Genomic DNA, 276,807 nt, shown 5'->3' on the forward strand with positions numbered 1-276,807 from the left:
TTTTCCGCAGGGAAACAATGCTTATTGGATACACGTTTGAGGAGGCAGTGAAATGACATTAGGAACAGACATAAAGGAAAAGGTAGGTTTATCTGTGCTGACATGTGTATAAACTCTGTCACCCCTGAAATATGTTGAAATGTTCTCGTTTGAGAATCGGAATTAGTCCACCATATTTCAGAGATAAAGATTAAAGAAATTAATAGATTTAAACCCTCGCATATTCATTTAGCTATCACAGAAATATAAAATTTCCCCCCCCCCCCCCCCAAAAAAAAAAAAAAAAAAAAAAAAGATTTTCTTCTGTTAAATGTTGTGAGACAGATCAGTATTTAAATAGGAAGCAAATAAGCATCTTTAATAATAGTATGAGGCTTGAAAAAACTGTATATCATACATACATAGCATCCATCAAATGGGGTCTTAGTGCTGTCCAATTCCTTGATATTCCAATTGTCGGGAATCTTTATGCACCACTACATACTGTTAAAGGAAAAATGCTTATTTTGTTCACACAAACAAATTTCCTAGACATTTTTTATAGCAGAAAATAAAAGTCTTTCATGTATATTATAGAAACATATTTCGCTTTTTTGCAGAGCACCTTATCGACCCCAATGGATTTTATAGGAATCAAATGTTCCTCCCATCAGTCCAGCCATCACGTTCTGAGGAACTTTTTGCTAAAGAGATGTATTCCTTCGACTTCCAGTGGGCTGACAGAAAGGAGTTATCCCCCTTATGTGTGGCTATAGACAAACTTCATTCTAACTATCATGGTCACATACCTGCAATATGTCTGGTCAAGTCATATTTTTGCAGCAAAAACAAACAATTTTCGAAAAAGAAGTCGATTTAAATAGCAATTATTTATAGACATTTGGAGGAAAACGGTACACGTATGTATATATCATATATACATATCTTTGAATGTGATTTCGCTTGCATCAAAGATTTCAGTCAATTTTGTCATTTAAATATTTTCACCATGTTTACTTAGAAAGATTGAATTATGAATGAATGAGTACTGTAGAAAAAGAGGTGTTAGAGAGAGAGATGTGTGAAATCATGCCACTTGTACATAACAGTGAGTACAGGTATATAGTGCATTACTAGAAATGTGGTGAGCAAAAAACAATCTTGCACTATGAGTAGGGAAGCAAATTTTATTTATTTTGAAGAAAAGTTACTTTCATTTTTAATAACTATCTATTGATTACACGAGAACAAGAATGTGTTTGTGATATTTTTTAATTAGGATTCAAACTGTTTCTGTAACGATGATATGCAATGGATTATGATTTGAAAGCTGTGTAGACCTGTTCTAATATTTTACTTTCCTCTGTCTAGTGCTTTGAATATATCAACTGATTAAATATAGGATAAAACCCCTAAATTTCCTTGTTGTGAAAGATTCGAACAGGAAAGATTGTTTGTCACAGAAAAATGTCATCTGGAAATTATTTTGTACCAGGGTATATATCTAATTTATAAAGGCACTTCCTGGGTAAAAATATAAACAATTTATCGGGGTTCTTTCAAAAAAAAAAACGCATTCAGATGACTAGTATCCGAAAGAACACATTTTAATTGACATTCATAATTTTAAAATTGCAGGAAATATTGAGCACATAAAAAAGGCATGTACATTTGATATTATAAGAACATTTTTTCTTCCTCGTCTTCATAGAATGTCTACAGCTTAAAAGGTGTTTGTTTTATTTCTTTATCAAGAAAGAAATTAAACTGAAAGTTTATTTATTTGATACATACTTTTTCATTTTATCATGATCCAGATTGCTGCCTTTTGTTCATAACAAAAATATAAATAAAATAAAAAAGAAGAATCCATGCACATATCAAAACTAAGATCATTTGATTGATGTAAACCTTCTACAGCCCTGGTCATAAATATTACATATGCAATTCACTTCTTGATCTACTGATTAGAGAAGTAGCTAAGATGTTATTGAAATGTTTGTCATTTCTTAATTCCTGAAATAGATGAAGCAAGGACCTTTTGCTATTTCACATTACTTTTTAATGATGATAAAGATGGAGGTCTGGTGAATAGATACTTGTCAAAAATTTGGTTTAAATTTTTGCTTAATCTAGGTTTGAAATCTACAAGTGTATATATACCATTAGATCTGATTTAAATCTTAAAGATAAAACAATCACTTGGCAAGTTTATATTGTTTTGTTCTTCATCAAAGGGAAGCCTTGAAGAAAGATCTTCCAGCTTCTAGATGGAAGAGGTAAAATAACCTTCATGAAGCAGAAAAACTACAAATCAAGTGACTGGCAAATATATTCTAGAAGTAGAAGGGTGAAAAAGAGTTGATCTCTTAATTAATTTCTAAACTACTATTTGATTGTAGATTTTTGCTGGATTTGTTGATTAGTCATGCCACATTCCAATGACTGAGTGAAGTTTTGATATAGTGATAGACAAATCGATTAACAATGCTGATATATTTACCAGGTTTTTTATCTTTAAAGTATCAAATAATGAAATAATTATACCAACTGCACATACATCTTGATGAAATAACGGTATAGAGGTCGTGAGAGGTCCTTGTTTTATCTATTAGGTTTGGACCCCATTCAGCTTTTGTCTGACACTTACAAAAAATCATCGTCTTCACAATTCATAGTATTATATTGTAAGTATGTAAATAAACACTTACAAACAATCAAATACATATTTTTATGTGTACAAATGTATTTATGATCTGTTATCACATTTTGTCATTCGTTTTTTTGTTTGAAACAAATTGAAATCTAGTACAAAAAAGATATGTGATATTGGATCTTTGGGATACTGCATTGAGTGACTCAAGCTTGTTCAAATCCATGATCTTGACCTATATAAGTATAACTGGTCTTAATATGCAAATATCTTACTACTTTGAGTCCATATTTGTAATGGGAACATTATTGTCACAAGACCATATTTGCTAGTGGCGTAATGGAGTGAAGGATGATTTAAATGAAGGTTATTGGGCTTAATTTCAATGTGAATGACCACGACAATATTCCATGGGTCTTTTAGAACAATACGGTGAAGTTCTGGGGGACTAAAAAATAGGTTTTTGGTGTGAATGAAATTAGTTCACCGTTGTGGTTTGAAGGTGGATGTTTAAAATGTTAGTGGATATCGAGAAGGAAGTGATGGATGACTCCACGAAGTAATATAATTAGGAATGCCATGAATCTTAGAAATAATAGACCGAGAATCCATTGAAAATCGTGAATATCTACAAGAATAGGGAGGTCTGAATGAATAAACCGGTGGCCGGAAGGCGATGATTGTCGGTGACAGGTGAATAAGAAAGTCGAAGGAATAAGGTGAATGTATACATAGGATTGAATTGATGGTCAAACGAGGTGATAAGCGAATGTAGGAATAAGATGTTTTCTGAACGAATAAGGCGAAATGTTTTCAAATAAAAGGTGACAGTCTAAAGGGATAAAAATGTTATGAAGTCAGAAAAGCACAAGGAATCATCCTACCTTTGAAAACAATACTCAAATTGCTTCTATACAAAAGATAGGCGGAGTCCTCGATCCCGAGCTCTAGGTTGCAGTCTGACGGAAAAAAGTTAAGCGTTTTTCATACCTTATCTCGTGTATCTTGTTTCAAAATTAATGTCCATCGAATATATACAAACAGGTGATATGCTAAAACGATCAGCAAACTATCGTTATCTTAATGTTTAAGTAGGAGTTGCCTTGAAATCCCGAAAGAAAGAAAAAAATTATTGCGGAGGATATGATGTTATTTTGTCACCAACCATTCAAAATGTGCATATGATTTTAAAAATGGCAGGAAATTAGGTATATACTTTGAGTCGTGGGACGATTTATATATAGAAAGAATAATTATACCCTTCCTCCACTCTGATGACGACCATCCGTCAGAAGTCCGTCCGTCGTTCAGAGCTACCTCATCGCAGTTATGGTTATATATATATTCGAGTCTAGGATACAAAGTCGTGAAATGAGTGATACTCAGGAGTCTGCATTCGTAAGACGAATGACACTTGGGAGTGTACAAAGTCGTAAGACGGATGACACTCGAGAGTCTACAAGTTTTAAGACGGATGAAACTCGAGAGTCTACAAAGTTGTGTGAGACAGGTAATACTCGGGAGTCGAGTCTACGAAGTAGTGACACTCGGGAGTCTACAAAGTCGTGAGATGAGTGATACTCAGGAGTCAACAAAGTGTTAAGACGGATGACAATCGGGAGTGTAAGAAGTCGTGAGACGGGTAATACTCGGGGGTCGAGTCTACGAAGTCGTGTGACGGGTGACACTCGATAGTCTACAAAGTGGTGAGACGGATGACACTCGGGGGGGGTCTACAAAGTGTGAAGACGGATGACAATCGGGAGTCTACGAAGTCGTGAGACGGGTGACACTCGGGAGTCTACGTTATGGAATGGGTAATCGTCGGGAGAGTCTAAAATTTTAATATCTTTACTTTTCAGTTCAAATATCTTATTTTATAGCATTTACTTTCAGCTACATGTAAATTGCCCAATTCTACATCATAGAGGAGTTCCACATCTTTATATGTATGGCCTAGTCGGTCTATTACTTACCATCGTGATAATCTTTGCTTTACGACGGAGACAGATGATACACTGTAATTGCAATTTCTTAGTGATTAGAATCCACTAATAACATGGTGAATACAAAATCATGATGTGATTTTTTTAATACAGTAGAACCCCTTTAACTCGAACTGCAATGGACCAGATCAATAGTTCGAGGAATACATGGTATTCAACTCATCCGAAGTTGGCGGCCATCGATTGTCGAAAAGAAGCATATATATGTAATGGCCTCAGTCTTTGACAAACCTTTCCAACATCTAAAATATTTATAAGGGTGGTTTTCAATTGAAATGTTAATTAAATGTGTATAATTTGAAAGCGATCTACATGGAGGTTAAGAGGTACAGTGACATTTAAAGAAATAAAGGGAGTCTCAGCAAATAAATGTGTCAAAATTTTATTTGCAAACTAAATATACAATTGACCATATCGCCCCTCAACTTTGTATCTCACTATTCTATCCCCATCTCGCTCCTCAACTTTCTATCTCACCATTCCATCCCCATTTCACCCCTCAACTTTCCATCTCACCATGATATCCCAATCTTACCATTCCATCCCGATCTCGCCCCTCAACTTTATATCTCACCATTCCATCCCGATCTCGCCCCTCAACTTTATATCTCACCATTCCATCCCGATCTCGCCCCTCAACTTTATATCTCACCATTCTATCCCGATCTCGCCCCTATCCCGATCTAGCACTTCAACTTCCCACCCCACCATTCTATCTCCATTTCGCCCGTCAACTTCCCACCTCACCATTCTATCCCCATATTACACCCTCACACCCGTGTACAGCACAGGGGATTATTTCAATGAAAATGGATTTTATCATACTTTTTTCGTATTTTGTGGAGGGACTAGTCATCGTATTTAACAGTCATGTGATCGAACATTACGAGATTTGAAGAAAAAAAAAAACCTTAAATATCAGGGTTTACTCGGGGGAGTCGCGGAATATACTCGGGGTGTAATTTTGGGTAAAAAATCCTATCAAGAAAAACAAATTTGGTTACCATGATTTTTACAAGACCACAAAATCTCAAAAATCAGACCTGTTCAAAAATGAACATTGCATAACAATTGCAAATGTTGTGTAGATTGAATATATATATACTTTTGTATAGGTGTTATTTAAGGTTTAAAAGCTACTTTACTCTGCTACCAGAGTCTTGGGACGGGTGATATTGATATTCGGGAGATACTAGGTAGAGTCTAGAGAGCCGTGGACGGGTGATATTGATATTCGGGAGATACTAGGTAGAGTCTAGAGAGCCGTGGACGGGTGATATTGATATTCGGGAGATACTAGGTAGAGTCTAGAGAGCCGTGGACGGGTGATATTCAGGAGTCTAGAAAGTCGGGGGATGGGTGATACTCGGGAGAGTCTAGAGTCGTAGGTCGGTTTACTAATTCAGTATGACTTCTTGGTATCATATTGAAGTTTTACATCTTTAACTTTAAAGTCCCATTATATTGTATTTTTATGAATGCTCTACATGCTAAACATCGATGATCCGATTGAATGTATCTTTACCTAATTTTGTTAAAAATATATACAGTTTCGACAAAAATGCATATTAAAGACATATATAAATAGAACACGTAAATGTGTATGTCTGAAAATAGCCTATGTGCCTGTACGTACCCGGATGTTTACCAGGTAAATCTCAGCGACACCACGGAGAAATTTATAACATGTTTCAATTTATGCAATGTTTTACAATTACAATGTTCATCCTTATAAAACTGACTCTTCTTTCCAAAATAAAAACACAATACTTCAGTAGAACTGTTCATTCTACGACTTTAAACATGCACTTGCACGCCAAAACTACAAAAGAGCGAAGTTTTACTAAGTATGGTCTCGTGCAAAACTGTTTATTCGCTTTATACTTACTTATTCCCAAGTAATTGACTTTCTATGGTTATTTTCATATGAACAGTATCTGACAAAAGTCTTTAAAGGATTTAAAGGTTTAAGTAGGATTTTAATTAATATTTAAAGAGACTCATTTATGGAAACGACGATAATAAGATGACTCTATCAAACATGACAAACTTACCTTGGGTCAAAGGTTATATTAACGGTTCTTATATGTGAATCCCCCATCATTGCTACAATCCTGACTAACTACGACATTTTTAATTAAGAAATCTCGCCATAAGGATATCAACGCTATCATTTGGCGAAATTTAGTACTTTTTTCGAGAATTTATTACAAGCACATGATTGGACTTTAAATCAAGGCTATGGCTGATGTGATGAGATATCTTCTGGTTATTTTTGTAGTGTTGACTTTGAACTAAATTAAGTTGCATCACGTAGGAGTTCCAAACATTTCTCTAGCTATTAGTCTATATAGGGTCTTTGACTTACCAGTGTGGACCAGAGAAAAAATGCGATTGAGAAAAATGCTACAGTGTAATTGCATTTGGGATACAATGTGATGAAGAAATAAAAGAGTCCCAAAAAGTGAAGTAAATCAAAATGTTTTGAATTGTATTTATAAACTTGGCTTTTAACTTCAAATCATAAATTAACCGTTTAACTTTAGATATTTGTTGTAGTAAAGCAGGTCGTGGTTTAGCGACCGGCGAAGATTGCGGTATACACGGCAGAATGGAGGCAGATGGATTTTGGCACTCCGTTTTGGTTTGTTGTCTCCAATTTCGATCCGCCTTTATGCCTTTTTGTATGATGCCTTCCGCCCACAGCTGCTCCATGAATAGCTGCAATATTGTAGCTCAAAAGACAGGCCGGTTACGTATATTCGTTCTACTCCATGACCAGTTGCTCAGTTTTTGTAGTCAGATTTAACATTGGCCTTCCGTTGTTGAGGGCAATGCCAGTGGTACTGTCAGTAAATGGTACTAGTCTACCTGCAATAACAATGGGATTCTTAACACACGCCAACTGTCTAAAGGAAAATGGATGTCATTTAGTGGAGCGGCTAAGCATGAAAATCGTTCAATTTTGAAAAAAAGCACGAAACTTTGCAAATGACCTCTTTAGGACATAAGGTTTCAGGAAAAAAATGGACCCCAAAAATTCACGGCCCCTGACGGCCGCCATATTGGTTTTCAAAATGGCCGCCAAAAACCACCTTCTGCGACCCATATCTTACGTTCTATACCAGCTAGACCCAAACTTTAAACGTGTACACCCATATTATTGATGTTGAGGAACATTCTGGTAGCGTTAAACTTCATGGAGAAGGACCGCCATTTTTGGCGAGGGTCACCTCGCCATTGTGATCGTGGTTGCAAAATTCTCTTACAGTCAATTTCCTCAATATGATTGGCTTAGAAATTGCTCGCAGATACTAGCGCTCCTAGCGGCAGTGTATTCAACAACTTTGATTTTACCGGGAATTTTAAATAGCAAATTTTGAATATGAAAGTTACTGAAATAAGCGTATCTTTAACGTTGAAATAGGAATAGTATATTACGGCTTTCATATCCTTACTATATACACTATCCAAAAGATCTTCTGTTTGAAAATTTTCACCTGAATTGTTTACAAAGTATCTAGACATTTCGTCGTTTACAATGAATGAAGACGTTTCGTCCCAAAAATGCTTCGCTCCACACCTGGTTCCCCCCAGACGTTTACTCCCTCTTAGTGACATTTATCCCGCAACGGAAAAAAATTAAATCAATATTTCACCTCGAACTTCAAAATTGATACCATAATGAATTTTGTAATTTGAATCAAATTTGTCTCGGAGCAAATACATTTCATGGCGAAATGGAGATGCATTTATCACGGCTGTGTTATGGCACATGGACGTAAAACTACAATGGAAGAAAGACAACTCTAACAAAATTTTGGACAAACTTGGTCTACTGATCAATCTTAAAACTAACGGCAGTTAATAAGGTATGAATATTTACCACATCCATAATTATCGATAATTTCATAAGCACATGTATAAATATCAGATTATATCTATATACTAAAGCACGTTCAGAGATTACCACTAAACCATACTTTTAAATACTTTTAAAACATTTTAGTTATTTTCACCACAGGAGCTTGACGTTCTGATCATATACATACAGCATTTTCATTAAACTAGGTAATACGAAGTAAATTTTTGGCCGAATGACATAAATCATATATGGAATGTTCATATAACTCGAAGTGATATTTTTTGGACTACTAGATCGACGAAAATGCCGATTTCTTTTTCATAATTCTTCCGTAAAACGGCACTTAAAAAGCTGTTTCAATCTGTAACAAATGTAGAGAAAACTGTTAATTGTTTAGCAATTATCCTGAGTTATATTTTACCAACAAGCATCAGAGATTAGCACTTAAAACTTACATAAACATATCCCGACTCTCACTTGCATTGTGTGATCACTCGAGCGGAACTAATCTCTACCATCTGGCACAGTCTTACAAATACAATCGCACAAAAGCCCACATGATCACTGCTTTTAGTGCGGTTACATCTTAGGGTGTGAACAATGTTAGTTTTTTTTAACTTTTTACTCAACAAAATAGACTACGCTTTTCATGATCAGCACCATCATTTTCTGTATAACTTATTAATTTACCACTGTACCCATGCATACGTGTGTATATTTATACTTCTTTGTGCACATTATATAACAACTGATATATTACAATCAATTTATGAAGGACAAAACTCTTACATGTAAGAACAGGAGGACTGAAGAACAGCGGGAATTAATCTTCAATAATATATTTCTTCTATGCTGGTATTGCTATTTATGATTAAAATGTTTAATTATATGATATAAGCCTTTTCAGTAATTACTCTGTTAATACATTTATTGTTTCCTTATGTTTTACAGAATGTCAGCATGCATGTATCATTTCAACTGGAAACAGTCTAGGAGAAGAATTGTGTGAACAAAAAGAAGTAATTTTCAACTGTGGAAGCTTAATATCGTAATCATTTTCAATCCGAAAATAATTACTATCATCATCTTTAAATTCCTTATTGTGAATTTAACTGTAATATGATTTAAGTATATACCTGATATTTGTTTATATTATTGACATGTACATGCTTGAAATGAAATGAATAAATAGAAGATTATTTAAATTTAAAACACAATATGACATTAGCTGTTTATATTTTTTGTCAAAAACATATTAAGCTTATCGTTCATAACACACTAATCATCACCTTCGAGACAATTTAATGAAAAATCAATTAAACATTAATTTGTATAACACAGGTCGTCTTATTTTTTCCCCCGCCTTGACTATCGAGGTTCCCTGATCACTATGAAAGTATTGATTTTACCTTTTTTTCGGTCACCACATGAACTGCCTTTAAATCAGTCACACCAATGAGACATACATTTACTGCATTCATTATAACTCTGTAAGGCAATTCTGCAAGATCAGCAAACATTGTTGATTTACCTTGAATATCTAAATGCATAGTATGGTACCATATGTAACAGGAGAGCAGAAAATGTAGCGGCAAGACCGGGATTCGATCCCGGGACTCTCCGAACACTAGCTGAGTGCTCTACCGACTGAACTACCTGGTCATCGATAATCGACCCAGTCCAGTCCCGCTACACTCCTCCCTCCTTTTTTGAATACATACGAAACCCTTTCAAACACCACAACCGTTGGTTATTTAGTTGGGTGCCAATTCTGTAACAGGAGAGAAGAAAATGTAGCTCTTCCGACTGAGCTACCTGTAATCACCGAGTAATCAACCCAGTCCTGATCCCGCTACAAATATTTATCTGGTAATTTTATATCTCCCTTCCTATTTTCAATCCTACCTTTATGACTTAGAATCTTACCTGGTGGAAAAGAATAATTTGTCTTAAACAAAATCTTCATCAAATATATGCACACTGTGATTGTGTTGCAACAGCTAAACAACGTATCCGCTGAGCTGATTGCTGTTGATTGTTAATGATCTCAAACACACTAATTACTTATATTGTGCCAAAGTTTAAGTATATATAATTACTACCCTTTTCAAAATATTCCCTGATTAGAAATTCATGTGTTAATATCTCAAAACATTGACATGTGCACGGAGTAACGGCGGACCAGACCGCCGAATGTTTTGGACATCTGCATAGATATTTCAGTTTCAGGTTACAGTGGCCAATAAAAGAAAACAAACACAATGCGGTTTTCATATGTTTATTTCTTCTAAATACAATACCTTTTGTGCAAGTTGTCAAGCATTTATGGGGAATATTTTGCATTGAAATTGTCACCTTCATACATCGGTTTTTGGGACTCCTTGGACATTGTTTTTCCCCATTTTTTTGATGCGCAAAATATACTGATAGTAAATTTTTTAAGCATTTTCAGCCCTGAAACGTACCTGCGCAAATTTTACCAGTTTTTACGGTATATGATATTGGAATGTATACTGTTATGATATCAGAAATATCTGATGGTCTACAACAAATGTTACATGAATTTTAACAATACTATGGATAACACGGGAAAATATTAACTTAAATCAGAATTATCCAGAAAGATAAAAAAGTGAGGATAATTCTCAAGACGTAAATATCGTACAAAAACACCAATTGACAGTAATGTAATACAAAATATAGATGTAAAAATATTGGTATATCCGATATACCTAGGAACATGTAAATAATGGTAAATGTAGCGGTTTTAAAGAAAAGGGAAAAAACCAGCTGAACCATTACAATTAAAGTCGGTGTTTAGCAATATAATCAGACATTAAAGACGAATGTATCTCTTCCAGTGCATGTTTAAACTGAAAAAATTGTATATAACATGTAATGACGGAACAGATTTATTAAACTCATCAGAGGTATGAGGGGATAAGAAAAATACAAACTGTAGAAAATTCCATCTTGTAAATTTTGTTAAAACAATCTGAAGTTAAGAAAGTGTACAAACAATTTCATGGTCTATGGTGAGCTAACAAGTTATCCGGTTTGAATTGAAGTTCGGATACAATGTATATCAATCAACTTGCTGTTTTACAAAAGAATAATTACAAAACTTGTTAAAAGTAGACCAATTGACCCAATGTATTCAAAAATCACATGGTGATATGATAAGTCCTTCTAGAGGACAGACATATTCTATATTTAAGACATTTTGGCATAGAAAAGTATGCCTCTTGTCTTTCTCTGCTGCAAAACAATACTTGTTAACTGATACTGTGGTCCCAGGAATTTGATGACAATAGTCATTAAGAATGGATATTTTCATTAACATCAAATTAACAAAGAAAATGCTAAAGGTGTTATAAAATCATTTAACATATAACATCATAGGAAATATTAGAATGGGCTTCCAAGATTTTAGTATGTGTCTCTTATTTTACACCTTGGTGTCCAAGGAATCCTCAAAAGTCCAAACTGGAAGGAACACCAGCCAAATTTATTTCTTATTGTACAAAACTACAGTAGTATTGACCTTAGAAATATATTCCTCCTATCATCGAGACCGAGCCATTTAGTACTTTCAGTACTTTGATTTATTTCAAGATGGCCGCCAACTTTGCGAGCTATATCTGTATAAAATAATCTAATTGGCAAAGCTTACTTTAAGCAAATAAATACTTGCAAATAAAGTAATTTGATTATAAGTTTAATTTCAAAAATGACCGCCATTTTGAAATCCAACATTGCCGTATAAATTCAAGTTGTTTTCCTATTCATCTGTTAAAATCAAGTTAACACTCTTAAACGTCTACACCCATATTATTGATACGTAATATTATTATGACTTAGGAACATTTTAGTAGTGTTTTCAACTTCATGAAAAAAGCCGGCCATTTTTAGTATTTTTCAAAGTGGCCGCCAATATTCAAACATTAGTAACCAATATCTCTGATATATAAAAATAATAATGCAACACAGTGGAGCTATCTTACTTTAGGTAAATCAAAAAGACAATTCAAACAACTCAGAGATGTGTTTTATATTTTGTAAGCGTTTTGATACAAAATAATTGTCGATACTTATTTTGAATTTGCCGAAAATGGCCTTCCAATCTGTAATACACGATGTGACGGCAGTTATAAAATAAAAGTGACTTAAATTACACCAAATATGCCGGCGATAAATGTCGGAAAACCTAATGTAAAAAACTTTGAGTAAGAACATACTATAAAATAAGTTAGACCAACATACCATTTAAATCTCTGATCCAATCAGAATTAGATAAATAAATGCAATTCAATTTCCATAAAGCGGGTCGCTTTTAATCCCCGACGTCGTCCTTATAAGCACACCGTGATTAACTTTCACCACGGTCATTAGAAATTGTTAAATCATTTCATCATTTAGAACAGGTAGCGGACCTTTAACTCTTTCAGAGTACAGCAGCTTGGAAAACATGCCTCACACCCATTTTCATGCCAAAAAAATAAATATAGTTCTAGAATCAAATTTTACACGATAGCAATATTTGTCATTCTGGAAAGAACACTCATACAAGAGCTATATCATGTCATTGGAAAAAGCCTATCCTGATGGAGATCTTCACTACATCAGCACAATGTCCTATTGGTATACCTTACACTATCTACAAATGCAAGATGTACCAAAACCTTATAAAAGATACTATAGAAACTCATTAATGTCATTTGGAAGAGAGATAGGATATCGGAATGGAAGTTCGTATTTGCCAGATGAATAAGAATAATGACGGCTAACGAATATATTTTGGATAAAGCATGAATGCAGTCAAGGCTTGAAATGGTTTATTATGACTGCAACTATTTAATGCATATGGATGATATCACATCACTGTCTCTCACCACAGCAAGGGAGTATCAAAAAATATCTAAACGAAAGAACTTCGGCAGGCATCCGAAATACTTTGCGTGATGGAAATTTACCTTAGTACCAGACATGCAAAAAGATGTGCTACATTTGGGTTTCGTCTTCCAAAGGAGGCTTCATGGATGAGATGGCCGCACTTATATTGCATAACCATGTTCATGCTCGGCCGCCAACCGCGTCAACTGGAAAGTGTGGATTTAGGGGGGAGACATTCCCTCTATTGTTAATATCAGATAATATGTCAGAAAAATTGTTTTGATGCAATTCTGAACGACTCCAACAACATCAGGAGACTCCACTTAAGAAAGGTCTTCATAGCAAGGTTTTGCCGCCCAATCACATTGCTGACTGCTGACTTAGGAGATAATCTGGTATAGAGAACAATAAGCCTTCAAAGAGAAAGAATATCTGGTCATTAAAACTAAGTGCAAATTGTGTAGATGATTGACAAGATTTGAATCCACATAGACAGAAAACTAACTCAGTCAGATATTGGTCATATGGAACCTTGGTTTTTAGTTCTGGTGACGTCGATATATGACAAAAGGTGGGAGCGATACCTGCAGGCTAATGATTGTGCAACCAGGAACTCTTGCGCGTTCTACAACCACAGCTCCTTAAAGAAAGTATAGCTATCGCCCTGAGAAGATGCTAAGTAAATTGGCAGACATCTTGAAAAAAAGGGAAAAAAAACAACAAAGAAATCTTAGCCACTTACAGAAAATACTTTCATCACATTTGTTAAAGGTAAAGAGCGATGACAGATGTCTGTATGATCTGAAATTTTTTTTATACATACACCTGAGAAGAAATAAAGCGGATTGCGTTCTCGGACATCATAAGGTGAAATGTGTTTTTCATAGGAGTTACACTGTTAGGAAGGATTTGAAAGACATCAATATCATAGAATGTAGAATTGGATGTTCCTGTTTCCTGCATGTTCAACGTAAAAGCTATATCCAACATTGGAAGTAATGGAGAATGACAAGAAATCAGCTGTGGATCTACTGTCAAAAACAGGAGAGAAGACACCTCCGTGAAGTTGATTCCTAGTTCCCAGTTCCTTATTCCATTACTTATTCGATTCCCTGATTACTTATTCGATTCCCTGATTACTTATTCGATTTCTAGCTACTAATTACCATCAGAAATGGTTCAAAATGCATTATTATGCATCACAATGATCTAGTTGACCTTTTAATTGCTCATTAAGGGCCCATTACTTATTCGATTCCCTGATTACTTATTCGATTCCCTGATTATTTATTCAATTCCCTGATTACTTATTCAATTTCTAGCTACTAATTACCATCAGAAATGGTTCAAAATGCATTATTATGCATCACAATGATCTAGTTGAGATTTTAATTACTCATTAAGGGCCAATTACTTATTCGATTCCCTGATTACTTATTCGATTCCCTGATTACTTATTCAATTTCTAGCTACTAATTACCATCAGAAATGGTTCAAAATGCAATATTATGCATCACAATGATCTCGTTGACCTTTTAATTACTCCTTAAGGGCCCATTACTTATTCGATTCCCTGATTACTTATTCGATTCCCTGATTACTTATTCACTTTCTAGCTACTAATTACCATCAGAAATGGTTCAAAATGCATTATTATGCATCACAATGATCTCGTTGACCTTTTAATTACTCCTTAAGGGCCCATTACTTATTCGATTCCCTGATTACTTATTCGATTCCCTGATTACTTATTCAATTTCTAGCTACTAATTACCATCAGAAATGGTTCAAAATGCATTATTATGCATCACAATGATCTAGTTGACCTTTTAATTACTCCTTAAGGGCCCATTACTTATTCGATTCCCTGATTACTTATTCGATTCCCTGATTACTTATTCGATTTCTAGCTACAATTACCATCAGAAATGGTTCAAAATGCATTATTATGCATCACAATGATCTAGCTGACCTTTTAATTGCTCATTACGGGCCCATTACTTATTCGATTCCCTGATTACTTATTCGATTCCCTGATTACTTATTCAATTTCTAGCTACTAATAACCATCAGAAATGGTTCAAAATGCATTATTATGCATCACAATAATCTAGTTGAGATTTTAATTACTCTATAAGGGCCAATTACTTATTCGATTCCCTGATTACTTATTCGATTCCCTGATTACTTATTCGATTCCCTGATTATTTATTCAATTCCCTGATTACTTATTCAATTTCTAGCTACTAATTACCATCAGAAATGGTTCAAAATGCATTATTATGCATCACAATGATCTAGTTGAGATTTTAATTACTCATTAAGGGCCAATTACTTATTCGATTCCCTGATTACTTATTCGATTCCCTGATTACTTATTCAATTTCTAGCTACTAATTACCATCAGAAATGGTTCAAAATGCAATATTATGCATCACAATGATCTCGTTGACCTTTTAATTACTCCTAAAGGGCCCATTACTTATTCGATTCCCTGATTACTTATTCGATTCCCTGATTACTTATTCACTTTCTAGCTACTAATTACCATCAGAAATGGTTCAAAATGCATTATTATGCATCACAATGATCTCGTTGACCTTTTAATTACTCCTTAAGGGCCCATTGCTTATTCGATTCCCTGATTACTTATTCGATTCCCTGATTACTTATTCAATTTCTAGCTACTAATTACCATCAGAAATGGTTCAAAATGCATTATTATGCATCACAATGATCTAGTTGACCTTTTAATTACTCCTTAAGGGCCCATTACTTATTCGATTCCCTGATTACTTATTCGATTCCCTGATTACTTATTCGATTTCTAGCTACAATTACCATCAGAAATGGTTCAAAATGCATTATTATGCATCACAATGATCTAGCTGACCTTTTAATTGCTCATTACGGGCCCATTACTTATTCGATTCCCTGATTACTTATTCGATTCCCTGATTACTTATTCAATTTCTAGCTACTAATTACCATCAGAAATGGTTCAAAATGCATTATTATGCATCACAATAATCTAGTTGAGATTTTAATTACTCTATAAGGGCCAATTACTTATTCGATTCCCTGATTACTTATTCGATTCCCTGATTACTTATTCAATTTCTAGCTACTAATTACCATCAGAAATGGTTCAAAATGCAATATTATGCATCACAATGATCTCGTTGACCTTTTAATTACTCCTAAAGGGCCCATTACTTATTCGATTCCCTGATTACTTATTCGATTCCCTGATTACTTATTCACTTTCTAGCTACTAATTACCATCAGAAATGGTTCAAAATGCATTATTATGCATCACAATGATCTCGTTGACCTTTTAATTACTCCTAAAGGGCCCATTACTTATTCGATTCCCTGATTACTTATTCGATTCCCTGATTACTTATTCAATTTCTAGCTACTAATTACCATCAGAAATGGTTCAAAATGCAATATTATGCATCACAATGATCTCGTTGACCTTTTAATTACTCCTTAAGGGCCCATTACTTATTCGATTCCCTGATTACTTATTCGATTCCCTGATTACTTATTCGATTTCTAGCTACAATTACCATCAGAAATGGTTCAAAATGCATTATTATGCATCACAATGATCTAGCTGACCTTTTAATTGCTCATTACGGGCCCATTACTTATTCGATTCCCTGATTACTTATTCGATTCCCTGATTACTTATTCAATTTCTAGCTACTAATAACCATCAGAAATGGTTCAAAATGCATTATTATGCATCACAATAATCTAGTTGAGATTTTAATTACTCTATAAGGGCCAATTACTTATTCGATTCCCTGATTACTTATTCGATTCCCTGATTACTTATTCGATTCCCTGATTATTTATTCGATTCCCTGATTACTTATTCAATTTCTAGCTACTAATTACCATCAGAAATGGTTCAAAATGCATTATTATGCATCACAATGATCTAGTTGACCTTTTAATTACTCCTTAAGGGCCCATTACTTATTCGATTCCCTGATTACTTATTCGATTCCCTGATTACTTATTCAATTTCTAGCTACTAATTACCATCAGAAATGGTTCAAAATGCATTATTATGCATCACAATGATCTCGTTGACCTTTTAATTACTCCTTAAGGGCCCATTACTTATTTGATTCCCTGATTACTTATTCGATTCCCTGATTACTTATTCAATTTCTAGCTACTAATTGCCATCATAAATGGTTCAAAATGCATTATTATGCATCACAATGATCTCGTTGACCTTTTAATTACTCCGTAAGGGCCCATTGCTTATTCGATTCCCTGATTACTTATTCGATTCCCTGATTACTTATTCAATTTCTAGCTACTAATTACCATCAGAAATGGTTCAAAATGCATTATTATGCATCACAATGATCTAGTTGACCTTTTAATTACTCCTTAAGGGCCCATTACTTATTCGATTCCCTGATTACTTATTCGATTCCCTGATTACTTATTCGATTTCTAGCTACAATTACCATCAGAAATGGTTCAAAATGCATTATTATGCATCACAATGATCTAGCTGACCTTTTAATTGCTCATTACGGGCCCATTACTTATTCGATTCCCTGATTACTTATTCGATTCCCTGATTACTTATTCAATTTCTAGCTACTAATTACCATCAGAAATGGTTCAAAATGCATTATTATGCATCACAATAATCTAGTTGAGATTTTAATTACTCTATAAGGGCCAATTACTTATTCGATTCCCTGATTACTTATTCGATTCCCTGATTACTTATTCAATTTCTAGCTACTAATTACCATCAGAAATGGTTCAAAATGCAATATTATGCATCACAATGATCTCGTTGACCTTTTAATTACTCCTTAAGGGCCCATTACTTATTCGATTCCCTGATTATTATCGATTCCCTGATTACTTATTCGATTCCCTGATTACTTATTCACTTTCTAGCTACTAATTACCATCAGAAATGGTTCAAAATGCATTATTATGCATCACAATGATCTCGTTGACCTTTTAATTACTCCTTAAGGGCCCATTACTTATTCGATTCCCTGATTACTTATTCGATTCCCTGATTACTTATTCAATTTCTAGCTACTAATTACCATCAGAAATGGTTCAAAATGCATTATTATGCATCACAATGATCTAGTTGACCTTTTAATTACTCCTTAAGGGCCCAATACTTATTCGATTCCCTGATTACTTATTCGATTCCCTGATTACTTATTCGATTTCTAGCTACAATTACCATCAGAAATGGTTCAAAATGCATTATTATGCATCACAATGATCTAGCTGACCTTTTAATTGCTCATTACGGGCCCATTACTTATTCGATTCCCTGATTACTTATTCGATTCCCTGATTACTTATTCAATTTCTAGCTACTAATTACCATCAGAAATGGTTCAAAATGCAATATTATGCATCACAATGATCTCGTTGACCTTTTAATTACTCCTTAAGGGCCCATTACTTATTCGATTCCCTGATTACTTATTCAATTTCTAGCTACTAATTACCATAAGAAATGGTTCAAAATGCATTATTATGCATCACAATGATCTAGTTGACCTTTTAATTACTCATTAAGGGCCCATTACTTATTCGATTCCCTGATTACTTATTCGATTTCCTGATTACTTATTCGATTTCTAGCAGCTAATTAACGTTAGAAATAGTTAAAAATTCATTATTATGCATCACAATGATCTAATCTACCCTTTTTAATAACTCATTAAGGATCAGAAATGGTCCCTAAATGCATTTTAAAGACATTATTTTATGTAAATAAGCAACCGACACCCATCTTTGTAGCCAAAACAAACATAAAATTAGAGAATCTCGTCTCCCAAACGTACCTTATCTCGTTCGCGGCGAGAGTAACATAGAGTGGCCCCCTCTTCCTCATTATAGAGCCACAATGGCAAAATGGCTTAGGAGGAAAGGGAGGAAACTTAAGGGTGAGACTCCATAAAGTTATGGTAAATGCTGGGTGTCGCATATGTCATGTTACATCATTGGAAATGACATACATGGTCAAAAAACATGTATATGAATCCATTTACTCCAAAGTGTTTGTATGAATAAATACATGTATAAAGGAATGATTTGTATTCTGCCAAAAGCATTGACGTCATAATGACGTCACACATTTGGGACAGTGGCATGTCAAGAGGACAACATACAGGTAATGAGACATGTTCCATCCTTTGTAATACGTAGTGATTTTGGTTCTTCAATGTCTCCAATGTCCACTCTCACTCCCGACATTCATTGTAACCAGGCAGCACTAAATGTCTATGGTGTTTTACTATTAAGTGCCTACCCGACCACAAATATATTTTGGTTCTTCAATGTCCCATTTCTCAACAAATCAAATCATTTCTAAGTGAGTATTACCAGAAATTACAGAACGTAATCACCAACACCAGAAAACGTCCATATAGGGATTGGATTTCGTTTTTTATGTTAACCAATTGCTTGTATGGAGCAATTCCTCTAAGAATATATATTCTATGGGGCGCTAACTAGAGGAATTGCTCCATACAAGCATGGTTAACACAAAAAACGAAATCCAATCCCTATATTTTACTCACTCACCACGACTTTTTATTTATATTTTATGCAATAAAATCGTCATTTGAAAGTGACGTAATTATTCAATAAAAGTCGGTCAAAAGTGGGAGGAGCTTACTCAATTGAACAGCGAATTATGACGCTTCACGTAAGGTAGAATTATTCATCCGCGACGACAAAAAAGTTCAATATTTTAGTGTAAAATAAACATGACAAACAAAGTAAATTTCAGAATTGATTTTATTTAATCAGATCAGAACTTTAAATATATATTCAATTTTGCTAAAAGTTAATATATATAGCGTAATAAGATAAAGAATTTGTACACGGCCACATGTGCGAACTCGGTGACCGTTATTGTGCAGCGAGACGAAGCTGACGCACGCTTACACACTTTAGTTTGACGAAGTTGTTAAAACACCGATTTTCAAGTAGCTCAATGTGTTTGAGATGTCGTCTGACTTAACGATATTACATCCTTGGGACGGAGCCATGTGATTATATTATCTACGCTTAGATCCATATCGCCATCGATAGATGAAACAAATTCACTTGTGTTCGATGGATAACAATGTATTTGTGGTGACACGGAACTGTCAACAGGTGGATTATTAGCGGTGCATGTGTTTTATAATACACATGATTTAAATACTCAAAGAACAAAGACAAGAGGATATATTTATAACTGACCTCTATCAGAGGGTCTCACACCCGTCCAACCCAAAGGCTCGATCGTAGGACTTAACATGGGCACAGAGGTAATGTTTACATTTGACACCCATCATTTTTAACAAAAATGAAAGCACGTCGTCCCGGTCGGGATATTTTTCCGTTTCTTTATACAATTGTTAATTTAAAAATTGTTTGAATCATATATAAATATAAAACATGTATATATTGTTTACATTTTTCCAAAATTCTATGAAAAACAACAATATTCACGTAATGTTGCGTCAAAATGTAAACAAAGCCATGTGTTTTTTTTTTTTTTTAAAGTAGTCCTTTTACGTTGCACAAAACATTTCCTTACGCAAGTTCAAAGTTCAATGTTACCATGCAGTTATGGTAAACAAAATCGGCTAGTATTAGCGTACAGTGACCAAGCCTAGCAAGTGTAAATATATATATATATTAGGTATTAGAACAACTCTTCGATACCAGTGTTCTTAAGATGCTCAAATGTCAGTGGTAATGTCGTTTTGACTGCATTTTCTGCTTTTTATTTAAGATTCCATGTATAATTTTGTTTTTATGAAGAAAAAGAAAATTTTAATTTCAGGCAGTTTTACAAATGGAATCTTTTCGTGCTTTACGTTCTGTATCAAAAAAACTAGAACACTTTGAAAGTGTATCATAGTTTTTGGGACACCCTGTATCACATAATGAAAATTGGTTTTACCGTGGGCCTTGACGGTCATCTGACATTACCGGAGAAACAAAAGTTGGCAACTGAGTGTTCAGGGAAGTAGCGAAAAGGTCTGTTTGAGGCTCCTGCCACCCTTGACAAATGCCTTCGAAGATCGAGGGATTTAGCAGCTATTGTCTGGCGGCGCCTAGAGAGAGTATTCGGCAGACCATTAAACTGCAGAGATGCCCGTAGCATCACAAACCACTTTGGAATGCAGAATCTTTTGAAAAGCCTGCAGAGCAAACAGAACAGCCCTCATCTCCACCCGCCGTAGAGGCCGGAAAGCTGTTTCCCAGATTGGCAATGGAAACCGAGATAAGCCCTCCACCCTATCAATCACGCATTCGTGAACAAGGTCATGGTGGGAGCTGGTTTGAACAACTGAAACCTCCCCACGGAGAACATTGTCTTTCATATTCCACCAACGAGCAATCTCTTTCACAAAAGGATTTATAGGAAGCCAAGACTCCCATTTCCTGATGGTAGGAACCCAGTTCGCGAGGAGGAACATCTGGAAAATTCTGATGTAATGTCTCCCAGAGCGACCACATCTGCCAGAGCGTTGAGGTAACCCAGAAACTGAGAAACCAACGAGTGTGGACGTAGGACCAGTCATGAGCAAAAAGACCAGAAAGATCTTTGGCCTTATCGAACTTCTCCTACGATGGAAAAGCCATGCTCTGAATCGTGTTTGAAATGTTTTCCCCAGGAAGACAAAGCCCTGAGAAGGGCAAAATGGGTGTTCTGCTCACACTAGGTGGAGCATGAGAGAATCGTCGAAATATACTTTCCCTGGAGCGCGGAAACCTCATGACAACCTGCAGCAGCTTGGTGAAAACCAAAGAAGGCGGCATGGCCCGGAAGTGGAAAACATTCCTGTTGCAAGTAAAACGGAATTTATGTGACGACTTCTTCCATGTTTCAAAATATTTTATTAAATCAAAATATTTAAGTTTGATCGGGCAGCAGGCAAAGGCCTATATACGTCCCTCTCCACACGATTGCATGCATGTATGTAGAAGCATATTTTCAAAAGCGTATTTTAAAAACACTTTGTACTGGATTGATTATATAAAATAACATTTAATCATTTTAAAATTGACACAAATCGTGCATGTTACTGAAAAAACACACTAATAGATGATGATGTAAATATATTATAGAAGAAATTACCTATAGCGACAAATAACATGCATAACTTTCTGTTGTATTAAACACTAAATGATAACGGTATTAATTGATCAGTATTCAATATTCGCTTAATTTGATTTAAGTTAAACTGGATTTTGACTCTGAACTTAATCCCTCGATGTCACTCTCACTCCCGACATTCATTGTAACCAGGCAGCACTAAATGTCCATGGTGTTTTACTATTAAGTGCCTACCCGACCACAAAAATACAGGTCATGAGCAACACTGTGAGAGTAAATTATTATATATATAAATACATGTATATTCATAAAAGAAAAGAAATCAATATTTGTTTGTTCTTTACCTTCATAATATCGCCATTCTCTTGGTCAAGCCCCATCATAATATATGAAACAGCAAAGGGGAGAGTAGGAATAGATAAAGTAAATATGCAGTTGCATTAAAAATATATTAATTTTACTTAAAAGTTTCTAAAAGCTTAAAGGTCTACCTGTTGATTCAATGTATTTCTGGATGCATGAACACATTGCAGAATTTAGATCATAACTAAGGTGATTACTTCCCCTTTGTTAGTAAGTTAATATACATAAACATTTAGCTTAAGATTCAACTTAAGATTGAGTTGGATATCTACTTGTGTGAGAGACATAGAGTCAATTAAAAGTCATCTTTCAGTTATGAATCAAGGGTAAAATAGAAAGAAGACACAAACATCCTCAACAGAGCTGCCACAAATACAAGATGCATTATCAATGAGATGATCTTGATATAAATCTGAGTTTAATTGATTTGCTTGGTTTCTAAGTTGGCATAAAATAATGCTAAATGATCTAGCTTCACTATACAAGTATCTAAAAGCATACGTACATACTTTCTCAGCATAGCTGCGTATGACATGACGGCTTGTTGTGCCGACCCTTTGATGATAATCTGGAAGTATGCTTCTACTGAAGTGGCCCACATTGAAGCTATGTTGACCGGTGGAGTCTCCATTTCGAAGTTAGGAGAATCAACGTGCCTGTTGAAATCATATAGATATATGACTGAACGCCATGCTCTGGACTTCTTCTGGACCAGAAATATTCTTGAATAGAATCAGTTGTTTGTGCAGTCCTCAATAAGTACCTCCTCGACCGCGTTCTTTAGTCTCTAAAAGTGCATTATCCGGATCCCCGGAGGAGGAAAGAAGATACGCTTTGTCAACAAGAAGGATTCCGCAAGACGGGAATGCCCAACCCCTCAACAACTACAGACTAGGCCCAAGAGTCCTTTGTGATTTCCCTCCACTCTGGAAGGAAGGCAGACAGACGACCTCCTACAGGCAGATCGTGAGGAGGAAGATCGAAACCTTCCCAGTATGGAGAATCCTTTCCTATCATGAAGCCTAGTCTTGCGGCAGAAGGACCAGAATTTGAGACTGAAGGAGCGTAGTCCTCCAGAACAGACCCTTTGTCTGGAATGACCAAGGAAGGGGAGTCAGAAACTCTTCTTTTTATCTCCAAGAGGGCTTGGATCATTCCCATTGTTGTCCTTGAAGTAAGGCTTCCACTTCTGCTGCACAGGGGACTGGGGAGCTGAAATTTTAGCCTTCTTCTTGGGTCGCGCTGATATCTGCGAGGTACTTGCCTTCACGATCTGCATTCATTTCAAATAAGGACAGAAGCGACCAAGTCCTCCTTCAAACCTTTATGAACAGAAGAAATAGTCCTCCCAAAAAGAGTGGACCCAGAAAAGATGAAGTCAACAAACAGGAACGGCAAGGTTCATCGATTGCGCGGGATTTTAAAACAGAAAAACGCCTAGCCAACAAGATATTGGCGAGCGATACGGGATGGCGACTGCTCCCTTAAGCGTATGTACGACAAGAAATATGTCATCCTGAGGGGCAGCAAGTGCTTGGACGCGCATCCGATATGGTATCTCCCGTCACTTGTTCTGGCACTAATATTAGAATAAATATGTAATTAAAAATTCCATAAACAGGAAGTGTTTGAAGTGGAAGTAGGGGTTGAATGAAAGCTCACGTTTTTAATAAGTGCAACATGTCTCTCTTTATCTTTTAATTTTTGATATCTAATTGGATTTACGTGCGAACAGCTAGTTGGATAGGTTCGCGCGTGTATGTCCGTTCAGAAGCGAGCCTCCGCTAATGTTCGTGAACGCTCGTCATTCTGAAGACGCCACTGTAATGAAGCCAGCGCTCGTAATGCCCTGTTCAGGGAAGAGATAACTCTGTCCAGAATGTCGGCTTATTCTGGCTCGGATATCCAACCCTCACCCACCCTATAGACAAACTGTCAGAAATTCTATATAAGACACAATCTGAATGAGGAGACGGAGCAACATCGTCCTCTTGTGATGTTCCATGCAGTTGAAAACCATCTTATCCACTTAGTATTAAATCAAAATATCAAATAGTTCATTACAATACCAACTAATACATTTTGTACCACTTTCGATATGATAAAGTAATTGTGAATCAAATAAGTAATCGTGATATCGAATAAGTAATCAGGAAATCGAATAAGTAAGAGGCCTTTAATGGGCAATTAAAAGGTCAAATACATCATTATAATGCATACCAATTTATTTTAAACAATTTCTGATGTCAATTAGTAGCTAGAAATCAGGGAATCGAATAAGTAATCAGGAAATCGAATAAATAATCAGGGAATCGAATAAGTAATCAGGGAATCGAATAAGTAATCAGGGAATCGAATAAGTAATGGGCCCTTCAGGAGTAATTAAAAGGTCAACGAGATCATTGTGATGCATAATAATGCATTTTGAACCATTTCTGATGGTAATTAGTAGCTAGAAATTGAATAAGTAATCAGGGAATCGAATAAGTAATCAGGGAATCGAATAAGTAATGGGCCCTTAAGGAGTAATTAAAAGGTCAACGAGATCATTGTGATGCATAATAATGCATTTTGAACCATTTCTGATGGTAATTAGTAGCTAGAAATTGAATAAGTAATCAGGGAATCGAATAAGTAATCAGGGAATCGAATAAGTAATGGGCCCTTAAGGAGTAATTAAAAGGTCAACGAGATCATTGTGATGCATAATAATGCATTTTGAACCATTTCTGATGGTAATTAGTAGCTAGAAATTGAATAAGGTCGTAATCAGGGAATCGAATAAGTAATCAGGGAATCGAATAAGTAATCAGGGAATCGAATAAGTAATCAGGGAATCGAATAAGTAATGGGCCCTTAAGGAGTAATTAAAAGGTCAACGAGATCATTGTGATGCATAATAATGCATTTTGAACCATTTCTGATGGTAATTAGTAGCTAGAAATTGAATAAGTAATCAGGGAATCGAATAAGTAATCAGGGAATCGAATAAGTAATCAGGGAATCGAATAAGTAATGGGCCCTTAAGGAGTAATTAAAAGGTCAACGAGATCATTGTGATGCATAATAATGCATTTTGAACCATTTCTGATGGTAATTAGTAGCTAGAAATTGAATAAGTAATCAGGGAATCGAATAAGTAATCAGGGAATCGAATAAGTAATCAGGGAATCGAATAAGTAATTGGCCCTTACTGAGTAATTAAAAGGTCAACTAGATCAATGTGATTGTGATGCAATAAGTAATCAGGGAATCATCAGGGAATCGAATAAGTTGGCCCCTTAAGGAGTAATTTAAGGTCATCGAGATTCATTTTTGATGGTAATTAGAAGCTAGAAATTGAATAAGTAATCAGAGAATCGAATAAGTAATCAGGGAATCGAATAAGTAATGGGCCCTTAAGGAGTAATTAAAAGGTCAACGAGATCATTGTGATGCATAATAATGCATTTTTGAACCATTTCTGATGGTAATTAGTAGCTAGAAATTGAATAAGTAATCAGGGAATCGAATAAGTAATCAGGGAATCGAATAAGTAATCAGGGAATCGAATAAGTAATGGGCCCTTAAGGAGTAATTAAAAGGTCAACGAGATCATTGTGATGCATAATAATGCATTTTGAACCATTTCTGATGGTAATTAGTAGCTAGAAATTGAATAAGTAATCAGGGAATCGAATAAGTAATCAGGGAATCGAATAAGTAATCAGGGAATCGAATAAGTAATGGGCCCTTAAGGAGTAATTAAAAGGTCAACGAGATCATTGTGATGCATAATAATGCATTTTGAACCATTTCTGATGGTATTAGCTAGAAATTGAATAAGTAATCAGGGAATCGAATAAGTAATCAGGGAATCGAATAAGTAATTGGCCCTTAAGGAGTAATTAAAAGGTCAACGAGATCATTGTGATGCATAATAATGCATTTTGAACCATTTCTGATGGTAATTAGTAGCTAGAAATTGAATAAGTAATCAGGGAATCGAATAAGTATTCAGGGAATCGAATAAGTAATCAGGGAATCGAATAAGTAATGGGCCCTTAAGGAGTAATTAAAAGGTCAACGAGATCATTGTGATGCATAATAATGCATTTTGAACCATTTCTGATGGTAATTAGTAGCTAGAAATTGAATAAGTAATCAGGGAATCGAATAAGTAATCAGGGAATCGAATAAGTAATCAGGGAATCGAATAAGTAATGGGCCCTTAAGGAGTAATTAAAAGGTCAACGAGATCATTGTGATGCATAATAATGCATTTTGAACCATTTCTGATGGTAATTAGTAGCTAGAAATTGAATAAGTAATCAGGGAATCGAATAAGTAATGGGCCCTTAAGGAGTAATTAAAAGGTCAACGAGATCATTGTGATGCATAATAATGCATTTTGAACCATTTCTGATGGTAATTAGTAGCTAGAAATTGAATAAGTAATCAGGGAATCGAATAAGTAATCAGGGAATCGAATAAGTAATCAGGGAATCGAATAAGTAATGGGCCCTTAAGGAGTAATAAAAAGGTCAACGAGATCATTGTGATGCATAATAATGCATTTTGAACCATTTCTGATGGTAATTAGTAGCTAGAAATTGAATAAGTAATCAGGGAATCGAATAAGTAATCAGGGAATCGAATAAGTAATGGGCCCTTAAGGAGTAATTAAAAGGTCAACGAGATCATTGTGATGCATAATAATGCATTTTGAACCATTTCTGATGGTAATTAGTAGCTAGAAATTGAATAAGTAATCAGGGAATCGAATAAGTAATCAGGGAATCGAATAAGTAATCAGGGAATCCGAATAAGTAATTGGCCCTTAAGGAGTAATTAAAAAGGTCAACGAGATCATTGTGATGCATAATAATGCATTTTGAACCATTTCTGATGTGTAAATTACTAGCTAGAAATTGAATAATAGTAAGCTAGGGAATCGAATAAGTAAATTTAAAAAGGTAATCGAATAAGTAATGGCCCTCTTAATTGAGTAATTAAAAGGTCAACGAGAATCAATTCGTGGATGCTTAATCATGATTGCATTTTGAATAATCTAGAAAAATTGAATTTTGAACCAAAAAGTAACATTTTAAAAGGTCAACGAGATCATTGTGATGCGTTAATAATGCATTTTTGAAATTCCTGATGGTAATTTAGGTAGCTAGAAATCGAATAAGTAATCAGGGAATCGAATAAGTAATCAGGGAATCGAATATAAGTAATGGGCCATAAGGAATAATTTAATTGGCCCTTATCATGAGTAATTAAAAGGTCAACATTGATCATTTCTGATGGCAATTAGTAGCTAGAATGCATTTGTGTACCATTCTACTTATCGAATAAGTAATGAATCGAATAAGTAATCAGGGAATCGAATAAGTAATGGCCCTTAATGAGTAATTAAAAGGTCAACTAGATCATTGTGATGCATAATAATGCATTTTGAACCATTTCTTATGGTAATTAGTAGCTAGAAATTGAGAATAAGTAATCAGGGAATCGAATAAGTAATCAGGGAATCGAATAAGTAATGGGCCCTTAATGAGTAATTAAAAGGTCAACTAGATCATTGTGATGCATAATAATGCATTTTGAACCATTTTTGATGGTAATTATTAGCTAGAAATTGAATAAGTAATCAGGGAATCGAATAAGTAATCAGGGAATCGAATAAGTAATGGGCCCTTATAGGAGTAATTAAAAGGTCAACTAGATCATTGTGATGCATAATAATGCATTTTGAACCATTTCTGATGTAATTAGTAGCTAGAAATTGAATAAGTAATCAGGAATCGAATAAGTAATCAGGGAATCGAATAAGTAATGGGCCCTTAATGAGTAATTAAAAGGTCAACTAGATCATTGTGATGCATAATAATGCATTTTGAACCATTTCTGATGGTAATTAGTAGCTAGAAATCGAATAAGTAATCAGGGAATCGAATAAGTAATCAGGGAATCGAATAAGTAATGGCCCTTAAGGAGTAATTAAAAGGTCAACGAGATCATTGTGATGCATAATAATGCATTTTGAACCATTTTCTGATGGTAATTAGTAGCTAGAAATTGAATAAGTAATCAGGGAATCGAATAAGTAATCAGGGAATCGAATAAGTAATGGGCCCTTAATGAGTAATTAAAAGGTCAACGAGATCATTGTGATGCATAATAATGCATTTTGAACCATTTCTGATGGTAATTAGTAGCTAGAAATTGAATAAGTAATCAGGGAATCGAATAAGTAATCAGGGAATCGAATAAGTAATGGCCCTTAAGGAGTAATTAAAAGGTCAACGAGATCATTGTGATGCATAATAATGCATTTTGAACCATTTCTGATGGTAATTAGTAGCTAGAAATTGAATAAGTAATCAGGGAATCGAATAAGTAATCAGGGAATCGAATAAGTAATGGGCCCTTAAGGAGTAATTAAAAGGTCAACGAGATCATTGTGATGCATAATAATGCATTTTGAACCATTTCTGATGGTAATTAGTAGCTAGAAATCGAATAAGTAATCAGGGAATCGAATAAGTAATCAGGGAATCGAATAAGTAATGGGCCCTTAAGGAGTAATTAAAAGGTCAACGAGATCATTGTGATGCATAATAATGCATTTTGAACCATTTCTGATGGTAATTAGTAGCTAGAAATTGAATAAGTAATCAGGGAATCGAATAAGTAATCAGGGAATCGAATAAGTAATGGGCCCTTAAGGAGTAATTAAAAGGTCAACGAGATCATTGTGATGCATAATAATGCATTTTGAACCATTTCTGATGGTAATTAGTAGCTAGAAATTGAATAAGTAATCAGGGAATCGAATAAGTAATCAGGGAATCGAATAAGTAATCAGGGAATCGAATAAGTAATGGGCCCTTAAGGAGTAATTAAAAGGTCAACGAGATCATTGTGATGCATAATAATGCATTTTGAACCATTTCTGATGGTAATTAGTAGCTAGAAATTGAATAAGTAATCAGGGAATCGAATAAGTAATCAGGGAATCGAATAAGTAATCAGGGAATCGAATAAGTAATGGGCCCTTAAGGAGTAATTAAAAGGTCAACGAGATCATTGTGATGCATAATAATGCATTTTGAACCATTTCTGATGGTAATTAGTAGCTAGAAATTGAATAAGTAATCAGGGAATCGAATAAGTAATCAGGGAATCGAATAAGTAATTGGCCCTTAAGGAGTAACTAAAAGGTCAACGAGATCATTGTGATGCATAATAATGCATTTTGAACCATTTCTGATGGTAATTAGTAGCTAGAAATTGAATAAGTAATCAGGGAATCGAATAAGTAATCAGGGAATCGAATAAGTAATGGGCCCTTAAGGAGTAATTAAAAGGTCAACGAGATCATTGTGATGCATAATAATGCATTTTGAACCATTTCTGATGGTAATTAGTAGCTAGAAATTGAATAAGTAATCAGGGAATCGAATAAGTAATCAGGGAATCGAATAAGTAATGGGCCCTTAAGGAGTAATTAAAAGGTCAACGAGATCATTGTGATGCATAATAATGCATTTTGAACCATTTCTGATGGTAATTAGTAGCTAGAAATTGAATAAGTAATCAGGGAATCGAATAAGTAATCAGGGAATCGAATAAGTAATCAGGGAATCGAATAAGTAATTGGCCCTTACTGAGTAATTAAAAGGTCAACTAGATCATTGTGATGCATAATAATGCATTTTGAACCATTTCTGATGGTAATTATTAGCTAGAAATTGAATAAGTAATCAGGGAATCGAATAAGTAATCAGGGAATCGAATAAGTAAGTGGCCCTTAAGGAGTAATTAAAAGGTCAACGAGATCATTGTGATGCATAATAATGCATTTTGAACCATTTCTGATGGTAATTAGTAGCTAGAAATTGAATAAGTAATCAGGGAATCGAATAAGTAATCAGGGAATCGAATAAGTAATGGGCCCTTAAGGAGTAATTAAAAGGTCAACGAGATCATTGTGATGCATAATAATGCATTTTGAACCATTTCTGATGGTAATTAGTAGCTAGAAATTGTAATCAGGGAATAGAATAAGTAATCAGGGAATCGAATAAGTAATCAGGGAATCGAATAAGTAATGGGCCCTTTAGGAGTAATTAAAAGGTCAACGAGATCATTGTGATGCATAATAATGCATTTTGAACCATTTCTGATGGTAATTAGTAGCTAGAAATTGAATAAGTAATCAGGGAATCGAATAAGTAATCAGGGAATCGAATAAGTAATGGGCCCTTAAGGAGTAATTAAAAGGTCAACGAGATCATTGTGATGCATAATAATGCATTTTGAACCATTTCTGATGGTAATTAGTAGCTAGAAATTGAATAAGTAATCAGGGAATCGAATAAGTAATCAGGGAATCGAATAAGTAATCAGGGAATCGAATAAGTAATGGGCCCTTAAGGAGTAATTAAAAGGTCAACGAGATCATTGTGATGCATAATAATGCATTTTGAACCATTTCTGATGGTAATTAGTAGCTAGAAATTGAATAAGTAATCAGGGAATCGAATAAGTAATCAGGGAATCGAATAAGTAATGGGCCCTTAAGGAGTAATTAAAAGGTCAACGAGATCATTGTGATGCATAATAATGCATTTTGAACCATTTCTGATGGTAATTAGTAGCTAGAAATTGAATAAGTAATCAGGGAATCGAATAAGTAATGGGCCCTTAAGGAGTAATTAAAAGGTCAACTAGATCATTGTGATGCATAATAATGCATTTTGAACCATTTCTGATGGTAATTAGTAGCTAGAAATTGAATAAGTAATCAGGGAATCGAATAAGTAATGGGCCCTTAAGGAGTAATTAAAAGGTCAACGAGATCATTGTGATGCATAATAATGCATTTTGAACCATTTCTGATGGTAATTAGTAAGAAATTGAATAAGTAATCAGGGAATCGAATAAGTAATCAGGGAATCGAATAAGTAATGGGCCCTTAAGGAGTAATTAAAAGGTCAACGAGATCATTGTGATGCATAATATTGCATTTTGAACCATTTCTGATGGTAATTAGTAGCTAGAAATTGAATAAGTAATCAGGGAATCGAATAAGTAATCAGGGAATCGAATAAGTAATGGGCCCTTAAGGAGTAATTAAAAGGTCAACGAGATCATTGTGATGCATAATAATGCATTTTGAACCATTTCTGATGGTAATTAGTAGCTAGAAATTGAATAAGTAATCAGGGAATCGAATAAGTAATCAGGGAATCGAATAAGTAATGGGCCCTTAAGGAGTAATTAAAAGGTCAACGAGATCATTGTGATGCATAATAATGCATTTTGAACCATTTCTGATGGTAATTAGTAGCTAGAAATTGAATAAGTAATCAGGGAATCGAATAAGTAATCAGGGAATCGAATAAGTAATGGGCCCTTAAGGAGTAATTAAAAGGTCAACGAGATCATTGTGATGCATAATAATGCATTTTGAACCATTTCTGATGGTAATTAGTAGCTAGAAATTGAATAAGTAATCAGGGAATCGAATAAGTAATCAGGGAATCGAATAAGTAATCAGGGAATCGAATAAGTAATGGGCCCTTAAGGAGTAATTAAAAGGTCAACGAGATCATTGTGATGCATAATAATGCATTTTGAACCATTTCTGATGGTAATTAGGAGCTAGTAATCAGGGAATCGATAATAATCAGGGAATCGAATAAGTAATAGGCTAGACCTAGATCATTGTGATGCATTAAAAAAATCATTTTTATTTCTAAGTAATTAGTAGCTAGAAATTGAATAAGTAATCAGGGAATCGAAGTAAGTAATGGGCCCTTAAGGAGTAATTAAAAGGTCAACGAGATCATTGTGATGCATAATCATGCATTTTGAACCATTTCTGATGGTAATTAGTTGCTAGAAATTGAATAAGTAATCAGGGAATCGAATAAGTAATCAGGGAATCGAATAAGTAATGGGCCCTTAAGGAGTAATTAAAAGGTCAACGAGATCATTGTGATGCATAATAATGCATTTTGAACCATTTCTGATGGTAATTAGTAGCTAGGAAATTGAATAAGTAACAGGGAATCGAATAAGTAATCAGGGAATCGGAATAAGTAATTGGGATCCCTAAATAATTTAGATTTCTGATGGTAATTAGTATAAAAGGATCCTTCAACTGTAGAGCAATCATTTGTGATCTTCAAGGCATAATTCAATGTATCATTTTGTGGTAACTTGAACCATGGCTATCTTAAAACGACCATCTTGGAATTTACAAAATGCAGTCATTTTGAAATCATAATAAGAATAAAATCATTTAATGTATCAAACTCAACAACGTTTATTGTTTCTCACTATATTTGCTGTCAGGTGTTTAATTTGCTTCAAGTCACTTACCCAATTAGATGTATTTTATTCAGATATAGCTCGCAAAGTGGTGCGGTCATCTTGAAATTCAAAATACGGTCCTTCTAGTTTCTAATTATATATAAGTATCAAATGTAATCATGGAATAATGGACGTTAATAATGTATGGGTCTAGCTGGTATAGAACGTGAGACATGGGTCGCAGAAGGAGTTTTTTTTTTGGTGGCCATTTTGAAAACCAGTATGGACCGCGAATTTTTGGGGTACATTTTTTTCCTGAAACCTGATGTCCTAAAGAAAAGCCTGATTCCCATGTGCAAAGTTTCCATGCTTTCACTTCAAAATTTGAAATCCGATTTTGTCGAAAAAATCATTCACCTTAGCATTGCTCCACTAATGGTCAAATGATATATGTATTTCTTATAATGTGCTGATCCATCAGGATATTGTGCGTAGCTGCTCTGTACACGGACTCCGGTACATGCTTACACATCGTTTTGCCTTTTCAGTTTGGAATGAATATAAACTATATAAATATAAAACAATATTGCAATGATCCTTAAGAGTTATAGGCCACCGCATTTTCACAATGTAGTCCATCGACCTTTATACAAGTACTTTGACTCATTGCATTACTTCAAAAAAAAAATCGCTGATAATTCTATTTGTTATCATGACATTCTATTGTTGGAAATACAACTACTGAAGTATATTGGATTTACTTATAATCAATCTATTTTCATATGTGCTCTGTTTTTCAAATCCCTATTGGACCACGTCATTTTGATATTGCATTTCTGAACCGCATGACCACTATCCAGAAATAGAGTTAATCAAGGTAGTGTTTATAGTCATCGCTTTTCTTTCAAATATGCACATAAAACAAATCCTATTGTCATGAAACGTTTTATTTATTGCGACAAATACAAAATGCTGTTATCAAAACTTTTGATTTATCAATATTATTTTGCCCTGGGTAGAATATTTAGTTACCGCATATTGACCCAGGTATTATTTGATTCTACCAGGGCGGAATAACACCATATTGAAAAAAGTTCCATAAACTGATAAGTGCTGCATCATTTCTCATTGCAAATTAATGTGTTTACATGGTATGTATCATGTCCATGACCATTCCATCCCTATTTACCACACACAACTTCCCTTCTCACCATGCTTACTGATAACCTATAATAATATAAATTTCCATTTAAATTTTTCAAATCTGTGAAAGTTAACCTTGGCAATCTTGAAACAAAATGGAAATTGCTATGAAACATTCAGTAGCCATTAAAAGAATTAGTTCTCCCCAGTACATATCTCCTGTCTATCTCAACTTCTGGTGTTAGATACTAAAATACAGTTTCATTAGTTGAGTTAATGGCAATATAACAAATGTTTTTTTATTTTTGCTTTATTTTATTCACATATCATAAATACTGACAGGTGTTTGTTATACATAATAAAAGCATGAAGTTGTCAACATAAAGGAAATAAATTCTGTCGTTGACAATTAACCATAAACATGCCTAAACAATCTATTTCTGGAATAAAAATGTTCATAAATAATTAATCTGTTGCAATTAAAATACTTACAAGCACCTCCAAATCTATTAAATTGACTCACGCATATACATGTATTGATTTTTTAATTTATTTCAGCTTCAATTTATGGCTTATAACATGGAAAAGACGTATATCGAGAATTAATGATCAAATGATGCCTCACACAATGAGAAGCCTCTAAATGTAAAACACTGTATGTTTTTACTTGCACCATAAGAAATAAAATAAAAACATATTTGTTGTTTTAATCTCAATTTCTTTATATCCAACAATGTTATGATATTCACCCAAATAAACTTTTAGGTATACTGTCAACTGACAGTTTCACCAGCGTTAGTGTGATCACAACGGCAAATAACTGATAGATTAGTATTATATATCTACTTTATATTGGTCACAATCCATGCAGAACTCTAGGACAAGTAGCGATTTATAGGATTTACCTCTATTTCCCCTATTGGGCCCCGCCCCTCCTGCCCCCAGGGGGTCAGAGCCAAACTTTATACAAGTTCTGTTCCCCTTCCCCCAAGGATGTTTGTGGCCAAATTTGGTTACAATCCATGCAGAACTCTAGGACAAGTAGCGATTTATAGGATTTACCTCTATTTCCCCTATTGGGCCCCCGCCCCTCCTGCCCCCGGGGGGTCAGAGCCAAACTTTATACAAGTTCTGTTCCCCTTCCCCCATGGATGTTTGTGGCCAAATTTGGTCACAATCCATGCAGAACTCTAGGACAAGTAGCGATTTATAGGATTTACCTCTATTTCCCCTATTGGGCCCCGCCCCTCCTGCCCCCGGGGGGGTCAGAGCCAAACTTTATACAAGTTCTGTTCCCCCTTTCCCCATGGATGTTTGTGGCCAAATTTGGTCACAATCCATGCAGAACTCTAGGACAAGTAGCGATTTATAGGATTTACCTCTATTTCCCTATTGGGCTCCACCCCTCCTGCCCCCGGGGGTCAGAGCCAACATTTATAGAAGTCCTGTTCCCCTTCCCCAAAGAATGTTTGTGGCCAGATTTGGTCACAATCCATGCAGAACTCTAGGACAAGTAGCGATTTATAGGATTTACCTCTATTTCCCCTATTGGGCCCCCGCCCCTCCTGCCCCCAGGGGGTCAGAGCCAAACTTTATACAAGTTCTGTTCCCCTTCCCCCAAGGATGTTTGTGGCCAAATTTGATTACAATCCATGCAGAACTCTAGGACAAGTAGCGATTTATAGGATTTACCTCTATTTCCCCTATTGGGCCCGCCCCTCCTGCCCCCGGGAGTCAGAGCCTAACTTTATATAAGTTCTGTTCCCCTTCCCCAAAGGATGTTTGTGGCCAAATTTGGTTACAATCCATGCAGAACTCTAGGACAAGTAGCGATTTATAGGATTTACCTCTATTTCCCCTATTGGGCCCGCCCCTACCTGACCCCGGGGGGGTCAGAGCCAAACTTTATACAAGTTCTGTTCCCCTTCCCCCAAGGATGTTTGTGGCCAAATTTGGTTACACTCCATGCAGAACTCTAGGACAAGTAGCGATTTATAGGATTTACCTCTATTTCCCCTATTGGGCCCCGCCCCTCCTGCCCCCAGGGGGTCAGAGCCAAACTTTATACAAGTTCTGTTCCCCTTCCCCCAAGGATGTTTGTGGCAAAATTTGGTTACAAATCCATGCAGAACTCTAGGACATGTAGCGATTTATAGGATTTACCTCTATTTCCCCTATTGGGCCCCCGCCCCTCCTGCCCCCGGGGGGTCAGAGCCAAACTTTATACAAGTTCTGTTCCCCTTCCCCCAAGGATGTTTGTGGCCAAATTTGGTTACAATCCATGCAGAACTCTAGGATAAGTAGCGATTTATAGGATTTACCTCTATTTCCCCTATTGGGCCCCGCCCCTCCTGCCCCCAGGGGGTCAGAGCCAAACTTTATACAAGTTCTGTTCCCCTTCCCCCAAGGATGTTTGTGGCCAAATTTGGTTACAATCCATGCAGAACTCTAGGACAAGTAGCGATTTATAGGATTTACCTCTATTTCCCCTATTGGGTCCGCCCCTCACGCCCCCGGGGGGTCAGAGCCTAACTTTATACAAGTTCTGTTCCCCTACTACCCCAAGGATGTTTGTGGCCAAATTTAGTTACAATCCATGCAGAACTCTAGGACAAGTAGTGATTTATAGGATTTACCTCTATTTCCCCTATTGGGCCCCGCCCCTCCTGCCCCCGGGGGGTCAGAACCAAACTTTATATAAGTTCTGTTCCCCTTCCCCCAAGGATGTTTGTGGCCAAATTTAGTTACAATCCATGCAGAACTCTAGGACAAGTAGCGATTTATAGGATTTACCTCTATTTCCCCTATTGGGCCCCCCCCTCCTGCCCCCGGGGGGGTCAGAACCAAACTTTATACAAGTTCTGTTCCCCTTCCCCCGAGGATGTTTGTGGCCAAATTTGGTTACAATCCATGCAGAACTCTATGACTAGTAATTATTTCTTCTAGAGTTGGAATCTGGATGATAAAATAACGTTTACCATTGACCGATACAAAAGTATATAAATAGTGAAAATATTATTTTGTTTTAAAATTACTAATACATGAATAATTGGGTGCATGCCATTTCGGAAATTGTTCTTCAGATGTTCTATTCTGTATCTATTGGAATGAAGGCATATTGATCAGCCTGACTTTCATCTCAGATTTCTATAATCCTGTGCAATTTGTACATATACATGTATATAGTGCACTACAATCCATTAGATTTTAACCACGTACTTTCTTAATGTAACATGACTTCTTACTTGTTTCTCTGAATACAGTATTTGACCTAATAAGCACCAAGGGTACTTAAATAAGTAAAACTTAAAAAAAAGAGACTCTTAATGGAACCGAATGTAAACAAACCTTTTAGAAGTTATTGCACAAAGAAAGCAACCGGTATACAGTATTCATAATGGTTTTCTGACTACATTTGATGAAGATTAGTCAAGGTAAGTGAATATAGAGTCTGTAAAAGGAGGAGTGCATATAGGGAAGGGTGTTTATTGGTTGAATATAATATCTCCATCACTGTATATCACAGTTTATAGAATTAATAAAAGTTTTAGTACTTGGTAATCAGCAATAACTGAGTTATAACTGAATCTTTCAATTAAAGTTTACTTGATCGAGAAGAAAGACATTTTCTAAAATTCTATACAAAAACATGAATTATGAAAACCCAAAGAATGTGTTGAGTCTACTATTAAGCCTTTCCCACATACTACCATGGAGAGTGGGAACTTGGGTATCTTGTGTTTCCTCCTCTGTAACCATACTTTCGCTATCACTGCCATGTCGAACACGGAAATAGGACTCAATGTAGCCCCTACACATGGGGCATCTGTCTAACTGTCTAAAACATGACTGGCATACACAGGTGTGGCGACAAGGCAGCAACGCAAACGCTACCAGTTCAGTTTGACATACAATACATTCTTCTTCTTGCTCACTATTTCTGAAGTCTTGACTTTGGTGATCACTTTGTGTTAAAAGATTATCTTGATATTCCGATCTGCATGCACCTCTTCCATGAATGTGTCCATCATTCACAGATTCCTTGGGAAATGACAGATCTGTACCAACATTTGCCTCCCTATAGTTTTTACATATATCTGGCAAATTTCCATCCTTAGTAGAATGAACACGGTCTTCAGTTTCACTTGACTCAGGATTCTGTGTTTCACCTAATTGATCACCTTGACTAGAAGAATGTGGACTTGGTATTGTTTCGCTCGATTGATTTACTGGTTGAGATGATGTCCGAGAGTCTGGTGATGTTGATATAAAAAGAGGCTACAAAAAAAAGAGCAACAGTAAATGAATTTATCAATTTATCTTCTGGTGCAGAGTTAATTAGATTATACTATTTACAGATAGGATCATTAACTTTTAACTATTGTCTACTTTAAAATATAGACAATAATAGTATCAATGGTATTAAAACTTATTTTTACCTGTAAGGTAAACACCCTCTGGTTAGACGTTTTCATATATTGGTTCAGGATGTGGGAATCTTGCGAACAAACATCGTCCTTTAGATGAATCACACTGAACACAGCAACCTAAAAGTGTTTAAAGGTCAATATTAAATGCATCTTTGTCTATCTAATGTGATGCAAAAGTCCATCTTTTGAAATCAATTTTGATTCTTTCTTGGCTAAGTCAATGCAAATCACTCAAAGTCATACATATTCCACTATTGGTATTGTTAATGGCGACACAAGATATCAGGTGAGTTATGTAGTAAAATATATTAAGCATTAAGAAACCAATATTCTGTACAAGACAACAACCCAATATTCTGTACAAGATTTCCCACCGAATACTTGAAACATATTTACCACAGGCATGGGGTAATAGTAATAGTGTAGATAATCGTAATCAATTGTAATTACTTACATTTTCTCAAGTAATTGACAGTAATCAGTAATCGAAGGCTCTTTTGATTACTTGTAATCGTTATCAATTACAGTGAAAATTTACTGTGTAATCAAAATTGCATTTCGATTACGTTTCCATTACATTTTACAATATTGAAGTTGAATTTGGCAGCCAGTATACAAAGTTTCTAAAGTGAAAAGTTCAACTTGTCTGCTCTAGTTAAACTAAAACTGAAAATACAATATGTAGATGTAACAATGCCTATTGGTCTATAAATAATCTTTGATATTTAGTTTTCTGATGAGCTGTAAGACTCAAAGAAACAAGAGATCCCAGAGGGATCTTTGCACCCTCCAAAGAATGATCCTCATCTGATAATGGAAAGAGGAATCTTTTCTCTGCTTTTCAAACTTTTACTTCATATTAATACATATGAAATTTGAGAAAGATCCTTTCAGCACTGTCTGGGATATATAACAAGCTTCAATAATTACAATCTAATATGGCTACCTGTCGGCCATCTTGTTGAACTATCGATCTGCAATATGCACAACAAAGTTCCTAGGGGAACCTACATATAAAATTTGAGACAGATCGCTTCAGTACTATCTGAGAAATAGCAATAACAAACTTTAACTATCAAAATCTAAGATGGTGGCTTGGTGGTCATCTTGATGACTGATCGGTTCCAAAATTCAATACACATAACTAGGGTCCTCAGGGAACCTACATGTCAAATTTGAGAGAGATTCCTTCAGTACTTTCTGAGAAATAGCGGTAACAAACTTTTAACAATCAAAATCCAAGATGGCTGCAGGAGGCCATCTTGTTTACTGATCAATAAGACAGTCCCAATATGCAAAATGCACAACTAGGGCCCTAGGGAAACCTACATATATATTTGAGATAAATTCCTTTAGTACTTTCTGAAAAAAGCGGTAACAAAATTTAATTATCAAAATCCAAGATGGCTGCCTGGCGGCCATCTTGTTGACCATCTTGGTGGGCTAAAAAATTCTTCAAATTATATATTTAATTCTTTTCCATATATCTAACATGCATTTCATTGAAAAATTATAAGAGAAATATACTGCTACAAATTTCCACTTTCTCACTAGAAATTAAAGAAATAGATTTCGGGTTTTAAGATATCTACATGTTGTGTTATCAATTAACCATATACGAAGAATGCACATGGTATTTTCTAAAACACACCAGTTTAACAAGAGGCCCATGGGCCTTAACGGTCACCTGAGATTGGATATAGAATGAAACAAAGACAGTCTATATATATATATATATATATATATACAATGTATACTCGCCCTTGGAGTAGATCAGTGATTTATTAATTTGACTTTTTAATCTATGAAGAGTATTTGCTTCCATCAACCCTATTTGGCCACGCCCCTCTGGTTCCCCAAGGACTCAGCGAGGACCGATATGGATGTTAAAATGCTATATCTCAGACTAATAAATCTAATCAAGTTTGACTCATTTTTGCTAGTTTTGCTAAGAAAATTGAACAAATAATGTTCATAAATGTGTTTTTTCTAAATAAACTAAAGTAAACTTGCCCCCCTCCCCATGGGAAACGTGAGACTCCAGGGTCATATAATTCACAGCTTTTATAAAACCCCTTAAGAACTTTCCATCAATAAAATAATATTTGATTCTACCATTTCCAGAATTTTATACTGTTTTAGCCTATTTGACCCCTTTTGGCCTCACCCCTCTACCCAAGGGGGTCGGCTGGGACCAATATGGATACAATGTTAAAATGCCATCTCAGACTTATAATTCTAACCAAGTTTGACTCATTTCCTATGAAAATTGAGCAAAAGATGTTCATAAATGTGTTTTACCTATATAAACTGTAGTAAACTTGACCCCCTCCCCAGGGGAAAATGTGATACCCCAGGGTCATATAATTCACAATTTTTGTAAAAGACCTTAAGACTTTTCTATCTACGAAGAATATTTGATTCTACAATTTCCAGAATTTCAGAAGAAAATTTTTGAAATTTTAGCCTATTTGACCCCGCCCCTAAGGCCCCTTGGGGTCAATCATGGAAAATTTGATTAATGGGATTCAATTGCCATCTCATACTGATAATTCTGACAACATTTGACTTATTTATTATTACAAATGACCAAATGATGCTCCAAAATGTATTTTTCCTATATAAACTAAAGTAAACTTAACTCCCTTCCCAGCGGCAAACGAGAGACCCCTGGGTCATATAATGGAGAGTATTTGATTCTACCACATCTGTGAGTGGAGAAGAAGATTTTTGGGGACCATATATTTCACACTTTTGATTGGCCTTATGCCTTAGAAAGTTTGTGTAAAATTTCATTGAAATTGCTTCAGCAGTTTTGGAAAAGAAGTAGAAAATGTAAATTGTTTAGGGACTTATGGCGGACGATGCACAACCCACAAGGGATGACGACAGACAAAAGTCAATTAGAATAGGTCACTTGAGACTTCATTACAGGTGACCTAAAAAGCGTGTTGTGGAACAGATGTAAACTTGTAACAGGAAAGTTTGAAAAATTCCACTTAAACTACAACATTTTGAAGTAATTGTGCCCATGCCTGATTTACCATATTCACTGTATTTTGTGCCACTCCCCCTATATTAATCATCCCTCTCTTTTTCTGGAGAAGGAGATAAGTTGTACAAATGCCCCCATCCCATGATGTTTTACAACATGTGATGCTTGTAATATCAGCATCGTATCTCATATTACATGAACTTGCATGTCTTTTACATGTTAATAACAATGTGTCTCAAAGGATAAAAGGCATACCAGGTATGCATGAATACTGTAACAGCTTAATGTGCGATGAGTACAGAAAGAGTTCAAATATGGCGGACCTTTTTCGTCCACAACTTACATTTTGGTAATAAGCGCCATCATTGTTACAATTTTTAAGCATTCTGGCATATGTGGTATTCATATATTCAAATATGATGGTATACAGTGTTTTTTGCTTACAATCTTTGGATTCAAGGAATAATCTTCATCTTCCAATCCTGGTAGAAATGTGACGACCATGGCTGGGTATTTCTTTCTTGGAGGCTCTCCCAGGGCATCAGAGGACATCTCCTCTGGGCACTGAATATGCTCATGTCTTGAGTCGCATGGATTCAATCTAAATTAAAGAATTCACATGTAATTTACAGCTTGATAAAAGTAACTATTTATTGATTACCCTATAAATACTGCCCATATCAAAATATGAATTATATGGATTTGCATTGATAATTATAGGACTGGCTAGAATTCAGAATTAAAGGAAAGTCAAAAGAAAACAGTGACAGATCGATAGCAAGTACATGACTATAGCATCTGTCATTAACTCATGACCCAACGGTGGAGGACTAGTGGATGAATGCCAGACTCCAATTGTCTTTAACAGCTTAGCCTTTGACTCTTAGATAATGAGTATTGATAATGCAAGAAAAATGTCTTACTCTTTGTTTTCATTACAGAATAATGTATATCCATCCAGCCAAGACTTTGCTTGTAAATGATTAAGAATTTGTTGCCATGGTGTCTGTATAGCTTTGTGGAACTCTTCTAGGTCTATCCCCCAATATACTTGCAGTATGCACTTCTTCAGTAAAGAAAGCTGAATGTGTAAGCCATCTAATTTGTAGAAGAAGAAATAAATATTGTCAAACAAATTCAAAGCATTGTATAGTGGTCTGTCTTGAAATGTCATTAAAAATAAGTTACTTTCATTGTGTTCATTTTCATGTGACCCTAAAAAAAATCACGAATCATTTATATACCTTAAATTGGACTAGATGTACCACGTAATACCCCGATAGTGTTTGTGCGGGACTAGTATCTCCAGTGGTAATGGAACATAGTTATTTGAAATGACGTTAATATCTTTTGACATCATTTCATCACCAATAGAAACAATAGTCATGCATAAATGTTATCAGGTATCACATATGGTACATGAATCATTCCCTTTGGGACATTTTGGCGTTGGAAAATTTTTAGCGTTTTTTTTTTTTTTTTTTTTTTTATCAAAATAGGGTAGTGAGTATGTGATATCAAAACTAGTTTTGTATTGTACAATATTTTTTTTACATTAAATAGAAACTGGATCGAAGTTGTGAGTATTGACCTGTATATATATATAGTTCATGATAAGGAATGGACCAAAATTAAATTCCAAATCTAAAAGGAAATTTTTAACTAAAATATAGGGCTCTCCAATAACAAACTCACCTTTGAGGCTACTTGATACACCTGGCCTCAATTTTACAGAGAATGGGTTGACCATGTCTGTAACACATTGTTCTACTGCAAGATTGACTTGCTGTACCGATGTTGAATTGAGATTCATGAATATGTTTTCATTGTTCAATCTGAAAAAAGTAATTGGTTAACTGTTAAAAAGGAAAAAAGAACTTAATTATACATATCACCCATGTTGGCTTATAGTCCAAACCACATAGCATCCTTATTGGGTTGGGACTGGAAATTGTACAAACTAGATCTGTTATCATGAAGCATAAATGTATATCCCTCCACCCTATAAGGATTATTGCCACAAAGTTTTATTGAAATCCCTCCAGTAGTTTAGGAGTAGCTGTTCAAACCTTTTGTAACAAAGGGGCATAGCTCTGGAAAAGGTGGAGGTATTTTGTTCCAATATAGATTCCATCTTCACTGAAATGACGTTAATATCTTTTGACGTCATTTCATCACCAATAGAAACAATAGTCATGCATAAATGTTATCAGGTATCACATATGGTACATGAATCATTCCCTTTGTGATATTTTGGCGTTGGAAAATTTTTAGCATTTTTTTTTTTTTTTTTTTTTTTTATCAAAATAGGGTAGTGAGTATGTGATATCAAAACTAGTTTTGTATTGTACAATATTTTTTTTACATTAAATAGAAACTGGATCGAAGTTGTGAGTATTGACCTGTATATAGTTCATGATAAGGAATGGACCAAAATTAAATTCCAAATCTAAAAGGAAATTTTTAACTAAAATATAGGGCTCTCCAATAACAAACTCACCTTTGAGGCTACTTGATACACCTGGCCTCAATTTTACAGAGAATGGGTTGACCATGTCTGTAACACATTGTTCTACTGCAAGATTGACTTGCTGTACCGATGTTGAATTGAGATTCATGAATATGTTTTCATTGTTCAATCTGAAAAAAGTAATTGGTTAAACTGTTAAAAAGGAAAAAGAACTTAATTATACATATCACCCATGTTGGCTTATAGTCCAAACCACATAGCATCCTTATTGGGTTGGGACTGAAAATTGTACAAACTAGATCTGTTATCATGAAGCATAAATGTATATCCCTCCACCCTATAAGGATTATTGCCACAAAGTTTTATTGAAATCCCTCCAGTAGTTTAGGAGTAGCCGTTCAATCCTTTTGTAACAAAGGGGCATAGCTCTGGAAAAGGTGGAGGTATTTGTTCCAATATAGATTCCACACATCTTCACTGTATAAGAGATTTTGCTTGGGGGGGGGGGGGCTATTGGTAACTGGTCCAAAAGAGATCAATTTAACTACCATGATATATTCACAGGAGTTTGACATTCTGTCAATAAGATATAGTATAAATATATATTAAAATATCTCTATATACTATATAGTGTTTTTATATAGAACGTATATAGGGATATTTTTATATATATTTATACTATATATTATTGACAGAACAACTCCTGTAGTATATCCATATATCCATATACATTTATTCATATGACTTCTTTTGTTTGTGAAACTTAGTCGTGGAATTCCAGCTTTTGATATAGTAGATGTCTGTTGTAGGGCCAGAGCACACTAACAGTAATGAAAGCATGAGAAAATGTAACTCAGATGGTTTTATACAAATGACGGAGGAGTGACAATATGAGATTAATTCGAGGTTCAATTTAATCCAGAACCCTATAGCTAGCAGTATAACTCATAGTACTTTTGACCACAGGATTTTGACGTTCTGTCAATACTATAAAGTATATAACGTTAGGGGTATTTTTTTATATAATATTAGTGACAGAACGTCAAACTCCTGTGTTTTGACCTACTGGGCCCATTGGGTTGCATATTGATCACTGCATAGTAAAATTGATTCAATATATATATAAACGAAATACAATTAGTGCAGAATATACTGAAGTTACCGTTACGGCTTGAATATTAAGCCTATCGTACGAAGTTAGTGTCAGCGGCGACCTCGTCATCACGAGGTGTCAAATTTTCCAATAAGAAATCAAAGATTAAACAATTTCATTTTCGAATACAATCGATATATTGAAAAGCATAACCTTGCTTACCTTAAAATAAACACGACCATAACAATGAAACACACAACAATAGTCAGAACGGAGTAGAAACTTGAATAATCTGCAAACCAAAAGAGCATTATCGATAGTTCGTCTGCCATATTGATATTTTCTCGCCTCTTTTTACTGAAGAACTCCACTCGCGTACACCGCTGAATGTGGTCGATTTTAAACTCGGAAAGGGTTCATTTTGATATTATTTATGGATGAATTTACTTGGTTACCAATGCATGAAAGATAAAATACAGGGTAGAAATGATTTTCGCTAAACAAAACACTTTAAATATCATATTTCGATAGAATTTCACCAACACACACGATTATGGAAAAAATCGTCCTCTGATTGGTCAATAATATCGACCTTTTACCTATCGTGTACGTGTTGTTTTTTTTGATTGGTTGAATACATAATCAAGAGAAATTTGATTGGTTGTTTATGAGGAGCCTAAGCGTGCCATGTTTTGAGTAACAAAGGAACGGTAGAAACCGTAATAAGGTCGGAGATGTGAACGTAAACAAACGTATAAGTCTTAAATCGTGAGAAATGGCTCCCAACATTGACTCATACATCGTTCACAAGCTGAACGACATGAGAGTTAATGGATCAATGTGTGACCTGGAACTAGTGACTGAAGATGGAACGTGTGTACTTTTACACAGTGTTGTTTGGGTAGCAGCATTTGAAGACCCTTCCTGTTTGAGAGAAATGGGGAAAGAGTACATTGTATCATCAAATCAGTTGGATATTTTTGGTGTTAGTGGAAATATGCTTATAAAGGTTGTGGACTTTATATATGGGAAGAAAGTGAAACATACTGATGAACTGAAAAAAGCTCTAGAGAAATTTGGGATGAAGGACTGTTCCTCATACCTCACTGGTTTGAAGTATCACAAGGACTCCAACTGTGTCAGAGAGAAATATGCAGCTGTTGAAAACAAACTTGCAGATACAAACGATTGCAAAAGTAATGGGGACAAGATCAGTATTACACCAATTGTAACAGTGAAGACTGAACAAGACATTGCAAATATGGAATGTGACTACATTCAGGAAAAACATGCAGAGAGAAAAAGGAACTCCATTAGTGAACCCAGAGAAGAAACATTTTCTGAATATGAGGACAAAGACTTTGATATTGACCTTAGTGTAGTAAAAAGTGAGCCATTATCACCCGGTGTCTCACAGTGCTCGTCCGAATCCTTTTCCTTTACTAAGGATATGTCTGCTTCCTCTACTGGTGATTTTGATTATGAGACAGTTGTAAAGAGTGAACATGATATGGAATCATCTGTGGGTACAAGTCAAATACAATGTGGAACTATTGAAACTGAAACTGCAGAGTCAAAAAAAGATGGCCAAAAAACAGCATTAAGCACTGGTCCAATGCTTTTGAATGTTATGAGCCTGCCAGTCCAAAGACTTAAAAGACGTGTAAGAAAAAAGAAACTAGCAACATCAACCCCAAGAAGACTGCAAATGCTGCTTCCGAAACAAATTGAAAACCCACCCAGTGAGAAAGCCCAGTCTTCTAAACCGCCATCTTCTCATTCTTCTGGTCCCGAAGCATCAAACACCATATCATGCAATTCAAAAAATACGCCAATAGTGCCCAAAAAAGAAAATGGTGACCAAAACACTCCTACGAAGAATTCTGTGAATTTGGAAAAAGGTAACATTTCTGCCAATTCTGGAAAATCTGGAGAAAGTAAATCAACACTGTTGAATGGTTCAAAGGACAATCTTCTTAGCCCAGAGCCTGTAAAACTGTTTGTGAATAATTCTAACTTAAATGCATTACAAATTGGAGTTCCATGGAACATTGTAGTTAATGGTAGTGGAGCAAATGCATCGAATATCACTTATTCACAGAACTTGCCATTTTCTACCGTAAAATCTAATAGTATAACAACCACCACCACAGCAATGGCACCATCTATATGTACATCGGTTAGAGCCCCTGTTGCCATAAGAGCTATGCAGCCAGATCAGAATGTTGCTTTAAAGAATTCACAACCAGTTCAGAACCATCTAAATCCAATCGCAGTGCGCTTTGGAGCAGTTCCAAATATGCAGCAAAGTTTTGGTACAAATCAAAGTCCACAAATAATTGGGAGTGCTGGAACATTTCTAAATCCTATGGCAATTGGTTCTCCAGTTGTTGGTTCAATACCACTCGGAAATCCATTGGCCACTGGACCTATAATAGGTAATTTTGGGTGCCAGGTCTTACAAAATCCTGTCACAGGAACAGTTTCACTGGCCAATCCAGTAAGTAGTACATCACAGAACAAGGCAACTTTACAGAACAACTCTGGAACAGTCAACGTTATGAATAAACAGTTGGGATCTCTTGTTTTTGTGAATTCTGGTGTGACCGGCAACCCACAGATGGCTCCGCAATTCAACTTTGTTGCATCTCCTCAAACTAGTTCAGTGCCTTCCAACAATGTCTTGCCAAGTGCCCTTCCATTTCAATCAGCACTAACTGGATTGGGTAATTTGCATAATGCGATAGGATCTCCGCAGGCAAATGCTAGTATCATTGCTGGCACTCCAGTCCATTTCAAGGCAGCTGCTGGTGCTAATGTGTCTCCACAGCTTGTATATACTACACATCCAATACCTTCATCATCAGCCATAACATCTCCAAAAGTTCTAGAGACACAGAAATCTTTACCGGTGACGGTCTCAGAGTTGCAAGGTTGCAAGGACAAAACTGATTCAAGTGCAAATGACAAAGAAGGAATGAAGAATTTTGATGGATCAATAGACAGTGACAAATCTTTGGAGTTGGATTTAAGCAAGGAAGATGCTGATGTTAACAAACAAACAAGAAATATCAAGAAGACAGACAAAGTGTCTTCCGTCTTAAATAAGACAGCGTTGCAGTTTCAAGATTTTGATCCTGTAACCAAAGTGGCAACGTATGCACCAGTGTCATGGTCAAGAAAATCTTCTCGCACTTATGCTGGAAGAAAGAAAATTACAATGATTGGACGTCAATCCTTTCGAAGGAAAGAAAAAGTATTAGATCCCTCGCAATCATCCTTGCCTAAGAGGAGAGGACGCCCTCCCAAAAACCAAAAACCTTTCGTGGATTTAACAGAACCAGCAGCCAATGATAAAATTTCAACAAGGTCAAGTTCCAAAAGAAAACCAGAATCACCAAATACGTCCAATGATCAAAACCAAAGAACTTCCAATGAGCAGATCTCAAAACCTTCTAATGATAAAAAATTGGATAATACAGTACCTTCAAAATTTCGACCAATTGCCCCCAAATCGATCCATGCTGTAGACAAAACTTCTTAATAGAAATCTCCAGAAAAATAATATTCAGGATTCTTGGATGATGGTTGTAAGAGGATAATTCAAATGTTAGCTACCAGTATTAACTTTTTTGGATCATAAATGTTAGAAGTGTATAGATAATTTTATTCATTTTAATTTGAGGAAAATTGAAATTGTGAAAATAGTTCATTTCACTTATGATAATTTACTAATATTTTTTATAACCTTAGAAAAAGCTGAAGATATCATCAACACAACAAATACAATAATTACATTTGAGATTTTTGACAATTACTATCTGCATGGTATCATAATGTTTTTATATGAATAATGTATAAAATTTTCCACTGGTCTCTATGTTTTGTGTAAATGATGCTGTCTTTTCTTAAAATGCACTATAACAGGGTTTGTGCATTGGTTACCTTTCTACTTTTTTATGTGTTATTTTATTTTTAGGGCACTTTTCTTATATGTTATAGCTACAAAATGTAAAGTTAGATTTGACCCCAATATTGTTACTATCTGCAGGTGTAGTTACAATTAAGATATATCAAGAATATACGATTTCTGAGTATAATTTTGGTACAGCTGTTGATGAAACTTGATGCTTGTAAACATGCCTTCATTTTAAACTGGTCACTATAGAAGTTACAATCATTTCCAAACAGAAGTCAGAAAGTTCATGACCTGTTCTTGGAAGAGTTCGTAAATATGTCACATAGTTACGGTATAGTCACATATTGTTCTCATTACAATGTCAACTAACTTCGAATTTAAATAGAGGGACCCACTTAAGCTATGATCAATTTTTATTTGAATTTTTTTAACATATGTTTCCGAATCATATATAGTGTCATCTTGACTTCTATTTAATCTTATTTCTGTATGGTTTACAACAGAATTGCAGAATTCTTCTGAATCATGAAAAATTTCTGGCAGATATGTATGTTGGACCTTAAGGTCATTTACAAGTAGGATTTTCCCTTGGGGAGGGAGTCAAGTTTACTTTATAGTATGTATATGTGTATTGGGACTCTTTTTAGATTAGTCCTCACTAAAATTTAAGGGTCATAAAGATATCTTAACTCATAAAGAGTCAATATTTGGGTGACTGTCAAATCTGTTGGCTGTTTTGTAGTTATATAACATCATATGCTTATGATATGCTTAATTGTATTCTCTTGAAATCCATATCTAACAAAAAATGAATACAGACTATGGATTTACGGGTAGTCTTGAATAACTTTTGTCTACTTGTTTTGTGTCTTGACAAATATCTTTTCTTGTCAAAATTTCTTAGTTTGGGGTTATATAAAGATTTTTATGGACCCACTGTGGCAACAGAATTTAGAAATAAAAGTCATTCAAAAGCATAATTTTTTGCATGTCCTAGAATTTTGGAACTTTGTTCAGCCATGAATATTTCATAATATATCATTGATTTTAATACATATATATAAATTATGTAGATGTACTTTTTTTAGCGCAAATGCAGGAAACTAAATTATAATTTATCAGAGCGGATATATATTAGCGCAACTCGGTGGTTCGATACCAAAATTTAGCGCTGTACATGAATTTGCACTTCAAAGACATCACAAGAAATGCTAGAATAAAGCTACCTCTACAGTAAGTACATTTACAGTATATACAGTGTATATAAAACATATCTACATTTTTGTGAATAGTATAATAATGTTTACCAGACATTTTGAATATGAATTATTGACTCATTAGCAACCATGATGAAACAAGAAAAATATACTGTAAAATATTCATTGTGCATAAAATATTTAAAAATTGATATTGGTATTGCTGTGTAATCATCAGAACATATACTGTTTTATATTTTATTGTTTTTGTGCTTCTATAGCTACACAACCAAAATGTTTACCATGACCTAATTTTATAGCTTCATACATTTCGGAGAAGAATTATTTAGTCATACATGATCATGATGATGTGGTAATGATAAGTATCATTTCCTTTGCTTTTTTTTTGGTATGGATTTTGAAATACTGGTACATACTGATCATTGTTAAAATGTGTACATTGGATGTCAATTATATAGTTTATACAATATTTTTTATAAGTGTTGTTATTATAAATGTAAATAATGTATAACCCAAAACCTACTGTATAGCTGGTAATTTTCAAGGTAAAAATAAAATTGTGTTTTTCACTGAGTTTATAAAAAAGATTGCTTAAAAATGCTCCACCGCCGACAGAGCATAAATGATCTTCATCATTTGAACAATAATTGGTGTTTAATCGTATATGTATATATGTCTAATTAACAACAACAAAATATAAAATTATCTATTTTGCCTTTGGTGCATGCACAATCAGTACTTATTCCATATAGGATATAGTGCCACAGAATTTTTTCGGGATGCAAGTAATTATTTTTTTATATTTCTTACTTGAAGTAAAATTAGAAGCTCAAATTTTTCAATGCTGGTAATGGTATAAAGTACGGTAAGTAACTTTGTAACTGAAGAAAAATATCAAATTGTCCGCTCCTGTTTTTGATAGTGGAAAAAACACCATTTGTCAGTGTTGGAGCACCTTTAATATTCTGATTTTAATAACAATTCATAACATTGCTTAATTATTTGTAGATTAATTCTTAAAGGCCCACTACCTTTCCGGAGCAAAACTTTAAAGGTTTCTTAAAAACATTAATAACAAAAGAAAATATATATCGATGGCTTAAGATGAGGTTACAACACCAAACATATGCAAGATTTCCTGTCTAATGTACGATATCAGTGGAGATTCATTTCGCTGTTTTGCCGTCTGGCGCAGTGATAGTCAACTACCACGCGGCATTTAGGACGACGGCGGGAAACATAAAACGACCCGCGTTATGAAAATTAACATTTTATTTATCCTAATTAAACAGTTCCGAAGGTGATGATAAGTGTGCTAGTAAACGTATAGTTAATAACTTCTGCGACTCTACAAAATTATTGATCTCGTTTTACATTCCTATTTTAAAAATTAAAAGCTGTTTCGGAAAGGTAGTGGCCCTTTAAATTGTGACCTCGGCTCAATAATTCTCTTTGCAATCACAGAAATACCATCCCCATGAAGATTACTAGCTATACAATATACCAAATAGAGCGTTAGATGTCAGAGACTTGGCAATGGAGTCTACACTTTCCACAATTGTAAAATGACAATTTTAATCTTCACGTATGAATGTGAGAAGTACATTTATTTTTTAGTAAGAAGTCCAAATTTGAAAGAGTGCTTGATGGATTAAGACTACAAAAATCATCTAATGAAAATATCATTTATATCTTTATTGAAACGTACTTGTACACATATGGTACAAAATGCATTAGTAATTTAAATAAATGGTGATAGTTTTGATAAAAAAATGGTTTCTTTGTTATTTTAAAATTTATTATTTACATGTAATACCTGTTAAGTAGTATTGTTTTTAACCAAACAAGCTCTTCAGCCATTTAAAAAAGGAGATATGGGAGGGGAGCACATACAAGCAGCAGCTTTGTTTCCTTAAAACATGCATTTGAGACCATGGAAACCAAATTTGAGTTGCTATTTTGGATAATAGGATCACTGACTGCCATCCCTCAAAACCAACAACATCCATTTGCCAACTTTTAGTTATGTTTATTTTGACATTTCACTTGAAAATAATAGCAAACAAGTAAGTTATCGTTTAATCAATTATTAAAATTGATTTTCAAAATAGCAATTTTGGATTTCAAAATTTCAAACCAATCTAGAATTCCTCGACTTAAACATTTTGACAAAAATTGCTGGTAGACAAAAAAATTACCCACAATACACTGTTTGTATCTTAATTTTAACTTATCACCAGAATTAATTATAAATTCCATCGTAATGGTTTCTCTAATTCCTTTTAACTTAGATGCATGACCTTGGAGTCTAGGGTTAGTTTTGACATATGATCATATCAGCAGCAAGAGTAGAGTGAGATAACATATGACCTTGGGGTCAGGTGTCAGCTGTGACTATTGAGATGAATTGTGATATATGACCCTGGAATTGCAAGTGAGACATGTCCTTGCAGTAGATACAAAACTGAGACGTATTACCTTGGAGTTGAGAGTTAGCTGTGACATATGACCTTGGAGTTGACAGTGACATTACCTTGGAGTAGAGAGTTAGCTTTGACATGTGACCTTGGAGTAGAGACAAAACTGTGACATATGACCTAGGAGTAGAGAGTTAGCTGTGACATATGACCTTGGTGTAGAGAGTTAGCTGTGACATATGTCCTTGTAGTAGAGAGTTACCAGGTAGCTGTGACATATGATCTTGGAGTAGACAGATAGCGGTGACATATGACCTTGGAGTAGGGAGTTAGCTGACTGTGACATATGACCTTGGAGTAGACAGGTGATAGTGACATGACCTTGGAGTAGACAATTAACTGTGATATGTGACCTTGATGTAGAGAGTTATATATAGCCGAAACATATGACCTTGGAGTAGAGAGTTAGCTGTGAGATATGTCTTTGGAGTAGAGAGTTAGCTGTGACATATGACCTTGGTGTAGAGAGTTAGCTGTGACATATGACCTTGAAGTAGAGAGTTGACAGTGACATATGACCTTTGATTAGAGAGTTGATTGTGACCTGACCTTAGAGCAAGGGATAACTAGGACCTCCAGAGATTGTATTCTGTTGAGAGGAATATTCAAATACCTGGGTAACTTCATATACAAAATTATCTGATGTTACTAATGAAAACTTCTGTAACCACACACAAAGTCATTTACAATGGGAGTATTGCATTTACTAGTAAACTAAGATCACATCTTTATTATCTTTTTCAATATCAATGAATGTGAATGTTTAGATACATTAAGATTTTAGTGTGACAAATCGTAATCCCACAGTTGATTGCACTACCCTATGATACACGTATCATACTTGATCAGTATAGTGTAGCAATCAACTATGGGACTATGGCTAACCTTAATATATTTACAATATACAACAATAATTTGTTACCTGTGCTGAAAGGTCATATTTTTTTGGATAAAAACATACAAAAAATAACAACCAAAAGACAGTTATAAAATTTTGTTTATTACACAATCTACAGAGTAAATGGTGTATGTAAATGGTGTATATTCATTCCCACACTTCTTACAAGGGACCTATTGTCTAAAATGATCATATAACCAGATCAATCAGAGTATTAGAGAAGTATACAATATGACTCGGCAGTACAGTGGCGCTAAGAACAATATCCTAAACAATAGAAATGTCTTATTATGTCATCTTGGAATCATTCAAAGTAGTGTTTGTGGGATTCAAAATGTGAACCAGTTCATTAACATCATGTCAGAATTTCTAAAATTGATTTTCAAAAAAACAGTCATAGTTGCAAATATGCATGGATGGCAATTTACAGATTTTACTGTATACATATATCCAGGGGTCTATGCTAGTAATTTCAAAAACAATTTAAAATGTCAAATTGCAAACTTCCCTGAAAACATATCTATGATAAATAAAAGCACATGATATGAACTATGGCCATATTGTCAATTCTTTTAAAAGCTAACACAGTCTAGCCCTCAGTTGAGGTCAACTCTGAAGGGCTGACCCTGCCTCCCCCTGAGATCCACCGGACGCTGCTCCCTCACTCTGCTCCATCACATCTGTCCCTGATACAGGGCCACTTCCTGTGTCCTGTTCCACAGATGATTTGGATGCTGTGGAGTTTTTTGAAGCATTAGAGGATTGGTTTTTGGGATTATTCCACTTCTTTTGCTTTTTTCCTTCATCCTGTAACAAATGAAATTTAGACGATATACTGGTATTTCAAAAGAGCACTACAAAGGTGTGAATTGCTTATTACCAAAGGATCACTCAGAATTAAAGCTTAGGGTTTAATCCTTTTATGTGTTTTTTTATAGCTTCCTTTTAATAACCAAGGTCATTCAATGCATGCTGATTTTTAAGTGACGGAAAGTTTGAATACCTAAAGAAGAAACACTGATAGACAATCGATATAAACAAGTTATAAATAAGTTTTTAACCTGAGATCCTGTGGTAGTAAAATATATGTATCTAAACCAATAAGCCACCATGTTAGATTCTGCAACCTCTAAACTCTTTATAAACTTTGCTACCTCAAATTTCACAATTCCTATTATATAGATGATTCAAAAGATTGCATCAATGTTTTCAATACAAATAATTAATTACAGATGGTGCTTTACTCAAAATGTTGAAAAAGTCATAAAAAAGTTAAGTTACCTGAAGAGATTCGGGAGATTCTAGAGGTATTGTGACAGGTCCATCATTTTGTATATGAACTTGCATGTGAGCTCCAAACACTCCATCTGCAACGAAACAAATGTTGATTAATATTGATATACATTTACAAGATTTTAAAAGTGACACAGTGGTTTCATTTTTTCTTTCTCTTTGAACAAAGGCAATTTGAGGTGATTGGATGGTGCAAATGTTACACAGTTTGATTGCCACATCAAAGGTGTTTTGATGACTCAGTGGTTTCACTTTTTCAATCGTTTAATTGTCCAATCTGAGGTGACTGAATACATTTGTATTATCATTATATACTCTTCATTTTGGGGTAAATAAAAATAATAATAATAATAATAAATGACCATTGCAGACTGTTTGATTGACCATGGAAGAGTGTGTTTGATTGACCATGGAAGAGTGTGTTTGATTGACCATGGAAGAGTGTGTTTGATTGATCATGGTAGAGTGTGTTTGATTGACCATGGTAGAGTGTGTTTGATTGACCATGGTAGAGTGTGTTTGATTGACCATGGTAGAGTGTGTTTGATTGACCATGGTAGAGTGTGTTTGATTGACCATGGTAGAGTGTGTTTGATTGACCATGGTAGAGTGTGTTTGATTGACCATGGTAGAGTGTGTTTGATTGACCATGGAAGAGTGTGTTTGATTAACCATGGTAGAGTGTGTTTGATTGACCATGGTAGAGTGTGTTTGATTGACCATGGTAGAGTGTGTTTGATTGACCATGGTAGAGTGTGTTTGATTGACCATGGTAGAGTGTGTTTGATTGACCATGGTAGACTGTGTTTGATTGACCATGGTAGACTGTGTTTGATTAACATACAAAAGGTTGCTGTGTGGTAATATATGGTACCACAATTAGCTGTCTTCAACAATGAGGGATCATTGGAAGCATAGTTGTAAAACATTTCCTTTTTATCTTGGTTAAATGTTTAAGTGCCCAATGGGAAGTGGCTGGGAGGAATCTGCAAGACACATACTTGACTGACATCCCACATGTACTGGTATGAGAGATGTCAATGTCATGGTTTATAAATGAAGATGCATATCTTTTCCTCTACATTTTCGATTATTTAGTTTCTAAAGTGTATTGACCTTTAATTTTTGATGGATTATATGCTTCTCCCATCTTCCTGACGAATTCAGCATAAAACTCTTGTGACATTTCTGGAGGCATAGCAGAATGAAAATCTGGCTTGTTGCCCTTCAAAATCATACAGAGAGTAAACTGCAATTAAACAATAAAAAAAATTAATTGCCTCATATATCAAATAAATACAGAAAATGAATGATTCAAAAAGCAAACAATATCAACAATTTTATCATTACCAAGCACTTAATGATATGGACTAACACTGCACATACCTGGCTCACACATAAAACATCATAGTTTTTCTCCATTACATTTTTAGACCATCTTTTTCCCTGATCATCATCAAATAACCTTAGATTAAGCAATTTCCGTACCCTGAAAAACAAACAATGAGCAAAATATTTTTTTTCTTAGTTATTTGTTTCAAAGTTTCTTAAAAACTGTTTAACATGTTACTTTTTTCCTGATTAGATATGTCCATTATTCTCAATGAATTGAGATTTTAATTCATTTGCACAATGAAGCATAAATAAACCAAGTGGAATCAAATTTAATAAATTCCTTCATTTACTAACAATTTCCCCATACATTATTCACTGATGTCACAAATTAAAGACGTTCCACCGCCGACAGAGTATATATGATACCCATCATTTGAACAATAATTGGTATTCAATCGTGTATATTATGTCTAATTAACACAAAAAAAGTTATATAAAATAATTTCTTTTGTCTTTGGTGCATGAACAGTTAGTACTTCATTTCATATAGCATATAGTGTCACCAAATTTTTTCGAGATGCAATTAATTATTTTTCATATTTTTAACTTGAAGTAAAATTAGAAGCTCAAACTTTTCAATGGTGGTAAGGGTGTAAAGTAAGCAACTTTTGTAACTGAAGAAAAACACTAAATGGTCTTTTGTTGTTTTTGATAGTGAAAAAATACCATTTGTCAGCGGTGGAGCATCTTTAACCTTGGAGTTAATTTAGATTATTCTCCACAATGATATTAATTCCAACTGTGTGTTAATTTGCAAAGTATGATAGCTTTGTGTTAAAATCATACTTTTGCACAGGTTTTCCAGTAATCATTTAACATTATAGGACATAATTATGTACATCAATATATAGTTAATATTTACATATAGTCCATCTCTTTTGGTGTATCTTTATTGGTGATTCCAACTAGAGCACATAGTCCTTTTCCGATGGAACTTACAATCTCCCCATCAACTGAAATGAAAATGTTGATAAACACTCACTCATTACCCTTGTTTAGCGAAAATATCCAAGATGTAAAAAGCAAAAGATGAAAGTGAAAGTAGGATAAAGTCGATGTTAATTTAATATTGGCTTATATGTATTGGAAGTTAACGATTAATTTACCTGTAACTTTGGCCTGAGAAACTCTCTGAATTAGCAATTTCATTTTTGGAACGCCTCAATCAGTCAATCATCAGAATTTTTGTAGGCCTATGCGAAATATGTACATGTGTGCACTACTCTCATGTAACGCTACAAACCGGAAACGGAAGTCTCGCTGTTTACTGTCGTCAAGGGAACAGCGGGAAGCACAGGTACTGTCTTCAACTTGTTATCATTTTTGTTTTTTAACTGTAAATGTGTCTTAATGAAGTGAAAAATGACATTTCAAACACCGTTAGAATAATTTAGACTTGTGCATATTGTAGACATTTGGTTATTTGTAGTTTCGTAGAGTATTTTTCAACAATACTTGATACATTTTGACTGACGACCCCCCTCCCTTCCCATTTTCATTAATGGCTCTAGAGTCTAAACCTTCTACTGTATTTGATTTGTTAATAAGAATATTACATACGTCTTAATTGTTTGGACCCTAATACATTACAGTAAGGTATAGACGATATAGACTTAATATAGATGATAACGAATTACTCCATAATTAGTCAAACTCTCGTGTAAACATAGGACATATGACATGTGTTACAGGGTACATAGAGATGTGTATATTCCAAAATGTAGCCTTTTTGATACAAACTGATATTCAGCACTTCAACCTTATGTTCATACTGTATTATTTAATTATTTCATTTGTGTAAAAGAAAATGCAACATCATGAGAGCATGTTAAGCTTAAAGAGACAATTCAACATATCCAATCAGTTGTTACTGTTGGTAACCCAGTGTATAAAGTAGTCTTTCACCAGCTGTGAACTTTTACTGTACTTAAGGATTAACTTGAATAGATTTTTTATGTTATGGAGATATAACACAAAAATCTTAGTGTACTCTAAATAAACCGCGAAAGTAAATTTTTAAGCCAATGAAAATGCTCGTAACAAGCAAAATTGAATTATTTTCTTATAGCTTTAATTATTGAGATCACATTGGATAAATTATATGAAAATGTATCGAAGGAAGAAATTATCAGGTTGTCGCATTGCATATTTTTCAGGAATTTTAATTAGGAAGAAGAAAAACACCTAAAATGGACCAAGACAGTATACAAACCAGGCCTCCAGAGCCGATCACTATCACTGTTTTGAGGGCCAGGAACTTGGTAAGAATCCAGTTTAAGAAATGACTAATATTGAAAATACATGTATTCAATCACGCATTTCGTTTTATATTCTTTTATTTGTGCCTATGAGGTAACAAAACTGGTCAATTCTTGTAACAAATCGAAAATTCTTTGATTTTTTTTATACTTGCTACATTCATTACTATCAGTAATGTGTATAACTAAAGCAATTTTATTTAACAGAAAGGAACAAAAGCAGATAGTGTCCAAGTGATGGTCAAGGTTGAATTTGGAGAGAAAACCCTTGGAGATTCCCCAAAAGTCGAGTGTACTCCTGAAACACCAGCTGAACTTAACTTCAGTACCACTATCAACTGTACCTATGATGACCCACTAGCCCTTGATGAAATAGCGCACAAACCAGTTGTCTGTGAGTTTTTTTTACCCCATCCCCCCATTTTTAAACAATGTATAGTTATGCACATTATCAATTGAAGTGAGAAATTAATATTAAAGCAATCATTCTCTTCACAACGATAAATTGTTAGGAGAAATTAAGGTTTGAATTGAAAATGGAAATTTTCAGAATAAATATGTAGAAATCCTATTTTACTGAAATTGTTTTTCTTCAGTGACTGTGATAGAAGGTTTGCCTAAAGAAAAGAAACAAAAAGAAGAGAAGACAGCATTATTAGGACAATGTACTGTAGATTTACTGCCACTTGTCAAAGGTATGTAAAGAAATCCAAACTGGTTTTGTCTTTAATCCATCAAAACACTTGTAACCTGTACACTTTTTGTATTTAAACCAATTAATTATGTTTTAAAAAGAGATTATCCTGATGATGGTTTTTTAGCATCTACATTCATGCAAAATAATTGCAAAGGACTCATTACATTAAATATTTCTGGTACCAGGGACAAAGTGTCAAATTTAAATTAATTTAAGGATTTTTTTTCTAATTTGTAGCTCTAGAAAATAGTCATTATAGTTGAATCAAACAAACAATTTAATTACTTTATACATGTAAAAGTTTTGGAAATTTAACAAAATTTGGGGCCACAAAGTCCTTTATAAGTTACCATGGTGTTATTACCATAATGATTTCTTGTTTTCAAACAGGTGAGGTAAAACACAAGTACACCTTAGTTGTTAACCCTTTGCCTGGATCCCCTCTAGAAGGAATCCCACCAGAACATGCCAAGGTGAGTGCTGAATCAAAACCAACCACTAACTTAAATAGAATTATATTTTTTTGTATGTATTATCGAATATGCATGACCATCATTTAAAGTTATTACTGACCATTTTGTTTAAATAATATTTTTCTTTTGTTTTAGCCTGAACTGGATGTTGTGATTTCTGTCAATGAACCCCTAATGGACTCTCCCCAGGCCAGTTCTGGTAACCTTATGACTATCACTATGGAATCACTGTTGTCCCCTCCGGAGTCGTGGACACTGGCTGGATCTCAGTACTGTTACGCTGCGGCACTACCCATTCCAGTCACTGCTGATGTAAGTTTCCCAACATTTTGTTTTTTTAACATGCAGTGTACTATGATTCTAGTATACCTTTAAAACTTTGACTTCAAGAAAAAAAATGTATTAAGATCTTAAAAGGAAAATTCTAAAATTTCCAAAACTTGACATTTGTCAGATTTGTGGTTTCAACTTTCCATATTTTCTTTACAGAAAGAGGCCCCTATCATTTTTGCTGGTGGAGCACTGAAACCTGGTGCTGACAAGGAAATCCCCAATAAACAGAAGAAGTGGGCCATGCCTGGATCTGCCCAGGCCAATGCTGTTTATATTCCTGATAGGTAGGTAGAATTCCAGGAAATAAAAATTTAGGCAAGTTTTAAGAATGCACTATAATTGAACATTCTTGAAATATTATTGAAATATCAATTTCATATACAGTGTGACTTGTCTAAACTGGAACCTGCACAAACCAGAAACTTGTCCATACTGATTAAATTGTGTTGTCCCAGCATATTTAGTAAGAAATTATAGTAACTAAAACGTGAATAATCCGAAACCTGTTTACTCTGGAAACCAGACTTCTTTTGGTAATTTTACTCTACTTTTCTCTGCAAAATTAACTTTAGGCCAACTGGCATTGATGTTTTCACAATATGGAACAATTAAAACAAGTACTATCCATTGAAGCCTTTGATTCAAAGCTACTATCCAGTCATGAGACACCTACGGGAGTTTTACCTGTACTGAAGACAGTGACAGTTTTTCACTTGTACATGTTTTGTGATTACTTTTAATGTAATCATATACCCTGCCTCTAGTTCGTTCGCAAGGTCAATGGAATTATATTTCTGTCGCAGTAAACTGATGTAGATCATTCTTATAGCTAACCTTGCCATATTTAGAGCGTAAGATTTTCTGCCGTCTGTCGTTCAGAACTTCGTCATTGCAGCTGACCATGAAAAGGTTATATTCCCTACAAACCGGACACCCGTATAAACCATACAAATAAAACTGCAGTTCATGTTAACATCCGCTTTGGACACGTTATACTGTACTTCAGATATGCGCTAGACCAGGAAGCTAAACTTTCTTTTCATTACCAACAATAGCATTATATTTGAGATTATGATCCATTATGGATATTTCGATTGCCTAAGTCAAGAATACTCGGGCCAGTTGCTATCACCTAGAAATTGGGGAAAAAAATCATCATATCAACAGTCTATTGTTCAGAACTTCTGCTCACTGTACTATGAGTGATTTCGAGTCCTATACATATGGGATCATTGTTGTTATTTGATCATGATATCTATAGATTTCTTTCCTCTGTCCTTTTTTTACCAAACAAAATTTAATTACAGGAATAGAGACATGTCTCTAGATTTGGATTTTGTAACATATTTGTTTAAATACAAAGCATAACATTCATTTTATTTGTGTTTACAATTTCATAATTGTGTGTTACAGCTACATTTCAAGTGACAGTATTGAAGATGAGGACGGAGAACTTCGTGCCAAAGAGGATCGGGATCACAGGATGATTTCTGAGTCTGAGAAACTCCGCGTTCCATGGAACACAGAAAGGAGATGCTACATGGAAAACTCAGCTGTCAAGAGGTAGAACTTTAGAACTTAAATGGAAAGAATTTCACAGAAACTGTTTACATGTTAATTCATGTACAGAATATTTGTTATTTTCAATTCTTTTCTTTAACAGAAAGAGGATAAATAGATTTTTACAAATTAAAAATGGGTGCGCAAGGCAAGGCAATTAAATCCCAAGCATACAATAGTATAAAAATAAATTTTGATGTAGAACCTAATTTATGTCTTTTGGTATCTATCAAGATAGGTTTGTTCTAGATCTGATTTGAATATGATTTATTGCAGCGTAGAAAATATTAAAATGGAAGGCCCCTAATAGTAAAAGGCACAACTCAGGTGTGCACTAGCTTGATATATACACAGAAAGTTTCATGAATCTAATTTGATATGTTTTGAAGTCAATAGCTATGAAAAGTATCTTGGATCCACACATCACAATTTAATATCCCCCATTGTGTTTCAGGGGAGATAATAAAACAAATAAATGAATCAAATAAACAAATGAATCTTTTAATTGAATGAACAAAAAAGATTGTTTTTCCATGCTTTTTTGATAAGCAATAAATGTCTGTTACAGTTTCCAAGACAAGATAGCCAAGTGCCGTTACTGGCCAGTAGAGGTCATGAGACTTCCACCTCCAGCTGCTAACAAGGGCAAAAAGGTAGGCAAGAAACAGTATTATACTGTCTTAGCTAGTAATGGATGGATCAATGAAGATAAATTGTGTATTCTATTTATTTTTAGTGCAATTTTCATAGCTCAGGCTTCAATTGAGTTGACACCAGACAATTGTGCAAGCCAACAGTTTTACAATCTGAATATTCAAATTTAAAAAATTAATTATTTATCATAATAAGTATCTCATTGAAAGAAAGAAGTCACCCCAAAAAACCCTGGGGCACGGCATTAAGACAAGATGAACTCCTATAGACCAAACTTAATGAAATCATGTAACCAATGATTGATAACATAAGTAAGAGAGGGTTTTTTGACGGCTAATATTTTCATAACATTAGCATATATAGGAGATTTCAAATTTGACGTCAATTTCACAGCATGCTGCCAGTGTAAGTATATCTAGAAATGTAGGATTGGCTTTGTTAGATCTGGTCCAGCCTCCGTACCTAAAACAGAAAACATTAATCATACACAGATGCTAATGCTGATCAATATAGTAAAACAAATGATCTGCCCATTGCTGCACTGTAGTATTCCTGACTGCACAACCTTAATTTGCCTTTGCCGAGGATATCAGTCCTAAACTACATTTGCCGATGAAATTTAAGAATCATTAATGACTATTAACAGAGTTCATAGTAATTTTTAACCATAGAAGCACATAGATAATTCCCCGCACCGTCTGCAAAAATCTGATAGATGATGTGTCATAATTTTCAAATATTTCACTTAGTTAGATATTTTGAGAGCACAGTTCTATTGAAGATTAACCCAGTTAGACACAGGGACTATGCATATACAGTGTATTCTCACCCTTCAGTTTCCTTGATACTACATTCATAAATAATAGTAGTAATATTGTAACTTATTATATTAATGAAATCAAGTCCCTGTGAGTACTCTTGCTATTGCTCAGTCAGAGAGACAAGTTATATCGGGATATTATTTGATATTTTGAGAAAATTACACCATTTTCTTTAGGGCTGAAGTTACTTTCATGGTGTACCTTTGGACAGGAGCAGACAACTCTGCAGTTTATATATCAAAACAAGATTTGGCTTTGTTAGTTATCCTATCCTACTGAGTGTTTATTTTTATTTAAAAAATGAACTACAGGGAACTCAGTTATGTACCTTATTACTTTAGAACCTAGCATGTAAGTGTATACATTGTAAACATTTTAAAAAATTTACATTTCTTCACAATTTATTCATTGCATGTTTAGAAAGCAATATTGGTAATTTACATAAGATATTCATGTAGACATTAATTCATATAAACTGTATTGTATATTAATCTTAGAAGGCATGCATGATCATATAAGCTTGTACATAATGTCTATTTATTGGTAAATAACCAACAATCTGACAATGGTGTCTAACCCAAATTTATGGGGACTACTTCCGTACTGCGATTAGCAAATTTGTCTCCTGCTATGTTTCCACATATTACCGATCTTATTAAAGCATTTGGCAGTGGGACTTTGTACTAAGTGGATTCTCCTTGTAAAGTTGGTCACTGTGACCTATTTTATGATAATAATAAATTGACCTATATCAAAGAAAAAGCTTTTCATGCTCTAAATTTACATTCCATGGAAATCTGTATTTCATTAAATTGTCCTATTGCTATAAGAACCTTTTGCATATGTACATGTGTAACATTTATTTTTCAGAAAGTCTATTAACCAGTTTTATTTTCACTTCTGTACTGTGAAAACCTAATATATATCCAATTTGGTTTTTTTTCTCCTATGAAAAGTAATTATTTCTTGGCACCAGATTCTTATTTAGCTATAACTTGTATGTTTCAATTGTTTACCTGTGATCATGATTTGTACCTGTCTGTCCTTTGTTTTGTTTATTGGCTCAACCACAGCGCCAGGGAAATCCTGGTGCTACAGGGAAATCAAAGGTTGGTAGGCAAAATCACAGGGGGCTTGTGTACATGTGTAGCTGAGTGTGCACACTAGATATATATGTGCTCTTTGTTTGCATCAGTGACAAAATAAACACATAAATATATCAACAAATAAAATAATTTTTAAAATGAAATAAATAGAATGAAATGGAAAAGATTACCAGGTTAATGAATACATTGTAAATCAAATAAAATAACAAATTTGAAAATAAAATTCTACAGTTTTAAGAAATAAAATGAAAAATGGAAGTGATGTCTTGTGATACGGAAAATGATGTCTTTTGATACCTTTGTGGAATAGCAAACTGAATGTCACATATGTTACAATATACAGAATATTACATATATTTCATTACCATGCTAAAAGTAAGATTTTAATAGTTCCTCAGAAACAACACCATGACTTTTAAGTCTAAATGATATAACATTAGCAGAAATATTTCATATAAAAATGATGTAAAGAAGAAAATAAAGAGTTAAACTTGTTAAACCATATTACTTCATCACCTTCTGATTAATTGTTAAAAAAATACCTAGAAAGTAAATTGGGAGCTTAGATGTTTATTAATTGAACTGAATTTTTAGTGTTGAAATGATATTACAATCGAAATGTTAAAATGAAAATCAATTCAACCTACCAGTAATTTCAACAGCATGTTCTCAAGCCTATAGTGTTATGTGTGTGAAGTTGTGCATGATTTTCATTTTTTCTTTATTTTTTCATTTTATTTTTTACTAGTTTATTTTAAAAACTATGTGTGTCCTCTCATCTATAGTCTTTATCATTTTATTTTGTATTATAAGTTTGAGAATGATCACCAAACTTTCACCTCTTGTTAGATCACCTTAGCATGTTTGCTTAACTGCATCTGTCACAAGTTTTCAAACCACAGCACAATCTGAGATAAGTGAAGTTGTATTCTTTATTCTTTTGTCTCTGTTTTTGATTATTTTATTTTTTTCTTGATTTAGGTGTTTTTTTTCCATTCTCAAATTAAGTACTAGTATTTTTTTTTTTTTTTTTTTTTTTTGAACAAAATTTTAAACTCCCATCTCAGTATCCAAGTATCTAACCCTCCCCAAATGGTATTACCTAATTAATTAGTATTTTTTTCTGAAACTTATTCCTTTTAAATAGAAATTTATAATATTCCTGACCCAAGAATTCTAATATCTTCCGGTCCCTTTCCTACTAACAAAACATGTTTCTCTAATATGTTCAGTTTTTCATATCGCAGAGTTATCTGCCCTGGGAAGCAACAATATGTTGTCATATTGATTTTGTTTTGTTTTGTTAAAGCTTAATAAAGTAATTTCTTACAAATATATTTAAAAACAGGCAATATTTGTGTACTGAAGGGCAGATAACTCTGTGATGAGAAATTAAGTATGACATGTATAACTATGGTTAATGCCAAGTAAACTTAACCTTGATGTGTTTATAGGAGGAGGAAGGCTCCATAAGCTACCATGGCGTTGCCTACATTAACCTAGCACCTCTGCTGTACCCTGGAGGTAAATTTATCATAATGTCTTAAAGTATAGAATTCCTTCTGAGAGGGATTCGAGATCTGTTAAATACAGTACTTTTTTCTTTTAACCTTGTTTTAGTAGAGCTATAGAACTTTTTATTTCGGTTTCGTTTTCACAAAATCTGCTGTAACAGCTGGTTAGAGAACATTACTGAGGAGGAAATAAACATAAAGGTTGTGTCCTATTTCTAATATATGATAAACCTTTATTAGTTGTTGCCTTGTGACAATCTGTGCTGCATTGCTAGATGCTGTGGATTTCTTATAAGAGAAACAGACTAGTCTGTGTTGGTGTGGTTATGTACTCCTACTTCATGATGTTGAGTTAGGTACCCACTAGTAACTACAACTGTACACTCAAATTCAAACAGACAAATAAAACAAACAAAACGTTATCCTGTCTTTGTTTGTTTTCTAGTGAAAAGAATCCGTGGAGCTTATAAGGTGCACGCCTATACTGACCATGCTCTTCATGAGAAGGTAAGTGATTGGTCAATCAATTACAGATTTATGGTAGAAAGAAACTGATTGGTCATTAAGTTATAGTTACTTTATATAAATACATTGTGTAAGACAGAAATGGATTATACTATACTAATCTCACCAATTGAATATATGTAACTGGAAAACATTATTTAGTTACCAGGTATTTCATTCTCTTTTTGATGCAGATGAAAATTACATTAAATTCAGGTAATATTCTTATCCTCATTTCACAGACAAAAAGCAAGCTTTGATATGTTTTTGATAAATAGTTAAACATGAAGGATTAAATTTACATCTGCCATAAATACATGTATTACAAAGTCTTTTTTATAAATATTACATAAAATCATAAAAAAAATGATATGAAAATATGCAGACCAAGAGAAAAACTGGTTATGGTGAGGAAGCCGGAAGGATTGCCTTTAACATTCTCAACCGTAACAGTGCCTCACCATTTCCAAAGAAAGCGGGAAAGGAGAAGGATGAGAAAAAGGAGAAAGAAGTCAAGAAAGGGGTATGTATCTCTTCTTTCATACAACTTCATTTACATGTATTTTTCAGTAGATGTGGTAATTATTTTCATATGTTAGAATTTCTTAATTATCTCAAACAAGGAACATTTCAGACACATGTATTCCAAATTTATTTTAGGCTTTTATGAGGTTAAATTGACTGTACAATCATTATTTATTTGTTTGAAAATTTAGGATTTTCCAAAAAATACTATTTTTCTCGGAGGTGTAATGTAATATTAAGATTGAGTTAGGGTATGATTTAGACTTTTATTATTAGGTAGTTTTGTCAAGACTTGAAGAATTTCCAGAAAATCAAGTACATGGCAATACCATATTATGTTTTTACAGTGAATTATATTTTTTAACATCAGAAATTTTTATCCTGAACCCTAACTTTTAATATTTCTATAAAGATTTAGAATAACATTGTAAGAGAAATTGTATGTATTTTTTAAGAATAAATCAAATTTAGTTACAAAGTAATTTATGCACGCTTTTCCAAATCTAGGTAAAATGTTCTATACACATCCATGCTGGGACTTTAGCACTGCTTTACAGATGGCTTACAATTGGCTATTCATCATCAAAGCTTAATAGATAGATAAACAGATGACTATTTTGTAGAGAGATAATCAGTCATAGTTAAACATTACGCATAATACATGCCTGACACGCACATTTTTTTTTCTAGCCTTTAAATCCCGTTTTCAGCATCAGAAAGATGACATTTATAAAACCTATTGAAATAATCACATATATGTTACGCAAATTGTGTACTATGTCCCAAGCTTACAAAGACATTTTACCAGTTAATAATAACCATCTTGTTTGCTTTACTATAAGATGATACTTGGTGGTATGGTTACATAACTTTCATCAAGTAGCGGTGATTGTGCTCATTCTTCAGGGTATGTAATACCAATTCTATAAGTATTCAGAACTACTATTTCTAATTCATCGGTATGCATGTGCATTCATGGTTCGGTTTCTACATGTACAAGTATAAACATCCTATATTATATGGGGAATCATGTAAAGGTGTGTATGGTTCAGTTTCTATACATGTACAGTACTATATGATATTGAGAAATATGATAAAGGTATGTGTGGTGTTTCAGCGATCCAGTAGTGTAGCCCATCATGAGGTTGGTACCGGTAGGCGTGACTTAGAGATATATGTGACAGTCACCTGACTGTCATGTGACACTGGTGTGACAGCTTAGTTGTCATAGACTATGAAGCGTTTTCAAGTGTTCAACAACTGGCATGATAGATAACCAGTAGAAAAACTACTTCATTTCCTAAATTTATGTTTTGTGTTTATAAATTATGTTGTATTTTAAGTTTATCATTTTGTTTCGCTTTGAATAATTTTAAAACTGGAAAAACTGGTCATTTTTCCCTTCGCTACAATTCTTTATTGTACTGCTTGTTTCAGTAAATTGCTGCAATTTAATGAAACATTTTCTTTCCACACATCTTTGATATGTTTTGAAGGCAAGAATCAGTTTTGTTGTGTTCACTGTTGTGTCCTTTTGGTTTTTGATCTTTTCTTTGTTTTCTTTTATTAATTGATGTCTTATTCTGCCCTAGACAGCTATATAACTGGTTTTGATTTTGTTTCCTTCCTTCATAGATTGATATAATCCAGTTTAAATTGACTGGTAGGTGTTGATTGTCTTGATGTATAATAGATGTCAGTTTTGTATTGGAATTTGTTGATGATAAGTATATAATCAGCATGCATATTTCATGAGATTTGACATTTGAATTTTGTTTTCAGGGGTTGTTTTTTTACACTGAATGAATGAAATTTGACATGAAAATTTTAATAAATATTTTGTATGTTTTTATTTTGAATACTGCTTTTTGGATGTTTGGTATTTCTTTAAAATCATGTTTTTTCACATGACTCTTACTCCAACCCCTAATCATGACTGAACCCTTCCTTGGAATTTTTTTTTAACAAAAACGTGATGACTTTTAAATATGCCCTTGTTAACTTATAATTTGTATACTCAAAAGTTGAAAATAACTCTTGAACATTGTATCATTAATCAACCTGCACAGGACATGACTACACTAGCAGTACGACATCGTCACTTTTGAAAGGGCACCATTGTCCTATGCTAGCAGCATATTGCTACAACTTTGAACAATCTTCCTCTGATTTCTCACAGTTCCTTTCCATTGTTTCCACAAGTTAGCCTTATACTTCTAGTTAACGTTAGCAGTATATGTGTAATTTTCCAGCGTTCCATGAGCATTGCATCACAGCATCACGGAGGTCATACACTCAACCCCCCAGAGGTCGGTCTTTAACCTTTAACCCCACATTAGTTTGACCTGGTGTTCACCTTTCTCTTGTTTTAGACTGCTTCGTTAACGCTCGGTATATACAGTGTGCTACTTTGGAGTGGATATATAATTACTACCAATATCTGACAAACAATGGGGCTTACTGGTTCTCCTCTGCGGTTTTTTGATGTGTATGAAAAGAAAATGAGAAAATTCTGCTAGATATTTTGTGAGCAATTATTTTTTTTATAAAAGCTTTTTATCAATATACAAATTTTGTTTATGATGGTATTTTGTATCTTCATTGTTCTTTTCAGAAAGCAAAAAAAAAAAAAAAGAAAAAAATTCCAAAATAACAGGTTTACATTTTCAAAATAATTGTTATTCTTTATTACCACAAAAATATATTGCCCACAAAATGTAACTTGATTACAGTAACTGATTACTTTATTTGAATAATTTTTTCTAGAAATTCAGTTAAGTGTTCACAAATAGCTCACCCTTTTTCATCGTGCTTAGTAATTTCACAAATTATTTTGCTACAAAGGATTTAAATGAAAACTATCAAAAATATTTTGATGGTAATGCACAAAAAGTATATATAAGTAGCATCACACTATATTTATATTGCATATATAAATGTATATACCATAGACACACAAGTAATGTATATAGAGAGTTTTTTATAATTAATATTAATCACAATAATTTTGGTATTATTATTAACATTGTCTAGGGCAGTAACTTGTTTGAAGAGTAATTAACATTTTGGAATAAATAGCTGACACATCACAATGAAATGATGGAGTAATGTGTTAAAAAAACAATACCACAGATGTATAGTTCAGATCATTTATGATAAAATTGGTTCTTTTTTCATTCTCTCTTTAGATTAAAACATGGTCATCATTTCATTGTGAATTTTAAATGACAGACCATTATTGTAGGTATACATTAAGTTTGCTTACTCATCTCAGAATATAGTAAAGCTGTTTCCAATATCACAGAAAGTTGTCCTTTTCAGAGAAAGATTTAGTCAGGCCTAGTTAAACAAGCAGTAGTTCTTTTTAAAGTTAGTGTATTGCCAAATTTTGGTGGTTTTTGGTGATGGTATTTTTTGCAACCTGAAAAATAAGTGAGTCAAGTTATTTTTGACAGGAGTATACAGTATTTTTGACAGGAGCATACAGTATGCAGAGTTATAGGCCCTTGCTTGATTAGTATTGGTTATGGATGCATGAATGCGGAATTAGCAATAGAGTACAGAAAAGTAAAATAGCCTACCTGTAAAATAAAAGCTCAGGTATTCTGAGTTGGTGCATAAGATGTATGTTACAATCAATTAAAATGTGCTTTTATAATTTGTTAAATATTATGAAAGTACTTTATACACTGAAATAAATTTGAAGTTTGTGATTTTCAGAAATTGACAGTAATATATTATGTATTGATCATGGAAAAATTCAATCCTCATAATTCCACATCAATACAAATCCTTGTTAAATTGAACACTTACTTTGTGCCAAATTTTAGGTACGGGGATGACTTCTCTTTGAAAATGCAATTAATTAAATGTTGAAGTAGAGTTTTGACTGACTTATTATGGTTTGAGATTAAAGCTTGTAACACTGGTGTACATGTATTGGTAAGAGTTGATTTAGTTTTGACAAAACATTGTGACAATTTTCCAGCAGGACTCCCCTTACACTTTCACGGCTCCAGCGCCGAAGGTAAAATGAGTATCATAGATACATTATAGGCCCAACAACCAGTAACAGGTCACCAGAATGCTTCTACACGTTTGAATCCAGCTCCAAACATATTTTTTTTCTTTTTGGCTATGGAAGGCTACCTCCTCTAGCTATTATTTACTGTTGCTTAAAATGAGAACATTGTGCTTCATACATACAATATTTCCCTAGATAATAATGATGGAATTGCTTTTGCTTCCAAGAGCAGATAACTGCTATTCACAATGGAAAATTAAAGGGAGTTTTAAAAATAAATTAGTGCCTTTGATTTGAAAACTTTTTCAACTTTTCTCAATACAAAGGGGTCATTTTGGAAAGGCTGTGATAATATAAGTGTAATCAAGGATTTAATTTATACATGTTTTACAGAATAATAAAAATCCAAACAACCCATTAAAAGTCAGAGTATCCTGGTGACTTGTATCAAGTTGCATGGTTGATAGCCATTCTCCAGTTATACCCAAATTATCTCTGGAATATTAGTCTATATCATGCATGGAGAGCCTTTAAATTGAGATTGAAAATGACGTTTTAGAGAAGAGTTTTCTCCATTATCATGCAGGCTAGATATCTATAGAATCCTGATGAATGCACTCATTATAAAGACAATATACATGCACATCTATCTCCCCTGTACTTTCAATTCAGATATATTGCAGAAATTCACTTGATTTTCTGTGCTTTGAAAACAATGAATAGAAAAGGAAAAGACTGAAAAGAAGCCTGAGAAAAAAAAGGAAAAGATATGAAAAAAATGTCACAACCTTCTTTAAAAATAAAACTTGAATTTGAAGAATTATGATATCTTTAAATGTGACCCATTGAAATATTCATATAAATGTAGCACTTTATTGTACAGTTGTGATACTAGGGAAGCTTTTATTTCATGAGTCATGTTCTGTATATTTACTTGGTATTGTTGACCTACTGGTTTTATAGATATGGTCTATGATACAGACCCTAAAGCGTCTAACATATATACTGGGTTTGTCTTGTCTACAGGACCACAGTGTAAGTTCTAAGTCTGACATGGGATCTCATATGGTAACTAGACATCCGTTGGTACCAACTTCACAAACATTCCTGGACAAAATCCATGTTATTTAAATACTCTTCATATGAAATCATTGACTTCAGATAAAGAAAACGATCAAGTTTTATTAAAGGTTTCTCAATTGGAGGACTTTACCAATATGCTTTCCAATCCATATACCTTACAGCTATTTTCTAAAGTATAGGGAAGGCAATATATAAAACATTTTTCATATAATCAGATTAACCCTTTTACAAATATTCGTTGTCTGAAAGCTTTTCATATGAAAGAACTTGATGATTTGTTTTGGAAGTTTCCAATGTTTGAAGGAAGGTTTGTGAAACAACTGTGCCAATTTGAATTCCTGTAAATTTTAGTTGGTTTTCCACTTCTTGTAGAATCATAGTGTGGTCTGTCCCCACTTCGACCTGCCGTGACTATACACAGAGTTCTGTCTTTTCATATGGTAGAGTTATCTGCCCTTGTTAGAGGGTATTATTTATCATTTTGTTATTAGTTTGTTTAATGAACACAGTCAAATCAATCAGTGTAAAGTTTTTAATGAACACAGACAAATCAATCAGTGTAAAGTTTTAAATGAACACAGACAAATCAATCAGTGTAAAGTTTTTAATGAACACAGTCAAAACAATCAGTGTAAAGTTTTAAATGAACACAGACAAATCAATCAGTGTAAAGTTTTTAATGAACACAGTCAAATCAATCAGTGTAAAGTTTTTAATGAACACAGTCAAATCAATCAGTGTAAAGTTTTAAATGAACACAGACAAATCAATCAGTGTAAAGTTTTTAATGAACACAGTCAAAACAATCAGTGTAAAGTTTTAAATGAACACAGACAAATCAATCAGTGTAAAGTTTTTAATGAACACAGTCAAAACAATCAGTGTAAAGTTTTTAATGAACACAGTCAAATCAATCAGTGTAAAGTTTTTAATGAACACAGTCAAATCAATCAGTGTCAAGTTTTTAATGAACACAGTCAAATCAATCAGTGTAAAGTTTTTAATGAACACAGTCAAATCAATCAGTGTAAAGTTTTTAATGCAAACTAATGATGTAATAGTTACCGATAAATATGTTCTGACAAGGGCAGATAACTCTACAATGTGGAAAGACAAAATAGACTTCAAAAGTGTAGATCTGAATTTACCAGGCAACACAAACACTTGCTTTAGGTTTGCACTTGATAGTTATATATACATGTATTTAGATACATGTGTGTTTAGTTAAATAAATATGATTTAGAAATCACATTATAGAAAACTATAGATATGGAATGCATGTCAATTAATCATAATTGTCCATGTAGATATAATCCAGTTGTATCAGATTATATTTTGATAATTTCATTATTATATGCTATTGTTTGTAGGGAATTTTACGATGCATATTCTTACCATTATGATATGCAATTTTTTTCTCTCATTTTTTACTTCTATTTTTACAATTGTTTCTGAGGTACTAACTAATTAAAAAAAAAAAAAAGCCTTGGTATCTGAAATCAGCATAGAAGACCTGCTATTGATTTAGAAAGAATAAATCTCTGCGTGTTTTGTTGTGAGGTAGATATAGACAATGCATTTATTCATATGATTTTCTTCTAAGTTGGTTTACAGTGGAATTATAAAAAAAAAAAAAAAAAAAAAAAAAAAAGATGAAGAAGAAGAAGAACACAAAAGAATTTTTTTAAACTGTTTTAACATAATACCTTATAAATAAGATTAGTTGATTGTCCCTCTCTTTGCTAATAAATATTAGCCTGATATAGACATAGCTATGTGTACTTTGAAGTGTTGAAATAGTGTGGCATGGTTTTGGGCCATTGTGATTACAATGAATGGTAGTACACAGTAGTTTTGTTTGTAAATAAGTGACAACCATACATCATCATTCACTACTTTTGGCAAGTCAGGTTAAAGCATTTTAAAACAACTGAAAAGATGAACAGATTATCTCAGCATTTATGCCAAATATTATCATCTGGAAATGTATTAATTGGTTTATAAATGAACAGGTCTAGTATAGATGCAGTTTCTAGAAGGTGGATCAAAGCTTTGTTTTTAATCAAACAAATTTTGTCAAAATTTGAATTTTAAAAATTTGAATGTTTACCATTGTATCAGCTCATATCTCTGGAATAGTACTATACCATTTTTTTCACATTTTCACCTTTCATTTTGATGATATTAAATTACTTGTTACATATGATTTTAGTCTTGCCTTGAAAAGTTTTACCTCTCAATCTTATCAAAAATAAGAATCACTATGTACATGTATGTATAGACTGAGAATTACGATTTTACAAGTTTTAATCTATTTTTTATTTTAATTTGAATGTTTAAATTATTATAATGCTATTCATATACACATCAGCTTTGTTTTAAGAAATACATTTATTAAACACCGATCATATTGAGTGTACAAGTATATACTGCACACATATATACCAGTACAATATTTGCAGTTGAATATTTACATATACCAGTGCACTTGTATATACTTGGTACATGCCCTGTACTGATATTACTAAAATTAACATGTACATGTAATTGATTGTAAATGTTATAAAAGGTTATCACCAGATGTTCATGTGAATAACATTTCATACAATTATTGCATAATGCTAGCATTCGTATCAGGAAACCCTAAACCTCAAACCTAGTTCAGTACTTTATGGTTATGTTTCTTTCAGTGACCGAAAAAACAATTGTATTTGATAAAATTATAATTAAAGCTTTGTTAGCTTACAACTACTGAAATAGTTGATATTTTCTGTGGAAAAACAAAACACAGGTAACTGAAGAAACACTTCTAAAACTGATCAAACCTATCAAGGCAGTCTTCAAAAACAGCATTAGACTATGTATAATTTAGCCTTGTCAAGAATATGAAAATTTTAAAGATGTATTCAATCTATTTCAGCATTTACCTGTACGTAACAAAGCTTTAAGTAGTGAATCACTATTGTAATATAGTTTGACCATTACTGATATCTCTCTATTTTAGGCTTCTCAGACCATCAAGTCTGACACTGGATCAGAGGTGGATGGCCAGGCACCAGTCAATGTGGAAGGTCAGCAGTATGTGGACTCCAAGTCCTATATCATGTTGGAGATCTCGCTGACCAGTCCCCTCATCCCCAAACGTCCCCCAGAGGAGCTCGCCAGGCGGTCAGTTATGAATTCTGTCTTTTTCATACTGCAAAGTTATCTGCTCTTGTGAATTATTTTTTATGTAAATACAAAAGGAAGAAATTACAATGTTAAGAATTTTATCCCTTGTGACGACTTACGTAATAGTCATAGTTTTTTTCATTTTACAGGGTTGCAGAGTACATTCCTCCCAGACCCCTGTTTCCCAAGCGTACAGATGGTGCACAACGTGTAAGTCATCATTCTATTGTTTATAATGATAAATAATAATAAGTTGCATGATTTCAATTCATAATAGCATGAAGATTTTATATATATATATCTAATCTATATGACCTTCAAAATAACTAAATGATTACATGTACTTTGATTTGCTTATCATGCATTTTCAGTATGCAACCAGCTACTGCCATTTAAGCTTATTTACATAATGCCACGTTTGAGTGCCAAATTCAATAGCTAACAGCTGAAATATTTTATAAATTATACAACACAATCAATTTCTTCTGCCATAGGCCTAGTATCATATCTCTTGGTCACTGAACTTTATTTTGAAGTTTGTGTAACATTAATAATTTGAATTTTCAGTCTGTGGAAGATTTCCATAACCAAGTGGCTAGTGTAGCTAACCTGATATTGGATGAATTCAGGTAAGAGCATGACAAAATTGAATAAAAATTAATTCCCTAAAAATAATGTAATTTATTTTCTTGATTGATTATTTGAAAAGATTTTATATGGAAGTTCACTGGATTTTATGAAAACGTTTTTGAAATAATTTCAATTTAATCAAAGTCTGAATTACACTTTATAATTCATGATTTCTTTTTAAAATCACAAACCAGTGCACCACTGGTAATTTGTATTGTTTTAAACATTTATAGAATATTGACATAAATATTACTGTACACAGGGATCAGTTTGGTGATGAACTGAAGATGGATGAACCGCAGTCGAATGAGAGTATGGAAACCAGGTAATGGCTGCAAATTGAAAGTCTTTAAGAAAGAACCAACAATCAAAATCTGTTAAATAACAGTAATAATTAAGTAATCTATCATAAATAACTTGAAACTAATTATATCCACTACTTTCAAATAGAAAAAATACACCATATTATGTGTAATTTAAATTAGTTTCAGACCTCAACACGGAGCACACATTTAACATTTTATCATTTTTACCTCTTATCCAAAAGGAGACAGAAACTAATCTATGAGCTGAATTCATCAGGAAAGTACTTCGCTTTCAAGGAACAGCTGAAACATGCTGTGGTGAAAATCGTTCGAGAGAAATATCTGAAGACAACAACCTTTGACAACAGACAGGAACTTCAGGTATATTTTTCTCCTGGCTCAAAAACTCCATATTAATGTCATTCTGTATAGGTGTGCTGAACATAAAAATGGGCCTCATTTTTATCAAAACTGATGAAATTGTCAGAGAAAAAAAGAATACCGGTAAGCCAAGTTATTAATTCTAACTTATAAGTATTTTTGTAGTTGACAGAAAAATTCTGGAACAGTGATTGACATAACTGTACTTTTTTTGGATTAAGAAGAAATTTTCATTGCTAATAGCAAAAATAACAGTGTTGAACTTAAAAAAAAAGTTTTTACTTTTTTCTGTATCTTTTCGTAAAATAGTAAATGCTTTATAACATATACAATAATGCATACCTTGTTAAATCCTGATTTTAATGTATCAGTATTTTCTTCTTTTTAACAGACCTTCCTCAGTGAGCTGTATGTTTACCTGATAGACCAAATGCATGTTGCCCTGGGCAGAAGTTTGGCCCTTGAGGACCAGCCACCAGTGCCCACTCCACTGACAGATTCCGCCCAGTTGAAGCACTTCGCCCGCGAGGCAGAGGTCAATGAGAACTTTGAACTGGCTACCAAGTACTACCAAGAGGTGAGTTGTCATTGCAACAACTAAAAAGCATATCATAAGGGAATTTAATAGCAACAAGGTCAAGGTCATGACAAAAGCTCAGAAGGTCAACATGAAATGTTTACATGTGCATTAGATCGAGGCCAACATTTAAGTTTCAATAACAAGGTCAAAACTTCAGTATCGATAGAACCAGCATTAGAGCTAAAGGTCAGATTAGTGTCCACAGCTATATCAAAAGTCAGGAGGTTAAAGGTTAAGAAGCAATAACAACAGGGTTATATGGTAGATGGAAGTTAATTAAAATTACAGGGTTGAGGTTTAGCAGCTATATGATTGGAGGAACAGGATGATGATATGTAAATAGCACAACAGTAATATTGCATGTGAAACAATGTTTGCACTTATGCAGGTTTTAGCTGTCATTAGGAACCACATGTTTTCTTATACAATTTTTATTTGAAATCTTTGTTTTAAACAGGGACTTAAGAGAAGTTTAGCAGATTTTATTGTTATTTTGATCTCATAAATCTTCATTGTCCTTCAGAGAATTGCCCGGAACAAGAATGACCCTACCAATTGGTTTGAGTATGGTACCTTCTGCCTGTATATCAATGACATCACTAAGGCAGAGGAGTGCTTTAAGGAGTGTATCGCTATTGACCAGAAACACCTCCAGGGCCTACTTCTGTATGGTGTAGTCTGCACTCTGCTGGAGAAACACGAAGCTGCTGAGACGTTCTTTGAAGCTGCTACGTGTGTCGATCCTAAGAGCATCCTGGCCTGGACAATGTTAGGTAGAGTTGAGTTCTTTTAAATTATAAACTGCAGACCAATAGTAAAATTTTATATAGATGAAACCTAAGTATAACGAGGACATCCAAATGTCAGAGCAATAATGTCCTTTACAAAAAGGCTATTATAGATATGTTTTATTCATATGAAGATGTCCTTTATAAAGAGGTTTCCTTGACTGAATGTACATGTATATGTTTTTTGTTCACAGGCAAAGATTCAAAGAGATGATTTTAGTTTCAATTGATTGTTCACAAAAGTTTTGCCTGTGCTCAGATCAGTCTTACAGTGTACATTGAAATTGATTCTAAAAACAAACAACTGTTCTAAACATACTAATGATAAAGCATGAAATAGATAGCTGTAAATGAAAAATGTAGTCATAACAATGTCTTGGGATTGTGATATACTAACGATGTTTGAAAATATTTTTTTTTTATATGCCAGGTTTGTTCTATGATACGGTTAATAATGAAATCGGAGCTGAAATGGCCTACATTGAAGCCAATAAGCTGAATCAGGCCGCGGCTTGGTCAGCTGTTCGTCAACAGCGGGATGAGGAGATGGCCAAAGACAAGAAAGACATGGATGTCACTGGTGAAGGTAGCTATTACATGTTCATCATGCTTGTCAAATCATATGATAGCTAGACATAAAACCTGTCAAATCTGACACCTTTGTATTCTGCCGTATCTAATTGGACGTTGTTGGACCATGTGCCATCTGACATCATCACAATCCTCACTTTGAGACTCTGCTCAGATTGTGTTAATACAAACAATTGAGCAGATTGAGTATCATGGGTCTCCTTTGATTGTCATAGAATTGTTAACATTGTGATTTTGCCTACTCCTATAAGAGAAGTAGGCTGATTGTAACCCTTGACTTGTGAAGATGCTCACGTTAGACTTGTTTTGATACCCTTGTGGATATCTGCTACAGCTCTATCTATGGCCATACAAGTAAGGCTTAGAGAATTTGTTACAGCATTCAGTCAAATCAAACCATGCGAGGATTCTGTAATGCCTCTTGTTTACTAAGGGGAACTTGTGTATTCCGACATACTGTCTATTGTGACTGAGCATATGGTGGCCAAGTCTTTATACATATATGTACTTAAGTGTCAGATAAGAAAGGTTTAAACATTCACTATAACATTGATAAAGATAGCATTGAACAGACAGTTGATCAAGATTGCATTTGTATTAGAAAAAAAAATCACTTTCACATTTTGATGTATTATATTCAGTGTCTTATAATACTAAGGCAGATATGTGTTTAATTGAGTATTGTACATCCACTTGAAACCTAGTAGCATGTTAAATATTTTCATCATAAATGTTCACCAATTACAATTTGTTTAGGTATTCACTGGCTTACATTTTAGTTTTATGTAGTAATTCACTGATAATTTTTCATATCACTGTCAGAAAAAATAAATAGAATGGTAATAGAATGCCAATACATGTAAAGTATATTTTAGTCAGAAGTAGTATAATCTCACCCATAACTTACATTGTGTAGTAAAAGGGAAAAGTATTTTACTTTGAGAGGATCAGTGTATTCAACCAAACCGTAGTGACTTATTGTCTGTTTTGATGTTACTGCAGAGAGCCCTTGTCCCCAATAAAACTTTACTACAAAAGTTACCCCTTTACTACTTTATCTAAAAAACAATCTTTATCATTCTGACTTGCATTGGTTTCACCATGTATGAAGAAATAAAACAGATAAATATAGTTTGGCATATCCACCGCTGCCCATTTTTCAGAACTAGAGGCCCCTCACCCTGGGGACCAAGGAGGTCTTGCTCCTCCCCCTGCAGCAGCACCAGAAACCAAACAGCCGTCCCCACCCTCGAGTGAGAAACCTCCAACCTCGGCAAGGTCTGGAGGTGGACGGTCAATGTCTGACCGGAGACAGTCGGCCACAAGGAGATCAGGTAATGGTCAGGTCATCACAGCCTTCCTGTTTTTACTACCTCAGATCTACAAATTCCAAATAGAAATAGATCGTAGAAATGTAGATTCCAAAGTTTCCTTACCCTGTAGTATCAGATTTTGCATACAGCTTTTGGTTTATGCAGCTGGAATGTTACTGCCATTACCTTTTATAGACATTATCAAAGATAAAATTATATGGTGTTTCTTTTACATTTCTCCTCGTACACAACAGTCCATCTAAATCAAAATTTCTAAATTGTTATAACATCAAAGATACAAAGCGTTTTTGCAGTAAGTGAATTTTTAGATTTCTTTTCATTTTTTTGTTAAAAAAATAGTTTAAATATTTGTTAAATCATATAAGAACAAAATAAATGAAGAAATCTCAATTACAGTAATTGTGATCTAAAGATAAGATTTATTTTCTTATTTCACAAGATTTGAATATTTCTTTCTGTCCATATACCCCTATTGAAGAGTCGTGTTTATTTCTCTGCAAACACTCTTATCCAGGAGTTTCATAGCAGTCTTACCTAATTACTAAAAACGTTTATTCCAGAAATCAAGAGATAAATTATAAACTATTATACTGGTAAAATAAATTAACAATTCTTGGTAAATGATCTCTTCCCAGACAAAATGAACACTTTTGTCTGTCTCAAAATTAAATGAAACAATTGATATATTATGATATTGCTATGAGTTTATAAAACCTTCTTCTGTACATATTGCCCAAATAATAATTACTGTATTTTATGATTCTATATTAGCATAACTAACACTTTTTCTGGTAAAATCTTAGTTAAACACAAGAGTAAGTATATAGCGCCTCGATTGCACTTTTTGTATAAATTATCAAGCAACTTCCTCACAGCTGACAAGGGCAGCCTGTTGCTTTTTCTGGATGTTAAACTGCATGCTTCATCAGCACACATGACAAAGCGATATATCAAATTTTTTTTGATATTGTGTATCTCTTTCACCTTTTCTCTTTGTTTTTGCAGTTTTTGTATTACACAGAGAACGCTTTACAGTTTATTTTGATTAATGTTAACATAATTTATATACATATTTATAAGCTATCATGATAGTTTGTTGATATTTTAGCACATGTTATTTGGTATGTCAAATAAGAACAATAATTGTGAAATTTGCCAAAAGAAATACAGCTGTAATGAATTGGGCTGTTAATTTATACCACACATGAAAATGGGTTTTATCTTGATAAGTGGTAGATTTGCAGGCAGTAGTTTTTATCTAGTTACTGTCAACAATTGTGTAATGTTCGCATTTTTTTTTGCTAAAAATATAGGTTGATGTTAGGGGTGTGAAAATTACATTGATATAGATTTTTTTTCCCACCCCAAAATCGACAGTCATTGTTTTTTTATTTTCAAATTAAGAAATTAATTTTAATCACAACTAATAATTGACTTTTATTCAAATGTTACAGGTATAGTACACTGTAATTCTAAAGTGAAAAAAGTCAAATTTATCTACATAAATAATGAGGCTCTTATCAATGAATTGAATTTAAAAAAAAAAAGTTTTGTCAAAAGTGCTCAGTTTTCAGTTTCAACTGCATATTTATGGAGTCTGCGGAAAGATTTTTTTAGGTCACCTGAGATGAAGGCTCAAGGGACCTATTCTAATCGCCTTTTGTCCGTCGTCGTGCGTTGTGCGTCGTCCGTCGTATGTCCGTAAACAATTTACATTTTTGACTTCTTCTCAAAAACTGCTGAAGCAAATTCAATGAAATTTTGCACAAACCTTCTAAGGCATAAGGCCAATCAAAATTGTGAATTATAAGGTCCCCACCCTTCTGGGGGCTGTGGGAGGGGCCAAATGGGGTAAAATTGACTATAATTTCAAAAATCTTCTTCTCCACTCACAGATGTGATGGAATCAAATACTCTTCACAGATAGAAAGGTCTAAAGGTCCTTTACAAAAATTGTGAATTATATGCCCCTGGGGTCTCAGGTTTCCCCTAGGGGAGGGGGTTAAGTTTACTATAGTTTATATAGGGAAAACACATTTTTGAGCATTATTTGGTCATTTGTAAAAGGAAATGAGTCAAATGTTGTCAGAATTATCCCTATGAAATGGCCATTGAATCCTATTAACAAATTTTCCATGACTGACTCCCAGGGGCCTTAGGGGTGGGGCCAAAAGGGGTCAAATAAGCTAAAACTTCAAAACTCATCTTCTGAACTTCAGGAACTGGTAGAATCAAATACTCTTCATAGATGGAAAGGTCTTAAGGTCATTTACAAAAATGGTGAATTATATGACCCTGGGGTCGGGGTCAAGTTTACTATAGTTTATATAGGAAAAACACTTTTATGAATGTTATCTGCTTATTTTTCATAGGAAATGAGTCAAACTGGGTTAGCATTATTAGCCTGAGATAGCATTTTATCATCATATCCATATTGGTCCTGGCCGACCCCCAGGGACCAGAGGGGCGGGGCCAAAAAGGGTCAAATAGGCTAAAACTTCAAAAATCTTCTTCTGAATTCACAGATTTGATGGAACCAAATACTCTGCATAGATTGGAAGGTCTTAAGGCCCTTTACAAAAATTGTGAATTTTATGTCCCTGGGATCTCAGATTTTCCCCTGGGGAGGGGGTCAAATTTACTATAGTCTGTATAGGAAAAACACATTTATGAACATTATTTGCTTAGTTTTACATGTAATAGGAAATGAGTCAAACTGGGTTTGCATTATTAGCCTGAAATAGCATTTTAACACCATATCCATATTGGTCCTGGCTGACCCCCAGGGACCAGAGGGGTGGGCCCAAATTGGGTCAAAATGGCTATTATTTCAAAAATCTTCTTCTGAATTCACAGGTTTGATGGAACCAAATAATCTCCATAGATTAAAAAGTGAAATTTATAAAATCATTGACACTGACTGACTTCTAGTTTGGTTTTGTTGTTTATCGTTAGCAAAGCAAATTGGAATTTTGAGCATAAGGTTTGGTAACATAATACACTAACTATCAAAATGAAAAACAAAAAATAAAAATTCTAATACGAAAGTTCAACTTTAAAGTTTATTTTGATTCGTAAATATTTTTTGATAGATTTGAACCAACTTTGCAATGCTCTTTCTGTAGCAGCACTCAGGTGACCGTCAAGGCCTCTTGGGCCTCTTGTTTATAAATATTTCTAATAAGACATGTAAGGTTTGAATGCAAATTACAGTGTATACCAAATTAAGTCAGAATTTGCATGTGACAACATTTGACTTGTGTTGTCTTTAGAACCCCATCTGCACCCTGACAATTCCGGCACAGGTATAGTAGACATGTGTGAGGCAGGCGTGCATGTACTGCCATGGCAGTGTTTGGAGTTTTGTGTGAGAATGAGACTCACATTTCCCGATCCTGATCTCTGTAATCACACACATATGTACATCAAAAATGTTGCATGACTATCCGTCGCATTTGTTTGCCTATATCCAATATTTTTATATTCCAGAGTTACTTTCCCTTTTTGAGCGAGTATTGGCATTAGCTTGTTTGGGAGATAAACATCACAGATATGAGAAAAAAGAAAACAAATCTCATTCAATAGTATTACAATCAATGCAAGCTCACATGGGCAAACAACTCTGTTAATTGGTGCAATAAAAGAAATATACTGTAGCCATGGTCATGTAAACAAAAGAAATGTTTACCAAAAACAACATTTACCATATGCATTGATTATGTTAATGTATCCCTCTACGTTATTAAAGTTGTACATTATATAGATTTCATTTATTCTGAAGAAATAGGCCTGAATTATGCATTTTAAATCATCACAAACACGGATATCATTTATAAAGAAAAATACTGTGTTCAACCTCAGGGCAAAAATGAAAACAGGGATACAGGTAGTTATTTTTTAAAGCTGTGAAATGCCACATACTCTTTATTTACTGGTACATGAAAATACTAAAATATATTTGGCAAAGATATTTGCGTCATTATAATGCCATAATCACTTCTGTTCATCTAATGTTTCATAGATTCTTTGCAAACACAGTCTTCTATCAATGTAATCATTTCACTAGCTGAGGATTGGGAACTTCTAATAAATATGAGGTGATTTTGTTGGTACTCAATTTCTGATAAAAGAACACAAACTTGAGTGAGAATTTCTAACTAACAAAGACCAAGCTGGCTGAAAGTTGTTGTTGCTGTTGCAGAATAACCATGTTTTCCAATAGATTGATGAATATTGTGTGAAGTATTGCTTTGTTAAAATTTCATTGGCACACACAAGTATCAACTAGTGTGAAAATCGAAAGGTACTTAATAAATAGATATTTTTGCAATAATTAGCTTGCTTGATATAATAATAAATAAACTATTAATTTCCCCCTTATATAGAGTCATACTTTAACAAACATATCAATGCTTGTTTTGTTTTTACTAAAATATATTACATCACCATCTCTATGTAAATTTATACTATATAATGTACCAATTTAAAAACAAAACTAATATTAAGACCAATTAAAAAAAAAAAACTACTATCTTTATTTTACACTGGAGTTTCTTTGTATAAAATTTAATTACTTATTAAATAAAGACATGTACCTTTGGGGTGTTTTACCTCATTTTGTCACAGAAATACCAATTATTTAAACCTATGAAACAAAGATATTAATCAAGCAATTTCCACTTCAGATAAGTGTAAAAAAACTCCAACTAAAGTAAAGATTCCATATTTAAATTTTCCATTTGAAAAACAAAATAAAAACAGAAATTGATCCTAGAATATTTTACATGTTTAATAGGAAGCAAACTAAAGAGCGACAGCAGCATGTCGCGGCCGGGAAGTCAACTGAAGCTTGGAAGTCAGAGAGGTACTCCGCAACCTGCTGACGACACCCAGGAAGAACCACCTCCAAGGGAGCCAACTCCAATCCCTAAGTCCAGCGTGTATATGCAGGCTATTGATTGGCTACTTGAGGTCAAGGCTGTGCCTGTAAGTTATCGTCTCAGATTTACTATCAAGTACATTATGAATCTTAAGAAAATCATTAATTTATTATGCAGCAAGAAAATTATAATAACTTTTGAAAATACAATTCAAGAGTATGATAGCATATATATATATCATTCAACAAATGGGGACTGACAGGTAAAAGAAATTTAGGTGATATATGTAGTAGACTTCTCTCTGTACTTTTGTTTAAATATGGAAGATGAGGCATTTCACCATACAAATAGATTAAGAACATTAATTCACGTATCTTATTACAATGTATAACGCTTATTAATGTTTTAATCTCTGTTACAGTTCACAGAGAGGGCGTTGGCCCACGAGTTACTAACCCCTACAGGTGGTCCAACCTCCAACTATCACATCTGTTACGCCCGACTCAAACTGCAGAAGAAAGAGTTCAATGATGCTGAAGAGAGCCTCACAGAGGCCCTGCAGTTTGACCATCAGGTAAGATCAACAAAGAATAAGTCCTTGTAGAAATCTTAATTTTATTTCCTCTTGTCCTATCCTAGTTTTTTCTCATGACCCGAATGTGAATGGCTCGTGGTTAAATGTCAGAACATCTTAAGCACTCGGCCACTGTGGCTCCTCCTAAACTGACTATAGCTGTTATAGGATAAAAAGTGACAGGCAAGCACTAAAACTAAATCAATCATTGTATATGGTTCCAACCAGTAAAATAATATAGAATAGGTTATGTCAAACATGATTGATAAAATTGATAGAATCAATATACAGGTTTATGGTATCAGTACAAAGATATTGTTGTCAAAGACAAAATGTCCCCTTTCATAAGATCAGAAAGCTTGCTCTTATTATGAACACCTTTGTACTTGTTTATCATCACAGAATCCTGATGCTTGGGCATTGTTAGGCCATGTGAAATACATGACTGGGGACACTACCAATGCCAGAGACTGCTATGAACGCACTGTATCCTTTGTGTCGGACGCCTCTGAGATGCACTCCATCTACCTACGTCTGGCCTCCATATACCTACAGGACCGTAAGGTAAGGTTTCTCGCAACAGGTCTCATAACAACCAGTGCATATCTATTCTGGTCATTTAAACTGTGTAGAGACTGTTGCAAAAACATAACACTTAAATACTGCAAACAAATATTTTAGTGGTATTTAATCTTACATGAGCTTTCCTTACTTCATAATTTGTACTAACAGGTAAATATAGCGATCCATCTTTTGTGTATTTTCAAGTTAGATGTATCTTAAGGTTAGACATAAATGGAATTGCAGAAACCAATCATTATGCTAATAAATTTTAAAATAAAGTTTGGTCTAATATTTAATTGCATATGAGATTTCTACTAGCAATATATTTATTATGTATATTTTTTTATAATGGTTGAATAACTAGCAATTAAAGTAAAGTAGATTGGAGCTGATCTTCACAGCTGCTTCAAATAATGAAAGGAATAGGCCTAACAATACCTTGTATATATATATTTCAGTTTGAGGACGCCAAAAATACGTTCCTGCTGGCGTGTAAACGATCACCTTCGTGTGTATCATGGTTAGGTGTTGGTATCGCCTGTTACAGGGTAAGTTCCTTAATGTTACTACTGACTTGTTTGAAAATACAGGGAGGTTATTATTCAATTTCATCAAAACTCAAACATCAGAATTGCAAAGTGAGAATTGCTATACTATTTCAAATCATCATTTTGGTTCCTTATTATATATGTACCACTTACCTAGGTATACACTTGTCATTTCAGCTGGATGAATTGTCAGAGGCCGAGGACGCTCTGTCAGAGGCGAACATCCTAAACAACACTGATCCCGAGGTGTGGGCCTACCTATCCCTGGTCTGTCTCAAGACAGGCCGTCAACTTGAGGCAGAACAGGCATACAAATATGCTCTCAAGGTAAAGAGCTTTACAATCTTGTACTATCCTCTTGGATTTGTTTTAGTTATCTGTTTGTTTCAATATATCGCCAGACTTTGTTGTTGCTGAATTTTGAAGATCTTAATTTAGTACAAAATCTGCTAAAAGTAAGAATGCATCCAAACAAGTATGTTTTCAGTATTTTCAAGAAAATGAACAATGCTAAATACTTAATCTTGTAAAAAAATATATCTGTTTAAGCTTGGTTTTTGTTTTTCTTACCTCCTAGGTAAATCTACAAGATCAGGAGTTGTTGGCAGAGATACATGAAGTACAACAAGCTGTAGGATTTGGAAATCCAGAATTTTAAATTGAATAGACTTTTCAAAATCTATATTTAACAACACATACAGATGAACTGCAACTCTTTAGAATGAATTCCATGCTTAATATCAATGGAACCAAAACGGAAATAAAGAAGATTACCTGTGGTGATGGTGATTGTAAGAAATGAAATTATGTGGACATTTATCAAATTAACTTCCTGGTTTTCCGACAGCTGGTTTCCCTTCGAAATTCATACATTATAAATTGTGATATGAAAACAATCTTTCTGCCATTAAAAAAATATGTCATCGGAAGAAATTAGTGTATCATAAAAAAAAATATAAGAAAAGACAAACATTTTATCAATAATTTAATAAATGCTTCTATTGAAGAAATAATTATTAAAATAAATTAATATTTATTATGTATCTTATTCTCTACATAAAATTGAAGATGTTTTGTTAACACATTTTGTACTTGTGTTGGTATATTAAAAACAATCTTCTATCAGATCTTTCTTTGGTTGTCCCTATAAAAACTTACTACTTTATACAGATATACATGTATATGCAAATATCAAACTTTAGCACCTTTAATCTGAGACATTTGTCTTAATGGAAAATACTTTGTAACATTCTTTTAGCATAAGGAATACCTTATTGAAATCTTTCCAGATGAATTGAAGAGCATTATAGTTTTTCCATGTCAATTCAGACAATTTAAGTGAGTGATTCTATCAAGAATGGCTGATATACAACAATGTATTTCCACTAGTATCCAACAACTCTACAAATAAAAATAGCCAGAATCAAATATGTCCTAAGACAATGATTGCAAAATCCTAGACAGTATTATTTAAATGTATTCTTATTCAAAGGATGGTATTTCATGTCCAATATTTAAATCCATTCCCATGAACCTGGCGAACACAACATGTTTCCATCATATCAATTTCCATGAACCTAAAGAACACCACATATATGTCCATCGGATTCATTTCCATGAACCTGGACATTGCCACATGTGTCCGTCGGATTACGCGAGTACTTATCCAACATCCTGAATCCAGGAAGTCCTTAAACATGTATTATCAGGAACCAGGAGGGCACCACATATTTCCATTGGTATCGGGCAGTTCTTTGTGTGCAATATCCCAGATCCATGGCTTGTCTATAATCAAGAAAACATGAAAGTTACAGAAACAATACCCATCAGAAAATTCCATTCCATAAATTATTTCGAGAGTGAAACATAAAATTTCCCTGTAGAGAAACATTAGCTAGACTTAAAAGATGCTCCACCGCGAACAGAGCATAAATGATATTCGTTATTTGAACAATAATTGGTGTTTAATCGTGTACATATATGTCTAATTGAAACAAAAAATAATATAAAATAATTTTTTTTTGCCTTTGGTGCATGCGCAATCAGTACTTCATTCCATATAGGATATAGTGCCATGGAATTTTTTCGGGATGCAATTAATTATTTTTACTATTTTTAACATGAAGTTTAATTAGAAGCTCAAACATTCGAATGGTAGTAAAGGTGTAAAGTAAGTAATTTTTGTAACTGAAGAAAAATACTCAACTATCTGCTCATGTTTTTGATTGTGAAGAAAAATACCATTTGTCAGCGATGGAGCATCTTTAAGATAAAACATCAAAATTTGTTGTATATTTGTCCTGACATCCTTTAGTCCCTGTGTAAGAAATCTGCTTTCTTCATTTTATTAAACAAAATCATATGTAGCAGAAAGAGCATACGGACAAGTTTGGATACAAAAATCAAGAAATTAATGATGAGTCCCAGGTAAAAACATTTGTTTATTATGACTATTGTCTATATACAATGTCTACCTGCTTTAGTGTAAGGGGTCACTGGAAGGTCGTAAGGAATTGGAAACACATTACTACCACCAATACTCTCCACATCACTGCTTGTCCTCAATGTGTTTTTCTCTCCCTATTGAAAAGAAAGAATATTGTTATTGTTTGAAAAGTAAGCTTTAATTTGGTAGACTTAAACCCAAGAAATCAATTGGGCCAATAGGTTATAGACATAAAACTTGCCCTTCAGGAAGGTGAGCAAAAATGTTTTACACAAAAAGATTCTTTATGCACGATACAAAATACATTTAAAATTTAAAGTTACCTTGATTATCCATTATTAATTTTATTTTCATTTTTGTTTGTTTTTGATTATCTTAGAGAAACTTACAAAGAATTTTGGAATGAAAAGGACTCCCAGTTCATAGGACCTGATCATCAATTGAGCTCCTTTCTTCTCCATAGCTCCCCAGGCTGCCTTGGACATGTTGGCACTATAGGTAGACAATAAATAGTTTTGTAGTCAAAGGAAGTCTAAATTCACAGTAAAAAAGAGGTCAAACTCCACACTTGATTCAAAAATAAAAATTGTTTGAAAACTTACTCTCACATGTGAACTAGTGCCAAGCCAAAAATATGTCCCCGTTGTTATTTTGTCCCTATATATTCTATGTATACATAAAAGTTGGGTAATCTGTGAAAATGTTCACGCTATTTTTCTTTTAAATATATTCCTCAATTTAACATACCTAGTCACAAGGAACCAGGCTAACTCCTTCCCTGAAGGTGAAGGTCGTGTGTAAGTTTTGATGTGAGGCATAGCTCTACTCCTTCCTCGCCCCTTAGACTTCCATTGGCTGTGCAAGTACAAAACAGAACTTATGATAAAGGACATATATAATTAACAAAGCTTCCTGAATGGTTATATGGAAAATTATACCTAATTCACATTTAGACTGATAAGCTTACAAAATGAGAATGGCTAATCTAGTTAAATATTTCTCCTAACCTGAGACGTTAGGTAAGAGATATTCCACTAAAATACCTGCATGACCCAAGACTCCCAAATACATCACTTCTACCTTGTTATTACTAGGTTATTTTTCCATTCCATATCTATCTGTGTATAGACCTACTTGAGGAATGTATGGAGATATGGCTGTTTCTTAGCCACATGGATGCTGTAAGGAATGGAGCCTCCTGCTGGATAGCCTTCCAAACTGGTCCGCACGTCATCTTTTGTTGGAAATATCTAGATAATGAATTTGTCATGTTTGAAACATTTCCTATCAAATAAATCAGAATGAAGCATATCAACTTAAGAATTTAATTCTTCCCTAAACAATTACCTAAAACACTCATGATATTTCAAATGAATGATTATTTCTAAAAATAAAATTTTGAAAACATTTTCACCTTTTATTCAAATAAATACATGATATTTTACAACTAGGACAACATGTTTGTTTTGGGCATAGTTTGTTATACTCACATACATACAAATGAATCAAAATCATTACACTTATAGAAATCAATTTGTTGTAGGCATGCTTGTTATGGACATGTCTTACTTACTATATAAAACTTGTAATGACCAAAACATCCCCTTACCAGCTGTAGTGGAATGGTCATCAGTGGTACTGAGCTTGTCCCCTTGACCGTGGCCAAAGACTGTAGCCACTCAGTACAAAGCCATGTCTCCTTGGCTGGCCCTAATGTCCCTACGCTGGAGTATTGACCAACCACAGGCCATGTCTTTACAAGCTCCTTCTCCGGACCATGTTCATGGAGCAGACGACGCAGCCTCATGTGACCAAAACGACTTTTCTTGTCTCCAGCATGTCTGCCTGGACAGGAACCAACTATGAATACTCTGGAAAGGGAGTTTAGTTTTGAATATATATGTAATGTTCATTCATCTAATTTATGGATTAATGTCATCTACAAGACTATTACATATGAAAAGAAGAATCAGTAAATGAAGGGGAAGTAACTTATACAGCTGATATTTGCAGTACATTACTGAATACATGTACCTGAATACATGTACATGCCATGCAAATATCCTGTTGAAACCAATTTTAGAACAACTGAAACGAATTGCTCACCTTTTGATCTATATTAAATTGAGAATTGATAGGCTATTCTTATAATCTTATAATTCAACATTTCTCTGGATAAGACTTTGGTACACTTAATCTAGTTCTGGATGTTGGTTTAAATGATGAGTTACTCAATTAGCTCTTGTACTTTACATATGTGAACTAATTACAAAAATATTTCAAATACTATAGATGCTTAATAAATTACAGCTTCCTTTCGAAAAGTCCTTCCCATAATTCTGTCAATGGCCTTGGCCCATTCACAAATCAGTAAAAATATTCATGAAAATATTTCACTACATAGAAAACTACATTATTTTCCTGGATTGACTGACCTAGCAGATGACATGTCGTGACTGAAGATGTGATCTTTCCATTCCTTGAGCTGGTAAGCCTGGTAGGCTGACACATATTCCAGTAGGTCATGCTTGAATCCTGTAGGAGACTCTCCCTGTGTACTACTGGGTTTGGGAAGCTTAGGAAACAGTGGACTGATCCACATTCTGTATCGGACATAATACAAAGGATTACATTACAGCGATATACTGTAAACATTTTAATGATCTCAAAAGTTTTGTATATTTGCTAATGTTGATGGGTAGCTAGAGCAATGATTCAACAGTGCACTGATTCAACAGCGCACTAAACAAACATGAATATATTCATTGATGATTTAACAGTGCACTAAACCAAAATGAAAATATATATTGATGATTCAACAGCGCACTAAACCAAAACAAGAGGCCTAGAGGGCAAGTATCGCTCACCTGGTTTGTAATGCCAAGTAATGTTCTAAATACAGGTTCATTGTTTCTTTTCTGAAGGAATTCGAATATTTACCTCTAATTCCCCTATTGGGTCCCCCGGGGGTCAGAGCCATACTTTATACAAGTTCTGTTCCCCTTCCCCCATGGATGTTTGTGGCCAAATTTGGTTACAATCCATGCAGAACTCTAGGACAAGTAGCGATTTAAAGGAAATATTGACGGACAGACACCTTCGGGCCAGGTGAGCTAATGAATATATTCATTGAGTATTTTCTTCCAGGTAAAAAGCTGAGGAAGGCATTCTGAAACTTACCATTTATCAGTTTAATGCATGCATATTAGTTTCCACATTTTTCAATTACTTTGTGATAGGGATTCAACATCTACTGCCAACAAATAAGAAAAGAAAAAGAAAGAATATTGTGCCTCACATTAAATTGTTTTAAAGAAGCGCCATTGTAAATGGCTCTCAAATGTGGTTACTTTACACTTAGACAACGCTACTTATCTGAGAATGATGCAAGTATACAAATCTCTACCGCTCAGTGCATACACATAACATCAGTACCAATTTCCCTGTAAGGTTTTGGCAATAATGCCTATAATAGCACTACTCTCAAACCATACTTCAATACAAGTCAGCCGCTAAGCGGTATGGGCTTGTTAACTTACATCATTCTCTAGGGTAGCTGGCAGTAAACGAGAAGTAATTTGTATATCAAGGATTAAATACTTTATGATACTTAACCCTTGTGTTTTCTGGAACCAGTCCCGTTCTATCATATTGGAGGTGTGTATCACGACTCGCATTCCATTGTCATACAACAGGAACATCATCTTCCTATCAATAAAAACTAAACTTCAGACCATTCACCAAAATTTGATGACTTGCAACAAGAAAATGCATCATATCGTGTAATACTATCATATGGTAATTGTTAATTTTGAAATTGTACAACTTCAATTATCCCATTAATGTAATCTACCTTTTGTTATAGAGTCTTATCATTAAGAGAAAATGAAATTAATACATACGTGTGATGTGTCCCATAAGGCATATCCAAACGAGCCTGAAGAAATTCAAATTACAATTAAACTTTAATTCAGCTAAACAGGCTTCATGGAATTTTCTGTTTACAATCAATATATTGTGACTGGAAATAAGTTCCACCGCAATATCTGTGCTGGTGGCTATTCGAATTTCAGCTTTGAGGCTTATCTTTTTCTCTAGTGACATTGATTATGGATCAATTTAAAACAATTTGTTTCTTGCTTGTACGTTCTGAACATTTACAAAAATATACTGAATATTCAGTATGCATATGCACAATGAAATATTCGTGTATTTCATGCTACAATGTACATTGTGTATATTCAGAAAACTTCCATCCACAAAATAAACACTACTAAGATGTACCTGACAGAACCGTATGTTGGAGTATGCTGAACCCTCCGCCTCCAGACTTGACTTGTTGGGACCCTTGAAGCCGTGGACAAGCAGCAGAGGTTTAGATCTGTATAACATAGCAGTGTTACTCTCTAAACTAAAATTATAAAGCAGCAGAGGTTTAGATCTGTATAACATAGCAGTATTACTCTCTAAACTAAAATTATAAAGCAGCAGAGGTTAAGATCTGTACAACAAAGCAGTGTTACTCTCTAAACTAAAATTATAAAGCAGCAGAGGTTGAGTTGTTTAGAAAGTGAAAATCTTAGCTCGAAGGTCTTCTGGCACTGACAACCTTCAGACATAGATATTTATAGATCTTATAGATAAGATTGTGTTTCTTATATCATTTTCCTACATTTGACTGATATGTTTGATTATACTCACCTGAACTGTTGTGGGTATTGTTTCATTAACCATGGGATCTCAAACATATAGTTAAACTGGAGAAAAATAGAGGATAATTATCAGATCATCAGCTATTAGATAATTGAAGCATCCAATAAACAATTGATAATTTAAGTATTTAAAGGTATCCAACATTTGTGATTGTCACCAAATTTTCTTTAACAATATATTACATAAAGGAGATATCAAATCCTTTAAAGAGGCTCCACGGCCGACAGAGCATAAATGATATTCATCATTTGAACAATAATTGGTGTTTAATTGGGTGCATATATATATAGTTAACACAAAAATAATATAAAATAATTTACTACGCCTTTGGTGCATGCGCAATCAGCACTTCATTTCATATAGGATATAGTGGCACGAAATTTTTTCGGGATGCAATTAATTATTTTTCAATATTTTTAACGTGAAGTAAAATTAGAAGCTCAAACTTTTCAATGGTGGTAATGGTCTAAAGTAAGTAACTTTTGTTACTGAAGACAAATACTCAATCGTGACGTCTGCTCCTGTTTAATTGTGAAAAAAATACCATTTGTCAGCGGTGGAGTATCTTTAAATTAGATTCCTAACTGGCGCGCCTTGTGTTTGAAACTTTTCCTGGGACCTCATGTTAAGATGTGGATTATTCCAATGTCAGAAACCCACCCCATGAAGATGAAATAGACAAGCTACACAAGTCTTGTGCTACAATTCCCCCCTTTTGGGTTTAGCTCCCTAAGTATCACTCGAAGATGGTGAGTGAGTGACTGACTGATAACATGATATAAACCATGGAATGGTTGACCAACACTTGACAAGTTATTTGGTAACAAGTCATTCGCTTTTTATTAAGCTTTTTGACATACCTATGTAAATTGTATAAAAAAAGTTTGTGACACATGCACACATATTTTTTCCATTCCTATAGTGACAGAACTACATATTAATTTGATCCATTGAGGAAGACATTTTCAGAACATTTGATGCACCTGTTTAACTACATGTACATACAAATATCTGTTAACTACTAATATTAACTTACTTGACATGATGCTACCAAGTTTCCCATGTCTGGTGAGAGAATATCTGAAAAAAAATATTAACATTATTCAGATGGAGTTACCAGTCTAATATCAGAAGCTTGTTGGTAAACTTTACATGATGTCCATATAGTTTATTTATCATTATACAACAACTTCAATCAAATATTACTATGAACTTTACATTATTGTATGTTCATACCTGTAAGATTGAACATCAGTACATTTTACACATGTAGATATACCTTTCATGTTGATATTTGTGTACTTTCTAGCATCTCAATTTGAAAACAGTGTTTTACTTTTTTCATTGTAATGTTAAAGTATAGTAACTATTTGCATCTTCAAACTACACCAAGATAACCATTTCTCTAAACAATATCTCCTGAAATGCAATTTTAATGTGCTTGTCAGGTTTCACCTTTCACATCCATAGAACATGCCCTGTTGTACTTGTTGTCGATGCCATGTACTTTGGTTAAGAAGAAACTTAGTGGTTGTGCATCCTCATAGACACTGGATGGTGTTAAGGGACCCCTCGCTAATGATGATCCTCCTGTCTTAATCTTTTTAGGAGGAGGATGTGATGATGAACTGGACGAAGGTCTGTGCTCAGCATCGTCATCAACTGGAAGACAGATATTAAACAATGAATGCATTTACAAAAAGCATAATATGTAGAATGTATTTTAACAGTGGATAGGTATTCCAGAAATTATTGAAACTTTATAAATCACCTTTTAGCTATATGTTTTGATAAAAATTGACATGAAAATTGTATCCTTTTTTTAATTAAAGATACTGATTAATTTGCTAATACAACTGTAGTTAGAATGAGCTATTTCATCAATTTATCATTACCTACCGTGCAAATCATTAGACTTCTTTTCTAAAAGTAAAAATAGGCAAATGGAGTTGGACTTTGAGATAAGGTGATATACTGGTACGTTTAACAATATTTGTGTACTGAAATGAACCCAGTTTTTTTTAAGCTTTTAACTTTGATTGATGCAAATAAATATGGTAAAACAATACACATTTGATAACATATCATAGATTTTTTAATGCAACATACCTGCATGGTAGAAGTCCTCTTTGTGTGATGGATTTTTTCTGTAACACTTTGATCCATATTGACATGCTGGTTTCTCTTTTTTGTTTGAAGATGGTTCATCATCTAGAATTAATGTACGCTTTCTCTTTAGACTTATGGATTCTCTATCCTTTTCACCAGGACTTTGTTTCTTCTGACCAGAACTTCGCGCTTCATGGAAACTGCTGCTGTGTTCTGAAGACTTTTGCTGATTAGAAGGAGATTTCTTATTTCTTTCATGACTGTAACTAACTGGTGACACATGTGATTTTGACTTTTTATCATCTTTTCTAACATACTCTGCCTCTTCTTCAGAGTCTGATATTTCATGTGTTTTACTGCACCGTTTGTGTAGTCCTTTTTCTGTCCTTTGTCTTTCACTGCTTTTTTTAATAGATGATGAAGTATGTTTTGATAATTTGTTTACGTTATTGTTACTATTATGAGACATATCCTTCAATGGTGAATCCCCATCGAATAGGTCTGGGGAAAGTGTTCGATCAGAATCAGAGTCTGACACCGAAGGGCATGTTATTGATGTGTTTTTCTCATTTATGTTGAATGCCAAACGATCCTGCTCCAATTCTGGGTCTAATGTAATATCAGAATCACTGTCTGAAACTGAATGGCTGGAGGTTACTCTGTTCGCTGTGGTTTCAAGATCTGTTTGTAGTGATTCTGCATCAAACTGAAATGGAAATAAAAAAGGAAGATTTCATACTGTGTGTCAACCTCGATATTCCAGGGCTTACTATCACGGACATTATATATCCACCCCTGAACTATCTCATAGTAAAATTGAAGGCACCAGAAAACACAGGTAATTTGATCTTTTGAAGTACAAAGGAATTGTATAACAGTACACTGTGGTTGCAATTGACTGTGTTGCTTTGAAGTTGGGCATCGCTCTCTCTGTAATATTCAAAGGAAGTCTCTGCAAGCCGGTAATTGGTCAATTATTTTCTCTTGAACTGCCTTCAGTTTTACTATGAGATAGTCCAGGGGTGTATAAAATGTCAAGTGTAAGTAACCCCTGGAGCATCAAGGATGACTATGTATCAGTTACCAATAACTCCTATTACATTTACAGAATTATGAGGATTAATTATAAACAGATAAAAAACAAACAAACAAACAAAATTTTATATGTTTTACCATCTCATGATAAATTAAACACAAGCTGTCATTACATCCACACCTGAAGTATATATCATACCAGGTAACAAAACAGAAGGCTCTGTGTGAAACAGATCTAGATGAGATAGATAGTTTGGTCCTTTGATGTACATCAAAAGAATTGAATAATTAGAAGTTATATAAAATTCCCCATCTCATAGATTTAACAATTTTTGACAACTGTGTCATGCATAAAACATCAATACTGTATCTCATATTACATGAATTTCAAAAGTTTTTCACATGTGAATCACTACATAGTATTAGATCGTAAATATTATGTGTCCAAAGGAAAAAAGCTTAGATGATGATGATATACCATATAGATACATAGATTTTTTTTCTGACAAAGTAAGAATCTGTTCACAGTCGGAATTTTCCCTTAAAACAATAATACAATGTATATTTAATGTCGTCAATACCTCCCACTCAATTGAACAATGCACCAAATATGTCAACTAATTCAACACATTTAACATGATGAAGGAATAAAAATGTTTTAAATTATGATTTGTGATTGAAGTTCAATGGTGTGATCAATGTCTACCCAATCACTGTTGCTAGTAGTGCCATTGATTATTTGCCATTATACTCTTGACCAAGACGAATAAACTTTTTGTTCTTTAATATCATCTTTCTTAATAATTACTTTAATAAATAACGATGTGTATACATATATATAATAGGAAAGTATCATACAACTATGAAATTGTTACATTATAATTACCAATCAGGCAATCTGAATATCATTGGATAAATAATCAGCATCTTTTTGTGACGGAATGTGCCTTTCTCATGTGAAAAGAACTAGAATGTACGACGGTTGGTTGGTATGTCTTCAGTGATATCTGATCCCAAATCATATGGCCTAACGTTATACACGGAAATATGCACAGAAGCTGATCCAGAAATGCCAGCTCAGCAGATCATGAACCGAGTTTATGACTTATGGGCAATTTTCTTACTATCTAATCACATTTCAAAGGTAGTGTGAAGTTTAATAATTATGTTAATGTATTCATTTTCACGTATGTTCTATGGAATCATTTACTTGAGCCTGAAGCTGTCTTGCAAAATCTTCGTCACTGAAATTTGCCGCCATATTGCCGAATGCTGTTTCCGGTTTAGTTCCGTAATAATTAAAAAAGTATGATCAGCATCTTAAAAATATCAAAATAATCTTTGAGAAATTCGTAAATATTACTAAGATATATTTATCATATATGTTAGGCAAATACTGTTCATATAAAAAAATTAAATCTGAATTCGAAAATATTGTTAGCTCTAAATCTGAATGTCAATGTCAACAAAGATGGACGACATTCTTTACTAGCAGGAACTTGTCATAAGCATTTTCATCCATAAATCGCGTGTTTATCGTCAAATGATCATCATCTGTTGACATCAGAGAAAAGGAACGATTACACCGAGCTATCAACTGTAAGATATTGTGAATTCCATGTAACATCCCCCAAATATGCACAGCATATAAGCAAAAGTGGGCTGGCCATGTTGAGACTTGCGCCGTTTGGGCGGTCAGTTTTGAAATGGAGTTAAAATTTCATCAATAGAACAGTAGATTGATTTCTTATGAATCTCAGGAAATTGCTTTATCTTTAGCTATTTTCATAAATCTTGCTTAATTTAAAACTTTCCATTCATTCAATTTTAAACACTTTGTTTTCAGATGGCAGAAGTACATGTCATAGGGCAAATAGTAGGTGCTTCAGGATTCCCTGAACACAGCCTTTTCTGCAAATGGGGTATACACATGGGTAAGTTGGAAGACCATTCAAAACCATGCAGATCTTCCAATTATCAATACCAAATAAAAACCAATTTACTTAAGTGTCCTTCATGAGAGATATTTCCACAAATCAAAAATGACATTATGATTAATTTAAAATAGACCATGTATATTTTGGGATTTACTTATACTCACATGAAAATCAACATGCCTTCAAATTGATGATGAAAATATGAAATTAACTTGGACTCTTTCAACTGGATTTGAGATGTCGGACAAGTAACATGCTATAAAAATAAACAATCTGGCATATGCATTATACTGTTCAAATTGATACATTGCATTAATTTTGGCAAAACACTTAATTTCTCCTAAGAGAGAAGATTTTCAAAGAAAGCCTTTATTAGGATACTAACCCATTGACAGGCCAGTGGAGAATCATTCTCGATACTCCCAAGGGTTACTATCACTAGATTATCTCGGTGAAACTGAAGGCAACAGAAGGCAGAAGTAAGAAGTGAATAATGGTACACTGTGCTTGACAGTGTTGCTTTGAAGTTGGGCGTAGCTCTCTCTGTAGAAGAGAAGTATTTTCTTCACACTAGTGATTGGTCAGCTTTTTAGCCCACCATCTGATGATATTCAAATCGCTTTTCGTCTGTTGTCCGTCCTTCCGTCCGTTAACTATATTTGTTACCGCTATTTCTCAAAAAGTACTGAAGGGATCTTTTTCAAATTTCATATCTAGGTTCCCCTAGGGCCCTAGTTGTGCATATTGCATTTTGGGATCAATCGGTCAACAAAATGGCCGCCAGGCAGCTATCTTGGATTTTGATAGTTAAAGTTTGTTACCGCTATTTCTCAGAAAGTACAGGAGGGATTTTTCTCAAATTTCACATGTAGATTCCCCTAGGGGCCTAGATGTGCATATTGCATTTTGGGACCAATCGGGCCACAAGATGGCCGATAGGCCGCCATCTTGGATTTTGATAGTTAAAGTTTGTTTCTGCTATTTCTCAGAAAGTGCTGAAGGGATTCTTCCTAAATTTTACATGTAGGTTCCCCTCGGGCCCTAGTTGTGTATATTGCATTTTGGAACCGATCGATCAACAAGATGGCCGACAGGTCGCCATCTTGGATTTTGACAATTGAAGTTTGTTACCGCTATTTCTCAAAAAGCCCTGAAGGGAGCTGTCTCAAATTTCATGTACATGGTCCCCTAGGTCCCTGGTTATGCATATTGCATTTTGGTACTGATACATGAACAAGATGGCCGACAGGACGCCATCTTGGATTTTGATAGTTGAAGATTACCACTATTTCTCAGAAAGTACCGAAGGGATATGTCTCAAATTTCATGTGCAGGTTCCCATAGGTCCCTGGTTATGCATATTGCATTTTGGTACCGATCACTTAACAAGATGGCCGACAGGAAGCCATCTTGGATTTTGACAATTGAAGTTTGTTACCGCTATTTCTCAGAAAGTTCTGAAACTATCTGTCTCAAATTGCATGTTCATGTTCCCCTAGGGGTCTCGTTGTGCATATTGCATTTTGGGACTGATCGATGAACAAGATGGCCGACAGGCCTCCATCTTGGATTTTGATATTTGAAGGTTTTTCCCACTATTTACAAGTTTCCCTAGGACCTTAGTTGTGCATATTGCATTTTCGGACTGATCGGGCAAAATGATTGTGGACAAGTAGCCATCTTGGATTTTGATAATTGAAGTTTGTTACTGTTAGATATTTCAGAAAGTACTCAAAGGATCTTTCTCAAATTTCATATGTAGTAATATGTATTTAAAGTTTGAAAAGCAGAGAAAAGATCCCTCTTTCGTTTGTCAGACATAGATCATTCATTGGTGGGCACCAAGATCCCTCTGGGATCTCTTGTTTTCTCATGAAATGCCTTCAGTTTTACTATGAGATAATCAAAGGTTGTATGTAACGTCAGTGATAGTAATCCCTAGAGTATTGAAGATGGTGGGGAAAGACCAACATGTGACATAAAATTTAACAAATGGTTTGAATTCTCTTTTAGTCAAAGATATTATCTCCATCCTCAAGATTATTTTTGTTAGTAGAGAATAGAGATTTAAAGGAATTTCCTCTATTTCCTTGACAGGGTCGTCCATCCCCTGGCACACAAGAGAGGGAGTCAGACTTGATATTTAAATCAAAACTTTGTTCCCCATTCTAATTTAAAGGGGTTTATGTTTTACTACATTGATTTTATGACAAATCATGATAATCTTACCATATTTTGATATTACTATTGACTAGGTGGTGCTTGGAAGGTTTTGTCTGGTTTGCGCGAAGGACAGACACAAGTGGACAATCCACAGAACCAAGAGGCAGCTTACTGGTCACATCCTGTTGATCTTCACCTTGCCACAAAAGGACTCCAAGGTAAATTGAGTCACAATGCACAATATTTTTGTTAGTAAGCATGTCTTATTGAAAGGAACTGTTCATATCTAAATCTTAAATAGCCCAGCTCAAAATAAGCCACATTCCCAAAATTGTTGTTAATATCCTTTCGGTTTCACCAATTTCAAAATTAACTTAAGAAATGAGGTAAAATCTTTCAGTTGTTAGTGTTGCTTACTTTAATTCACACAATATGTTAGTTATCACATTTTTCAATAATTTGGGTTTATATATCTGAACAGGATGGCCAAAGGTTCACTTTCAAGTGTGGCATCAAGATTCTTTTGGAAGAAATGAACTGTATGGTTATGGATTTTGCCATATTCCAACTTCCCCAGGCATTCATGATATTGAATGTCCGACATGGCGACCAGCTGGAGAGTTCCGAGAACAAGTGTCCCAGCATTTCCTTGGAGGTGGTCCACAGCTTAAAAACCCAGACTTGATATACAGTGGTGCAGATAGATATAGACTTCATACAGTAGCCATGGGCAAAGTTCATTTACAGCTCGGTGTGGTTCTCAGGAATTTCGATAAATATGGAATTGAATGCTAAAAATCGTCCAGAATTTTTGTATAGGTTGTGTAAAAACTATAACAACAGTGTATGTAAATTGTTACATTACTTTTGAAATTAACATTTACTTTACGTTAATATATAGATCTGGTGTTAGAAAAGAAATGTATTCATTAATTTGTTTATGACATTGTTAAAAGAAATTTCATTAACTGGTATTTTTTTCTGATCAAACAAATTAAAGGATCATATATATTGATTTACTGTATTTTTACAAAATACAGTATTTTCATTTATTATTGGATAAATGAAATTTCCATGTATAAGTGATAATGTAACTTATATGTAAATAAATACTTTAATGAATAACAAGAAATGATCATGTAAGATAATTATTTGTGGGTAGAAACTTTTGTGGTTGGCCAGAGAAAAAATAAAGGTTACAACATTTATTCATTGTACCATACCAGTAACAACCCACTCACATAATATTTTATGCAACAAATGTTCCATGTTATGCATTAGATAACTGAGACTTTATTTTTTACCTGCTTTGATTAGAAACCTCGTCAAATAATTAATTTTGTAATATGTATCATACATTGACATTTTAAATATAAGTAATAAATACAAAATTGAGATATTACTTTTTATGTATTCTATACCTAACAAAATATGACCCCTTGACAAAGAGTCAATGCCTAGGTCATACATTAAACAAACTTGGTAGATCTTAATTCATCCCAGCATGCTACATGCCAAATTTCAGGGTTTTTTGGGCAATTTGTTATAAGGCCAACACAAAAGATCAGCAATGGACACTGCTCTTAGATGTGTGACATGACCTATTTTTTTTGTTTTTTGTTTTCATATTTCAAGACATAAAAAGAATCACAACTGTTCCAATGTAGTGTTTTTTTGTACTTTAATAACTGTAAAGTATAACAAGGGAATACTCTTCAAAACTCACAACATAGATATTAAATACTTATTTCTATTGTTCTTTTGGTGTTTCATCTTCAAATGGTTTATGTTCGGCCATATTTATGAATCCTGATGGTATGTAGTCCTTTTCTATTTCATTATTTAACAAGGCCATAAATTTAAATCTAGTTCCCATCTTTTGGGGGTCTGTTAACATTTGATATTGACTTATTAATGTTCTAGCATTCTCTTCGTCGACACAGTTTTTCATTAACATCTGAAAAGAAAAAACAGGAGATGTCAGAGTAAGATACAGTACATTTATTTTCATCTCCGCTTTCCCAAGACATTTATTTTTAATTTCAATGAAATCAACATATTGGAATTTATTAGGCAAGCTTAATAATTTGTCATGCCAAAAACCTTTTGCCGGTATCTTGATATATCATACAGTTGAACATTGCCATCTAAAGGTCAATAAAACAATAGTAAAACTTCTTTTAATAAGTACAGTGAGATGAATATGATAACAGAATTATAAGAATATAGAATTACAGTATTATGTTAAGTATTAGAATTATACAAATAGAAGATGAGAAGCATCCTCCATTTCCAGGAGTAATGATTATTTACAATCCCTATGTGGCTGTGACTCCTAGGAATTGAGGATGGACGAGACGTTGTAAAGAATTCTATTTCATTTCATAGAATTTCTGGGAAACACTGAATTAATAATATCCAAATAAGCTTGAATTTTAATTGTGTTAATCATTCCCGGAATCCCTGTAGTAAAGCCTTACCTGTAGTCTGGCGATAATGCCCATGTTATGGAGGAATTCAGTCTGTGTTACTGGACCAAAGGCTCTGGCTGCAGATCAACAAAATACTATATTGCAGACAAATGTCACATTATCAGACTAAATATCTGTTCGTAATTATGATAAACTACATAGTAGCTTGATTTCATGCACATAAAAAATTCTGAAAATGTCTTTTTGGAAGCTTTCATGTTTTATGTTAAATTTATAGAAAAGTATTTCAAGTTATTTTAAAACTAGGGGTATATTTCACAAAAAAATGTCTCCACTTTTCAATTACCAGGTACGATTTTGTCTAAGGAAACAATCATGTAAGTCAATATGACATCATACAGTACACATACTTGTAATGGCATATCAGAAAACATGATTATACATTGTATTACAAGACCTATAAGCAGTCAGTAAAATATACAAAACAGAAAGTATTTTTTCTTTAATAAGTTAAATTATGTTTTAATTTATAATTTCAACCAATGTGAAACAATCTTGCACAGAAGGAATCATTTTGTTTGTGACCCTTGGAGTTTTGAGAATCACACAACATAGCAAACGTTAAAAAATGACACTGATTATAAGTGCTAAATGTTTACTAAAGGTGCACATATATAGAGAAAACATAAAACCTATTATAGCATTAATAACATCATTCATTCCATTTGAAGGCAAAAATCGTTCAGAAAACTTTACTACCAATGGCTATGTTTTTTACTTTGCCAGGTATCAATCTTTATGACAAGATCAAAATAATGTTATTAGCATGATAAAAATGAATCAATGACATGCAGAAGACTCGAGAAATACCTGGTAAGATATCAAACTATGCATCATTATCACTTCTGAAATAGCCTTCATTCACACAATGTGTTCAGAAGTACTTCTCTTGTCAAGCAAGTAATGTTATTACATTGAAACAACCAAGCTTTTTATTGGGTTTTTTTCATATCAATAGCCAGGGATATCTAAGGACAGGAAGCATGTTTTAATAATGGAAATCTTACCATTAGGTTCAGCCATTTTACGGAGGTAGGCAAAGTCCACATCTGCCGTCAAATCAGCTGTTCCAGGATCTTTGAGGGCATCATGTTGTTTATGATCCTTGAATGCCTGAGAGACACAAAAATATATAATATCAATTCTGTATCCTCCGACACATCCTTGATGCTCCAGGGGTTACTATCACCGACATCATATCCACCCCTTGACTATCTGATAGTAAAAATTGGAGGCAGCTCCGGAAAAAAACAACCCAGACCAATCACAGGCCTGCAGAGACTTCCATTAAAGGATTTGTGCAGTCAAAAATGATAATTTCACTTTATGCTGGAAATGGCTTTATTAGAACATGTAGAAACCTCTCCGTGCCGCGCGCGACCGGAATAACCTGTAAACCGCCGATATCGAGGTCAAATTTTCTGACCACCTGATTATGCATATTTTCTAGCTCTAAGCTGTGTGACGTCATAATAGTCCGTGGCTTATAGCTGTACTACAACTGATGTGCTATCACTTATATCAACGGTCACAGGAAAAGCCGATCAACTATTTTTTATGGTTACTTTTGACTGAAGTTAATCGTACAATAACTTTGGCTCGAATATAAATATCTAAAAGAGTGAAATTTGATGTTTCAAATACTCTAATTTATGCTCTAATAGCAGGAATCTTCGTGTAATTATGAAAGAAAATCCACACAGAAATAAAAGTTTCAGATTTTTTGTCGAGAAGTTCAGCAACGAATAAGCTTTAATTAGGTAATATTTTCCTGTAGTCTGTATCTTTGATACATTGTGAATTGCAAAGTTTGTGACTGTAAAATGAAATTTTACGTAACAATTTAAGAAATCCTTGATTAAAGCATCAAGGGTATGATGCTTAACATGCGTACACACCGATGATTGATCATTACAAACATTGTGTTGTGTGTTGCTAACCGAATAAATCCAGATACATTTATTACAATTCCGTAAAACATTTCAACATGTGGTAGAAAGAATTTACTTTTGGTATTATAAAAGATCAAGTAATTGAGATATTAAGCAAAACAAACTATTTTTTCAGACCGTACAGTCGCTTTCAATTTTCAATCGATATACGAGTAGATACACCAATATTTTAGATATATAATTGGCAATGCCTTTGGTTTGATGGTTATGTAATACCTTGACCAGGATGTTGTTTACCTGTACACAACGCCATTCATCGAGCTCACCTGTAATTACCTGGCCGCGGGCAATTTGCTATTCGTTGGACTATATCGGGTATTTGCTATTGTCTTACTGTCAATCAGGTTAGGACATCCGTTAATTGGGTTGTGATTTGAATTATGGAAACCCCGTACATCTATGCTCTAGGTTTTTATTGTCACCTCCATTTTTAAAATGAAGATGTAAAAGCAAATGGAAATAAAATATACCTGATCATACCTAGGAATATATATTAATTACATACATATATATATATGTCGTACACAGGTAAAACAAAAATGGAAGGTGACTTAGTCAGAAAAAAAAAAATGGTTCTAAGAACTATTTCAACTAAAGGTTTAACCTTAAAAATTATTCCAGTCTAGTTCTGTAATTACGGAATCGTGGCATATAGCAATCTTCTGTAATTTCTAAGGTATCAGTAAAAATTCTAAGCATGTATTTTCACCGTTTCGAATCTAAATGTACATGTATAGTATACAAGAAGGGTTACAACATTATCACACTAAATATACTTATTTAAATAACACTTAGTATATTTTTTAAAAGGTACAATATAGATATACATATTATTTTCGGTATAACTTCGGTACTGTTACTCCAATATCACATAACTGATAACCTTCCACATTTTATTTTTACTCAAAAACTGTGCCTTGTTTGCATCTTTATAGCTGAAGTTCGAAAGAAAAACACGGATTCTAGATATATTCATGCTAAATTTTGGGATTTTACTCGTAAAAAGATAGTGTTACATTATACTGTTTTTTTATTACACTGAAATTTACATCATATGCTATCTAAATCTCAGTCCAGACTGATCCGAACATCATTTTGATATCGCTATCAAATTGGACTGATTATCTAAAGTTTGATATACCGTATGCTTGTTTGAATTTTTGAAGTGGTGTAAATGGAATGTTTTGAAACTGAAAACATCTACATCGTAAAGCTAGAATAACCATTTACTCGAAAACCTCAAATTGTAGAACTAACGTATACGTATATATGCTGTATACATGTATAGTAGTAAGCTTACCTTGTACATGTGTAGCCGCGGACTACTCTGACATCACAAGACCACGTGACCACCTAGCTCATTATCTCTGAACCGTAGTCGACACTACCCGTAAATCATGACCAAAACCAACCAATAGCGCTAAAAGCTAGGCAATTTGTTGGGTGGGACTTAATTTTTCATTCATCCAAAGCAATATCCTGACGTATTATCAAAAAAAAATTTTGGCTGCACAAATCCTTTAAAGGTTACAGAAAGCAATGCCCTACTTCAAAGCCACACAGTCAACCACTTTAGATATTTCATTCTTTTTATGTACATCAAAGGACCAAATTAAGCTGAAAATACCTGTATCTTATGTTTCCTTCAGTTTTATTATGACATTCTGTAAACTAACTATTTTTCATGTGCGATTTAATTTCGCGATCAAAGTATATTTGCAAAAGTTTCTCTACTAATCGATATATTCCACAATTCTTGCATAATTAAATTCAAAGATATTTCCATTCAATTTTAAATCTGCGAAACTTAATTTCCGCAAATATTTTTAAACAGAAATTGTGAAGTTAAGTAGCCATGGAAGAAAGTTGGTTTTCAGTAGTCCAGGAGTGGCTATAGTGACTGTGTCAGTGGTAGTAACCACTCGAGTATCAAGGATGCCTCTGAGAAAAAAAGCTATGTTGATGGCAATAATTACTTTCATCTAAAAATTTATATTACATTCCTTTGCTAACTTATTACAAATTTCACATTTACAATAAATCTACAAGATACCCAAACTTTTTCTGAAGCCTTACCAACTTTTAATAGAAAGGTTTATTTATTTTTATTCTAATATGCTTTTAGATAGAATATGTCATTTTGCTTATTTCACATCACCAGAAGATGTTTCAACATAAAATACTGCTGATATATCAATAGAATCAAATTCAAACAGATGAAGTGTTAACTTACTCTAAATGTGTCTGCTTTCTCCCCATTATGACCATAGTCTGTGATGAGAGAAAAGCCTCCCTCCTCAGCAATCCTCTTAGCCAACTCCATCACAACCACCCCAGATACAGGCGACACCTCGATGTGATTCCGGGGATCGTCTGGCTCAATGTGCTTGAGATGGAAAGAGTAATCAATGTAATAATTTAAGCATTGCATGATAAGTTTATCAAATATATAAGGTGTAGCTTTAGATATGGTAATCGCCTCATTTAAATCATACAGGGATATAGATGTTTGATATTGTGTCAATTCTAAATCAGCATTCCATTAAGTTTAGTCTTGACGTTACCATGTTAACTCTATCTTTTGCTCACAGAACAAAAACTTTTTAGGTATTCCTGAAAAAGGGTATGAAACAAGGCACAAAATGAACACAGAACTATACCTATATCTTCTTATAATCTCAGATATAAACAATTATCATAATCTAAAAAAATGTAGTTGTTTATAAGTGAATAGAATCCTCTACCTTTAGAAATGTTGTTGATGCGAAGGTTGGACCTCCTGAAAGGACGTATCTGAAGTCAGCATCAGCCCGACCAGCCGTTACTTCACCTTCATCAGGGTGTCGCTTATTTAGATCGATCATCACCTCACGCCATCCTTCGTCTGTTTTCTGAGCACAAAAATGGTTCATTAACTCAATACAAGGTTTGTATCTTTTTTTTCTTTATAATGGTTTATCAGACAAATGAAATTTTGTCATAAGGTATATGCCTGTTACTGGTAAAGTAAGTTGCAAATCAATGGCAAATGTTTAAAACAGCAATTAACAATCATCATAACTCTTTATGGAAAAAATATTAAATATGCCATGGTGAATTAACTTATCATACATACCATCAATACCTTCCTTAGATAAATCCATTTGACCCATGATGAGTAGAGTTCATGTAATAAGTGTAGGAGTTGTTTCTTTTTGAAGGTCAACAGTTAAAATGTAAGTCACTTTTGCTACCACATCTAAGTTACCCAAAGAATCGAATATTGTGCTTTGTTGGAAATAAATCTTGAAACAAGAGGCCCAGAGGGCCTGTATCGCTCACCTGGTTTGTAATGATGTTTTGAATATAAGTTCATTGTTTCTTTTCTGAAGGAATTTGAATATTTACCTCTAATTCCCCTATTGGGCCCCACTCTTTCTGCTCAAGGGGGGTCAAAACCAGAATTTATACGAATTCTGTTAACCTCAAGGATGTTTCTGGCCAAATTTGGTTACAATCCATGCAGAACTCTAGGACAAGTAGCGATTTACCTCTATTTCCCCTATTGGGCCCCAACACTCCTGCCCCTGAGGGGTCAGAGCCAAAATTTATACAAGTTCTGTTCCCCTTCCCCAAGGAAGTTTCTGGCTAAATTTGGTTACAATTCATGCAGAACTCTAGGACAAGTAGCGATGTATAGGATTTACCTCTATTACCCTATTGAGCCCCGCCCCTCCTGCCCCGGGGGGTCAGAGCCAAAATTTATACAAGTTCTGTTCCCCTTCCCCCAAGGATGTTTGTGGCTAAATTTGGTTACAATCCATGCAGAACTCTAGGACAAGTAGCGATTTATAGGATTTACCTCTATTTCCCCTATTGGACCCCGCCCCTCCTGCCCCCGGGGGGTCAGAGCCAAAATTTATACAAGTTCTGTTCCCCTTCCCCCAAGGATCTTTGTGGCTAAATTTGGTTACAATCCATGCAGAACTCTAGGACAAGTAGCGATTTATAGGATTTACCTCTATTTCCCCTATTGGACCCCGCCCCTCCTGCCCGGGGGGGGGCAGAGCCAAAATTTATACAAGTTCTGTTCCCCTTCCCCCAAGGATGCTTGTGGCCAAATTTGGTTACAATCCATGCAGAACCTAGGACAAGTAGCGATTTATAGGATTTACCTCTATTTCCCCTATTGGACCCCACCCCTCCTGCCCCCGGGGGGTCAGAGCCAAAATTTATACAAGTTCTGTTCCCCTTCCCCCAAGGATGTTTGTGGCTAAATTTGGTTACAATCCATGCAGAACTCTAGGACAAGTAGCGATTTATAGGATTTACCTCTATTTCCCCTATTGGACCCCGCCCCTCCTGCCCCCGGGGGGTCAGAGCCAAAATTTATACAAGTTCTGTTCCCCTTCCCCAAGGATGCTTGTGGCCAAATCTGGTTACAATCCATGCAGAACTCTAGGACAAGTAGCGATTTATAGGATTTACCTCTATTTCCCCTATTGGGCCCCGCCCCTCCTGGCCCCGGGGGGGACAGAGCCAAAATTTATACAAGTTCTGTTCCCCTTCCCCCAAGGATGCTTGTGGCCAAATTTGGCTACAATCCATGCAGAACTCTAGGATAAGTAGCGATTTATAGGATTTACCACTATTTCCCCTATTGGGCCCTACCCCTCCTGCCCCTGGGGGGTCAGAGCCAAAATTTATACAAGTTCTGTTCCCCTTCCCCCAAGGATGCTTGTGGCCAAATTTGGTTACAATCCATGCAGAACTCTAGGACAAGTAGCGATTTATAGGATTTACCAGTATTTCCCCTATTGGGCCCCCACCCCTCCTGCCCCCGGGTGGTCAGAGCCAAAATTTATACAAGTTCTGTTCCCCTTCCCCCAAGGATGCTTGTGGCCAAATTTGGTTACAATCTATGCAGAACTCTATGACTAGTAGCGAATTAAAGGAAATGTTGACGGACGGACGGACGGACGGATGACGGACGCCGCGCCATGACATAAGCTCACCGGCCCTTCGGGCCAGGTGAGCTAAAAATTAACATTTAAAGATGCTCCAATGCAGACAGAAAATAACAAAAATTATCATGTTAACAATAATTATATATGTCTAATTAACACAAAAAAACATATTCCTAGGTTTTGAATCACACATACTTACATGAAATTTGAAAATTGGCAGTGCATCGAAAAATTCATTTGCTATGTAACAGGAGAAACCCTTAGGGACCTCGCGTAGATCTTTGTACCAGCTGACCTCCTGCCCATGTCTTGACTTGACAGATTTGTAGGGAGCACTATCAGTGTCTGCATCTGTTGTTCCTGGGTTTCCAGTCAACTTTTCTTCTTGAAGTTGTGAAAGTTTTGGACTTACTTCCACCAAATGTAAACTTACTTTATCTCCAAAGGATGGAAACTGAGAAAACGTCTGAAAGGCAAGATTGTTTATTACAGTAAAACAATTTCAAAACATTTCTTAATTACAGGTAACATTTTTCAAACATTCTGAAATTATTTTAGGGTTTAACTCTGATTTTCTATTTCTTTCCATTTTTTTTTTTATTATTTCGGTTGCATATACAGGGTAATCCAGCTTTATACCAGAACAATCATAGGTTAGTTAGAATGGTTTCTAAATACATGTACAGTGTATTTGTGTTTATAGTACAGTAAATAAATATGCAGATCATAAATACATTTTTAACTTGGATTCAGTGTCATTCAAGGCCCCTCTTCTTCCATACCACACTCATTGTATAAAATGAGACAAGCCACTAGCTATTCTATCATCTGTTGTACATGGGAGATAACTCTTAGCTTCAATTTGCCAAGCTACTGGTACTCTTATAAACCATTGGCAAACTAGTTTTTATGAAAATAATGAAAATTATGAAAGAAAATTTTTTTAACTATTGTCATTTTCATATTGAATTACATGTATTAGATTATATGCAATGAACTTGGGAGCTCTGCTGAAGCTTCAATATACCAGTAAATACCAGTGCATTCACGAAAGGATCAAACTCTAAACCTCTAGTTTGCTATGTATATATGCTCAACCAGTCAAGAGAAGTTCTCTCTAGATGAGAGGTATATTGTGGCTAGCATTCACCAGGGCTACACTGACATCAAACTTATTAAATTTCTTGACATCTTAGCAATTGTAATAATTCCAATGTGGTAAGTTATCTCCCCTTTACCAAATAACAATGGACTGTCCCTTAATTAGAAGACAGTGTGACTTTTGCTGTCTATTAGTGTCTAATTGTTCAAAGTTGTATGTTACCCGAAGCATGTCATCAGCTAGTGTTCCTCTGCCTGGTCCCAGCTCTACCAGCTGGAAAGATGGAGGCATTCCCGACTTCATCCACTCATTTATACACCATATACCCATCAGCTGCAACCATCAAATGGATTTCAAATAAATGTATATATTATAGCTGCATGTAAAGAGTTAAAGATAATCTTCTTTCATTCATATATAGCTGGCTTTAAATATGAAATCTGGTTTCTAATAATCCTGTCCATTTTTGGCAAAAAATGCCAACAGGACTTATATTAAGCCTATATATAGTGCTATGTTAAGATTGAGGAGAAAAATCCTTTCAAAATTTTATTTATTGACACTTACCTCACCAAACATCTGGCTAACTTCTGGTGAAGTTATAAAATCTCCATCCTGTCCAAACACATCCCGATTCATGTAATACCCCTGTAAAATGAAGCATAAAATCAGTGGCTTTGTTTTTGATCAATGCTATCGCCTGAAGCATCATGATCATTAATTATCAGATACACATGTATATCATCTTCAATCAACTTTAGCACCCAAGTTTATGAATCGAAGGCCTTCATTAGCTCCCCCTCCATTCCCCATTTTAGATGCCTAACATGAGAACTATAATATTTTCAAAACATTATGTTAGCTGTGATTCCTTTCATACCTAAAACAACCTTTATTTTATTTAGTTACGCTGAGCCTCCTCTTAGACAATGGACAGTGATTAGGATTTCAAATGGATACCTACAGACACTGGATTTGTGAGGACCTCCTTCATGTATTCAGCGACAGACATTGGTCCGTTGGCTCGAAGTCGAGCTGTTAAATACTTCAGCATCTCTGATGGCTGAGCTTGTGTAGCTGTACAGTAGCATCTTCTGTGTGTGTATCTTTTGGCTACTGTAAAACAGCAAAAATAAATAAACTTCAATCAGACTGTAAAATACATGTAATTAGTTTTTGACTTTTCAAAACCTACTGAAACAGAAAAACTCCAGGATATTTCTAGAAGGAAAATCATAAGTGTCATATGCTTTCCCTTGCGACAGTATAGCTATCATGTTATTTGTTTGCCCAATTAAATGTACAATGTTTACCACTTAGAGAGGGTCAGTGTCACTTGTGTCTGAAGTATATTTATATAGTCAGTCTCACAGCGGATGGAGCATATATTTCCTTGATGGAGTTTGTGTTTGAGTTTGTGTTGTTCAGGAATGTAAATTTTCTGTGCAATTTTATTTCATTACACATTATAAAATCAGGTTTGTACAGCATACACATTATAAAATCAGGTTTGTACAGCAGCGCAAAATTAGGCCAAATAGAACTAGAAATTGTCATAGACAATTTGGCAGGCTTTTCACTATATATTTCGTTTACAATACCGTCATTGCCAGGTAAGTTAAGAGCTAGGTAATGCATGGGTTTTGAAGTCGTAACCAATAAATGACCTTGACTTTCAGCCCTAAATAAAAGTGTTTCAGTGAAGATCTGCATGAAGTTTGATCAGCCGAAGAGAACTCTCATCTTAATCCAATTCATATTTCCAAATTTTCGAGCAAATGATAACGAGATCGAATGCGCCTTAACGTCATCTTGGATTTTGTCATTTGAAGTTTCTTATCGCTATTTCTCAGAAAGTACTAAAGTGATCTTTCTGAAATTTCATGTGTAGGTTCCCCTTGGTTCCTAGTTATGCATATTGCATTTTGGGACCAATCGGAAAACAACATGGCCGACGGGTGGAGGAAGCAAGGAAAGAAGGAAAAGCAGAGAAAAGATCAGTCTTACAAAGATCCAATAAAGTTCACTCAATGGTGGGCGCCAAGATCCCTCTGGGATTTCTTGTTATAACAAGTTATTATTAGAAAAACATTGCCCTGTAGATTATTTTCAAATAACATAATTGCATGAAAGCTGTAAAACCAACGATAAGTTAGTTATGACCATTTAAACAATTTATTTATGATATGTGTATTTGACCCCTGTGAACTTGAATATGGGTCAAGGTCATTCCTAGTATCTGACTTTATAGCCCATCCCCTGGACATCTTATATATGAAATATGAAGATCCTAGACTTTACAGAACTTCAGGAGAAAAGTTTTCAAGTTTATTGTTAAAAACAGGACCTTTAACATTTGACCCTTACCGAAAACCGGAAGTTGCCATTTTTTGTAATAACAAGTAAAGAGAAAAAGTTTACGCTTAAGATTATCTGCAAAAAATATTATTGGATAAAATCTGTGAAATGAACTGTTAGTGAGTTATAAGCATTTTTAAATTTTAAGATATGATGTCATAGCGGCCATTTTGGTTTTTTAATGAAGATGAAAATCATATCAAACGTTAGAGAACATTTTAGGGGTCTTTTCTATAGCAATTGCAGACTATATTAGTCATTCAATTCGACAATATATAAATAATGTTAAACATTTTGGTGGGAATTAAGCAAAGATCAAAGGATTGTTCAAAATGGCATACAGCATTAACCGGAAGTGCTACTGAAAAATAAAAGACACCAAATTCAGCAGAATGACATTCTGCATCGATATGTAAAAAGAAATTTCGCAAAATCAAAAAAATAAAAATTCGTGAACTTTGACCCTATAGCGAATTTTTTTGTTTGACCTTTGACCTAATTGAAGTTAGTCTTTTATACAATCTACATAAAACATCAAAAATATTTGCTGTATCTTAAACAGTTTTGAGTTATGGCTGTTTTAAACTTTTTAGGTATGACGTCATGGCGGCCATCTTGGATTTTTGACCTACTTAAAAATGTTGCGGTCACCCCTTCAACTCATGCCATACACTAAAACAATAAGGCCATTGGCATATCTCTTACCATTTTGAAGATCTTTTGGACACAAAAAAAGTGTAGAAGAATAATAAACAAGAGGCTTATGGGCCTTAACGGTCATCTGACTACATCTTTTGTATTAGCACAACACTATGTAGTCGTTAAAGTGTACACGGAATGGTTTGGTATATAAGGCTTGATAAATGTGTCATTGTATAAAATTTAGAATGGAGAAAGTACGAGTTTCATAGCGAATACAGTATTAGAGATAATGCGACTTTTCTCTAGAACACACCTGAAGCCCCAAGCCATTGACCCCGATTCGGGACCCCTGACCAGTGACGTCACGAGGACAACGGGACCTACTCTACTCGCATAAGATAGAGTGGCGATTTTCTGTGTCTGCCATCTAATATAAACTATCTGTTTGTAAATATCGATTTTTACAGACACAAGTACCTGTGTACATGTCCAATACTTATTTAATATTATCCTCAATCACAGATATGAGTTTGGAATACGCTTGAAAATAGGGATTTATACCATGCATATATTGATGAACCTGTCGTAGATAAATGAACATTTCTGCGTGATTTCTGCACAATTATACACAATATTATGTGAATAATAATCCACATACGTTGTAAATCTGCGGTATTTGGAACCACATATACATGAATATTATGTCAAGGATTCTTGACTATGTTATCCAAAACCCGACTCGGGTCGTTGTACTGGTCAAACCCGCTTAACAAATTTCTGACTTTTTCATATAACCTACCCATACGAATTAAGTTATGATTCTAAACAGAATTTTTTGCATATATGTAAATGCATCTAATAATTGCGTTATATCTGAAATCGATTCATTTTTTTTTACGAAATACATTCAGCTTTCATATAATACAATACATCCGACGACTTGTTGATATTTCGCTCAAGTTCATTTATTAGTGTCTTTAATTGAAAAAATAAATCATGCACGAGTCAGACGAAAAAAAGACTGAAGATGTCTATGTCTAATCCAAGTTGCAGATATCAAGTACAGAACAAAATCAGAACTGTACTTCCGAATAGCCAATGTCGTGCTGCGTTTATCTCTTTACCTGAATACTGCAGTAACTAAAACGCGTGGTCAACCGAGACTAATGAGGGGGCTAATAACCAGATTACGTAAGAAAGGTGTTTAGTGACCTGTCACGCTTCGTTGATTAGCTCACGTCAGGTGTCAAAAGTAAGATCACAGGTAAGTTAGCGATGGACCATCATTTAATTGTTGTATAATGTCATATTTGTTTACACTTATAAATCCTTGGTTAACAGTAAAATATACCGTTCGAACATAACATACAACAAGTGTATAAATCACTAGATGTAAACATAATTGTATATTTCAAAATGACCAATGTATACATTTGTCTCGTATATATATTTCTAGTTATATGTATATATGTATTTTTATAACAGAAACTTCAAAATTATTTACAAATGGCATGTCGAGAAAGAACAATGCAAATATGATGCACAATGTCAGGATTTTGATATTTCTGGTTCGTAGCTGCTGGATTTTGGATTCTTTGTGAATTTTTGACAATATCGATCATTATATAATACTAATAATGATAATCTATATGACCAATAAATGTACTGTTGAATATAAAATAACACATGTTCTCATACATGTACATGTACATGTAGCTATAAAAGGAAGATAGACTCGTTACAGCTATAAATGAATTATGTATTTTAAATTCAATTTCTCAAGTGGTTTATTTTTTTTATTTACTCCCCTTCCCAATTTATGTCTATGATATTTACGTGTTTTGAACTATGAAATACATTTAAAACCTTTTCTTTTCGTTATGCTGATTCTTGAAATACATAGGTCAAGTGAATTTTTATTTATATAAAAACATATTCAAATGGATAATTATATGACCATCATTTTTCAAATTCGTTTCTTTTTATATGACAATATGAAAATTGAATAGTTTGATAATTTAGTAAGCTGTTAAAACAAAGATAAGATCTCTACTTAAAAGTTTTTACATAAGGTACACCTGGCTTATACCAGAAACATAAATAACTTATAATTTCTGCTAATCTACTTATGTATTTACCATGATTTCAGTTGCAATATTTCCTATTTTATATATAATCAAATCGTCACCATAACTGTATATATATCTGTAAAATTCTCGTAACCCCATTTTAGGAATACATATATGTCCACCTTTGTGCTATAACCCTACTACCAAACACCTCACTGCCGTTGTCCTCGTGACGTCACATCCGGTTATTCCCCAAATCAGCGTGAGCGGCCGATTCCCTGATTAGCAGTTGATATACAGGTAAAAATCGAGCACTTCGGAGGGCGGTATCTCGGTACTGAAGCGGCCGATTTTGATGCGGTTTTCAACATTCTTGTCAGGAGATCAAACAGAATAACATATTTAAATATCATTTTCCATTCCGTGTACACTTTAAAAGATTTTAGTATATTTGACCTCTGTGACCTTGAATGAAGATCAAGGTCATTCATTTGACCAAACTTGGTAGCCTTTCATCCCAGCATGTCAAAGGCCCAATATCAGGTCTCTAGACCTCCTACTTATTCTAAAGAAGTCGTTTAAAATATATTAGCCAATTTGACTCCTGTGACCTTGAATAAAGGTCAAGATCATTCATTTTATTAAACTTGGTAGCCATTCATCCAAACATGCTGCAAACCCAATATGAGTATCCTGGGCCTTTTGGTTCTTGAGAAGAAGTCGTTTAAAGATTTAAGCCTATTTGACCTGTGACCTCGAATGAAGGTAAAGGTCATTCATTTGAACAAACTTGGTAGCCCTTCATCCCAGCATGCTACATGCCCAATATGAGTATCCTGGGCCTTTTGGTTCTTGAGAAGAAGTCGTTTAAAGATTTCAGTCTATTTGACCCCTGTGACCTTAAATGAAGATCAAGGTAATTCATTTGAACAAACATGATAGCCTTTCATCCTAGCATGTCACAGGCCCAATATCAGGTCTCTAGGCCTCTTAGTTATACACAAGAAGTTGTTTAAAGGATTTTAGCCTATTTGACCCTGTGACCTTGAATGAAAGTAAAGGTCATTTATTTGAACAAACTTTGTAGCACTTCATCCCAGCATGCTGCAGGCCCAATATGAATATCCTGGGCCTTTCTGTTCTTGAGAAAAAGTTGTTTAAAGATTTTAGCCTATTTGACCCCTGTGACCTTGAATGAAGGTCAAGGTTATTCATTTGAACAAATTTGGTAGCCCTTCATCCCAGCATGCTTCAGGTCCAATATCAGTATCCTTGGCCTTCTGGTTCTTGAGAAGAAGTCGTTTGAAGATTTTAGCCTTTTTGACCCCTGTGACCTTGAATGAAGGTCAAGGTCATTCATTTGAACAAACTTGGTAGCCCTTCATCCCAGCATGCTACAAGCCAAATATCAGTACCCTGGGCCTTTCGGTTATTGAGAAGAAGTCGTTTGAATGAAAAGTTTACTCACGGCGCACGACGACGGACAGTGCATGATGACAATAGGTCATCCTGACCCTTCGAGTCAGATGACCTAAAAACCAATCCATTGAAAAAGCAATGGAATATAGTACGTTTACACATATTTTATGTTATCATGTAGTCGGAAAATTAATTATACAGGTTGGGCACAACCCTGTATATGGGTAGCAGTTACTTGTTTGAGTAATCAATAAGTTACCCAAATGAGGAATTCTGTGAAAGAAAAATGCATGAAGTTGTTTTAAAGATGCTCCACTGCTGACAAATGGTAAATTTTCACTATCAACAGGAGCAGACGATTACGTATTTTTCTACAGTTACAAAAGTTACTTACTTTACACCATTACCACCATTGAAAAGTTTGAGCTTCTAATTTTACTTCAAGTTCAAAATATGAAAAATAATTAATTGCATCCCGAAACAAGAGGCCCAGAGGGCCTGTATCGCTCACCTGGTTTGTAATGCCAAGTAATGTTCTGAATACAGGTTCATTGTTTCTTTTCTGAAGGAATTTTAATATTAACCTCTAAATCCCCTATTGGGCCCCACCCCTCCTGCCCCCAGGGGGTCAGAGCCAAAATTTATACAAGTTCTGTTCCCCTTCCCTCAAGGATGTTTATGGCCAAATTTGGTCACAATCCATGCAGAACTCTAGGACAAGTAGCTATTTATAGGATTTACCTATAATTCCCCTATTGGGCCCCGCCCCTCCTGCCCCCTAGGACCAGAGCCAAAATTTATACAAACTCAGTTCTTATTCTCCCAAGGATACTGGCCAAATTTGGTTACATTCCATGCAGAACTCTAGGACAAGTAGCGATTTATAGGATTTACCTCTATTTCCCCTATTGGGCCCCTCCCCTCCAGCCCCCGGGGGACCAGAGCCAAAATTTATACAAGTTCTGTTCCCCTTCCCCAAGGATGTTTGTGGCCAAATTTGGTTACATTCCATTCAGAACTCTATGACTAGTAGCGATTTAAAGGATTTACCTCTATTTCCCCTATTGGGCCCCGCCCCTCCTCCCCCCGTGGGACCAGAGCCAAAATTTATACAAGTTCTGTTCCCCTTCCCCCAAGGATGTTTGTGGCCAAATTTGGTTACATTCCATTCAGAACTGCCTATGACAAGTAGCGATTTATGATTTACCTCTATTTCCCCTATTGGGCCCCCGCCCCTCCTGCCCTTGGGAGATCAGAGCCAAAATTTGAATACAGTTCTGTTCCCAGCCCCCCTACCCAAAGGATCAGTTTGTGGCCTTCTTGATTACAATCCGTTTAAAGATTTTAGCCTTTTTGACCCCCGTGACCTTGAATGAAGGTTCTAGGGTCATTAGCATTTGAACAAACTTGGTAGCCCTTCATCCAAGCATGTCACAGTCCCAATATCAGTACCCTGGGCCTTCTGGTTCTTGAGAAGAAGTCGTTTAAAGATTTTAGCCTATTTGACCCTCGTGACCTTGAATGAAGGTCAAGGTCATTCATTTGAACAAACTTGGTAGCCCTTCATCCCAGCATCCTACAGGGCAAATATCAGTACCCTGGGCCTTCTGGTTCTTGAGAAGAAGTTGTTAAAAGATTTTAGCCTTTTTGACCCACGTGACCTTGAATGAAGGTCAAGGTCATTTATTTGAACAAACTTAATAGCCCTTCATCCCAGCATGCCACAGGCCTAATATCAGGTCTCTAGGCCTCTTAGTTATTCACAAGCAAATGTTTAAAGGATTTTAGCCTATTTGACCCCTGTGACCTTGAATGAAGGTCAAGGTCATTTATTCGAACAAACTTGGTAGCCCTTCATCCAAGCATGTCACAGTCCCAATATCAGTACCCTGGGCCTTCTGGTTCTTGAGAAGGAGTCGTTTAAAGATTTTAGCCTATTTGACCCTCGTGACCTTGAATGAAGGTCAAGGTCATTTATTTGAACAAACTTGGTAGCCCTTCATCCCAGCATCCTACGGGGCAAATATCAGTACCCTGGGCCTTCTGGTTCTTGAGAAGAAGTTGTTTAAAGATTTTAGCCTTTTTGACCCTCGTGACCTTGAATGAAGGTCAAGGTCATTTATTTGAACAAACTTGGTAGCCCTTCATCCCAGCATGCCACAGGCCTAATATCAGGTCTCTAGGCCTCTTAGTTATTCACAAGCAGTTGTTTAAAGGATTTTAGCCTATTTGACCCCTGTGACCTTGAATGAAGGTCAAGGTCATTTATTCGAACAAACTTGGTAGCCCTTCATCCAAGCATGTCACAGTCCCAATATCAGTACCCTGGGCCTTCTGGTTCTTGAGAAGAAGTCGTTTAAAGATTTTAGCCTATTTGACCCTCGTGACCTTGAATGAAGGTCAAGGTCATTTATTTGAACAAACTTGGTAGCCCTTCATCCCAGCATCCTACAGGGCAAATATCAGTACCCTGGGCCTTCTGGTTCTTGAGAAGAAGTTGTTTAAAGATTTTAGCCTTTTTGACCCTCGTGACCTTGAATGAAGGTCAAGGTCATTTATTTGAACAAACTTGGTAGCCCTTCATCCCAGCATGTCACAGTCCCAATATCAGTACCCTGGGCCTTCTGGTTCTTGGGAAGAAGTCGTTTAAAGATTTTAGCCTATTTGACCCTAGTGACCTTGAATGAAGGTCAAGGTCATTTATTTGAACAAACTTGGTAGCCCTTCATCCCAGCATCCTACAGGGCAAATATCAGTACCCTGGGGCTTCTGGTTCTTGAGAAGAAGTTGTTTAAAGATTTTAGCCTTTTTGACCCTCGTGACCTTGAATGAAGGTCAAGGTCATTTATTTGAACAAACTTGGTAGCCCTTCATCCCAGCATGCCACAGGCCTAATATCAGGTCTCAAGGCCCCTTAGTTATTCACAAGCAGTTGTTTAAAGGATTTTAGCCTATTTGACCCCAGTGACCTTGAATGAAGGTCAAGGTCATTTATTCGAACAAACTTGGTAGCCCTTCATCCAAGCATGTCACAGTCCCAATATCAGTACCCTGGGCCTTCTGGTTCTTGAGAAGAAGTCGTTTAAAGATTTTAGCCTATTTGACCCTCGTGACCTTGAATGAAGGTCAAGGTCATTTATTTGAACAAACTTGGTAGCCCTTCATCCCAGCATCCTACAGGGCAAATATCAGTACCCTGGCCTTCTGGTTCTTGAGAAGAAGTTGTTTAAAGATTTTAGCCTATTTGACCCTCGTGACCTTGAATGAAGGTCAAAGTCATTTATTTGAACAAACTTGGTAGCCCTTCATCCCAGCATCCTACATGGCAAATATCAGTACCCTGGGCCTTCTGGTTCTTGAGAAGAAGTTGTTTAAAGACTTTAGCCTATTTGACCCTCGTGACCTTGAATGAAGGTCAAGGTCAGTTATTTGACCAAACTTGGTAGCCCTTCATCCCAGCATGCCACAGGCCTTATATCAGGTCTCTAGGCCTCTTGGTTATTCACAAGAAGTTATTTAAAGGATTTTAGCCTATTTGACCAGTGTGACCTTGAATGAAGGTCAAGGTCATTTATTTGAACAAACTTGGTAGCCCTTCATCCCAGCATCCTACAGGGAAAATATCAGTACCCTGGGCCTTCTGGTTCTTGAGAAGAAGTTGTTTAAAGATTTTAGCCTTTTTGACCCCTGTGACCTTGATTGAAGGTCAAGGTCATTCATTTGAACAAACTTGGTAGCCCTTCATCCAAGCATGTCACAGGCCCAATATCAGTACCCTGGGCCTTCTGGTTCTTGAGAAGAAGTTGTTTAAAGATTTTAGCCTATTTGACCCTCGAGACCTTGAATGAAGGTTAAGGTCATTTATTTGAACAAACTTAGTAGCCCTTCATCCCAGCATGCCACAGGCCTAATATCAGGTCACTAGGCCTCTTAGTTATTCACAAGAAGTTATTTAAAGGATTTTAGCCTATTTGACCCCTGTGACCTTGAATGAAGGTCAAGGTCATTTATTTGAACAAACTTGGTAGCCCTTCATACCAGCATCCTACAGGGCAAATATCAGTACCCTGGGCCTTCTGGTTCTTGAGAAGTTGTTTAAAGATTTTAGCCTATTTGACCCTTGTGACCTTGAATGAAGGTCAAGGTCATTTATTTGAACAAACTTGGTAGCCCTTCATCCCAGCATGCCACAGGCCTAATATCAGGTCTCTAGGCCTCTTAGTTATTCACAAGAAGTTGTTTAAAGGATTTTAGCCTATTTGACCCTCGTGACCTTGAATGAAGGTCAAGGTCATTTATTTGAACAAACTTGGTAGCCCTTCATCCCAGCATCCTACAGGGCAAATATCAGTACCCTGGGCCTTCTGGTTCTTGAGAAGAAGTTGTTTAAAATTTTTAGCCTTTTTGACCCCTGTGACCTTGAATGAAGGTCAAGGTCATTCATTTGAACAAACTTGGTAGCTCTCCATCCCAGCAACCTACACGCCAAATATGAGTACCCTGGGCCTTCTGGTTCTTGAGAAGAAGTCGTTTGAATAAAAAGTTTACGCACGGCGCACGGCGCACGGCGGACGGCGCACGGCGGACGGCGCACGGCGCACGGCGCACGCACGGCGCACGACGACGGACGGTGCATGATGACAATAGGTCATCCTGACCCTTCGGGTCAGATGACCCAAAAAAGGCTTGTTGGGATATATAGTAATATTTACAATAATGGTAAAATATCTAAAGTGATTGCTTAAAATCCTAAATAGTAAGTCCTAGGTTTGTGTATAATATACTATTGTTCCTAGGTTGATGGTAAAACTTTCGTGGCATGGTTTTTCCAGTACTTGTTTATCTATTTTTGAAAATGTTCAGGTTCACAGCATTGACCACATCAACAGGGAGAATCCAGGACTCCACTATCCTGTCATTGAAAACATTTCTTGCTGTATTGAGACGAAAAGGCTTTTTGTAGAGTTTTTTGTTGTGACCTTATGTACCTGTGTGTCCCATTGCAGTACACATGTTCTCACTTGTAACAATGTCAATTTTGTTGATTATCTTAAAGGTCTCCACCATAACAGCCCTCAGTCTTCTATACTCATGTGTTGGGATAAACAATGTTTTTAATCGGTCAGGATAGGAGAGATCTTTAAGGTTAACAAGTCATTTTGTACCTCTTCGCTGGACGTTTTCTATGATTTTTATATCGTTTTTTTTTTTTTGTCCGGGGAGATCAAACAACAGAACAGTATTCCAAATGAGGTCTCGCCAGAGTCTTATGTAGTGTTCTAAAGGTTTGGTTGTCAAGATATGTGAATGTTTTAAAAATAATACCCATGATCTTAGATCAGCATTATAAAAAGTATGACACCATTTTTTGATAATAGTTTTTAAAACAACATTATGTGTTTTCTTTTCACAGAATTCCTCATTTGGGTAACTCAAACAGGTAACTGTTACTCATATGCAGGATTGTGTCCAACTTGTTATAAGCATTGATGTCACTATTTCTTAGCTTCATCGGGGTGTATGACAGAAATTTTGTTTTAAACTGCATGGGTGAATCCGCGTAAATTTATGCCAATATCGGACCGTTCTTATGTACACGTAGTATATACCTTTTGAACACGAATGATAGCACGAATTAATCATTGCATTGCATCATGATACTGATTGATATTTGTCAGTATTTACCGTTTTATTGCCTATCGGTAAATTACAGAACATGTGAAAGTCCTTTTATAAAATCAATATAACAAAATATAATCGTTGTCTTATAATTAATTGACAAGTAATGTTTTAAAGTAGTACAGACAATCATTTTACCTCTAAATAATCGATATAGTCGCATGTTTGTTTTGGTTCTGAACTGTGTGCTGGAGCCTCGCTGGAGGTCACGTTTCTCTCACGAGGGAATCCCTGCTAGGAGGGAATCCCCGCCTCGTTTCGAACATTGTTGCGCCACGTATACTTTAAGCACAATGTTCAATATTAATCCGCCTTTTTATTGTATTATTTCATTACACCAAAAGTAAAAAAATAGTTTTTAATTTAATATTTTGTTAATATTTAGATATCATATTGATGACTCTTTCTGTTATGATACAAAACAAAGGAGATTTTTTCAGTACTATTTTAGTGTAAGGATTTCCTTTAGGTGTTGCTCGGCTCTCTCAAAACATTGATAAACCGGTCTCCCTGCGTAAATATGTGACGAAAGCATGACTTGCCAACGTAGGAAAGAGGTTTGCAATTTTTTGCAATGTGTGGTATTTATATTAACAATTGTGTTATCGACGCAAACAAAACCAGAGAAACAAAATGATTCCAACGCCTGTTTCTGTAAGGTAAGCATACAAGTCGGACATCAATCTCAACAGCTCATGCATGATCAATGTTTCATCGGTTGTTTTGCTAACGGCTGATCTAGAGAATGTTATTGTCAGCATGTGGTTATTGGAAAAAAAAATTTTTTGTTAGTGTATTATTATTATTCCTGATAGTGGCAATACCAAATAACAATAAATCTTATAAAAATAATAGAAACCATCTGTCATCAACAAGGTTAGTAATGATGAGTCATTATAATAATCAGTGATTTATGAGCATTTCAAATGCAATTTAAGAATTTTTGACTTTATACCAGAAGAGTAAACTAAAAACCAATATTTTGATCATCTCAAATAAAACATGCGTTATCACCTAAATATGTGGTCAAGAAGCATTGCTTAATATAGACCGAAATCGGGTATATTTAGGCATTAAACTGTCTTCCTATGGCATCTATGGTCTATATAGATGACAGAACTTTGCAGACAATCTTCATAATGCACGCTAGCGCATTATGAGATGATTGTCTGCAAAGATCTGGCATATATAGACCATAGATGCCATAGGAAGATAGTTTAATGCTTATATTTGCATTATCAACTCATTTTGTGGTCTCTGCATTAACATTGTTTAGCAAGACCACGAAAAACCCTCTATCAACGATGATTTAATTTATGAGATTGAACAGCCATTTTTACGGTGATCAGTTGACGTCAACAATAGTGAAGTCATAATGGTCACATTTTTGGTGTCAGTTATACCATCATATGTTCTTCACTTTGCCTTGATTAGTTTATATAGTAGAAATGACAAGTGAATGTAAATATATTGGTATAAATATATATTAATGTTTATAATAAATAAATGTTGAATATACTTGTGATATAATTAAAATACGAACAAACAGAAATAAAGCAAAATCTTTAGCACATTCGCAGTTATCGCTGCTTTCCATCATCTCCTAAAGAGCAGCGATAGCTGTGAAAACGCTAGAGATTGCAGATTTGTTTTATTAATGTTTTTATATATTCTGTCAATTGAATGTAATAAGTTGATGTTTAAAGGGACATGAACCTAAATAAACTATGTAAATTTGAGTAAAGTACATATTTAAGACGTGTCAGATACCTTACTAAGTAATATATATCAGTTATTGTGCAAATGTGTCAAATAAAATAATTATTTAATGGAAATTCCATCTTTCTGTATTTTGAACCGGCCCGGTCGAATTTTGTAACGATAGTAGTAGTGTTGAACTTTAGTGACCTCTCACAATGCACTGCACAATGTAAACAAAATGGTGGGTCAAAAACGTGGGTGAAGCGAACACCAACAAATTCCGATAGAAAACAGTGCACGTCAAGAGTCAGTAACGTGCGCAATTTGGAAAGTAGGTAAATATAAAAGGATCGCTGAAATGCAAGAGACGGGAGCAACTCCCAACTTTATACTTGCGTGATGTACATATGTGCAATAGGTCAGGAACCTCCCTTAGCGGTGCCCTGTCGAATGAAAAGTCTCGTTTGACTTTTGACTTATCATTCTTACGCTAAATACAAATTGTTTTATAACAAATATGGCTTAATCTTCATTTGTCTACCATCGTAAATTAGAAAATAATCTTAAAATGTGGAAAACTAATATTCTGTGTCATTTCACCAAGTTTGTTGTTCATTATAACCTCGCTATCGGCCAGCTTTCGTTTTGTGTTCCAAAAATAGAATATGACTGTCTATTTTTATCATTTTTGAGGTAGGTATTTCCCATGTTTTCCTGTCGTTTTAGATAACCAATCATTGTAATAAAATATTCAATAAACATCTGAAAACCATATGTAAGCATGCAGAACAACTTATTTAAGGTTCGTGTCTCTTTAATTTGAAGAAAATCAATTCCATTTTAAGGTAATTTCATGTTAAGATAACAGATTTACGATAATGTCAGCCTGTTTTTAAAAAATGTTACCAATATAAGTATAATTTCACATCATATCTAAAACTTCTTCTTTATTAAATATTCAATGTGATCCTACATTTAATCATATAAATGCATGTAGGATATGACACAGGATGCACAAAAAAGTGTCTTCTTGTAAACCTCTAGTATTGTTTGAGCAAAGTACAAGGTCTACATATACAGTCAGGAATGGAAATGGATCAATGTTTGTCTCATTTTAGTCTTCCCAAATTTTAACTCACACAACAGGTTCAAATATCTCCTTTTCCCAATCAAGTTGAGCTTTCTGCCACCTGATCATGATGATTAAAGCATTGGCTCAGAACAGTAAGTCAAACAAACAAACAAATGGATAATTGATTTGTAATATAGTATCCTGTATGTCAACATCTAATGGAAATATAAATTAATTTGACTAAATCAACTAATGGAAATAAATGAATCAATTTGATGAAATCAATGATAAATATTTTTCAGCTGAATGGTGAAGTGGATGACTGCACTTGTAAGGTAGAAACTCTGGACACATTAAACAATGAGAAGATATTTCCTCTCCTCCAGAGTTTACTACAGAAAGACTACTTCAGATACTTCCAAGTAAGTTGTTTTGTATTTCTAGATGATCACTTTAACAAAGTATACATATATGGTACAGGGGCCTGTAGTAGCCAGGTGGTAAAGGTGTCCTGACACACTTTCACTAGCCATCCACCTTTTGAAACCAAGTTGAAGTCCAAGTGGAGTCTCAAGTTACATGTATTTGGTACAATGAACCGACAATACCAATATGTCAGTGGTTTATTTACTCTGGATTATCTTGTCTTTCCTCTATATACACTCAAAACCTGGCACAACCTTAAATAGGATGTCCAAAAAAAAAACACACAAAAAAACAACATAATATATGTATAGTAATAGTGCCTCTTCATGCATGTGTGTCAACATTAGATTTAAAAAAAAATACATGTATACATCATGAAGAAGGTTTTTCATACAATTTGGGTTTTTTTTCTTTTTACCAAAATTTTTATATCTTGTGAAGTTTACATTAATAAAAATTATCATTACAGTTAGAAGTTTCCATATTGGAAAAATAAATACATTTATTTTACAAAGTGTTCCATAGTGTTATATTGCATACATGTAGTACCATAGTGTTATATTGCATACATGTAAGTTTGTGTAAATACTGTTTAAGAGCAAGTGTCTGCAGTTTCCAAGATCTTAGACTAAATGTGGTTAATTGATTTAATTTATCTATAGGCTTAGTGATCAATTGAAGGAATATTCTAAAATTGATACAATGACACTCAGCTGTTTGAGAATCATGTTTTATGTACACATCAAAATTTGATAAATCTTGTACATACAAATTAACATTCTTGTTCTCATATAGGTGCATGTATTAAAGCATTTTTTCTTTAATTTCCTTCCTTATTAAATTGGTCACTGGACCACTTTTTTAACCCACCATCATCAGATGGTGGGCTTTGCAAATCACTTTTCCGTCCATTTGTCCGTTAACATTTCTTGTTACCGCTATTTCTCAAAAAGGGCTGAAGGGATCTTTCTCAAATATCATATGTAGGTTTCCTTAGTTGTTGATATTAATGCATTTTGAGACTGATCAGTCAACAAGATGGCCGACAGCCCTCCATCTTAGATTTAGATAACTAAAGTTTGTTAGGGCCCTAGTTGTTCATATTGCATTTTGGAAGTGATCGGTTGACAACATGGCTGACAGGCAGCAATCTTGGATTTTGATAGCTAAAGTTTGTTACTGCTATTTCTCAGAAAGTAATGAAGAGATCTGTCTCCAATTTCATACGGGGTATGTAGGTTCCCCTAGGGCCCCAGTTGTGCATATTGCATTTTGTGACTGAACAGTCTTACAATACAGTCACCAGGCAGCCATCTTGGATTTTGGTAGTTGAAGTTTGTTACCACTATTTCTCAGAAATTACTGAAGGGATCTCTCTCAAATTCCATACGTAGGTTCCCCTTACGCTTAGTTGTGCAAAATGCATTTTGGGACTGATCGGTCAATAAGCCATCTTAGATTTAGATAATTAATGTTTGTTACCAATATTTCTCAGAAAGTTCTGTTCTCTTGGGCCCTAAGTTGTGCACAATGCCTTTTAGGACTGATCGGTCAACAAGATGGTCAACCTGCCACCATCTTGGATTTCATCGTTAAAGTTTGTTACGGCTGTTTCTCAGAAAGTGCCGAAGCGATCTGTCTCAAATTTTACTTGTAGTATGCTTGAAAAAATTTGAAAAGCAGGGAAAATATCCATCTTTCCATTGTCAGACATAGATTATTCTTTTGTGGGAGGCAAGATCCCTCTGGGATCTCTTGTTAGAAAATGAATTGTTATGATTGTCTTTGAGAAAGCATAATAAAAAGCAGCATATCACAATTTGTTAACATTTTGAATTTGTTTTCATTAGGGTTGTCAACGTTTAACCAATTTACCAGTTACTTGGGTGGAGGTCTGCTAATCGGTTTCAAAAATCTGTTACCAAATAATTGGACTTGCATATACATTTGATTTTTGGCCAGCATGAAACCCCATGTTCACTTAATTTCAACACACACATGTACAGTATATCTATTGAAGGACTAGATATTTCAAAATAAAAAAATTGCGATGTCAATATACATTCTCTTGGCTTTAAACTGCTACAAGAAGAACAAGATGAAATATTTATGTAGTGTTCCACTATCTAAAACCATATCATACCCATAAAAGCATATAGGCGGAGTGTATACTAACAAGTAACACAGTTAAATCACACAGCTATCATCATAGGTTTAGTACCAGGTAGGTTATATATATAAAACAAAAGATAATAGATTTCTGGTGAACACATACTGTGTAATAAATTGTATGACAGAATATACTCAGGAGACCTAATTATTCTCCTTTGATTTTATCTATGTTATAATATTGTAGATGTCACCTGAATTATATATGATACTCCCGAGAGACATACTGTATATAGAATAGGAATCAATAATCATGTCTTCCTCTGAATGATGGGAAATTTATTGCATTATTACTGTGTTTTCTGTTTCTCGATTTTGGTTATTTAAATACCGTTGTCTGGACAAAATATTTTTTGGAAAAACTTGATATATGCATGATATTGTACGTTATTTATCCAAACAGATCAAGTTCAAACAATTTATGCATACATTTCTTTAATTCTTTGACTTTTTCTTCCTTGTATGTAAATTTATATATTTGTGACAGATTTTAAGCATAAAAGTTGAATTAATGAGATTTTAATGTAGATAAGCATGAGTTCATACCAGTTATCATACACTTTTCACATAGCTACATACAGTATGATTTAAAAGCTTGTGTATAGTGCTGGACAACTTGACAAATGTGTTGAATATACCAATAGGCCGTGAATTTGTAAACTGACAGTTATAATCAATATGTCAAGTCATCTTGTTGTCAGTGATAGTGTATACCTACAGTATTTGTCAAACAGGTGTTACACCTGGTCTGTATTATAACTTTAGGTGTTGCACATTAGTCCTTGGTGAATAATATGTTTATTGGTCTAGCTGTTTGATTATTACAATATAAACAACAGTATAATTATATATAAATGTCACTAATTGCATTGTTACATCATTAATCTTAGTATGTATTGGCTAAAATATAATGACTTCATGTTCATAGACAAGTTTGATATGAATTGAACATCTATTGAAAGCATGTTCTAACATGTCTCTGAAATAAACTTGTATATTAGAACATTTTGAGGTAAAAATGTGACTGAAAAAGGATTTTCTGTATATATGGTCATTGATCATTTTTTGAATTCACGTGTACAATTTATAGTGGGATTGAATGTATTTTTTTAATTTGATTATTTTCATAGCAGCTATAATATCAAAAGCTATTTACATATCCCGTGGAACGCTCGACGGAAGATATGTAGATAGTTAATCTGCTATTCATAGCCATTATGAAAAATGGAAAAATACATTCAATCAATATATTTACATTAGAATAATTTATGAAAATAAAATATATTGAAAGGTTATGATATTACATTTAAAAGTTTGATACCTATACACGACGAGAAAGGAGATGAATGGAAAAGCTGGATGACAAAGCTGTACCACAACGTCCATTTTCAAGCTTCTGCCTTTCGGTCGACCTTTTTTTTTTTGCAAATGACAAACAATAAACAAGAAATATAGTTAGATAATATTTGATTGACTTATTACAGTAAACCTTAGTTGATTCTATATCAAGAAACAACACATTAAAGTATATACATTAAAATATTGTGGGAGACTATTTTTTATTGATATGAAATTGGCATGATGTTTGAAATCAGCTGATCGATGCACGAGAAACATTGTATTCATAGTGTTTTCAAAGTGTATTCATAGGCAAATGTATTTTTTTCATCAGTTGGTTGATTCTTATAGTGATGAAACACTCAGAATGTAAATGTAACAAATTATAACTCAAATTCCATTTTATGATGTGACAATGGTTGTTTCAATTCACACTACAGTCCTTCTCAAAATATTACATTTCCTGATTTGATGCATGAAAATTCTTTCAACTGTTAATGTCACATTCCTCTTAAAATCACATTGTTGCCTGATAAATGGAACATAACATTAGGAAGGATTCGCTGTACCATTTATAGGTGTAAATGTATAATCAAAACTCACAAATATGACAAAAGCAGCTACCCAACTATAAACATTTAAAATTCATTAAACATCCAGAGGACCAGTAGCACACAAATTATTTGTCAAATGTTTCCTAAACAATTTTAAAGTTACATCAACATGTAAAATATACATGTACAATGCTTGGTGCTTAATTTTGTGACTGTAAATCCATTTACCAGTAACTGATACAGTTTTTATGGAACAAATCAGCATCATCATAGATTGGAACAGATAAACATGTAATTTTCATATACTTAAAAGAAATTTAAGCTGATTTTAGAAATATCCTTTACAGGTTAATCTGAAGAAACAATGCCCATTCTGGACGGATGATAGTCGTTGTGCCATGAAGGATTGCAGTGTGTCGACTTGTGAAGAGGTAACAATTCCACACTATTTACTCGTCCAGATAATTATTTTCAACATTAGAACACTGATATTTATTCTGGAAAGTGCCAATCCATATTGCACATAATTTATTATATGAAATCAACGATAATCTATAATGGGTATATACTACCATAAAATGGTTTTTCCTTAACAGCGATAAATGAAAATTATTCTTCTGTTATTTTTACAGAGTTAAGGCCCAATATTGTTTTGATAAATTACAACTTACTTTAGTAACTACATATAATGTATACCATACCAAAGGAATTGTAATTACTCTTTTTGTTTATGCTCTAGGACCAATTACCGGAAGGATTAAAGAACGGGGCTGATAAAGTAAGTTTGATTTCAGATAGCCACAGTGAGAACACCTGATAAACTTATGCAGGGATCATTCACTTTACATATGGTTAAACTTTTCTGTAAAGATCACCCAAGGGACCAAAAAAATAGTCTTTACATGTACAGCCAAGTGGTGTTTATACATATGGCAAATACTGTTGAAATTGACTATTAGGGACCACAAGAAATTTGTCTTATTAAGCAGGTGGTCTTTATACAGAGGTGGTCACTAAGGCAGGTTTGACTAACTTTAATTGACAGTATAATGTGGTGGAGAGTATTTAACAGGGCTGTTTTAAGGTAATTATAAAAATGACGCTAATTGAGCAAAATTGTTACTGTCTACATACATGTACTGTCAATATACATGTACATGATAGACATTTTCAATAGTAAGTGTGAACGTTCTATGTGCGCAGACTTGGGCGGATACTAGACAAATTCTGGGGGTCGCCTCAAAATCAAAACAGTAAAACCAAAAATACAATAAGAAATGTATATTGAGTTCATATGCATTAGATATAAACAATCGAATATTCACACAAAGGCACATTTCAGATTTTACGATGCCAGTATATGTACCTAATATCTGTGTTTTATATAGATGACGCATAAATTATGCTGTATATTTTAAGATTTTGGTAAACAAAATAAATTATTTATTAAAAGATATGAAAAGAATAGCATTTGAAATGCAAGGCTTTTTTCGTATATTTCATACGGTTGTCAAGGTATGATATAAAGTGATTATGACTTACAATTAAACCACAGTAGAATGTACCAGTAGGTCAAAGTTCATCTGCCTCAATTCATTATTACATGCAATATCGACATAGGCATGCTCCCTCTCAGTTTATAGTAATTAAAGCATAACATATTACTGTATCTCTGCTGATGTATTTATATATATATAATATTTGCAACTTGCCAGTTTATGAGAACAATGATTTTGTATGCTAGATGTCAGAAAACAATTAATTAATTCCCTTTGTACCATTGCATTAATATGTATGATTGATTGTTTGTATTTTGTCAGTAAATCTGATCGTCTACCCAAAAAAATCTCTGTATACAGATGCCCACACTATACACTGCTTATGTCACAATCACGTGCACTGAGCGAGCCATTCAAATCTATGACAGAACATTGGTGACGACAGATATTAATAAGTTTTACAAAAATAGTTTCTTCCGTCTGAAAGCCATAGCTGCGCAAATGTGTTTCAATACTATGTTGTAGACATGAAGTATTTACGAAATTCTCTTCCTACTACAATTCCCTTTCAGACCAAATGATCATTAGAGCTCTCAATTAACATTTTGTTTATACCACACATGGTACCATATAAACTCTGTAAGCATTTTGTTTGGCTATCACAGTGAACTACTATTTCGTCAGTGCCAATGCAATTTTCCAAGTTCACCAATAATGAAACAAATCTGAAATGGGCTTCAACTTGAATTCAATAGCTAGATGATTATTTGGCAGGAGTACTGCTGTTAGATCGCACAACATACCAAAAACAGCTTGCACACATCGCACAGACATTGTGCAACCCACTATATACATCTATGCGATATTCGATACACACTGCACAGACAAAAAAATGTCTACATGATATTTTGACATTTTAAGTTTCATCCGTCTTTGCTGTACAATTGGAAATGGGGATGAGATGGTGGTCATGATCACCATGGCAGCAAAGAAAATATGATATTTTATTTCCCCAAATGTTTTATTTCCCTTCCATGCGATATATTTCAATTAATCACATACACTGTTATAAACATGATCGAGGTATAATATTAAATGTTATGTATGTAATTTTGCAAATTGTGTATGAAGCATAACGCATTTCAAAAATTGTAAGTCGGTCTGAATTTTATACTGACACATTACAGCATTATGCATGTTTGTTTGTGTTGTCTTTTTAACAGCTAAGGTCATGTAAGGACGACCTTCCATGTAAGCGGTATGCAGCATGTGTATCATGCGAGTTGTGTGTCCTGGGAAAATGGGGTATATATTTTGTGGCGTGTCCTCTTGTATAGTGGAACTGTTGCCCTTTTTACAGTGCTATATAACTGAAGCATGCTGCCGAACGACACATTCTACCCGATCACATTATACAGACAACGGGCAAACCATAACAGAAATGTTCATAATGTTCAAGCTTACTATTGGAAATATCTACTTTTTACACTGAATATAATTAGTACTCATATACTTTTGAATATTTTTATTATAATAAACTTACACAATTTATGATATCAAAAGGTATTAAAGCAACAGAATATACCCAATACATGTAGTATAAGATATCATGAAAGACCTCAGCTGGTTTGAATCTAACAAAGATCACAAAAGAGTGTGATGCTGATATGTAGGTGTGATTTGGAGGGAAACAGATGATGTTTCGTATCAAGTACAAAAGACTTGATTTACTCGACAATAAGAAGGATTTCTTGTAACATCTGTTAGGTTATTAGTGGGAATAATAAGCATGCATTGGCTGATAGCCTAAGCTGGATTACAGGTTTTGCTTATGCACAGCAAATTGAACAATAAAGCAACAGTATATTCTAGAATTCCGGTGAATTTGTATGCATAATTACATATTGATCAGCTTTAAAATATATCTGAAAATAGAAATGCAGGCATGAACAAACATTTATATGAAGATTTTATTGTGATAATGATACATTATTTATATATAAAACCAATTACTTGGTGATTCCACATGACAACTGTGGTAAATTTTGGCATATTATCACCTACACTAAATACTAAATAGCTGTATTCAGCATTAGATATATATATATATATATATATATACTGTACTTTTAAAGATGTAAGAAGTGTTATCAAAGTTGCTGCTGACAGCCAGACAACAGCAGATTTTACATTGGCAATCACATATAGAGATTTTTATTCCATATAGGGATACCAGTGATATTCAATACTACATTCTGGGCTCAGGAGAGAGTCGCAGACATATGTCATTTAAAATAATTGACAGATGTTAGATATAGCCTCCTCTGAGTATGAGATGATCATTAACAAGGGATGGGTATGATAGTAATTAGATGTAGTTGTTGGAGAAATAATACTCGGGCATACTCTGGAAAGACTTTAATTTTCACATATCTGACAAATATATTTTGTAACAGGAGTCTGCACCTACCTCCTACGACACTAAAATAGGCATAGAAGCATCAAGATTGTCATTTTAGTTCTTTTTGTGGCACTTCACTTATATTTTGATTTATTAGCCTAACTATGAATAATAGCACTCTACATACATATGCATGTACTTTACTGTTTAAAAGCTTAATCATAACATTTGATTTAAGTACGCTATCTTGACATATCATGGTTAAGATTTCTGTGTACTATGTACCCTCTATCTCTGGTTCATGAGATCAAAGCTATGTATGCCTGTTTCTTGGTATAAAAGTCATGTGGTAGTTCTTGTATGACTTTTGTGGCTTCCACTACCTCCTTTCTAACATATCTATAACTATTTACAGTATACTGCAGAAGCCCAACAAGAACACACATGTGATGAGGAACGAGAATTAGGGGCCTTGGATTCTACCATTAGGTATAGAACTTTTTTATTTTCCCTCATTTATTCTTATCATTTTCCAATTTATTTGAATTTACCTTGTTTGCCCCTAATATTTCACAATGGACTGTTCAAGTATTTGAAATAGAATAGCTTAATTGTGTCTTTAGGGGTGAATAGGTAAGATTAGTCACCATAACATCATATTTTATTTTCTTTCATATTAATGTATAATTTTCTACACTTGTGAGCAGATATTGATTGTTTTGTCAGTTTGCAAGACTAGTAGCATCATTAATTTGTAAGACAAAATGATATAGCATCCTGGCAGAAAGTAAAAGATTACCACCTGCTCCCAAGAGCAGTAACTCTGAATCACAAAAAAATCCATGGACATCAATTTTCCATCGTATATCATTTGCTCTTTCATTTTTCCTTCATTTCATTACCAGGTGGTCAAATAATTTTGTGGGTAATTTTTGTTTTTGCGATTTTAACCTAAAATTAAAATTTAGCTTCTTAGAATTTTGCAATTCTATTTTAAAGGTATGTGATTAATCTATTACGTTATTCTCCCCATGAAAATAAATACGGTTTGTTATAATTTTCTTACAACTTAGATAATGAAATGACTAATCGATAACATATTTTTGGGTCCTGTTTTAAAAGAATATTAAGATATGAACTGAAAGTATTTTTTTCAGATTTTTGTTTGAAACTAATTTAACATGCTGCACTGTTTTGTTTCAGTGCAGAGAGTAAAGCTGCATTCCAGAACTGGACCAAACATGACGATAAACTACAGACATTCTGTGAACTAGACGGTTTGTACCAACAACGAAGAAGTTGAAAAATTATAAAAAAAATTAATTTGTTGTCATTATAATTGAAAATTGATTGGAACAAAAGGATATGGTTCATAGATTCTATGATATAACAAATAGAAAAATGTGAAATGAAAATAAAAGACAGCTAGCTACCTAATTTAACTTTCATAAGTCATTATCTGCAGTTAAGATAGTGAACTATTCATTTGAATGGTTGGATGTCGGACAAGAAGTTATTTGTCTGTATATAATGGAAGAGTGTGTTTATCAGATGATTAATGCAGGCCCATGCGTCTAAAAGTAGTGATTTATGATGGTTGGATTTACCTTATTTGTAGATGATAATACCACTGACATGGATTATGTAGACCTGCTGTTGAACCCTGAGCGATACACTGGCTATAAGGGAGTGAGTCCCCACAGAATATGGAGGAGTATTTACGAGGAAAACTGTTTCAAGTAAGTTCTATCAGCAGGAAGGGTAAAGACCAGGTATACTATATGTATTTACAAGTGACTGAAGAATTACACATGTCCTCATTCAAGGTCACAGTGATCAAATAGATCAGAAACTAATTCATTCAGGATATTGATGTCTAGTTTTAAGAATGTTCATTTATGTTGTCAAAAACATATATAATAGGACATAAATGGTATAAGAATCTAATCATGCAATTGGGTTTAATTTGTAAAGATTATTTGCCAAGTTTAGTTTGTCTCAATACAGAACTTTCTGTCTTGTCTGTGGTGTATCGCTCTTATGAACTGGTGCTAGTTCTTACTCCAATAGTTATAGATTTTACATCCAATTATATGGTTATCACTAAAAAGTGTTACCTCACACAGGAGCAGATAACTCTAAAACAAAACTATGCATGTCATTTTATTTGTCTCTCTGATGTGTTTCAGGCCTAATGGGAAATTCAGTTATGGTTCACAGCAGTCTCTTGCTGGTAAGTTACAGTCTTTGTAAAGAAAACATAGATTTTAGTGTGTTTGATATTTGTTAGTTAAAACTTCACTCTTAGTCGCCATGACAATATATCATAATTGCAGCGCAGATTCTGTATATATTTAATTTTCACATCTAACAATATTTCAGCACTATATAAGATAATTACAGAGCAATTTATGGATGGAGATAAACTTGTGGTTGATGCCCCATGTTGAGCTCCACCCACCATTCTGTTAAATCATAATCTGATGTTTGTTTTACTCTGTAATATACGTAATATCACATAATAATAGACACTTTATTTGTAATTTTGGAAAACCAGCATATTTTAAAGGTAAATAAAGCAGATGGTCCTATATCTGCTGGAAGGTCATGGGAACAATCTGTAGATTCTATAGTAAAGTTCTGTTTAGGTGTGGTTTGATGTTTTTATTTGCTTTATGTCATTTTTGGTTGCATAAAAAATATATATTGTGCACATCTTAGATAGCCTCCTCTCCATATATCAAAACTTTTCTAAAGAAACAACTAGGGGGATCGGCAGTGGCACAGATGTTTCCAAATGATGTTTGATTGATATATTTGTGTATATTTGTTGAAAATGAAAATATATTTGTTCTTGTAGAGATAAAAATGTATTCGTGTGAATTTCATACAGCTGACTGTACTGACCACTAACTTTACTGACCACTGACTTAGATGACCACATACTTCATCTAACTTAACAAATCAGAAAGATATCTAAAGAAAATATGATTTGAAAATGAAATTGAACTCTAGTTTTCTAAAGCAGCCTCTGTTTCATCAACATATTCTTTAAGAAATTTCTCAACTTAAACCTTACATAGCAAAGGATTAAAGTTAAATAAAGATTCAAGACTTAACCACTATCCCTCCACTTCTATGTACAAACTCAAAGTCTAAAATTGGACATGTGTGACAGTGAGATAATTTGTAGCTATTCTTTCTCTGGGAACTCCGGTTTTCCGCTATTACAAAACTCTGAAATGTCCATAAAGGGATATATTTGGGGCCGACATGTAATTTTCCCAAATAAAGAAAAACCTGTGCTAAATATATGGATTTCAAGAGAGAAAAAATGTAGTATTTTCCCAAATTAAAAGGTAAAGGCCCTGAAATGATCATATAATTAGTTAAGGAAATGTTGATGAAACCCACAGGGCCAGAGTTATATATATCATGTTGTCCTGATAATCTGACTGTCCTATCTGTTTTCATCTCTACATAGCAGTTATGATGAAAGGACAAACTGGTAAATGTTCTGTGGGTATAGCTCCTGGCTCCATAACCTTGTCCATTACCTCAATATATTGTTCTCTTAGAAACAATGAATACAAGACAAATTTGAACCATACAAGCATTATTAATCTTTTAGTTTGAATGCAGGCCCACTTTTGAAAATAAAACGACAAAGATATATTCTTTGACACCTTTATATTTGAGCAGATCAAAAAAGGTGAAATATAGTGAAGATTATAAAAGTGGATTTTTTTATCATTCATTTTCTCATTTTTTAAAAAAAATGATGTTCAAACTAACAACACTTGTTTCAATTATTTTCTTTTTATGAAATACTGATTGAAGAATGGTTCAAGTTTGTGAAACGTTTTCACTCACTCTATTTATAATTGCTTTATAATATTTTGCTTGTAACTTAATTTTAGTGTCGCTTTGGGGGGAATAAGTCCAGTAGAATTATATTACATATTTAGCAAAACTATATCAGCTTGTTATTGATTTATTTACTGGAAGTTATAACTGCTGTAAAGTTGTGGTGCTTCGTTGGTATCTTTATTTCAGTTTTTTTTGTGAGCTGCAACAATCTGATTAAGATACAAATCCTGATAATGATCTGACAACATCACACAAGGGATCATGTTCTGGTGACATTTCAAATTGTCCATCATATTGCTGTTTTCAGAATCTTGAAATTGAATTTCAGGTGACAAATAGTTTGAAATAGCTGTCAGAGTTGTTTTTGTGACAAGAGGACAACAAGCTAAGTGTACATATGTATATGTAGACTAGGATGAAATGTTATTTTAAATTGATATAGCTAGGTGTAAAAAATATATTTGTTCTGAAGTATATATATAAACCATAAAGGTCACCAGAACATGCCCCCTTATGTTGACAGATCCTCTGTTTAAATGAAATGATTAAGGATCTGGATTTTAATCAGATTGAATGAGCTGGTGCTCATATTATATTTAATTTTTGCAACTGATTTCTCTCCTAAAGGAGTGATAGGTGTCTCTGTTAGAATGAGTAACTATAAGTAAGGCTTTAAATCTGATTAGTGATTTTAAAATTCCATATCTGTATGGTTAAAACGTTTATCTTAATCGTTTATAACCATATAAAATTAAACATATTGATGGTTGGTTGGATATGTTTCACAGTTTGTAGTGTTCTATGATAATAATACAGTGATTACAAATGATACCTGTATTATTTCACATGTCCATTTTAGTAGTTTGTGGACATAACAAACTTAAAGGCTAATTTTTCTGACTTTGAAAAGTATTTCACTAATTTATGTAATATGTTTGTTTATTTCCCTAACTAAAAATGAAAGTAATAATTTTGTAATTTTTTTCTCTATGTCATATCAGCTAACGAGCTAGAAGGTAACAATAGAGGCATATATTGTGACCAAATCTGTCGTCTTTATCTTCACATCTCGGAGAAAGTCTTTGTTTCACTTTCAGCTTTTGTACCTCTAATTTGTCGCCATGGAGACATCTTTTTTTTATTCTATATTTAGGACACCTGAGACAGAGTCTCAAATGGCCTTTTCATATCGTTTTTGTCTGTCGTCATAATGTATTATCAATTTTTATATTTTTATCTTCTTCAATTTGAACAAATGCAATGCAAGAGTTAAAAAGATTGTGAATTTATAGCCCCAACATGCCAGGGACATGAAGAATGGACAAATAAGGGTAAAATTAGTCGCTATAAATCAAATCTCGGGTGACCGTCAAAGTCATCGGATGTCTTCTCTTTTGTTGAGGAACAAGTATTACATGTATCAAGTTATAGTAAATAGAAGTTTGTAATTTCTTTATATTCGTTGTAATTTGACACTTGTAGGCCATATGTTGAAATGTTTGACTACCATTGTGGTACACAACTTGATATATGACTTGTTCTTATGCTGGTCTGTATTTCGGTGAACTTCGTGGGAAAGCTACAGTATCTAAAAGTGTTGTACACTTGATGGGGCATGTGGTCCTTCATACTGTACAATATCACGATCACTGCTACTTGGTATATAGAACCTTCCTTTTGAGAAACCAACTGTAAGCATTTTATTCATTAAAACTATCAATCCTGTTACATTCAAGTGTTTCCTGCTACAAAATAAACATTAGGCATAAGCTATATTTGGTAAATCAACATCTTTTTTAACATTATATACATAACATACATTCAGTAAAATAAAATATTTCTGAACTAGTTGTATAAAAAACAGATTTGTGTGTTTTACAATGTCAAAGTCTTTGATATATCTGTCAGATTCTGAGTTCATCTGTCTCAACAAGGGGAGATAATCTTAAAATATTAAATTTAGATACATGTACATAGTTCTAACACAAAATCAGATGCGCAGTAGTCTAGGCAATACACAACATTTTTTGTATCTCATTAAATATCAATAATATATATTAGTATTCATGTAATCTAAAGGTATTAGTTTTGTACCATTTGTTATTCCATACATGCTACATAAGGCTGGTTTCTCAAGACTAAGGTGATGTTATGGGAACGCTTCAATCTATTTCTGCTGATATGTGATTAGAGTACTCTGGGTCTTCATCTTTGTGGTTATGTATATCAGGTTTCTCCTCACAAATACAATGTATAGGGTAATTTTTTTTATATATATATTTCATTTTCTTTATTTTGTTTCCAACATGGACAAACTGAAGTAAAATAATGTTTAAAACCTTACTTAAAATAAAATTGTAATATGTTCATACGTGTATTTGTGTCAAGACTTAATGAATTTGAATATCGTAGCTATGTTATTGTTTATGATATAAATTTCACCAGTGGTGTTGTTTTGTGACAGGAGTTGATGTTTTAACATGTATCTTTTTTGGATATAAATTATAATTTCAAATGTATACAAATTTTTGGGTGTGAAGTTACCTACAAAATTATATAAAAAACAGAGCTCAACTCGATATGCACTCTTCTACATATTCGAAGAGAAATCTTCTCAGAAGATATTCCACTTCATAGATAGAAGAGCTTCCAGACGCAGAAGAGCTACAAATCAAGTGTCTGGAAGTAGAAGAGGGCAAAATCGTGTTAGGCTCTGCTTTTCTAAGAATTCCTCTCATGAATAGATATTGGGCTAATTTTTATGTATTTGGCATTCATATTCTTACTGATATCAGAAAAATATCCAGTTATATTTTTGCAATTCAATTTAAATCAAATTAATCTGAATTGATGAAATTTTTATTTATTTCAATATTTTTGGGGTGTTAAAGTTACTATGATATACTTTGATTTTGTCTGAATACGTTTCTTAATACCAATTCTTTATCTGTATTTCACCAAAAGCTATTCTTTTCAAAACTGTTGCGCTAGAATTGCAATTGTCATAATGCAATGTAATATTTAGTTATTAGATAATGATGTCTATCTTACAGCAATGTGTCTTGAGAAGCGAGCTTTCTATCGTCTTGTTTCCGGCCTCCATACCAGTATCAACCTTCACCTCTCAGCCAAGTATCTCCACCCAGGTACAATTGTCTCCCTTTATACTGTTGTTTTCTTATTGTAACCATATATATTCCACTGTTTAAATATGTCATGCCTCAACTAAGATTCCAAAGTTCTCATCACATATTGTCTTTATTGAAAATAAATGACACATCTCAGGAACTAACATTTGGATTTTTGCAAAAAATGTCAGCATTATGTTTAGCTGTGCACCTCAGAGAAATGGGCATCAACCTTTTGATTGCCTGAGGTTGGCAGTTCATTTATGTCGTGCAGACATTTTCCAGATTTAATGCTAAGCTTTGTATTACAGCATGTGAAAGGGGCTGAGTTCTAAGAATGAAGAAGTTGTCTTCTGTTATATGTATAAGATGTTTTTATTTATTTCAGCTTCACTCTACAGTCCAGCCAAATGGGGCCCCAATCTGCAGGAATTTACAAAAAGATTTGACCCTGATGCCACCAAAGGTCGCGGGCCACAGTATCTGAAAAATCTCTACTTCACCTATCTAGTAGAACTGAGAGCATTAGCCAAGGCCGCCCCTTATTTAGAACAGGCAAGTTCATTATCACATAGTTAATAAACCAATTACGCACCCATGTTGCTATTAGCTAAAGTTGTTCTTTGGACAGGCACTTGTGTCTTCTGTATCTATGTATTTGAATTCTGATGTGTCTTAATATTAATTGGTAATTGAACCAGAGTTACTCCCCTTTGCTTCTCATACTGAAAATGGTTATATTAACTTACCTACAGATAGGTGTTTGAACGCTATCAAATGAAATTTAAACTATTATCAGGAAAAAACCTTACAAGATTCTTATTCTTAAAAATAGAAAAAATATTGAACTTTATTTTAGGTACATGGTATGTGGTCACTATCAGTATATAACACTGATTTATTTAGTTAGTTTTTGGATATTGTAACTTTATATGATAAATAAACATGAAACATTATGCTGCTTTATCACTGAAATGAGTTTTTCCCAAGAAAGTACTTTAATTAGAAAATAAAACATTTTTAACTGTTAACAGGAGGAATTTTTCACTGGTGATTCAGAAGGTGACAAGGAAGTAAAAGAAGAGGTCAAACAATTCATTTCCGTTGTAAAGTAAGTATTTCAGCTGGTTATACATGTCTTCCTTCTTGTTACTCCATTGTGAACAGGTTGTAATCCCTGGAGTATCAAGGATGATGTGTCTTTTTAATGCAAGCCAATTATGTAATAGAGAAATACAGGATATGTACTTTAGTTATGTTGGACATATCGGGTGACATATAAATCAATAATGTGTGTAATGTGTGACGTTTTGTTACATTTCAGGTCTTTTCCAGACCAATTTGATGAGAGTAAATTATTCCAGGGAATACCATTGGAAGCTGCTAAGCTTAAGGTTTGTACTACTGCATTTTGATAAACATGTCATTTTATTTATTATTCATTGCCTGTTTATTTACCATGCGTACACAAAATGGCGGATGGTGCTTTCGATCGCTACTTACAGATAGGAAATACTGACAGGAGCACACAATTAAACGCTTAGAAATGGTAACATTCCTGTTATTTAGGGACCTTTATCATAGATAAACTGTAACTATTCATAAAATCTGTATATTTTGTTGCCAGTTAGTCTTCATCCACGCACATGTGTGGGGCATTCAAGTGACTCATTTTGTTTTGAACATGGCATTCTTGCCATTTCATGTCTAAACACTAGGCAAAGATGTCCTAAGTTGTCCAATGCAATAAATTTAGTTCTTATAAAAGATGACCAGATATATGTTACAAGCACCGAACAGTATTTTATTAGCATCTGCAAAGGCAAATCTGGCACAAAAACTCTGTGAAATAAGTTGATTTTTTTTCAGCAAAATATGTTGAGGTGCCCTTATTAGAGGAGGCGGTCTTAATAGGGAAAATATGGTTCTCTTTATTGTGATACATGTCTTAGTATATTGTATACAATATATTACAGGAGGAGTTCAGGAACCATTTCCTCAACATTTCACGGATCATGGACTGTGTGGGCTGTGACAAGTGTAAACTGTGGGGCAAAGTCCAGGTAATTATACCTACAACTATTCATGTATGGTACTTAATGATGATCAATTCTAGATTTAGAAAGAACTTGTATAAATATCTGTATGCTCTTACCATAAAATGAAGGTGAACATATAGTGCTATCTATGTCTGTCTTGTTGTGACCCAGTTTATGGCATTTATGTCTTGCAGATGTTTCTTATTTTTACAACCATCTATCTGGTAATATTATATTTGAAATATTTTATGAATATCTGAATGATGAAACGTCATTTAAAGGTCATCACATTTCTCCTAACAATTATATGATTGCTGGTTAGCTTTTTGTTATGATTTATTATGCAGTGGTCATTGAAAATGTTAATGATTTGGTACATTGTAGATACAGGGAATGGGAACAGCGTTAAAGATCCTGTTTTCTGGAGATTCTATTGGGCCACTTTCAACAGTTGATGCTTTACAGAAACAAGATTTTCAACTTAGAAGAACAGAAATTGTCTCCCTTTTCAATGCATTTGGCAGGTAAAATTATTTCCATTTTCCTCACATGCATGGCACATCTATAATTATCACAAACTTTGATAACTGAAAGGCTTTGTTTGTCTTTTTTTTTCTGTCAAATAACAAAACGACTGCATAAAAAATCAATTTTATCAAAATCGTTTGGATACATCAAATGGCCCAATTCAAATCAAATTTTCAAGATCTTTGATACACGAAGGATATATTTATTATAAAAAGAAAAGTTTTTTTAATGTGTATGAAGATGGATGGCTAGATGTTGAAGTATTATCCTTTTACATCCATTTTGGAGGATTAACTTACTGATACAGTTTCTCTTTTTCAGACTATCGAGCAGTGTTAAAGAAATAGAAATGTTTAAAAGTATGCTGCAATGACACCCTGAAGGCACTTGTTCATCAATCAAAGCAATGCTTCAGTAATGATTTGACTCGATTGGGAACCTTCCAAAGTCCTATCATGATAAGTTTTCTTAGTTGTTGCTTTATTGATAATTCGACTTGAAAACTCGGTGGTGAAATCTTTAGTGGTAGTGGTTTGATTTTCTAAGTTGATACTTCGTTTGAGATTCTCAATTAATTCAGAAATGCTAGAAGCTATCAATTTGAAGCTTTGATTGGGAATTTCTCACTAAGTCTTACTGATAGTGATTGGATTTCCCCAGAGTAGTGCTTTAGTTACTACAGAAACTCTCATTTAAGTGAGGAGATTTGTTGGAGCATCTGTTGTGCTTACAACTTTAGGTAAAGGTGAGGTGCGTGGTACCTGTTCTGAAGAAGAATCTCAACTTGTCTCGGGGAAATCAGAGGAGGTTAAGAATCATACATGATGTGTTGTATTATGTTGCATATTGCAGTGTCTACAGTGCTATGTTCAAAACAAGCTTTAACATGCTTAACAAGTATTTTCCTAACCAGGTGAATATAGAGAAATCGCTTAACAATGATTTTATTTTGGATTTTCATGATTTGGTTAAATGTGGATGTATAAGGAAATATTTAGCAAGAAAGTTTCGTTATTTAAATTACTGTTGATTTCATGTTGTCACGGTAACAAAGGTTGTTTTATTGTTAAAACTTTATTGTTTTGTTTCTTATTTCTCTGGTTGTACCAGCTGTTTGAGGATGGTCGGTGTGTTTAGTTGATATTAGGTTTTATCACCATGGCAGTACTATGCAGTAACCGATGTGGCTCGATTGCTTTAATGTCCTAGTAACAGCTGGGTCATTTAAGGATAATGCCATGCTTAGAAGGTGGAGGAAAGACAGAGGTACCTGAACAATTCACATTGTTTTCTTGGGACATTAGTTTTTATTGAAAAGAAGTTTTAAAAAGTATTTCAAATGCTGAATTGTTTGGAAAAAAATCATAAATGTACCCAGGTACCTACACTATCACATAATGTATTTTAAGTATTTACGCAAATTTCAGTGCAGAATGGTTTTTGTAACATGTAATCTGTCATGATGGGATGGTGCAAGGTTTTAGTCTTTTTTTCTAACTATCGTTTAAGGTGCTGAATGTTTGTAAGAGAAGCATGTGTTAATAGCCAATATAATTTTGATTTTGTGTCTTTGAATACTGCAATGTTGCTCTCTAGTCATCAAAATGTATATTTAATATTCCATTCATAGGTTTTTAATCTTGATGAAAGCCAAGGTGTTAGTTTTTGAACATAATTAATTTGGCAACCTCAAATTTGTATGTAACAAATTTAGAATGATCATGCTTACAAATCAACAGAAATACATTATAGATTTCTAATCAATGGTTTCTTAATTTGGAACAGTCTTCTGGTATATTTCTTACCTATATTCAGAAAGTGTCAGAAATTTTTCCAAGAAAACCTAATAATGTTTAATCACTAATTAATTGAATTGTCTGTGAAGTTCATAATCTTTCCCACCGTAGGAGAATATTATTAAGATAGTTTCAATATATGACATATTACATAAAGACACTTGTCAAGACTTCTGATGTACTAGTAATACAGTTTGGTTCTATAGTGTTCAAATTAATTTATACATAATTTTTCATTTCTATTTTATGTACTTGTAGTACATTAGTCATAGAATACTTCCCTTTGTGTGAAGTTTTTGTTTAACTTGAGATATGATGGGCTCTTCTATTATTTACCAAGGTATGTTTTTCCTCTGAACGATTTTACCAATGTTCACATATGACTTCTTAATGAGAGGTAAGGACATGTGATAAGTTGCATTTTGAACATGTGTATGATATACATTTGATTCTTTGAAAGAATTATCTGCCTTTTTAAACTTTTGTTTTAAACAAGTTTCTAAGTGTGATCGTTTATATATTTTCTTTTTCAAAAACATGATGAAGACAAAGGAATCTACAAAATAAGTTAGGAACTAACTTTTAAATAGCCAATATCAAAGTTATTGATGGTCAATGTTTGTGAGATGTTCAGACCAAAATGCAATAAAGGGCACAGTCAATAAATCAAGTGATTATGATATAGTTCTTTACCTTTTTCATGAGAATGATATCCAAAAATAACAATAGATTATACAGTGACCTCTAAATATTAGTCACTTTAATGAATATAATTGATTACTTGATGTAGCTTGCCCGGTAAAATTTCATTTATGATTATAAATTTTCCCCATTTATTTTTACATTCCACTTTTGTATCCATGTTCAGGGTTTTGCTTTTATGAAGTTAAGTGAAGGTTTACGTATGTATATGCTGATAGAAATATCCTGAGATTATAACATAATACAAATTATTAAGAGTCACAAACTGCATAATTGTAATCTATACTGGGATATTTTGTTTGTGAAGCTATGGAAAGCTGCATGAATATTTTTGTGATAATCTGTTAATCTAGCTTGACTTTAACTGAAAGACATACATAATGTACAATTATATTAATTGATGTTTCTTATGGAATGGAATGATGTAAACAAGTACGTTAATATTTCTGATATACAGTACATTAAGTGATGTACTAATTGTTGCTTATGGTTTATATTCTTTTTATGATACAATCGATTTGTCATACATCCTGTGCGTGTCATATCTAAAAGTACTTTTCACGAGTGACTCCCAACCGTACCTCCACCACCCCACCCCCACCCCTTACTTCCCTCCCTCCCCAGTCACACATTATCTATCTCCATCTGTTCTTGTCTCTTGTTATCTTCCACTTGTAAACCTCATTAAATATTTTCTTGTGAAAGAAGATAGGGAGATGTAGAAAATTTGCCTTTTGGGTAGCTACCCTTTGTGAAAGGCATGATTTGGCGTTGCAGCCAGGGTTAAGTATATGTAAGGGTTGGATGATAGGAGGAAGCCAGAGTACCTGTACCCAGTTTCAAGAACATTTCTAAAAGTCAAAGAATTTCCTTATTATAATTTTGCATAGGAGAGGATTACATATTTTAAGGAAACTTGTTAACTGAGGGTTTTCTTTTTAACTTCTGTAATGCGTTCCTATGGGGAATTTTAAGGGAAGGAATTCCTGGAAATTAAGGAATGTCTGTGAAACTGGCCATTGAGGAAAATATTCATGACATGTTGTCAGTAACAGAGGGGGATGGGTGGACGAGAATATTCGATAACCACCTAGACACTGATGTCCCTTATGGCATGGCTGAATTTTATTGTTACATGTGTCATCGCAAATATTGTTAACTTCATTAGAATAATGTCTAACCACATTACTTATGTTTTAGTTGGTTATAGAGGTTCATCACTTCATCTTAGATAAGTTAAAAATTAATGTGCAATTTCTGTCCGAGTACATATGGCAAGCTACATCTGCAGCATTCACTTCTACTACAAGGTACAGTGTATTTTAGTAACAGTATTGTACTTCTGACCAAACTTGGTCAGTATTATTCTCTCTAGTATTAAATATGGCCTGTCTCATTTTTAAAATCAGGGAAAGAAAAAATGGCAATATGGCCACCATAGTTTGTTTCTCGATATCAAAGGCACAAAGTGCACAAAAGACATACAATAATCCCCATTTGCTAACACTTTAACTTTCCAGTAAAAATCAAGAATGTAACAAAGTTAAGGCTCACTACCCTTCTTAAACGGCTTTTGATGATTAAAATGGGAATCTAAAACGATATTGAAAATTTTGTATTGTTTCCCGCCGTTATCTTATTTAACGCGTGTTAGTTGACTATCACTGCGCTAGACGGGAAAACAGCGAAATTAATCTCAACAGTTAACATGGATTACGTAAGGAAGCTTGCATTTATTTCGCGTTGTTACCTCATCTAAGGCCACCGATATAAATTTTCTGATGTCATTGTTTTAAAGAAATCTATAGTTTTGTTTCTGAAAGGTAATGGGCCTGTAACAGATTGTCTGTTAGTAAATAAATAAAATATTATATCCAAAGATGAATATGCATTTACTGTGAAATGTGTTAGCCGATATATTTCATAATCCTTATAGTGTAAATTTCATTCTATGACATGTAGCTAAGTGGCCAGATCTCATTTGTGATGTTTTCAGACCAAGCCCGTCTGCTTTATTTTTTTTGTCTTGTTAATGTGAAAGATATTATAACTTTTGTTCATTGTTGAGACTGTATATCACTGCTTGTTCATATGGTGATTTATATACATACTTGTATGTATAAAAATGAAGTAGACAAATGGTTGTAAATGTATTAATTGATTTTCAATACATTTTGTCTCAAAGTTTGGTTTTTATTACTTTATGTTTTGATTAAAAGTAGAAACATTTGTAAATATTATAACTTACATTAATACAGAGATTTGTCATGATAGTTAAGAAAGTATTTTAACCTGTCATTTATTCCCATCTGTTACATTTCAATATGTCGATTTCGAGATACCAAAACAGCGTGGGTAAAGTAAGATTCACGGTTGATTGTCCTACTGTCCATTGATTGTGACGTCATATTTCGATGTGATGTTTGTGACAGCACAATCATCGGAAAGTAGGACTAATTGACAGAACTTTTTAGCCACGCGATTTTGGTACCTCGAAACCGCCGCATTGAAATTTATTTTTGTGAAAGATTTTTTTCTTTGTTCTCAAATTATAGTCCAATTCTTGACATAACCATCATATTGTACAAATATTCCTTTGAGTTTGAATTTCTTTTGATGTGTATCCGATATTTATATTTCGATAATATTTATGTTTAGAAGAAAATGTCCTAGAATTTGTGCAGTAAAGGAAATTAACACAGTAGCTTTAGATATTATGGGTTAAGAATTTGGAGTCATTCAGAAATAGTATTACTGAATATATCTATTGGTGTACATGTATCAGGAACCTCACTTAGTATTAAACTTATTTTACATCATTGGTATATCGTATAGCCTACATGTTACTATTCCCTAACATGCTTTTTCATTTAAAGGCCTAGAATTACAATTCGGTAGATACATCATTCCTATACTGTATCGCCCTACGCACCTCCATTTCACAATAGATCCTCCAAGAAGAGGTCACGGTATTGTTAAAGAGAATGGCGGTGTCAATACAGGACACTCAAGGAATCTCTCCAGAGAGAGATCTTGATCATTTTGATTTGACATAATCTACAGATCTGAAAAATCTACTTCGTTCGATCACTGAATTTATGTTTATTTGAGGCAAATTATAGTATTCACACATAATCATACATTTTTTTCTTTAGCAAAAATAAAATTATGCAGTTTTTTATGAAGATATTGAAACACTAAAAATTCTGAATATTTTCTATGGGTCTTTAGAAATTTTTTTCTGGAAGAAATTTTTTTCTAGAAGAAAAATTCTTTTTTGAAATCTGAGAAGAATATTTCTTACTTTTGTGAGAGAGTGGTGAGGATGTTTATGCTTGTATGTGATTTTCATTTATGATTAATTAGCATAAATAAGTAGTTTTATTGATTGTAAATTTACCCTATATACAACTATTTGGTTCCCACATTGTATCATAGAATACATTAAAGATGCTCCACCGCTGACAAATGGTATTTTGTCACTATCAAAAACAGGAGCAGACGATTTAGTATTTTTCTACAGTTACAAAAGTTACTTACTTTACACCATTACCACCATTGAAAAGTTTGAGCTTCTAATTTTACTTCAAGTTAAAAATATGAAAAATAATTAATTGCATCCCGAAAAAAATCCGTGGTACTATATCTTATATGGAATGAAGTGATAATTGCGCATGCACCAAAGGCGAAATAAATTATTTTATGTTATTTTTTGTGTTAATTAGGCATATATATACACGATTAAACACCAATTATTGTTCAAATGATGAATATCATTTATGCTCTGTCGGCGATGGAGCATCTTTAAATATGTAGAACTTCAGCTTAATTAAAATGGATATCATTGTCTTTCATTTAGAATTCCATGATGAATTATTTTTATACATGTATATCATTGATTAAAACCTATTTTTTAAATAAATGTGCTTATACATGTGTTGCTGTCTTGTAATTTTTTTTTTATTAAAAATCATGCTATTTCTTTGTTACATTACAAAGCTAGCTATGCCCCTACCGGATTTGGCACAACTCTACACATACTGCAGTTTCCCAAAACATGTAGTACTTTTCGCACAAAACACATTTCGTATACAGGAAGCCGTACTTTAATGACCCTAGCTGTTAATTTAGTCAAGCAACCAACCAAACGACAGATAGCATTGAAAGAAGGTTCAATTTTAAGTTTAAAAGGAGAAAATGGTTAACAATACGAAAGAGACTATATAATATATATGTCAATAAAATTTGTTAAAATTGAAATTGAAGTAACTGGACTGCAAATACATGTATATCAATTATGGATGATGGAAAGGTATACATACATATATTCTATTGATCATTGCGGTGAGTTCTATTATACGATAAAAAATTAATGTAGAATGCTAGAAAAACGACATAAAATAAATTAATGATGTCAACTAGGAACAATAATGGACCTCAGAGAGGACCTTGGGGAAGTCCTGTTTTACGACACTAGTAGGAGTTTGGAGAATTTGAATACGTTTTTTGAAAGTACAATTAAATTATGGTTAAAATCCAAATGGATTTGAAAGATGCAAATAATTTACTGGAATGATGAAAAATAGAAAACAATGAGTATAACTAGAATCGTTTATTATGTCTACAGACAATATTCGAAATGGTTATAAAATATTCACATTATAGAGAATATTAACCAAAGTCTATACAGAAAAATTAATCCAAACAAAATTATTTCCACCTTTTAAAATAGAGAATTGAGATTTTATGATTCTTATCAAAAATTATAATAATATAGTAGCTATTCTTACCTTTTGTCTCCCGTCTAAACTGTCCTGGTTGATTCAAGTTCTGCCTCTGTTGCCTTACTGTATATTAGAGAATGTTTTTTCCCTGAGCTACATGTAGGGCCATCACTGTCTTTTTTTTCTTGGTCTCCAACATCTTAACTGATATCTGACTGTATTTTCTTACTTTTGACACCATCATCACCGCCATCGCCATCATCTGCTAGACGTTGTCTTAATGCAATATTTACTTAAAAGACAAATATCTTTTTAGAACCTTAAGAAACGGAATAGAATTATAAAATATGAAGCTATTTTCATAAACATATTGCGTCTCATAAGATGGCATTTACCGGTTCAAAACCTACACATTCAACCGTATCCGTCTCTGTTTTTTATCTTCGAGAGGAACGTAAAATAAATAAAACTGATAAATAAAATGTTTAAAAAAAAGGTTTAAAATTGTGAAAAACTGTAAAAATCGAGGAGTATTGAAAATATCGATTCCGCATCTAAAGAATAGTTTTGCTGTTGTATTTTAACAGATTAGATTGGCATGTGTTTTCCATGTCGCTGTTTTTCACAGCATAATTCATTCATTTACTAATAGCTGCACAGACCAGAAAGTTTTCTGAATATATTTTATTAAAAAACACAATATAATTCAAAGTCTGGTAGGTAAAAAGGCTAAGTTATACCAATTTACAAATGTGCATGTTTCATCAATTATCTTTTGGCGATTTTTCTTTAAGTGCTCTATGAATTAAAAAAACTATAGGCACTTAACCAGAACAATGAAGTAATTACACTTTCTACTGAACATATCTATATTTTAGCGGTTGTCCTATGTTAATGTCGCTGATAAAAAATTCTTATATTTTTTTTGGTAATTCGCACGAAAAATTTGAGTTCGTTAAAACTGATATGTATGAATCACTTAGAAGTAATGTGCTCTATCGGTATATTGCCGTTAGTCAAGAACTTGACCATGGCATGTCGTGTGTCCTACGTCACACGGTGCGGTTAAGGGCAGATATTATCACATTAGACAGGTACCACAATACCTAATATACCACTTGATACCACTGCTCTATTATAGCCTGCTTATCTCAACTCTAAAAATACGAATTTTAGAATAATTTTCTTCGTTACAAAGTTTTTCTTTCACAACATTTTAGACTTGATATGATAATTATAGCTACGATCCACACTTTCAATGTTGTATTTTAAGACAAAAATTGTGTTACCCACTTCCAAATTTAAAATAAATGTTCGATATCGTTTATGTAGTCGGGTTCCTAACAATAGAGATCCATTGTTGTCAACCGTATTGGACTGACAGAGAACGAATATATACTCATATAAAGGACACTATCGGCACATCTTTCTAATCCACTAAGCATGGCGCTTCTGTATGGGGCTAATCATAGCAAGGGTTAGCATTCAATTAAATACCATTTGATGTGTAGAGCAGTACGTAATATCATATATAGGGCTGGTATGGTTTGTTTTCCTGCACGGTTACGATAATAGGATCGGTGTTTGTGTGACTAAATCAAAGGAATTCAGGAATATTTCAATCGGAATTATGTGAAAATCAAGAAAACTAAGATCCTGGAAAGTATTTTTCGTGGATTAACTGGGAAGATTTGTTGGCTATTTTGGCGTGGGAATTAATCAATGTTTGATATGCAAGACCTGATATCGGAGTGGACTAAGACCTAACGGTTATCAAGTTTTATAAATCTACCCCTAATTCTAAACTACACAAATCCAAACTTTGATTTAATTATTGTAATAACTCCGTTTTTCGTTTACGTTGATGAGACAAATCAACATGAAATTGACTGGTGGCATACATTTGGATTACACATATGGAAACATTTGAACATGGATGCCAATAACAACGACAGTATTTGTGTCCATAAAGGATGACCGTAGAACTGTGTTATTCTGATGAATGAATTTTGGACTGTGTTGATATTGGAAGGATGTAAAAGTACCCAGTGAAAACATGATGGATAAAATATCTTGAGGTAAGAATGACAGGAACAAAATAAATAAAACATAATATATCATGTGTATCATAGCTAAAATATGTTTCCATAACGTAAAATAAAACAACAACAACAAAAGCTGTAATTGGTAATGTCAAGTTTGCTTGGATAAAAGAGCGAAATAAACTTTTTAAGAAAAAAAAAACATCCAAGAAAGCGGGATTTCACAATTAACAGAGCAATATAATTATGATAATCTTAAAACTTAAGATACATGCATTTTGTACTCCAGAGCTAGTAAAGACCAAATGTATCTTATTAACATATACCATATATATATAACTTACAATTAAAGTGGTTTTTTTCAACGAATACACATCATTAATACTAGTAACAGTGAGTGGAGATACGAATCGTATGCACATGTTAACTTCACGCCTCTGTGCATTTATATAGATATATTGGTCATAGTTGGCTGAGCAGATATTCATATGTATATATACGGTTCGCTAAGTACATCGGTAATGTTTCTGATTTACCAACTTGATATAAAAATTATAGTTACATTAGAACAAATTAAGAAATAATGAGCAATCTTTGAAATGCTTGCCAATTCGCATTCCTTTTTCCGTAGTTCGTTTCATTTGTTCATGTACTACTGAACCAGCAAAGTTAGAATTTTAAACACGAATCAATAGAAATGTCTCTTCTTTGCCGGTTTCCATACTTTTGGCCATCCTGAAGGATATGGTATAAAACAACTAAGTAAAATCCATCTGGAATATCCGAATCTAGTTCTTTAAGGAGGGATGAAAAAATAGTTATCTTAGTATATAAACATCAGAAACATCAAATGCAACCTTTAACCAATGATTCATACTTCAACAGAAAATCAGAAAATCATTAAGCATTCATAATAGGGTTTAAACAACAAAATGCGATACCTACTTATCTAAAATATGTATGTTGATCTATTGTGTATTCTATAAATGATTCTATAAACTAATCTAGGAGGAGATAACTTACATAGGCATTGCCTGTTGATTAATCCTATATCTATTTATCATATTGTATCAATCTATTATTAATAACACATTGTTGAAATCAAAATTAGTAATAACGTCTGCCATTTTTAGATTTGTCATATATATGTAGTGTCTTTTCAACAGTGAGTAGGTTCATCCTACTCATGCTGATTAAATGTACAACTCATAATGAGTAGTCGGGTCATAACTATAATTTAGAACGAATATATTTACCCGGCCTACTATAACGTGTTTTTTTCTAAAGCCGACACCATTGTCTATCTAACACGTCCTAGAGCTAAAATACTTCAGTATATTGCAGTTACTCTCAATTCAGTGGTATATTGATGAGATAATGATTATAATGCAATATCAGTTACATGCATATCATATTAACACGATATTTTTTATATTTGTTAATGTTCCCGGGTGTATTTCACGTACAGCTTAATCTTGATCTAACATCACCCTCAGAAGTCTGGGATACAATGATTACAAAAGCTCTCTTGATCGGCAGTATGGAGATAAATACAGCACTAAATATTTATAAACCCTTAGCCTTTACTTAAATGTTGAATGAAAAGAACGCTTTTTTTATTCCGAGATTCAGTAGACTTCAATTGATGTTATTTCTGATGCAAAAGTGGAAAAAATATCACAAATTAGATATAAGCAAGAAACGTGACTTTTCAGGGATTTCAGCACTAGTAATTCGTTCGTAATTTAGGTCAAATTTGACAACAATACAAAAGTGTAATACTCAAAGATCAAATAATAGACATAATATAAAATAAATTGAAAATGAGAGTATCATACAAATTAGTTGTTGAAACATTTCAAATGAACAACACATACATCAACTTCAAAGATGTACTGTAAATATTTAGCACAGTGATTACTTCAAAGCTTCGGTGATTCGAAATCTGATTTGCAGATGAGCAGATAAACTTACAACTACACAAACGTATTCAAAGTGTAGACAAAAACATATTCAATGCGATTGTTGATAACATCCTAACATCGTTGTTGTGTATAAAATGTGGTATAGTACACATTATGTTGGAATACAACTAGAGATAAAAAGTAAAGCGGAATAAAAAATTAAGTAAACCTAGCAAAATGCTATGACAACTTTCATAGCAATATAGGTTAGAACTCTGAACTCTGATGAGCATCCTCTTATTTGGTCTCCCTTTGATTTTATTTCAATTTTGAATATAATTTATGCAGTACATCGGGTTTGACACTCCTGTTGTTAAAATCAAAGGAACAAATGAATAAGCAATTGATGATGTTCATTACCCTGCAAGCATCGTGAATAACTTTTCACCAATATGCAGTATACATTTATTCCATATTAATATTGAACCATTATGGTTCTATTATCCTTTTCCCAATGTAGCTGTGGAACACTAGCAAGAGTTAAAATGGACAAGACGAAGCCAGGAGGGGCCGGGAAGGCCAAGGTGAAGGTAAAAAACACCACCAGTAAGACGGGGAAGCCCCAGAAACAGATCGTGTTTCCTGAGGAGGATTATAATATACCAAGTAATAGGCAGTCCCCTGATGGTTACACGACTGAAGTCCAAACTGGTAATACATAATTTAATATTACATAATTGTTCGTTTGTTTATTTGTTTCAATGTTCTTTATTTCATAAAAATTATCTTAATGTGAATTAGGTAAGGAACACGTAAATGTAAGATTGTGTTGTAATACTTCAATTGACTCAGATAAATTCTAAATAGTAACATATTATCATGATTATCATAATTACAACATTTAAGTAGTAATCTACAGGAAAAATATCGGTTAACCATTTTTGTTAAAATTGCAGTTTTTGACCTACATATTAAGTATGACCTCGTAAATGCACATGATTTGTGAGGTTTGCAATTAAACACCGCGCACATTACCAATATTTCAAAGAATTGACATATTTTACAATTTGGTTTTAGATGCAAACACTAACAAGAAAAAAGTTATCGTAGCGAAAACTAACCCCCCGAAAGTACAGCCTCCGAAAAAGAAAGTAGTAAAACCTGCCGATACTCCCCGAGAAGATAACTACATGGAAGGTAATCTGCTGGCCATACAAAATGATCCTCCCAAAAATACGGACAAGAAAACCAAACCTGGAGGGAACTCTGGCGACAAACCAGGTATGTAGTATACAAAGGTTTGTAGTATACAGAACCTTATATACTCCATCAAATAGCAGAAGTTATTCTTTACATTTGATTTTAAATACAACAAGAAAGATAATAAATATCCTTGGATTAGAGACGTTTTATAACTTGTACAAATCACAATCTGTTGCATTGGTTGTTTGACCAATTTCTTCATTTTTATTGGCCTTCTTATGATCTATAGGGTTAAGATAATAATGGTAATTAAAACAAAAGCGGATATAATGTTATGAACCATACGTGTTATTTTAGTAACAGACCGATCCACCAAAGTTACGACTACGACGAAGCGAAAGAAACCAAGTGAGGCAACACCCCCGGCACAAAAAGAGAAAGCGCCACCAACGAAGAGGCCAGATCCTTCAACCGCCTCACCAGGTCTGGTTGTAGATCAATTTGCTTAATCAATACACGTATGTATGGATACATATACACATATGTATGGATACATATGTATAACGACAGACATATAAAACTAAATAAAATCCAATAAAAATAATCAAATGACGTTAAAATATATACCAGCATACAGTTATAGAACATATATATTCAGACAGAGTAAGCGTAAACGGCAACTTTATTTAGTTAATATCGCTTTATCAATTTAGCGATGTAAAATGTAAAACAATTCAAAATAATGATTTTCAAGTTAAAATTGTACATCAAAACATAAACTCACATGACAAGGGATATGCAATGCTATCAAACTCAACATTTAAAAAGTGTTATATAACACAATTCATTAAGCATAAAATACAGTCACTATTATATGTTTTTTCTCAAATACTTTGTTTTAATGGATTTAAATATCCTCATTACAGAAGTAAAACTTCCGAAATTAAATAAACCGAAACCAGCAAGCAAGCCAAGGCCGATTGCAGGTAAGATACAATACATTTTATAAACATTCCAAAAAATAATGGTAAACGAAAGTAAAATTCATCATAACAAAAAATGTTTGAGTGGCGTGAAAAACCTTATCTAAGAAGAAAATGAAAAACTTTGTGACCTTGTCATTGACAGCAAGTGTACCTAACTCGATATCTAGTGTAAAGACGAGCGTTACCAACAGGACGGACGTATCCCCACAGAAAACAGCACGAGCCGAGAAATATAACGGCCCAGGTAATGTCGGTTATACTCTCTTAACACTGTTACTGCACAATACGTAGTATGTGATTATTTTCCTAAATGAATAAATCCACATCTTTTATCTTAAAGTCATGTGTCTCTATTTCAAAATAATGACATTTCAAATAAGAGCGCTTCATGTTGAAATATCTGCAACATTTTAATTTTAACAACCAGAAAATTCGAAATCATTGATTTATCTCTATTGTATTTCTATAAATGATATTGTTTGTCGTATCATTCCTAAAATGTCATATCAATATTTATTTAATCTACTACAGCACGTGATAGTCACCTTTTGGTCCTTCATGACTACCAGGCCAGGATGAAGGGGGATATGGACATTAGGAGGGGCGAAGTTCTTCTACTTATCGACGCGTACGTATACTACTATAACTGTAACACTGTTTCGTATCATTTGTAATTCAGCATTCAGATATGAATAAAAAGAAAAGATAATAATTATAAAATAAAATCTAGTGTTGTTTATGATCACTGCTATCGAAATATTTGCATTGAAATGTGCATTAGCGTATGTCGGTTTATTATTAATGGTTCTTTGAATTACATAAATGCTAAGGTAAATAAGACTTTCTCACGTTGTTCTGCAGTAACGAGCAGGATTGGTGGGTGGCCAAACAGAAACACGGGACCAGACAGGGTTTCATACCATCAGCTTATGTGGCCAAGGAGGGAACATTAAATATATACCCGTAAGTACTTCCATCTAATGGCCAAATCTATTGATTGATACCCCAGTCTAGTTCAGAATACATGTGTTAGATTGCTAACAGGAAACTGACTTTCGGTCATGCAAAGCAACATTAATCCTGAATATTTCAAAGGGTTTTAATTGGGTATGAACCAATGTTGACACGGGTTCTTTTACCATAAATACTGCTATCTCGCATAACTAAGTATATCAGATCATTGCAAAAAGGCAAACTTAATTACATGTACTTGTCGATACCTATTGTTCAGATATGCTATCTACTCCTTCCTTCCTTCCCTTGCTTGTATCTGCTGCTCTACCGCATACTATAATTTACATTAAGGTGGTATGGTGGGGAGATTTCTTTACGTGAAAGTGAACGTCTTTTGATGAGACCACGACTTATAACAGGGACATTTCTTATACGTAAACCAGAGAAGGGAGTTAGTAAGTATGACGTGTATGGCTGATGGTTAATAGGCTCAACAGAATATTTTCTTCATAATATTTTCATAAAAATGTACAAAGGCATCACGTTCTGTTCGTTGGGGGACATGCATAAAATCACTACATCGAAAACGGAAACTGATGAAAGTCCTGTTTGGACAATTATTTATAGTCTTATTTGCCAGTTTGTAGAAAAAGCATATGCTAATTCCAATGATGTACCTTACCTTGCATCTTCTTATTTTCGCGAAAAAAAATATGCGGTTCAAGCTTGAAACGAACAAAAGAAAATTCAAACTTAATTGTGGTTTTGCTAAAGTGTCTCCAATGTGCCCATTTTTTTATCATTTCACAAATTAAATTTCTGGGGTGAAAAACCCCGAGATATCGCAAAATTATCTGGTTATCGTACTCCTAATATATACAGATAATAATCCCCAATCCAATTTTCATATGTATTATCGTTATTACATTCCCTTTTACAGAGGGCTATATGCTGTCTATGCGATACAACCAAGACAACAATAATGAGTCTGTGAAACACTATAGGCTGAAGGAATCCGTAGAGAATAGAGAGGTGGTGTACTACCTCACTCTACAACGTTACTTCGAGAGCCTTCCTCAGCTGGTGATGCACTACATGGGTACGTATCTTAAAATATTATATACTGCATTTTCTACATTGTTCCTCGTTACATAGTCGGGTCCATCGTCGGAAACCCACGAGTCACCACGATAGAGCAGTGATTCGTAAGTTTCTAACGATGTTGTGAGATAATTACCTAGATCTGTATGGTCTCGTCGACAAAGATGAAGGCGCTCCATCCTCGGTATCACCTGGGTTATACATTTCCCTTGCAATTTATGTGATACGATTGGATTTAAGTTTTGTTATATATTTACATGATTGGCTTTTTATATGTCGACTGTATAATGTATACTTTGGCTCAGTTTCATCAACATTCCTTAACTTTAAGGAATTTCTTAACTTTGAATTCTTCACACAAAATCATTTCAGGATATAAGGAAATTCTTTACTCAAGATTTGTTTTCTTAAATTATGTAATGCTTTTTTCTCTATGGAGAGTTAACGAATGTTTATAAAACTGGGCCCATAAAAACTAAATTCTCTCCCTCCTTACAAAGCAATTTGTATTATCATGACGTCAAACTTTCATTCATCGATTGTATGTTTTAGACGATAAGGGTATACTATGTCACACATTAACTGCACCGTGCCCCATACCACAACCTGTTTTGTACGATATGTCACGTGAAACCAAGGATGATTGGGAGCTCGACCGCAAAACAATAGAGTTTATAGCAGAAGTAGGTCAAGGTCACTTCGGAACCGTATGGAAAGGTAATGAAATGAAGCCAGTCAATTTATAATATTTTATCTATTGGCGAGAATCGGAGCGATACTATTTCATTTACCTTTTCGCCATTAATATTTGATAAAAAAAACTCTTTTAGCAGAATAATCTGGAGTAGAGGAAAAAGATAATTCGTCTTTTATCTTATTAGGACGTATCAATTGTGATTATTTAATTTAGAACATTACATCGTTTCTCTGCAAGGTTACTCTTAAACATTATTCAAGTTGTCGATAGATATGCTATACGAAAAGATGGAAGTAATAAGTTTGGTGGTAGAGGTATCTCGCAACATAATGAATTGCAGTTTAGTGTTAATACATCAGTCATTTCTTGGTAGGAACTTGGAACAAGAATACCTTTATAGCTGTGAAGACACTACGGCCTGGTTCAATGTCACCGCAGTCCTTTATGACAGAAGCGCACATCATGCGCCAATTAAAACATACGAATCTAGTGCGGCTGTACGCCGTCTGTTCACAAGACGAACCCATATACATCATAACGGAATATGTGACGAAAGGAAGTCTCGCCAAGTTTCTTAAAAATAAGGAAGGGAGGAAACTCAAGCTTCCTAACCTCATAGATATCGCAGCGCAGGTACTAAGTTCTTCGAAGGAAAAAACAATCAAGTTAAACAGCTGACAAACATATTCCGATAAGTGTATTACTAGTGATGCATATAACCGTGTTTTACTGTATAAAACTTTGACAATAGGTTGTTGCATTTTAACAATGTTTTCTATTTGTTTAAGTAATTAATATATTATTTACTCGCATCTTTACAATTTAGGTTGCAAGTGGAATGGCCTACCTAGAAACTAAGCGTTTTATTCACCGCGACCTAGCGGCAAGAAATATTCTTATTGGAGACGGAAATATTGCAAAAGTGGCCGATTTTGGATTGGCGAAAATCATTGAAGGTTACGATTACCAAAACCCACAAATGAGCATGATGGGTAAGTGTTGCTATCTGTGGGCTTTTTGAAATCGTGTTTTGCCGGGAGATAAGATACTTACGTCCTTTCTTCTTCCCTTTGTGGTATATGATTTCACAACAATCTCTATAATGTTTAATGCTTTGCTGGGTTTTGTCGCGTTAATATAAAAAGTTCGTTTCTCGTAAGTTCATAAATAAAGCGCACAAAGCAATATATTTACTCCGATAGAGTACCAGAAAACACAAAAGTAATCCTAACTAGGGTTCCATTGAGAAATAATGAGTTTAAATTTTTTACTTGGTGACACTTTTTTTCATTGAATGAAGGAAATTAGAGCCTGTTCTAGCCTCTCACCTTAGTTTATTCTTATAAATGTTTCGTGAGTATTATATACATTGCTATGTTCGTTTTAACTGTACATTATAGGTATCCATTTCCTGACCCTTTAGCACTTCTAAAACTTTCTTACAGGCAACATTTTCCCTATAAAGTGGACGGCTCCGGAAGCAGCTTTCTTCGGCAAGTTTACGATGAAATCTGACGTATGGTCATATGGCATTTTGTTGATGGAAATAATTACATACGGACAGGTACCTTACGCAGGTATGTTAAGCGGACGAATGGTTTCATTACTAAATACAATCTGAAATCAGCTATTAGCTTCAATCACTTTGTTTTCCTGTTAGATAAGTTGAAAAAAAATATTTAATCAAAAGAAAGCAATTCGTATTTAACCCACAATAATTGCAATCAATAAAAATGCTCAACTACGTTTGACTTCCGTGATTTCAAGTTCAATGAGCCACCAAAACCTTTAACTGAATTTTCGAGATAATAATGTTCGCTTTGAAGAACTCATACAGAATCTGGACATCAATTCGAATTCATAATTAAAATAATTCATGGCCTCGATATTCTGAGGTTTGAGTTTATCCTTTTTGGTTAGTTGTTCATTGCGTTATTTCAACTTGTTGGCACGCACCAATATATTTCACCAATCATTTTGTTTTATTAAAAAATGCTTAAACAGTTAAAGTGAATAGTTGGGCAAAGGGAGACTCAAAATCGCTGGCTATATTCGTGTTGACATTTCCATGCAGCCTCACTTTCAAAGAGTTGGACGAATTTATTTTTAGAACTGTGCTAGGCCTAAATTTACACGGGCTTTTCTTTGGTTCTTATAGGTGATTTTTGCCCGGCTATTCACTTCAATTATGTTATTAACTGTCAACCAGCGTGTATGACCATACACGCATAAAACGCAATGAAATACTATATTATTATTATAATGTAAGCAGGTCATACTGACAGATCTTTTTTGTTGTTATCAATGTATCAAAGGTATACGGAGTGACCAGATCTTGAAGAAGATCCAGAAAGGCTACAGGATGCCTATCCCACGGAACTGTCCACAGCCAGTGTACAACATCATGATGCGTTCCTGGGACGCAAAGCCAGGCAAAAGACCCACATTTGATTATTTGTATCACTTCTTTGATGCATATTATTATAATTTGAAAAAGGACAACTTCCCAATCTAAGTGGAACTGAACTACTTCCAAATACAACATTGCAGAATATTTCCCTGGAATTCTGCCATCGTAAATCTGAGTCCGAGAACTATATCAAAGTTCAAAAACGAAACCTATCTAGACTAATGGTGTGTTTGTGGCAACGAAACGCCATCCTAGATGTTCTGGACGCATGGAAATGAAATTTGGAATCCGTGTAATGTTCTTTCAGAATGAGTCTATATCTATTCGCCGAAAGATAAACCCAGTGGTCCTTCCGGACAATGTTCTTGTTTCCGACTTTTTAATCACAAAACTCAAACACGGCAATATTTGTACTTTGCTTAGTTAAGAAAATATTTCGGTGGAAGCAAAACGAAGATATTTAGACAATTCAGGTAATACACTTAATGTTTCATTAATATGGTAATCGTTACTATAATATTGAACGACATCTACTGGAAAAGCGAACCTCACGACTCAATTCTATAACTGCAGTCTGGGGTATTGTATTCCTGTAGGCATTTCGGTATCACATGAAGGTATGTCATTTTTTTCGGAAGAGTAAGCTACTATCACTTAAATGGTATCCATTTGTGTAGCTGGATATATACATGTAGATCATAATTACATATCCCGATCGAACCACAGCATGTATCATCGCAGTTTAACTTGCTCTATTCGCATTTAGCATGGCGAGAATGAATAATAGAAAAAAGTTAATGCAGTGCCAATCGTAAATGACATACATGTATATCAAGGACGTATGTGTGTTGGACATTGTAACGTATGTTTACAAACAAATCATGGAAATAAGTGAAGCTCTTTTGAATGTCAATTTTGATAATCGAGTACTTTTCATATTGCAGAGCTGCCTTCTCTTTTTGTCAAGATTCCATCGTTAATACATTTTGCACGAAAAATATGTATTTTGGGTATATTCATGCAAACAGATAACAAATAAACAAACTAGGGAGGGCGGGTAACACTGCATAGCGTACAACAGAATTTATTAGAATGCGTGCATACGTTTCACCAGTGTGTGTCGTGACGTTTTGCTACAGAGAAACAAAATAAAAGTAAAGGAATTATCTAACTCTCACGTATTCACTTATTTCCCAATCGTTTCTGCAACATTTGTCATAGTCACGTGCTTGTTTTCGTTTATCTCAGAACGGAACATGAAAAAACTTGATGTATTACGATAAAGCGTGATTACATATAAATGTACAGCCTGTGCATCTTCCCTGCATTTATTTAGAACGGAATCTTTCTTAAGATCACATAATGAGATCGAAATTACCGAGAAGCCCTGTTCAATTAGTATTAAGATTACATATTTTTTTCTAATCTACAGTACACACAAAACAGTTTTTCATTAAATTATTTTTAATCATTATAAAGATCTGCCATTACATGTTATTTTGCAAAATAGTGTAACAGTCAGAAATAAAAGAAAAGACTGGAGTATTGTGAAAATAAATAGTTTACTTCATGTAAACAGGTTTCCTTTCTACAAAAAAAAATTATCGAAAAACGAAACAGAACTGAATATCTTTCTACAAAAAAATGAAACGCCATACATTGACATATCGACACATGCAGCTCACGAAATCGATAGACACATCATACAAAATTATGACTAATAAATATATAACAAAGACATCTTTATCGTAATGAATGGTGAAGTATCAGTCAAAAGGTGAAATGATTAAATGTTCATGGCCATGTTAGGAATGGGTTTTTTTTAATGTAAATATAGCGGAGTGATTTATGCCCAGTAGGACTCCTCTATCGTTGGTGATAGTTTGAAAGCCTTTCTTAATACCATGGCTGCTTTTTCACATTCACCCAGTGCCTGAATAAAAGAAAAAATGTGTTTTTATTTACAATTTCGATGATTTTAATCAATATAATAGAGCTGTCTTAGTCTTGTTTGTCACCATCTTTTGTTTTAGTTTGATATTGTCTTTCAAAGTTGAAGCGTTATTCGCATGAGCACGTCGCAAGAGTATCATTACTTAAGTAACATCCAACCTAGCCACTAGTTATGAGTGAAACATCAAGAAATGAATTGATATTTCTATTGTTAACGATCCTTTATTATCACTTGTTACATAAGAGAGTGAATGCTATTTTGATACAACCCACACAAATACTAACCCACACAAATACTACCGACAATAAACTCATAATCAATTTGATTAAGAGTTTATATAATTATTGTCGGTAGTATTGGAGTGGGTTTTATCAAAATAGCATTCACTCTCTTGTGTACGTAACAAGTGATAATAAAGGATCGTTAACAACAGAAATTAAAATCAAATTTAAAAACTTTATAAATTACCGAAGTAGCCGGTGAAGAGCATCAGGAAAGGTTAACTTTGAATGCCATACCTCTAGTTGTTCTGCTTCCTTTATCAAGGCTAATGCTTTCTCTTCTTTGTCATCGATTTTATCCTCGCTGACTTTCTTATACATTATATCTGTTCGTAAGATGTATTTCTTATTATCTCTGCAAAAGGTAATGAGTATAAAAGGCATTTAACATAAAGTTAGGGAAAATCGATGGATTGGTTTCCTATATTACATATATATCTATAGTGATTTGAACGATTGCAGAAAACTTTAATTTTAAAATATTCCGAATTTCATATTCTTATATTTTGTTCCCTCAAGTAAACATTTAATTATATCATATAATCTTTGTATAAGTGTAAATGAAAAAACCTACCCGAGTTTTTGGCCCTCGTGAAGACGATGATGATTGAAGATGATAGCCATACCGGCCTCTGGCTGTATCTTACATAGGATATTCTTTTCCTCTGCACAATATTTACCTGTTTCGTCCTTAAAGTAAAAAGATGCAATCATTCCTTTTTTTTTCTCTGTCCGGTCTCTTCTTAATTTGTTACTTTGCTCAGTGCAGATATTAGTGTTTTATAGACAATTCCAAAACGTATGAGTGTAACTTCATTTAACTTAGGTAACTTGTTAGTAGGTGCCGCCATTTGCAAACTTTTAAGTGTTTTATATAATTCATATTCGTATTATTTCGTTTGATTTTTCCCAATCAACCATTAATTCTACAATGAGTAAGCCTTACATGTACGATTGAATATCATTATAATATCAAAAAGTATGTCGACATGACTTGGTGTATTGCCTTACCATGTGAAGTGTCTGACTCTCGTCCACGAAGTTGGTGCTGCCCCCTGTGAAGTCGCCATTCAGGTAGACCATCAGAGTCTTCATCGACCTGTGCTTGGAGTCTTCCTCATAAAACCCGTCAAAGTGTGGAGCGAAGTGTCCGCCGGGATGGTATCGACACAGGCGGAATAACTGAAGGTACACATGGAATAAATCAATGAACATTGAGCAAGGAATGGCTGAATACACTGACAACAACTAATTTAGTAGACGGAATAGCGAAAATACTGATGAAATGACTGAATATGTCGACAAAAATGCTAACTATACATCACACATAGAAAAGATAATGAAGAAAACGGAAAGAATTAATTTGAACACGAATGAGCTAATTCCATATGTGAAATAACTAAAACTAAACGTTTTGGAAAGTAACCGATGTGCATGCAAAAAATGCACACGGGAAAAAATAAAAAAAATATTGTAAGTAACCATTTTTCTTTGAGTAATGACAATTTGAAGCTTTTCTAAAATCGTCACAAGAGACCTATAAGTTTGCATTTAATTAAAAAAAAAATATTCGAACGTTGCTTGATGAAGTTACCTTGTTTAGCCCAGCTGGAACCCATTTTCCTTCGACCACACATGGTATACCGTGTATGTGATGAGAATGTGGGTCACTTGATATGTCGAGTTCCTCGAGATAGGGGTGTATCCGGTCCCACAACAGGTCGGCTAGAGACTCACTTTCTATACTGATCCTGTTAATAACAAATAAAGACGTTACATGGGGAGCAAAACGAAATCTCATCCAATGCACGCAGACTAAAACTGGTATGTGGTTATCGGGGGGAAAAACAACAAAAAACACACCGATCATAAACAAAAAAACACCCTCTAACAACATACTGAATTGTTGAAATAAAATAAGATAATCCGATCCTACAATGAATTATTAAAGCTATGAATGGATATTGACAATAAGGTGCCTAATAGTTAGCTGCGATGATATAGAGTTCTCTGGACGTGCGTCACAGTGAAAGCATTATATCATAGAAAAAGTGAAACTGTCCACATGGTCCAAATAACTATGAGGTTAGTATTTGTACATAAGTACAAAATAAATGCACAAAATTAACAAGATTAGAAATACTGGAAGGATTTCGATTTCAATGAATTGAAAAAAGAATACATCATATCTATATTTATGACACATTAAGTTAACAATACATGTAACTCCTGGTTAACTTTCTTACCTCTGAGCACTTCTGTAGTTATCTTGTGCTCCATGTATCTGTCCAAATCCAATCTTCTCTCCCTCGTCAATTATACAAGTACATTCTGTCCCTGTTAATAGTTTGTATAACAGAAACCCTTCTTTTCCAAAATCCAGTATTTCTGTACGCTTTACTTCCTTTCGTGAGTAACCTGTGTCATGCTTTATCTCTAACTTATAGCTTTGCTGTGTGTCATTACAGATTTTACCAATTTCTGTTCCTGCTTCAATACCAGGTATATATTCCGTAGACATGTTGTTACATATTTATTTTCTACCAAATGTGACCGCGACTCTTTCGATCTAATGTCTTGTTATTGTGCAACCACGTACGTTGTTTACTTTCCGGTTGGTTTGATCCGGTGTACCAATACGTTTCACCCTACTTATTTCAATGCAATGGTGTACACGCAAGTTTTTACTCCGGTTAAATTAAATCCATCTATACCAACACGTTAAACCAATGGTAGAACGTCGGGAGACGTAGCATATTAGGTAAGGTCATCTGCTCCTTGGGATAAGGTAGCTAAATTGATCACCCCATAAAACAACATCAACAAACTTTATCATATATATATCGTTTTATTTCATCAAGCTCAATTCGTTTTCTCTCTCTTGGATATATTTTTTTCAAATTGTGTTTCATTCGTATACAATGAATTTGAAATATTGCAATGTCTGCATTACCATAAATTAGTGTTTTGAATATACAATGTTCATTGGACTTGTGATATCTGGTCTGATAGACATGTATTGTCCACATATAGTATTAAGTGCTAGTATGATCGATACCACACGCGCGACTTAAGTATACATAAATATACCTTTAAACCACAATTCAGCAATGTTTTAAGTAATGATTTAAATAATTTCAGGTAGGAAAGAACTTGAAAGTCTATATCAATTCCTTTCAAATATTTCATTAATAGAAACGTTTGTATCTATATTTTAACAGTATCCCCTTCCCACATAATAAATTGGCCGATACTATTTTCTATCATGATTTTCAATATTAAACTTAACCATAGTTCTGATATTTTGTTTTTGAGAAGATCATTAACAGGAATATGTTCAGATCACAGCGATCCAAACAGAAACAACATCAAAGCTTAAGCTCAAGTCAAACCATTTAGCCTGGTATCTAAAATAACAGCAAAAATGTTTTATCATTCGTGATTTTTTAAACAAGAAATTTATAGATATTAACGGAAAAACAAATACCCAACGATATAAATGGAAGTGAAATAATACAATTTGTGCTTTTTCATATATTTGTTTTGGTGCAAGCCTTCAAGGGAAACAATAAACGAACGCGAAAATCATACGGATCTAAATTAGAGATGCGCGATTCAAAACTCAATGCGCACTATATATTGGTAACAGACCCGGATTTCAATCTTTTTCAACCTTAATTATCTATAGAAATCTCTAATTATGATTAAAGAAAATTTTAGGACCTTTAAACTTATAAACTAATAAAAGAAATCCTTAATTTATTTATTTATCTATTTAAGTCCAATATGCCAGCGGAAAAAATACATTTTATATCAACATTAGTTTTAAAAGTAAGAGTGTTCATATCTAACAAAACATATCTTTAATAAGCAAGATCCTCTATTCATCCAGTATCATCAACTGTATACTCATAAAAACCAGTCCCAAACACTGAAATGACTTTAATATGTATAGCCGGTGAAAACATTTACGATTTCAAAATATACACCAAAAATGTGATTTTTAAGGAATTAAAACTTTGCGATCTGGCTACAAGAATGTACTAAGTCTACCTTCAGCCAGTCAAGTTTTTGCGTTCACAACAATGTCCTGGAAAACTGTAAAATTATCATTCTTGAGATAATTAACATTTCAATGGCATTATATTTTCAAATTTTATATAGTTCTATGTATATGTAGTAGTACATAACATAATCTCAACGTCAGTCATACAAACATATAGAAAAATCAATCATACAAAATGTCATGATCATTCAGGGTTTTTTCTTAGGACTGTTTCAAACATTTCACCAGTTAAAAATAAATACAATGTATACAATAAACAACACACGTGGTTTTGTAAAAACAAAAGTATGTACACTGAATTTCCCAGGCATAAACCTGTAACACAATACTGCAAATATCCACACATATATACAAAACGGAACATAAACAATCTAATGGCACACAAGGACAGTACAACCTTTGGTAGATTCATCTCAGTAAGTCATACAAGCATATAATTTACACACATATATTCACAGTATCATGCTTGAGTATGCCATCTATGCGAGAAAAAAGTTCAAAATAATAAAAAATAAGTAAAATAGTTAAACAAAAAGAGATAAAAATAGATTTCATACATGTAAAATTTTTATTCCACATTATATATACATATTTGATCTTAACGATAAAAACAATAAACATTGCCTAATTATTAATATGTCCTTAGTACTCAAAAGGCAACAGACAGTCCATTGGACTCTACTTGGTGTCATGGAAACGTGGAATAATATGCGAAGGGTTAGTGCATTTTACAAATGTTATCATTATGGTAAAAGATTTTCTTGGGCATATTGTTTGTCCGGTATGCTTTATAGAAATGATAAACTTGACCCCTCATGTAGATAGAGTTTAATATTCAGTTTCATAAAGTGACTCTGAATACACCATGATATACATTACGCCATTATCAAATCCATAAACTTCCTTTTGTAACACCTTAATCGTTGTTGTACAGCGAGCTAACGGATGCTTATTCTCCGATAGTAACAATAAGCTGCCATTACTCTATACTGTCCATTACGACCTGATGTGGTCATCTTTTCTTTATCTGCATAATCTCATACATAATCATATTAAAACATAACTAAACTCCTAATGGTTTATCACAACTGAATAATCTCATGATATTGTTACCTAAAAAACAAAATTCCATATCATTATGCATTTGGGATGCATGTCAAATTCTCAAAATTAAGGATCATATTACCCAATATAATTTCTTTTAGCTTTGCCTCATATGTACAATGTAATATATACTCGTAACAATATGTTTTCAATCCTAGTAAGATACTTTCGCAGATACCAGCAAACATAACGCAATGTTATCCTTCATGTACAAAGAATGGGCCAAAACGGCTGATACACTCAGTTTACTCATCAGTTGTTATAAATTGTAAATAATGAATATTTTTGCATTTTGTAGCTCGGTACCGTTTTATCATTGCTACCATTGACATGCATGCTTGGAGATTTTAAGGCTACGTCAGTAAAATATTCAATCCTCCCAAACAGACAAGGCTACATCAGTAAAATATTCAATCCTCCCAAACAGACAAAAACAAATGATGCATAGGTTTACAACAAAGGTAAGAAGTTTTGTGTAAATGATGTTTTTTTTTTCACTGAAATAACATAATAATAAAGACCAATATTACGTGAATTTGTGCATGAATCAATGAAGGTGAAACGTGATAGTACTAGATTAATACAGGAATTATTTGTTTGGAGAATTGATTTGCAGTCGCAGTTTTCTTAAAACTTATTACCAAATAAATCAAAATGGTGGAATACCTGTAATAATAACGGTATTTTTCTATCTTTAGGATCACAATATGTAGAGTGATCCAATATTGTTCTTTTTTGACGGTAACTTGTTCTTTACGAGTTGGTAAGACAAGTTTTTGAGAAATCTAGAGATCTTTAGCATTAATCGTGAATTTAAACAAACATGTCATTTATGCAGGTTAAAATATTTTAGCAGACATTCCACAAAGAATGTTTTAAAATACGACATACAGAGTTCTTTTTGATGTACATACAATCTAATACATATGTAAATATGGCCATTATCCAAAGACGAACAGCACGGTCCTGATATTCAATCATTCATGTCAGTCAAATCTACATTACTGACCACCTCTGTATAAAGACAACCTGCGTAATAATACCGATTATGGTTACAAATAATCAATGCCCACACAATCAATGCCATTTGCTTTGTCTCTTGAATGGTTTTTATAGACAGATTTTACGTATTTAACTTATTCTGTGTCATACGCTAAAACAGAACCGAGCCATTTCTCAACATCGGATACTGACATACCCTTCCTGTTAGAATAATCCATTATCTGAAAGGGAAACAACAATTTTTTAAAGCATATTAATTTTATCATATTGCGAACTTTTTTTCATATTAATCACAATGACTAATTGTGACAACAAATTATATTCACTTTCTACTGGTAAAAAATCAGACATAAGACATAAGAGGAAACTGTCCATCCCAAAGAACACTTAATCAGAAATCATGTTGAAATAATTTCTTACTAAGGTTGACGATAAATAAAATATATATGTACATTTTAGCCAATGTTATTCTCGGTTTGATATCAAATGCAGCATTATTTTATTTATGAATTTATTTTTCTAAATGATCAATAGAAAAAAAATCTTTTTCAAATCTTTGTATAATTTTCTTATTTTTTTTTCTATTTTTTTTATTCCATATTTAAAAGTCACAACATGCTAAAATGTAAATATCTCATAACCAATCACATAATTGCATAAGATGCATAATAAACTTACAGTGATTTAATATATATAAATAAAATTTGATAATTATCTTATATAACTGTTTTGAGGAACTATCTTCTTTTTATATCCCAAAGACGAAATGAGATGAAGACTGTTCTTCCTCAATATCAGGCACATTATTTACATATTTCAAATTGTCCATCTATATCAAATATAAATACACAACCATACGTTACCCTATGTAAAATATGTTTGTACGTACTTGGTCTTTTTGTAGTTTCCCAGTGGCAAAGTAGCTGGATTTCCGGTTCCCGAAATAAAGTCCGGACACAGACGCTGCTGGATCCATGGCTAGTGACTCTGTCAGAGTGATGCCCACCTTGTCAGCCGGTAGTAACTGCCACATAATGTTCTTCTCTGTGTGATCCGGCTGGCTAGGATATCCAGGAGCGGGACGAATTCCCTGTGGCAGGTTAGTTATAACATATCAATAATTATGTAAGATATTCTTAAACTTTTTCATCAAATTATGCAGTCCTTTTTCACTATTTCAGTCTATTTCATTTATATTTCAAAAATGGACAACTTAAAAATCCTAACTACAATGGAAGCGTACAGATTCCATTTGTCAGTATAGTATACACTGATTAGAAATACCTTCACTCTCTATTAAGAATCTTTAAAATTCAATATGAGTATTTATGAAACGAAATACAAAGACAACCAGACAGCATAAAGAAGAGTTAGAACATTTCTATGAGAAAATATTATGGTAAACACTGTTTGAAAAGATAAGTAAAAACAAACAACATAGATACTAATCTTGTTTATATTCAGAATTAAACTGTAAGAACACTTACAAATGGTTAAGATATGAACGCACGAACAGAATTTAGTAGCTACATGGAAAATACGCAGATATGTACACAAAAAACTCACTTGGTACTTAATTTTATGAAGACCCTGAGCATCGAGCTCCTCATCAGGACTGTAGGCCCAGAACTCTTTTCGTGTCCTCTCATGGAGCTCCTCCGCAAAAGCCTAGAAAGTACAGAATACTTGTAACTACAGAATTAGGAAACCCTATGCTGATGCACGATTTGTAATTCCTTATCCTTTTGCCTATTCATTGAGCAATTAACCAGATTTTTTTCATTAGATTCGACGAATAATGTTTTAGTATCAAAATTCAAAAGTGATATATGATGTCCTCGGTGTACTTTCAAGAAATAATGTGAAGATCAGTAAATAAAAATATATCTATTTTACATATATATTTACTGCTATTACCATAGGACTCCTTTGTTTTAGTCTTACCATCAACAGAATTCTGAAAAATCAACCATAGATTGGCGTATTATTTGTCAGGATTTTCAGCGTAAGGTATATTAGATACTAGTATGTGTTTCCGGAATTTCAAAATTAAGGAATGCTAAAAACACCAGTTTGAACATATTCCAGCTTTGTAGTACATTGTCTAATGAAGTTTAACAAAGCCTTACCTCAGCTAGCCTGTCAGCTATGGCCTTTATCATGATGATATTGTAATCGTCAAAATTCTCTTCAAATCTGCCAGGTAATTACAAAATAAATACATGTAAGTAGTCTCATTGAACGTTATACATAAATAAGCGAAATTCTTATCGGTAATGGGCCATATGTTTCAGTTTTTTCTAAAATAAAAATCAATAAAATCCTATTGAAAGGTTTAGTTGAGAAATGAAACAAGGATGTAATTTCATGACTTACTCCTTGCACATTTGGTCGACCCCGACTCCTGCTGTAGTTGCAAACAATCCTATAAAGTCAGTCACTCCCGATTCTTTGGATGCCACAAAGTCAGAGATGCACAGGTAGGGGCTCTTATCCATAGCTTCCTTCATGGCCTGTGGAGATACGACAGTGTCAGCAATATGTTTGTGATCACAATTTCAATAGCATGTCAATGTTCTGGTGTATAATGTAAAATATCACAGGATGTTATTTAAGACAGTGGCCAGTATAGTAAGGTTTCACTGTAGACAATATTATATCACTTTGCACATGAAATAAATTGTAATGTGTAGGTTAATATCATAATCAATAATATTAACATTAATCAGCTGCCAATAAGATATGGTGAAATATAATAGCAACTTTAAAATCTGTAATGCATACATTCAATATAATTTATGACCGATTTTCTACCCACCTGCTGCCGTAAACCATGCAGGACCCCTATCACTTCTCCATTCTCATTATACACTTCAATATCGTCACCAACACTGTTAGCACGATAGAATGCTACCACTCCATGAGCCTTTAGTGTCCTGTTCACAGAAATCTTCTTCAGCAAAGCCTGGGCTTCATTGTATATCTTCTTAGCTTCCTTGCCTACATAAAATACATACCAGCTGATGAGGAAATATGTCAGGAAAATATTTGCCTCAAAACTTTAACAAGAGGCCCATGGGCCTTAGCGGTCACCTGGGTTCGGATACAGAATGAAACAAAGACACAAAAACACTATATATTGGCCCATCAGGCCCTTGAAACCAGTCAGTGATTTTATAACTGACTTTTCAATCTATGAAGAGTATCTGATTCCATCAAATCTGTGAATTCAGAAGATTTTTTCCCCCTTATTTTAGTCATTTGACCCCTTTTGGCTCCGCCCATCTACCCCTGGAGGTTGGCCAGGACTAATATGGATATGATGCTAAAATGCTATCACAGGTTAATAATTCTAACCAAGTTTGACCTATTGAAAATTAAGCACATAAAGCTCATAAATGTGTTTTTCCAATATCAATTAAAATACATTTGACCCCTAATCAGCGGAAAGTCTGAGATGCCAGGGCCATGAAATTCACAATTTTTATAAAGGGCCTTAAAAAGACCTTCCAATCTATGAAGAGTATTTGGTTCCATCAAATTTGTAAATTCAGAAAGAGACTTTAGAAATTTTATCCACTTTGACCAATTTTGGCCCCACCTCTGGCCCCTGGGGGTCGGCCAGTACCAATATGGATATGATGTTAAAATACTATCTCAGGCTAATAATTCTAACAAAGTTTGACTCATTTCCTATTACACATGACCAAATAATGCTCAAAAATGTGTTTTCCCTATATAAGCTATAGTAAACTTGACCCCCCTCCCCAGGGGGGAACGTGAGACCCCAGGGTCATATAATTCACAATTTTTGTAAAGGACCTCAAGAACTTTCAATCTATGAGGAGTATTTGATTCTGTCATTTCTGGAATTTTAGAAGAAGATTTTTGAAGTTTTAGCCTATTTGACCCCTTTTGGCCCCGCCTCTCAGGCTCCTTGGGGTCAGTCGTGGAAAAATTGTTAATGGGATTCAATGGCCTTCTCATACTGATAATTCTGACAACATTTGACTTATTTCCTATTACAAATGACCAAATAATGCTCAACTAGAAGTCACTCAGTGTCAGTGATTTTATAAATTTCACTTTTTAATCTATGGAGATTATTTGGTTCCATCAAACCTGTGAATTCAGAAGCAGATTTTTGAAATAATAGCCATTTTGACCCATTTTGGCCCCGTCCCTCTGGTCCCTGGGGGTCAGCCAGGACCAATATGGATATGGTGTTAAAATGCTATTTCAGGCTAATAATTCTGACCCAGTTTGACTCATTTCCTATTAAAACTAAGCAAATAATGTTCATAAATGTGTTTTTCCTATATAGAATATAGTAAATTTGACCCGGCCTCCCTAGGGGAAAATCTGAGATCCCAGGGCCATGAAATTCACAATTTTAGTAAAGGGCCTTAACACCTTCCAATCTATGAAGAGTATTTAGTTCCATCAAATCCGTGAATTCAGAAGAAGATTTTTGAAGTTTTAGCCTATTTGACCCCTTTTTGGCCCCGCCCCTAAGGCCCCTAGGAGTCGGCCAGGACCAATATGGATATGACGATAAAATGCTATCTCAGGCTAATAATTCTAACCCAGTTTGACTAATTTCCTATGAAAAATAAGCAAATAACATTCATAAATGTGTTTTTCCTATATAAACTATAGTAAACTTGACCCCTTCCCCAGGGGGGAAACATGAGACCCCAGGGTCATATAATTCACAATTTTTGTGAAGGACCTTAAGACCTTTCCATCTATGAAGAGTATTTGATTCTACCAGTTCCAGAATTTCAGAAGAATATTTTTGAAGTTTTAGTTTATTTGACCACTTTTGGCCCCACCCCTAAGGCCCCTGAGAATCAGTCATGGAAAATTTGTTAATAGGATTCAATGGCCATTTCATAGGGATAATTCTGAAAACATTTGACTCATTTCCTTTTACAAATGACCAAATAATGCTCAAAAATGTGTTTTCCCTATATAAACTATAGTAAACTTAACCCCCTCCCCAAGGGGAAACCTGAGACCCCAGGGTCATATAATTCACAATTTTTGTAAAGGACCTTTAGACATTTCTATCTATGAAGTGTTATTGATTCCATCACATCTGTGAGTGGAGAAGAATATTTTTCAAATTATAGTCAATTTTACCGCTTTTGGCCCCTCCCACAGCCCCCAGGGGGGTGAGGACCATATAATTCACAATTTTGATTGGCCTAATGCCTTAGAAGCTTTGTGGAAAATTTCATTGAATTTGCTTCAGTGGTTTTTAAGAAGAAGTCGAAAATGTAAATTGTTTACGGACATACGACGCACGACGACGACGGACAAAAGGCGATTAGAATAGGTCACTTGAGCCTTATCAGGAAATGTCAAACCCTGCACAGGCTGTTAGTATACAACATTTCTTTCCTATCATAAAACCAAATAGGGTTTGTAGATCCCTCCTCAACAGACTGTTCAACGGAGAAGTTGTTTACATGTCATATTCATGAAGTTAGAATGGGTGCGGGGGATTTTGTTTTCCATTAAAGTCAGATTTTGTCTTGCATTGTGCAACATAACATTTCATGGGACACTGGTACTGTATATCACAAGTTTCCAACCACAAAACCTTGAGGGCTGGCATCTCTGATCTAGAGAAGCATGTTTAACAATACTTTGATCAAATGATACATATTTAGTGAACAACTTACCAACAGTGTTATCATTAAAGATTTTTGGGTAGCCTCTGTTTGGATATTTCCCTCGGAGTTGCCAGACATCGAAGAAGGGTTTCCAATCGATGTAGGGGATCAGTCTTGAGAGGTCATAGTTCTCAAACGTCTTAACACCAAGGAAGGACGGACTGGCTATGGGGAGATAAAAGCTGGTCAAAACACCATACACAAGTAAAACTGCACACACTTATTGATACTGGAAATGTTACATATCCTTCCAAATAAAATCTTAGATCCCTATAACTTAGTACACGTTAGGTAATGAGGTCATACATGTTTTACGTATTCATCATAGTATTCTGCATAACATTTCTTGTTTAATTAATGTAATACTTTGTACTACAAATGAAAAAATGTTGTGACCCAAAGTCTTCATTGATTCTAAAGTAAATTTAGTAGCAATCACAAAAGGTTTTAACACTGGATTAGTCTAGACTGAATGTGTCAACTAAAAAGAAAATTTGGCAATAAAGAACTTCATAATGCAATGCAATGCTAACTCGACATAATTTGGGCGGTTATCTTACTGATTATTCAATACAAGAAAATACTATAAGAAAAAAATGATATTTACTTACCAGGTGCTGGTTCAACATTCCAGTCTATCACCAACTTCTTTGCTCTTGCCTGCTCTAGACTAAGGTACTTTCTCTCCTAAAAAAATAATAGATCTTATTTTTCAAAAAAGAGGACACGACATGCAGGTACAAGGCAGGATGGACAGTAAATCTAGATACATATATAAGCTCACTAGCACTAAAATTGTACAATGATGTTGAAAGTTGAAAGGTGATGAAAGTGCCTAGCAATCTACCACTAAATTTCAATCCTACCTGGGACAATATCTAATATTATATGAGTCTATGAGTTTTTTCTGGTTTTCTTCACTATCAAATTTTGTAAAGTCTTCAAGTTTACAGTTTCAATGTAAAATACCAACAAAACTGTAACTACTTTACAAATTTTATTGATATTAGGAACGCTTCCTAAGTAAAAGAGGACCTTCATACTACTAAGTCTGAGAACTTCTTTAAAGAAATCTTCTGAGATGAACTGACCTTTAGGGAATCATAATGCTCCTCTCGTATCTCCTCATATTCTTCACTAATCTCTTCAACAAAGTCCTCCTTGTTATCATCGTCCAACAGAGATGAACACTGAAATCATACAAAGTACTTTATATATATATGTAAACCACTTCAATACACAAGGCAATGATCCCAGAGAGATATTGGCATTTATTATTTTTCTGGATTTTTTGCCACTTCTCATTGGTCAAAAACACGCCACGTGATCACCAATAAAAACTATGTTGCACGATTTTCCGGAAGTAGTTTATAGAAAAAGTATATTGCACGGTTATTTTTAGATAACATTATCGTCTACGTTACCAAAACACTAAGTGTTTCTGGCGCTTTGAAACAAACGCTTTGATGACCTGAGTTTGAAGCGTAATCAAAAAATGTGACAGACGACGTTGATTGTTTCGGTTTCTAACAAAGATAATGATGACTTCCAACTGATAACTACAGTTTAAGCTTTTAAATTTTCAACATAAACACGGTAGAAGAGTAAGAAATAATCGAATAACATTCATTAAGCATCTAGACCCATTTAATAGTGAATACGTTTGATGCTTATTTTTAAAATTCCACTTAGGCTAGTTACAACATTACTTGTAGGTCTAGGCTAATCCTACTGTATGTATACGATTTTTTTTTACGGAATGGACTACTAAGCATAGGAGAATGTATCTTATGTCAATCTGAATCTTTTAATATATGTTTGACGTCGAAGTGGATTATTTCAACGGAGAATAAACTATACATTTTATTGACTGTGTCCTTAAGACATGGAGCTACATGTATAATGGAGTACATGTACATGTATGCAATTTACAAACTCGCATGCACCGCGTCCATGTAATAAAAGCGTGAAGTGCATCAATTGATACTGTTTCCTGATGTTGTTTTTAAATTATACTTGTTGCAAAATCGTAAGATTGTAACTGTCATCACAAAGCAGAATTTACAATGCGATGCTTATTTTAAATTACATGTAGTTTCACACTTATTTCTAAATGTAAAAAATCCAGAAAAATAATAAAACAATTATAGCATTTTGATTTCGGTCAATACATGGTTATATTGACCACAGAAAAAATATTGACCTCGGACTACGTCCTCGGTCAATATTTTTTCTTTGGTCGATATAACCATGTATCCACCTCATCAAAATGCTATATTTGTATATCATCACTGAAATAATGTTAATTTGTTCAATCACATACTTAAGTGTAGCATTTTCCTTCTTCCTTCAGAGGAGAAAAACATTAATTGACTATATTTTGTAATATGGCAATGGATACATTTTTCCAGATACATGGATTTAGAATTTACTATTTGAGTTATTATATACAATCCAACCTTCATCTACTCACCACCACAACACTTTTAGAAGCATCCAGAACATGGATAGTTGGAGACTTGTATCGGGGTGCAATCTTCACAGCTGTGTGGGTTCTGTGTATAGAAATCAGTTACATATCCAGTATAATCTGGCTTACTTCCTGTAATAGTTTTCAGAATAAGAAAACTAAAGAAGCAAGAGAAAAAACAACATGTGGCTTAACCCTGGCATCCAAATCAAAGTAAGAGAAAGTGAGTTAATTACTACTATGTGCTACCTGATCACCCATAATATAATCAATATCGGACATTAAAGGCCCACTACATTTCAGAAATAAAAAAAATAAAGTTTCTTAAAAACAATAATAACATAAGAATGTATATATAGATGGCCTAAGATGAGGTTACAACAACAAACAAATGCAAGATTTCCTGTGTAATATATGTTAATAGTGAAGATTCATATAGCTGTTTTGCTGTCTGGCGCAGTGAAAGTCAACTAACGCGAAGTGATTAGGACGACGGCCGGAACATAAGATGATCCGCGTTATGAAAATTTTCCGATAAGTTTATTTAAATTGTTCAGGAGCTGATGATAAGTGCATTATTAACAGAAAGCTGATAACTTTTGCGACACTACAAAATTATCAATCTCGTTTTGCATTCCCATTTTAAAAATCAAAAGCTGTTTCTGAAAGGTAGTGGGCCTTTAAAAGAAAGTCTCAATAGTAATTGCAATGAAAAATCACTGATGAAATATGTCTAATATAGTTGAGATCTGGGTTAGATTCCATGTAGAAGTTTATTTATAAATATTTTTTTATATACATATTTCTAAATTTAGATATCAACCAACCTTGAAGTGGTGGCGCCACCTATAAGTAAAGGGACTTGCATGCCGATCCTGTCCATCTCCTTGGCAACGTAAATCATCTCGTCGAGGGAGGGTGTGATCAGTCCTGATAGGCCAATGATATCTGTACAACATATATAATACTGATTTTATTTGACCCACTTTAAGTAACACAGTATAATTTCATCCATGGTATCATTAATAAGTTCACAAGCCTGCAGATGAAGAATCCAAAAACATAAAAACTCAAAAGACTTAATTAATATATAAATTTCTTTTATGTGAGCATTATATTAAGTTGGTGATGTTATGTTACCTGCTTTTTCTTTCATCGCAGTTTCTAGAATCTTTTCACATGGGGTCATCACTCCAAGGTCAATCACTCTGTAAAATACATAGATATGTTATCATTATAAAAATAATATTAATACAAATATTCAATATTGTATAAATATATCAAGCTTTGTTTTGATTATTCCTTGTCACATTACAGTTCATATCAAAATACATATCATACAAATTGATAACCTTAAGGCAACTAAATATGACCCATAGGCTATTTCACATAAATTAACATATCATACCTACCTGTAGTTATTACAGCCTAATACCACGCCAACAATGTTTTTACCAATGTCATGGACGTCTCCCTTCACTGTTGCCAAGACAACCGTTCCAACGTAGGCATCAGCCTGAGTAGGTAACATTTCATAAGTAATTTTGGTACCAATTTACAACAGATTAGAAATTGTTAACGTTATGGTTTACCTAACTGAACTGTTATCTATTATTTAATTGATCATTATCTTTACCGAAGACATTTTAAAAGACGTCGTATTTTCCGGAGTATAAGTCGCGACTTTTTCTCTGAAAATCGACAGTGCGACCTATACACCAGTGTGACTTACGTGGTAACCTCATCCTAATCTTGTCCTTAAGCATTTGTCACATTCAAAGTGCAAAAACATGTATATAAATAGAAGATTTACAATACCAAGGCAATGCAAAGTAAACTCAATGAAATCACAACAATATTTCCCGTAAAAATAACAAAATTGTTAGTCCAATAACAGTATTTTTACAATGAAATTTTAAAATTTGATTTTTTTTAATTTAACATGCACAATACTGACTATGTTATCAACTCCTCCTGTGGTGGCCAGCTTCTCCTGTCGTTCCTTCTCCATGAATGGAATTAGATGAGCTACAGCCTTCTTCATCACACGGGCGGATTTAATTACCTGTGGCAGGAACATCTTTCCTGCCCCGAACAGATCTCCAACCACACTCATTCCCTAAAACAATTCAATTTTGCCATGTAATAATATTGATTTAATCATATATCAATATTATAATTATAACTTTTGATTTTAAAGGAACCCATAACACTTCATCAAATTCCATTAAGTTTTGTTGCTACATATACACAAAGCAAGGTTTGCCATAGTTAATTGAGTTTTTTCTCATCATTTCTTCACAACTTCTGTGCTTCATCCTTCATGTAATTACATCATACTCTATGATAAATCATTTAACCAACTTGCATTAATGTACAGGGGTAATGTTTTACCTTCATGAGTGGACCTTCGATGACATTGAGCGGCCTTGGGTACAGGTCTGTATTCCTTCTGGCTTCTTCCGTATCATCTACCACGTATTTATCTATACCCTGTGGTAGTTAGTTATTAAAACATTAATCATCTATACCCTGAGATGACCAGATATTAGAAAGTTAATCATTCACCACGTATTTATCAATACCCTGTGGTGACCAGATAAAGAACGTTAATCATCTACCACATATTTATCTAGACCCCGTGGTGACCAGATATTAGAACATTAATCATCTACCAAATATTTATCTAGACCCTGTGGTGACCAGATATTAGAAGGTTAATCGTCTACCATGAATTTATCTAGACCCTGTGGTGACCAGATATTAGAACGTTAATCATCTTCCATGTATTTATCTATACCCTGTGGTGACCAGATATTAGAACGTTAATCATCTACCATGTATTTATCTAGACTCTGTAGTGACCAGATATTAGTACGTTAATCTTATCTATACCCTATGGTGACAAGATATTAGAACATTAATCATCTACCACGTTTTTATCTATACCATGTGGTGACCAGATATGAGAACATTAGTCATCTACCACATATTTATCTAGACTCTATGGTGACCAGATATTAGAACATTAATCATCTAACAAAAATTTATCTAGTCCCTGTGATGACCAGATATTAGAAGGTTAATCATTTACCACATATTTATCTAGACCCCGTGGTGACCAGATATTAGAACATTTATATATATAATCATCTAACAAATATTTATCTATACCCTGTGGTGACCAGATATTAGAACGTTAATCATCTACCGTGTATTTATTTATACCCTGTGGTCACCAGATATTAGAACGTTAATCATCTACTACATATCTATCTATACCCTGTGGTGACCAGATATTAGAACGAACGTTAATCATCTACCACAAATTTATCTAAACCCTCTGGTGACAAGATATTAGAACGTTAATCATCACCACAGGGTCTAGATAAATTCATGGTAGATGTTTAACGTTCTACAATCTTGTCATCATAGGGTCTAGATAAATATGTGGTAGATGATTAATGTTCTAATATCTGGTCACCACAGGGTTTAGATAAATATGTTAGATGATTAATGTTCTAACAAATATTTATCTAGACCCTGTGATGACCAGATATATTAGAATGTTAATCGTCTACCATGAATTTATCTAGACCCTGTGGTGACCAGATATTAGAACGTTAATCATCTTCCATGTATTTATCTATACCCTGTGGTGACCAGATATTAGAACGTTAATCATCTACCATGTATTTATCTAGACCCTGTGGTGACCAGATATTAGAACGTTAATCATCTTCCATGTATTTATCTATACCCTGTGATGACCAGATATTAGAGCGTTAATCATCTACCACGTATTTATCTATACCCTGTGGTGACCAGATATTAGAATGTTAATCATCTTCCATGTATTTATCTATACCCTGTGGTGACCAGATATTAGAACGTTAATCATCTACCATGTATTTATCTAGACTCTGTAGTGACCAGATATTAGTACTTTAATCTTATCTATACCCTATGGTGACCAGATATTAGAACATTAATCATCTACCACGTATTTATCTATACCATGTGTTGCCCAGATATTAGAAGGTTAATCATCTACCACATATTTATCTAGACCCTGTGGTGACCAGATATATTAGAATGTTAATCGTCTACCATGAATTTATCTAGACCCTGTGGTGACCAGATATTAGAACGTTAATCATCTTCCATGTATTTATCTATACCCTGTGGTGACCAGATATTAGAACGTTAATCATCTATAGGCTACCATGTATTTATTTATACCCTGTGGTCACCAGATATTAGAACGTTAATCATCTACTACATTTTTATCTAAACCCTGTGGTGACCAGATATTAGAACATTAATCATCTACCACATATTTATCTAGACCCTATGATGACCAGATATTAGAACGTTAATCATCTACCATGAATTTATCTAGACCCTGTGGTGACTAGATATTAGAACGTTAATCATCTTCCATGTATTTATCTATACCCTGTGGTGACCAGATATTAGAACGTTAATCTTCTACCACGTATTTGTCTAGACCCTGTGGTGACCAGATATTAGAACGTTTATCATCTTCCATGTATTTATCAATTCCATATGGTGACCAGATATGAGAACGTTAATCATCTACCACGTATTATCTAGACCCTGTGGTCACCAGATATTAAAACGTTAATCATCTACCACGTATTTATAGAACGTTAATCATCGACCACATATTTATCTAGACCCTGTGGTGACCAGATATTAGAACATTAATCATCTACCACATATTTATCTAGACCCTGTGGTGACCAGACGTTAGAACATTTTGTCTACCATGTATCTATCTATGCCATGTGGTGGTCAGATATTACAATATCATCACACATGTACATACCACAATACATTGTGAAGCATTTTGATAATAATAAGTATCAGTATTAGTAAATTATTGCATTGTTCCTTAAGATTCATGAAAACTTCACTCGATTTTAAAAACTTCCATTATGATGTATACATGCATATTTCTTAGTCATTGTTGTTCATGAATTTAAATACATGTGGATGTGTAGGTGACCGACAAAATAAGGGTAAAACTAAAGCTGTGAGCAAATATCAAATTGATACCTCCCACTAACCCTATTTGAGACCATGGCAACAAAATGTTGTTTTCTTTTTGCTTGTTTTTTACAGTCATTATATCTGTTTTTCCTCAAAACTTCAGCCCACCAATGATTCATAAACAAATTTCCATAGCAACCAAATTACATATTAAGGAGATTTTAAAAACTGTAACGATTGTAATTGTCACACTTGAAAAAAACCCTTTATATAGTAATCTTAAGCTTAATTGGACAATATATAAATTTTGACAAATCAGAACCCTCGGTTATGTTTCCATGTTATAGAAATGAGTAATGTACCCTATGTCAAGTTATAGAAATCTTTATAGCAAGCAGTAAAGTATGGTTTATTATCAATGAACTGCTGTTGCTGTCCATGAGAATATCAGAATAAATAATAGTTTTGCTGTTATTCATGCGCTTAACATACCAGGTTGAATTGAACTATTATGATAGCATAACTGGGTAGTAGATAGGACGACACTTTCTAATGTAATAAAGACTAAATTTTACCTTTACAAGAGAGAATGACAGTCTCTCTTCTACTGGCTTGGTTCTCCATTCATCACTGACTACACCCTTTTTAGCGTCTGCACTCATACTCTTTAAAATATGAAAATAAAACCTTAAAACACTAACCCTATAGGAAACACCGAACACACTCAGACAACAATCTGAATAAAATCATTAATGGTATTGTTACCACATTACTTTACAACTATTCATGTACAAAAGTCAGGATTATGTTGACTAGTTTTGAATTATTAGCCAATCAGTGCATTACTTGTACATGTGATTTTTTGTTTTGTTGATACTTCAGATGCTCATACTACATTGTAAGATATAAGCCATTCATATTCAATTTTAAAACATTTTATCAATGTAATACTACAACTTTAAGGTATTTTACCAATGTAATACTACAACTTTAAGGTATTTTACCAATGTAATACTACAATTGTAAGGTATTTTATCAATATAATACTACAACTTTAAGGTATTCTACCAATGTAATATTCCCAGTACCAATTTCCAAAAAGATGCTGATGAAACTGGTAATTATTTCAAAATCATTGGTCCTCAAACAGATGCAGTTGAGAAAACGGGGTTCGAATAAATTGGCCATAATTTATTCTTACTATTTTCATTATTTCATAAATATTCTTAGTTAAACTAATCTTGTAAAATCAAAATTTATAATTATATTCCAGTAAAATTCAAACATACCTGAGCGTAGGCAAGAAGCTTCTCTGTTCCATCTGGGTCTTTGTTCCACAGAAGATTTTCACACAACTCCAGTAACTCTTTGTTAATGTCATCATACACAGGAAGACAGCCTGCATTCACAATCCCCATGTCAAGCCCTTTCTGTGTACAAAATATAATTCACAGCTTGTTGTAAGTGTACCTAAATCAGATGTAATCTAGTGTTGGGTGTCATTTTGAAAAAATCTTAAATATAGCTGATACCATGTGACATAAACTTGAAACATTTCACTATATATGCTTCCATATTTTATATGTATGAATGTAAGAATTACCAGATGGCAGCTGTATTAAGCTTTAGGATTTTTAAAATGCAGCACAAACCTTGATGGCATGGTAAAGAAAGACACTGTGCATGGCTTCTCTTACAGCTTCCATCCCTCGGAAGGAGAAGGAGAAATTTGATACTCCCCCACTCACACGGGCTCCTCGTAAATGTTTCTGTCACAAATATGAATACATGTATATTGTAATAAAATTGTAGTCAAGATTCAAATAAATTAACTGAAAAGAAAAACCAAATGTACAGAGTTGTAAGAAAACTAAAGCACACATGTATCTGAATGAGTGTTTTGGATGACTTAAAAGTTTTGTTTCACTGAGATCATTCACCACTCCGTCTCGATAAGATCCAGGTTATATATCACAATCTCAAGTGATAATTATAATTGAATGTTGACATATAGCACTACCAGCTGTTATCATATAAACTGTATTTATTTAACAACAATTAGGAAGTAGGTTTTACAAAGTCACATAAATCACACAGCAGAATCGCAGGAGTCCTAAGGGGGAGGAATTTTGAATTCCTTGGGAAATTTGTGTGATCAAGAAACTGACCCTATACAATTCAAGGTAGTAATTAACACATCAAGCTTTAGAAGCATAATCAAATATGTCTATCAAATAAATCCGACTTCCAATCATATGATTTTTCCCAAATGAGATACTTATAGCCTTTCCAAATACTTCTTATGAAAATCCTGTAGCTGCCACTGAGTTACCTACCTTTATTTCAGCTGCGGCCTCTATAAAGCTGATACCATATGTATTGTGTTCCTCGATACCTGTGGCTATAGTGAGTATATTAGGGTCAAAGATGATGTCATTCCTGTTGAACTTCACCTTGTTGACTAGAATGTCATAGGATCTTTTACAAATATCAAACTTCCGTTGAGAGTCAGTAGCCTGAAAATTATTCACAATAATTTATGTAATCTAACAAAATCACAAGCTGTATACAGTTGTCATGTACATGATAAACACCCACAAATGTAATCATATGATGGCTTATTCAATAGTCTATTAATGCTCTAATAATCATCAAAACTTGATGTTCTATGATTTCTATAAACTCAACAATCATCAATTCAAATAAAAACAAGTAAATTCGTGGAATTTCCATCCCCCGCTTTCAAACATTTGTAGTAAATTAAAGGGCCATAATTCTGGAAAATAACATCCGCTGAAAGAGTTAATCGAACCTGGCCAGGCACTTTAAGCATTCAACCTTGTTACCAAGTTTGAAGGAAATTGGTTAATATTTATTACAGTTATTGTACAGAAGAGGTAGAAACTGATATATTTTTTTTTATTTAAGCAAAGGGCCATAACTCTATAAGCTAAATAAGGTCCGTTGAAAGTCGCGATCTAACTTGGCCGAGTCCTTAAGGCATTTAACCTTGTCATCAAGTTTGAAGAAAATCGGTTTACATTTGTTACTAGTTATTGCACGGAAACGAAGTGTTACAGACAGACAACCAAACCCAAATTAATATCCCCTGTTTCGGAGAAAGCAGGGGATAATAATAATCAATACCTATTAACTATACAATATGTAAGAATAGAATAGACATAGGTCAATTTAGATTTTAAATCAAGTACCTGTCCTTCCTCATCAAAAGCCATGATGACTACTGCAGCCCCATACCGCTTAACCTTCTTGGCCTTTTCTACAAAGTCCTGCACACCTTCCTTCAGACTAATACTGTTGACTATACACTTGCCCTGGGCACACTTCAGACCGGCCTCCACTACTGCGAAGTTAGATGAGTCGATACAGAGAGGGACCTGGAGAGTTAAAACCAATAAACATCAACTTGCACAACATGTACACAATACTAGATTTTCTGTTCAGGGAAAAAAGTGCAAAATGCAGTTTCTAGTCAATCAAAACTTTACACATTTCAGTCATGTGACTGAATCCCACTCCAGACAAGACTGTAGCTTCTAACTGATCACAGTTAGGGCTTAAGGAGACATCTAGATGCTTTCCTAAAGCTACGATGAGTAGATATTTTGCTGTCAGAGAAACTAAGTTTCATCTATCATTAACACATAGTGTCAAAGTCAAATAATGGAGACTACATAGAAATAAATTTCAGTTACAAAACAATTACTTCTTGTAGAAATTTATGCAATATCATAGAATATTTCCATAAGTATGCAATACAATGCTGTCACCGAAGTTCAATATGATGTCAATATAATATCCTTTTTATATTGCCTACTCACCTTAGATATATCAGGTTCAGAGGCAATAAGGTTGACAAATCTAGTCATGGCGGCACATCCATCCAGCATACCCTCGTCCATATTGATATCCAGAATCTGAGCTCCGTTTTCTACTTGTAACTTTGCTATTGACAATGCCTCCTGATGAAAACAGAGGATTCTTTTTTTTTGTCATTATCTTATGAATATGTATAAAGCTTAGAGCTATATCATCCTTTTCATATCTGCAGTTGCTTCTTCTTGGATGGCACTTTGAAGAAATATTGATTAAAAATTTATATCACAAACGAGAAAATATCAACCACATATTCCTTCCTTTTTAAAAGGTAAAGATGATGATTGAATTAAGAAGACAATATTCCATCATTTTTGGCAATAATCATCCTTGGTCTTGCAATTTTCCTACCTCGTAATCTCCATTTTTAATGAGCCTTGCAAACTTCCGTGATCCTGCCACATTACACCTCTCTCCAATGTTGACAAAGTTTGTATAGGGTCCAATATAGGCAGGTTCTAGACCTGTGGAATAGAAATTACATCAATATCTATTTAATAAGCCCTCATCTAAATATTATCCCTCTCCTTTTTGCAGACTATCAATAATCCAGAGTAAATGCAAGAAGTCATGGAAAAACACTCTCCCCAATACGGAAAAGTGTCAGCTTGTCAGCAAGAGGTGACTATTAAATTATTGTACTGAAGAGAACTTTGAGGATAAAAGGATAAATGTTCAAATACTTACTTCTGAATCAGGAAAATTGTTTGTTGGTATTAAAATATCCACCCACCTGACAATAACATGTATTCGTCGCGGAGGCCGTCTGGGGGAATTCTGGGTTTGTACTTTCCGACTTCCTCAGCAATTACCCTAACAACAAAGGCGCCAATGAGTCTAATGGAGGCAGTTTTCAGCGTTTCATTAAACTTGATATTACTTCTCCATTGTCTAACTCTACCTCTTTCAAAAACTTATAACAAAAAGACACAAACTGACAAAACGTTTCACCATCAATATATTAAAGTTAATTGATATATATATTTACAAATAATCACCAAATAGGAAAAAAAATGAACCAGGTAGTTACATTAAGCGGGTTGGAAGAACTTTTCAAATAAAACATTTTTATAATCTGTTCAAGCTGAATGTCTGAGCAGGTTAATAGCTATACTTATATTCTTACTTGGTGCTATAAACATTCTTACTTGATGTGTGTTGGGGTTGTACCACAGCATCCACCAACTATATTCAGCAGGCCATCTTTGGCAAATTCCTGCAACAGCCATTTTCCATTTCTTATACATATATAAATGCATATAATTTATGATATTAATCTGAAATAATCAACTATAATGCTTGTAATCTTTTTGAACCACTCCTTAATTGTCCCATGGGATTGACATTCTTCATCTCATAACTGCTGACTGAAAACAGTTCAATGTTTAAAGCATACATGGAATCAAAGTCTATAAAGAAAGGACATGCACATAGAACATTGCACAAGAAATTGGAAAAAAAATACTGAAAGACACTAAATAAATAATTTATCATGGTTGCCATGAGTATCTTACCTTTAATTGACTAGCCATCATCTCTGGAGTTTCATCATAGTCACCAAATGTATTGGGGAGTCCTGAAAATTCAATTGATCCCATTGATTTGAAAATGACAGTATGCTTCAACAACTTTTCCTAAGAAAACATTATTGACAAAAGATAGTGAAATACACTTATGCAGTGTAATAAGTGCATACATGCATATTACAGTAGTGCAGAATAATGAATTTGGAAGATGTAGAATTTAGTATCATTATAAAATAATCATGAAACATCATGATCTTCATGTAGACCTTAAAGTCTTTTGAATGTTGATCAGTCATTTTTTGTTAAGCTTGATTGAATTTTTTATGAAATGTTGCATACAGACAAAAAACACATAGGAAGTATTATATGTACAAAAACATTCTGATATGGTACCAGCACATTGAAATTATCTCAATTATTTAAAATAAGTCCACATCATTTTCACCAGTTGGTCTACGTAACAGAATTACCCACCTGCATTAGGGTAACATAGAACATAAGCCTCTGTGTTTTTGCTAACAGCCTCTATGAAGGGTCTCATCTCCATGGCTCCCAGGGCACAGTTAAGTCCCAGACACATGGGTTTGGCCTGTGACACACTGATAATGAAAGCTTCTGTTGTCTGGCCAGAGAGAGTTCGGCCACTTTTGTCAACAATTGTACCCGACACCTGAAATGATAATAATGTCAACCAGAAAAATGTTTTTGGAGAAAAGACTTTTTAACAGTGTCTTCAGCAGAATCAATGAAAACATCTAAAGGAGGTCTTAAAATTGAAAATTATACCGGGTAGTTTTCCATCTCCTAAAATCAGTCTAATGACTTTAATTTTTATCTGTATATTTCAACAATGTACTTACAAAAATTGGGCAACTTCTGTTCTCCTTCTCAAACAATTCTTCTATAGCAAATAAAGCTGCCTAGAAATTTCAATGATAAAAAAGATACTATTCAGATTTATTTTGAATAAAAGCAAGTTTTTGCCTACTTTCAAATGGTACCTTAACTGTAATATTTTATCACCGCATATATAGAGTGTAGAACAAGAAATAGGAGAGAGTGCTTATTTAATACTGGTCAAATGACAGTTGCAAGCCACGAATTGACATAAAACTGAACCAAAATTATCTCACATATAACAAGATATACAATGTATTTCATATATTAAATTCATCATATTGAAGAAAATGTCTTCATAAAAAAAAAAGTTTTTGTCTTCATGTCTTTGTACATGGAGAGTAGACATCATACAATCATGAGAATGGTTATTTGTATTATGGAATATATGTCACCTTTGAATTGGCTGTGTCAAATATTGTCTCTACCAACAAAACATCTGCTCCTCCTTCTAACAAACCCCGGGCCTGCTCAGTGTAGGCTGCTACTAGCTCATCAAATGCTGGAAAAATAGTCAGTAAAACGACACTGTACTAAACGTTGATTGTGGACCAGCAAACACCAATAGTTCTATCAGATTATTCTATGAATGAAGTGAAAATACATATATCTAAATGAGTGATAATTTCCATTCATTTTTTCCTTCTGTGAAATTGTATCTTCGCGATCTTGTTTTGAAACAAAAATCACGAAATTTAATAGCTGTGAAAGACAATTGGTTTACAGTATTATATGAATATTTATGTCATACCATAATTTATACGGGTATTGACACTTCACCATTAGAAAATAACTGGAATTGATTTTGAATGTGGTAGAATAAGGGTTTGTGTCATAAAATCAATAGTGTCTAGTGGCATACAACAGTCAAGGGCATTTGAGTGTGTGTATGATGGTTAAACTCAAATAGCAAATGTCATATACATTATACAGTCTGGTGTACAGGACATGTAATTATGGTCAGATGTGACAAGATTATTATTCATGTCAAAGGTCATTTTACTCATCTTCGACTGTAATGATACATACTGATGTTGCGGAACTCTGGTTTTTCTACAGAGGGAGAGATGGACAAAGTCCTATTGGTTGGTCCCATGGCTCCTGCCACATACCTAGGCACACCTGAAAAGATCAAATTATTATTAATTAAAGCATAAGATAACGTAGTTTATAAATGAACATTTGACAGAAAATCTATTTATATGTTGTCTTTGACACAAGCACTGACATATGTAATTTTACTAAAAGCTACAATAACAAATATTATAGGAGCGAAAGATCCATATAATACTCAGAATACCCTGCATATTTGTTATAATTTGGCCAATCTGATTAAAATACAGATCCTTATTATCACTACGTAAGATAGGAGGATCTGAGAAAAACCCATTAGGGGTCATGTCCAGGTGACCTTTGTAAATGGCCAATCAAATTGCTGCTGGCAAAATTTTGACAGTGAATTTCAGGGGACGAAATAGTTTGAAAATCTGTCAGAATTATTTCCGTGTACATAGTCATCTCGCCCACAGAGCACAATAAAGCTAATCGTATTGGTATGTTGGGGCGAAATGGCGTTGTCAATTGACAGAGCAACGTGCAGAAAATCCATTTGATCTGAATTACACGTGGTATAAAGGTCATCCGAACATGACCCTTAATCGGATTTTCTCAGATCCTCTATTGAACGGAGTGGTTATAAGGATCTGTATTTCAATCAGATTGTAATTTGACTTTCCATAAAAGGAAGTTAAAATTTCTTCATTACCGTAATATATGTTGTGGTTTCTCATGTATATTTATATTTTCTAATGTAACAGATATTCAATATAGTTTTGAATAATATACCATCAATTAATTAAAGTAAATAATTGTCTCTCTTAATTTATATATTGTAATTTACTTTCAATAAAACACATGTTTTGTATAATCACAAGATTTACAGTTGCAGTCTTAAAACTGTGCAAATTATCAATAACGGTTCTGCATTATGTGAAAGACTAAACATATATACATGTATATATCTTAAATTATCTAAAACAAAAATCTGGTTTTCAATCAAATTAATTACCTGTTCTTTTGGCAACATCATTACAAGCCCTCTTGGCAATCTTAGCTGCTTCACAATTCAAGCGAAATGTCTGAAAGTAAATATTTATATCTACATTGTATTTCCATCAGAAATTTCAAAATGTAAAATGTTTTGGTAAGGGGATTTGATTCAAATGAGTTTTTAAATGCATTACAATATTCTATATAATAGTAACAACTGAAATGCAAATCAAAGAACTCAAAGTACTGCAAATACAACACAACAGAAACAGAACAAGAGATCCCAGAGGGATCTTGGCGCCCACCAAAGAATGATCTATATCTGACAATGGAAAGATGGATCTTTTCTCTACTTTTTAAACTTTTTCAAACATACTACACATAAAATTTGAGACAGATCGCTTCAGTAGCTTTTGAGAAATAGCAGTAACAAACTTCAACTATCAAAATCCAAGATGGCTCCTTGGCGGCCATCTTGTCGATCAATCGGCCCCAAATCGCAATATGCACAACTAGGGCCCTAGGGGAACCTACATGTGAAATTTGAGAATGATCCATTCAATACTTTCTGAGAAATAGCGATATCAAACTTTTAACTATCAAAATCCAAGATGGCTCCTTGGCGACCATCTTCTTGATCAATCGGTCCTAAATCACAATATGCACAACTAGGGCCCTAGGGGAACCTACATGTGAAATTTGAGAAAGATCCATTCAATACTTTCTGAGAAATAGCGATGTCAAACTTTTAACTATCAAAATCCAAGATGGCTCCTTGGCGACCATCTTCTTGATCAATCGGTCCTAAATCACAATATGCACAACTAGGGCCCTAGGGGAACCTACATGTGAAATTTGAGAAAGATCCATTCAATACTTTCTGAGAAATAGCGATAACAAACTTTAAATATAAAAAACCAAGAAGGCTGCATGGCAGCAATCTTGTTGATCGATCGGTTCCATAACGCATTATGCACAACAAGATCCCTAGGGAAACGTACATATGAATTTTGAGACAGATCCCTTCATTACTATCTGAGAAATAGCGATAACAAACTTTGACTATCAAAATCCAAGATGGCGGCCTGGCAGCCATCTTGTTCACCGATTGGTCCAAAAATGCAGTATGCACAACTAGGCCCCTAGGGGAACCTACATATTAAATTTGAGAAAGATCCCTTCTGCACTTTTTGAGAAATATTGATATCAAACCTTAAAGATGCTCCACCGCTGACAAATGGTATTTTTTCACTATCAAAAACAGGAGCAGACGATATAGTATTTTTCTTCAGTTACAAAAGTTACTTACTTTACACCATTACCACCATTGAAAAGTTTGAGCTTCTAATTTTACTTCAAGTTTAAGATATGAAAAATAATTAATTGCATCCCGAAAAAATTCCGTGGCACTTTATCCTTTATGGAATGAAGTACTGATTGCGCATGCACCAAAGGCAAAATAAATTATCTTATATTATTTTTTGTGTTAATTCGACATATATATACAAGATTAATCACCAATTATTGTTCTAATGATGAATGCCATGTATGCTCTGTCGGCGGTGGAGCATCTTTAACTATCAAAATCCAAGATGGCCGCCTGGCGGCCATCTTGTTTATCCGATCAGCCTCAAAATCTGTATGGCACAACTAGGGACCAAGGGTACCCTCCATGTTAAGTTTGCACAAAATCCCTTCAATAGTTCTCAAGAAATATCGATAACAAACTTCAACTGCCAAAATCAAAGAGATTATTTCAAGAACATTCAACTGCCAAAATCAAAGATTATTTCAAGAACATTCAACTGATCATAGTGATCACAAAAAAACATATGTTTTGTTTAATATTTTTCTTGATTTTAAAATTTCCTACATGAAAATTACAAAGAAAACAAAAGTCTTCATTAAAATAAGTTTTTATCCAATACTTTTGTTTCTTATGTTGCACATACACTTATTTTGATAATTAAGAACATCTGATTAGTTTACTTCATAATTCTTAGGTCTTTAAGACTTAGATAGTAAGTGCAATTTGAATTATCATAAACAGAGATTATGTAATTGGATAGACAGCAGGCAACAGTTGGGGAGTACTGGCATAAGGTACAGTGATGACCTAGATGGGCTGTGTATTATATAACACTCTGTGTATTCAATACACACTCTGTGTGTTCTACCAATCAGAAAGCGGTCTTCCCATGAATGATTGGTCCAAAGTAATATTATTCAATGAATAGGAAATTTATGAATGGAAGTTTATGAATGAAATGGTTCAAGAGGTCACCACTAGATGTCATTGTAGGGCAAGTCCTACTCAGTCCTACACATCAATAGTAAACCGGATAGCAATAATACAAACGCTAGTCGTGTTGTATTAAAAAATAGCATGATAATGAAGAGAAGCTCACCAGATCCTCTGTGCCGTAGTCTGCTTGTGCTATCCTTGTACCACTGAATGTATTTGTCTCTACAAAGTCTGCTCCAGCTTCCAAGTAATCCTTCAAACATACAATAGTTATTAAATAAATTCAATCTTTGTTCTGATTTATGGGCTTATCATCCTTGTTCAGATTATAATCGAGCCTATAGGATACTAAGTAAATTCATGCAGAATTGTCAACCTTTTCACCACTTTCCGAGATTTACAGTGTAGAAAAAAGTTGTTTAAAATAAAAAAGTTATTGTACAATGTACTTATTATTTCAAGTCAAAACTAATGTAATAATATGAGAACGGTTTTATCTATAAATATCTAAGAGCTAATTATTAAAGGATTATAAATCCTGTACACATTTCATGTATATACTGTATGCATTCTGATTTATCGGAAGTAAAACAAAGTGAAGTAACTCTTATTATTAGTTATAGATAGGAATGCATTCACGAACAGTCTATTAATTTAATTACCAGGTAATTTTACAACAACAATGTATTATTATTAATTATCATAAAATTTCCCTTCTTTTTTTCTTTGTCAATCTAAGACATTAGTTTGGTTGTAATTCTATGCATATTAGTTCACAACTTTAGTAGATTATATGATAAGACTAAAACATCGAACTAATTATTTAGTTTGGTTTCATTAGTTTTATGTCCTGTGCCTATTAACAGTCAGGATCATGTAATTAATTCAGGGTGTGTCAAGTTTTATGGTGGTGGAAAACCGGAGAACCCAGAGAAAAACCACTCATCAGTACCTGGCAACTGCCCCACATGGGATTCAAATTAAACTCGCGACTCAGAGTAGGAGGGCTTGTGGTAATATGCTGGGACATCTTAATCCTTGACCACCAAGGTCCCTAAGAGCATTTATGAGATATATGGATAAAATCAAATAACAATGCACTGCATTTTTTATACACTTCACTGTGTGTTTTGTTAACATGCATTTTAAGCTTGAATATTATTTTTTTATGTATATAAGTCCATCATAAAATATCTAAGATGTTTAAATATTAATTTTATAATAACTCACTTTGTGTATCTGGTAAATAATATCTGGTTTTGTCAGACAAAGGATGTCATTGTTTCCTTTCAAAGATTTGGGATGGTTTATAAATTCTGAGCCTCTGAAATCCTCTTCTTCAAAACGATGTTGCTGTATCATGGTTCCCATCCCACCATCAAATATCATGATCCGTTCCTTCATTGTCTGCTGCAGCTGTTCATCTAATGGAGCTGAAATAGTTTTTATGACCTTTAGATCAATGGATAATCTATATACATATGTATATCACACTTGAAAAAGATTATATAATATGTTCACAATTATAAGGTGACCTTGACTTTGACTTCAACCAGTTTGTCTGATACATGACATTTTTTAATAATAAATTATCAATTGATGTGATAAATTGTTGATCACTTTTCCCGTTGAATATCATCTCCTGGTTTTTCAAGCATTATGATAAAGAGAATAGGACAATAAGAGCATTCAGAGTCAAAATTTTAGATAATTAACAAATTAAGTGTCTGAAAAGAAACCATATCAAAACAATTTAAAAGTGAACTCAATGATCTGTTGTAATTATTATTAGCAATCATCAATCTAATTATCAATTTTAGTTAAATCTATTGAAAGTTTTTTATACACAAAGTTAAAATGCTTGTAATAAGTAGCATGACAATCATTATATATATTAATATAACGGCAATGTTGGATAAACAGAAAGTAGAAAATTCTAAAAATAGCTACAGTACCACAACTACCATTCATAACAGTATTTCCTATTTAAATAACTGTACAGTAAGCATAGGGTTATCACCATTCAAGTTGTTTTTCAAACGACGCTGTCAGTCATTTAGCCTCACTTTTCATTGCTATGATTCAATTTAGCAAATTCTGACGAACCCTCAACAAACTTCTGTTGCAAGGGAGGTAACCGCTAATATTTCATAATTTGTTGACAAAAAGCAAGTGCACGAGAAAAAATAATTCTCATTATTATCAAATCAAACATATTAGATAAGCAATTAACAAACCAATAGACGAAATAGCGCCATCTGATAATGTCGGAGGCATGATGATGCTTCGTGACCCCTTGATTGCGTTTCGTGTGTAGAATTTATATTTACAAAACTTCCATCAGCTGGTCTCTTTCGATGTTCACACTTCGCGGCCTACCGACCAAATGCCGAATGATAGGAAATACCCATAATTCCCTACGTCTGTTCGGAGCATTCGGAATATATATTAGATAGATATGGAAATGATAAAGGAGACCCGAATGATATTTTGCGCAAGCGCATTAAAAAGGAAGTTACGTTGTTTGCTTCGTGGAGGTGCTTGTGTATTGCGGTGTTGTTTAGCGATTTTATTTGACAGATGAGGAGTTAGAAGTCAACTTTTCTCTCGATAAATTGATGTTATTATATAACTAGAAATAAGGACACTTAAAGAGGAAAGGTAAATATATCGAATCATTATAATGTAATAAATAAGCCCGACCTAGGCGTGTCGACTCCACCGGCTGTCAGATCAAAATAAGTGCAAATCGTGACTTGATAGACCATTTATCAGACATGATACAACATTCATGTACCGTAAAACTGACGTCAATTATGGCCATTTGACTATTTTCCATTTTTATATAATTAAGTGAATTAATCATAATGGAAAATTGTGGCTGATTTAGACGTACACAAGTTAGAAATTTATGATATGTATTGGAACAACTCTTCCAATGAAACCCGTATCTAAAAGGCTTAGTCAGATTCAGGTAATTTTGAGGAAATGATAGACCTGCATAGATATCGCATGGCGCTTCCTCATTTGTAGTTATGTTTAATTTTGTATATGATGAATATACTTCCACTAAACCGATCATTTATTACGAATGAAAAAAATGTTTTGTATGCTTTAAAGTTTAGTGTTTCTTTACTGTAGTATTATTGCATGTAGTTATATAGATATCTAGTTAAGTTATTGAACTTATAAAAAATGTAATAATTATTACAATACTATACTGTTCAGTGTGAGCGATCTGTTCAGGAGTCTGTCAAGGACAGTCTTTAATTAGTTGTATACAATGTATAAAAGGTGATGACCAACTGCAACATCTAGACCAACTAAACCAAATAAGTTTTTCCATTACCTGAATGAATATACATTTCAGTAGCCAGAGCACCTGGACTTGAACCATAATTGGGCCTCTAACTTCTACCAATTGAGCTTCCTGGTCACTAATTATCACATCTGTCCTTGTACATTGTAGCTACATGTGCAGTCATCAAATTCTGCTACAAGTACTTCTCCCTTTCTCTAAGTCTTCATCCAAAACACCATCATTGATATTCCAGGTGTTCTGATCACTTAAGATCTCTACACCCCTGGAAGGAGTGTCATGGTTAACCGAAAATACTGTTAACTGAAAAATTCAACCGTTCGGTTTGGTACGATAATTCTTAGTTTCGGTTCGGTTCAATAAAAAAATAACTGTCCTATAATACCTGTAATTTACGTGTATAAAGTGTATTGCAGATTATTTCATTTAAAATATGACGAAGTTGTTTGTCAGAATCCCGAGAAATACACCTGTTGACCGACATATATGTGTAACACATGTGCAAGTTCAGTCATTTAGAAGATCGTTTTTTGCTGTCTGCGGACATTTTTTTGCATATACATAATATCTAAATGATATATTTCACTTATTGTTTGATATTTCATAATTGATGATCTTTTTTATCATATTTTTTTTCGATAACAATCATGCAGAATATCGGCAGCTAAATCAAGCTGCCATTGTGTTGCCGATTGTAAACAATCCCGTTTGCGTTGGCCAATATTCCGTGAATTAAACCATTTTATGATTGAACATGCACCTGGTAAGTAATAATGTTTATCTTTATTATAATTCCAGTGCATGATACTTTTTAAACACTTTTTCTGAGATAATACAGATGTATTGATTTGCGGTAAAACTTAATTTTCACATGTCAATAATCACATAATAATGCGTCATGAATGATACGAGAAAAGTTTTAGTGACAAAATAATGTATTATAAAGGATACGAGGGCATATATCTCTGTGACTGATTAATGTGTCAATAGTACTGAAAGAGTTAAAAAGATAAGTAAATGATCAATTATGTTTTTTTCAAGATGTTCCACTGCTGACAGATCATAAATGATACTCAATATTTGAACAAAAATTGGTATTTAATCGTGTTATATGTCTAATTAAGACACAAAATGATATAAAATAATTAATTTATTTCTTTGCTGCATGCACTTTTAGAACTTCAATCTATACAGGATATAGTGCCGTGGATTATTTTTCAGGACGCAATTAATTATATGTTTTTAATTAGAAGTAAAATTTTGATATAGAAAAAAACATTTGTTGAAGTGATACACCATATTTAAATATCAAACAAATCTTGTTTTTGATAGAAAGTAGACTTAAATAGTGTTCAAGTAAGATTTGTCTGAACTGAACCGAAAAAACCGAAAACTGATCAAAAAAAAATTTAAACGGAACTGAGCTGAGAAAACATGAACCAGTGACATCCCTAACCCCAGGACTATCTCATAGTAAAACTGGAGGCAACAGAATAGAACAGGTAATTTAGTTATTTTATATACGTCAAAAAAGCCGTATAACGGTACACTGTGGTTGACTGTGTGGCTTTGATGTCAGGCGTCACTCTCTCTAGTCTTTAAAGGAAATCTTTGCTAGCCAGTGATTGGTCAAATGTTTTCCGCTGAGCTGCCTTCAATTTCACTATGAGATAGTTCAGGGGTGTAAAGATCGTACATGATTGGAAGCCCTGTAGTATTGAGGATACCCAAACACATAACTATTCACAAGTTTGCATCCTAGCTCTTCTAAGCATAGTCTATCCCAAGGGTTAAAACAAGGGAGAAGAAAATGCAGTAAACAGACAGGGGTTCAAGCAGGGTCCCCCAAACACTAACTGATTGAGCAATCTATAAGCTAGTCACCAGTGATGTTGTACCCAGATCAATTCCTCAAACATTAATTGATCTAACACTTATACCTGTACAAGGCTACATGCTCCATGTCTGATACTCCTCTTGGTTTACCTGTGGTTTTCTTAATCTATAAACACAAACTTAAAGAAGTATCAGCCCTACACATTCAGTAAAAAAAGGAAAACAACCAGAAAATGGCAGAAATTGAACTTTTTTGTACAATTTTTGACCAACATTAGCTCTACCAAGTTTAGCAAATGATCATAAACTTGTGAACTCATTTGAACTTGGAAAGTTGCATACAGTCAATTTAATTAACTGAGTACATATGCTATATAGTAGTCTGAATTCAATTTAATCCTGCACTGACCCACTCTGGCACAAATAGATTAAGGTAAAACAAGAGTTTGTATCACTTTCATATTCTCATTTCAGTTGAGGTTCATTTCTTTGTGATGTGACGTGCTGAATTCCAAATGATCGCTAGACGCAGGAGAGTCAACTCTGGGTCTGAAAATCATCAGGAACAAAACTACAACAACCATCATAGTGGGACCACTTTTGTAAGCGGGAGCCCATCATCGGCCCCAGCAGTACCTTTAGACGCAGAAATGTCGTGTCGAGACCGATCATCAGAATTTATGTCCGCTGTCAAACTATTGCAATCAAGACAGGTACAAAGAAGATATAATACTTGAAGTATAGAACTTAATATATACAGTAATGAAAGGCATGAGTCACTCGTATCTTGACTTGATTATGATCATAAGATTTTGACATATTACAATTAAGATCAAGAGTCTTTATATTCATATTCAATTTTGCGTTTATCTCACTGCAATTTTTGATGATCATGGTTACCTGAAAATGTCATGCTTGCCTGTATAATGATTTATTGACAATATAGTAATACATGTATCAGATATACTAAAGTATCTTGTAGTAGTATAGTTGTACTTCCACATTCCTGAAAATTCATAATGGACTGGTATACATCTTTGATTTAGAAGAGCCTATATGTGACTTCAGGGGTGATTGAGTTAATACTGTATCCTTAATAAGAATACTTTCTTTTATTTTACCATTTGCAGGGAAATGGAGTTCATCATCAGAGGCAAAACCATGCTCTCAGACAGAGAAGTGAATTCACACAAAAAGCTAAGTAAGTGCATATTAATGTTAAAAAGAAAACAAAAAAACTTTGATAATATTTGAGGAAGTGAATTTAATATAGTGAAACTTTCATATCTTCACTATTCCTCTTGACTGTCACCACCTTTTGTACTGATTTTGAATGTTAACTTTATTCCATTTATACTGGCAAGAAAATCATGCCAGTATTTTGCTTTAAATTATTTTTCATTTTTAGATACTTGAATTTTAGATAATGGATTATTATATTTTGTTTACAGAGGTGTGGGTAGAGATTTATCCAACACATTTTCAAAACTGGAAAAACTCACAATTCGTAAGTATCACAGTTTTATTTTCATCTCTGGCCTGATCTACTAGAAATTTGTTGCCATCTTGATGATTAAAATGAGACAAAATACTGGAGGAATAGACCAAAGGTTATGATCTTATGTTAGTTTTGTAGAAAAAACTTTTGGTGACCATTTTATATCAGGCTGTAGCGTAAGTGACATAATTAAAAATTTAAAGTAACGTTTGCTATTATCTGTTTATGGCTGTACATTTATGTTGTTTTCTTCACAGTATCATTTATGATTCACTGAGTTATTATATTTTCCTGTTTGTATTTTAGTGGCTAAGAGGAAATCACTATTTGATGACAAACCAATTGAGATACAGGAGCTGACCTATATTATAAAACAGGACATCACCAGTCTAAACAAACAGATCGCCAATTTGATGAGTCTGGCCCGATCACAGAGCTCACAAAATGGTCGCCACTTACAAAGTCATTCCAATACAGTTGTGGTATCGCTACAGGTAAATTGTCAACATTTGCAGAGATGATTTTAACATATATCTAATGCCTCCTGAATGTATTGAGTTGTATCCCTTTTCTTTATAGTTAACTTGAAGTTACAAAAAGACTTACTTCCCTTCTTACGATGTTAAAGATCAAGAAAAAAATTTGGCCAATACTGATATGAGAGAATTTCAGGGTTTTGAAGAAAATGGATGGTATTTTGCTCTATACTTCATTAGAAATATTTTCATCTATACATAATTCCACTTTGTATTCTTTTGGGATGTTTGATTGAAATGTGCACAAAATGTTAATCTTTTCTTTTCTTATTTTCAGTCAAAATTGGCTTCAATGTCTACAGACTTCAAACAAGTACTAGATGTACGAACAGAGGTAAGTTTGGCAATGATTGTATTTCTGGATATTACTTTATTTGCACAGCTCATATGTTGTAAAGTTATCATGATATAAAGCAAAACTCTAAAAAAAATGAAATCTGATTTTGGGATAAAAATTTGAGGAATCAGGAATTTTTTTATATTTATAATTTGCTTGTTTTAGTTGTAATTTTAACTTTTTGTACTTTAAAGAATCTGAAACATCAGAAGTCCAGACGAGAACAATTTTCACAGCCTGTAGGAGCCACACCTGTAGCATCAACAGGGTTTGGAGACCGAAGTGAGTGAAACTAGAGAATGATTCCCATATTCTCAAAACTTGTTTTATATGTTAGGAAATGATATAGAGTATTGTTTTCAGCAGAAATAAATTTGGTTTCTTCAATTATTTTTCATACATATGATTGCAATTTTTATTTGTTTAAAGTCACACTATACGGAACTATCAACAAAAAGTCAAGTTAGATTCGACCCCTGTATTCTTAGCATTTGTAGATGTAGTTGAAATTAAGTTATATCAAAGAATATTTACAATGATTTCTTAATAACTTTGGTACAGCAGTTGTTGAAAGTCAATACTTGTAAACATGCCTTCATTTTAAACTGGTCGTTATGATTATTGCTGAACGGAAGTCGGAAAGTTCATGACTCGTTCTCCAAAGAGTTTGGACAGACGTTACATAGTTACAGTGTCACATGATGTTCTCGGTAACAGAATTTCGACTTGTTTGACTAAATGGGACCCACCTAGCAATGTTTAATATTTATTTGATTTTTTTTATCAAAAGTTTCCGAATCATTATCGCTCATCTTTACTTCAATTTAGTCCTGTCTCTGCATGATTTACAACAGGATTTTTTTTCAAAATTCTTCTAAATCGCAAAGAAAAATCAGACCGATATGGATATTGGGACTTTAAGCCCTTAAAGTGATTTTTTTTAACATTCTGAAGCAAAATATATATTTCTTGTGGTTTAAAGATGAATAAGCTAATATCTGTCCAAACAAAAATTATCAATGAGAGTTATTCTTTTGGTGTTGTCTTTTTAACTGATTTGCCATGTGTCCTTGTAATACCTTGATTTGTTTGAAGGTCAGTCAGTCCTGTTACAAGATGAAGCCAATCACATGAATGGGTCAGCACAGGGCAGCGATTTCATTCTAAATATGGACGGGCAGTCAGTGGAAAAGTCGAAATATCAACAACAAATGCAAATCATTGAAGAGCAGGTAAGGGTGATGGCTTTTATTAAGTTCTTTTTAGCACTGATTTGATATAATATTTTGCATGTTTGATATATTGTTTGTCCCAAAGACAAACTCAGAATATATAATGGAGTCATATGTATTTGTATACATTTTAGATTCAGAATATCATGGAAGAAAATGTTTAATGATTGTACAACTGTTTGAGTTTCCTATTTCCATTTTATCTGAAATATATTATCAAGTGAATTTTTTGCTTTCAATGAGAATGGATAAAATGTTTATAGGAATAAGTCTTACCTCATACTATACCAATATCTTTAAAACAGTAATGTCTCTAACCTATTGGAGCAGTAACTGTTGATGACTGTTATCACATTGATAAATGTTTGTTTTTTAAGGATTCATATATACAAAGTCGAGCAGAGACGATGCAAAATATTGAGTCTACAATTGTGGAATTGGGATCTATATTTCAACAATTTGCACACATGGTAAAAGAGCAAGAAGAAACAGTTCGAAGGTAAAGATTGTCACGTCTTTTCTATTGTGGGCATTCCAGTCACTACATACAGATTTTATATGTGATCAAATGATGTGATGAAATTTCTTGAGAGTAGTACTGTAATAAAGTGTTTCAGTTTTAAAAAAATAGATTAGAAAAAGTTAAAAAAAAACCAAAACAACTTGATGTATTATATATATATATATTTCAGTGTAATAACCAGATATCTTTTATTTATAGAATTGATTCTAATGTTGAGGAAACGCAAATGAACGTGGAGGGAGCACACAGTGAAATTCTGAAGTATTTCCAGTCAGTGACTTCTAATCGGTGGTTAATGATTAAAATCTTCGGTGTGATCATTGTTTTCTTTATATTCTTCGTGGTGTTCATGGCATAAACGACACCTAGTGTTGTTTGTCTACAGAGGAAACAACAGAATTCTTGGATCAGGAGACACTGACCACAAAACCCCAGGGAGATTTGAAATGAGAAGATTGTGACTTTTAAAGACAGTAATTAATCTGGACGAACTTACCTGGAGTTTTAATGATCAGTGATAGCTCTAGAGGAATTTGCCTGGAGTTTAACTCTAGAGGAATTTACCCGGAGTTTAACTCTAGAGGAATTTACCTGGAGTTTAGCTCTAGAAGAATTTACCTGAAGTTTTGATGATCAGTGATAGCTCTAGAGGAATTTACCCGGAGTTTAACTCTAGAGGAATTTACCTGGAGTTTAGCTCTAGAAGAATTATAGCTCTTCAAACGTCTCTAACAATGAATTCATCAAACACTAAAGTACCAAACAAGGGAAGGATATAATGAATTTCTCCTCACCTTCACAAATGTGATGGAAGTGTTGCATGATTAATACAAACCGGACTACTTTCACTGGAGGTAAATCTTAAAAGTTTCAAATGAAGATGATGTCTGGAAAAAAACTCAGAAAGAGGGAAGCCAATTTATTGGATTTTAAGACATTTATTAAAATGATGTGCATTCATAGATGCACGATGATAGATGCACGACTAAAGCCGATACATTGAATAAGATATATTTATTGAGATTTGTGCATATAGAGTCACAGACATGTATGCAAGAAGTGTAGTCGATAGCAGTACACACTGGACCTCCGTGTCAAGTCTTGTACGGACGTTTCATTGTGCCAACAGGAGACTTGCTGGTCAATGTCCAGTGGGAGAGACTCTGTCCAGTGGTGTGATGATCATTGGTCAGCTGTACACTGTGATTAATTTGAAGGATGCCTTCTCATTGTAAGTTTATGGTGTCCAATTATTGATTTCAGATTTACTCATTGTTCTCAGAACAATGAAGAATGTAATCTTTTAAAAATTTGAAATTCAATGAGGAATAAAATGTGCAATCACTGACATTTAATGTTGTTGTATTCTTTGAATTATTAATACTTTACTTAAAGATGCTTCATTGCAGACAGAGCATAAACAATACTCGTCATTTGAACAATAATTAGTGTATAATCGTGTATATACATATGTCTAATTAACACAAAAAACAACAAGAAATAATTTATTTTCGCTTTCGGTGCAATTAATTATTTTTAATATTTTTATCTTGAAGTAAATGTAGAAGCTCAAACTTTTCAATGGTGGTAATGGTGTATAGTACATGTAAGTAACTTTTGTAACTGATAAAAAATACTAAATCGTGTGCCCCTGAAAAATCATTTGTCAGCGGTGGAGCATCTTTAATATATAATTTCTAAGGAGATACTACATTAGCACAGCTATCACATTATTAAAATCGACGAAAAGCTATTTACAGCACCACTATCTTTGGTGCAATTAGATTATATTTAATTACCTGTTTATATGGCCTAGCAACCATCTGTCATAATTTCGTTGAATCTTGTAGTGATGAGAAACAGAAGTCCATGTGATTCAAACAAATAAAGTCTGAAACAAGTTGTTGAAGGACGGCTTTGGTTACTTGGAATGAAACATGATAGGGTGATGGGGAAACCAATCGGACTGGCCCATGATAGCTTAAACAAAAAGGGAGAGTCTTTGGTTAAAGCATATTGGTTGCACTTTTTGTATGCCTAATGACTCGAGGATGTCTATTTTGCATTTGAGTTAAATATACTTCGAATGGCTCGTTTTCTGGAATAAATTGTTAAGTAATGATGAAAAATTAAGTAGTATTTTAATGAAATTAGCTCTTTGTCTGCAAGAAAATGGGACTTATTCCTTCAAGTGGATTAGCAAAATTAAGAGTATGTTTGATGAAACCGGTTTTTCATATATATTTGATAATAAAATTATCATTCCTAAGATGTTTTTCAAACACTATTTAAAACAAAGGCTCCAAGACCAGTTCATCCAAAACTGGTTTTCTGATGCACAGAACTCATCTAGAGGACAATACTATTTAATTTTTAAAACTGAATTTAAATTTGAGAAGTATTTGACAATATTGTACGAAAATAAAAGATTACAAATAACCAAAATACGTACCTGTAACTTAAAGTTTCCCATTGAAACAGGCTGATGGCGAAATATTCCTAAAGAAGAAAGACTTTGTAATATGTGCTTGGAACATGTTGGAAATGAGTTTTGTTATTTGTTCGTTTGTAATAATGCTATTTTCCAAAATTTGCAAAGAAAGTATATTCCAAACTACTTCTGAATTAACCTAAATTATAATAAGATGAAAGGTTTGCTATTAGTTTGTAATAAGAGTGTCCTAAATGGGCTCCCTTTTTCTTAAAAAACCCCCTTAATCCTCTACTATTATCATAATAATGATGCTACTATAAAATCAAAATATTCCACATTTATCATTTAGGGTATTTTTTTCTTATTGAACCATGAATGAAATATTAATACTTTGTGTTTCATACGTGTTGTATGTACAAATGTTGAGAGTAATTGCTATATAATAATGTTATATACATATACTTGTCTATCCTGTCATGCCTATACACTTGTATTTGTTTTATCCCTCATGTTACACATTATAATGTGTCTGGGTGTAAAATAAAATCGTTGAAATCGTTGATATTTCCAAACCTTACATCCTATTTTGTTAAAACAATAGTTAGCACATCAATAATTAACTTCATTATACTTTGTCAAACAGCATGTTTATGTAAAATGTTTTAAAGGTGATCAACACCTTTTAGAAGGCGCAAAGAATTGGATACTGTAAAGTAAATAACTAAGAGAAGTACAATTCATGTCAAATGTAGATGTCACTCTTATCTAGTTAAACGTAGTTTGTTTCAAAATTTAATGAAGTTGTGTCTTTTTAGGTCATCTGACCCGAAGGGTCAGGATGACCTATTGTCATCATGCACCGTCCGTCGTCGTGCGCCGTGCGCCGTGCGCCGTCCGCCGTGCGCCGTGCGTAAACTTTTTAGGTCATCTGACCGAAGGTCAGGATGACCTATTGTCATCGTGTTTCGTCCGTCGTCGTGCGCCGTCCGCCGTGCGCCGTGCGCCGTCCGCCGTGCGCCGTCCGCCGTGCGTCGTGCGTAAGACTATTTATACAAAAGCCTACTCCTCCTTCATCCTTTGATGGATTTCATCCATATTTGGTTTGAAGCATCATTAGGGAAGGACAATCATATTTTATATAAATGAGCCTGGTCCGACCCCTAGGGGCTGAGGGGTGGGGCACCAAAAGGGCAAATTTTCTTATTTTAAGCTTTAAAATCCTACTCCTCCTTCATCCTTGGATGGATTTCATCCATATTTGGTGTGAAACTTCATTGGGGAAGGACAATCATATTTTATATAAATGAGCTTGGTCCGACCCCTAGGGTCAGAGGGGCAGGGCCTCAAAAGGGCAAATTTTCTTAATTTTAGCTTTAAAATCCTACTCCTCCTTCATCCTTGGATGGATTTCATCCATATTTGGTGTGAAACTTCATTAGGGAAGGACAATCATATTTTATATAAATGAGCCTGGTCCGACCCCTAGGGGCTGAGGGGCGGGGCCACAAAAGGGCAAATTTTCTTATTTTAAGCTTTAAAATCCTACTCCTCCTTCATCCTTGGATGGATTTCATCCATATTTGGTTTGAAACATCATTGGGGAAGGACAATCATATTTTATATAAATGAGCCTGGTCCGACCCCTAGGGGCTGAGGGGTGGGGCCCCAAAAGGGCAAATTTTTCTTATTTTAGCTTTAAAATCCTACTCCTCCTTCATCCTTGGATGGATTTCATCCATATTTAGTGTGAAACATCATTAGGTAAGGACATTCATATTTTATATATTTGAGATAGGTGTGACCCCTAGGGGCTGAGGGGTGGGGCCCCAAAAGGGCGAATTTTCTTATTTTAAGCTTTAAAATCCTACTCCTCCTTCATCCTTGGATGGATTTCATCCATATTTGGTGTGAAACATTATTGATGAAGGACAATCATATTTTATATAAATGAGCCTGGTCCGACCCCTAGGGGCAGAAGGGGGGGCCACAAAAGGGCAAATTTTCTTAATTTTAGCTTTAAAATCCTACTCCTCCTTCATCCTTGGATGGATTTCATCCATATTTGGTTTGAAACATCATTGGGGAAGGACAATCATATTTTATATAAATGAGCCTGGTCCGACCCCTAGGGGCTGAGGGGTGGGGCCCCAAAAGGGCAAATTTTCTTAATTTAAGCTTTAAAATCCTACTCCTCCTTCATCCTTGGATGGATTTCATCCATATTTGGTGTGAAACATCATTGGGGAAGGACAATCATATTTTATATAAATGAGCTTGGTCCGACCCCTAGGGGCTGAGGGGTGGGGCCCCAAAAGGGCAAATTTTCTTAATTTTAGCTTTAAAATCCTACTCCTCCTTCATCCTTGGATGGATTTCATCCATATTTGGTGTAAAACATCATTGGGGAAGGACAATCATATTTTGTATAAATGAGCCTGGTCCGACCCCTAGGGGCTGCGGGATGGGGCCTCAAAAGGGCAAATTTTCTTAATTTTAGCTTTAAAATCCTACTCCCCCTTCATCCTTGGATGGATTTCATCTATATTTGGTGTAAAATATCATTGGGGAAGGACAATCATATTTTATATAAATGAGCCTGGTCCGACCCCTAGGGGCTGAGGGGTAGGGCCCAAAAGGCAAAAAGGCAAATTTTCTTCATTTTAGCTTTAAAATCCTACTTCTCCTCTTCATCCTTGGATGGATTTCATCCATATTTGGTGTGAATTAACATTATTTGGGACGGACAATCATATTTTATATAAATGAGCGTGGTCCAACCCCTAGGTGCAGAGGGGTGGGGGCCCCCAAAGGGCAAATTTTCTTTATTTTAAGCTTTAAAATCCTACTCCTCCTTCATCCTTGGATGGATTTCATCTATATTTAGTGTAAAACATTGTTGGGGAAGGATAATCATATTTGATGTAAATGAGCGTGGTCCAACCCCTAGGGGCTGAGAGGTGGGGCCCCAAATGGGGAAATTTTCTTAATTTTAGCTTTAAAATCCTACTCCTCCTTCATCCTTGGATGGATTTCATCTATATTTAGTGTAAAACATTATTGGGGAAGGATAATCATATTTGATGTAAATGAGCGTGGTCCAACCCCTAGGGGCTGAGGTGGGGCCCCAAATGGGGAAATTTTCTTAATTTTAGCTTTAAAGTCCTACTCCTCCTTCTATATTCAATTATATTTTATATAAATGAGTCTGGTCTGAACCCTAGGAACTGAGGGGTGGGGCCCCAAAAGGGCAAATTTTCTTAATTTTAGCTGGCTCACTTCCTGTTTTAAGGTTTCAGTCTCCGATCTCAATAAAAATTGGTCTATAGGGGTTTTAATTGATGCCGAACAACATGCAAACATTTTCGTAAAGATCTTGGTATTCCAAGATGGCCGCTGGCCCACTTCCTGTTTTAAGGTTTCAGTCTCCGATCTCAATGAAAATTGGTCTATAGGGGTTTTAATTGATGCCGAACAACATGCAAACATTTTCGTAAAGATTTTGGTATTCCAAGATGGCCACTGGCCCACTTCCTGTTTTAAGGTTTCAGTCTCCGATCTCAATGAAAATTGGTCTATAGGGGTTTTAATTGATGCTGAACAACATGCAAACATTTTCGTAAAGATTTTGGTATTCCAAGATGGTCGCTGGCCCACTTCCTGTTTTAAGGTTTCAGTCTCCGATCTCAATGAAAATTGGTCTATAGGGGTTTTAATTGATGCCGAACAACATGCAAACATTTTCGTAAAGATCTTGGTATTCCAAGATGGCCGCTGGCCCACTTCCTGTTTTAAGGTTTCAGTCTCCGATCTCAATGAAAATTGGTCTATAGTGGTTTTAATTGATTCAGAAGGGGGAACTTTAGGTAAGGACAATCATATTTTATAAAGGACCGAGGTAAGACCCATGGGGATAGTATGACCGAGGTCCAAAATGGGAGCTTTGCTGAAATGGCTTTAAAATCTGACTCCTCCTTATATTAATCCTTGAATGGGTTTCGACCATATTTGGATGAAGGGCTACCAAGTTTGTTCAACAAATGACATTTACCTTTTTCAGAGAAACTTACATATTCAACTAGGGAGTTCCTTGTATTGTTTATATTAATCGTTAACCAATACTTTATACTGTGACTTTGTTGTTTTGTGCCATGAGTCAGATGACCGTTAAGGCCCATGGGCCTCTTGTTTTTATCAAAAGTTTCCGAATCATTATCGCTCATCTTGACTTCAATTTAGTCCTGTCTCTGCATGATTTACAACAGGATTTTTTTTTTCAAAATTCTTCTAAATCGCAAAGAGGATATTGGGACTTTAAGCCCTTAAAGTGATTTTTTTTTACATTCTGAAGCAAAATATATATTTCTTGTGGTTTAAAGATGAATAAGCTAATATCTGTCCAAACAAAAATTATCAATGAGAGTTATTCTTTTGGTGTTGTCTTTTTAACTGATTTGCCATGTGTCCTTGTAATACCTTGATTTGTTTGAAGGTCAGTCAGTCCTGTTACAAGATGAAGCCAATCACATGAATGGGTCAGCACAGGGCAGCGATTTCATTCTAAATATGGACGGGCAGTCAGTAGAAAAGTCGAAATATCAACAACAAATGCAAATCATTGAAGAGCAGGTAAGGGTGATGGCTTTTATTAAGTTCTTTTTAGCACTGATTTGATATAATATTTTGCATGTTTGATATATTGTTTGTCCCAAAGACAAACTCAGAATATATAATGGAGTCATATGTATTTGTATACATTTTAGATTCAGAATATCATGGAAGAAAATGTTTAATGATTGTACAACTGTTTGAGTTTCCTATTTCCATTTTATCTGAAGTATATTATCAAGTGAATTTTTTGCTTTCAATGAGAATGGATAAAATGTTTATAGGAATAAGTCTTACCTCATACTATACCAATATCTTTAAAACAGTAATGTCTCTAACCTATTGGAGCAGTAACTGTTGATGACTGTTATCACATTTATAAATGTTTGTTTTTTAAGGATTCATATATACAAAGTCGAGCAGAGACGATGCAAAATATTGAGTCTACAATTGTGGAATTGGGATCTATATTTCAACAATTTGCACACATGGTAAAAGAGCAAGAAGAAACAGTTCGAAGGTAAAGATTGTCACGTCTTTTCTATTGTGGGCATTCCAGTCACTACATACAGATTTTATATGTGATCAAATGATGTGATGAAATTTCTTGAGAGTAGTACTGTAATAAAGTGTTTCAGTTTTAAAAAAATAGATTAGAAAAAGTTAAAAAAAAAACCAAAAAACTTGATGTATTATATATATATATATATATATATATATATTTCAGTGTAATAACCAGATATCTTTTATTTATAGAATTGATTCTAATGTTGAGGAAACACAAATGAACGTGGAGGGAGCACACAGTGAAATTCTGAAGTATTTCCAGTCAGTGACTTCTAATCGGTGGTTAATGATTAAAATCTTCGGTGTGATCATTGTTTTCTTTATATTCTTCGTGGTGTTCATGGCATAAACGACACCTAGTGTTGTTTGTCTACAGAGGAAACAACAGAATTCTTGGATCAGGAGACACTGACCACAAAACCCCAGGGAGATTTGAAATGAGAAGATTTTGACTTTTAAAGACAGTAATTGATCTGGACGAACTTACCTGGAGTTTTAATGATCAGTGATAGCTCTATAGGAATTTGCCTGGAGTTTAACTCTAGAGGAATTTACCTGGAGTTTAACTCTAGAGGAATTTACCTGGAGTTTAACTCTAGAGGAATTTACCTGGAGTTTAGCTCTAGAAGCTCTAGAGGAATTTACCTGGAGTTTAACTCCAGAGGAATTTACCTGGAGTTTAGCTCTAGAAGAATTATAGCTCTTCAAACGTCTCTACTAAAGAATTCATCAAACACTAAAGTACCAAACAAGGGAAGGATATAATGAATTTCTCCTCACCTTCACAATGTGATGGAAGTGTTGCATGATTAATACAAACCGGACTACTTTCACTGGAGGTAAATCTTAAAAGTTTCAAATGAAGATGATGTCTGGAAAAAAACTCAGAAAGAGGGAAGCCAATTTATTGGATTTTAAGACATTTATTAAAATGATGTGCATTCATAGATGCACGATGATAGATGCACGACTAAAGCCGATACATTGAATAAGATATATTTATTGAGATTTGTGCATATAGAGTCACAGACATGTGTGCAAGAAGTGTAGTTGATAGCAGTACACACTGGACCTCCGTGTCAAGTCTTATACGGACGTTTCATTGTGCCAACAGGAGACTTGCTGGTCAATGTCCAGTGGGAGAGACTCTGTCCAGTGGTGTGATGATCATTGGTCAGCTGTACACTGTGATTAATTTGAAGGATGCCTTCTTATTTTATGTTTATGGTGTCCAATTATTGATTTCAGATTTACTCATTGTTCTCAGAACAATGAAGAATGTAATCTTTTAAAAATTTGAAATTCAATGAGGAATAAAATGTGCAATCACTGACATTTAATGTTGTTGTATTCTTTGAATTATTAATACTTTACTTAAAGATGCTTCATCGCAGACAGAGCATAAACAATACTCGTCATTTGAACAATAATTAGTGTATAATCGTGTATATACATATGTCTAATTAACACAAAAACAACATGAAATAATTAATTTTGCTTTCGGTGCAATTAATTATTTTTAATATTTTGATCTTGAAGTAAATGTAGAAGCTTAAACTTTTCAATGGTGGTAATGGTGTATAGTACATGTAAGTAACTATTGTAACTGATAAAAAATACTAAATCGTGTGCCCCTGAAAAATCAGTTGTCAGCGGTGGAGCATCTTTAATATATAATTTCTAAGGAAATACTACATTAGCACAGCTATAACATTATCAAAATCGATGAAAAGCTATTTACAGCACCACTATCTTTGGTGCAATTAGATTATATTTAATTACCTGTTTATATGGCCTAGCAACCATCTGTCATAATTTCGTTGAATCTTGTAGTGATGAGAAACAGAAGTCCATGTGATTCAAACAAATAAAGTCTGAAACAAGTTGTTGAAGGACGGCTTTGGTTACTTGGAATGAAACATGATAGGGTGATGGGGAAACCAATCGGACTGGCCCATGATAGCTTAAACAAAAAGGGAGAGTCTTTGGTTAAAGCATATTGGTTGCACTTTTTGTATGCCTAATGACTCGAGGATGTCTATTTTGCATTTGAGTTAAATATACTTCGAATGGCTCGTTTTCTGGAATAAATTGTTAAGTAATGATGAAAAATTAAGTAGTATTTTAATGAAATTAGCTCTTTGTCTACAAGAAAATGGGACTTATTCCTTCAAGTGGATTAGCAAAATTAAGAGTATGTTTGATGAAACCGGTTTTTCATATATATTTGATAATAAAATTATCATTCCTAAGATGTTTTTCAAACGCTATTTAAAACAAAGGCTCCAAGACCAGTTCATCCAAAACTGGTTTTCTGATGCACAGAACTCATCTAGAGGACAATACTATTTAATTTTTAAAACTGAATTTAAATTTGAGAAGTATTTGACAATATTGTACGAAAATAAAAGATTACAAATGACCAAAATACGTACCTGTAACTTAAAGTTTCCCATTGAAACAGGCTGATGGCGAAATATTCCTAAAGAAGAAAGACTTTGTAATATGTGCTTGGAACATGTTGGAAATGAGTTTCGTTATTTGTTCGTTTGTAATAATGCTATTTTCCAAAATTTGCAAAGAAAGTATATTCCAAACTACTTTTGAATTAACCTAAATGATAATAAGATAAAATGTTTGCTATTAGTTTGTAATAAGAGTGTCCTAAATGGGCTCCCTTTTTCTTAAAAAAAAAACCCTTAATCCTCTACTATTATCATAATAATGATGCTACTATAAAATCAAAATATTCTACATTTATCATTTAGGGTATTTTTTCTTATTGAACCATGAATGAAATATTAATACTTTGTGTTTCATACGTGTTGTAATGTACAAATGTTGAGAGTAATTGCTATATAATAATGTTATATACATATACTTGTCTATCCTGTCATGCCTATACACTTGTATTTGTTTTATCCCTCATGTTACACATTATAATGTGTCTGGGTGTAAAATAAAATCGTTGAAATCGTTGATATTTCCAAACCTTACATCCTATTTTGTTAAAACAATAGTTAGCACATCAATAATTAACTTCATTATACTTTGTCAAACAGCATGTTTATGTAAAATGTTTTAAAGGTGATCAACACCTTTTAGAAGGCGCAAAGAATTGGATACTGTAAAGTAAATAACTAAGAGAAGTACAATTCATGTCAAATGTAGATGTCACTCTTATCTAGTTAAACGTAGTTTGTTTCAAAATTTAATGAAGTTGTGTCTTTTTTGTATTGTACTTTTCCCCTGAGATACCATTTGAACAATATCTATCCCTATACCACATTGTTCAAAAGTGTATCGTACATTTAGTACAGTGTTTTATTTACCTATATATTTATGTTTCATCAGTGACTTTTGTGAGTTATAGTGAAATGTCCTAGACGTTTCTGAAAGCTTAATGTATTATATTGTAACATGTATTACAAGCGTGAGCTGGTATTACCTGATGGTAGTGTTAACGCCGTATAAATAAATCCAGGTCATTGTAGATGTAGTCCCGGCTTTGAGCATCAAGTTATCTTTAAGGCAATGAGTAACATGTCTTGATACATTTGACATCTGTAATAAGAATGGCAATTATTAAAGCACAAAAGTATAATTATTACATTTAGATTATGTGTATATATACAATGTATATATATTGCTGTAAAATGTTTGCCTTCGATTTCGAATTTAAGCTATTATTTGTTATCATCAGGATGCTGTGTAAAAGCCAACATTTATGCGTCACTTCCCATTGTGTAATATCATATCCAGAAACTCTATAAGGTCCTTTCTCTATACAGATAACAATAACCAACAGAGACATGTATAGAAGTATTTAAGTGTTATTTTTTTTCTTTCAGAGCAAATAATGAAACTGTATAAAATAACCAAGATTGAGTTACAATAATATGCTTACATAAGAAAATTTGTCTAGTAAAAAACAACAACTGAATACATCTGGTAAGATCAAGGGCATTTGTAGACCGAATCATCCGTCTCTTAAAATGAGCTCCGTGTAAGAGACAGATGATTCGGTCGAGGGCATTTGCAGAGTAAAAGAATAATCTGACCGCATGGCTTAGTAATCTTAGTAAATTCGTGCGCCTGTGGTTAGATAAGCGAATAATGAAATTACATGCAACAAATCTTATCTTAATTGTCATGCAGGAACAAATATTTCAAGAAAAACTAATGTTTGGAGAAAAACTTTTTCTAATTTGAAATTCTACGACAACATACATCTCGATTATCTCAACGTTAGTGTCATATGTCGCGTATGAGTCACAAGATGGGATAAGATAATGCGGCCGTGGTCAACTGTCCGGCTGTTAGATACGTGTACGGACAGTGCAGAAATGACCAGTGCAGTGATAGGGCTGTTTAAACCTGAACAACTTAACGTCTACGTTTGGACGATATAACACAAACTTTCTCATGGAAAGTGAAAAAATGAACAACGCAATGATGATCTAAACAAGTACAACTGATCCATTATCCATATGTTCGGGACGCGAACCATGTTATCCAAACTATACTTTGATAAAATGACCAGTTTGTGTTATACAGTAAATGCACAAAATTTTGTGGTAACATTAATTTGACGAAAAACATTAGTATTAATATCATTTTGACGCTGTCCGCGATTTTTAAGCTTTCCGGTAATCTTACACATTCCTTAATCATTGTTTCTGAAGCAGAAGCTAATTGATCATACTCGGAAGGATACCCCTAGGTTAGGCCTATTTGGTGATGTTTACAGTGACTATCTGATGGATCTGGTATTGTCGCTGTATTGATTTCTGATTATACTGGCACCACTGCCTGCCGATAACTCACCTTTCATAACAACGCTGCAGCGCATGGTTCTCACACACCGTTACACGTCAGCATATACAGGACATTGTTGAGGACAGATTATGGATTCGGTAGAAGAATTTCCATATGTTATGATGGTCAGACATAACTGGTTAATGAGATTAGCCATTCTATCGTTAACGACATTGCCCGTGTTTTCTATGTCCTACAGTGCTACGTCATGTGTTTGTCTAACAGAACCCGTCCAATCCGGAGACTTCTACAGTCCGGTTACATTTATACAAGACAATCAAAGATATCTGGTTGTCGAGCAGAGTGGCAAGGTGCATTCATATTCCCTGTCATGGCGGAAATACGAGGTTTTATTCCTGGATATGACAGAAGAGGTTTCGTTTGACCCAAACAAACACGATGAGAGAGGACTTTTGAACATGGTGTTGCATCCGGACTTCAAAGTCAATAGGAAGCTATACACCTTCTCTGTTAGGACGTTTTCTGATGGTCATGACTATGTCATTGTGTCCCAGTTACAAGAGAAGAACGGATATGTGGACATGAGGAAGGAGAGGGAATTATTGACTATACGTCAATCATCGCCCTACCGAAATGGGGGAGCGGTAAGTTTGACGATAACTTCACGAAATGGACATTTATATATAGCTTATTTACGAAATTGCGATAACCTTTTGTAATTTTTCATCAGAATTTTATGCATTATCACCTTACACTTCTGTTTTTTTCATCAAATTTAGTCAATATGCTTCATAATCAAAGATAATTCATTATTTTCATACCATGTCATAATTTTCCACTGTCTCACCTTCAAACTGCGATGGCTTGTCTCCACTTCAATCCCTATTTTTATTGCCTTGGTGAATGTTATCCGCAGGTTTGCTTATCTACAAATAAGATGTATATATGCATGTTTTATTAGAGCAGTTTCTTTGAATTGAAAACGTAATCATGCATGTGACAGGAAAATGACAAAAAGTCACTTTTGTGTCTGGACATAAACGATTTGTTATAATGCTACACTCTTTATTATTGAATTTCTTTCGTCTGGTAGAGAAATTTCAGTCTTTCATATGGATACTTATTGTCGTGTTTCTCTTTGTAAAACACTGAACTGCAGCCATTACAAACTAACAAATTAATCTGTTCAGTATGCCTTCGGTACGACATGAAATCGTTGTGTGTTATAGAAAGTGTTTCATCATGACTGTATGACACTTTGATTTAAAAGGTGGCTATTTTAGTAACGTTGAAGGTTTCGATACAATCGATCGTGTGTATGTACGGTATTATATGTTTTCTGATAGATTCACTGAAATAAAATGTTAAATCTAAAGTGAATTTATACACTGTAATATATTTTATAATTGTAGTTGGTGTTTGATCATGACGGTTATTTGTACATTGGCCTGGGAGACGGAGGTACCCCTTCAGGCTCCGGGAACGAACAGCTGGCGACACAGGCTCAAAATAAGTAAGGAGCTTAATCTCTATCTATAATCTTTGATAGTACTATGAACGTGCTTCAGAACAGGGATTTCGAAATGATCCGAAAACGACATGGGTAACATACGATTTACCGTCGATAAGTGACACCTTCTGGTGGTAACGAAGTCCAATGCTGACGTCACAATCACCGGAAGGTGGGACTAATCGTACTTTATCCATGTCGTTTTGGGATCTCCACTGTATTGGAGAATACTTTCTTTGTACTCCGCACACAGCCAAACAGAAGAAAATATAGTTGATTATTTTTTCAAGTGCGATCATTGTCTAACAGACAAAAATTAAATCGCTACATTATACGTATCTTGTGTATCGCCTTTGCATGGACATATTTCGACTTTCTTCTTTTTTCACTTGAAAGCATCCCTCCGAATCTCTAATGAATAAGAATGCTCTGTCTATTTTGCAACATACATGTACTTATTTTTCCACATCTTATAATCTTTTATATAGTAAAGGTATCTTTATTTTGTACATCAAGCGTTTTTGATATTACTTACAGACACAGTTTACTTGGCAAAATACTACGAATCAAAGTGGATGGTTCAGGTACCAACTACACTGTCCCGACTGATAATCCGTTCGTGAACAGCTCAGTCGGTAGTCCGGAGATTTTCGCTTATGGTTTTAGAAACCCGTTCAGATGTAGTTTTGATAAAGGTAAGTGGTTTTTAAATCTTTGCTCGTTATAGCATTCGACCTGGCTCCGATTTCATATAAAAAGAAAGAAAACATTCGAGAAAACGGGGTTGAACATAATGGAATCCTATATTTACATGACTACATTTGACATGTTTTATATTTCTCTGAGATAATGTGTTATTGCTACCTTTCTACACCAGGCGCTAATAAGCTATTCTGTGGCGATAATGGGAATCATCATGAAAATGAAATCGACATTGTAAGGAAAGGAGGAAACTATGGTTGGAATATCAAAGAAGGAAACTTTTGTTTAGCACCGGGATTGTGTGATCACATAGGTATTTATATTGTCATTTTACTTTTTATATTACGATTTGACGTTTTAAGATACTTGAATTTATAAATAAGAAGTTTTACTGACTCGCGGATTGTGGAATAAACATACATTTATATTACATTTAGCATTATTGCAAAATATAGAAAATAGCATTGGAAGAAAATATTACAGTACATGGCATCAGTACAAAGATGAGTCATAAATTAATAAAGGTAATCACAGGTAAACGACAATATTTTAGATAATAAGAAATATATTTCCACGTCAAACTAATTAGACAAAATAATTTTCATCAGTACTGATTGTACGAGTTATTGGAAACGTCACGTATATATAGATGTTCCCAAATGGCCCCGCAGTCATATCATTGTGTTCAGTGTCCCCCATAGCCTATGTGACCCAATTTTCACCAAATTTATTATTTTCTAGCACCATCTAAATTATTACGATGGCAACGGACCATCAAAAATGTTTCCTTTATGTTCGGTATTCCCCATAATCATACTATGTACCGAATTTCATCTTTTTCGAAAAAAACCCATTTATTTTCCCGAGTATACAAAAGCTTCTATCATGTTACCATTGCAACCAATCTTTTCGAAAGTTCGAAATCAGGTAGAGCGGTATCCCATTAAATCCCGTTATAACAATTTTCAACAAAATTGGAGACCAGGAAGTAAGAAAAAGAATTCATATCCCGAAAACATTTTTTATGCAAATCCATCCCCTAGGCTTATGGAGCACAATATATTATTTTGAAGTTGAAGATGCTTGTTGTGAAATTTGCCTATAACGAAAAGTTTTTAGTTCCATACAAGTCCGTTATTTACAGATTTTAAGGTTTTCAATGTCAATGCGAGGTTCTTTTATCCAAGTTTTAATGTACCTTACATTGAGTCAATCTTTTATCCAGGTTTCAATGTATCTTACATTGAATCAATCTTTTATCCAGGTTTCAATGTATCTTACATTGAGTCAATCTTTTATCCAGGTTTTAATGTACCTTACATTGAATCAATCTTTTATCCAGGTTTTAATGTACCTTTCATTGAATCAATCTTTTATCCAGGTTTTAATGTACCTTACATTGAATCAATCTTTTATCCAGGTTTTAATGTACCTTACATTGAATCAATCTTTTATCCAGGTTTTAATGTACCTTACATTGAATCAATCTTTTATCCAGGTTTTAATGTACCTTACATTGAATCAATCTTTTATCCAGGTTTTAATGTACCTTACATTGAATCAATCTTTTATCCAGGTTTTAATGTACCTTAAATTGAATCAATCTTCCTAACCCTCACTAATTACTGGGTATATCCCAATTGACAGGATGATTTGACCTAGATTTGACAATGCGGATTTTATTAATGCAGAGAACACTTACTGATCTGGAGCTACTGGGTTTTTTATCTTAAAGGATCCCTGTTAAAGTTTATATCTTATTCTCTGTTTGCCTACTTGAAATGAAATTGTGATTCTTCACGGATTTCATTCTACAATACCACTAGAGAATAAAAAACGAATCCAATATTATTTCGTTCATTACATTTTCGTTATTGACATTATATGTTATTAAAGCACAGAACAATATAAATGAGAGATCATTTAACAGATGTCTATTTTTTACACAGCTGATGAGGAGAAACCCATATTTACGTATAACAACACCAGTCCGTACAGTGCTGTAATTGGGGGTTACGTTTATAGGGGCGAGGCGTTCAAACATTGGCTCCGAGATTACATCTTTGGCGATTTTTCAGGGTAGGTATATGCTAGATAGTAGATATGGTATAAATTTCTATTAATAGACCTATATGACTTTCACTAATTATTTGATTTTAAGCTGCATGTATGTATCTGTTATTTCTTTCCATTGCTTTAAATGTCAACATGTCAGTTTCAACGATGATCCTTTGTAAGTAAGGTGTTCGAAGTTCTAACACAAGCGACCTACTTATGGATCCACAGATGTTCTCATTAGATCTTCAAAATGAATTCCCGCGTTTTTACGCTCTATTTTCCCTAAAACTTACAGGTTAATTGGAACAATATCTGAATATCTCTCGCCTTCATTTATTGACAATAATTCTTAATTGACTACTGGACCCTTCGTTGAATTCTTTGCGTACATAGATTTACCCTTTTCATACAAAAAAAAAAACAATAATTTTTTTATCGAAATGAAGTTATAAACTCGAAAAAAACCTAATTAGGCAATCCATGTATCTTATATTCAAACGAAATGAGGCAACCGACTCAAATCAGTTTTAGATCTTCTGTTTCTTGTTAAGACTAACACTTCACTAACACTTCGAAGCCTATCACGACATCATGTGTATGTGTCGTAATGAAAGTTTCTCAGCAGTTATATCACTCAAATAGATAATTTCAAAATTTCAAGTGTTCAAGATTTTGCCGACGGAATTCATAGTATACCAGACTCTTTCATTAATAATAAATAACTCATTGTAATTATGTCTTGTCTAATGAAATATTTCTTTGTTCGTCGTTGACTAAGTGAATATTATCCGGTTCTTTTTTCTTAGTGTTTCACAAATGAAAATGTACATTATTTCATGATGTAGATAGATGAATAGTTACAACTGTTCACAATAATGTTTTCAGAGGTCTGCTACGTTTGAGGAAAAGCATTACTGGATGGAAATCAGAAAATATCCAATTGTGTCCAGCGTCCTCCTGTCCATGTGGTGCACGAGCAACGTACGGGCAGTACCTGCATTCATTTGGACAGAACATCAATGGTAAAATCAGTCAACCGAGGAACAATGAAATGCAACGATTCAAAAACAAAATAAAAAAAAACTATAGAAAATCCCACTTAACTGACAGTGAAAAAAATGAGAGAGAGAGAGAGAGAGAGAGAGAGAGAGAGAGAGAGAGGGAGAGAGAGGGGGGAGAAAAGGAACAGGATGCAAGGTTTCGAGTATTAACAGTTGGTGTATAAAGTCAGTGTTGGCAATATTTTTTATCGGATGTTGCAAGTAGTGCGAAATGCTTTGACTATCTGATCCACTAAATGCTGTGTTGGGGCGGACCGCTAATAAGATTGTCTCAAAACATCAAATTCATGTGACCCTCACAAAGATATAGATTGTTCTTGAGATGTTATGGCATATTCTTTTTAATAGAAATGTGTAATAAATATCAGTGGAAAAGACATATTGGTTTCTTCTTACCTGCACTGAAATTTAAACGTCCACTAAAGTATTTCTGTGTAACAAATGCTAGCTATCGTTAATAAACATCTCCGATTTAAAGCATGGTTTATATTTAAACACAACGTTTATTTTACAGGCGAATTGTATATAATAACATCAAAATTCAACGAAGGTGTACTGTCTTCTACATTGCTCAAATTAGTTCCACCTAGGTAAGTATACATTTGTACAGTGTATGTAATTTTCAAGCGTTTCCAAGCTGTTTTTATTAAGAAGATAAAATTTTCTTTTTCTTTAACATGGTAATACGTTTGTCGTTTGATTATGTAACTAACCAATTTATTTCAAAATCTTTCGAAATGTAACTAACCAATTTATTTCAAAATCTTTCGAAATGTAAACTCAATATGTTCGTTTCCTTGGCGAATTTGTGAAGTAAAATTCATTTTACAACACTGGGTTAGCCATGTTTTATTGTTTTATTGTTTACTCGTGTGCCGTTATTTGGGTTTAACAAAACGATAAGACATGTTCTCTTACAATTAGAGGTGTACCAATATCATATCACAAATAAACACTTTCTGGTAAATCTATTTGAAATGGCAATGGATAGACGTGGCAGTTATTTAATTAATTCTTTATTTCTTCATGGTTTTCAGTCCTGTTTATGTCACCTGCCGGGGGACGAATGCATATATTTCTACCACCTTTACCTTATTGATGTCCCTGCTCTGTGGACCTCTTCTGAAGTCAGCACTATCAGGGCACCTTTCTTGGTGAAAAGGGCAATTTAGGATTCAATTATGTTTAATACAAGATACAATGTATTTCTGTGAAAGTATTTTGTATTTCCATATTAACTTGCGGTTATATAGGTGTTGATTGTGACGTCATGTGTTTGTGAGCGTAACGTCATACTGTTTTTCAGAGAAAACGACGTGAATTTCGTTCACAAAATGAGGACATCATAATGAATACCTAACCGCAAGGAAGGTAACTTTATAATATGCAAAGACGGAATAGCTATGGTATCACAACTCGAAAATTGGGATGTTCTTTTGTATGTACAACCTTTACTGTGGCAGCATTAAAGAATATGATTTAAAATCATGTGTAATATATCAATAATCAGCAGTGTTTATACATTTAATATTTTTCTATATTTTGTGGCATTTGGTCTACCTAGACGTATATTCAAATTGCCTTCACTGGTGAAGCATTGAATAATTATAAAGCTGATAATAAAGCACACAACGATAGATCGCGTTTTATCATTTATTGAAAAAAATGTTTGCTGAAAAAATGTAATTTATTTCTAATCACACATTGTAAAATTTCACACTTATACACAAGTAATGCTATGAAGGCAGAAGGAGATCACAACAGAAAGCTGGTGAACTGGATATAGCTACCAAAACATACCTGCTGCAATGATTGATCATACATGGCACCACAGAAATCATATTTGTAGTACTAGTGCCTGTAGCGGTCATGATGACAATACATTTGCAGTAAGCAATGGTTTCGTTGTATGATGAAGTACTATTTCAGCGATAATAGGTTAAATGCTTGGATTTAATCAAGTAAGCTGTGCATTTTTGTATACTTATTCCACTCGATTTACATCTTTTATTTATCAAAATAATTAGACTGTATGCCATCATTGAATAAAGTTTCTTGACACCAACATGGTAAACAACTGCACTCTACTTCTAACAAATCAATAGATACTAACCCAAATAATTACCTCAAGCTCAGAAAAAAATCTACGAGAACATGCCTCTAAATTCTGGATATGCCTTTAAGCCTTCAAGGATAAACACATAATTAATGATCAAATTGAGATAACAACGATAAACACACATCTTCCTACCAAAATACTAACATTTTATTGAATATAACACAAGGCAGAAGGCAGAACCACTTTCTATGGTTTTATATACATTTATATACACATACACACATATATATATATTAATAAAATTAAAGTACTTAATATTTTTAATACTAATATCAATCCTGAAATAATTTCCCAGTCTCTTTATAAAATCGAAACGGGACGCGACGGGACAAATACATCAGTTTTTGGACCACGATACAAAATCGACGTTGCTAAATTACCAACCTAATGTGATAGTGACGTGGTAGTGTGACGTCACAATCGCCCAAGGTTGGACTTACACTATCTGACCCACGTCATTTTAGTATCTCAAAAACCCTGAATTTTTGTATAAGTAAACTTTTATAAAATGTTTATTATTTTGCTTTTAAGTGATCACTTACAATGTTGTAGGCCTGTACTGTTGGTTTCGTTGACCACGACCAATTATTGCACTTTCTTGTATATCAGATGATTATCTTTATTTTAACGTACATGTGATAAACTGCAGACACCCACGAGATATGTATATTCAAAGTTCATTAAACATTATTTTCTCTCTATGAGAAAAGCCAACGAAAAACGTATTCTCTGACAAATGATACACTGTTTCTTAAACAAAGCGGAAGATAGGGAGTGGATAATCAATTGAAGGAATGGCCGTGTTCTTAACATCAGATAAAATGATATATCTACAAAAGTATTAACCAAACGCATGGATCATGTAAACTTATGAACAATACTATTAATAATACCAAAATAAATATATATTTACATTAATATTTACATATAAGGAGTAGAAAACTATGTTAATATCTACTAACAACATTAGTTTTAATGTTTTCAAACGAGGTAAATGGCGGAAATGCAATCTTGCACATTATGTAAGATAAATGAGCTATATACTAAATGGAAGCGGTGTTATGTGAACGTAAGGAATATTGTATTCCGATATGAGATGGCTTCGTAACTGCACTGGAGTTACTCCCCTTTACCACAGAGCATAGAATACATTTATCTATAATAATTATTAGAATATATTTAAAGCTATCTAAAATTCTAAAGGACCTTATTCCCAATTTAATTATGAAGTATTTTATTTTTCCAGAGTATTATTAAAATTATCATGCTATTCGCGTATTCCTAATTCAATACCTATTTTATTATGGTCTCAACATATACTGCCACATTTTGGCGATATTGTCCGAATTTTTTAAGCATTCTTTTATGTTTATAGGTACATTTACACAACAACATCACTAAGTTACTTCACCTCTGGTAATGACAAGAACATGAATGCCCATATCTGATCACGTCATATAAATCGTTACATGACAATTGTCACATAATTAAGCGATCATGGGACGCTGCATGGTCCGTCTTTGATCTAAGTATAAGCTTTGTACTATAGTTTTAGGATTATAGATGCAAACTAGAAAAGGACAAATTTATCATCAAGCGCATTCGCTCTATTAAATTTGCTCTTGTCTAACTGGCATTCATCATACCGTAACTGTCGCTTCAAAGCAGTTCAATACTTAAATAACTATGTTCTTGCGTTGTCAAATTCAAACTTTGTCTTTAATATCAAGAATATGTCTAAGCATTATTTTCCAGTTTGGCAATAAAGGGGTTTTTGTGCGAAGATGTTCAGAAATTAGTCAATGCAAAATACATGTTGATCAAACACTGGCGCGCACACTCAATTAAATATTAAATAGTGCCACTGTGCTAATGTAGACCAATCAAACAAAACCATTTGCGTATATCCTTTCCGTTGCTATAGATCACGTGTTCAGAGTATACAGACGTAACGTGTATACTTATCTATGCTCTTAGAACTGTACCAAGCGCTGTAACAGTGCAATCATCTTTCACGAAATAGGTATTTCGCGTTTTGTTGTTAGCTCAGGTTTAAGCCCACAGAAAAACTAGACAAAACTAGGCTGATGTGTTCATACCGATGTCATGTCTCTGTGTTGATTACTATCTGTCCCCTGGGATAGCAGCGCCTGAGTGTTACCAGGGTCGGAAGAACGATCCACACTTCGTTGCTGCATGGGTCGGGGTTTAGCCTTTGCTGGCTCATCCTAAAATATTTCCAATAAAAATAGATGATATAACATCTTTATTATTTACCTTTTCAATTAAAGATATCAACACATCGTTTAAAACTTTAACAGTTTGCTCTAAATTACAGAAACATAGCTTTCCCATTACTTAAAATTCCTCCTAAATATGATTCATATATATGAATCACCTAATGATGACCTGTTAAATTAATTGTTTTCAGGAAACAAATATGAGATAAACATGTTAGAAATGAATTAACAATCACGATGAAATAAAAGCTTACGTTAAAGTGAATATACATATTAAATAATGCCATGGAGTATAAACAATCTTTTTTTTTAAATCGCATTCGGCTACTGCGGAAAAAGTCAAACATATTTTTAACGTTTATATCTGAATATCTTTTCAATGATTCTATCCAACTCTGATCTACTTTGCACGTACCGACTCAGCATATTTGAATATGACGATTTCCAGCAGAGTGACCAAGCCACCGAGAACCAATCCTATCGCCAGTATAAATAAGGCACCACTAAATGACCCAAGGTCAAGGGCATAGAAATGAGGAATCTCAAACTTCTCGTCCTCTGACTTCTCAAGCATATATTTATTACAATGTCCTTGGAACCATTTTTTCTCCAGTCCGCGAAGTACTCCGTTCTCAGACAACGTCAGCAAGGCATGGTTTACGGGCTTTAAGAGTGTGGAATTATGCGGAAGCACAAGTCCATATTGAGTGGTCAGGAGTAAGTCGTTTACATAGTACAGTACACAGCCGGATTGTTCAGTATAATATTTCGCCATTGCAGATTCAACAACCATTGCTCGGGTTCCCGGAACGGAGTCTTTTACAATTTGAATACCCTCAGTAACCGTTTTAACCAATGATTCCTTGTTCTTTGATATTTTGTTCGCGAGAGCCTGATGTTCTGGAATTTTCGAATTCATAATGTTTGCTTGTGTCGAACCCCCTCGTACTACGTGTACTATGATGTCTTCGTTGACTGCTAAGTCAGAGAAGCTCCTGACCTTAGCGTAGGTTTCTATGGCACTTGGGCGAGGTCCGACACGGAGAAGATTGGACAGATTTCCTACGTAACTTGAGAAGAATACAATCACAAAGAACCACCAAGCTATCACAACGATCCTTCCGCCTGCTGAGCGCGGGGAACGAGTGAATCCTGCAATAAAATATGTATTATTTTAATCGTTTCAGGGATATTTCGTTCTAATCATAACAGGTGGACAGATATTCGTAAAATGAATAAATGCACAAGAAAAAAAGACCCAGATGGTCCTGCACAGTAAGCATAATCTGTTCCATCGTCACCCATAATGAAGCGAAAAATTCGACCAAGACCTCGATGAAATATCATTTATTAACAACAAAAGGGCATAAAAATGCATTTAAAAACTGGTGAATTTTGAAGATCTATTTATATACATAATGTTAGATGGTTTCTTAAAAAATCTATAATGCGGATCGATCATGGCATGAAGAAACCTAACCTCTGTTTATCTTTAATTTTTAAATTGTGAGTCCTATGTCAGGTTTAGGAGGTGGAGAAAAGCAGAAAAACCGGACTATACAACAATCAGCTCCATGGGTCATGGAATCGCAACCCAGAGGTAGAGAGATGTTGGAAATTAATAAACCTTAACGACTAGGCTGCCACGACCTCCATCGTCTTTATCAAAACTGATAAAACTTAAATGAAATGAAATCGGTTACCAGAGGTTAATCATTTGCTTTATTTCGAGAAAGCTTACCTTGTAGAAACACAGCACTTATGGTGAACCAAAATGTATTCAGACAGGTAAATGATTCTCCCTCACGAATGGTAGCCTCTCCGTCACGTGACATCCGCCGCCATTCATACGGGTTACAGTATGATATGATGTAGATTATGCTTCCTGTAATGAGGTAGGCGAGACAGGACAAAAGCCATACATCCGTTTTGAAAGGTTTCAGAATGTGCAAAAGGCGGTCTTTAAATGGAGGCATGTTTTCGTTTGGCCTGCGCATGACAATGACAGGACCAGTAAATTGGAATGGTTGTGAAAAATCTACAAACTGTGCTCTATTTGACGTCACAGTTATAGGTCCAGCTGCCATATTTGCAGTCTGTGAATGCAAAAACAAAAATCAAAATAATATTTGATAAAAAGTAAAAAAAAAAAATAAAAATAATAATAATAATAATGGCAAATTCCTACACATATGTGTAGTTTTCATCAAGTTAAATTTACATCATTAAAAATAATTCTATAATGTATAATATAATTTAAATAATAAACTTTAACTACAACAGATATTTGCGATATAACATTATGATCTGATGAAAGAATCAAGGGAAATAACTCTAATATATCAGAATGAATGATAATCATACTCTTTACTCAGCATTTGGTAAAACCTACCCCTGACACCACCTGTCCCACTGCTCCAGTCCAGGTTCCATTCGGAAGAAGTGTTCCGAACATCTTGTCTTTTACTGGAACAAAGTCATAGTTAAGGCCCAGTCGATCTGCTATAAGTTCCATTATGTCGTTGATAAAGCCTCTGTAAGTTACATTTCCGTCAACTTCTTCCTTCATGACATAGGGTGGTAGCTAGTATAATAGAAAAAATACAATAACACAACTTCTTTAAAGAAGACAAACACGATGATACGTTGACTGATTAGGTTTATATTACAGTATACTTAATTGACCTTTAAAAAAACATTACTATCACATTTAAGTTAACCCTTAAGTTCACCGTCATACGTTTGCGGAATAGCGAAATTATCATCCTTTATGCTAATGAATTTTTCACTTATTAATGCGTAGAGCTTAGCAAACAGGCCGACGAGCACATGTTCCCATCTAAAAAAAGGAATGAACTACATGTACATGTAATATCCAGATTGAAAATGAGTCAAATCAGCGTGACTTCGCCTATTCAAACCATAGAAAATTGATACTTTCAATAAGGCATGGTGTAATCCTAACGCACTTTAACGGTGATATTTAATGATAAATGATAAACACTGTTGGGTCAAACAGTCTCACGTCAACATCTGTGAACATCGGTCGATTGTATAGCACACATTATGAGTTTACTTTTTTGGTTAATTAGAAACAAACATTTGGTTATTTCCTAATCATGTCTTAGTAATGATATGAAAACATGTCGATAATATAATAGCTTATTTGTAAGCTATTTTAATTGGGTTTCATGATAAGATAAAAGAACGGAAATTAAAATCCAATCTGCTCCCAGATGATTGAAAGTCAAACAACCAACCATTGCGCTCCGAATATATTTCATATATTATTACCATGGTGATAAATGTGTTCAACCTAAATACAAGATTCTAGCAGGTATTACCCGGTATTTACAAATAACAAAGTCAGGTGGACGCCGCACCACATATTTTGTTTGTCTCAGTGTAATACTGCCGATGTGGTGTGTAGTTTGACTAGTCCGCTAAATCTGCCTATATTATTGGGCTTTTTAATTTTTTTCCTAATATATATTAGACAAAAAATAATTTAAAAAGCCTAATAATATAGGCAGGTTTAGCGGACTATAGTTTGACAAGAGGCCCCTCTAACGCCGTGAAATGATAATAAAATATTGTTTTGAACTGTTATGGCTAGGCTTGTCAGTAATGTTTGTTTCCATAAAGTTACATTTTGTTTTAAACAAATCGCTTACTATCCTTTTTGTTTAATTCGTCAATGTTCAAAGAACCGATGATGACAGCAGTTTATTTCTATAAAGTAACTTTCACTATCATCATAAAATGTTCACACACATATACTTCATGGATATACTATATTGAAATGAATATCCTTGTACCTAAAACGGCTTTTATTTAAGTGTACACTGTAGAATGAATTAACAGTCCCAATATTATCATCCTACTGTTAAGTTCAGTTGATTATATATCACTATACGCCCCACAACAAAACAGTAACCAACAGTGCTTAAATAAAGTACATAAATAGTGCTTGTATCTAACAGGTTGGTGTTGTAACTTCATCTTGCATATCGACATAGATCTTCTTACGTCAAAAGTATAATCAGTATTTGATTCTTTTGCGAGATGTGTAACAGGCCTTTTATGCTGATTAAAATTAAAAACCAAAATGATAATCTATTACTACGACCAACATCTATAACAGTAGAATTTTAACGAAAATATCAGATTTTAATTTCAACAAAATTATTTGAAAAGGGATTGAACAACAGGCATAGGGGGAAGTTCTCTCCCTAAAATATTAGATATGAGTTTCAGGAAGATATCTTCAATCAACATTCGAAAACTAGCTTGTTTAAATACTCACCAATAAAGTGCTAACGGTCAAATGGCTTTTAGTCTGAAATAAAACAAAGTTGGCAATATTAGTCCCTTTAAATAGAAATTGTGAATGACGAGTTAAGGAAAGAAATAAAAAAAAATAATCCATAAAAAACTATTGATAATTGATATATAACACAGAGCATGCAAAGAATACAGCAACGAATCGCAATTGTTATTATACCTTAGTAAAGTGCAAAAGTTACATAAAGTGCACTGGGTGGAAGTCGGTCAAAAATGTCATGACGAACTTCTGAGAGAAAACTGCGCATTTGTATACATGTAATACCAACAGTTTCTGCAGATTTGGTTGCTCTATTTTCTCTTGACATTGACAAAAAGATAGAGCAAAGTGAAAAATATTATCTCGCTGCAGATACTTTTATCGTTGGTATATCTTTGTTATTTTAACATATTGTAGGCCTACATATGAAATCTCTTAATGGCGCTTAAGTCAATAGGAAACCATACTACATCAAGCTTTTCATTGATCTCGATCTACAACAGCTGGTATAGATATATAATGAACATTCTCTGTGAAGGTCAAACGTTTTATTTACTACGTGACGTAGCCTTTCAGAACTATTGTGGTTTCCATAGTTACAAATTTTACGGAAGCAAATGTTACTGTTTGTAATGCTACTTGATCTAACCGTCAATAAGATGAATTGCTTCTAGAGTTTACGAATAGAACCTCTGGCGTCGGCATGGCATATAGTCAAGATACTTCTATATAAATATGAAGTGCAACATTCTACATATACAGATTCTCATTACAAATGTTAAGTTCATTATGCAAAGAACAAACATCTTTCAGCCAATATTATTTCAGAATTTGGAATTTCTAAAACTACTCTTGGCAAATGGTTGCCTTAATATCGTATCATATAGTACAATACTTTGTGCATAGCAATCCAAATTATCCATTATTACAGTACCACAACAAAACTTGCACATATATTCATTGTGAAATTCGCGACGTCATAGTCTTGTTAAATAATTGTGAAATTGTTGATATCAACTTTTTATATTTTAAAACTGATACTTATTCAGCTTTGCAAGGATTTGATTATTCTATAATGGAACGTTATAATTATAAGATTACTGAAACAAGGGTGCGTAATATAACCGACAAAGTTGCCAAAGTTCCTATCAAATAGGATTATTACCACTTAGTTAAAACCAATCTTGCAAATGATAAGGATTATTTCTGCTAAAGTTCGTAATAAAATTCTATAAATAACTAAGTGATACTTTTGATTTCTGAACGTCTTATTAACAAGTCTTATCGCTAGTCTAGCTGAGGGCCAGATTAAAACATATATTAACATAGCATTCCACAGGAATCTTGTTAGCTGGGTCGAGTCAGTGCTGTTACAGTTCGGCACCTGAGGAGAACAGCTGTTTCAGTGAATATAAATATAACGCCCAAATAATTGCAAATTAGCAATAAGGGTCACGTGACAGAGTAATGTGTTGGAGCTACGAATCGTTTTGTAGTTTGTGTTTTCTCTTAATACACTGTAACGCCTAAGGATAATTAACCCATTACGATACACACATCTGACACAGTGCCAGAATCATCCATCACTAAAAATAGCTGAATCTACAGCGGGTGTTGTCATTGGTAACTACAATGAAAATATACTATGAAAAGTTTATTTGTAAACTACCTATCACTGGGAAGAGCTTTGGCCTACGAAAATATTCCCTGCCTGATAAATTGACACAGCCGTAGAAATATATTGGTCAGAGTAGAAAGTAAACCTAAAGTTGCATAAATAATAATGACGATCAAATCATCATTAATTTGGATTGTAGAATCAGAAAGTCAAAGAAACCTTATTTCATAAGGACAGCCTGGAAGCGTTTTACAATGAATTATGATATCGTTTTGTCTTTTTTGTTTATATATTAAACGCATTTTATTTATCTCAGTAGCGTACCTTGCGACTTGTCATATCTATGCAAGATTGGTTACATGCTTTCTTTATTTTCTTCAGTTGAACTCTCGATAATCATTATGAGGCCAGACTTATCAAGTAAATTCTAAATTTGACCTAATCTGTATTACGACATTCTGTTGTATCAGAAGTAACTTCCTTAGTTTTACAATGGAACGAAGGGAAGTAACTCTGATATTGATAATATTTATGGTATTTTTCATTATACATGTATTTGCAAATGGCTTTTCCCTGATGTTTGCCTTTGTTGCTCCAAGGTAAACAATAAGACAAAAGCAGACCACTAGAAAGCGCTACATCATTACAATGGCATCAAAATGACAGTCTGTCGATGTTATCTGTCTGTAAAAATAAACTCCGTCATAGAAAACCACAAGACTCTACTCTGTGTCAATCAGCGTCTCATGACATTGGTTATTTACGCAATAGTATTATTAATTTTAGAAACTGAAATATTTTGTATATATACTTTTATTATTATGTAATTTGTAACTAATTATACTTTACTAATCATGAGGACCCTGAGGAAGATTAGCCCTTGGCTAGATCAGGTTTTTATCCTCGGTAAATAAAGTTTAGTATTATTATTATTATTATTGGTTTCCGACGATGACAAACTCGACGTTTGCTTTGAAATGCCATACATCAGGATGATTATGTTTTACTGGAGGGACTGCTATTGACTTGTGATCAGTATAACAGGTCTCTACAGATTCTCTGAGACCCCTCGCCGAGTGATTATTTAGGTAGGACCATTATATCTTATCATGCAAACCATCAAGACAGTTAGTGATAGACGCTTTATTTTGTGATAGCAGGTTTGACGTAACCTGGACAGAAATCTTTAACAATTGTACTATATTTATATGTTTGAATCATAAAAGTGTTTATTAAATAAGTATTTATTTCTTTTGAACTTTTATATAAACCAAATTTTTACAGCCTCTAATTTAGTCATTGATTTCATGAAAATATATTTTCTGTTATCACAAATACAAACTAAGTGTATACCACTAGAATTAGTCTCCCGTAATGATGTGGGGTTACAACGAAATGTTACAACCCACGATCAGGAAGGTAGCTTGGAAATTTAATTTTATACCGCATTCTGAAAAACATCGAGTTGAATCATTATTTTTGAGTGGTACATTAGATGCCTAGAAGTAATACGTGCAATTATAATTGCTGACTATTTCCTTTATGTAGAATTATCTGCTCCTACAAACAGAAGTCCATTATGGTGATATCGTACATTTGCCTGGAAAAATAAAATCATATTTTATAAAATGATGAGTCAAGGTATGGCTACAAGAACTTGCAAAGACAAAATAATGACCATTATGTAGAGAAATGTTCCTCATCAATACCCACGCTTGTCTACAACTGAGCTTTCCAATAATACATTTCGTAGACGATGCACATGACGTTGATGCTAGGCTTCAGACAACCAGACGTTGTAGTTTACACAAATAAACACATGTTTACCAGAGAACATTCCTAGCCATACACCCATCTTCTTGGCTAATGAAGAAGCCCTGTGGCATCTTAACACTCGCAATAACATAGAGTTGCTATTCTGTCTTACAGCAGAAACACTATATGCATTACACAACATGGTGAAGGAATGTGTGAGAGTTACAGCAATGTTTAACAAGCAAACTCTTTATTTATTGCAAGAAGTGTTAACAACCTGTATAACAAGCCATATATTAGTTTTATCATGAGTTTTGGGTTTTATTTATGTCACGATTTTACCAGATTTACCAGATACAATGTCCTTCGGTTTTAATGTTTTCGTTAACCTTGGGATAGAGATAACAAATAATATTAAAAAAAATTTCTTTGCTGCCACTTTTTTGGACACTTCCGTTTAAGTTCCAAAAACATTATCTACTTTAAGTTATTTTGTCGATGTATCAAAATATGTTGAGTTCCTTTCAGAATAAATTATTTTGTTCATTGTAGCTTTGATTTGAACATGATTTCTTTGGTAGCTTTTACATTATCGTAAGCTGGCCACCAGTATTCAGAATACTGAAAACATCACTAAATTTGGCTTGATCTTTTTTTTGTTTCTGCGATATGTCTGATTTCTGTTTCAAACAAGGGGAGATAATCTTATCAATAGCCACTTCCGTCATATATCGTTAGATATAAAAGTTAGGAATCTATAAACTGTCTCTCTCATAAAGCTTTAGTTGTTTTTGAAGTACGGAGATGACCCAGAAACTGGCAGCTGTATAATTGTTAGGTGTTCAACGTCTACAAGAAGCGACCAATCATTGCTCAACAACTACCTAAACATTGCCCTTACTTCATTCTCTCTGATGAAAAGATGTATGCTGGATTTTATAAATATTTACTTGTTTTCTCTACACACTCTGAAAACAGCTATCAACAATGAAGTTGTAAGTAATAGGTGTTTTTTTTTGTCAAAACATTCAGATCGAATAACGGATTTTTTACGCCTGCTCGACAATGTTTTCAGCTGTATGTTTGATTTGTTAGAAATCAGTCTTTGCCTCCCTCATATCAACACGCTTAGTATCACAGACTTTAAGACGCAGTACTGCCGAAATAGCAAAGCAATTAAAGATGCTCAACCGCCGGCAGAGCAAAACGATACCCATCAATATTGAACAACAATTGATGTATAATATGTGTCAAATTAACACAAAAATGCAAATAAAATAATTTACTTCGCTTTTGGTGCATGCACAATCAGTGCTTAATTCCATATAGAGCATTGTATCATGGAAGTCTGTCGGGACGCAAATAATTATTTTTAATATTTTCATTTTGAATAATACTAAGAAGTTCTAACTTTTCAATGATGGTAATGGTGTAAAGTAAGTAACTTTTATAACTGAAGGAAATACTCATTCGTCTAGATCTATCTCGTTCTTGACAGATAAAAAATACCATTTCATAGACAGAAAGAATTAATCGTACGTCTAGTATTACGATGTCATATATACAAAACGATTTCGCGGGGAATTTTAAAAGCGGCACAGTCAAACTGAATTATTGGATAAGATATTAGTGCGCCACAACACAATTTGTTTTATTGTATAAATAAATAAAATCACGGAAATTTATGCCTAATTAGTACCTGAGTGAGTTATCTGAATTAAATTAGAACCATTTTTCTCAATATCTTTTGGAATTTTAAAGTCATAGACAAAAAACGGACGGACATTCTTCATTAAGCGTCTATGAAAAAGAATGGCCGTCCGTTTTTTTTTTGTCTATGACTTTATAACCTCAAAAGATATTGAGAATAATGCTTAAATGAATCTGTGGAAACAAAATATATGAGCGTAATACCATGTTGTTTGAAATATTGCCTAGACATATGGTAAATCCGTCAAAGAAAAGTTATTCCATATTTGATGTTTCATACCTATAAACTATACATGTATCTTAGGGGCGTTCATTTGCAGTTATTTATAATAATTTCAAAATATTTTTAATGTCATATCACTCTACAATTTTAAATAGAAACCATGTTTTTCGGCAAGGAAAAAACATGTATCCATTTGTCAACTGCTTGGCTTCTACATATAATGTACTTTTGTTAGGCAATGGTGAATACTGTGTGTAAACGATCCCTGTCAATATTTTGAATCTTTCAATATATGTTATACGGCAAATAACGAAACACCATAGCGCCTTGTATAACTTGTTTAGGGTGTATGCAAAGTCTTTTATTCTAATAACAAATACGGATCCGGGAAGTTCTACTGAGTTACCAGAAACTTAATAGTGGAGACTATAGCATCCATGCCCTTTCAAAACTTGCGAAAATTCTTTCGATACGGGGTGGGATTCTTCAGTATTCTACATACTTTGGTATTAATATAATGTAATTGTTATTTGAGTAAATGACTCAAACCTATGTGGGGTTTTCCATCTCTTTATGTTCAACCCTACATCTCTACACTTACTATATAATTAAATGACAGCAAGCTTTGTTTACTATTTTAAGAATTAATGAACACTTTTAACTTGTATTTTCTACGAGTAAAAGTGCGGCCTATACATTAAGCGCCACAAGACATCATAAAAGAGAAACTTTATGATGACGCCGCAATACTAAAACATATATGTTTTATTATTGATAATTACACTAAATGTGTCCCAACAATATATTATAATCATTAGTTATGCAGCTATCTAACCACTTTACTGTGAAAAAAAACAAAGACCTTTGCAATAAAATGACCCTACATTTGCAAAATCACTAGAACTTTCTGTACTTCAGCTTTATATAACCTAAGCAGTCAGTCTAAGATGTTATATAAAGGTGAACAACATACACGCCTTGGTTCATATCATCACAGTAGTCCGACATAGATTACCATCACGATGGTAGGCCTGTACGTATCACGCGCTTGTGGAAAGTGATTCTTTGTCTGATAGAATAAAATGTATGGTCTTTCAAATCAAACACCAGTATACTAGTATAAGCGGTAAGTTTGTAATAAGGATGGCTCCATAGAAAACAATAAGGTTTATTTAGTGTTGCTTATTATTACACCAATTTACACGTGTATAAAAAGACAAGACAAAAACGAATAAATATCGACATTGAGGAGTGTTTGGATAAACTCAATTTCTGCATTAAAAGGTTTGATTTAAACATGAAACTGTCAACATATATATTTAAGTGCTATTAATATTTTGGTGCAATCGCGCTAAAACTTTGCGCTGAAATATTCTTTCTTTGTATATTACGGAGTTACTTCCCTTGTGGGTAGGTATTCATCGTGACGTCATTATTTTGTGATAGAAATTCAAGTCGATTTCTGAAAGGTATGACGTTACGAAAACACACGACGTCACAATCAACATAACTTACCTAAAGGGTTGATAAATCTGAAATAGGCAAATAAAGAATCCATGATGGATCAGCCATTATACACGCGAGAATTAATCATTGTGCTATTTTTTTTTCAAAATTATTTTTGCGCTTAAATTATAACCCCCAATATACGTTTACAGTATGGGAAACTTAAGACCATTCAATACAATGGCATTGTTCACTGTATTTCTGGGACTGAGCATAGTATTTGGGAAACTAGCCAAGAGAATTGCCATTTTTGAAATTGCACTGAAGGTCCCTCCACAGCAGTTTTGGCTATATTCAATCCTGAAACAACTTTACGCGTTAGGAACTGTTCTATAAATAGATATCTTATCTCGTGCTTGTTATTTTTAGGTGTACTTGTATCTAACGTTATGTGTACAGACACTACAGCTGACTGTATTAAACAGATCAGCTTTTGGAATACATATGTCAAAATATGCGTATGATTTGTTAATTTGACGTAAAATTAGCATTATTTTCAGAACGACATCTAACAGGACATGTTCCATACCGAAACGTGCTCTTGTCATATAGAGCTTACTTTAACCAAGTTACGAAGTTAATGTTGTTGGTTGATTTAATGATTATAATTTTAAAGCTTGTCTTCAAACTTACAAAATTTCCAAGAAAATTCTTTTGTAAAAACAACTTCAAGATATATAATGAAGTGTACGTTCTGAATTTTGTGAGAAATTGCAATAAATACATGCAGAAAAATCTAGTTATCGCATCTTTCTATTCAAAGGCGATTGGCCATTATAATAGTGTTAATCTTATAAAAAAAAATAACAACGGACACCAGATTATCATTATACTTAAAATATAGGAATAACATTAAATTCAATTCAAATGTTGTATTGACTTTGGGCCAATGACCCATCAGTAACAAAAGTAGATATGCATATTGTGTACAACATGCATTATAACAAAATCTACAACAAAATTACAAAAATACACTCGTGAAAAATATCAAAGTTTCCACCTCACTTGATCAAGAAACAAGGAATATCCTCTATTAACTTACAGGAGGTGCGCCCATTTACAGGGATGATACAAATACATTACATGTCGACATACCGCTATTAGGGGGAATTCTGATAATAACCAGTCAGAGATAAATTCGATAATTCTTCTTCGTTAAAAACGACAGACGGATGCTGGAGGTTATAGAATTATTATTATTATTATTTTAATAACTTTTCCTAACAAGAACATACGAACTCTTATATTGCACACTGCAACTATTTATTCGAAACAGAAATGATTGCATTTCTTCACTTTATTCAAAATAAAGAATATCTAAAACACAATGATAATTGTAAGGATGCTGTTCTCGAGTGATACTTATACCGTAAACCTTTTATCTACAAAGATCTAGGTATGTTCGTACGCCAGAGATAACGTGTGAGGGGTTGCAAATAAACATTCCACAATAAGTTTTATGTGACCTCTAGCTATCATAAATCTTAACCTGAAACTATGCTTACGCTGAAAAAGGTTGTATCTTTGTGACCGTGTATTGCATACCTCATCTCGTCATTCTTGACAGACATTCTATGATAACAGACAATCATGGATGGTATAAAACCCTACACAGCTTCCTCTCTGTTATACTGTCAGACAATCATGGATGGTATAATACCCTACATAGCTTCCTCTCTGTTATACCGTCAGACAATCAGGGATGGTATAATACCCTACATAGCTTCCTCCTTGTTATACTGTCAGACAATCAGGGATGGTATAATACCCTACATAGCTTCCTCTCTGTTATACTGTCAGACAATCAGGGATGGTATAATACCCTACATAGCTTCCTCTTTGTTATATACCGTCAGACAATCAGGGATGGTATAATACCCTACATAGCTTCCTCTTTGTTATATACCGTCAGACAATCAGGGATGGTATAATACCCTAAATAGCTTCCTCTCTGTTATACTGTCAGACAATCAGGGATGGTATAATACCCTACATAGCTTCCTCTTTGTTTATACCGTCAGACAATCAGGGATGGTATAATACCCTACATAGCTTCCTCTTTGTTATACTGTCAGACAATCAGGGATGGTATAATACCCTACACAGCTTCCTCTCTGTTATACTGTACACTAAGGAATACTTCTCGGCATATTTTTTCGCGGGTTTAAGTTATGTGCGTTATATTTACAAGTTTCTTTTTATCATTAGGATATATTTTATGCCAAGCAGTTCATGATATTTTTTCTCAAGACGTGTTGAGGTTTATACCTCCATTAACCTATTTATATAAGTGTAGTTAATCCTTAAATAACGTGTGACTTTCATGAGCACCTGCGTAAAAACATATATCATTTCGTTACGTTGGTGCAGTGTCGTTGATGTTTTTTGATTCCATGTCGATTAAAAACAGCAGAACTAAAAAAAAAGAGTTTAAAGCTAGCTACGCCATTATTTTTTATAAATACAAATGAATGAAAATGTAAGTGTTTAAATGTTTTGTAACGAATCAAAACCCTTCTTAATAACACACACATGCATATTCGACGCAAATCGCTCTCAGACATAAACAGTGATAACTTAAAATTATTATTCCAAACTTACAATAAAATTTAGTTTTTTGAAAATGCCACGGGAATTCGAAGAAGACAGTGATAATTCATTGTTTCAACTAAGACACCATCCGTACACAGACACTATTTCTTCACATGAATTTTACCTGTGTATTATTGTGGATCTAATCAGGATCAATCCTAATAAAACCACTCCTGTTATAAACAAACATTAAACGTGACTTCATGCATCAGAAATGGAATATTTTGCGATAATAGCATATTGTCGACAATGGAGTTTCTCAGTTCTGATGTATATGTAGAACTGTTTTAATGTCACAGTAAATCTCTGCTACATAACACGTACAGATACAATAAGATTCCGATCGACACCTATAAACATTAGTTTCTGTCAACATTTCACAATTATAATATATCCGATCATAAAAACGCTGCCATTAAGTAAGACACCTAATAATGGTTACCTAGCAACGGAGCCTTATAAAATTCGTTAGTAGGATTTACTTAATTGTCAATAGATACATTTGTGGGTCTGGAATTCTTAACAATGTTAGTATGGACCACTAATCAGATACAAAACTACAATGTACCAAACACCTTGGGAAGCCATAGACCTCTCAGTGCCAGAGATACATTGATATAGATCTTCTTCTTGCTGTTCAACTTTGTCACAAAGACCGAGGTCTACCACGATTAGAGAGTTTGGCTATCAATAATCTGGACAACATTACAGCCACTGTATAAACGTTACTAGTATGCTGCGTGCCAACATTAGAACAGTGTATCATGTGGTGGCTTCGCAACCAAACTATGGCTCTGCTACACTGAAGGAATATTGATAATTAGTCAAGTTGATAATTAGTTACACGTGTGATATTGTAGGATTGATAGCAGGTGGCTCAATTGTATATTGTGAGTTCGCATTTATCTATATAGCTCGGGGTTTGGACTCCATTGTATATTGTGAGTTCGCATTTATCTACAGAGCTCGGGGTTTGGACTCCATTTTATATTGTGAGTTCGCATTTATCTACAGAGCTCGGGGTTTGGACGCCATTGGATATTGTGACTTCGCAATTATCATATATAGCTCGGGGTTTGGACTTCTATACATTATGTAATACCTTTGTTGATGTGAGTTTTTGTTTTATTTCTATGTTTAAACGAAGACCTCCCTTGTAGGTATTCATTATGACATCATCATTTTGTGAGTGAAATTCACGTCGCTTTCTTTGAATAGTATGGCGTAATGCTCGAAAACGCGTGACGTCACAATCAATACTTGTCCGCAAAGGCAGATACAATTTGAGAGAATAAGAAAAGGGATTGATTCGATCAGAGTAATCATGATGTTGAACAAGATCATATCTTTGAATATGATTGGCATTCTAAACTTTCACTTAGTTATTACGTGTATATTCCAAGGACGTTTATTTTATGGATTTTTTGAAATGAAAGTATCTAGTTGTTATATACATGTCATAGGCAACCATCGCAAATAGTTTAGTTGCCATGGATACCATAAATACGATGTCACCAGTAAAAGGTGATGTACAGATGTGATCAAGCCTTTGTATGACCCCGACCCGCCTGGCCAAGCTCTCTGGAGGCCCTGATCACCATTAGTCATTAATAACAAGTATTGATTCTCCCAAAGTGTCTCAGTAATGGACTGTCTATCTCCGATAAACGGATATGATGACAGTGGTAACACATAATATACCAATAGCAAATGCTATCGATATCTGTATCGTATCCGAAAGTCATCGAAACATCAGGGCGCCATAAAACCCTTGATCGCATCAATTTTACATAGTTGTCAAGATTATATATATAGAAGAATGCCATTTGAAGTAGAATTTTGCATTTTGATAAGGAATTGCAATTCGGAATGATCGAGTATGATACGTATTTAACGTATTTCGATTATTTCTCTTGCAGAATATAGATCTATAGACAACGCTTTATATCACACTTGAAAGAATGACGTTTTTACTCTAATATTTGATTTCTATCATGATATTGAGTACCAGACCTTCAGATTGTTTCCATCAGTCTGCATCTTGCGTTGGACTTATCAAAGCAACCAAACTTTGTTTGAAGGCGATTCTCTTATCTTCAATAGCCTTATCATATCTACTGGAAGTACAGTTTATTGGATGGGCTAATAGATGTGTACCAATGTCTTCGCAGCGAATGTTTACTTTGCATTTTCACACACCGTTACATGGACATAATAATTCAAGTAACAACAAGCAACATTTGCTATTGTGGCGTAAATTATCTGCATTGTGACATCATTAATTGCATTGTTACCAACTTTTCGCGAAATAAAGTGATTGGAAATGATTAAGTATTATCATAATCTCGTTTGATACGTTCTTTATGGATACAGTCTGTAAGTCCTTACACATTATGACCTTATATCTATTACTTCTGGTGTTGTTGAATTCACATTAGTCAAAGTGCTGATATAAATAACGAATAACTCGACAAATATTGTCACTGTTATTGTTATAGCTTAATCATAGGCATCCACGCATTGGCCTTTTTGTCATCAATATCAATACACGTTATATGACCATGACAACATGCTAAAACATTCATTGGATTAATCGTGTGTTAAGGGAAATCACGTGTCACCTTAGTATCACGGGCATTCGGCGAGGAAAATGTAGAGTAATCGTGAATTGTAATTCATTATAGCCCACTATTCAGTATGCGGTCGATAACATACCTGATAAACACTTGTGTAAGATATCTGCTGGCAAGTCGTTTACTGTTATGATATAATCGCCTTCTTGTTGACAGAAAACATCATGGTACTTTGATGAGTCAACAATATAATGACATAACAAAGTGACGTTACAACGCCAGTATACATATTACTGTTGGTATCCTATAGGGCTGATGATGGCTTGATGGATGCTGGGTCTATTTAACACAGTTCAGCAAGTCTTTCAATGACAAGAAAGAATGTTAAGAATGAAATGCTTCAAATAGTAGCGTTAATGACATTTTAAGTACTATATCTCTCAATAAAGTGGAAATACATACATATATACGGACTTTGTGAAGTGTACGCATTCCTTGGAGATTTGGAACACAGCATGCACTATACTTACCCCTTGGCCCGTGGCGAAAGGTGCACATGCTAGTAACACAGTTTGAAGAACAATCAAACTGGACATCATAATGATAGTAAATGAGATAAAAAGTATATTGACAAAAAATACAACTTCTTTGCTCCGTTAAATAAATCCGGGTTTCACAGAGTAACTAGCCCTGAGTACTAGGACTACTACACTCAACACAGGAGCTGTAGGGAATGACAAATGCCTGATTTGGAGCTCATGTAGATCGTGTTTCACTCAGCAGCAGCAGCAACCGGGCGCGTGCTATGTAGAAAATGCGAAACTAAGCGGCTAGTTTATACCGTGGTAACCATGGCGATTTATTTAACATGTAGCAAAGTTAATGTATATACTATTGATAATTTTGGCCGAGGGAGTGGGATGGGGTGGACTTGAATTGCTGCTATTTCGTTACTTTATTTTTATGACACAGCAAACAACAAACAAACTGCTCAAGATTATCGATATGAGTGAATCATCATTTGCATTGCAGCTAGGAAGCGTAGATCTAAATGGCAATTGGAAAATATTGAGGTGAATGAAGTATCCAAGTAATGCTATAGATGGGACAACATATGGTGTAAATGTAAACTGAATTATCTGGCAAGAATAATGAACTTTCTGCACAGCCCGATTTTGGATGGTTTTGGGTGAATAGGTTTGATATGGTCGAAGTAATATCATAAATTAATGCATACTAAACGATGTCAGTTGTACAACGCCATAACTGAAGGTTTAACGTCCTATTAACAACCAGGGGATTAAATGGCATTTATTGTGTTTAAAAAGTACATGTAAGTTAATTACCATATCTGATATGAAAGCAACAAACTCAGTTTTATTGAACGTTATTAAAGTGGTGTCAGTCATATATATGTATATAACGTAACGAGTAAAGGCCACACGTTAAAGGTAGGTTTCGCCCAACTAAATAAATATTTTTTTTGTAAAATTCGATAAACGGAAGAAAAGATGAAAAAATACATATTGAAAATACCTCAATTTTTAGATTTTTCTACTGTGATAGGTTGGGAAGATACACAAATAATAATATTCATTCATAATGTAATGTTAAAATATTTTGTCGATAAATGTACTATACCGGATTTGTTTTGAGATGGCTAATATAGGCTTTGCCTGTTGCCAAATCCATTTGCATATTATTTGCAATAAAATTTGTTGAAATGAAAATACCTCAATTTAATTTCTTTATGCGTATGGGATTGAACAAATGTGTTTTTGATACAAAATTGAAGTTAATCCTTGATTTATTTGACAGTCAGACAGAATAGTATGCAAATGAAGCTGCGATGGATTGTGTTGTCGAAGTTTCGCGCATGCGCATTGTTACGCACTAAAAGTAAACAAAATGGCTGAAAGAAAGCGTGTGAGATACATTGTATAAATATATATATACATAAATCTAAATCGGCAACAAAGAGGACGAAATTAGAATGGAATCGGTAGCACCCTGTGATATATCTAGGGAATGAAATTCAGAGATGGCATGTAGCAATAGAAGAAACAGAAGCCACATCTCAAGCGGAACTTGCCCGGATCTGTTGGGCTCGTGTTGCTTGTGTTAAATTTCAACACATATGCCAGCTCACATACAGCCGCAGACTAACCTATATTATATGTTTGGTGTACTAAGCTAGCGAGCGTATGTAAGTAAACAGTCCATCGCACTTCGATTTGTTGTTGTTGTTTTTTAACTAAACATACCGTGACAAACTGTCACTGCTATCTAACTTTTTGTTGCACGCTTCCGTTTGTTGGGATGCGGCCTCGTTTTGGAAAAAATACGTCATGTTCTATGTAAAGCTTGACTTCGCTCGATTTTTAGAGGAGTATTCTCCTGGTCAAGCTAGGCAACTGACCTCCCATATTATTCGCTGTATGCATTGAAAAGATCTGCAGATTATATCTATGTACAGATAAATTTCAATTTAGTAGCCTTTATATTTCATTGGGCGAAACCTACCTTTAACAATCGCATTATTCTACATATGTAGTTATCAGTTCGGACATGGCGCCAATAAATATATTGGCTATAATGGTGACCTATATTGCATACTTTTGTCTCGTTCAACCAAACGCTTGATAACATGTGAAGCCAACAAGAGTCTGACTGAATGAGTAGTAGTGTACTTTTCAGCTCTCTAAGACTTCCGGGTAGGGAGACTTCATTTCTGGGCTTTTGTTGAAATCTCGGATGGCGGAAAGCGAGTGAGTTTGAATATTTCACATACATTTCACTACAGTGCTGGGCTTTTCTGGCATATCACATTAAAACAAACTAATCTATTTTCTATTAGAACTGGTTTATTTCCGACATATATGCAAATTTCAATATCCTCTTAGACTGAATTACCCCTTTAAGCCTCACCAAGCAATCAAAATTAATGTTTTATACCTTGATTGGCCCGACAGTAAGTTTGCCCTAATGCAAGTTACGTAGAGTGTTGCAATGTGCTAACACTTACATCTTAGGGCGACTGGTTCGCTCATCGTCAGTGTAATGTGACCGGGTGGGGTGTGTTGCTTGGTGTCTTTGGCAGCATGCTTCAAGGATATAGCACTATAAAAAGGGCAAGAGCTAAACTATACAAGAAGGCAAAACACGAATAGATACAATCTGATTAAAACGTATATCCTTATAACCACTCCGTTAAATAGATGATCTGAGAATATCCCATAAAGGGTCATGATCGGATGACCTTTCTAACACGTGTGCTTCAGATCACATACATTTTCTACACATGGCTACGTCAATTGATAACGCCATTTCGTCCCAGTATACATATGCATCTAGCTTTCATGTGCTATTTGGGCGAGATGACTACATCCTCGATACTCCAGGGGTTCCGATCACTTACGATCTCTACACCCCTGGACTATCTCATCGTAAAACTGGAGGCAACAGAACAGAACAGGTAATTTAGTCCTTTGATGTACATCAAAAGAACCGTATAACTGTACACTGTGGTTGACTATGTGGCTTTGAAGTTGGGCGTCGCTCTCTCTGTAGTCTTCAAAGAAAATCTTTGCTGGTCTGTGATTGGTCAAATATTTTCAGCTGAGCTGCCTTCAATTTCACTATGAGATAGTCCAGGGGTGTAGTGATCGTAAGTGATCGGAACCCCTGGAGTATCGAGGATGGTGCTATTTGGGCGAGATGACTACGTACACGAAAATAATTCGGACAGCTTTTTCGAACTATTTCGTCCCCAGTCAATATTCCGGCAGGGCCAATTTGATTGCCCATTTTCAAAGGTCATCTGGACGTGACCCCTAATGGGATGTTGTCAGATCCTCTTTTCAAACGTAGTGATAATAAGGATCTGTATTTTAATCAGATTGTCATGAATGAAGAGTCGGAAGAGGTTACGGAAGAGTTAGAGGAAGATGTGTGACGGGAAGGAAGATGAGACGTTGATCTAGAGATAGGATGAGTGGGACCGAGAGAGTGAGTGTAAGATTATATTCGTTTCGTCAGTTTGTATGTTGTTTACATTAGCGATGTCGGAGGATACAAGAGTGATCTCCCTTGAATCATTGAAAAATGTCACTGTATCTATCATCACTGTGAAACTGTGTCTACATTTTACAATATGTGTTCTTTCTTTACAAGTTATGCCAAGATGGTGTTGTAGAAAGTAAATTGTTCTGAACGCACCTACATATGTAAAGTAGTAAAATAGTCAGGCAGAATTGTAAGGACAGTTATCCCGATTTTCTATGTACATTATTATGTATTTGGATTTTATGCAGCCTGTTGCTTGTATTTAACAACTGAGTCAATTACTCGAGCAAAATTTCTCTTTAGATGGAGGACCCCGGGAACTTTTTCTACCGGGTCTTATTTTACGTTACTGCAGCCGTGTAGGCCTTTTTGCAATGAAGAGCTTATGTAAATTTTAAAACATTTTGACGTAAGTGCGAATATTTTAGCCTCAGTTTCCCCGTGATTAAAGGTTAAAGTCACACTTTATCTTACAAACAACAGGTCTTTGGGCCTCATCATTATGAAGAAGAACTAAGACATGGTGCTGAAATTTGATTAAAAGAGAAATAATAATTGTCGCAAACAAGTACATTGTATTGTAATCGTAGTTTCTTTTGTCTCGTCTCAGTGCTACCCACTTTTCTTCTTGGTGCATGATTGTAAGAGCATTTCTTAAAAATTGCAACGCCAAAATATTATCAAAATTATCAAATGCATAAGTCGGGCAAAATGTGTTATGAGCATACAGACAAAATGGTTATTTTAGGGAAAAAGAATTTTTGAGGTATCGTATTCTCAATGATAGGTGCCCAGGCGTCTAAAATGATTTAGATGAGGCACTTACTGTGATAAGAAAACTTGATACAAATTAAATGCTTCCTTAAGTTTGTACATACAAAATATCGTTTTAATCTTAATCACAATGATTATGAAATTAAAGTACCAACACAGAAAGAGAGGAAATAAAATGAAATTGAGAAAGCCGGATGTAACTCTGATAAAAAATGATAATAACATATCACACATGTTTGTAAAGAAACAAGTTTAAAGGCGGATTCTTTTGTTTAAAATGGTCTCAGATGTCCAAAGTGAAAAAGGTTTTATGAAAGTGAAAGCTTAAAATCTTTATTCAAAATCATATATAGGTAAACTCACAAATTATTAAGTTAAATAAGTTATCAAAATTCAAGTATCACGGGCGCTAGTTAACGCGATCAATAGAGTATATTCGTTCGTTCTAACGTATACGAAGTCAAAAGGAAGGCCAATTCTTTAATAATCTGTAATGATTGTCCATTGGCATTCCCGACAACTGTGGTCTACTACCTTCAACGTGAGCAATTCAATGACGTCACATCTCGAGAACAATTAAGATGACGCCAAACATCTCGCGCTATCTCGCGAACAATTGCACCTAGTTACAGCATCACGACTATTCTGACTGAAAGCTGCTTATACCCTCTCAGGAAAACCGATGTCAACAACAATTATCGACGAAATGAACATGAAAAAACTTTATGAACTTTGCGAAACGTATGTATTGAAATTGGTTGACCATCTTTAGTATGTTTGTTTTTCATCTTTTAAGTTTAATTAGAGTTAATGTCAATCTAACGTCAATCAGCTAAGGAATGGTTGATTAACTATGTAAGAATGGTTGATTATTGAGCCATTGATTGTCTTATATATTGCAGTGATTACTTGATATTTTAAAGGCCCACTACCTTTCCGGAGCAAATTTTAAGGTTTCTTAAAAAACATTAAAGATGGTCCACCGCCGACAGAGCATAAATGATATTTATCATTTGAACAATAATTAGTGTTTAATTGTGTATATATTTGTCTAATTAACACAAAAAAATGATAAAAAATAAGTTATTTTGCCTTTGATGCATGCGCATTAAGTAAATCATTCCATATAGGATATAGTGCCACGGAATTTTTTCGGGATGCAATTAATTTTTTTTAATATTTTTAACTTGAAGTAAAATTAGAAGCTCAAATTTTTCAACGATAGTAATGGTGTAAAGTAAGTAACTTTTGTAACTGAAGAAAAATACTAAATCGTTTAATTTTTGATAGTGAAAAAATATAATTTGTCAGCGGTGGAGCATCTTTAATAACATAACATAATACATATCGATGGCCTAAGATCTGGTAACAACACCAAACATATGCAAGATTTCCTGCGTAATATATGATAAATGTGAAGATTCAATTCTGACTGGCGCAGTGATAGTCAACTTAGGACGACGGCGGGAAACTTAAGACGAACCGCGTTATGAACATTATCGTTTTATTTTTATTTTAATTGAATTGTTCAGACGATAATGATAAGTGTAGTATTAACGGCAAGTTAATAACTTTTGCGACTCCTCAAAATTATTGATCTCGTTTTACATTTCAATTTTAAAAGTTAAAAGCCGTTTCAGAAAGGTAGTGAGCCATAAAGGCTATAGTGGTAATGTCTGATGTTTCTAAAGCTACAATGATAATGTCAAATATTATCTTATGTTATAATTTCCATTTTAGTATGGAGAAGTACCAAAGCTACTGTTACTCACTGCGACAATACGTGACCAACCCGGGAACTTCAATCAACGGCAGTTCTGTCCCATTCTATATACTTCAACAATTCGCGTACGACCAGGAACATTTGGCTAACATTAGTATGCATTATTTTTCACATATAAGAAATACTATCATTTTCAGAAATAAACGAAACTTTAAAAATCAGCAAGATATTATTTGCTATGAAGAAATAGAACATAATCCAACGTTCTACAACGATTTATTTGTCTGTTTTACAGAGAACCCGGAAATGATTAAATTTGTTGCGGCCATTGCCGACACTGCATGCCTCCTAGGAACGTTTCCATATCCATCCGGTGGATTATGGGAAGTGTCCATGACAAAACCCAACAAAATGTAAGTAATTCAAAGCTCCGTCTCTCAGCGAAAAGGTTACCTGAAATTATCTAACATTTCAAAGTGGCCAGTTTTGACTTTTTTTACAAAGTTCGCTTTAATTACTTTAGATGGAATTATTCTGTTTCGGAAAAAATGCATTCATTTCGAAGATACATTTTTATTTTGTCTTGACATCCGCGGAGGGACTTAAATTTTCTACTATAACTACAAGTAGCTGTGTCATTGGAAACAAAGTTAACTGTATATCTCTAAATAGTAAAGAATTGACAAATTACCATATCTTTTTTAGAATGAATGACAAGATAATGACCATTTTGACTCAAGAGTGTGAAGAGAGCCAAAACAAACGTATCTTACAAGCCGCTATAGAAAACCACTTGACCAGCTCAGTGATGAGTCTGTTGAAAGCTAACGAAGGATTCTTTAGGGCATGCACAAAACGACAAGGGTAGGTATCCTTAATTTTACCGGTATGGGATTTTTCTTTTTCATCCTAGGGTAAAGACAAGCTACACGAGATATTTGCACGTGCGCACATAGGGTAAGAGAAATAGAATCATTCACTCTCTTTGGGGAGAGACAGGAGATCTCAACCCTCGGGATAAGATTCTTAAGCTGCCAAACACTCGGAAAAGCATCGTAAAGTCTTTTGCTTGACAACTTAAGAATCTTACTCCTAGGGTTTAGATCTCCTTTCTTACTCCAAATCTATATTAATCTGCATTTTAAGAAAATTTATTTTAGATGAATAGAAGATACGTCACAAAAGAGGAATTATTGTTATTGACGGAACAGCTAATGTAAAACTTAACTTTGGAAAAACACCAACTTACATCTAGTTTGTGTCCTATGTGTGTTGGTTACAGTACTATTGATGGTTTGTTTGTTCTTTTCAGATTAAACACGCGCTTCGTGTGGACAAAAGTAAACAGTATAGACGTATCTGTCATAGCCGAGGACGTGATCTCACGTGCATCGAAAGTAAGTACATGGAAAATAATTATGAATTATTGCATATATAAAAACAATGATGTTTCTCATTACTGATAATACTGTTGTTTAAATGCAACAGAATCACACTGTCGCATTTTCGCGCTGTCGCATGACGCATTGTCGCACCGTCGCATGGTGCATTGTTGCAATGTCGCACGGCGCAATGTTGCACTGTCGCCAATGCGACAGTACGACATGGCCGATATTAGCCACCATAGTTTTTTTTTAAATCAAATCAAAGCACGCGTTGATTATTTGCAGGTTTTCAGAAGCTGGTTCAAACCTAAATGTCACAGAAACGCGTGTTTTCCACCAGGTAAGACTTGTTCAGGAATATTTCTACTTTCCTATTCTCTGTTTTAAAACACGTTTCTCCAATAAAGACAATAGCTTTCGTGACATTCGTTAGGAGTGCTTAGTTTTATTTGAGGGAATATTATAAAACAAAACTCAGTGCTATAATTTTATATTTTTAGGCGGGCTTTGCTTCTCTAAAAATCGGAGTGGATTTAAATTAAAAATCTCAGGACGAACCGATGCCACTAAACCTATGCCTGGATTTTTTGATACACATAAAGGTAAGTCCTTTTCATCACTGAACGCTCACATCATCACTATTGTGACGTCCTCCATACTCCAGGTACGCTGCGGTCGACTGTGTGGCTTTGAAGATGGACGTCGCTCTCTCTGTAATCTTCAAAGGAAGTCTCTGCAGGCCAGCACTCTACTCCAACATGTGTATGAGGTCTTATTCCACCCTGAATACATCGGTTGGATATGCGACCTCATACGAGATCTGTATGTGCTCCATGTTGCTGTCAGCGACCGATTATTACGCTGAATATTTTAAGTAATGCATTAATCACAGCTTCTTGCACTAATTTATTGGAAAAGTTTTGCAAATATGTGTATTTATGATGTATAAATCCAAAAAGGTAGGTGAAAACATATAAAATGTGACTTTTGATACATTTTACACCATTTTGATCAGCTGTGACCCAGCAAGAGGAATCAATGGCCGTGCTTGTTAGAGGTCACACGACGCAATGTTAAAAAGTATCTCGTCGTGTTAACCTCTAACATTGTTGGAGTAGCATGCACTCCCGAACCCGTCATATTTCGTTAAACTTCATTTTTAAAGCATTCTTCTATTGATCTGCTATAGCTGTTTATTGTTCTTTTTGTAGATCTGCGCGTGAAATGCAAGATGGGCTTGTTGAATGGTACAATTGGGTTTGGCTGGATCCGGAAGTCAGCCGTGAGCAGCGAAAAGACATGGGGCTTGTTTGTTCATCCTCCAACATACATATGCTAAATACTACATACGGGTACTGAATACTACATGTACATCAAGATGCTGAAAATATACATACGGGTACTGAACTCTACATACCGGTACTGGATCCCAAATTTGGAGACCGGATAAGTCGTCATGATATCATCAAAACGTATGGGAAAAGTGTCTGTGGTTTTCTTCGTCAGACCAAAAAACTGGCATCATTTACTTCATTACATTCGAGAACTGTGATAGACTTATGTGTGTATCTACTCTTTTTATGTATTAATTCATTCTTTTTTATACATTCATTCATTTATTGATTCATCTCATCAATTCACGAAGCATAATATTTATGTGTTCATTGATTCATCCGTTAATTAATTAATCAATTCATTCATTCATTCATTCATTCAATTACTAAACACGTTAAATCCACCATAATTCATACACTCTACAACCTATCAGATTTATGAAAGATTTTTTTATTATATTTTATCTCTTTTATATCTTTTTGTTATGTATATGAACTTTATAAAAACGTTGAAACCCATTAGATAAAAATCTCCTACCTTTTATACTCGTCTTCTTGTTTTTGATCACCATCTCTTTTATTAAATTGCTACAATATACACATAATTTAATACCAGGTACAACAATGGCATATACAACAATTGTAATACAACAATGACACCTAAAACAAGGGACAGGGATAGATATAACGTCAGTGATAGTAGCCACTGTAGTATCGATGATTGAAGGATTGTGGGTAAAAATCCACATGACTTTGGTGTTTTGCAAGTCACGTTCGTGTTTCCAAACTGTTCAAACACACATTGGATTCAGTTGAACGTTGTTGCGAATTGTATTATGGGGAAAATCAATGTGTGCGTAAAGCTCAAATATGTCACTTTAATTCAAACATTCAAGTCATTATGAAGATACCAAGTAATTCGGTTCCTTTTACTTTGTTTTTTTTATTACATTCATTAACAATTAGTTTTCTATTCATTTTAAGCTTGAGTTTTACAGCTTCATTTTAACGTTACTGTAATAAATTTACATACCTGATTGGTGATAAAACAATACGCTCTCCTTAGCGACCTTAGTGATATCAGTATAATCAGCTGACCAAGAATGCAATATATGTTACATAAAAATCTGTCTCTGTCCAAATGGGGGAGGGAACGAAAGATAGAATGTACAATACATGCATAATAAAACAATCAAAAAGTGAAATCAGCTTCGTTATCACAATAAAATTTACTTTTTGTCCTATTTCATTAATTCTGTATATCTGGCTGAGGTTCTATAATGTATTGCCTTCAGTCACATTAAATATCGACTATAGTAAAATATGTTTATGACGAACATATTTATAACGAATTCATGATTATAACGAAGTGATTTTCACTCCCTGTCAAGGTTCCAATACTGTAATAAGTGTATAACGAACTGTGCTTATAACGAAGTGATTTCATTGGTCCACAGAGGTTCGTTATAACCATGTTTTACTACATACGGATTCAGAATAAAAGAAGCCTATAGCAAGAAATCAGAGTTTACTTTTATCAGACACTGTTTCAGTTTAGTATGAGAGTACACACTCGTTTATGTGTGATGCCTCCATTACATCAAATAATCTAAATTAATCCTTAGATATCGCAGTTTATCTGCGTGTTGGTAGTTAAATCAACATTAAACGACTGCTGCTTTATTCTCTGATAAATTACAATGTACATCCAAATAATTAATAACACCACACAGATATGGAACGACAGAACTGTCTTAGGGGATCATGAACTATTATATTGTGTAGTTTTTCCATTATATTCGGTGTTTTATATGTGGTAGTTACGTCGTTATATTCGGTAGTCAAGTCTTTATATGTGGTAGTTACGTCGTTATATTCGGTAGTCAAGTCTTTATATGTGGTAGTTACGTCGTTATATTCGGTAGTCAAGTCTTTATATGCGGTAGTTACGTCGTTATATTCGGTAGTCAAGTCATTTTTACGGTAGTAGTTGTATTGTTATATGTTGTAGATATATTCTTATATGCAGTGGATTTTACTTTATATAAGGTAGATATGTCTTTATATTAGATACACATGTCTTTATATGCTGTAGATGCATCCTTATATGCCGTGCTTTTATCTTTATATTCGGTAGTTCTTTCGTTATATTCGGTACATTTTCCATTATACGCGGTCGTTAAATCGTTATATACGTTGCTTTTTCTATTATATTAAATAGTCAAATTGAAACTTTATATTCGGTACATACTTCTTTATATTCGGCGCAAACTTCTTAATCATGAACCTATCATCAAGGTAAATACGAAACCACCCTTTGCTTTGAATATTATCAAAATTGTATTTCTGATGTTATGACCAATAATAGCAGAAGTGAGAAACCAGCAGCTGAATTCAAAACACAATTCAATTATATATACAATATTATACAGAGATGGTTTACAATATCTAAAGTATATGGTGGTGGTACAAGAGTAATACGAGAATTTACGATGTTACTTATCTGTATGCGAATGTCCTGGTATAATCCTTGACCCTTCCAGGTTCCGAATTGACAATATTCACAAATCCACGAGGAAATTGAATGTCCACAGATAATTTGTTAAGTTCCAGGCAATATGAATAAATCCACACCATGCGTTATAACAATCCACTAATAAATTCACAATAGCTCGCCCAATAGAATTTAATATGGCGCTGTACAATTCTTGATGTGTCTAATTACAGGTCTTATTACAGTTCTGATTAGCCTTGGACAGCTGGAGTATATATAGCTAAACCCTAATTCAAGAATATTAGAGAACCTTCTACTTCTAGAAATATCTAACTAAAACAGTAAATAAATAAACACACAGAACTTTCGTGAAATAGGTCATTCTAGATCCCTACTTATAATCAATATGTTTACAAACATCTGTTTATACATGATAATATTCTAGAAAGTTCTATATCCTAAATGAATTATATGACCTTAGGATGTATTGATAATGTGGCTAAAGGAGTTATCTCCCTTATCCAATAACGAACACTGAATAGAAAGACAATGATGATGGAAAGATATGGGCCTCAGATAAGGAATAGAAAGCCCTAATAATGCAAACAGCGAAAAAGACATTTTCGTTGCACGTTTCATGATTGACTGACAGAGAAAATCACAAAACATGGTTAACTCTCGACAGGCCTCAATTTGTGAAGTGTTGATGTAGATAAACAGTCTCCATACATTGAAATTTGTATGTCGTGGCAAAACACTTTCTATTGTATTGTTACAATTCATTACGTCGACAGTATATTGCTGTTACATCTTAAATGAGGACAAAGATGATGAGAAACAATAACAAATATTGTACGGATGTAGAAATAGGAGCACGACCTTGTCATTATATACGTCAATTTTTAGCCACTTTAAAGGACAAGCATTGCTTTTTTATCAATCGTTGGAGGTCCCTCTTGTTCCAGCAACCAGTGTAAAACATACTTCTTCGGTTAAAGTTATATTTCTTGCTAATTTCACTGTAACGATATGTCACTTAAACATTTGATATTTGAACATGGACATGTAACTTGATGATTTAGCTCTCCAAAAGCACATGTCGGCCTATAAGACAGCCGAAATCTGGGAATCATATATTCCTGGTTCGAAGAGTAACTTCGAGATTTGTCGGAATTCCGAATCGTATCACGTGACTGACGTCCACACGAACTGCACGTGGTGATCCAGGTAACTCGCATAAGCACACATGTGTTTGTTTACGTTTTGCTTCTGGTTAATATGAGCAGATCCTGCTGGTATATGTCCACTGAGCGAGTATTTGAAGCTTCTAATTCACACATTGCCGTAATTCAATATTGTGTGTATCCAGTCTGCTGAGGTCGACCACATGTTTTGTTACGAAAAATTGTTGACATTTTCTCTTGGTTCCACAACTCTCGTGTTACTTCGAGATTGTCGCGACGATGTTCGAAAGAGTTCGGAATGATTCGGAATCTTTCGAGCCTATTTTTCAAGTGTACACGTTAAAAAGATTTTTTACTTTTATAATTGAAAACACTTCCATTGCTGCAACTTTATAAGTGTGGTTAAATTACAAAGTTTAAATCTCAGACAGAAAAATATGTATTACATTTAAACAGTTTTCACTATGTCAAAAAGAGTGAAAGTTATAGACCATACAACTTAAGCGTCTAAAACAATCAATGTATAATAAATTGTTACCATGTTGCGGTTATGACATCCTCTCAGGGAATGATGGCTTGCTGACACATTTCATGAATACTTTGACAAAATGAACAGGTGATGAATTGTCGAGAGAGATGATGTGATACCCAGCGCCGGCACACATCGTGGCCCTCGAAGAACCCTCATTTCTGGATTGCAAATTTTTTTCACTGAACATCTCTGGATCAGTTTTGTTTAATGATAACCAAAGTTTCATGAGGATATACCATGTGGGCAAACGAGAATCTAGATTTTGGGCACCGTGCGTTTATTGGCCCTTGTTTGACTCAGTCGTTGATACACGCTGCTAAGGTCTGCCATAATGATCAAGACAAAGGGAACAGCTAACAGTACGGCTCCCACTGCTCCAATCGTCTGCGCCGACGTCCTCGAGTCCTTGGCACTTGTCTTCCGGCGTATACTCACTGTGAAATATACACAGTATTGTATGTTATCGATCAGAGTAAAGTTTAATAAATATAATAAGAGAACACATACAAATAAAAAAAACATTTCATAACTGGTTAACAACTATTTTTTGTTGGTGAAAAATAATACATAATAAATTATTGATGATCTATACATCCAAAGACATACCCCCGGGTACAGGTATTTGTTAAGCTATTCTGTATTAATTCGTATAAATCTTGATAAAATGGATAAATATGAACGCCAGTTGGTAGAATAAAATTCTGATTCGGTCGTTATCTTGTCCAATGCACTTACTGCTTGTTTTTTTTCTGTCCACTTTCAGTTCTTTCTTCATGGCAGCGACGGCTTCATAGAGTTCCTCTGATGTCATGGTGCTTACGCGAGTTTGACACGTACAGTTCTCGGAACAGCCACCTTAAGAAAGGGTAAAAGTCTATTACATATATATCAATATTAAAAAAAATATGACTTAATTACATGTTGGTAAGAGGTAATAGACTTTGTACTTTACATTTAAAAAAAGAAATGACAAATATAGTGTGACTTTGCGTTATATGTCTGAATACCGCCAACGCATGTCTGGTTTTGTCTTTATAAAGTTTATAGAGGTTTTAATCAATAATCAATTAATATGGAACTCGATGAACTTAATCGCTTTGATATTCATTAGTGTTTTCTGAACTCAAGTTTGAAAAGTTTTTTCAATAATTCGGAATTAACAGAAATACATTGCGTTTTATTTTCTTTAATTCCTCTCTCATATGACAAAGTATTAAAAAAGTCAGTATCGCATGTTCCTCTTTTCGCATGCTGACCGTAAAATATAAATTTGATATGTTTACATTGATTGGGATACAAGTTATTAATATAATTAATAATAATCACTTATCGAAGAATATTGATACTATTACTAGGGGAAATACTCCGGTTTCTGTCCACCTCCTAAAATAACATTGAATATAAGAAAATTACGCAAAATTAGTCATAACCACCCCATCAAACGTGCAGACATGATACCGAAATAAGCCAGAGAGGATAGCTATAACCAAATATTCTAAGGTACAAAGTGTAGGTTCATTCAAATAGGGTATATTATTTACATTTATGTCTGATTTAGATATACAATGTACATCTGGCAAAGAGTACCTACCTGGACAATCACCAGTATTACAATTCTGGTTCTCTGTAGCTGTGGCCGGGTTGTCCTCGCAGTCGTTACCGCCGTGTTGATGTGGAGGGTCGGTACAGTTCCTGGTTCTCTGCTGAGTACCGTTACCACACGTTACAGAACATGGTCCCCAGTTACTCCAAAAAGACCAACCACCGTCAACTGTAGAATCGTCAACATGCGTTTACTATTAAGTCGTTATTTTCTACGAGAAGAAGTCTGCTATTACAAACAATATGGGTAGAATCCAATGTTTATTTTTATTTGCTTACTCCATTGAGTTCCGTATTTAGCAAAACAAAAATATTCATTATACGAAATGCGTAAAGTATTCATGTACAAATTAAGCATTACATTTCATAAACGTTAATTTTAAATAAAATAAACCTGATCGTGCTTCTGGTTCTATAGTCGTCGCTGCTGCTGTTAACCTTTCAGCTATTAAATGAATTGAACATTATTAACGTATTATCATCATATCAAGGTAATAACTTCGCTTTACCAGTATATAATATTTGGTCGTCAATAAATCACATTAGTATGTAATTTGTGTCACATAGTTTTTTTTAATTTTAAATTCTTTTATTGCAAATAAATTGCAAATTTGGCATCAGGCGAAGCCTCTATTAGCAATCTCCAAACAAATCCAATATGGTACAATTATCAACAAAATATTTTAACATTTAAAATTACATCTTGAAAGAATGCTTTTAATTGACTTAAAGACTTAGTTCGAGTTGATATAACGAAAATCAAAATGCTTAATTGATAACTATTCAATGCTTAATTGACAAACATATTGTGAAATACTGACGTTTACAAAATGTGAAGATAACTTTTATATTCAGTCATAGTCATTCTCTTTAAAGTTATATCATTTTACTGTAATCATAAAATTGCATTTCTAACAAACGAAAAATATTGCTGAATTATCACCGAATACCAAACATTACCCTGCAATGATTACACAAACCACGTTTGTTGACCATGCGTGTACTATAGCATTAATCTTACTACTGATTCTTATAGCAATATACCTGTTGTTGTTCCTTCTTCTGCTCCCGTCATTGCTATTATTTCATTGAAATAATTGAAAATGAAATAACATATATATATATATACACATATATATTTGAATTGAACACATAGATCAAAATATTATTTAACGCCAATGTGAAGAAAAACTAACCACTGGAGAACGGTTTCCATCCATGAAGAATCAAATGTAATGCTAAATTCAAATTTAAACTAAACGTTTATCTTACATGAATGGTTACGAAATGTAACATTTGTTGAACGATTTTAATTTGATATGACACAGTGTTTTAGGTCGGTGGCATAGCAAATTGTTCAACGAGTTCCAAAAATCATAAAACATAGCAGTGAGTGTTATGGAAATGCAGGCAAAACAAGATTGTGACGTTTTCGGTTACCATGACAATAATGCGATGGTGTCCTAAGTTGACTGTGACGTCATAATAAACTGCGACATAACAACATTGTGATTACACACGTGTCATACAAAATCTATGAGTCATCGGACTGGCTGAACAGGACAGTGATATTATGTATGCATAATTATTAAATGATTCTTAGATGGATATTACATATTTGTACAGATAACATATAATATCTTTCTTTATTTGTACAGTACATACATGTAAACTCTCCTTCATGGTTTTAATAGTAAACTTAATTCAGATATGTATATAGTTTTCTTACGATTCATTTCATGTTAAATAAGCATTGGTAATACAATGTCTTTTAAATGAAAAGAAGTTTGAGAACATGGAAGTTAAATAATTATTATTATTTATCATTTGTTTCCATATATCCATCCGCCCTAACAAATATATAAAAAGGAAAACAAATATTTCTATATAGGGTCTTTTAATTTGTCATCTATCAATGACCTAAAGTAATTATAAATATGCAACACAATTGTAATATAACGTATTGGAAGTATAGGTTACCTACCGAGACTAATACAGCAACTAGAATGTTGTCAAGAGCTTTCAGGATTATCCTCATTGTCAAAGACGCTATATCTTCAGAAGCATATTATTATCTTCTCTTCTACTAGTCACAGACGATTTTCATTATTGATTTGGAAAATAAAAGATATTCATGGTTATGTTGTTATTTCGTATTTTCTATTGAAATTGAAACTATGAGTACATTTACTTACAAATATAAATGGCAAAAACCTCTGCAAACGCCTGGTCTGTAAAAGACATTAAAATTATTTAATATATAATGTATCTATAAAACAATGTTCATACTTGAATAAATTGTAAATTTAATGCAAAGTAGTTCCATTAAAATATGTTTGTGTAGGTTATAATAGGAGAATTGTTGCTAGGATAAACTGTTGTAGAAGACAATACAATTTTACCATACGAAAGATTGATAACATGGAAGTGACCAGAAGTTTGCCAGAAATTCTTGTAGAGGTCAAATACCAGTGAATTTCATATCAGCGCTTTAACAAGAAATTAAGCAATGCTTTCTGGTCAATATCAGGAAATGTTGCTTTTATATTTACGGTTTCGTGCACTAAAATATATATGACACTCATTCTCCTTCATTTCCCTAGACCCTTACCAATATGAATACAAATAATGAATGTTATTCTTGTGTAAGTGTTAAATAAAGCCAATGTTAACATGTTTTAGTTACTCCAGAGAAATCAAAGATTGTTCTTACCTTCCGAGACCTCGAGTCCGATTTCATCACTAAACAGGAAAAAGGGTCTAGAATGTCCTTTTTCCCATTCACAGTGTTCCGAATTCCCTACATCAACGACTCCAAACCAGCCAGAATCAAAGAGGCAGCCACCAAAATAATGGTTCATGAAAAAAGTGCGTTGATCGTCAAAACTTATAATGAAAACAAATTAATATATTTTAGTGTAACTCTGACATGAGTGCAAATTTGGGATTTTTAAAGTTAATCAAAATATATATTGTAGAATCATTTCATTGATTTGTAAAATCCGATGTGTCGAAACCATAAGCTTTCTCGCCGATGTGCCAGGAATATTCATATCTCAATGCAATATTATATTAATCAAATGAAAATGTTATTGTTGATAAATATGCCCTCAGAAAGGAGTACGTTAATGAACTTTTTGCGAACCGCATACTTGTAGCCCCTTTCTGTGACAGTTGGCAAAGAAAGTCAGACAAGATATAATATCAGTGATGTTCCTATCAATCATAATTCGCTTTGCCAATGAATGTTATGATAAGATTAACAACACAAACTTGGATTGTATAGAATTAAAGTATATTACTTCTTGATTAAGGAAATATTTGGAAAGCTTCTGACCAGGCTAGGTAAGGTGTTTACAATAACGTGTTTTGTATTCACTGGATATTGTTCACACCTACCCATCTATAGAGTCAAAGTTAGTTTGTGATTGTGGATTGAGGTCATTCCACGAAGAATCCAGGACCCTTGTTTTGTTGAACCAGGTTTGTTTATCCGAACCCTGCGCGTCAAATACGGCAAATGCTTTCTCGATCCCACCGTTGACGAAGGATACTCGAACCTGTTATGAAGAAATTAGAGTTTGTGTTTATGTTCTTCAATCTTACTATGACATCCAGGTGTATTTTTAAAATATGCCATGTTTAGGATAAAGAAAAAGGTGAAGCAGTTAAGGCTCGTATTACTCATTTCTGATTTTCCATTTATTTCGCTCCATCAATATTGACCAAATGATACGAAGGGAAGTAACTCTAATAGTCCAGAATAAGATTTCCATAAACGTGGATATTTTCCACTCTTTGCATTTGACATACGTGATTTTACAATAATTGTAATATACATATAGTATGGAATACTTACCATATTGATGTCGTAATCTTTCCAGTTATCTACGATAGGAGATTTGTAAGTCTTGCTTCCTTTTAGCAAAGACTTAGCGTTTTCATCCCCCTCCGTCACAATGTCCGTACCAACCCATAAGTTCCGCAAACTTAATGCTCCAATATCCTGGCCATGGGCGACCTTCATTGCCAAAGTCCAGTCTCAAATACAAATGACGAAGTAAATAATATGGTGAACATGGTGAATTTTACTTCGAGTTGACGAAGTAAATAATATGGTGAACATGGTGAATGTTTGAAGCTTTTATGTACAAATCAGAACAGAAAATTGTATATGTTTTCATTTACAGAAGAAAATAATTCCGAGACAGGGAAACTCTTTAGAAAACCAGCAGTATATTTGTTGGTCATATTAAGTCAGAACTACTAACTTGGTGCTCGATCTACTTAATGTTATGCACTGCTGTCAATGGAGTGGGTTGGAAGTTTGTGTCGGATAAAAATCATCATGATCATTTAATTATGCAAAAAAAAAAAATCACATGCATTGTAGCCTGTATTATTCCACTTGAATTAACAAGCCATGAGTATTTGCACTCACTATATATATTTATACATTATTAATTTATATTCATAGTTCTACTGCATATCGTCTAGTTGGATAGTATATGTTCTCTATTCTGATTATATTGACGATAAAAAGTATATGAGCACTTGTTCCATCTTAATATATAAATAAAATTAATTTTAATATCCGCTTCAACATAAGTATTAATTAAATATTTTTGACAAACATTATTTTCAAAAATGTAGTAATATACATTGAGCTATCCATTGCATGGTGCACACACAATGATGATATAGATAACCATATGTAGACCGTGTTCTATTGAATCACCACCTTAATATCAAAACTGGACGATTTGTTTCATTATCCTTACATAGCATTATGTAAGACTGAATGGTGTGTCAGTTGTTTGCATAATATTATATGTAATTATAATACAAAAAATGTACTTTGATATGTTTTTATGAATAATTTTGTTCGTTATGTGGAGTGTGCATATTAAATAACCCTAAGAGCATGCTAAAATATTGACTCCAACTCGAAACACCCTACCGCATCCTTGAAAGTTATTTCATGCAAGTAATTGCATATAATAATTTGTCATAAAACTATACCTGCTGTTAGCTGTGTTGATTCTTGTGCTGTTTTAACTTGTACTACTGCAACGAAAACAGTCATCAATTTTATGATTATATCATGATAGTTTTACAATTTGCAAATATCATAAAATTGTAGTCACAATGTGGTTCACAATCAGAGCATTTCCCCAATATCATCCATGGGATCTCGGTCATTTACACATGAAATAGGAATAGTTATTACGTTTGAATGTTTTATATGAGGAAAGCTGAGAGAAAAAGCAGGCAGTCAAATCATATTTGTTGGTAGATATTTTAGGTTTAATCTGAATATTTATTTATGCCGTGACGTAAAAACAAAATCAAAACGGTTTGATTGTGTATGTTTGTTTGATTTTCATCGCCTTTACAAACAATACCCGGTACCATATGTTTTCAAATCAAGCATACTTATCAAAATGACGTTACACAATAACACCGTGCTGTTGATATTAATGAGCGTATAAATCAATGAAAATTAGCGATTTTCGCTTAAAGGTTAGTCAAAGAGTAAGTGGAAACTTCCGTAATATATGAGCTACTTCAATCGATCAATGATAAACAGATACAAGTACCTCGGCTTAAGAGTAAGATATAAACGTTACCGATGCGTTTTATTGATGTATAATAATATGTTTGAGAGTCATTAGTTTGTCAATAATTCTTACAAGGGCTATAAATGTTATATTTTCTACAATTGAAGTTTCTTGGTTCAAAGTTCGACAGGTTTTTAAGACTCCAGTTTTTACGAGAACAATGATAAACGAGATCATGTTGATGGGAAGTACATGTACAACTACGCACCGTGGTTTCTGTTTTAATTTTGTTGTTGTCAAAGAGTTATTTTTCTGTAATCGATATTGTTTCGTTTGGCAACAAAGCCATTGCTTTTGTGCACAACATAGTTAAAAGTGTGCATCACTGGGCATTTTATTTATATATACTAGCCTTAGAGATTTGACCCATAGAAACCTATCCATAATAAAGTAAAACAAGTGCCAATTTTAATGGATGACCAGTACAGATGTCCCCAAAATGTTCCTTAAGTCATACCATTGCTATGATCAGTGTATTCCTTATTAGTCTAGTATATTACAGAGTTATCTGGCATTACGGGTAGGTATTGATTACGACGTCATGTGTTTGTGTGCGTAACGTCATATTTTCAGAGAAAACCGCGTGAGTTTCGCTCACAAAAATATGACGTCACAATGGATACCTACCCGCAAGGTAGGAAACTCTTTAAGATGGAATTATTAATGGTAAGCTAATAAATTGAAGAATTGTACAAAATTATAAAGCTCATTTTACAGTTACATTTTAAAAATCAAAAGTTATGTCGTAAATGTATGCACCAACAAATTATTTAAGCATTGAAGTCACTATTTTTTAATTTCATCGGGGTATGAAAGAAATTTTGCTTGCAAACTGTGTGAATCCGCGTAGCAGATTCTCGCAAAAGTTTGCAAACAAAATTTATTTCATACCCCGATGAAATTAAAAAATAGTGACTTCAATGCTTATAGTTAATTTTCCAGGCTACTTTATAAAATGAAATAAGTTTACACGTACGATTCCACTGATTTTTTCCCAAGGAATTATTTTTTTCCAAATCGATACGCATTGTCAATGTTTCTTTTGTGGCGTCACGATAACGTCGGGTTTCCGCGTCATTCTAGGATTTTTTTTTCATCGTGGAATGAAAAAATGAATAGGCCAATCAAAAAGCCAGAAACAAAGAGAAAATAAATTACATAAAAAGGCAAAAATGCTCAGGAATTAATAACATAATGTGTGATTTTGTCTCCTGACTAATGTCACATTTATACTATCTGCCATTACCAGGTTAACGTTTACATACATATGAAACAATACGACGTAAATAAAAACTCCGTTTAGGCGTGTAAACAGCCAAAAATAAATAATAATTGATTGTTGTACAGCCAGTCATTTATGTGTAACGTTTCGATGACTAGTGCGGTGTGTACCTGTCACCTTCATCAGACAAATGGCCTGGCAGGCGCAGCACAGGTGCACAAGGTTATAAACCTGTACGAGTTGTCTTTGTCTTCGAACGATCAGTGCTCTATTATGGTTTCGGCTTTGCTAAATATATAACACTATTCTTTAGCATTGCAATGAGCCGAACTGATTCGAATTCGCTACTCTTTGTCTATTACTTGGTCATGTATGTCCTTATATTTTAAAGTTATATAAAACATATAATATGACGCTATGGGGAAGGAAAACAATCAATTTTATCCAGCTATTAAGAATATAAATGTAATGCAAGAACCGAATTTCGGTCCAGCAAGTAGGGCGTTAGAACTATACCTTCTGTCCTTATTGCATGATCGTAAAAGACGACTTATTTTAGGATCTTATCTTCTCTCTTCTTCCAAATAAACTTAATTCTTCCTAACGTCTCTATATACACCGCTTCGATGGAGCGCTCGCACCTGGGAGATAACGTACACTATAAAAAAGTGGGAGTTTCTGCTCCTGCTTTACACTCAGCATTGATATCAGTATAATGTGACCGGGGTACTCCGATGGGGAGTGTCTTCGGCTTCATGGTTGAGTGATAGATCACTATAAAAAGAGCAAGAGATCCACTATACAAGAGACATAACACGAATATAACAGTCTCCCAAACCATGTACCTCGCACTTTACACACGCAAAACACCATACACAGGAAGCAGTCCTTAAATGGTCCTGGTTGTTAATAGAACGTAAATATAATGAACGAAATCAAACATATTTTTAAAACTATAAAAGATGCATACAGCGGGTTTGCATTGAAATTATCACGAAATTTTCATTCATGGAAAATGATTTGTAGTTGCCTTTTTCTTCGAACGGATTTCTCAAAATGGCGATTAATATAACTGTAAACTTGTAATAGAACACCGAAGTATGACAGAAAAGTACTAGTTCATATCTGGATATCACTGATAGGGATATTCTACCCTCGGGTAGAATATACATATGACAGAGTCTTAAAATCCTACATGAGTGGTTACATAATGTTCAATACATATAATTTGATATAACACAAACGTTTAGGCCAGTAGATATATACAGTATTGCAAATTGTTTATCGAGTTCCAAAATATCTTAAAACATAGGGAGGAGTGTAATAGAGATGTAGGCAAACATAAGTCTGTGACTTTTACCGTGACATTACTGCGATGTACTCAGGTGACAGTGAGAACATAATACATTGAATCGTAACACTACTGTGATAATGCGCGTCATACAAAATCTATGACACGGTCATCGGTCATGAACAACCATGTATGTGAGAATATATATGCATAAGTATTAATTGATTCTTCGATGTATTTAACATATATGTATAGATAACATATAATATAATTGTTTATTTGTACACATTACATTCAGGTAAAATCTGCCCAACAGTGTAAATAGAGACCTAATTCATATGTAAACATATTTTCTTACTATTCAGTTTAATGTAAAAATAAGCACTGGTATTGCAATGTCTTTTATATAACAAGAAGTTTGAGAACAAGGAAGTTAAATAATATTTATCATTTCTTTCGATATTAACATCCGCCCTAACAAATATATATATATATGGTTCAATTCGTTATCTATCATTGACAAAAATAATTATAAACATGTAACATAACAGTAAAATAATGATTTAAAGTATTTAGATTTTAGGGCTTTCAGGATTATCCTCAATGTAAAAGACGCTATTCGTCAGTACCATTTTGGTCTCTTCAACTAGTCAGAAACGTTTACTCGTATTTCCAATTATAATTTAAGATAAGGGTATATTTACTTACATATCCAAATGGCAAAAACTTCTGCAAACGCCTGATCTGTAAAAGAATGTATTGTCTTTCATTATGGATCTCATATTTTACTTGTAAATATGAATATGATTATTTCTTTTAAAAGATTACTATATTTATGAAATGAAGGATTATGTGCATATTTGTAAGATTCGATTCTGTCTTTAAACGTTTTATAAAGGAACCTCTATGATATATTCCTTTCAAAATGCTGTACAGTTATATTTCAGTAGTTTAAGAATTAGATTGCATTTGTATCCAATATAATAATTGTTTGACGGGATGAATAGACCTAATCAGAAATGTGATAAGAAAGTCATCAAAAGGTACTATACCTAGGTTCTAACCTTAAATAGATTTCAAGAAATGATCGCAAGAAAGTTTCTGGTCAATATAATTTTAGAAAATTTTACCTGTATATTTTTCAACCTTTATAATACAAAGAGATGCGTCTCCGTATACTGAAATATATGTGACACTCATTTTCTTACTCGCTTCTCAATATAAATACAAACAACAGATGTTATTCTTGTGCCAAGTGTTTTAAAGCCAATGTTAACATGTTTTAGCTACTCCAGATAAATCAAAGATTGTTCTTACCTTCCGAGACCTCGAGTCCGATTTCATCACTAAACAGGAAAAAGGGTCTAGAATGTCCTTTTTCCCATTCACAGTGTTCCAAATTCCCTACATCAACGACTCCAAACCAACCAGAATCAAAGGAGCAACCACCAAAAAAATAGTTCATGAAAAAGGTGCGTTGATCATTAAAACTTACAATGAAAACAAAATTATCAATTTTAGTATACCAGTGAGACGACATATATCCTTTTTTTAGAGTTACTCGATATTTTATTCATTATTGAACCATTTCGTTTAATTGTAAAATTTAAAGTGTCTAAGCCATAAGCTTTCTCGCCGATGCACCAGGAATAATCATATCTCAATGCAATATTATACTCATTAAATAGAAAAAGTTTTAGTCAGGAGTAAAACAAATAGCATATATGTAATTTGCAGATATCCCATTGCTTTTTTGAAAATAAAAAATCGTTTGAGCTACATGTAGTATGTATATAAAGTATATATCTCTAAATAATGGATATCATAATAAAATTATATTATTTAATTCTTAATTAATTTTTATCTAAATCCGTCGTGTTATGTCTCAGAAAGAAGAAATGAATAACTAAATAGTTTAAAATAGTTAAAATATCTTAATGAAAATGAACTTATTGCGAACCGCATACTTGTAACCCCTTTCTGTGACGGTTGGCGAGGATAGTCAGACAAGATATGATATCCGCGATGTTCCTATTGGTTATAATCCGCTTTTGCAATGAATGTGATGATAAGATTAACAGTGCAAACTGGGATTGTATAGAATTAAAGTATTTTCTACTGTACATCTTTGATGGTGAACATATTTGTCCAGGTTCGGTTAGCAGTTATTCACCAGATTTTGTTCATACTAACCCATCTATAGAGTCAAAATTAGTTTGTGATTGCGGATTGAGATCATTCCATGAAGAATCAAGGACCCGAGTTTTGTTGAACCAGGTTTGTTTATCCGAACCCTGCGCGTCAAATACGGCATATGCTTTCTCGACCCAATCGTTGATGAAGGATACTCGAACCTGTTATGTAGAAATTACAGTTTGTGTTTATGTTGTCCTACATCTTGTTGTGACATCCAGGTGTATTTTAAGAATATGCCATGTTTAGGAGTAAGACAAAGGTAAATGACAAGTAGTTTTGTCCCGTGTTAACCATTTCTCAGATCCATAAAAAGTTATTTCCCTTCATTTCGCTCCATCATTACTGACATAATGAAACAAAGAGAAGTAACTCTAATACACCAGAATATATTTTCATAAACGTAGATATTTTCTGCTGTTCGCATTTGACACGTGTGATTTTAATAGAATATATGGAATACTTACCATATTGATGTCGTAATCTTTCCAGTTATCGACGATCGGAGATTTGTAAGTCTTGCTTCCTTTTAGCAAAGACTTAGCGTTTTCATCCCCTTCCGTCATAATGTCCGTACCAACCCATAACTTCCGCAAACTTGATGCTCCAATATCCTGGCCATGGGCAACCTTCATTGCCAGAGTCCAGTCTCAAATACACAAAGCGACAATCAGACACGTGATTTAATTTTCCTTCGAGTTGACGAAGTAAATAGAACAGTTGTGGGAAAAAAAACATGGTGAATGTTTAAAACTTGTATATTTGTTTTCATGGTGAATGTTTAAAACTTGTATATTTGTTTTCATTTACAGACGAAAATAATCCAAGATAGGAAAACTCAGCAATATATTTGTTGGTCATATTAAAGTCAGTAATTTTTACTTGGTGCTCGATCTACTTAATGTTATGCACTGCTGTCAATGGAGTGGGTTGGAAGTTTGTGTCGGATAAAAATCATCATGATCATTAAATTATGTAAAAAAAAACCCACATGCATTGTATCCTGTACTATTGCACTTGAATTAACAAGTCATGAATATTTGCACTCGTCATAAATATTTTTACACGATTCATTTAATCTATGGTGCCAATGCATAGCGTCTAGTAGAATCTAAGCATATTGTAGGTTATTTCTCGGTAACAACATTGTTACATATGACGTCAATAATGACATACTTCCGGTCAACTCGTTATTTAGTAATATACATTGAGCTATCCATTGCATGGTGCACACACAATAATGATATAGATAACCAGTTGAAGACAGTGTTCTATGGAATCATCACCTTAGTATCATGGACGATTTGTTTCATTATCCTTATGTATCATTATGTAAGACTGAATTGTGTGTCAATTTGTTTGCATAATATTACATGTAGGTATGATACCTTGTATTGTTTTAATGAATAATCGTCCTTGAAAGTAATATTTACTTTTTTGATATATGTCATATATTTCACGCAAGTAATTGAATGTAATAATTTGTCGTAAAAGGTATACCTGCTGTTAGTTGTGTTGATTGTGATGATGTTTTAACTTGGACCGCTGCAACAAAAACAGACATCATTTTTATGATTATATCATGATATTTTCACTATTTGCAAAGATCATAAAATTGTAGTCATAATGTGGTTAACAATCAGAGCGTTTACCATTATCCCATCCATGGGATCTTTGTCATTTACACATAAACTTGAAGAGTAATAGATATTATTTTCAAATAGCGGATCCATTTGTGGAAAGCTGTGAGAAAAAGCAGGCTGTGAGAAAAATCATGTTTGTTGGTCAATATCTTAGGTTTGATCTCGTCATTTAACCAGTACCTTGACCAATAAGGTTTTGTGCCCTACCCATAGTGATAAACATTTCTTTACGTGAAGTTAAAACAAAATAAAAACGGACTTCACTGTGTTTGTTTGCTTGCATTTCAATACCAAATCAAGCATACTTATCAAACCGACTTTACAGAATAAGACCGTACTGCTTACATTAGGGGACGTTTAAAGCAATGAAAATTAATGATTTTCGCTTTAAAGGATAGTTCAAGCATAACTAGAACCTCCCTATATATAATATATGGTATATTTCAATTGAGCAATGATAAATCGATACAGGTATATGGCATATATATTCGATGAATAAAAATAAAAATATGGCATATATATTCGATGAATAAAAATATATGTTCAAATTCGTCTTTATACATGTGATAAAAAATACATATGTTCATTACTTTTCAATATTTATGTGATAAGATATATATATATGTTCAATAATTTTCATATATGTATGTGATAAATATAAATATATATTTGAATTTTGCAACGTTTGACTTGCCATACACGTACCTAGGCTAAAGAGTAAGATATAAAACGTTACCGAGGCGTTTTACTAATGTGTAATAATATGTTTGAGAATCATGCGTTTGTCAATAATTCATACAAGGGCTATAAATGTTATATTTTCTACAATTGAAGTTTCTTGGTTCAAAGTTCGACAAGTTTTTAAGACTCCAGTTTTTACGAGAACGAACATAAACGAGATCATGTTGATGGGAAGTACATGTACAACTACGTACCGTGGTTTCTGTTTTAATTTTGTTGTTTGTCAAGGAGTTATTTTTTCTGTAAATGATACTGTTTTTTTAGGAATTGGGTTATTTATTTTGTGTACAACATGGCTAAAAGTGTGAATCAGAGAGCATTTAATTTATATCTATGAATCCAGTTATATGTGATCAGGTGGGAACAATGTAAAATAACTTATCACCTAAACAAATATCTTTATTGGACAGACGGACAGACGGACGGACGGACGACGGACGGACGGACGACGGACGACGGACGGCCGCGCCATGACATAAAGCTCACGACCGGCCCCCTTCGGGCCAGGTAGCTAAAAATTCAATAGATAATCATCAGATGTGTGATGGAAAAGGGAGCATCCACTGTTGGTGACACACTACACAAAACTACACAATGTATTTAACATTTAACCTCAAAAATGTTTGCCAACTTAAAAAGTTGGTTAAAAGGCATCGCAAATGCATAGTAATGTAATTTTCAGAAGATTATTGAAAAAGGGTTAAGGGCGATTATAAGTAAAGAGACAATTATACCAGACCGTCGTGAGGGCGAGCTTGTTGAACCAAATGCATGAACAATCAAAGCAGAGACTTTTGAAATTGGCCGTTCATAATATATAAACGATGGACTTCAAAATATTACTTTTCAAGCAAATATCAAAACCAATTGACACCACAAGACATCATTTGGTTCTAGAACATACCCAACACGAGGCCGACACTTACATGTCTCTTTCATATCAGAATCAATAATCACTGAAGGTCTCTAAATATATCTTTATATGTTTAATCAATAGAAATTCTGGTGATCGCTACATCAAGATAATGTGTTTCTGTAAACTCAGTGAACTATCCAAATCATGAATAACCTATAGTTTTCCTACTTTCTCGTGTGAATTGAGCGGGACGTTTATCCCAGCTAATTATATTATATTTCCAATTATCATTAACATGTTGGCGCGCTATAGGTATCAGCAGTACTATCTAAACTTATGCAAAACTGTGGATGTTATGAAATTATAATGATGCCGAAAAGGTTACATCCTTTGCTATATGTCCATTGAGGAAGTCGTACATTTCTCGATATTCACATTTTAACAAGAAAAGATCAAATTTTCAGCAGCTGAAGTTTTAATAAATGTGCTAAATACACTTGATTTACGAACACAATTTAATTCCACATGTCAATTTCCACAGGTAAAAGTTCAAAAGGTTTGCCACAGTGGTTTTTCTCTCTGTGATATTTTCTTGGTGATTAGAACGAAACATTTTCTGTATGATCAAGCACTAAACACCAATATGACGGTCTCGTCATTAAACCAACAGCCTTGTCCACTGAGGTTTTGTGCAGAAGCTCATTTAATTACTGTTTTAAATACACTGCTGTACTGATTCTGTGAACACTTTTGTCAAACGGTCAATTCTTTCTTTTCTGCCCATAGCTACAAATATTTCTTGGTAAAATAACTAGTTCCTATGCTGGACAACATTAACTCCCTACTCGTAAAGAGGGTCGGGACACCCTTTTCCCGGTTAAAAGAGATCAAATCAATAACACATATAGACACCGCGGCCAATAACATGAATTATCACACTTTTGTCTTTGATAATGAACGTTTTGCCCGTACAATACTTGCACTGTCCGCACCGTCATATCAGCGCCCGGGCTGATATCACCTTTATGACGTCATAACGTGATATCAGACCGGGCTGATATGAGTTATCGGCCCGGACTGATATCACGCCATCCTGTTTTTTCCATCCGGATCTTAGCATTACCGCTTTGATTCGGTTTCCGGAGCGGAAGATAAGTTGGACGGCGGACGAAATTTTCAATTTCAAAATAGCTCGGATAAACGTATTGAGAAAGATATCAGAAATCAAAAATAGTTTGTTTCGTGATGATTTTACTGGAAATTTTGTCTTAAGTAGGATAAGGTCGAAAAAAAGTTATGGCCTCATTGCCGAAAACGAACCATTGCCATTCATAATTTATTTGCTTGAAATTCATATTCAAAATCGTTCATTTAACCAGTGATTACATACAATGTATTTGTAAAGCATATATATGTAAAGAAATAATTTCTTTGTTTACTACAAAACTATTGCTAATTGAAACTGCTTCCACTTGCAGACACATGTTACTTGTTTTAAAGAACAATATCATACCAAATGATTGAAGTGTAATATACGGGAAAAGGGTGCGCCGAGAGAACTTTTCGAATGGTGTTAATGTTTTACATATATGACGTCACGTAACTACCATAAAGAACGATAACCGCGTTTTAATAAATGGTTTGGATAAATTGGTTAATGATTAAATCAATAAAATATTTCATTCATTGAGATGAGTACATTTTCAGAATTTTTTCTTTTTTTGGTACAGCATTAACTACCATACGCAGCTGATTAATTTGACTTTTATGCCATTTTGTATATCACATAAGATAAAAAAAATTGAAATGATTTAACACTGGCATTTCTATCTAATAGACACTGATCGTCATTGAAGATGATATTGCCAGGCAAATACAGGTGCAAAAGCGAGCAGAAGATTCAAAGTTTGAAAAATAGGTCTTTTTAAATAAAATGTGCTCAAAACTCGACTGAAATATTTTCTTATTTCTGACAATGAATAATTCTCATACATGGTAAGGAATACAAAATACCTACCCACGAGTACAAGAAGGAAACAAAATATAATCCTCTGTTGACATGTTTGCTCCATTAGACGTTGTGTGGGGTAGGCTAAATGAAGACAATCGAAGCCTAAAGCTAAACACATATGCGTTGCTGAACACTCAATGTTATACTTTAATATTTAAAGGCGTGTATGGTGCAAAATGATAATCGATAGAAAGTTATAAAGAAAAGTCAGTCATCCATACTAAAATATGATTTTGCGCGTGTTGCTTTTAACGTAAATTTATATTTCAATATCTTCTATATATAATCATAGTTGTTTCCAAACGCCAGATTTATCAGTGGATTTGATCTTGATGAAATATTGTAAAACATTTCTACAGGTATTCCCTTTTACAATTTTTCAAGACAAAATAAATCAGTTGATAATATGGAGTGTTATGTTAATCTACAGTCCAATAAAAGAACACAATGGTTATGTTAATATATCATATGTTGACTAACCTCATGATAAGCTCACCCTTTAGAAAGTAGGTTAAATGGTTCATCCTTTTTGAGCATAATGCCCTTACTGACCTTGGTAATAAATACATTTCAGAATGCTCCTATTGAATATGTTCCCACAACTTCTAAGTTTTGTTATGGTTTGGCAGCAGAAGCGGAAGTTCTAAACATACTAAATATAAAAAGTCCTTATAAAATATAATTTGCTATTGTTCTTTTCAAATCTTCAAATGTTTAATGAAAATGTATAATTAAAAATAATAATAATAGAAAAGGAATTTGAACAGCAGATTTTAAAGGCAGTCAGTTTTTGTCGCCGGAAATTTTATTTCTATTAACAAACTACTAAGTCTATTATTAATAAACTTTTATTCAACAAAATAAGAAATTAGATTTCTACTTTGTATACAGCAAATGGTTCATCATAGTAAGCCGTGGTACATTAAATACGAAATATAAGGCATAATTGGATATCACAGTAAAGCACTAAACCTAAGGCGAGAAACGTATATAACCTGATCTTTGTTACATAAACAGACACGAAACAAACCATGAGCAAATCGAGAAATCTTAGATAATGCTATTTACTAGCTTACTATATCAACCGGCAACTACAATAAATTCGCCACAAAAGTAACTCGTCACTGACACTTAGTGCTCAAGGTCGTTTAACGGGTTTACTCTCATTCATTGTTGATTGACATGTCATTTCCGATCAAGTGCCATGTGTAATGGGGATTCTTCCAGAATGTCATCTTATTGCATAGCTATATATTTTATCATTTATGATTTAAGAACAGCTATTTTATGTCACCATTTTCGATTCCTTGTAAATTACTTCGATACAAAATGAATACTGTTCTTAGATCATGATTTACATTAACTTTCCTTATTTTAACAAAAAAACTCAACAAAAACCATAAAATAGATAAATTCATTATTTAGCATTAATTTACCTTTACAGAAGGAATGTAATTATTCTAAGATAACTATAATCTATTAATTTTTTACTAAAAGTCGGGTTTTTTCTCGGTAATAGATCCCGCAAATAGTAATAGTATTGTTTCCAATAACTGAAAACCAATAAAAAAAAAAGCAAAATCTGGAATACTGTTGAATTCACTGGAATACTGTTGAATTCAGTGAAAATATTCAACACCTCATTCATCTGATTTATCTGACCAGCGCAACTACCAACGACAAATTACCTGCTATAAAAATGCCATGATTTTTTACTAAATTGTCGATACATTCTTGACGCCCTTCATCGAAAGGTATATGTCTAATGCATCTATGCATGTTCTATGTCAATGGCAATTAAAATTATATTAAAATACACCAAAATGAAAAAAAGGTAATTTAGGTATTTCTTAACAAGTTAAAAATCACTCCAAAGGTGGGAAATATCATGTCAATATTTGAAATTAACAAATAACAAAACATGAAAAAAAACTAATTACCGTAAGTGCAGTTCTGTTTCATAAGTTAACTAGAAATATGTCTGATATTAAGTGCTCGCTAACTACTTCCTAACCTTAATTTCCAGTATGAAATCATCCTCGGCAACAGGTGTCCCCGTGTACGTAGCATTTTCGCTCATTATCCTTGGGACTATTGCAAGGAGATGGTTAACGCCCTTGGTGCATTACAATAAATACTTTCCTTTACTTCATCAGAACTTTAAATGTGAAATACCTTTGAACTTTGTAAAGTGTGTTCTTTGTTACATAGAAGTGTGTTTATTATTATATAGATATTGATACGATAGACTTGTCTCACTGTTCAAAACGGTCGTCCGCTAGAACACTGTCCAGTCTCTGTGCACGTGGTGACTTACCTGTGCCACGTTTGAACGCCTTTCTGGGGTACATTAGATCCAGAGCTCAGACGCCCAGACTGATATTTTATATTGTCTTTTTTTGTTTCTCTTACGCAAGGATGTGTGATTTTAGAAATATTTCTTAGAACTGCAGCAAATGCTGACTGTGGTCACAGGGTTTAGTAAGCGATTGTGGAACGTAAACCTAGGACCTAGGATGATATATAATAAATTAAATATGTGGCCTGTACTAAAAGTTATCCGTTTCATCACGTTCTTTTATTGACTATTTAAACCTGATTTGAATTGCATTGTTCCGGAAGTTTCCGAAGTCGATCAGATGCTTAGAATATCGTGAGCGATGCAAGAGTCTGTATGAAACGCTGCTTGAAGTTTACACAAAACAAATGCGTTTGGCACTGTGTAATGTCACTGTTCTTAATTTATAGTAGATTATCGCTGACAAGAATGTGTTAGTATATGTTTTTGAAAGGTTGAATTTCACTAAAATCACGGCGAAATCTGTTAAACGGTATGAGACACCGACTTCCGGTATCGCGTGCGCAGTTGGAATTTGCTCATATAGCGGATGTACACAGACTCTACACTCGACAAGGAAAATAATAGAGGGAGTACACTCGCACTAAAAATCATTAAATGAAATATATATAAGGACTAACACAATAAAAAAAACAAGAGGCCCAATGGCCTTTAACGGTCATCTGACTACCTTGGCAGCAGTATTTTATGAAATTTTTATTTGGGCAGTATTTTATGAAATTTTTATTTGGGATCAAACCGAAATGTAACAATACTTTGTTGAGACCATGTAAGGATTATTTCAGGCGAGTTTCAGCCAAATCGCACTGGTGGAACTAAGGAAGAATTTCAAAATGTGTTTTTAAGATGGTAGCTGTGGTGGTCATCTTGAATTTCGGATTATAACGCAAATTAGCAAAACTTTGTCGGGACCAGGTCAGAATCATTTCAGGCAAGTTTCAGCCAAATTGCACCGGTAAAACTTAAGAAGTTTAAAATGTGAATGGCGGACGACGGACGAAGCATTATGACTATAGGAATCATATCCAGGATTTCCGGATCTCGTGAAGACCTCGTCCTTTATTAGTCTGTAACCAATCCTGTAATACAATACAGGTCTTTTCCTCCAGGGTCCTCGGTTTCTTGAGCTCGATTTCTGTCAGTCTATCCTGTGGAATTCCAAGATTACTTCCAATTTTACGCCAATTTTGTG

General features: G+C 34.0%; 17 protein-coding genes and 1 long non-coding RNA gene across 28 annotated transcripts in view; 10 read left to right on the forward strand and 8 right to left on the reverse strand.

The window, feature by feature from the left end:
• The window catches only part of LOC138318526 (transcriptional repressor protein YY1-like), a 34,282-nt gene extending 31,581 nt beyond the window's left edge, over window positions 1–2,701 (forward strand). Inside the window, exons 8-9 of the mRNA XM_069260966.1 lie at window positions 11–82; window positions 600–2,701. Of these exons, the coding sequence (XP_069117067.1) occupies window positions 11–56 (46 nt within the window). The 3' untranslated portion in view covers window positions 57–82; window positions 600–2,701. The remainder of the gene's footprint in view (window positions 1–10; window positions 83–599) is intronic.
• A 34,585-nt stretch (window positions 2,702–37,286) lies between these two features.
• On the reverse strand, window positions 37,287–45,816 carry LOC138318533 (cell growth regulator with RING finger domain protein 1-like). Of its 2 annotated transcripts, XM_069260981.1 has the most exons (6): window positions 45,560–45,816; window positions 44,275–44,414; window positions 42,698–42,872; window positions 42,219–42,375; window positions 38,789–38,896; window positions 37,287–38,627 (listed from the first exon to the last, which is right to left on the reverse strand). In XM_069260981.1, exons 1-6 carry the CDS (start codon window positions 45,667–45,669, stop codon window positions 38,004–38,006), a joined length of 1,314 nt encoding a protein of 437 aa, XP_069117082.1. In that variant the 5' UTR covers window positions 45,670–45,816; the 3' UTR covers window positions 37,287–38,003. The 2 variants fall into 2 exon arrangements, with proteins under 2 accessions (XP_069117082.1, XP_069117081.1); XM_069260980.1 differs by lacking the exons at window positions 44,275–44,414; window positions 45,560–45,816 and adding an exon at window positions 43,470–43,763.
• An 8,080-nt stretch (window positions 45,817–53,896) lies between these two features.
• On the reverse strand, window positions 53,897–57,776 carry LOC138318534 (D-aminoacyl-tRNA deacylase-like). The gene is made up of 6 exons (XM_069260982.1): window positions 57,643–57,776; window positions 57,399–57,489; window positions 56,528–56,630; window positions 56,258–56,390; window positions 55,130–55,215; window positions 53,897–54,655 (listed from the first exon to the last, which is right to left on the reverse strand). The coding sequence occupies exons 1-6, from the start codon at window positions 57,683–57,685 to the stop codon at window positions 54,455–54,457; spliced, it is 657 nt and encodes a 218-aa protein (XP_069117083.1). The 5' UTR covers window positions 57,686–57,776; the 3' UTR covers window positions 53,897–54,454.
• Window positions 57,739–87,417, forward strand: LOC138318528 (cilia- and flagella-associated protein 70-like). Of its 6 annotated transcripts, XM_069260968.1 has the most exons (31): window positions 57,739–57,833; window positions 58,693–58,797; window positions 59,002–59,188; window positions 59,391–59,489; window positions 59,882–59,964; window positions 60,100–60,276; window positions 60,454–60,581; window positions 61,711–61,860; window positions 62,426–62,510; window positions 62,905–62,916; window positions 65,893–65,962; window positions 66,398–66,459; window positions 66,842–66,979; window positions 68,099–68,125; window positions 72,032–72,073; window positions 75,093–75,256; window positions 75,409–75,469; window positions 75,827–75,888; window positions 76,152–76,214; window positions 76,437–76,575; window positions 76,967–77,152; window positions 77,679–77,928; window positions 78,374–78,529; window positions 79,698–79,868; window positions 83,141–83,173; window positions 84,664–84,854; window positions 85,170–85,322; window positions 85,725–85,886; window positions 86,345–86,434; window positions 86,612–86,761; window positions 87,012–87,417. In XM_069260968.1, exons 2-31 carry the CDS (start codon window positions 58,726–58,728, stop codon window positions 87,090–87,092), a joined length of 3,444 nt encoding a protein of 1,147 aa, XP_069117069.1. In that variant the 5' UTR covers window positions 57,739–57,833; window positions 58,693–58,725; the 3' UTR covers window positions 87,093–87,417. The 6 variants fall into 6 exon arrangements, with proteins under 6 accessions (XP_069117069.1, XP_069117073.1, XP_069117071.1 ...); XM_069260972.1 differs by lacking the exon at window positions 72,032–72,073; XM_069260970.1 differs by lacking the exons at window positions 68,099–68,125; window positions 72,032–72,073 and adding an exon at window positions 69,234–69,290.
• A 174-nt stretch (window positions 87,418–87,591) lies between these two features.
• LOC138318530 (tyrosyl-DNA phosphodiesterase 1-like) lies at window positions 87,592–98,034 on the reverse strand. Of its 3 annotated transcripts, none has more exons than XM_069260974.1 (16): window positions 97,948–98,034; window positions 95,703–96,408; window positions 95,493–95,516; window positions 95,049–95,255; window positions 94,630–94,673; window positions 93,582–93,637; window positions 93,165–93,261; window positions 92,783–92,817; window positions 92,496–92,588; window positions 91,316–91,483; window positions 90,490–90,751; window positions 90,015–90,130; window positions 89,628–89,735; window positions 89,270–89,372; window positions 88,909–89,014; window positions 87,592–88,219 (listed from the first exon to the last, which is right to left on the reverse strand). In XM_069260974.1, exons 1-16 carry the CDS (start codon window positions 97,996–97,998, stop codon window positions 88,140–88,142), a joined length of 2,256 nt encoding a protein of 751 aa, XP_069117075.1. In that variant the 5' UTR covers window positions 97,999–98,034; the 3' UTR covers window positions 87,592–88,139. The 3 variants fall into 3 exon arrangements, with proteins under 3 accessions (XP_069117075.1, XP_069117078.1, XP_069117076.1); XM_069260977.1 differs by lacking the exon at window positions 97,948–98,034 and adding an exon at window positions 97,624–97,898; XM_069260975.1 differs by lacking the exon at window positions 95,493–95,516.
• Window positions 98,035–98,176: 142 nt separating this feature from the next.
• Window positions 98,177–102,236, forward strand: LOC138318535 (B9 domain-containing protein 2-like). The gene is made up of 4 exons (XM_069260983.1): window positions 98,177–98,336; window positions 98,584–98,671; window positions 100,930–101,055; window positions 101,319–102,236. The coding sequence occupies exons 2-4, from the start codon at window positions 98,584–98,586 to the stop codon at window positions 101,630–101,632; spliced, it is 528 nt and encodes a 175-aa protein (XP_069117084.1). The 5' UTR covers window positions 98,177–98,336; the 3' UTR covers window positions 101,633–102,236.
• A 265-nt stretch (window positions 102,237–102,501) lies between these two features.
• LOC138318532 (protein arginine methyltransferase NDUFAF7, mitochondrial-like) lies at window positions 102,502–123,773 on the reverse strand. The gene is made up of 10 exons (XM_069260979.1): window positions 123,635–123,773; window positions 112,294–112,445; window positions 111,897–111,977; window positions 111,552–111,662; window positions 110,427–110,693; window positions 108,026–108,172; window positions 107,515–107,667; window positions 104,337–104,442; window positions 103,318–103,385; window positions 102,502–102,794 (listed from the first exon to the last, which is right to left on the reverse strand). The coding sequence occupies exons 1-10, from the start codon at window positions 123,657–123,659 to the stop codon at window positions 102,588–102,590; spliced, it is 1,317 nt and encodes a 438-aa protein (XP_069117080.1). The 5' UTR covers window positions 123,660–123,773; the 3' UTR covers window positions 102,502–102,587.
• Window positions 123,774–123,955: 182 nt separating this feature from the next.
• On the forward strand, window positions 123,956–150,657 carry LOC138318531 (ERO1-like protein alpha). Its single transcript, XM_069260978.1, has 15 exons — window positions 123,956–124,155; window positions 126,572–126,691; window positions 131,104–131,187; window positions 131,496–131,534; window positions 135,072–135,145; window positions 135,860–135,933; window positions 136,275–136,395; window positions 136,846–136,889; window positions 141,580–141,672; window positions 142,043–142,209; window positions 142,689–142,765; window positions 142,979–143,048; window positions 143,631–143,717; window positions 144,078–144,217; window positions 144,543–150,657. Exons 1-15 carry the CDS (start codon window positions 124,030–124,032, stop codon window positions 144,592–144,594), a joined length of 1,368 nt encoding a protein of 455 aa, XP_069117079.1. The 5' UTR covers window positions 123,956–124,029; the 3' UTR covers window positions 144,595–150,657.
• Window positions 150,658–152,923: 2,266 nt separating this feature from the next.
• LOC138318537 (tyrosine-protein kinase STK-like) lies at window positions 152,924–164,160 on the forward strand. The gene is made up of 15 exons (XM_069260986.1): window positions 152,924–153,521; window positions 155,910–156,100; window positions 156,467–156,670; window positions 156,950–157,075; window positions 157,519–157,578; window positions 157,721–157,822; window positions 158,110–158,206; window positions 158,440–158,541; window positions 158,884–158,987; window positions 159,473–159,631; window positions 160,186–160,350; window positions 160,704–160,963; window positions 161,157–161,322; window positions 161,776–161,907; window positions 162,646–164,160. Exons 2-15 carry the CDS (start codon window positions 155,935–155,937, stop codon window positions 162,843–162,845), a joined length of 2,043 nt encoding a protein of 680 aa, XP_069117087.1. The 5' UTR covers window positions 152,924–153,521; window positions 155,910–155,934; the 3' UTR covers window positions 162,846–164,160.
• Window positions 164,161–164,283: 123 nt separating this feature from the next.
• On the reverse strand, window positions 164,284–167,593 carry LOC138318538 (uncharacterized). The gene is made up of 6 exons (XM_069260987.1): window positions 167,222–167,593; window positions 166,570–166,726; window positions 165,987–166,157; window positions 165,550–165,665; window positions 165,213–165,330; window positions 164,284–164,673 (listed from the first exon to the last, which is right to left on the reverse strand). The coding sequence occupies exons 1-6, from the start codon at window positions 167,494–167,496 to the stop codon at window positions 164,587–164,589; spliced, it is 924 nt and encodes a 307-aa protein (XP_069117088.1). The 5' UTR covers window positions 167,497–167,593; the 3' UTR covers window positions 164,284–164,586.
• A 210-nt stretch (window positions 167,594–167,803) lies between these two features.
• On the reverse strand, window positions 167,804–197,306 carry LOC138318536 (methionine synthase-like). Its single transcript, XM_069260985.1, has 33 exons — window positions 197,166–197,306; window positions 196,159–196,361; window positions 195,092–195,181; window positions 192,703–192,772; window positions 191,664–191,756; window positions 191,030–191,136; window positions 190,598–190,657; window positions 190,212–190,407; window positions 189,726–189,787; window positions 189,360–189,427; window positions 188,945–189,024; window positions 188,563–188,675; window positions 188,157–188,297; window positions 187,527–187,712; window positions 186,651–186,830; window positions 185,967–186,083; window positions 185,604–185,744; window positions 184,890–184,979; window positions 181,693–181,791; window positions 181,256–181,417; window positions 180,711–180,814; window positions 180,439–180,506; window positions 180,126–180,246; window positions 179,302–179,383; window positions 177,920–178,018; window positions 177,440–177,515; window positions 176,838–176,993; window positions 173,966–174,147; window positions 173,524–173,660; window positions 173,277–173,343; window positions 172,714–172,815; window positions 172,037–172,237; window positions 167,804–171,368 (listed from the first exon to the last, which is right to left on the reverse strand). Exons 1-33 carry the CDS (start codon window positions 197,203–197,205, stop codon window positions 171,282–171,284), a joined length of 3,780 nt encoding a protein of 1,259 aa, XP_069117086.1. The 5' UTR covers window positions 197,206–197,306; the 3' UTR covers window positions 167,804–171,281.
• A 123-nt stretch (window positions 197,307–197,429) lies between these two features.
• Window positions 197,430–205,559, forward strand: LOC138318539 (syntaxin-5-like). 2 transcript variants are annotated; one of them, XM_069260989.1, is made up of 11 exons: window positions 197,432–197,589; window positions 198,901–199,010; window positions 200,558–200,796; window positions 201,214–201,284; window positions 201,535–201,590; window positions 201,888–202,075; window positions 202,395–202,451; window positions 202,649–202,736; window positions 203,550–203,686; window positions 204,064–204,185; window positions 204,408–205,559. In XM_069260989.1, the coding sequence occupies exons 3-11, from the start codon at window positions 200,599–200,601 to the stop codon at window positions 204,565–204,567; spliced, it is 1,077 nt and encodes a 358-aa protein (XP_069117090.1). In that variant the 5' UTR covers window positions 197,432–197,589; window positions 198,901–199,010; window positions 200,558–200,598; the 3' UTR covers window positions 204,568–205,559. The 2 variants fall into 2 exon arrangements, with proteins under 2 accessions (XP_069117089.1, XP_069117090.1); XM_069260988.1 differs by lacking the exon at window positions 198,901–199,010 and having other exon boundaries at window positions 197,430–197,589.
• Window positions 205,560–210,995: 5,436 nt separating this feature from the next.
• On the forward strand, window positions 210,996–213,150 carry LOC138318540 (syntaxin-5-like). The gene is made up of 3 exons (XM_069260990.1): window positions 210,996–211,269; window positions 211,647–211,768; window positions 212,005–213,150. The coding sequence occupies exons 1-3, from the start codon at window positions 211,168–211,170 to the stop codon at window positions 212,162–212,164; spliced, it is 384 nt and encodes a 127-aa protein (XP_069117091.1). The 5' UTR covers window positions 210,996–211,167; the 3' UTR covers window positions 212,165–213,150.
• Window positions 213,151–215,775: 2,625 nt separating this feature from the next.
• On the forward strand, window positions 215,776–223,562 carry LOC138318542 (HHIP-like protein 2). Its single transcript, XM_069260994.1, has 8 exons — window positions 215,776–217,238; window positions 218,007–218,107; window positions 218,642–218,799; window positions 218,982–219,119; window positions 220,756–220,885; window positions 221,750–221,886; window positions 222,440–222,515; window positions 222,963–223,562. Exons 1-8 carry the CDS (start codon window positions 216,723–216,725, stop codon window positions 223,081–223,083), a joined length of 1,377 nt encoding a protein of 458 aa, XP_069117095.1. The 5' UTR covers window positions 215,776–216,722; the 3' UTR covers window positions 223,084–223,562.
• Window positions 223,563–223,564: 2 nt separating this feature from the next.
• Window positions 223,565–243,391, reverse strand: LOC138318541 (glutamate receptor U1-like). Of its 2 annotated transcripts, none has more exons than XM_069260992.1 (6): window positions 243,116–243,391; window positions 230,591–230,623; window positions 228,677–228,868; window positions 228,026–228,380; window positions 226,700–227,436; window positions 223,565–226,272 (listed from the first exon to the last, which is right to left on the reverse strand). In XM_069260992.1, exons 1-6 carry the CDS (start codon window positions 243,182–243,184, stop codon window positions 226,138–226,140), a joined length of 1,521 nt encoding a protein of 506 aa, XP_069117093.1. In that variant the 5' UTR covers window positions 243,185–243,391; the 3' UTR covers window positions 223,565–226,137. The 2 variants fall into 2 exon arrangements, with proteins under 2 accessions (XP_069117093.1, XP_069117092.1); XM_069260991.1 differs by lacking the exon at window positions 243,116–243,391 and adding an exon at window positions 238,926–239,006.
• LOC138318544 (uncharacterized) lies at window positions 240,602–258,028 on the forward strand. Its single transcript, XR_011207885.1, has 3 exons — window positions 240,602–241,124; window positions 256,840–256,942; window positions 257,635–258,028. It is a non-coding gene; the product is annotated as an uncharacterized lncRNA (long non-coding RNA).
• LOC138318543 (uncharacterized) lies at window positions 247,958–253,665 on the forward strand. The gene is made up of 8 exons (XM_069260995.1): window positions 247,958–248,165; window positions 249,165–249,301; window positions 249,443–249,560; window positions 249,853–250,011; window positions 250,460–250,544; window positions 250,818–250,872; window positions 251,033–251,134; window positions 251,744–253,665. Exons 1-8 carry the CDS (start codon window positions 248,107–248,109, stop codon window positions 251,869–251,871), a joined length of 843 nt encoding a protein of 280 aa, XP_069117096.1. The 5' UTR covers window positions 247,958–248,106; the 3' UTR covers window positions 251,872–253,665.
• An 18,331-nt stretch (window positions 258,029–276,359) lies between the features above and the next one.
• The window catches only part of LOC138320045 (uncharacterized), an 8,443-nt gene continuing 7,995 nt past the window's right edge, over window positions 276,360–276,807 (reverse strand). The window contains exon 12 of the mRNA XM_069263136.1: window positions 276,360–276,807. This exon is cut by the window's right edge and continues 48 nt beyond it. Coding sequence (XP_069119237.1) covers window positions 276,635–276,807 — 173 coding nt within the window. The 3' untranslated portion in view covers window positions 276,360–276,634.

The sequence above is a fragment of the Argopecten irradians genome, chromosome 3 (genome assembly GCF_041381155.1).
Source record: "Argopecten irradians isolate NY chromosome 3, Ai_NY, whole genome shotgun sequence".
Lineage (NCBI taxonomy): Eukaryota > Metazoa > Mollusca > Bivalvia > Pectinida > Pectinidae > Argopecten > Argopecten irradians.

What these genes read in the sequence shown, in the direction of transcription:
- LOC138318540 (XM_069260990.1), top strand. Translation starts at nt 211,168, where the DNA reads ATGAATGGGTCAGCACAGGGCAGCGATTTCATTCTAAATATGGACGGG. An exon ending in TGCAAATCATTGAAGAGCAG is followed by an intron (nt 211,270 to 211,646) that starts GTAAGGGTGATG and finishes TTGTTTTTTAAG; the next exon opens with GATTCATATATACAAAGTCG. An exon ending in CAAGAAGAAACAGTTCGAAG is followed by an intron (nt 211,769 to 212,004) that starts GTAAAGATTGTC and finishes TTTTATTTATAG; the next exon opens with AATTGATTCTAATGTTGAGG.
- LOC138318532 (XM_069260979.1), bottom strand. Translation starts at nt 123,659, where the DNA reads ATGCGACTATATCGATTATTTAGAG. An exon ending in CATCAACAACATTTCTAAAG is followed by an intron (nt 107,668 to 108,025) that starts GTAGAGGATTCT and finishes TTCCATCTCAAG; the next exon opens with CACATTGAGCCAGACGATCC. An exon ending in GCATTATCGCCAGACTACAG is followed by an intron (nt 102,795 to 103,317) that starts GTAAGGCTTTAC and finishes TTTTCTTTTCAG; the next exon opens with ATGTTAATGAAAAACTGTGT.
- LOC138318538 (XM_069260987.1), bottom strand. Translation starts at nt 167,496, where the DNA reads ATGTCTACGGAATATATACCTGGTATTGAAGCAGGAACAGAAATTGGT. An exon ending in AGAGTCAGACACTTCACATG is followed by an intron (nt 165,666 to 165,986) that starts GTAAGGCAATAC and finishes TTTTACTTTAAG; the next exon opens with GACGAAACAGGTAAATATTG. An exon ending in AGGAAGCAGAACAACTAGAG is followed by an intron (nt 164,674 to 165,212) that starts GTATGGCATTCA and finishes TCTTTTATTCAG; the next exon opens with GCACTGGGTGAATGTGAAAA.
- LOC138318533 (XM_069260981.1), bottom strand. Translation starts at nt 45,669, where the DNA reads ATGGCAGACGAACTATCGATAATGCTCTTTTGGTTTGCAGATTATTCA. An exon ending in TGTATCAAGTAGCCTCAAAG is followed by an intron (nt 42,873 to 44,274) that starts GTGAGTTTGTTA and finishes TCTACAAATTAG; the next exon opens with ATGGCTTACACATTCAGCTT. An exon ending in TTCTGTAATGAAAACAAAGA is followed by an intron (nt 42,376 to 42,697) that starts GTAAGACATTTT and finishes TCTTTAATTTAG; the next exon opens with ATTGAATCCATGCGACTCAA.
- LOC138318539 (XM_069260988.1), top strand. Translation starts at nt 200,599, where the DNA reads ATGATCGCTAGACGCAGGAGAGTCAACTCTGGGTCTGAAAATCATCAG. An exon ending in ACTGGAAAAACTCACAATTC is followed by an intron (nt 201,591 to 201,887) that starts GTAAGTATCACA and finishes TTTGTATTTTAG; the next exon opens with TGGCTAAGAGGAAATCACTA. An exon ending in TACTAGATGTACGAACAGAG is followed by an intron (nt 202,452 to 202,648) that starts GTAAGTTTGGCA and finishes TGTACTTTAAAG; the next exon opens with AATCTGAAACATCAGAAGTC.
- LOC138318537 (XM_069260986.1), top strand. Translation starts at nt 155,935, where the DNA reads ATGGACAAGACGAAGCCAGGAGGGGCCGGGAAGGCCAAGGTGAAGGTA. An exon ending in GCTGGTGATGCACTACATGG is followed by an intron (nt 159,632 to 160,185) that starts GTACGTATCTTA and finishes TGTATGTTTTAG; the next exon opens with ACGATAAGGGTATACTATGT. An exon ending in CCCACAAATGAGCATGATGG is followed by an intron (nt 161,323 to 161,775) that starts GTAAGTGTTGCT and finishes ACTTTCTTACAG; the next exon opens with GCAACATTTTCCCTATAAAG.
- LOC138318536 (XM_069260985.1), bottom strand. Translation starts at nt 197,205, where the DNA reads ATGCCTCCGACATTATCAGATGGCGCTATTTCGTCTATTG. An exon ending in TTGACACAGCCAATTCAAAG is followed by an intron (nt 190,658 to 191,029) that starts GTGACATATATT and finishes TGAAATTTCTAG; the next exon opens with GCAGCTTTATTTGCTATAGA. An exon ending in TTAAAAATGGAGATTACGAG is followed by an intron (nt 188,298 to 188,562) that starts GTAGGAAAATTG and finishes TGTTTTCATCAG; the next exon opens with GAGGCATTGTCAATAGCAAA.
- LOC138318535 (XM_069260983.1), top strand. Translation starts at nt 98,584, where the DNA reads ATGGCAGAAGTACATGTCATAGGGCAAATAGTAGGTGCTTCAGGATTC. An exon ending in CAAATGGGGTATACACATGG is followed by an intron (nt 98,672 to 100,929) that starts GTAAGTTGGAAG and finishes ACTATTGACTAG; the next exon opens with GTGGTGCTTGGAAGGTTTTG. An exon ending in TGCCACAAAAGGACTCCAAG is followed by an intron (nt 101,056 to 101,318) that starts GTAAATTGAGTC and finishes ATATCTGAACAG; the next exon opens with GATGGCCAAAGGTTCACTTT.
- LOC138318542 (XM_069260994.1), top strand. Translation starts at nt 216,723, where the DNA reads ATGGATTCGGTAGAAGAATTTCCATATGTTATGATGGTCAGACATAAC. An exon ending in GCGACACAGGCTCAAAATAA is followed by an intron (nt 218,108 to 218,641) that starts GTAAGGAGCTTA and finishes TATTACTTACAG; the next exon opens with ACACAGTTTACTTGGCAAAA. An exon ending in ATTTGGACAGAACATCAATG is followed by an intron (nt 221,887 to 222,439) that starts GTAAAATCAGTC and finishes TTTATTTTACAG; the next exon opens with GCGAATTGTATATAATAACA.
- LOC138318534 (XM_069260982.1), bottom strand. Translation starts at nt 57,685, where the DNA reads ATGAAATTGCTAATTCAGAGAGTTTCTCAGGCCAAAGTTACAG. An exon ending in ATGTTTTATGTGTGAGCCAG is followed by an intron (nt 56,391 to 56,527) that starts GTATGTGCAGTG and finishes GTTTAATTGCAG; the next exon opens with TTTACTCTCTGTATGATTTT. An exon ending in TAATCCATCAAAAATTAAAG is followed by an intron (nt 55,216 to 56,257) that starts GTCAATACACTT and finishes GTTTCGTTGCAG; the next exon opens with ATGGAGTGTTTGGAGCTCAC.
- LOC138318530 (XM_069260974.1), bottom strand. Translation starts at nt 97,998, where the DNA reads ATGGCGGCAAATTTCAGTGACGAAGATTTTGCAAGACAGCTTCAGGCT. An exon ending in CCAACATACGGTTCTGTCAG is followed by an intron (nt 92,818 to 93,164) that starts GTACATCTTAGT and finishes GAATTTCTTCAG; the next exon opens with GCTCGTTTGGATATGCCTTA. An exon ending in TGGTTCCAGAAAACACAAGG is followed by an intron (nt 91,484 to 92,495) that starts GTTAAGTATCAT and finishes TGTCCGATACAG; the next exon opens with AATGTGGATCAGTCCACTGT.
- LOC138318541 (XM_069260992.1), bottom strand. Translation starts at nt 243,184, where the DNA reads ATGATGTCCAGTTTGATTGTTCTTCAAACTGTGTTACTAGCATGTGCA. An exon ending in TGGGACAGGTGGTGTCAGGG is followed by an intron (nt 228,381 to 228,676) that starts GTAGGTTTTACC and finishes TTGCATTCACAG; the next exon opens with ACTGCAAATATGGCAGCTGG. An exon ending in AAGTGCTGTGTTTCTACAAG is followed by an intron (nt 227,437 to 228,025) that starts GTAAGCTTTCTC and finishes ATTTTATTGCAG; the next exon opens with GATTCACTCGTTCCCCGCGC.
- LOC138318531 (XM_069260978.1), top strand. Translation starts at nt 124,030, where the DNA reads ATGACTTGCCAACGTAGGAAAGAGGTTTGCAATTTTTTGCAATGTGTG. An exon ending in CCAACGCCTGTTTCTGTAAG is followed by an intron (nt 124,156 to 126,571) that starts GTAAGCATACAA and finishes AATATTTTTCAG; the next exon opens with CTGAATGGTGAAGTGGATGA. An exon ending in CCGCCCCTTATTTAGAACAG is followed by an intron (nt 142,210 to 142,688) that starts GCAAGTTCATTA and finishes AACTGTTAACAG; the next exon opens with GAGGAATTTTTCACTGGTGA.
- LOC138318528 (XM_069260968.1), top strand. Translation starts at nt 58,726, where the DNA reads ATGGACCAAGACAGTATACAAACCAGGCCTCCAGAGCCGATCACTATC. An exon ending in GAAAACTCAGCTGTCAAGAG is followed by an intron (nt 61,861 to 62,425) that starts GTAGAACTTTAG and finishes TGTCTGTTACAG; the next exon opens with TTTCCAAGACAAGATAGCCA. An exon ending in CTGATATTGGATGAATTCAG is followed by an intron (nt 75,889 to 76,151) that starts GTAAGAGCATGA and finishes TACTGTACACAG; the next exon opens with GGATCAGTTTGGTGATGAAC.
- LOC138318543 (XM_069260995.1), top strand. Translation starts at nt 248,107, where the DNA reads ATGTCAACAACAATTATCGACGAAATGAACATGAAAAAACTTTATGAA. An exon ending in GCATGCACAAAACGACAAGG is followed by an intron (nt 250,012 to 250,459) that starts GTAGGTATCCTT and finishes TGTTCTTTTCAG; the next exon opens with ATTAAACACGCGCTTCGTGT. An exon ending in TGATCTCACGTGCATCGAAA is followed by an intron (nt 250,545 to 250,817) that starts GTAAGTACATGG and finishes GATTATTTGCAG; the next exon opens with GTTTTCAGAAGCTGGTTCAA.